The 255125-nt window shown below is 40.4% G+C and overlaps 1 protein-coding gene and 1 pseudogene across 2 annotated transcripts; one reads left to right on the plus strand and one right to left on the minus strand.

The window, feature by feature from the left end:
• Positions 1-50875: 50875 nt before the first annotated feature.
• Positions 50876-57761, plus strand: LOC131253324 (protein trichome birefringence-like 3). Of its 2 annotated transcripts, none has more exons than XM_058254285.1 (6): positions 50876-51129; positions 51609-51828; positions 55392-55563; positions 56267-56466; positions 56838-56996; positions 57354-57761. In XM_058254285.1, exons 1-6 carry the CDS (start codon positions 50964-50966, stop codon positions 57685-57687), a joined length of 1251 nt encoding a protein of 416 aa, XP_058110268.1. In that variant the 5' UTR covers positions 50876-50963; the 3' UTR covers positions 57688-57761. The 2 variants fall into 2 exon arrangements, with proteins under 2 accessions (XP_058110268.1, XP_058110269.1); XM_058254286.1 differs by having other exon boundaries at positions 50877-51129; positions 51630-51828.
• A 35-nt stretch (positions 57762-57796) lies between these two features.
• LOC131254258 (asparagine synthetase [glutamine-hydrolyzing]-like) lies at positions 57797-161301 on the minus strand (annotated as a pseudogene).
• Between the last annotated feature and the right edge of the window lie 93824 nt (positions 161302-255125).

The raw sequence follows: 255125 nt of genomic DNA on the forward strand, positions 1-255125 counted from the left end.
AGGAGAAGTGAGAGAGAGTTGTGGTTTATCGTCGGGATTCGATCCCGCCACTCCACGTGCTGAATCGCCTGTCACTACACCGGTGATTCTGATTTCGTTGTCCGGTACGAAATCCTAATCCTAACCTATTTTTGGTATCCAGATAGAGTAAATGGTGAAATAGCTAACCTATTTCATGCCATAGGTTGTCATTATGCCGTAGACGAAGACTTAGTGTTCGAACTGAGTTCGATACGAGTTTACCGGTGAAAGGTGTGGAATATAAATGTTTAAGTTATGGTTTTCAAGGCTTTTAATGTCAGTTAATGATTTATGACTGACTTGATTGCTATCACATATGCTTAGATATGATGTTTCTACGAATTACACGTATATATATAAACTATGTGGAAAATAATGCATTTCATGTGTTTGTTGAAATGTTTGTATGAATATGGAATTATGATTTGACCTTGTTATGACTGATGTTTGAGGATACATGATTGTTGTAAGTGTGGCAACTCCCTTATGAAGGGATTTGTTATAATACCTATTATAACTAATTTATTACATGTATGTGATATCTGTAGTTTAAGTGTTTGATAAAATGCCTGAATGAGAAATGCTTGTTGAAATATTTTTAATGAGGGTGTTGAGATAGGATTCTTAATCCCCTTATCTATAGTTACCGTTTCCTTTAGGTAACCTATCTTACTACTATGTGATTTATGGATGAAATGTCTGTGTATAATAACATGTGCACTATGTGTTTATTGAAATGTTTAAAATGAGATTTATATTTAGATTGGTTATCACATGCTGTCTTTGACTATCACATGTGAATTCTATTGTTTTGGAGTGTGATTAGGGCTACGATGTAGTCCAGGCAATCGGTAACGACTTCCGATCGAGTGGTTGAATCAGTTTAGCCACCATAGACACGTTCGATGAGTCCAAGTTGTATGACGATTATCATCAGTGGTTAGGCCACAAGGAGTGCGTATGAGCTCCCTGTCGATTAATTCAATGTGCGCTCGTGCTAGTCGAGCTTGTCAAGTAACCTGATTGACCTAATGTATGTTCACCATGTATGGACGTTACTGCTTGAATCTAAGGTACCAACTTACTAGTGAAAAGCCCGTTTAACCTTGGTACGTCGATCCGCTAAGGCTCATGAGCCGGGCATGGTGGTATGGGACACCATGGTGGAGCTGTCAGCCTACGCTGGGGTGACGAGCCTCCCGCAGTGTCCAGTGAGCAAACCAAACTCGTGAGCTAAATACGGTGGTATGGGACACTGTATTCGAGCTGTCGGCCTACGATTAGGTGACGAGCCTCTCGTAGTGACCTCAAGTATACACTAGGACTACACTAAGGTGACGAGCCTTTTCATAGTGACTTCGAGTATAAACAAGGCATACGCTAATGGTGACGAGCCTCTCCGTAGCGACCTAGAACTGCTATCGTATGAGATTAACTAGGATTGACAACCCTATATGGATCATTGTTTGGGTCAATGATATAAAGAGAGGTGCCTTAGCTTCCCAACCTACTGTATAAATAAGACTAATTAAGAACTTGGCTAACATGATCACACACCGCACTGCATGTGCCTTTGGCGTAGGAGTTGAGCACAGTGGAAGGGGTGCATGCCGCAATCGTGAGATGATGTCACAGAGGGAGTGTAGGCGAGGGCATGCATCATTAACACATATCATCCTTGCATTAACCAGAGTACCTAGGAATGGTTGTTGTATTGCTATATTGTTACTACTTGACAGAATTGATAACATGTTAACATTTTCTTTATAGCTCCACTGAGTTAATCACTCACTCCCACTCTGGGACGGTATTTTAAAACACCAACCAGACTCTGTTGTATTTGTAGATGATAACGATGCTGACGAAGCAGAACCTGACTTTTATGATAATAAGGAGGAGTTCTCACAAACGCACCGGTCATGTTCATAGACCTGATGAACTGGATGTTTCGGTCGTATCTATTCTGATTCGTCATCGTGTTTATAGATGACATCCTGATATACTCCAAGAGTCAGGAAGATCACGAGGAGCACCTCCGTGCAGTCTTCGATACGCTCAGAAAGAACTAGTTATTTGCGCAGTACAAGAAGTGCGACTTCTGGAAGGAAGAAGTGAAGTTCTTGAGATATATGGTGTCCAAGGAAGGGATAGCGGTGGACCTTGCTAAGGTGACCACAGTTCAGGACTGGGAGCAGCCCGGTTCGGTTATAGAAGTGAGAAGTTTTCTAGGACTTGCTGGCTATTACCATTGATTCATTAGGGACTTTTCCAAGATAACCAGGCCATTGTCTCAGCTGACTTGGAAGGATCTCAAGTTTGCATGGAATAAGAAGGCAGAAGCAGCTTTTCAGGAACTGAAGGACAAGTTGACGTCCGCCCCTATGCTAGTATTGCAAGAGCAAGGGGTCAAGTATAAGATATACACTGACGTGTCTCGTGTTGGTTTGGGTTGTGTTCTGATGCAGAAGGATAAGGTTATTGCTTACGCATCATGACAGTTAATGAAACACGAGGAAAAATACCCTACGGACGACCTAGAGTTGGCAGCCATCATCTTTGCATTGAAGCTCTGGAGACATTACCTCTATGGAGAGGAGTTCGAGCACTTTTGCAACCACAAGAGCCTCAAATACATATTCACGCAGAGAGACTTGAATATGAGGCAGCGAAGGTCGATGGAAACCTTGAAGGACTTCAAGTTCGAGGTCTCCTACCACGCTGGGAAGGCCAACCTTATGGCAAATGCATTGAGCCGCAAGAAGACTATAGCATTTACGGCTCCGCTGATGATAGCAGAATGGGATATGGTAGAGTTCATGCGAGACTTTGAGTAGAGGCTTACAGTAGAGGAGCCATTCGAGAGAATCGCACATGTTCGTGTTCAGTCACTTATCAATGACCGAATCATTGCAGCTCAGAAGGAAGATGAAGGGTTGGCAAAGCTGAGAAAGTGAGTTAGTGACGATGAAGACTCGGAATGAAGAGTTGTATAGATGAGGGTTTACGTTATCGTGGCCGCCTATGCGTGCCAAATCTTCATGACTTAAGAAGGAAAGTACTCGAAGCTGCTCATAATTCGAGGATGGAGATGCATTCTGGCAGTACGAAGATGTATCGAGACATGAAGCGCTTATACTAGTGGGACAACATGAAGGCCCACATAGTAGATTATGTGTCCCATTGTCTCATATGCTAGCAGGTCAAGGCCGAACACCGCCGACCTCCTGGACTGCTTCAGCCCATGCCCATAGCAGAATGGAAATGGGATTTCATTTTTATGGATTTTATCTCAGGACTACCAAAGACAAGGAAGGGACATGACTTCATATTAGTGATTGTGGACCGGTTGATGAAATCGAGTCAACTCAGCAGACGATTTAGTCAGGTTATACATCAAGGAGATAGTACATCTGCATGGAGTTCCTATGGAGATCATGTTGAACCGAGACACGCGATTCACATCTATCTTTTGGACTCGTATCCAGGAAGCAATGGGTATGAAACTGAAGTTCAGTACCGTGTTTCACCCATAGACTGATGGACAGACGGAACGGGTAAATTAGGTGTTGAAAGATATGTTGCAAGCTTGTGTGCTTGATTTCAAGGACAGTTGGGATGATTGTCTTCCTTATGCTGAGTTCGCCTATAACAACAGTTTTCAGGCGAGTATTGGTATGCCCCCTATGAGGCACTGTACGGGTGTCCGTGTAGAGCACCGCATTGCTGCAGAGGTTGGCGAGAGAAGTTTGATTAGCCCCGAGTAGTACAGGTGACCTCATAGAAGATCGACATTATCAGGCGTCGACTTCTTGCTGCACAGAGCACGCAGAAGAGCTATGCCGATACGAGGCGGCAACCGCTAGAGTTCGAGGTTGGGGACCATGTGTTTCTCAAGATTTTCCCCATGAAGGGAGTCCTTCGGTTTGGCAAGAAGGGGAAGATCATGCCAAGATTCATTAGCCTATTCCAGATATTAGATCGAGTGGGTGTGGTAGTGTACTGCCATGCTTTTCCCACACCACTCGTAGGCGTGCACAACGTATTTCACATATCAATGCTGAAGAAATACGTTCCTGACCCTTCCCACATTATCAAATGGGAACAGGTATAGTTAAGTGAGAATGCTACTTATATACTGCGACCGACGTGTATCCTAGACAGGAAGGAACAAGTGCTGCGCAGTAAGGTTATCCAGCTTGTGAAGGTACTATGGACGCACCACACTGAGGAAGAGGATACTTGGGAAATAGAAGTCGAGGTCCGAAAGAACTACCCTCAGATTCTTGAGGAGTACGAAAAGGTACTAATTTTGAGAATGACATTTTTCTTTAAGGGGGGTAGATTATAACGTCTCGAAAAAAGTCGTACAAAGACCCGAATACCACCTCAGGCAGAAATCGCTAAGGATCGAATTCTTTAAAAATTAAACGAAAATTAATTAAGTACTAAACTAAATTAACCAACGAATTAGCTCGAATCGCTTTCTATACAAACTACAAGACCCAAAACTATTAGAATCACTAATGCTACATTACTTGAAAACATAGGATCAATCTCAAAACCAAGTTACTCTCAAGAGCATCTTGAAACTCCGTATCAGACCTAGACCGCACGTTGAAAGTCCGATTAATGCAAAACTATTCGGTTATGATCGCCTTACTGGGCTTTACGACCATCTCAGAAATCAAGCCCTAATAGTATCTAGAAACGCATAACTTGAGCCTGGAGCGAAGTGTGTGAGAAACGTGAATATCTTTAGAAAATGAACTCAAACTTAAGTGAATTAGGCTGTTCACTTGTAGGCCAAATTTAAGGGTTCAGACCATCAGATTCTGACCCAACTACACCCTCGGATAAGGAAAAATTTTCAACATATGTCAGTGTACTTGTGACCCTGATCGAGTAACGATGACCGTTGAATTGAAACAGGTCCTCTGCGGTCGATCCACTGATCTGATTGGACCAAAATCTTAACCAGACCTAGATCTGACGTCAGGAAACTTTCTCCAGACCATATGCATGAAATGGGCCTCCAGATGAGCTCCATTGGCCCAAAACAGCCACCCTTTGGCTATATCCTAAGTATACCATGGCCCTGGGGCCATTTTCATCAGTTTTGGGCCAATCTAAGGGCCTTAACCCACTCCTCTCTCATTCCATACGAAATTTCAAACCCTAGGAGAGATAATTGAGAAAAGAGAAGGAGAAAGTGAGAAGAAGTGAAAGAGAGTTGTGGTTTGTCGCCAGGATTCGATCCCTCCACTCCACCTGCTGAATCGCCTCTCCTGTGTCACTACACCAGTGATTCTGATTCCATTGTTGGGTAAGAAATCCTAACCCTAACATGTTTTAGGTATCTAGATAAAGTAAATGGTTAAATAGCTAACTTATTTCATGCTATAGGTTGTCGTTGTGCTGTAGATGAAGACTTAGTGTTCGAACTGAGTTCGATACGAGTTTACCGGCGAAAGGTGTGGACTATAAACATTTAGGTTATGGTTTTCAAGGCTTTCAATGTTAGTTAATAATTTATGACTAACTTAATTGCTATCACATATGCTTAGATACGATGTTTCCACGTATTACACATATATATAAACTATGTGGAAAATAATGCATTCCATGTGTTTGTTGAAATGTTTGTATGAATATGGAATTCTGATTTGAGCTTGTTATGATTGATGTTTGAGGATACATGATTGTGGTACGTGTGGCAACTCCCTTATGAAGGGATTTGCTATAATACCTGTTATAACTAATTTATTACATGTATGCGATATGTGTAGTCTAAATGTTTGATAAAATGCCTGAATGAGAAAATGCTTATTGAAATGTTTTTAATGAGGGTGTTGATATAGGATTCTCAATCCCCTTATCTATAGTTACCGTTTTCTTTAGGTAACCCATCTTACTACTACGTGATTTATGGATGAAATGCCTATGTATAATAACATGTGCATTATGTGTTTATTGAAATGCTTAAAATGAGATTTATATTTAGATTGGTTGTCACATGTTGTATTTGACTATCACATGTGAATACTATTGTTTTGGAGTGTTATTGGGGCTACGATGTAGTCCAAGCAATCGGTAACGACTTTTGATCGAGTGGCTGAATCAGTTTAGCCACCACGGACACATTAGATGAGTCCAAGTCGTATGGTGATTGTCGATAATGGTTAGGCCACAAGGAGTGCGTATGAGCTCCCTGTCGATTAATTCAACATGCGCTCGTACTAGTCGAGTTTGTCAAGTAACCCGATTGACCTAATGTATGTTCACCATGTATGGACGCTACTGCTTGAATCTAAGGTACCAACTTATCAGTGAAAAGCCTGTTTAACCTTGGTACCTCAATTCGCTAAGACTTATGAGTCGTGTATGGTGGTATGGGACACCGTGGTTGAGTTGTCGGCCTACGTTGGGGCGACGAGCCTCCCCGTAGTGTCTAGTGAGCAAACCAAACTCGTGAGCCGAATATGGTGGTTTAGGACACTGTATTTGAGCTATCGACCTACGATTAGGTGATGAGCCTCTCATAGTGACCTCGAGTATACACTAAGACTAAGCTAAGGTAATGAGCCTTTCTGTAGTGACTTTGGATATAAACTAGGCCTGCGCTGAGGGTGACAAGCCTCTCCTTAGCGACATAGAACTGCTATCGTATAAGATTAACTAGGATTGACAACCCTAGATGGATCATTAGTTGGGTCAATGATATAAAGGGAAGTGCCTTAGCTTCCCAACCTACTATATGAATAAAACTAATTAAGAACTTGGCTAACACGATCATGCACCGCATTGCATGTACCTTTGACGTATGAGTTGAACACAGTGGAAGGGGTGCATACCGCAATCGTGAGATGATGTCGCAGAGGGAGTGTAGGCGAGGGCATGCATTATTAACACATATCATCCTTGCATTAACCAAAGTACCTAGGAATGGTTGTTGTATTGCTTTATCATCACTGCTTGACTGAATTGATAACAAGTTAACCTTTGCTTTATAGCTCCACTGAGTTGATCACTCACTCCCACTCTCACATGGTGTTTTAAAACACCAACCAGACTCTGTTGTAGTTGCAGATGATGGCAATGCTGACGAAGCGGAGCCTAACTTTTATGATGATGAGAAAGAGTTCTCCTATATGCAACTCTCGTGCGGGTTTATGTAGACCTAGATTTGCGCCATCGGGGCTACAGGGATATAGACTAGATGATATTACACTTGATCATTTTGGTATAGTACATGTAACTATTTGACCTGGGGACTTTCAATCACTTATATGCTTATATGTACTTATCATAGTCTTCTGCTTGCGTAATTTAACTATCTCTGGCGTATCATATGTTGATTTGGTATAATCTCACTCATATTTAATGCACTAATACGGACAACATTTAATCATCATTATATATGTTGCATAAGTGATGTGTTAGAACTCGGGAGTTGGGCTTCTGCTCGACCCCCGATTTTCAGTGTGTTGCAAGTTAGTATCAGAGCATAATTTGGATTAAAATAGGCTTGGGTTATGGACACATGGTGCACACTGACGTACTTTGATCTAGGAGGGAGCGAAAAAATGTAAAAATGATTCTAGAATCCCCAGTCTCGCCAGACGGTGATTATACGACCGTTGAAGCGAAACTAATTGTAGAAACGGGACCCGTGTGCATCTGTGATCATGCAAGGTGATCCCAATCCTTTTTCAGACTGTCAATTGATGGGTTTAGATGAGGATTCAGCCTATTCCACACTTAAACAACCCAAAAACGTGAATATATGTAAGATGGAACCTGAAAATGCCTTAAACGGACTAAAGGGCCTAAACGGTGCAAATCGGGGGGATCTAAAGTGGACCCCGCACACATATGGCACCCCAGGGGGGATAGTATCACCCCTAGGGTAAGCCCTCGCCCCCTGGTCTAGCGACCGACCATGGCATTGCCAGATCGGCGAGGCCTCGCCGATCAGGTTAGCCAGGCCTGTCGGGCCGCGCCATGCCAGTCGAGCCAGCACGTATACACGGCTATGGGCCGCATGAAATCGTGTGGGATCCCTTTTATTCACCCCATTTGCTTCATTTCCTCCCCTTACAACACTCCAAGCTTTCCAAATCTCTCAAAAATCTTCATTTTTCTACCTGGCCCCAAGTATACACGGCTATGGGCCCCACTAGTGAGCGTAAGAAACCTCACTATCTGCCTAGCCAATAATCTGCCAATACCTATCCGGCATGTCGATAACGAACCTATTTATGAGCTCGTCAGACTCAGCCTAACAGTTGGCCCCTACCCTCAGGCGGGTAAGGCAACACCTCCATCCAACCGACCAGGACATAGTGGGAGACGCGGCCTCTTGAAATTCGGCCCTTGTGCGCTCATGTATCCACTTGGTCTTGACGTTGAAGTCATCTTCTAGTACCATCGGGGTTAAGGATTTTCACCCAGGGACATATATGGCGCCCCGATGCTAGTAATAATATTTTTTGTGTCCAATCTTGTCATCCACGATGTGCTTGCGGAGGCTATGGCCCTGATGTTACTAGGGCGTACAAAAATCATATCACATAAATATAAGATGCATGAATCATACTATCTAGTCATGCAGCAATCCTACGCATACCGCGCGCTCATGTGGGCAACTCCTCCTATCAGGGAATCCCATAATAATCTGGCCAATGGCATGTGCTATAATCAATCACTCCTCATATCAAGCATACATATGATGTGTATGGGCATAGACCATGAAACTATACTAAGCATGTTATATGATGATGATGTACTCTCCTTATATCAAGGATGGGCCTAGATAGCCTACTCATATCAAGAATGGGCCTAACGATCGTGGGGGCCCAACGGTTTGGGTTAGCCCACTAAGGGGAGGTGAGAACGGGCCTAACAATGGGCCCTAGGGAGAGTTACAATGCAGAAATTTAAACATCATTGCTCTTACAATGTGGACATCAAACCATCATTACTCCCAAACATGACCATCATAAACATCAATACATACATCATGGTGGAATCACACATCATATCGGTCCTTGTATACATCATTTTGGGCCTCACACAAGGGCCTCACATACATAGCATTGGGCCTCACTCATGGGTCTCACATGCATCACATTGGGCCTCATATACATCACATTAGGCCACATCCCATGGGCCTCAAATATATCACAATGGACCACGTCTCATGGGCCTCAAATACATCACAATGGGCCACATCCATGTGCCTCTCATACATAACATCGAGCCTCACTCATGGGACTCATATACATCATAATGGGCCGTGCCATCTGGGCTTCAAATACATCATAATGGGCCTCACAACAGGTGGGCCATATCACATCAAAGTGGGCCTGCTGGGCCGTTGGCCCGGTTGGGCTAGACGGTGTGGATAATATACATCACGGTGGGGATGTCCACTGGATGGTGTGGAACAAACATACACCGTGGTAGGTCCCATGACCTATAGATAAAATGCATAGACGTGGGACCACACGTTTGGATCAAGCTATTATTTGTATTTACCTCGTCTAGGCCCCACCATCTGGATGGTTTGGATAAAACACGTCCATCAGGTGGGGTCCAAGTAGATGGACGGGTGGAAGAACACATACATCATGGGGTCCACAGAGTTTGCTGATGTCAAATAGAAGCTATGTGGCTGCATGGGACCCACCATCTAGATAGACGATTTAGAAATAACACATGACACGGTGGGTCCCACAGAACTTGCTAATGTCAATCCAGAAGCTATAGCTGCTTGTGGTCCTCATAGATGGATGATGGGATATGACACATACCTCATGATCAGTCCACAGATGGACGATTTGGATACAACAGGTAGATCACGGTGAAGTCCCACAATGAAACGGCTTGGATAAAACCCATACCTCATGGTGGGGTCCACATGTGTGGCCCACCAGCAAAATGGATGGACGATATGGATTAGAATACATGCATGGAGGTGGGTCCCACCCATCCAGAATGTTGGACGGTGTGGATAAGACCCATACATCACGGCTGGCCCCACAGCACCATCCAGAGATGGACAGTTTGGGCAAAAGACATACGTCAAGGTGGTGCCACGTGGTGGCCCACCTGACCAAGCTGATATTTTTTTTCCTTCATCCATGCTCGTCCAGGAGGGACGACCAGGATATACAATGCATACATGGTAGTGGGTCTCATGTGTGGCCCACCAATAGTTTTGAAGCAAGAAGATATGTGTATTTTCCCTTCATCAGGGTCTGTCCAAACGGGCAGCAAGGGTGGGCCTCGGTTGGACTGCGGGGATGGCCCACTAGATGGATGGTCCGGATATATCGTACATCAAGGTGGCCCACAACAAGGAAAGGAGAGAGAGAGAGAGAGAGAGAGAGAGAGAGAGAGAGAGAGAGCATGTAATGGAGGGACCCTGGCACTATAGGCCCTTCCTTCCATGCATTACAAAACATACATCAAGTGGGTCCCATTATATGTGGCCCAATAATCAAAATCAACAGTGGAGATCCCTTTCCACCATAAAATGCAAGGTCTAGAAGACCATTCTCAATGGTAATATAAACATCATGATGGGGTCCATAGAGAATGGCCCTATCATGGGATGATCTTATAAATCATGGTGGGTCATCGGCCACACCTAGGTTCCAAAGTGAGATCCATACCATTGATCGGTAGGCCCCACTTGCCACATCATCAAAATACAATCTAATCCTATAAAAACACCCAACGATTGTCTTCTTCTTTAGCTCCTTAGAATCCTTGGCTCCTAAGCTCTCTCTTTAAGGGTTGATGATGAAGATTGAAGGGTTGGATGGTGAGATGTGGGGGTATGAAGTGGGCCTTGATCTTTTCTCTCCTTAGAGCGTTTCTCTCATAGAAGCTTGGGAAATGGTGGAGAGAATGAGAGAGGAGAGGGTGTTGTAAAGATGGGATGAGAGGGATGGATGTTGTAAAAAGAATGACATGGAGTGTATGGGCTTGGTTGAATTTTGGATGAGAGAGGGATGGGTGGAGAGAGAGAGAGAGAGAGAGAGAGAGAGAGAGTTGACTTTGGGGATGACTTGTGTAAGAGAGGGATGTGTTATGTACTTGACTTGTGATTGATTGATTGATGTCATGGGTTGTAGAGATTCTCTTGGAATTTGCAACACGTGGCATTTTCCTCGAAATAAATTTGGGCCCACAACTCCTGGCCTGGGTATCGCATCGGCGAGCTAGACACAGCGTTGGAATTGTGGCGACGGCGTGATCGCTAGGGTACAAGTTTTGAGTTGAGTCAACTCAGATATATGGGATACAACTTAGGGTCATGCGCAAACGCTAATTACAGGTCACAAGTTGTTGGAGTTTGACGGGGAGGATCGCGAAAGTCTAAGGAACGGTACAAACTAGGATACGGGCCTTACAACTCTCCCTTCTAATAAAAATTTTATCCTCGAAATTTACACTATCGCACAATTAGACATAACTCATGAGGAAAGAGGAAACATAGTATCATCATATAAAGTCAGAGACAGCATATAAGATAGAACATATAATCAATCATCAAAGAGATGGGGATAATGCTCTTGAATCTCGACCAAAGGAATGGTGATCCTCATCAACAGAATGGTGATCCTATTGCACCTTCACCAAAGGAATCACCTTAGTACGGAGGACCTGCTCCTTACGATCAAGGATGCGAATCAGCTGTTTAATGTAAGAAGCATCTTCACGGACCTCTAACGGCTTTTAATTGATAACAGGAACGATGTCTGACCCACACTTCCTCAACATAGGGACACGAAAAATGTTGTGGACACCAGACAACTGAGATGGCAAGGCAAGCAAATAGGTCACGACGCCAACATGCCCAGTGATCTCGAAAGGTTCTATAAATCTCAGGGAAAGCTTACCCTTTGCTCCAAAATGAACTACACCCTTCATGAGTGAGACCTTGAGATACACATGGTCCCCAACAGAAAACTCCAAGGGACGACGCCGACGATCAGCAAAACTCTTCTACCGGCTCTGAGCTATGCGCATCCTCTACCTAATGATATCGAAGGCCTTTGATGTCTGCTAAACAAGCTCAGGACCTAGGAGATGCTGCTCCCCAACCTCGGTCCAACAACTCGGTGATCTGCACGGTCTGCCATAAAGTACCTCAAAAGGAGTCATGTCAATGGTCACCTGATAGTTGTTGTTGTATGCGAACTTAGCCAATTGCAGATGCTCATCCTAGCTACCCCCGAAGTCAATCACGTAAGCCTGAAGCATATCCTCAAGGATCTGGTTAACCCTCTCGGTCTGCCCATCGGTCTACGGATGATATGCTAAGCTGCAAAACAGACCCCCATCACTCTCTGAAAGCTCCTCCAAAACTGAGACGTGAACCTCAGGTCTTAGTCAGAAATGATCGAAATTGGGATATCATGCAGGCTCACAATCTCCTCAATGAATAACTTAGCAAGCCGCTCTAAAGGCCGGATCGCACGAATTACAAGAAAGTGTGCTGACTTCATCAAATGATTGATGACAACCCAAATGACGTCGTGACCGCGTTAAGTCCTCAGCAAGCCCATAATAAAATCTGTCAACATATGCTCCCACTTCCACGTTAGGACACTCAACAACTGCAATGGAACAGGGGGTCTCTGATTATCGGCCTTGACACGCTGGCATGTGTTACACTCGGCCATAAAACTAGCTATCTAGCACTTCATCCCCACCCAAAAATACTATTGCCTCATATCACGATACATCTTCGTAGAGCCAGGGTAGATAGAAAACCGCAATCGATGTGCCTCGGTCATAATATCTCTTCACAACTCTGGAATATCCGGGACATAATCAGCCTCTGAAGTGAAGTCTACCATCAGAACTAATCTGTCAATCTGACTGACTTTCAGATGTCGTCTCTTCTCTATAACTCCGCAATGACTTATTTGTCCGTTGAGCCTCGATCACCATTACGACAAGAGAGGGTTGAATCGACGGGCTCTATAATTGCACGATAGAAGACTGCAGACCGATCTCGAAGTCATATGCTACCACATCCTCAAGCATCTTTCACTCCTAAATCATCATATATGCCACCAAGCCCCATGGCTGACGGCTGAGGGCATCTACCACTACGTTTGCCTTGCCTGGGTGGTACTGGAGATCAAAATCATAGTCCTTCAGGAGCTCCATCCAACGTCTCTGCCTCATGTTTAACTCAGACTAAGAGAATAGATTCTTTAAGCTCTTGTGGTTGAAGAAGAGCTCGAACCTACCCTATATAAATAGTGTGTCCACACTTTCAATGCGAAGACGACTGCTGCCAGTTCCAAATCATGCGTGGGGTAGTTCAGCTCATGGACCTTGAGTTGGCAAGACGTGAAGGCTACTAGTTTCTTGTGCTGCATCAGGACAGCACTTAAACCAATATGTGAGGCATCAGTGAAAACCATGAACCCATCACTCCCAGAGGGAAGAGTGAGGGCAAGTGCGGACATCAGACGGTCCTTCAGCTCTATGAATGCCTACTCACATGTGTCACTCCATACAAACTCTACGCCCTTCGGGTCAACTTGATCAGTGGTGCTGTGATACGAGAGAATCCCTCAGTAAAGCATCGATAATATCTCGCCAAACTAAGAAAACTGCAGATCTCGGACACGTTCATGGGCTAACCCCACTGACACACTACATCTATCTTTGAGGGGTCCATGCAATACCCTCCCTCGTCACCACGTGACTAAGGAACTTCACCTTCTCTTTCCAGAACTCACACTTCTCCAGCTTCACATAGAACTGATGTCCGCGGAGGGTCTACAAGGTAATCTCCAGATGCTGCACATGCTTCTCACGGGTCCTCGAATATATCAGAATGTCGTCAATGAAGAGCATAACAAACTGATCAATATAAGGACAGAAGACCTCATTCATTAACTGCATGAAGACCACAGGCGCATTGGTCAGTTTGAAGAACATGACCTGTAATTCAAAGTGACCATAGTGCGTCCTGAAAGCCATCTTCGGGATGTCCTCCTCTCGGACTCGAATCTGATAGTAACCGAAATGTAGGTCAATCTTCGAAAAGAACTATGTACCCTGCAGCTGATCAAATAAATCATATATCCTTGGGAGCAGATACTTGTTCTTGATTGTGACTCGGTTAAGTTCATGATAATCCATGCAGAGCCTCAACGAGTCATCCTTCTTCCTGATAAAGAGTACCAGTGCTCCCCATGATGAACCGCTCGAACGAATGAATCTCAACTCACGCAACTCATCCAACTGCTGCTGCAGCGCTCGTAACTCCATCAGTGCCATACGATATGGGGCCTTTGAGATAGGCACGGTACCAGGCACAAGATCAATTTGGAACTCAATATGCCGGTGCGGCGGCAACCCCGGAATCTCGTGGAATATGTCGAGGAAATCACAAACAACTGGCAACTGATCAATGCTCACTGCTATAACCTCCTCTACCGCACATGACATTAAATAAGACAGCGGCTCTCCTCTGGGCTATGCTGCAAACTGGAACTGAGGCAAGCTGGGCATACAAAACATGACCGTCCTTGCGAAGCAGTCTAATATGGCGTGATACTCGGCAAACCAATCCATGTCCAAGATGACATCAAATTTGGACATCAGCAACACGAACAGATTATCAGGCAAAAAGATATCACCAACCAAAATGGGGTAAGACGAGCAAAATCAACCTAACACTGTAGTCTTCCCTAAGGGCGTCGATATAGTCAACCCCTCGCGAATAGACTCTATCGACAATCCAGTCGATCGATAGAAATCCTCGACCACAAAGGAATGTGATGCACCAGAATCAAACAATACATGTGCAATGCATGCAAAAATAGGGAGGGTACTCTCGACAACTCTTGATGACTGAGGGTCCTGCTGGCGGTGTAGAACCTAGCTTAAGCTGGGTGGGGAGGTGCTTGTCCCCTCTAAGGTTGTTGCTGCTGCTGCTGTGGCGTCCTATACCGCTGTCTCTGCTGCGGTTGGGGCCTCTGCGGCAAAGGTGGCTATGGTCGATGTTGCTGATGTGGAGGTTGTTGAGGTACTCTCGGTTGCTGCTGTTGCTGGGGGAGGGGGCACTCATTCCTATAGTGCCCTATCCCACCACATCCAAAACAGGTCCCTGTGAATTGCTGTGGAAGTGGTGTTGGAGGTGATACTGGTGCTCTGGTGGCTAGGCGACCCCTGTGCCTCTGTGGCCATCACTACTGCTGGGAGCTACTGGAGGGGGCCTGCCTCTTCTGGTCATTCCTCTAATCTTGATTACTCTGCGTGCCGGCCCACTTAGCCTCATAGATCTGGGCCCTCCGTACTACCTCCTCGAAAGTTGGGAGCTCATGCCCAACAACGTGGCCTTGGAGATTGTAACACAAGTCGTTCTTAAAACGGCGGGCCTTCTGGCCCTCATTATCTACCAAGTACGGCACAAATATGAACAGCACTATAAAATGAGCCGCATACTGAGCCACTATCATATCCCCCTGCACCAGAGTCTCGAACTCTAGTGCACACTATCGTCAAATGTGGTCAAGAAAATAATGCTGGTCAAATCGGTTTATGAAATCCTCCCATGTCCAGACGAAATCAGGCCCTACAACACGGGTAATGGAGGTCCATTAGTGTTCAGCCTCACCCTGGAGAAGAAATACAGCTAACCGGACCCGTTGCCAAGTCGTACATCCCATCGTATCAAAAATCTTCTCCACCTAGAAGCGCCATCTCTCTGCTGCTATTGGGGTTGGGTGGCCGTGGAAACCTGGGGGATTGAGCTGACAAAAGTCTCGAAGAAGGATACTCGCATGCTCCTGCTCTGCCTGGGCTGGCGTAACAGTGGGGTGCCTACCCTACCCCTAGAGGGCGGCTGTCACATCCTGCAACATTTGTTGTAGCTGGGCGGCACTCACAGGTATGGTTGGATCCGCACCAGTCTCAGGTAGAGGAGCGGCATTCTCAGGTTGGGGAGCAGGGATCTCTGTGGTGGAGTGGAACTCGTAAGTGGTAGAGCGGGAGTCGCTTTGGTCACTCTCGTAGGCGGCATGTCCTATAGGAAAGTACAAAGGCACCTATCAACATTGAGAACTCTTGAAGGCACGTACGTTAAGGGTCTATAAAAGAAAATCGCTAAGTTATTTGAACTCAGGACCTAATTATTCTAAGTTCGTAACAGACATGTGATATTTTTCTTAGTTATCCCCAAGCTATACTCAAATACCAACCTTTGTCATGCCCCAAAATCGAAAACCAGGCTCACAAAATTTCTGATCGTGGAATCTTGCGCCGACAACCTCCGTAGTACCCCATTCTCAGCTCCTAGCACCCATATACCAGGTTTCGATCCTGAGACCCTACAAGGATTCACAATAAGAATTTAATTCACAATAAGAACAATAACTAGAACTCTATCACAAAATCTACTTGATCAAAACTTGAGTATAATGCGCAGAAAGGGAAATACAATGATAATAATAACAAAGCTCTAGAAGCTCTATGGCACACTCCTGCTCCTGCTTAGCTATAGTCTAGTGTCACCTGCACACATCAATCATGCATAAACTTATAGAAAGCTTAGAGGGTGGTGAAAGTGTGTGCACAATATAAGTGTGCTCAGAATTAATATCAGAGTAATGCGGAATATACTGGTAAGTCCATGAATGCAATCAGCTGTACCAAGGCTATGCGATGCAAGGCATGAATGCTATCGGCCATATTAAGGCCATGCGATGCGAGATGCAATTCAATCATACCAATCCTTATCTGAATCCACTATCAATGCAGCTCATCTCTAGAGCATCAAATATCAGTATAGTTCTCACTTTTGATAATCAACGGGGTCTAGTACACTCCAAATGGCACTGCCCCTTTCCCAGGTGTGCAATCCAAGAAGCGTAAGAAACCTCACAATCCGTTGAGCCAATAGCCTGTCAATACCTATCCAGCACGTCGATAGTGGACCCATTTACGAGTTAGTTAGACTTAGCCTAGCAATTGCCCCCTACCCTAGGGAGGGTAAGGCCACACCCCCTGCCAACCGACCACGACACAGTGGAAGACGCGGCCTCTTGGTATTCGGCCCTTGTGCGCTCATGTATCCACTCGATCTTGACGTTGGAGTCATCCTATGGTACCATTAGGTTTAGGAATTTTTACCGAGGGACATCTATGGCGCCCCGATGCTAGTAACAATATTTTCAGTGTCCAATCCTGTCATCCACAATGTGCTTGCGAAGGCTATGGCCTTAATGTCGCTAGAGCGTACAGAAATCATATCACACAAATGCAAGATGCATGAATCATACTATCCAGTCATGCAGCAATCCTGTGCATACCACGCGCTCATGTGGGCAACTCCTCCTATCAGGGAGTCCCATAATAATCTGCCCAATTGCATGTGCTATGATCAATCACTCCTTATATCAAGCATACATATGATGCACATGGGCATGGATCATGAAACTATACTAAGCATGTTATATAATGATGATGTACTCTCCTCATATCAAGGATGGGCCTAGGCGGCCTACTCATATCAAGAATGGGCAGTTATAATACGGACATTTAACCATCAATGCTCTTACAATGTGGACATTAAACCATCATTGCTCCCAAGGCATGGCTCATCATAAACATCATTACATACATCATGGTGGAATCACACATCATATCGGTCCTCATATACATCACTTTGGGCCGCACACAAGGGCCTCACATATATTGCATTGGGCCTCACATGCATCACATTGGGCCTCATATACATCGCATTGGGCCACATCCCATGGGCCTCAAGTATATCCCAATCACCGAATCCAGTGCCGACAGCCTCCATAGTACCCCATTCTCGGCTCCCAGCTCCATACGCCAGATTCCGATCCTAGGATCCTACAAGGAGAATTTCTTTTAATACATTTAACTCGTAATAAGCATAACCACAAGATTACCCAATTCACAAAGGCAACATCATCATCACATATCCACTAATATAATCATTTGAATACAATACTGAAAGGAAAATACATCAATCAAAAATCAAGCTCCAGAAGACCGTTGCACGCTCCAAGCTTAACACTGCTATAACCTAACATCACCTACATGCATCTATTGTACATAGGATTATAGAAAGCTTAGAGGATGGTGTAAGTGTGTACACAAGGTAAGTGTCAAGTATTCAATACAATGCCGTCATCATACAATACCGAAAATACTGGTGATCCATAAATCATACAATATCGGAATAAGCAGAAATATTGACAAGATCATGAATTATCAGGGTAAACAGAAATACTGACAAGATCATAAATCATACAATAACAGAGTAAGCGATAATATGGACAATTTCATGAGTCAATCAATATCAGAATACGCAATATAGAACAGTTATGCAAATGAGGAGTCATAAAGAACAAGTATCAGATGCCGAGGATGCGATGCAATATGCAATTCCTGATGAGTCCACGAATAGCATCAGTCGTATCTAGACCATATAATGTAGAAACACAGTAACCCAAAATGTCATATGCCATGGATGTAATGCAATATGCGGTGCAAATGGAATAACCATGCTGGAGTGTGAAGTCGGGATGATAGTATATAGTATTGCAGGCTACTATGGGTTCCATTACAAGGGACTTCTATCCAAACCAGTCCCATACCTAAATTTGGATGTCAGACTCAATGTGGTAGACTCCTGATCTCAGTTTAGTTGCGCGCCCAACCGAAATCCTAACCATACGAAGGTACACAATAATTAGTTGCACACCACCAGCCCGAGTGGATAGTAAATGAATGAGTATGCAACTCCTGCTCAATAAGTCCACATATCAGTATGGTTCCTCTCTAGGATCATCACTGGGGTTTAGTACACTCCAAATGGCACTACCGCTCTCCTAGCCGCATAGTCCAAGTGAGCGTAAGAAACCTCACTATCCGCCTGGCCAATAGTCTGCAAATACCTATCCGGCACGTCGATAGCGGACCCATTCACGAGCTAGTCAAACTCAGCCTAACAATGCCCCCTGCTCTCGGGGGGGGGGGGGGGGGGGGTAAGGCCACACCCACTCCCAACTGACTACGACACAGTGGGAGACGCGGCCTCCTGGTATTCGACACTCGGGCGCTCATGTATCCACTCGGTCTCAAAGTTGAGGCGTCCTCTGGTACCAAGAGGGTTTAGGGATTTTCACCCAGGGCCATCTATGGCAGCCCGATGCTAGAACAGATTTTCGGTGTCCCATCTGGCCATCCAAGATGCATGAGTCATACAATCCAGTCATGCATCAATCCTGCACATACCATGCGCTCATGTGAAATAGCCCCGCCTATCAGGGAGTCTCATAACAATATGCCCAATGACATATGCAATGGTCAACTACATCTCATAACAAACATGCAGATGATGCGTATGGGCATGTATGATGATGTTATGCTGTCACATACTCATAATCGGTGTCAACAATCGGCCTCGACAATGTGGACATTTAATCAACATTGCCCCCAGGGAATAGCTCACATAGAGCTAAATATATAATGGGCCCACAGCCTCACATAAAGGCCTAATATACAACACAATGGGCCTTACTCAAGGGCCACATATACACAACAGGTGGGCCCTGCTAATGGGCCTCAAATACATCATAATGGGCCTCAACTATGGGTTGCATATACATCATATAGGGTATCAACAATAGGCCTTAGCAATCGAAATCGCCCTTAACAATCGGATTCGACACTCGAAACTGGCCTCGATACTTGGCCTCGGTAATCAGAATTGACCTATACAATCGGCCTCAACAAATCGGAATCGATCGATAATCAGAATCAGTAAACTGGTCATGTCAATTGGTAATCGGTCACGACAATCGAAATCGATCGATAATCAGAATCAACAAACCAGTCGTGTCAATCAAAATTAGCAATCGGTAACAACAATCAGGGTCAATCGATAGTCAGAATCGGTAAATCAGTCATGTCAATCGGTAATCGGTCATGATAATCGAAATTGATCGATAATCAGAATCAGCAAACCGGTTATATCAATCAGAATCAGTAATCGGTCACAACAATCGGGGTCGATCGATAGTCAGAATCGGTAAATTGGTCATGTCAGTCGACAATCGATCACGACAATCGAAATCGATCGATAATCAGAATCGGCAAACCAGTCATGACAATCAAAATCGGCAAACAGCCATGACAATCAGAATCGATCGATAATCAGAATCGGCAAACTTTTCATGTCAATCAGAATCAGCAATCGGTCACAACAATCGGGGTTGATCGATAATCAGAATCGATAAATCGGTCATGATAATCGGCCTCGATAATCAGAATCGGTGTCGATAATCGGCCTCGATGAAAATGGGCCGAACAAGGGCTAAGGGAAGGTCACAATGTGGACATTAAACCATCATTGCCCATCAATGTGGCCATTTAACCAACATTGCTCCCAAGGAGTGGCCCACATAGAGCCAAATATAATATATAGTGGGCCCATGGCCTCACACAATGGCCCAATACACATCACTTATGGGCCTCACTTATGGGCCTCACATACATCACATCAAGCTTCATACAAGGCCCTCGAATGTATTACAATGGGCCATGCCCACGGAGCTCGAATACATTACAATGGGCCTTGCCCATGGGCCTTAATTACATGATATTGGGTCTTGCCCATGGGCCTTGAATACATCCCAATGGGTCGCACCCATTGGCCTCGGATATATCACAATGGGCCTTACTCATGGGCTTCATGTACATCAAAGTGGGCCGCGTGACATGGACAACTTGGATCAAACACGCACATCACGTGGGGGCCACATGAATGGACAGTGTGAATATAAAACATATAAATCACGGTGGGTCCTATGTCTTGATGGATGGTGGGAGCTTGGATTACATCTAAGATCATTTCAATAGTGGTAGGTGCAACAGGTGTATCCACGATCATAGGGGTACATGGCCACTAATGATGATCAGCATTGTCCAGCACAATCGGGACGGTATGGATGAAATAAATACATCATGGTGGGTCCCACAGAACCTGCTGATGTCAATACCCAGCTACTACTGTGTAGCCCTAGAAATGGATGGACGGTAGGGATATAACACAAGCATTAGTGGCCCACAGAAGTGCTGACGTTATCACATCGGTTATATTGCTAGTGTGGGGTCCACATGCTGCCAGGCAGTGTGGATAGACAGTTCAGGTGTAACACATACATTGGTGTGTAGGTCCCACCGTCCGGCTATCTGGACGGTGTAGCTAATACCCATACATCACGGTGGTCCTCATGAAAATGGATGGACGGAGGAGATATGGGGACCACAACATTATATATATCACAGCAGGTGGGTTTGAATGAATCAAATACATCAGGTGGGTTTGGATGAATCAGATACATCAGGTGGGTCCCAAATACATGGGCCATGCACATAGTATTATTAATATAATATATATTATATGATATAATATTTTATATTATATAATGGCAGAAGGCTGCCCAAACTCTCTGGACGGTGTAAATAATATATATATATATATATATTAAAGGTGGGTCCCACGCATGTGGGCCACCATTTCATTGTGTAATAGAAATATTATATTATAAAATAATATATAATATAAGTGTATACACACGTATGTGTGGGAGGGTGTAAGTGTTGTATAGCCTGATGAATAGACAGTTTGGATGAAACATCACAGTGGCTACTCAAAGCTCCTGCCCGTCCTAGCTCTATCTGGTTGGACGGTTGATATGCAACGCATGCATCATGGTAGGGTCCACACACGTGGGGTGCACACGTCACCAAGATGGGCTCCACGGCACCTGCTGCTTCAACAGCAGCTATAGGCTAGTGTGTGGTACACCTGCCATTCTAATCCCATCATAGGTGGGTCCCAAGTGGGGCCCACCATAATGGTTATCTGTCATCCAATCTGTTCATAAGGTCACGTAGACCTGGATGCAGAGAAAAAAAAACAAATTTCATATTAATCCAAAATTTCTGTGACACCCAAAAAGGGTTTCAAGGGCAGACATTCATTCACACTATTTCTTGTGATGTGGGCCACCTGAGATGCGGATGAGGCTGATTTTTAGTGTGGGGCCCACTGCCCTAAGGGACCAGCAAATGCACGGTGTGGATATTCGACACACATCATGGTGGGGCCCACGCATGGGACCATGGTCCTTGTCCGCCCGCCCAAATGCAGTAGGCGCTGCTTGCGCCCTCTAGCAGCAGCAGCGCTGCTGCTTATATTAGTTTTTTTTTTTGAAAACGGGTATTTCTGAGGTTTTTCTGTGGTAGGGCCTGCATCAACAAAATCCACCCCACCCATTGGTCTTTACTGCTCAAGACAGACCAGACGAGCCCAATATTCACTATATTTTGGCGCATCAAAACATCAGGGTGGATTTTAATGGTAGACACACTGTTTAGTATGTTATGGCCCACCTGAGAGTCAGATTAACCTCATTTTTCGGCTCAACGCCTAAAATGGTCTGGGGAAAGGAATGGACAGCTTGGATTAAAAACATACATCGAGGTGGGGCCTACATGGAAAACCCTTCCCAAAAAGCCCTTTTTTTTATTTTTCTTCTGTCATGGGTACACCCACTATTAGCTCTCCCTTCACTGACGTCCAGCATCCCTAGATGCTGGACGGTTTTGGATATAACATATATATTAAGGTGGGCCCCACCTTCAGACATGCTGTCCAGGTGGGCCACCATAGGCATGGATGGTGTGGATAAAACATACACCAAGGTGGGGTTCATTTGGGTGGGCCACACGGCCATATCATCATATAACAAAATGAAAGAGAGAGGGAGAGAGAGAAAGAAGCACCCACCATGATCCAAAGGTCAAGATCCACACAAAAAAATCACCCACTTCGATATCTCTTCTTCCTTCTTCCGCCAATGCATGATAGAGTTCCAAATAGACAATTTCAATGGTGGAGATGATCATTGGATGGTGGAGATGGGAGATAGGGAGGTGGACCACACTAGTTCTCTCATGGAGAGCATGGACGTTGGCTCTCATGGGTTGTTTGGAATGAAGTAAAGTGAGAGAGAGATGAGTGATGTAAGGGAGTGATGGGAGAGAGGGATGGGAAAGTTGACTTTTTGGGGTTGCTTTTTGTACTTGGGAATGGGAAGAGTAATAGGTTGAGTGATGGGTGTACTTTTGACAAGTGAGGTGATTGATGTGATGGATTCTCTTGGAATTTGTAATGCTTGGCATTTTCCTCGAACTAAACGCAGGCCCGCATCTCTTAACCTGGGTATCGCCTCGGCGCGTAATACACGGCGTTGGAACCACGGTGACGGTGCAGTCGCAATGATATAAGTCTCGGGTCAAGCCGACTCTGGAATACGGGATACGACTCAGGGTTAAGCGCAGTTTCTGGTTATAGATTGCAGGTCACCGAAATTCGACCGGAAGGACCGCAGAAGGCTATGAAATGGTATGGGTTGGGATACGGGTCTTACACCACGTCCCATGGGCCTCAAATACATCACAATCGGCCACATCCATGGGTCTCTCATACATCACATCGGGCCTCACTCATGGGCCTCATATACATCATAATGGGCCACGCCATCTGGGCTTTAAATACATCATAATGGGCCTCACAACAGGTGGGCCTTATCACATCAAAGTGGGTCATTGGCCCAATTGGGCTAGATGGTGTGGATAATATACATCACGGTGGGGTTGTCCACTGGACGATGTGGAACAAACATACACCGTGGTGGGTCCTATGACCTGTAGATAAAATGCATAAATCACAGTGGTCCCAAATCGAGTGGGCCACATGTTTAGATCAAGCTGCTATTTGTATTTACCTCATCCAGGCCCCACCATCTGGACGGTCTGGATAAAACACATCCAACAAGTGGGGTCCATGTAGATGGACGGCTGGAAGAACACATACATCATGGGGTCCACGGAGTTTGCTGATGTCAAACAGCAGCTATGTGGCTCCGTGGGACCCACCGTCCAAATAGACGGTTTGGAAATTACACATGCCACGGTGGGGCCCACAGAACTTGCTGACATCAATCCAACAACTATAGTTGCTGGTGGTCCCCATAGATGGATGGTGGGATATAACACATACCTCATGATCAGTCCACAGATGGATGGTTTGGATACAATAGGTACATCACGGTGAAGTCCCACAGTGGGACGGTTTGGATAAAACCCATACCTCATGGTGGTGTCCACACGTGTGGCCCACCAGCAAAATGGACAGACGGTATGGATTTAGAATACATGCATGGAGGCGGGTCCCACCCATCCAGAATGCTGGACGATGTGGATAAGACTCATACATCATGGCTGGCCCCACAGCACCATCCAGAGATGGACGGTGTGGGCAAAACACATACATCAGGGTGGTACCACGTGGTGACCCACCCGACCAAGCTGATATTTGTTTTCCTTCATCCAGGCTCGTCTAGGTGGGATGGCCAGGATATATAATGCATACATGGTGGTGGGTCCCACGTTTGGCCCACCAATAGTTTTGAATCAAGCAGATATTTGTATTTTCCCTTCATCACAGTCTGTCCAAACGGGCAGCAAGGATGGGCCCCAGTTGGACAGCGAGGACGACCCACTATATGGATGGTCCGGATATATCGCACGTTAAGGTGTCCTACAACAAGGAAAGGAGAAAGAGAGAGAGAGAGAGAGAGAGAGAGAGAGAGAGACGGCGTACGGTGGAGGGACCCTGACACTATGGGCCCTCCCTTCCAGGCATTACAAAACATACATTAAGTGGGTCACATTACATGTGGGCCCAATAATCAAAATCAACAGTGGAGATCCCTTTCCACCAGAAAATGCAAGGTCTAGATGACCATTCTCAATGGTAAAATAAACATCATCATGGGGTCCATGGAGAATGGCCCCATCATGGGATGATCTTATGAATTATGATGGGTCATCGACCACACCTAGGGTCCAAAGTGAGATCCATACCATTGATCGGTAGGCCCCACTTGGCTCATCATCAAAATACAATCTAATCTTACAAAAACACCCACTGATTGTCTTCTTCTTTAGCTCCTTGGAATCCTTGGCTCCTAAGCTCTCTCTTTAAGGGCTGATAATGAAGATTAAAGGGTTGGATGATGAGATGTGGGGGTAGGAAGTGGGCCTTGATCTTTTCTCTCCTTAGAGCTTTTCTCTATTGGAAGCTTGGGAAATGGTGGAGAGAATGAGAGAGGAGAGGGTGTTGTAATAAGGATGGGATGAGAGGGATGGATGTTGTAAGAAGAATGTTATGGAGGGTATGGGCTTGGTTGAATTTTGGATGAGAGAGGGATGGGTGGAGAGAGAGAGAGAGAGAAAGAGAGAGTTGACTTTGGGGATGACTTGTGTAAGAGAGGGATGGGTTGTGTACTTGACTTGTGATTGATTGATTGATGTGATGGGTTATAAAGATTCTCTTAGGATTTACAATACATGGCATTTTTCTCGAAATAAACGCTAGCCCACAACTCTTGGCCTGGGTATCACATCGGCGCACGAGACGCGGCGTTGGAACAGCACGACGGTGCAGTCGCTATGGTACAAGTTTCGAGTTGAGTTGACTCAGATATACAGGATGCTACTTAGGGTCACACGCATATTCTAATTACAGGTCGCGGGTTGCCGGAATTCGATGGAGAGGATCGCGGAAGTCTAAGTAATGGTACGGACTAGGATACGGGCCTTACAAAAAAATGCATCAAACTCTCTTATGAAGTCTTCCTGATGGAAGATTGCAAGACCAGTTGATAAACAAGCACCCATAATAATAGGTGAAGCTAGCTTATAAAGTTTGGAAAGAAGAAGAAACATAGAGAGCAAGAGTTATGGGGAAAGGAAAAATTCAAAAATTGATTCAAATCGCATACATACATACATACATACGTGTATATATATATATATATATATATATATATCAGTTTGGAACGCACACATTAATGAAAGGATAATCATGACTTCTCTTACGATTTGATCATGTGCAATGTGTCACATTGATGGTCATGGAAAAGGAGTAAAACCATCATTCAATTTTCGTCTCGGTCAAGCAAACTCAAAAGGGAGTTGACACATGGAAAAGAGGCCAATAACATTTATTGTATCGAACAACGAACCACCGTTGCTTTCACCATTTCACTCAAACATGAAGCGACGTGGGGAGAAATTTATACCCTATTTTTTTTTATCATTCCTAGAACAACCAATTAAGAAGGAACGCATGTCATTGCATGAGAAGTATAAGGCATGTCGAAGATCTTGGAGGATATTTCAATCGCATGTTATGGAATTACAATTGTCATTGATCAGAGTGTTACACATAATAGCATGACTAATGAGCCTGAATGTAGGACATGGTCGAGAGAAAAGTGGTGCTGAGTTAGTTACTATACAGGTGTCTAAGAAGGGTCTAAAAGGCCAAAGTGGTGCCAAAGCGAGTGCTATCGACTGAACGTGGAGAAGAAGCATCTAGATAACTACCACAAGGAGATCTATAAATAGTAAAGGATTTTAATGATGCAAGGTGTCTCATACAACCCCAATCAAATAAATAAATCAAATCTATCTTTCAATTATCCTTTAGTGTAACCAAGTAGCCTAATCTTAGGTTAGGAGTAGCTGTAATCCAAGTCTATGCTCATATGATGAATGATTTCCATTGCAATACAAGTTGTTCTTCTTTCAAAAAGGTGCTTTGCAATTACTCCTTATGCTCGAATGTAAGTGTTTCCTTTTTTGTTTACTGTTGTATTTGAAAGTCCTTTTGTACTGAAGGTAAGGTGCAACCCATTCTTATAGGATGAACCATATCCTTTGGTAATCGCATGATCATTTTAAACAACACCTTATGAGTGGCTAAATAGGCATTTGGTCTTCTCATATCTCGATCATATATTATTTTTTCTGACGTACCCACCTATATTGGCACTAGGTTTAAAGTTGTTCGGTTGGAATTGAGACATATAGTTGGTTCTTACATACATGCAAGTACTGCATGTGATTGAACTCTGCATCCTAGGGACAACAACTATGAAAAAAAATGCCCCATAACAATAGATGTATGTACTCCACTTTATGTAATTTGGCATGTTGATTGTGATTAACATATGTGATAGATTCTTAGATAAAGCATGATTATAATCAACCCACCTAATAGTCTATTATGTTACACCTGTAGGGTTTTGTGGTTTTTTTGTTCGTTCAAGCTTGATGAAGGAGGTGGCTTATGTCAGGTTGGCAGTTGTATGTGTTGATTTTTTTCATGAATTCAAATAATCTGTAAGTGCTATGATGTTAAGCACACATAGATTGTCAAATTTCGTAAGACAAAAGTGCTTGAAGGTAGAACCTAAAGATCAACTCAAGATATACTTATGTTTAAGAAAAGATCGGCACAACTTCTCAAAGAAAACATCGCAAAATCATTGCCCGAATTAAAGACAAAGTTCAAGACAAAATTCAAGACATAATCCAAGAAAAAGTTTAAGTCAAAGTGACTCAGATATTTGATATATCTCAGGTGATATAAACCCTAGAAAATCCTTAGGACTAGGTGCTTTCAAAAAATTCTTTATCATAGGTTTTTACATGTGTTTTTTTCCTAGAATTTGACCAGCCTGACTTCTAGTTTGGCTAGCCTAAAATTCCTCGACTAGCCTAACTTTAAGCTCGAGAAAAATAACAACTTTTATTAAAAATTTGGCTAACCCAAGTTTTGGTTTGACTAGCCCAAGCTTGAAATTCGGCTAGCCCGAGAAAGTTCGGGTAAAATTCCAGCAACACCATCTTTTGGAATTCGCGGGAATTCAGCCAATCAAAGGGTAAATTTGGATAACCGAATTGTGATGTTCAGCTAGCCGAACTTAACCTTGGGCTAGTCGAATTTTGGAATATTCTTATACTGTGGAATCTGAAATCTGTTGAACAAAATCCAATGAACTCGGGCTAGTCGAAGCCTATCTTAGGCTAGCCAAAGTTCTAACTTCTTTACCTATAAATTGAGTCTTTCTCTCATTCCGAATTAAATAAAATTATTATAATAATTCTATGACAAGAGAGAGAAGCTCAAGTCCCCGGAAATCTATTTGTGGTATTTATAATTTATTTTAATAGCTTATTCAATTCCCTTTATTCTCAATTCTTTTATGTCTTACTCTGAGAGAGTAAATTATACTCCTCTTTGAGATCTAAGAGAATTAAATTAGGTAGCATTTGGGTTTTTCATAATTATAATCTATAGAACCCTGGACTCTTTCTATCTGATTGAACATTGCGTTCAAGAAAAAGGTCTTTTTGCTATGAGCTTCTGCTATATCTTCTATATTTAAAGATAAGTATACCTTCTAAAACTTTGTTTATATTTTATTGAGATATCCTGTGAAATTCTTAGTTGAGGTTTTGTTTGAGATAACTTGTGAAAATCTCAGTAGGGTTTTTATTGTGATAACCCGTGAAAATACAAGGAACTATATCAGGTTATTAAGGTGACCCTGTGAAAACCTTTTTATAGTGAAAGTCAAAATTACGAGGGTAGTAATTTTGGGAGTGGAGTAGGTGTGGCTATTTTTAAGCACCGAACCACTATAACTCCTTGTGCCATGTGGTGAATGCTTTATTATTTTTGTTGGTTGAATGTATTTTATTATTTCATTTTAGTGGCGAATGTTGTAATCATTTTTATATAATCTTGTTAGTTTGAAAGTTTGATTTTAAAGACATTCGTGAAATAAGGTTGTATTGCCTAATATTTTAGGTGAAGATTTTTCTACGAATTATTTGGAATCAAGGTTTCAATACTCAGATGATTGAGATCTTTATATTTTTTATATATTTCATATTTATTTTGATTATTTAGCACTGTCCTATTCACCCCCCCTCTAGGACATCGCTAACTCTCCATTTCACAATCGTTGATGCCTATGGACATAGACAGAGGTAGTAAGAAAAGACTTAATAATTATGGATGTTCAACAGGTGGTTCCCCCGGGGTGCCCACTAGTCATTATTGTTGGACCATTTGATGGTTGCATGAGTTGAATGGTGGATATGTGTGTGTGTGTGTGTGTGTGTGTGTGTGTGTGTGTGTGTGTGTGTGTGTGAGATGTTAAATATAAAACTAGAGTTTACTCAAATTTTTGATATGACAAGATCTAGATGCCTGGCAAGTCATATAGCATACGTCTTATGTAAACTTAGCATATTGTATGCATGGTTTATACAGGCAATGACATATGTAGGTCTAAATCTGAAGTCTATCTAGAGTATGCTATTGTGATATGATGCATGTCGTCACCATCCAACACTCCCTTAAGCAACACCATCTTACGTTCGCAATGCCCAACACTGTCTCAGTGTGACCTCAACTGCCGAGTCGCCTTCCTAACTAATGTGATATGATGGTGAACATGTTAGCCGAGTGTTTAATTACATCCATTCATCCAACAATTTGGGAAAACTAGGACACCTTAACAGGGTCAATGCCCTATCCTGATCACGAGGCTCAGGAGGTCGCAACGGTCTTGCGCTCGTGATCCTTGACCCGATTGGGTTCGTCACTCCCATATGGTACATACAAAGGAAATGTTATAAAATAAGATTTGCTCGCGGTCACTATGGGGAGGCTTGTCGCCCTAGCGTAGGTCGACAACTTAAGCATAGTGCCCCATTCTACCATACCTGTCTCCCAAGACTTATAGGTCACAACATAATGGTTATTAGTGGACACTACATGGAAGTAGGGTGCCCCAGGTTTAAATAGGCGTGGGCATATATGGTTAACAAACATTGTCGGTTAACTAGTGGGCCAATTTGGCCCATCCAGGTGAATTACGGAGCACATGGCATTAGGAGTGAGCGTCCCACATAGTCCAACTACTACTGGCTATCCGTATTCAAACTAAATGGGTAAAATTGGTCATTGGACGACCTTACCGATGAGGCTGCCCATACGGGCTTTGAAGTTTGCTGGCAAACTCGCCAAGAGGGATTGAATTTGTTAATATGATAAAGAAATCACGATCTACTTCTAGTTGTGGGAAGTTTAGGCATGCATAACTATAAGAGTCAGTTACTTGGTATCATAAAAGATCATGAATTTCTTCTAATTGTAAGGGAGATCTAAGCAAGCATGTAAACGAGTTTCAAGATTCTTAATATTATAAGAGGATTATGTACTACTAATTACAGAAAATTTAGACATGCATGTAATTAATTTCACAATAAATTGTCTCAATTAAAATGCATAGGAGACAAGCAGCACATTTCCACCAAATTTCCTTAGATTTGGGGATGAAATATACTCAATTGCTCATAATGGAAAGGAAATCAACATAAAGGCAAACATTAAAATGGCTTGGAGTTAAATACTTCTTCTCTAAGCAAGATTAATCAAGTTTAAACGAAATGTCTACTATCGTATCCCTTGAAAAACAACATGTCAAGCAAATTCTCACACACAATTATTAATTCTAGCCTAGGTTTGATAAATGGCCACATAAGGATAATGGTCTGCACCTAGGAATGGTTTGACGGCTCCCAAGGTGTCGGTCCTGCGAATTGGTGTGTTGGAGTCCTGTGCCGATGGAATTTGCATGTTAGGATACATGCAAGTGGCCTAATGTTCTTAAAACCTAGAAAAGGGATGGGTGGATACCTTCCGATTGCCAGTAAGCCACTTTTGTGGCAGTGGGGTCGCAAGTTCCGATGCGGGACTGAGGTAGGGGAGGGGAATTCCCCAATTCCAAGTCCCCTTGGAGCTCCTTGTCACACTATACTCTCTTCTCTGTCTCTCTCCTCCTTGCAAAAAAATCGTATGGAAGTGAGGGAGAGAGTTTTTAGAGCTTTTTTAGTTTGAGAATTTGTCCAATTGACCCTAGGGCGTCTTGTTCTAATATATATACCCTAGTGAGTAGATTGATGGTCTCTACAACTACCACAAATGAAGGAAGGTAAGCTCCAAAACCCAAACTCTAGCCTTTGATCAAAATCTACTAGCCTAACTTAGGCATCGGAGGGTCTACTGCCGGCCATTAACACCTGTCATTGTCCACATCTCCCTTGTCCTTTGCAGGTCAATCAGTGGGCGTACTTCCACGATTGATTGCATCGGTTGGCCAAAATCCGGCGACAACAAGTTTAAAATAGAAAATATCATCTGGTCTTTACTACTAAAAAATGGAGTAAAGTTTATGGACTATGCAAATTTTTTGCTATGGATATAAACTTTAGCTAGTGTGCAACAAATTAAATCTGTAGGTAAAACCTACTACCCCCACTAAGACCTTTACTAGAGATCGAAGGTTTTTAGGAGATCCATGGGGCCCATTGCAATATATGCCATTTCTAAATAAACCAAACCTATAGAAGTTTCTCTCCACAACAAGAGATTTTTTTAAAGACAAAAGCATTTATAGATTCATGCGTGCCCAACACGGCCAAATACAATATTACTAGACAATTAGTAGTTCACAAATACAAATGGGGCCCCACCACCCTCGGGTATCATGACCATTAACCCCAGAAATCGAGAAAAAAATAAAAAGAAGAATATCAAAACCTCTGAATCGGTCTTAAAATCTCAAGAAATTCAAAAAAGAAAGAAGCAAACACCAAAACCTGCAAATCGGCCATTAAAACCCTAAAAATCAAGAAAACATGAGAAAATGAACATCATATCCTCCAAATCGGCCATCAAAATCCTAGAAATCAACAAAACATGAACAAACGAACATTAACTCCACCAAATCCACCATCAAATCATACAAATCGAGAATAGGGCATCAATAGATGGAGTGACATTAGTACCGAACTTCTGAATATAGTTTCTTGATTGGTGTTGTGTACCTTTGCTGGAGAAGACAATTGACAGTGCAGCATTGCCAACGACTATTATATTGCTAGATCTAGGTTGGAGCGGGCAGCAATGGCATCCCGTAGTGCTTCACTAGAGAGAGAGCGAGAGAGAGAGAGATGAACCATAGCTAGGTTTGATCGAGAGCGTAGGGTATTTGTATTTTGTTGGAGAGGGAGATCAAGAGGGAGGGAAATCAAAAGGGTGACTAGCTCCCAAATGGGTCAGCTATCGACAAGCCAGGTAGGCATTGGTATACTACTAGTAGGCGAGTAGTGAGGTGTTTTCCACTCGTTGGGCTACACGGTTGGCTAGGGTGGTAGCCAACTTGGAGTGTACTAGACCCCGGTGACGATCCCAGAGATGTACGGTAATGATACGTGGACTTATTGAGCAGGAGTTGCATACTCATTTATTCATTCACTATTCACTCAAGCTAGTGGTACGTAACTATTTGTTACGTGTACCTTCGCAATGGTCAGGATTTCGGTTGAGGCGCGCGACTAACCTGAGATCAGGAGTTTACCACATTGAATCTGACTATCCAAATTTTGGTATGGGACTGGTTTGGATAGAAGTCCCTTGTGATAGACCCCATAGCCTGCGATACTACATACTATCACCTCGAATTCACTCCAGCTTATTCATTTCATTCTCACCACATATTGTATTGCATCCGCAACATTTAACATTTTGGGTTATTATGTTTATGCACTTATATGACCTAGACAGACTTAAGAGGATTTACGTATTCAATTGTACCCTCGCCATCTGATATTTGGCTCTCTTTGACTCCTCATTTGCATAACTGATTTATATTGCTTACTCTGATATTAGATGACTCATGGACTTGTTAGTGTTTCTGCTTACTCTGATATTGTATGTCTTGTGAACTTATCGATATTTCCGTTTACTCTGATATTATATTCTGAGCACGCATATTCTACTCACACACTTTCACCACCCACTAAGCTTTCTATAAGCTTATGCACGATAGATACGTGCAGGTGGTGTTAGGTCTCAGGACCGTGGAGCTTGGAGCATGCAGCGGACCACTGGAGCTTTGATTTTCGATATATGTATTTCCCTTTCAGCATTGTATTCAAATGATTATATTAGTGGATATGTGATGATGATGTTGCCTTTGTGATTTGGGTAAACTTGTGGTTATGCTTCTTACGAGAAAAATGTACATTGGAAAATCCTCATTATATGATCCCAGGATCGGAATCTGGGGTATAGACGCTGGGAGCCGAGATGGGGTACTATGAAGTCTGTCGGCACCGGATTCAGTGATCGGGATTCTTGTGAGTCTAATCTCCGGGTTTGGGGTGTGACAAAAGATCTGGACCGTCCATCTATTCCAGGGGTGGGGACGACCTTATCCAAGATGTCCTTTTGACCCCATGCACACGTACACACGTGGATTGCCGGAAAATACAGGATGAACGGGGAGTTAATTTGATACAGTGGACCGCACCAAAACTCGACCAAAACTACTCTTTTTCGACTAGTTTTTCACCAGGAATCTAATGAGCGAGGTGGATTTTCCTGAAAACATCACCGTGGGGCCCACCGAGCATCATAGCGCATGAATTTTTGCACCGTACGCACGTTCAGTTTTCCCGGACGTTGCAAGGTGTTGTGGGCCACCATTAATGGTCGGATGGTTGATCCAAACCATCCAGAACCTTCAGAGGGGGGTCTTTACCTTAGTTATAGAGACAAAAAGTGTTTCTTGGACGTCTACGGTCTCGAAATTAGATCCAAACACAGCTGTCTCCGCGTTTTCTGTTGCTGTTATGCACGCAGCTGCGTAACACCTTCTCCATAGACCTAGCCACCGACCTCCTGGCTTCTATATTTGGAGATGTGGGAGAGAAGAGAAGAGAGAGAGAGAGAGAGAGAGAGAGAGAGAGAGAGAGGGTTACCGGCTAGGGAGTTTTTCTCCCTCAATTTTTTTCTTCTTTTCCTTTTATGCTTTCTTTTAAGAGATTTAGCTTGATCATGTCTAGCTAAACCTCTTAGCTAGGGCTAAGAGGTGAAACTTGTAGCGTGATGGGGAGTTTTCTACGATTTTGATTTATGTTTATGAACCCTCTTTGATTATAGTTTGATTATATGAAATGTTTTTAGTCTTTAATGGTTTATTGTGACTTAAATTACAATGGATCTGTGATGGCTCCGAGCATGTTCGGATCATTATAGGGATTATGAATGTGGGAGCCCTGTTATTCACCATCATCTCATGGACATGGTTGGATGACGGAACCCTTCCTAACGTTCATAACTCCCTTAGATTGGATGTGGATTGGATAAACTTTGTTGTTTACTTTGTCTCATGGGCATGGTTTTGTGATGGAATCAAACCTAATTCTCATACCTCTCTTCTCTTGAAAACTGGATCAAAGGAAGTTTAGATTTGGTTTTTAATGATATATCTTCCAACTAGATGAAGATGAGACTCTAAATCCAGTTGTGTTCTTGAATCAAGCATAAATCTCCCTGATTACTACAAGTGGATCCTTAGCACCCTAGTTTCCCAACTTTAAATTTTACACATTTTAGTTAAGTAGTTTACCATTACTCTCATAAATTCCCCTGATTAGATTACATCTTCCTCTAGTTCTAGTTCTGGTTACTTTTAGATTACATATAAGGTTCAGTCCCTGTGGATTCGACCTCAGTCTTATCGAGATTATTACTACATCGCAACCCTATACTTGGTGTGTGAACAATGAGTATTTTCATTTTGGAAGCCTTGGCTTGCCACCGTCCAACATAAGCTAACAAAGACTTGTTATTCCTTTGTCTTAAAGCAACAAGGTTTGTCCTTCCATGTGTTATATTTAGATTGTATGCAAAGTGATTAGGTCTTCCCAAGTCATGACTTTATGATGATCAAGTGATGTGTACCAACTAAGCGCATCACCTCTTAGGGACTTTTGGAATAGTTGAATCAAAATTCGGCCATCCCATGCCCGACATTCAATTCACCACAAAATGCTTTCAGGTGGGCGGTGGGATATCCCATACCTTCATATCGTTGAAACTTTGGGACTTAGAAAATTTGAGGGTATCCTGGCATTAAGGAACGAATAGAGGTCCTTGAATCAAGTGGATGAGATTTCCATCCCGCGTTTCTTCTGGAGGTCATTTCTCACGGCCCTGAGTTACTCAAAAAATTTCCAGAGCTGATCAATTTCAAAGGGGTCTAACTAGAAAGGTTTTTCCTTCTGCAGTGTGTGCCTGATGACCTGGCTGTTGTTCTCATTAGGATGAATGTGTTGAGCTGGAATTGGGTGGGGAGATAGTAAATGAAAAGAAATCCCACCAGTGGGATGATGATGACTGTTATAATGTACATGCTGCGGTTAACCAAAATGAGGTTGTCTCCCATTAAGAGAAGAATGCTAGGATTGATTGGCCATATACAAAGCCAAGCTTTTAATTGACAAACTGATTGGAGCGATTAACAATTATGTCGGCATGCGTTGGCTTGATAGGGTGGCTTTACTTTCAAGGAAACAGGTCATGAGATTTTCTAGCCTATTCATGTTAAGGGATATGTCAGCTATTGAAGGAGCAGCAATGGGTTGCCTGGGAAAGGCTAAGCGAGATCCTGGACTGTCTTCCCAGACCGACATGGTTGTCGGTGCGCAAGTTTGGATAGAATTATGGTACATGTGTGCTATCTTTAAAGGGCAATAGATCTGTAAGTGATTTTTTCTTATAACTACAATAAAAAGTAAAGAACAATATATACAAGTAGAAACGTAGATGGGACCAGTATACACTAGAATGAAGGATACTCACGAGAAAGTAGGGGGACCAATTTACACTGGAATGTAGGATGTGGACAAGAAAGTATATGGACCAATATTCACTGGATAGCTAAAAAGTAAATGTACTAGTATGGAACTGGAATGCTAGATGATTTTTAGAAAGTAAATGGGCTAGTATGAAACCAGAATACTAGAATACAAGTAAAGACTAAAAGTTAGAAGAATATCCTAAAAGTGTACAACCCGGCAGTTCGATTCAAGCCTTGGCTAATGGTTAACTCCTTAGCAGAGTTGTCATTCTATGGACGCTGAATGGCTGGTTTCCCCCAGGCTGCCTAGTAGTCGTCTAGTAGTTACATGAGTCAAACGATAGATATGTGTGTGTGTGTGTGTGTGTGTGTGTGTGTGTGTGTGTGTTGTGATAAATATAAAACCAGAGTTTACTCAGATTTTTGATGTGACAAGATTTAAATGCCCGACAAGTCACAAAGCATACATCTTACGTAAACCTAGGATATTATAGCTTGGTTGATATAGGCGATAGCATATAAAGGCCCAAATCCAAAGTCTATCAAGATCCAATGAAATCCATAGCTAAGACCTCCATGTCTAAACCTCATGCAGGATTTGAGAAGAGAAGATATGATTTCTTAGGTACTTGGTTAATATGGGTGATATCATATGAACGTCCATATCTGAAGTCTATCTAGATCTAGTGAAACCCATAGCTAAGACATCCATAGCTAAACCTCGCAAAGGAGTTGAGAAGAGAAACTATAATTATACTTATATCATTCATAATACCTTACGCAACCTTCTCATGTCCATGTATTGATTAGAGTAGCCACTAGCCAAGATGGAAGTTCTAGAATCCACAGTGGGTTATAATCCATGGAATCACTTAGATATCAGGAAAATCGAAGAATTCCTGACTCAAATGACTCTTTGATAGATCTGCGTCATGAATTCCGAGTAAGGGCCATGGTTACAAAAACAAAAGAGGTTAGGCACCTTTTTACCGCTCATGTCAAACATAGTCTCTACTTTGATAGGCTATACGCTTTCAAAAGGAATTCAAAGAACTTTTAGTAGAATACTAAGCTTTAAATGTCTAAACTACAAAGTATAGATTGAAAATGGAATAAAAAGTGAAAAAAAGTATATAATAATAATAATAATAAATAAATAAATAAAAATTCGATGGAAGTACAAAAAAGAAAAAGAATATGGAGCTTTCAGTTACTCCTTTAAGTCACTTTTTATTATACAGAAGATCATCAAAAGAAGCAACTATATAGCGTACGGTTATGTGATGTAAGAGCAGAGCCTACCCCGTCTGGTGTTCAAAGCATGGGTATTAAAATGTACAGACTAGAAAAGGACGGATCAAAGCATTGGTATTAAAATGTACAGACTAGAAAAGGACAGATCCAAAATAAAGTTTTGGCTTTAAAGTTGAAATAGATTAGGAGAGATTGAAAGAAAAGATGCTCTAGCTCTAACACTCTCTAACTGGCTCTCTCTCTTTGGCTCCCTCTCACTGTCTCTCGTGCTGGGTCTCACTCTCGGACTCTTTCCGCCTGGCCCTGTCTCTCTTCTAATTTTTTTCCTTCTTGCCCGGCCTTTCTGGAATATCACCCCTCCTAGCTGTGAAGGCAGGCACTCCTTTTGTAGGCATTTTGGGGCTAGGTTCAAATCCTACGAACCCACATGCTTGAACGCAAGGTCAGATTCGTGTGAGCCCGACCCTCACATGGTCACGGATGGGCATGGGTGATGGCATGGATCATCATCCAGGTGCTCGTGTGAAGCGTGTGTGAGTCGAGCTGACGTCTTAGCGAGTGGTTGGTTGGCCAGAACTTGTAAACAGCTGGAGTGTGGCCATGTTTGCAACGAAACAGCTGGTTTCCTTGTAAAAGAATGGGGTGTATAACTTATAGTCGAATTAAAATTATTGCCATTAATAAAGCCAAAATTATGGCCCTTAATAAAGCCGAATGGCTGAACCCACTTACTTGGGATAAAGCTTAGATAATAATAATGATAACGATATACGTGGCCCAAAGAGTGGACCAATTACCTAAGGATAAAGCTTAGATGGTGATGATGATGATATATGTGGCCCACTTAACGAGTGGACCATCTTTAGTTTGGGGCTGGGTCATGCATGTTCACCCTGGTCACCACTTGCTGCTACTTGGGCCTTTTTTCACGGGCATTTCAAATTAATAATAAAAAAATGGAGGGGATTTTTATAAGTTGCAACACCTGCTACTGGTTTTATATAAGTTAACTTAGCTACAACCCATAGCCTATGCAAAAATGTTTGTCGTGCCTGAGTCGTTAAAAGGCGGGCCTCCGCTCGGGATAAAAAGGCAGCCCTGTCCTGTCATCATAAATACCTTGTACTTGTAACGGGTTGTGGCTCCAGCCTTTTAGATCGCTCAGTGGTACATCGTCATAGTGCGGGCCGAATGAACGGAATTCAACTGCCCACTTTTTAAGGCTTTCGGCAGTCATGGCTGGCAATGGTCTAGAAAGCGTGGCCCAGACAACCAAACCGGATACGGCCTGGTCCCTGAATTTGGCCAAAGGGGACAGGCCATGCCCTGAAATTAGGCCCAATATCAAGCTGGGACTCAGGCCAATTCATAAAATATAATATGGACCATTCAAAATATCCCAATCAACCGTAGCCTATCTGATGATCTCTGGTTGGCCTGATGTTTTGTCTGTATTACTGTCAAGGTGGAGTGCATATATGTTGGATGGCTTGACTGTTATACACATACCACATGGCCCCTACAAATTTTAACTTTCACTACTTTTTAAAGCAAAGCTTAAATAAAAGCATTTTGGTGATTTTATCCCTTTAAAAGAACCTACGTATAATTTCCAATCATAAATTCCTCGTAATATTTGCAGTAAAATAAATAAATAAATAAAAGTTAAAAAAGAAGTGTCCTAATTAAAGGTTGGGATTGATCTTCAGGTTTCACTGACGAAATTTTGCCATCTGTCAATTTTCCAACCACTAATTGGCCGTCAAGCATACCATTCAAGTAATTTTTGAGAAGGATGGGCCACCAAAAGTGGTTTTATATTGATGTACGTCAAATATCAATCAACTCATTTTGTTATTAATTGGGAGCTTTTATTTTTAAGTCATTGGTTGGATGGTTAGCAGCAAATAATCAAAGTAAATTTTGATAGGATATGGAACCGAAGGTGAGTGGTGGATGATGGACAATGACCGGACCTTTTTTTTCAAGCCAATAAGATTTGTCCATTTATTATTATTATTATTTTCAAACCAATAAGAGCTATCCATGGTCCTAAATATTGATTGAATAGTTAGGATCATCCGATTGGCATAATTCTTAAAAGGAATCGGTGTGGACACACATTGGAAGCTCTAGATCACTAATTGGAACTTTTCTAATTTAATCAATATAGACAAAGCATTTTACTGGCGATCATATGGTTAAGATCATACAATCAAAATGACCTTTATATGATGGGCAATCAAAGGTGGGATGACATGATGGATGGTCTAGATTACTAGTCAAACCTTTTATATTAAAATCACTATTGTGGGTAAAATAAAACTAATTCACTGCATGAAAAGTATAGCCGATCATAAGAAAAATGTATTGAATATGAGCCGAATAGATTACCAGGACGGGCTTCCCGAATGATAGGGCACAGAGCATAGAAGATATAGTCAGTAATTCTCCCAATGAAGAGATGGCCACGATCTGACCCCTAGTTGAACTGCTTAAGGGCAGAGCTTGGTTGGGAGAACCATCTCTTGAGCCGACTAGATTGACCACAACCAGAGGTGAGATAGAAATCTCAGAGAGAATCCCGCCTAGAACTAGGAAATGAAAGATTTTGTACGATCCTAATCGAATATCACGCCAATTGAGGCGGGCTCGACAATATTTTAAGAGGTAGATTCACATCCAAATAAGGATCCTCTTGTGAATCCAACAAATTTCGTAAGGATATCCAAGTCTCGATACCACATAATGAACCATATAAGTATTCCTACTATAATCAAAGGGAGGTAAGACAAGAAAGCCAAGCTCAAGCCTTTAAATCCGAGTCTACCAAGTTGACTTAGGCATCGGAGGCTCCATAGATGTCATCAGCTCCCCCAATCGTCTACATCTTCCTATTATTGTACAGGCCCATCGGTGGTCTCACCTCTGTGATTGATAACATCTGTTTAACCAAAATTTGGCAATAACAGATTGGCCACATTTGTGTGAACGACAACAAAGCCAAGTTCTCACTATCTCTAGCTTAAGCCATTATTTGTTCCCCCCCCCCCCCCCCCCCCAATGCCAAGAGAAAAAGGAAAGCCCTCACTGCAGCCGAGTCTGCTCAAGGAACTCAGCCCTAAGATGCCCAAGCTTCACAGTCGATGCCCTAGGCCCAGCTACCTTCACAAGCGGTAGTGCAAAGGTCCTGAAACTAAGATAGCTGCCTCATCTCCGTCAAGAATCAAGTGAGAGCCCTGATAGGCAACGTAGACTGTATCATGAAACTGTTCTAAAGGTAGCACAAATCCCTAAATAATCAACGAGAAGAAGTGGAGGCATCGACCAAGCAGTCCCACTCGATACAGTCGTGCCCTGAGCCGCACCAGCGGAAAGCCCAACCTGGGGGATCATTCTCGCCCCAATGCAGACTCCATAAGCTACCAAGCTTGTAGAGTCAGACCTGCGCCATACTTGGAATGGAGGAGGTAAGCTTTAGGAAAGGCCCTCAGATATTATGGTGGGAAGTAAAGTCCCCTAGGGGGTAGAAATTAAAGAAATCTAAGATTAGCTCGGCGAGATACAACAAGCCTATTAAGCAAAGGCCCCATCTTCTGTTGATGCACTCCTCAAACAAACTAAACCATCATTCACAAATGATATCATGTAAGCTCAGCTGCCGCTTAGGTTCTAGATGCCTTAAATAGCACCTTACTCAGGCTAAGGAGACCCTAACGAGTACTTAAAACCATTTAAAGCATGGATGGAACTTCATGACACTTCCAGACCCATGATGTGCAGGGTGTTAGTGCACTGTTTTATGCAACATATTTATCAATCATATGAGTCCTTGTGTCATGTAGTCAGTTGAGCCCTTTGAAGTTGAAGACCGAAGACACAAGTGAATGTTGAGCATCAAGGAGTAAAGAACGAGTAAATAGGGTGCCTTGCTAACCCTAACTCTTAACCAAAAACAACAACCTTTGAACCTTTAGATGAGCCATAACTATCATCCCTTAGCCATAGGAGTCCAAGTTGATCATCCTAAAATTGGCTTTAGAGGTCGAAACGGCCAAAATTAGGATAGAAATAAAAAAAAATGTTCCTAAAATTTTTTATCCATGGATAGACCATTTCGACAAGTCAAAAGTCAAGTTCGACAAGTTGAAAGTAAGGGTCGATAGGTCAAAAGTGACAAAAACTGGAGAACAAGAAAAATCATGTGCCACAAAATATTTCGACACGTCGAAGCCTCAGGTCAACCAGTCAAAGATTAGGTTTGACTGCTCGATGATAAAGCTCGACATATCAAAAGTGGCAAAAATTAGAGAGAGAAAAATACCATATGCCATTAAAAATTTCAACAGGTTAAAGTACCTTTCGACCGATTGAAGCCTCAGGTCAAAAGCTTGAAAGCTGGCCATTTCGGCCTGTTTTATGATTGTTGGGACTCAATTCTCTTATATAGAAGATCCGGTCTTTGGGCAATCTGAGGGGGCACTGAAGATGAGGCCGTAGAAAAAGACTCTGACTTTAATAAACATGAACAAGCCATTGAGGAAGGAGTATATGACAATGAATGGATGGGTGAGGATCGTGGTGAATCTCTAGTTGTGAGGCAATTATTGTACACCCCACGGAAGGAATTACATCCACAAAAATACAATATATTCTATACGCGGTGCACCATCAACAGAAAAGTTTATAATGTAATCATAGACAATGGAAGTAGCAAGAACATCGTCTCAAGAGTGATGGTGGACAAGTTGCAGCTACTAATGACAAAACATCACTCCTCATACTCAATTGGTTGGATAAAAAAAGGTGAACGAGACTAAGGTAACTGAATAATGCATTGTCTTGTTTTCAATTGGTAAAACTTATAAGGATTAAATACTTTGTGACGTGGTCGACATGGAAGCATGCCATATGTTACTCAATCGACCATGGCAGTCAGACCGTGATGCAACCCACTAAGGATAAGACAATGTTTTTGTCTTCGTCAAGGATAGTTAAAAGATAATCATTATTCCTATAGCTCTAGAGAACCACCCTGAAGCTTCTAAAGTGGAAGGGAGTTCCCTCCTGACCATTCGAAATTTCATAGAGGAATCCAAGAAAACCGGTGAGATATACACCGTAGTGGTGAAGGGCGAGGAATCGGAGCCCTCAACCATTCCTCCAAGTTTAAGTCTGGCCCGAAGATTTACCTGATGGGTTACCCCACATAAGGGACATCTAACATCACATAGATATTATCCATGAGGCTAGCTTGCTCAACCGCCCTCATTATCAGATGAATCTGAGGGAGTGTGAGGTACTTCAAGGGCAGGTGGAGGAATTGATTTGTAAGGGTCTTTTGAGAGAGAGCATGAGCTCATGTGTCATACCAACGCTATTAATGCCAAAAAAAAGTGGGAGCTGGCGCATGTGTGTCGACAGTTGGGCAATCAACAAAATTACTATCAAATTTCGGTTCCCAATACCGCGGTTGGATGACATGCTCGATATGCTAGAAGGGGTCAGGGTGTTTTTTAAGCTAGAACTGAGGAGCGGGTACCATCAAATTTGTATATGATCTGGTGATAAGTGGAAAACGACATTCAAGAACAAGGAAGGGTTGTATGAGTGGTTAGTCCATGCCCTTCGGTCTATCAAACGCACTAAGCACTTTTATATGTTTGATGAATCAAGTGCTAAAATTATTCACTGGCCGATTTGTGGTAGTATATTTTGATGACATCCTAATATATAGCCAGGAGAAATAGAGCATAGGGAACATCTTAGAAAGGTGCTACAGGTCCTACAAGTTAACAAGTTATACCTTAACTTGAAGAAGTATAGCTTTTTAACAGATAGCTCGTTGTTCCTAAGATTTTTAACAACGTCCACGGGCATCTATGTGGACAATGAAAAGGTACGATCTATTAGGGAATGGCTGATTTCGACAAACATTCATGAATTGAGGAGTTTCCACGGGTTGGCGACCTTCTATCATCGATTCGTGTGGAATTTTAACACGATATTCGCACCTATTACAGATTGCATGAAAAACAGATTATTTTAGTGGACCGATGAGACTGACGAGAGCTTTCATGAGATCAAGCATTGGTTATCCACAACACCGGTCATGATTCTTCCTAATTTTGACAAGTTATTTGAGGTTAAGTGTAACGCTTCATATGAATTAGAGGAATATTATCAAAGAAAGGTAGGTCAATAGCATTCTACAGTGAGAAGCTCAGCAAAACCCGAACGAAATGGTCAACATATGAGCTTGAATTGTACGTTGTTGTTCAAACGATACGACATTGGCGGCATTATTTGATTCAAAGAGAGTTTGTTTTATACACTGACCATCAAGTATTAAAGTTTATTAATAGTCAAACTAACGTGAATCATGTGTATGCTAGATGGGTTGTGTTTTTGTATGAATTCATGTTCGTTCTAAAGCACAAGTCAAGGTAGTGGAACAAGGTTGTTGATGCTCTTATCCGCCGTGCATCACTACTTGTTACAATGAGCAATGAGGTGGTCGATTTCGACCATCTCTAGGAGCTGTATGCCAAGGATGAAGAATTCAAAGATTGTTGGATAAAGTGCCAAGAGGATCAACCCAATGACCTACATATAAAGGACGGTTTCCTCTTCAAAGAGAATCGATTATGCATCCCCTAAAGTTATCTGAGGGAGCAGATTATTTAGAAGCTACATGAAGGTAGCCTTAGTGGACACCTTGGGGAAGACAAGATGTGAGCTCTTATGGAGGAGAGGTATTACTGGCCACAATTGGTACTTGATATGGGAAAAGCAATACAACATTGTCATGTTTGTCAGACATCCAAGGGGTAATCTCGGAATACGGGGCCTCTACACCCTGTTACCTATGCCTGACAGCCCTTGGGAGGATTTATCCATGGACTTCGTGCTTGGTCTCCCATGAACACAATGCGACATAGATTCGGTGTTCATGGTGGTAGATCGTTTTTCTAAGATGGTGCACTTTATCCCATGCAAGAAGATCATCGATGCAATACACGTGACAAATCTATTATTTAGAGAGGTCGTGTGGCTACACGGGATTCCCAAGACCATTACTTCTGACTGTGACACGAAGTTCATTAGCGACTTTTGGCCGACTTTGTGAACTCGATTCGATACATGACTTCAATTTAGCAGTGCCTATTATCCACAAACTGATGGGCAGATAAATATTGTGAATCGCACGTTGGGAAACCTCCTTCGATGTATTTCAAGTGAAAAGCAAAATCAGTAAAATTTGACCTTATCTCAAGCAGAGTTTTCATTCAATAACATGGTGAACTGCTCGATAGGGAAGTCTTCGTTCTAGATTATTTATGGTCGAGTGCCTCGCCACACACTTGACTTAGTCCTTTTGCCCAAGCTCTCAGGCATGAGCATTGCAGCAGAACATATGACAAATAGGATCATGGACATTCATGCAGAGGTACAAACCAAGCTACAAGCCTCAAACGAGAAGTACAGGAGCAAGTGGACAAGCATCAGCGATAAAAAATGTATTCGAGGTAGGCGACCACATTATGGTCTATCTATGCAAAGAGAGATTTCCAACCAGGATGTATAACAAATTGAAAAATAATAAGATTGAAACGATACTGATCATCCATAAAGAACAATGATAAAGCTTATGTTGTTGATCTTCTGGATGACATGAAGATCTCAGGGACTTTTGACGTAGCGGACCTGACCCAGTATCATGAACCAAAGCAAGACGAAAACTCGAGGACACGTTCTTTTGAAGTGGAGGGGACTGATGTAGAGCAAGCAGCGGACAGTTTCATGGAAGCAGAGGTGATCGGGATCGTCTGAACTTAAAACGAACATATCTCGCAAACCGATATGAGTTATCGAACATACCATATATGATTTTGGGGTAGGACGAGCTACTTTAGCCACCCAACCCTGATGTGTCGGGTTACCCACGCCAAATTTGCAAAATACCATCAGATCAGTGGTCAAAATCCCATTTTATTTTCATTTTTATTATTTTTAGTAAGTTTTAGTTTGAGTATAACTCATCATCCGTTGGGCTTTAGGAGTTGCGCCCAACATGAAAAATGCTTAGAATAATTAGGAGAACATCATGGTTTGGCCAAATAGGACACTTACTATTTTGAGCTGAAAACCATGCACACTAGTGGACATCATGACCATCTATAAATAGTAAGTTTACTATTTATGGTAAGTCGCGATTTTTAGGAGTTTTAGTTGTAGTTAAGTCGCGATTTTTAGGAGTTTTAGTTGTAGTTTGATTCTGAAACTTCTCCCATGGCTTAATATCTCTATTTAAATGTTTATGAACTCATTTATTTCATTCAGCAATCAAATTACAAATTTTATAGAATTTATTTTCTATTTTCCTTAATTACTTTTTCCTCGTGGATTCGAGAAGTCTCTGTGAGGAGTCCAGAGAAGCTCCATGGATTCGGAGTAGTTATCCTTGAGGAAGATGATGATCGACCTCATCATGTTCATCCCTGCGTCACTCTTATAGAATCACCACCGATAAAACTTTCATATCGTTGGATGAATCGCCTTGCTCAACTAAGTTTCCTTGAAAACCATTTGAATATAATGCTTGATAGCATGAATCAAGTTTAGAATTTTTCTTATTTGTTTTCTTAAGTTTATAATTTTTTCTTTCATGACCATTTTTTCTTAATTTTAACATTTTTTAATATTGTCACCTTTTGACTTGGATTTCATCTTATCCCTTCCACTTATGTGTTTTTAATAAAAATTTCTCTAATCATTATGGGATCTTCAAAAGATCTTTCATTTTTTTTCTACGAGACTCTTCGGTGACCAACATGGTACATTGAGATTTACATTATTGATAAGATTCATAAACTAAACCATCCTACAAAAATGGCATAAAGCAAATCAAAAGTCCAACTTTTTTCCAGTTATCAATAATTTTCATTCTGCTAATCAAGATATTAAACTCGTTCAAGTGTTCTTCTAAAAAGAATCCTTCATTCATCTTCAAGTTGTACAAGTACCATTGGAAAAAAAAAATAATTTGATATTGATTTTCCTTCGTATAGATTCTGCAATTTGTCCCACACACTTTTAGAAGTGATTTAATCAAACACTTCAAACAAAATCAAATCATCGAGTGTAAGAAAAAGATCCACCATACCTAACTGGTTTTTTCCCTCATTACCTTGTATTTCATCTCCATGAGCTTTTCTCTTTTCCTAGGATGGTAATTGCACAACCTTCCTTTACCAACACCTTGTTCATCTTAATTGCCAAACGCCTAGTTGAATTCATCAAACTTTGATACTTCTATTATAGTAAAACTCAAACCAATCATCTAAAACACAATAGTAACACAAACACCAACATTGATCTTATGCTAAAAGCTTCTTAACCTTTATCTATGAATCCAACTTTTGCATAAAAACTCTAAAAAAATAAAAATTCAAACAATATAAAACATATAAGAAAAAAGAAATGAGAGACTTGAAGTGCGGTGTTTTACGTGACTTAGCAATATGTCTACATATATAAGAAAGTAATAAAGTACTTTCTCCCTCACTAAAATAGGAGAAATCAATAATAAAAGACATTATTATTATTATTATTTTTCATACTTTCATTTATACAATCTTCGGGAAGAAATCATCTACTGAGAAAATTATCTTACTCTTTACATGTCTTTTCTTTTTTTCTTTTTTTCTTTTTTTTTTTTTAATACAAATAACAGCACAGGAGGTTAGATATTCTTAAAGTCTAAGAAAACTATGTTAAATGTCATCACTACCTCTCTTGAATATTCCGTAGTCTTTCAGAAACTTCCAGATATTTTCAAAAAATTTTAAAAATTTCTAGAACTTCCGGAAACTTCTAGAGTTTAATAGAGTTTTCTTGACTCTTCCGGAATGTTCCGAACTATGCTAGAACCTTCCGAATTCTCTTAGAATGTTCCAGAATATAATAGAACCTTATAGGATATTTGGAAGCTTTTAAAACTCTTTAGAGTTATATTGACTTTAGAATCTTCCATAGCTTTCTATAAATATGGGGAGAGCCTCATTATTTACACAACACAATAAACAACAAAAAGTGAGTTCAAGAGTGAAAGCAAGGTGTCCAAGTATTAAGACTTCAAAGGTGTTTTTCCTTGTGTGTGAGAGTTGCCATTCAAGAGTAATAGTTTGTGAGTGTTGTAAAGCATACACTTATTGTATGCAAGTGTTTGTAATAAATATAGTTACATTTACTTGTCATGTTCAACTCTTCAAACTAGGCTTCAACATACAAGAGAGAAGAATGAATTTTTTTTTTATATTTGAAAATGTCGTATGCATTATAAATGCTCTATCGTCTCAACATCTCACTGCCTCAGCACATCTAGGGTTGGGCCTATTGAATATATGTTTGATCAAGTCAATGATAGGGCTTATTTTTCAATTCTCCATCTTAACCATCCATTTTTACATGTTATTGATGGCCGTGTGAGTATTCAGTACCGATTAGTGAGGATTCTTTAACTATTGCCTGCCAATAAGTAGTATGTAATTAATGGATGGAATTCCCGATTGATAGTTGGATATCCACGTGTCCAAAGTAATAGATGTATCATAAAGCTACCATACAACTTGTTGTAATTGTATGTTATACTTAATTTCCTACAGTTATAATAATAATGATGTGGCAATAATAACTAAGGAAAAAAAAAAAAAAAGGGTCTTAACGCTTAAGACAAAAAGGTAATATACAATCGTTGTATTACATGACAACATCCATAGGACAAGCAAGTTGACAATATTTTGTTAGGAAGCAAAGTACTCTTTAAAGGATGAGATGTTAATATCATACAAACACTCGTCCTGCCAACTTGCGTTACAGGTTCACCGGCGGACACGGATTCGGTAGCGACCCTTCAACTACCGCGACCTTGTTACTCGTCGGTGCTGTGGATCCCACCATGATGTATGTGTTTTATCCATGCGGTCTATCCCTTTTTCCATCTCATTTTAAGGAATGAACCTAAAAAATGAGCAAGTCCAAATCTCCTGTGGACCACCGCACAAGAAACGGTGGTGATTGAACGCCCACCGTTAAAAACTTCCTAAGGCCGACTGTAATCATGTTTATTTTTCATCCAACCTGTTGATTAGGTCACACAGACCTGGATGAAGGGCAAACACAAGTATCAGCTTGATCCAAAACTTTCGTGGGCCTTGGGAAGTTTTTAATTGTGTTTGTTCAATCACCCTTATTTCCTGTGGCGTGGTTCACCTGCAATATGGACCTATTTAATTTTTAGGCTAATGCACTAAAATGAGGTGGAAAAATGATTGGACAGCATGGATAAAAAAAATACATCATAATGGGGCCACGGCACCGATAAGTACCAGCCTCGGTATTGGAGGGGTAACTACTGAATCTGAGTCAACCAGCATGGGACGGATTGCGTGTTACCCCCGCCACAGAGGCATCTTAGTGTCCGGGGTTCTGTGAGGCCATAAAAATGTGCGTGACAAATCCCCTCCGACCATTTGTTTTTAAAGACCACAATAAGACAGGATTGTAAAAATCAGGAAGATCAAAAACTAATGTGGGCCATGCCAGTGGAAAGAGTGGGAATTGAACGCCTGGCGGTGACAGAAGTTTTGTATCAAGATGATATTTGTTCCTAAGTTTATCTTATTATTAGTAATTCTATTAACAGTTTGGATGACATATAAACATCACAGTCAGCTCTAGGAACGCTTCAATAGCGGATGTTACTCGTTCACACTGTTTTGTTGGTGTAGCTCACCTGAGTTTTGGATATCCATTATCTTTATCATCCTGTCCTATTGTGGTCTTTCAAAAAGGATGGACGGAGTGGATTTCTCTGTGAACCCCACACAGCACCGGGCACTAGATATATCTATGTGCCCCGAGGTCACAGACCATCCGCTCCCTACCAGCATGCGTCGCTCCATTAATACCCACACGCGCTGAAATGGTCGATGAACGGAACCGTACGTCCATGTTTTGGATTCTACGCCACCTTAAGAAGCTTTTGATGAGATGAACGGAGAGCACGTGGAATTAAAAAGGAAAAAAATATTAATGGTTCACATTCAACTCCAAAAATCAAAGGTTAAAATTATATTTGAAGCATTATTATCATCATTGCACATGGCTCATTTGCAGTAGCTAGGGTGGTTCCAATCATTTTACACCTTTGCACGGGCCCTATGATGGCGATCCTTGACTGGCGATGCGGGCCCATACTTTTACAAGTTGACGGCCAATCACCAAATCGAGTGGCTGCGAATGGATGGGAAAGGACGTGGATTGCCTGCAAAGCTTTTGCCGGAACTTCATGGGGGCGACCCACTGTAATGTTTGTCAGAAATCCACCCTTCATCCATTTTATTAGATTATGTTAGGAGATGGGCACAAAAATATGGCAGATTTAAAACTCAAGTGTGCTACGCATCAGGTAAAATGAGTAGGGAAATGCCAACGTGACTTAGGGATGAAGAGTTATACTCAAGCTAAAACTTACAATAAATAGTAAAAATGAAGTTAAAATAGGATTTCGACTATGGATCTAATGGTATTTCACAAATTTGGCGTGGGTAACTTTGCATAACCGGGTTGGGTGGATAAAACAGCTCATCCTACTCCAAAATCATATATCGTACGTCCGATAGCTCATTCCAATTTGCAAGATACATCCATTTTAAGTCTGATAGTCTGGATCACCTCCGCTTCCGATCGAGCCTTTGTCTGATCTATCTTGCCCATGAAATTATCTGCAACCTGCTCTATATCACTACCGTTGAAATCACCTTAGAGTTTGATAATGTTTAATGTTTATATGTGATCCATTACAATTCATAAGGTCCTTTGGACTAGGGATGAATTGTAAAGAGTGGCCTCCCAAATGTTTCAATGGTAGACATTCAATCCTCACCTTTTCACGGCCGTCAGGCCTTGTTTGGGTTTTGGATCTACCTCATTTTTAGTCATGCCCTGACATAATCTATCAAATGGGGTGGATTCCTCGCACCCTCAAAAGACTTTCACGTGCAGGAAAGACGAAATTAATCAACGTTAGCTAACTATTATCCTTATTTTTTAAGTTTACGTTATTAATATTGAGTTGAATAGTGTTGAGTTTCTGAGTCAAGTTGACCGGGCCGAACATCGAGTCAAGTGGAGTTTTAGAATTATGCTCAATCAGACTCATCCCTCCTCAGTAAAGTCGTGACTCAGCCATGTCAATCCATATTTTAATTCTAACTCATTGCATCCAACCCGACCGACACGGTTTGACCCGTGTCATGGCGTAGGCAAAACTAACTCGAGTGTGTAAGCAGGATAGGGTCAGCAATTGCAGCTACACGTTTCCTTATCCTTAATTTTTAAGTTAATATTTAGTTTTCGAATCAACTCGACCCATCTGAACATCGAGTCAAGTGGAGTTTTCGAACTATGCTCAATCCAAATAGTCTGTCCTGAGTCAAGTCATGGCTCGTCCATGTCAGATGTGACTCAGTCATGTCAACATCTATTTTTAATTCTAACTCATGCATCCAACCGGACCCTGACTCGGTCTGACCTGTGTCGTCACGTCCTCAAAACTAACTCAAGCGTGTAAAGGGGATGGTGGTAGCAATTGCAGCTGCAAGTTTCCTGGTTTCCTGATCTAACTTAATGAAATGGATCAGATGAAGATTGAAGATGTTAACATAAATGAAGATGTTGGCATTCCACCTTTCTCTTTCTAACACAGTCGTTCAAACCATCCATTGCAAACACAAACTTTAACTTCACCCCTACTCTACAGACATAAAATGCCCCACAACCCAAACCACTTTCGTTTTTTATTATTATTTTTTACCTTCCCACCTTACCCACTTCCTTTCTCTATATCCTCTTCTTACACCTCAAACGGCTCCATTGGACAGTCGTCAATCATCGATAACAACCATGATGAAACCTTCCAGGAGGAAAGTCCCCCTCTCGATCGTCGCCGTTATCGTTTGTGCATTTGCATTCTCTGCAGTGTTGTACATGGAGGATATTGGCGCTCTCACCCGCACTTCCATACTTAAAATCACACCTTGTTCCACAATTTCTAATGAGGTGGAAACAGGTAATTATCCTTCTCTTCTCCATTGTTCTTCTAAGGGTGCTATTATATATGATTGTCCACAATGGATTTTTGGACGACCTTGATGTGGTGGGCCACTATGTCGATTGGAAAAATCTAACCATCAAATTAAGAATCCCTTTTTTGACTTCTGATTGAATGGCTTCCATACAGTATCTATATATAGATCATCAACATCATGGCCCACCAAATAAATGGTTCTGATCACTGGAAATATATAAGTATCCATCTATGAAGTTCCAGGAGAAACTGCCTTTGGTGGGACATTAGGCATATGCAATCTTGTATCAGGTCCAGATACATCTGTTAGTGCATGTAACTCTTTGAAGAGCTTAGTGCATGGTTTTAAGACTCTGTGTAACTCATCTGAGTTGACTGGGACTTAAAACCATGCATGCACATTTCTCTTTTCCCCTACTAAATGTGATGATTTGGGTATGAACTGTGGATGTGTTTGATAGAGGAGAAAACTGATTCTGCAGTGGACCAAATGACTGAGTTTGATCCGGACAAGTGCGATGTGACAAAAGGGAGGTGGGTCTTCAACATTTCATCTAAGCCGTTCTATTCGGATCGGACGTGCCCATACTTGGACAAACAAGTATCCTGTAGGATGAATGGACGGTCGGATGGTGATTATCGTTACTGGGAATGGCAGCCGGATGAATGCAATTTGCCAAGGTAGAGAACCGTTGCATCAGATTCTTCCATTTTATGAGTAAGCGATCGTGGTGGCAATGCACATTCCTTCGTACACAGGCTATAGCTACCTTCTTAACTGCATGATATGATTTACGTTGGGTGGCGTGGTGCTATTGTTAAATCTGGAATGTTCATCTGGTGTGCTACATTTGTTTTCGTTGTGCCTGAAAATCGGTCTGGCCTGTACATCAAGTGGGCCTACCTGATGACTAGACCAGCATGTTTTTCGAGCCACAACGCATACGTAGTGGGCCCACATGATGCCCATAACCGATATTACATACGTTGCATTGGACTCGGATTGCGTATTGTAGAGCACTGCACTGACGTGGGTATTGTGTCTAGGTGGAAAAGCTCTGTGGGTCCCACCATGATGTATGTGTTTTATCCATGCTGTCCACCCATTTTGCCACTTCATTTTAGGGTATTAAGCCAAAAGGAAGGCAGATCCGAAGCTCAAGTGGACGATACCGTAGGAAGTAGTGGAGATTGATTGCCTGCCATTGAACACTTCTTGAGGGCCACAGAAGTTTTGGATCAAGATCATAGTTGTTCTTTCCCTTCATCCACGTATTTGTGACCTTATGAACAGATTGGATGGAAAATAAAAATCATGATGGCCCTAAGAAGGTTTCAACTGTTGACATCATTATCTCCACTGCTTCCAGTGGTGTGGTCCACTTGAGCTTTGGATCCACAATATTTTTTGTTCTCATGGGTTAAAATGATCTATCAAAATGGATGGACGGTGTGGATAAAAAATATACATCATGGTGGGGCCCACAGAGCTTTACCACATATACACAGTACAAACATAGGTGATGTGTTCTACACTAGGCAATCCAAGTCCCATTGCATTGGTTTTGTAGTATGGTTTTAAGATTTGGAGGATGGCTCAGATTCAGTAGTTGCGGATCTGGTTCAATACCAGGAGTCACCCCTAACTCGGGCTAGTCAGCCCCATTCAATCCCGATTCAGGCGTTTCATGACTCAGGGCTGAACAAGTCTATCCGAGTAAGTCTCTTAACCATGCTTGATAGCTCTAATTTCTCCTAGACTCAGCTCAAAATTCACCAATAAGTCTGATTCGGTTGAGATTTGATGAAAATCATCAAGTTGGTTTACTGACTCAGTTGAGACTCGACGAGTTGATTTTCTGAGTGATCAGTTGACTCCACACCAACTATGTTAACCATTTCTTAATAACACCGTATCCGAAGTTGTTGAGGTTCGAACTTACAACTTTGTAAAACATCCAACCACCATATATCTTGCTTATTATTAGTATTTTAGGCCTATTTGGTTGCAACAAGTATCATGAAATCTCATTATTAATCAGTGGGGCCAACCTACAATATGGACCGTCAACCATGTGAGGCCCACCATCAATGTGGGGCCACCTTGGATGTTGGTTGCTCATCATGCCGAACATTGAATGTGGGCCATTCATCATGCAGGGCCCACCTTTAATGTGGACCATCCATCATATGGGGCCCAACTTCGAAGTGGGTCGTCCAATATGTTTGGCCCTCTTTAGATGTGGGTCATTCATCATTAGGGGCTGGCCTTCAATGTAAATTATCGAGGTGTAGGGCCCACCTTAATAAGGATCATCCATAATGTAGGGCCCACCTTTAATATTCACTGCCATCACGTAGAGCCCACCTTTGATGTGAATCATCCATTGTGCAGGCTGCACCTTCAATGTGAGCCGTCCATCATGCGGGGCTCGCTTTGAATGTGGACCATTCATCATTAGGGGCCAACCTTTTATGTGGATCATCCATCATCTGAGCCCACCTTCTATGTCCATTGCCCATCTTGTGGAGCCCACCTTTGATGAGGACTGTCCATCATGTGGGCCCACCTTCAATGTGTGTTGTCCATCATGTGGGGTTTGCCTTGGATGTGAGCCATTCATCATTAGCAGGGGCCGACCTTTGATGTGGACCATCATTATGAAGGCCCATGTTAATATGGTTCATCCATCATGTGGGGCCCACTTTTGATGTGGACCATCCATTGTGTGGGCCCCACCTTTGATGTGGACTATCAGTCCATCATGTGGGCCCTCCTTTGATATGGACCATCCATTACATGGAGAGATGACGGGAGAGAGAGAAGTAGAAAACTAAGAAAGTTAAGAAGGAAAAATTTTATGGAAATAAGTAACTTTTATCGCAAAAATTACTATCACAATGGTGCTTAACAAACTAACGTAATTTTTTAAAGTAACTTATTAAATTAAATTAAGTTTTTTTTTTTATATTATTTTATATTTTTATATTTTTTTATTTTTTTAAAAGTTACTCATTGGACAGTCTCCAAAAAGGCTCTTAGTGGGATAGGCTACTAAATTTTAGTTGGGCCAGCTTGGGCCAGGCCTGTCTATTCCAAATTACATGATCTTTAAAACAGGTAGGACCACCTATGTTTGTAACGTAGTGGGTGCATGAATAAAAGAGGAGATCACCATCTTCTTAAAAATAGCTCATAAATTTACAACATGATAAAAATCTCTAAAAACGAATATATATATATATATATATATATATATATATATATATATATATATATATATGGGAACGCTCGACCTCACGAGTCCGTCCCATGAGGACGAGCTGTGTGGGGCCCATCGTGATGTGTTTCGAACATCTACCCCATCAGTCAGATGCACCATTCCATCGTGGGCCTAGGTCTCAAAAATCAAGTCAATCCGTGACTTTTGTGGGCCACACCATATACAGAAGTGGAGAGGGGCTGTGCACCATTAAAACATTCATAACCATTTTTTGGGCCCACCGAGATGTGTTTTGCAAATCCAGCCTATCCATTATGTGTGTCCCACTTGGATGAGGGTTCAGATCAAGTTTCAGACGCATGCAAATTTCAGGTTCGCCCCACCAAGTGCTTTTATATGTTTTAACGGTGTCTTCACATGATTTTAGATGCTATGGCCCACCTGAGTTCCGTATACGGCTGATTTTTGGGATAGCACATAATTTAAAGGGGACCCATCAAATGCACGGTGTTGATGGTCGACACGCATCATGGTGGGGCCCACACAGCTCGACCTCGCGGGAGCTTATCGTGAGGTGGAGGGCATAGTACCTTTTCCCTATATATATATATATATATATATATATATATATGAATGAATTATTGCTTACCCCAAAGTTTAGGTCTTACCATATTTTATTTAAAGGCACGACACGAATCCAGTTCCAAGTCAACTTACAGGTCATGTGGTCAGGCTGTGGCCAAAGTGTCAGGTCCACAGGCTGGGCTCAGTCTGAAATAATGATCCTAAAAATTAGACAAGGAGAGGACAGAAAAACCTTAGCCACTCCTATTGAAATGGCTAGTTTGGAAGGATCATGGTCTTTTACCTTGCACATTATATATGCTTGCTTTTATACATATACATACATACATTCTACGGTATAAGATTTTGCGATCAAGGCCACATGTTGCACCTCAATGTTGAGTTTGAAAACTACTTCTACATAAAAATGTTAAAAGGAATGAATATCTGTTACAGGTTTGATGGTGCAGTGGCCTTAGAGAGGCTGAGAGGAAAGAGGCTAATGTTTGTGGGAGACTCCCTCCAAAGAGGCCAATGGCAATCTTTTGTTTGCCTGGTTGAATCTCATATACCTGAAGGCCAAAAGTCCATTCGACGTGGTCGGACTCTCACTGTTTTCAAAGCCAAGGTATTATAGACGACGGAACGTTTACCACACTAGCAATTTAGACTTTGTACATCTGAAGCATCCCCATGAATCACATATTTGCAAACACAGCTTCATTTTTATAATTTTATTAGCCACTAATTAGTTTTTTTGTTGTTAATTCTATTAGAACAAAGGCATTGAATGTGAACAAAACTGAAATTGTCAAGAGGTTTTTCTGCAATGCACTTAGCCAATTGGTATTTAAGTAAACACATGATCATAAAAAAAGATTTGGATTGAAAGGTCCAAAGAGAAGTGCTAGTGAAAGTTTACAGTTGGAGAAGTTAGTGGGTCCTGGTGTGAACATGTCTCCACCCAAAAATGGGCAGGTTCCACTCGCGTGGTGGGCTGCATGTATTTGAGAATGATTGACGTGCAAGAAAAGGATGGCCTTTGTTCTATATTCAAACTACATTTGTCGCCTATACGATGCATGAATCTTATTGATTTTTGGGCCATGGCATGCTCACAGTGGTCCCCTCATGATGATTGGTCCATATCATATGCACGTGTGCAAAGCCAGCACATGTGCTCCTCTCTTTAAATGAATCACCTAGTATTTCTCTCGTTTGAACTTTAATTTTTTGTAATATTCCCCACTACTATTGCATTGATTAATTTTAAGCTACATGGTCAATTATTTTTAATATAACGCTAACGGCTTTGTTCGATGCACTTGTAGGAATATAATGCTACGATCGAATTCTATTGGGCACCTTTCCTTGTCGAATCCAACTCCGATCTCCATGTTATACCAGACCCCAATGATAGAATATTGAGAGTTGATTCCATTCGTAAGCATGCGAAGAATTGGATAGGAGTAGATATCCTTGTGTTCAATACATATGTTTGGTGGATGAGTGGTCTAAAGATCAAGAGCCTGTAAGTTCCAATTCCCCACCTTCGAAAGTAATTAAACATGTCGCATATCATTAAAAACTTAATTTTGTAGAAAGCTAATTCAAATAAAATTGTCCTTTTATAGAAAATACTATGGCATTCAATGGACTAGCATTTGGACTAGGGATAAAATCAATTGAGTTTGATAGAGCATCCAAATGGGCCGGTCCAAATGATAGATTGTCGTAGGATTAACTACTTCAAGTGACATCAAAATGCTCGAACAAGGTCCTTGGAAATTATTTGGAGGTGTATAACATAAATCATTTATAATTTGAAGTTCTTTTTTATGCTATTATAAGGTAATGATCTCAATAGAATAAACTTGTGTATCTATCATATGATGAGCATAGGTGGGGTTCCTTTGCGAACGGAGAGGATGGATTCGAGGAGTTGGACGCACCCATCGCTTATAGGTTTGGTTTGAAAACATGGGCCAATTGGGTTGATTCGACTGTGAATCCAAACAAGACCAGAGTCTTCTTCACTACAATGTCACCTACCCACATGAGGTTTTATCCTTTTTCTTAATCATATACACTAATATTGCTTTATAGAAAAGTAATTTTAATGAATTCAAATAGATACAACAATGTAAAGTTGTGTTCAGATGCTCAATTGAATTGAAACTCAATCATTCAATTCATTGAAGTGGAAATGGTCAGATTGGGGCTATCCCAAATTACTTTCATAGTAAAGGACCATCCACTAAATCGACATTATAATCGTTGCAAGTACAGTTTAGAGTTTGATCATCCACAACTTGCTCATTTCTTCTGACTGAAATTTGCGCTAATTCAATCGAGTTTGATTGAGCATCCAAACACAACCTAAAATTATCAATATCCTTATGAAAACTCTCATTACAGAAGTGCTGATTGGCACAACATGAAGGGGATCCGATGCTATAATGAAACAAGGCCAGTCTTGGATAAGGGATACTGGGGAAGTGGTTCTGATCTCCGGATGATGAAGGTCGTGACGGATATCGTTAATAGAATGAAGGTCCCAGTGTCTTTTGTTAACATAACACAACTATCGGAGCACCGGATAGACGGCCATACATCAGTTTACACTGAATACCAAGGTAACGTCCTAACAGATGAACAAAAATCAGACCCGCAGAAATACGCAGACTGTATACACTGGTGTTTGCCTGGAGTGCCTGATACATGGAATCAAGTCTTTTATGCCTACTTGTAAACAAGAAGAGAATTCATTGTTATTCATGCATTGATGAATTTCAATTCAAATATACATAGAATTCCAATCTTGCATGTGCAACCTAACTGGTTCAGATATACATGTGCTTTTTTGTTACCACCATAACAGAATTTCTACCATTCAACAAAATAACTACACCTCACATTTTATAAACAATTACAATATAGTATACGTTTTAGAAGTTCATTAGCTCATGATCGTGAGGCCCGGTGTGTGTACTTCTACCATCTTCGACTTTTTGTTAATATCCTTAACAAGAATGTTCCCATTAGCAACAGTAGAGGGTAGTCGATCGTAGGCAGATCCATGGATACCCAAGGGGGCCCTACGGTTGTTTGACCACTGAGAGTCCCACTCGACGGCCTTGGTTGTACTACAAGCTACAATTGGACCCCTAGGAACTGTTAATCTCGCTGATTTCTGCAATGCAAAACAAAGGTTAGCTATTAATTTATATAATTTTAAATTATCTTAACATACAAATCTTCATATAATTATTTATTGGTTGGAGTTAATCACCTGCGGCAAGAGCCTTTCGAATATCATTCTGTAGTAGTAGGCTTCTTTGGTGGTGGGTGTGTTATGTGGAAAGATGTATTTTACAGTAAGCATCATTTTATCTGTCACTTAAGATATGAAACAAGAAATTAGATGGATGGATGAATTGATGTGAGATGGGCGTATGGATGGAGAGTGTACATGTTCGGCTGCATGGGCTTTCAGTCCATCAATCCAACAATAGCCAACACCATCTCTGAACTGCTCCTTTTGCCTATAGAGAATATGCTATATAATAGAAAAGAGGCCTTGTTAGTCGGGTTATTCAAGTAACTAGTATATAGTCATAGAGATAGATGTTCCTCCAAACCACGTGTGATGAGTTACCACTATATTCTACATCATATATGTGCAAGTCTACAGATAACAATCAACCAATTGAGTCATTCAATGATATCAGATGAAAGCCATGGAATCAATAGGAGAGCATTAGGTCTAATTAGTATTATACCTTTGGAGAAGGATTTTCTTCATCGTCAAAGGCCTTCCTCAACACCTACTTCTCAACACTTCCAAGATCTAGTTTAATCTGATATGCATTACACAAAATAAGACACAATGCAATTAAAACACCTTGAAGAGTTAAGAAGATCAAAATGGATAGGTTATTCTCATGTCTATAAATTACATTCCAAACTGTATTTGGAAGTAATGAAATAATTACAACCTCTCTACATACCATCTTCCATTCAGGATTGATATCCATTGCAACATTGGTAAACCCTTTATCTAAAAATGGCACATGAGTCTCCAAGCCCCATGCAGAGGTTGCTTTATTAGCTCTCAAGGACTGGTGGAGGGCCTTGATCTGCAGAGAACAAGAATATTAATGTATCTATGATACCAAACTAGAAAACTATAACAGCTTGGGTTGTTGGAAGTAAAAAGATACATGATTCTAGCATTCTCCAAATGCATTAGAAGAAAAAGGAACCTTGCCAATGTGAAGAATTTCGAAAATATTTTCTTAATAATTAAGTCAAAGGAAAAACTTCTTAACTGAAAAAAAAAAAAAAAAAAAAAAAAAGGAAAGGAAAGAACATCACAATTAGGGAGGATAAAAGCAGAGTTTTAGACAGTTTATGATTTGGAGATATTGATACATTGGGCCCATTTGGATGCTCATTTGGAAAAAAATTGCAATGATTGAATTAGAAATAGAGGAAATAATCAAATTGGAGGTAAAATCATTTTAAGATGTAAGGAGACCTACCCTCGGTTGCAATTCTATGCATTTAAAGTTGAATTTGAGACAATTTGACATATTACTTCACTCATTATGAGTGTGGGGCTTATCCCACTTTGGTCATTTCTGATTTATTGAATTCAACTACTGCAATTCCATTCAATTGAGCAACCAAAGACAACCTTAATATTGGATTCTGTATTCAAAGAGTTATACATGTATTGTAGATATTTTTGTTACGCAAGTGTATTACAATACAGTCACAGATAATCATAATCATCCACCAATGTATACCTTATGACATGTCTCGTGGTGGAACTCCTTGCTGGGTGCCATGTGAAAATATAAGTAACCTCCAAATATCTCATCAGAACCTTCACCCAAGAGGACTATCTTAACTCTTCATGATTTAATCTTACGAGACATAAGAAACATGGGTGTACTCTCCCTAATGGTAGTCACATCATATGTTTTGATATGGTAGGTAACATCTTCAATAGCATCAATACCATCCTGCCAAACATGAAACTCTATGAATTTTCACTTCATGATACAGAAGGCATGGGCATTATAGAGTTTTGTGAAACTCCCACCTTGATATCTCTGTTGTACTTGTGGCAGTTTTGAAAAGTAATTAGGACCATGGATTTGGGAAGGGGATGTAAATAATCACAAAAAATCAAAGGGACTCAACTGTGGAAGCCATCCAATAAGTGGACTGTTCAAGAGATGGATTGCTCAATACGTCACAATCACTGTACATGTTTGACATTGCACAATGATTGAACCGCTTTGAACTTCTATGATGCACACAACATGATTGTATTTCTCTAGAGACATTTTAAATTCCAATACCTGGGCAGTAAAGTGAAACTCATAGTGAACAGTTCAGATAACCTGAACCCTAAGCAATGCACAAGTGACAATGCAAATGAGGGGATTGTTCCCTTAAAATTTTGAGACTTTAAGAAATTATTATAAAGGAATGTTTTTGAACCTCAGGGCCAACACAGAAGGAATGGAGTTTGGCTCCCCATTGCTTTGCAGCCTTCGTTTTTGACAAGTGACGTGCCGTAACCGCTTCAACTAAGGATAAATCAATGCCTTCAGATAGTAAGACACTAAAAAGTACATCACTCATCAGTCTCTTAGTCACAGCTTGTGAAATTTCAAATGTAAAAAGGTAAGAAGTGAGAATTGCATTAAACAAAAATCATGAGATACAAATGATAAGAAAAGAAAGAAGGAATAAGAAACATGTATGGAATTTGTATAAGAGGCATTATAATAATGCTTGATTGAAAGATTTTTTTTAAAAAAAAGTTCAAATAGAGGCAAGGCCCACCTTTTGGTAACCAATGTCTGTAATCTGATGAGCACTATCAATAAATGGATTCCTACAAGGACTTGCCACATCAGATGATTCTATCCATTTGTTGAAAATGGACAATTATAACTGATGGTCTACATATGACAAAGCCTGATCGGATTATTACATTCATCTATGAGGGAGATATTTTGGGTATTTCCTGTCCATCCAAGGCCACCAAATCAACAATTTGGATCACAAAAGGTGACTGACATTTTTATTGGGTTAAGCTTTTGTTGAGTTATACATGTAATGATAATAACAACAACAACAACAACAACAACAACAACAACAGCAACACAATTTTATTTCTCATGCATTGCATATGTGTGAGTTTTAGTAATATCACATCTTCAAATGCCTTTCTCAAACCATTAGGTCATATGGAGTCGATAGAATAGCTTCTATAAACCAAGAGGGGTCGTACCATCTCTGAAAACCACCTGCAGTCATTTCAAATAAATATAATTACCATTTTTCTTAAACATGACTCAACAATCAATCTACTCAAAAAAGCTCAACGGGCGCAAAGCAATTATCTTCTCTGCTGGAGTATAAGTGACCAGGAGGTAAGCTCTCAAAATGTTTGCAATCGGCATTCAGTCCTTTAATTTCAGATGAAATCCAAACAGAAGCTGTAAACAAAGATAAATGATTAACAGAAAGAGAAAATTGATTTCAATTCAGAATTCTAGTTTAAAATTTTTAAGTAAATAGTAATAAAGCACAAAGTAAGGAATTGAATTACGAATGTTCTGTTTATCCATGAAAAACAGCGAACATGATCAAGCATTGGAAAGAAGGAAGCATCCTCAAACACTAATTACATTCCTATAAACTATTACTAGAAAGTAACATAATCAAAATTTGAAGCCCAATCATTCATATGAATGCTTAGGAATGAAATTACATTCAGCTTTTGTTCACTGATCAAGATTAACGTTGTAATTCAATTCAAAATTTCAAAGTTTGTCCAAACAATTATAGAAAAATAATAAAAATAAGACTACTATCGAAACTATAGAGCCACTTGCCATTGAGTCCCCAACCAATATATAGAGACGTGATCCCAATTGCATCTCGAGCAACGATGAAGCTATTGTCACGAGTGTCCAACACCACAAATGAGAACATCCTATCCAATATGTCCAGAAAGTCCTCTCCATATTCTTCATACTAGCAAAATCATTTCTAAGTTAATTATAGAATGGGAGCTAAAATTTATACAGAAAGATTTTTATTTTTATTTTTTTTCCTTTCAGAAATGCCCTAATGAAAACTAAATGAAAATATTTCTAAATTTGAAATTCATTTATGAAGTCTTCTAGCACTAGATTTTGATTGAAAGGCTCGACAACCAAATTCTTGAAATTGCACATCAGCACTACTATTTTTTAAGTAAATGTGTTTGTAATATCAAATAAAGGTGAAAAGAAACACTACTCAAATTAGTAAATGTAAGGCCTGCATCCTAGTCTATACCATTCCTTAGACTTCCGCAATTATCCCTGTTGAATTCCGGCAACCTACGACCTGTAATCGGTGTTTGCGCACAACCCTAAGTCGCATCCTGTGGATCAGAGTCGACTCGGCCCGAGACTTGTATCCTTGTGACCGCACCGTCGCCGCGGTTCCAACGCCGCGTCTTGCGCACCGATGCGATCCCAGGCCAGGAGTTGTGGGCCCGTGTTTATTTCGAGAAAAACACCGCGCATTATGAATCCTGAGAGAATCTCTACCCAATCTATCTAATCAATCAATCAATCAATCACAAGTTAAGTACAACCCATCCATCTCTTACCGACAAAGCATGACACCCATCTCTCTCCCATTCCCAAAAAGTCAACCAAGCCTATACCCTCCTTACAACACCCATTCCTCTCATCTCATCCCTCGTACAACACTCTCTCCTCTCTCATTCTCTCTACCATTTCCCAAGTTTCTATGAGAGGAGAGTTCTAAGGAGAAGAAGCCAAGTGTAGCCCACTTCCTACCCCAAGATCTCACCATTGAACCCTTCAATTCTCATCATCCTCCTTCAAAGAGGAAGCATAGGAGCTCAGGAGATCAAGGAGCCTAAAAGAAGTGAAAAGCGGTGGGTGTTCATAGCACTAGATATTGATTTTGATTTAGGGTCCACATGATTTTTGGGGCCCATCTTAATGTATGCATTATAATTGCTATAGGAGCTCATAGTGGCGGAGCTTCTCTGCTACACGTCTCTCTCTCTCTCTCTCTCTCTCTCTCTCTTTCCCATCTTTTGGCCCACCATGTTGTATCTGACCCACGCCGTCCGCGAGATGGGCCCACCTTGCTGGACTGTCCAGTAGACGGCCTTGCTGCTTGTCCGTCTAGACAGGCCTGCATGAAGGATAACACAAATATCAGTTTGGTCCAATAGGTGGGCCATGCTGACGTGGACCCCACCTTGATGCGTGATTCATCCACGATGTCCATTTGTTTCATCCAGACCGTCTAGCTATTTGGACGTGGTCGTGGACCACCGTGATATATGTATTGTATCCCATCGTCCAATCCCTAGACGATGGGAAGCTAATTGGTTAGAGTACCTCACACTAGCTACGTAGCTGCTATATGTGACGTCAGCAAGTTCTGGGTCCCACATGAGGTATGTGTTATATCCCAACCATCCATCTGGATAGTGGGAACCACGCAGCTATGTTGCTACATTGACGTCAGCAGTTCTTTGGCCTGATCATAAGGCATGTGTTATATCCCAAGTCGTCCATCCTTTTTTCAGACGTGGGACCCACCACACTTGCTACACGTGTGGGGTGGGCCCCTACCTTGATGATGCGTTGTACATCACACCGTCCATAGCTGGACGGTGCTATGTGGGGCACACCGTGATGTATCTGTTATCCAACCGTCCGTCCGAACGGTGAGGCCCACCTTGATATATGCATTCCATATGCACCGTCCGTCCTCTGGATGGTGCTGCTGGGCCGACCATGATGTATGTGTTTTCAGCCACACCATCCCTCCATGGGACCCCCTCGATATATGTGTTGTATCCATCTCATCCGTCCAGATGGGCTGGACATGGGCCCATCATGATGTATGTGTTTTATCAGAGCCGTCCAACCCGTGGACTCCACAATAATGTGTGCGTTGTATATCCAGTTGGCGGGGCCCACTTCGTAATGTAATAGACCCATCTTGATGTATGTATTGCAAGCACACTACCCATCCCTTGTGCCTAACCTATGGGCCCTTGTGTGTGGCCCAATATGATGAATTTGTGGCCCATTTGATGAGGCCCATTGTGATGTATTTGAGGCCCATGAGTAAGGCCCATTATGATATATTTTTGGCCCACCTAGTGAGGCCCATTGTGATGTGTTTATGGCCTTTGATGAGGCCCAATGTGATTGTATGAGAGGCCCAATGTGATGTACATATGGCCCATATGATGAGGCCCATTATGATGTATGAGAGGCCCATTTGGTGAGGCCCAATGGGATGTATATTAGGCCCTTATGTGAGGCCATGGGCCCATTATATGTTTGGCTCTGTGTGGGCTACTCCTTGGGAGCAATGTTGGTTAAATGTCCACACTGATGGGCAATGATAGTTAAATGTCCACATTATGATCTTCCCTTAGGCCTTTGTTAGGCCCATTCTCATCCTTCTCTAAGTGGGTTGACCCTAATCATTGGGCCCCATTGATATTACACGATCCATTTATTCATTAGTCTATCTCAAGATGTTAGGCTCCCTATTAGTTGTTAGTAAGATTATTTCTTTTATCTTGGAGTCCATCTAGGACTTATTTAGGCCCCTCAGGGCATCTAGCGGGCTATATGATAGTATGGAGAAGGAACCCTTTCTGGATCCTTAGGTATATAGGTAAGGCCACCTAGGCCCAACCTTGATATAAGGAGAGTTCATCCTCACCGTAAATGGAAGTATCCATGCTATTAGATTTGGTATATCCATAGTTGAGGGCTGACCCTCATGTTATGGATCTACTGTCTATCTATGGACCCCGCCTTGTATAAAGGCTGATTATTGATATCGATTATGAGTATTTGATAGTATAACATTATGATTGTATGAGGCCCTAGTGTGAGGACCGACTGTGATGTATGAGGCTCATTGTGACCATGTGAGGACTACTGAGATTGTATGAGGTCTATTGTCATTGTATGAGGCCCATTGTGATTATGTGAGACCCATTGTAATTGTATGAGGTCGATTGGGAAGGCCGATTATATGCGTGAGGCCCATTGAATGTGTGAGGCCCACCATGTGTGTGTGTGATTATGTGCACACCACTCATCCATTTAGACAGGCCATGGGCTGCCTTATATAGGCCCACCATGATGTATGTATAATCATGCTTAGTATATTTCATGATACATACCCATACACATCATCCACATGCTTGTTATGAGGAGTGATTGAGCATAACATGTGCCATTGGGCTGATTATTTATAGGACTTTGAGAGAGTCGGAGTTGCCCCACATGAGCGCGCGGTACGTGCAAGTTCGATGCATGATTGGATGGTATGACTCACGCACCTTACATTTTGTGTTATGACCACCGTACGCTCTAGTGACATCAGGATCGTTACTTCCACAGGCATGTCGTGGATGGCCAGATGGGACACCGAAAATATTTGGTTAAACATACGGGTGTGGTATATGTCCCTGGGTGAAAATTTCTAAACCCCCGATGCCAGGGGATGCTCCAATGTCTAGACCGGGTGGATATATATGAGCGCATGAGGGTCGTATACAAGTAGGCCGCGTCTCCTACTGTGTCATGGTCGGTTGGGAAGGGGGTGTGGCCTTACCCGCCCGAAGGAGTAGACAATGTTAGGCTGAGTCTGACCAACTCATAAATGGGTCCAATATCGACGAGCCAAGCTGATATTGGTAGGCGGATAGTGAGGTCTCTTCCACTTACACAATTGTGCGCTTAATAGGGCGGCAAGCTGGCATAGAGTGTACTAGACCTCGGTAATGATCCCAGATATGTACGGTACTGATATGTGGACTTACTGAGCAGGAGTTGCGTACTTTGCATTTTACTCATTCATTCATTCATTCACTATCCACTTGGGCTGGTGGTGCGTAACTAATTTGTTATGTGTATCTTCATGATGGCTAGGATTTCGATTGAGGCGTATGACCAACCTGAGATCAGGAGTTTACCACATTGAGTCTGGCTATGGAAATTAAGGTATGGGACTGGTTTGAATAGAAGTCCCTTGTGGTGGACCCCATAACCTGCGATACTACGTACTATCATCTCGACTTCACACTCTAGTTTGGTCATTTCTTTCGCATCGCATATTGCATTGCATCCCCAGTACATGGATTTGGTTTATCATGACCTCGCATGTCATGACCTATCTGCATTGTATGCTCTGATATTGTATTATTCGCGAACTTATCAGTATTTTTGCTTACTTTAATATCGTATAATTCATGAACTTGTCAGTATTTTTGACATTGTATGATTTATGGAATTATATTGAATACTTGGCACCTATATTACGGACACATGTACACCACCCTCTAAGATTTTTATAAGCTTATGCACGATAGATCCGTGTAGGTGATGATAGGATGTAATTGAGCTAAGGCAGGAGAGTGCGGCAGAGCTTCTGAAGCTTTTGGCATTTATCTTGTATTTTCTCTTCATGTATTGTACTCAATTTTTTTATATTAGTGGATATGTGATGATGATGTTACTTATGAACCTAATTGTAAATATAGTATGGATAAGCCGATTGGGGGACAATAGAAGATTTGAACTTGATAGTCATATCTTTACCTCTAAACCTCCGGTAATCCAAAGGGAATTGTTTATTTCTGGAAATAGACCAAGAACTTCTCCTATATGCCATTCTTGTGAAAATGTTGGGCACCTTAAACTTGAATGTGATATATTAAAAAGGGTCCAATCCACCTTAATCTCAAATCATAGTGGTACATTCTTTGTGACTAAGAAATTGGCACACCAATGGAAAAGCATCCATTTAGGATCGCCAGAAAAGATAGAGCTTCTAACCCTTCCTAAAAAGTCTAATCAGATGAAGGTGTTGCAAACTTTAATTACCGGGCTTAATGAAAAGGTTAAGTTAATGTTAATCAAAGGTACTGAGAATCAGGGTAGGATTGACATAGATAAATCACTTTCCAAACATTGATCTCCAACTAGGAAATCACTTAAGGGAGATAAATCTAAAAAATTCATTTCCCCTCCCGAACATAATTCAGGTCCTAGAAATTTTATACCCAAGTGGGTTGTGAAGAGGAATAAGTGACCTTAGAAAGTCTATGAGAGTTGAATTGTTAAATCAGATGAACAAGCCTCATCTTTGTGCTCAATAATTAAATTTAAGGATTTTAGCCTCCTTTTGAACCTAATTGAAAATTTGATGATTTCATGCTCATGATGAGCATACAGGAAAAATTTAAGGATTCTTGCCTCAACTTATGCTTTATTAGTAAATTCGAGGATTATACCCTCACTTGTATTGGTAGTTTAAGCTTTAAAGTTTCTGAAATTTAATCTCATATGTTTTTAGCTTAGATTATCATTAGTCATTCATAATTCAATTAACAAATCCTTTGAATGACCTTAGTAAGCATGCTTCATGCTTTAATGTTTATATGCACCCATTAATCTCATGTTATGTGCCTTAAAATTGGTAAATTTAAGACTTATAGAGTTGTTTTATGCTATATTTTTATTGGTATATCTATTGGAATTAACTCTTTGACAAATGCTGACAAAAATGAGAGAAAGATCAAGTCCCATAAAAATAATGAATTCTATTTTGCAAAGTTTGTTTATTATTGCAGGAATTGGTGAGAAAGGGGGAGCAATTATGGGTGAGTAATATTAATTGTTACATGTCTCGAGTCCTATATTTAAAATTATAAATCATTGTAATCTAAAGCATGTAATATTTTACATTGTTTTAGTATGTTATTGATATGGATCATAATATTGTCTAGGTTAGTTTTTAATTGTATAATTGAAAAAAAGGGAGATTATTAGTGCATTAATTTGTGCATCTTGTTTATCAATCACGTGTGTCCATATGTCATGTAGTCGATTGAGCCCTTGGAAGATAAAAACTAAATACACAAGTGGACATGGCCATTAAAGAGCAAAGAACAGATAAATGAAGTGCCTTAGTGACCTTATGTAACGCCCTGAAATTCAGGGGTCGAGCATAACTCAGCTCCCGAGTTCCAAAACATCACTTATGCAACATATTTGATGATGGATGTATGTTGTCTGTATTAGTGCATAAAACATGGAATAGATTAAGCCAAAACATAGATATAAGTCAGGGATAAGTGAAGAAAGCAAGCGGAAGACTTATAGAAATATATGTGTACAAATGCAAATCCCTGAAGTACATACACATACCAGGTTGTAATGAAAGTGTTATTATCAAAATTACAAGTATTAAGTTACATCATTTAATTCTCAAAAATAATCCCAGAATCCCGAGCATCAGAACAAGCTCGCTAGAATCCGTCTGAAAACTACATATAAGAGAAAGCAGCCTTATCATCATCCATCTCCCGCTCTGCCTTAGAAGTCGCATCAACATCTGCAACATCAGAACCTAAGACAGAGTCTGGTGGGTGTTTAACACCGCCCCAGAACGTGGGAGTGAGTGATCAACTCAGTGGAACAATAAGGCACTGGTTAACATGTTATCAGTTCAATCACTCATAATGATAAAGCAGAACAATTAAACAAGTCCTAAGTACTTTTGTTAATGCAGGGATGAATGCGCAATGATGCGTGCCCTCACGCGTACACCCTCAGCGTCTTCATCTTACGTTACACATGACACCACCTCAAAGTGTGCCATGTCTATAAAGCACATGCAAATGCGGTGCATGAATATGATTACCGAGTTGTTATTAGTCCTTTTCATACAGTAGGATTGGGAAGCTAAGATACCTTCCTCATATCACCATCCAAACAGAGATCCATTCTAGGGTCGTCAGTCCTAGGCATCTCATACGATCATATGGTTCGAGGTCATTGCAAAGGGCTCGTCACCAATCAATGCACACCTTTCATACTTTTATTACCACAGTTCAGCTCGTCACCTCATTGCGGTATCCAGGCATGCTTAAGGTCACTACAAAGGGCTCGTTACCAATCAATGTAGGCCGACAGCATGAATATAGTGTCCCATACCACCATATCGACTCACGAGTTTGGTTGCTCACTGGTCACTATGAGGAGGCTCGTCACCCCAGCGTAGGCCGACAGCTCGACCATGGTGTCCCATACCACCATGTCCGGCTCATGAGTCTTAGCGGATCAAGGTACCATGGTTAATAGGATTTCATTGGTAAGTTGGGTACCTTAGATTCAAGCAGTAGCGTCCACACATGGTGAACATACATTAGACAATCGGGTTACTTGACAAACTCGACTAGCACGAGCTCACGTTGAGTTGAACGACATAGAGTGCGCAAACACTCCGCGTGGCCAAACCACTGCCGATAACTCTAATACGACTCGGGTTCGTTTAATACGTCCTACGTGGCAAAAGCAACCTCAGCCACGATCTTAAGGCAGATTACCAAATTCCTGGACTAATGCATAGTCCCACACACATTACACTACAATAGATATTCGTATTGAATGTAGAACTATAAAGGAATAACAACTCAAATCATGTAGTACTCAAGCATTTGAAGAATATCAACTTAACATAAATGCAAGCATAAGTAATGCTTGAATTTAAATAACAAGGAATGTAATTAGCAAGAAGGAAATCACAGACACTAGTGGGAGAGTTGAGAATCGCTTCTCAACGCCCATACTAGGTTGATATATCACACTTTAGATCATTCAGACATTTTTACAAACACTTAGAATACACAAAACAATATATATGACATATGTTGAAATACACACATTTGGACAATTCCTTTTACCAAGGAGTTGTCATACACACATCTAGCATACATACATGACAAATAATCATGGCAAACACAAGTGCATATTTTATACATATACGGTACTTTATACATACACATAGAATACACAAATCTCAATATAATACATGCATATCAGGAACGCAACATAAACACAACATTTGGCATGTGAAATCTCATCCATAACAAGAATAAATCATTAACTGGCATTAAAAGCCTTGAAAACCATAACCTATACACTTAAAGTCCGCACCTTAAGCCAGAAAAGAACATCGAATTGATTTCAGATGAGTTGTCTTCATCAACGGCGATAGAATACCCTAAAGCAAGAATAAAAATGAGATACAACAAAACCAAGACTATTCTAAGCTCTAACATAGATTAGGGTTAGGTTAACTTACCCAAAGATGAACTCAGAATCGTCAGAATAACGATTCAAAGTGAAGGTTCAAAGATGTAGAAGAATCGGAAAGAATCTAAGATGATTCACCAACTTCTCTCTTACTTTCTCTCTCTTTTCCTCTCTTTCTCCAAGCTAGGGTTAGAGAAAATTCGTATGGAAAAGAGAGCTAGGGTTTAAGGACTATAAATAGGCCTAATATTGATGAAAATAACCCCAGGGCCAAGGTATACTTAGGGTATAACCAAAACCAGCCTCTCACGATCCAACGAAGCACTTCTGGTGGGCCTATAATGACGAAAGGTCGGACTTAAGCTCACTGACCATGGATCTAGGTCAGGCTGAGTTTTCGTACCGACTGGCTCTTCAGATCAGCCATGGCGGACCACACTCAATTCAACGGTCATAGAATCTCGATCAGGTCCACAAGCATAAGGACATGCCTGGGCCACTTTCCCTGATCAGAGGGTGAAATTGGGTCAAAATCTAATGGTCAGATTGCTTAAAATCATCGCGCAAGTGACACGACTCAGATTTCATAAAAGCTTAATAAATTTCCAACCGTTTTCACACTCTTCACTCTGAACTCAAACAAATCGACCCAGAACATCACATGGACTTGATTTTTGAGGTGATGGTCAAGCCCAACATGGTGACCGCAACAGCCTAAGATCATCGCTATCGGACTTTCGACGCGCGGTCCAGGTCCGATCCAGAACTTTCAAAAATTCTCCAGAACAACTGGATTTAGCTATGGATCCCAGATTTTAGAGTAACATAGCGCTAACTAATCTACAGGTTTTGAGTCATGCAGATACAATTTAAAGTGATTGATGCAGATTTCACAAGCAATCGAGTATAGCGCTAATTACCCCAAAAACAACTACTTAGGGAAAGATTAGCACAAAATTTCCAGGGTCATTACACCTTAACCCTTGACCCAAAATAAGTCCTTGAACCTCTAGTTGATCTTGGCTTAATAGGTAAACTTTATTGATCATCCCTTAACCTTATATGCTCAATTGGAACATGATAATTAAGGCTAGAAGATGTGTGAAACTGCTGTGAAATCATATACCCAAAACAACAGTTTTTCAAGTGGTGTTTAATCTCATCGAGCAGACCTTGAGAGGTCTTTAATGATATCGAAGATCCCTTCGATGGAATCAAGTAAGTAACTAAGATCTGTCCAACAGATAGTGATCCTTTATTTGAGTTTCTCCATAGCATCGAGGACCCATCGAAGGGTCCCGTCGATGCCATCGAAGATCACTTGATGGCATCAGGTAGTAATGTGTAAATTGTCCAACAACATTTAAGCCGAAAACTTGATTTTCTCGATGTCATCAAACGCTTGCTCAATATGACCGATAGAGCCGTTTTTTGCCCTTTTTTTTTACTAGTGGAGCTTGAACTTTATATAAGGAATTCTGTTATTGGGCATTTAGATGGGTTTTATGTGTTATAGAAGCTTAGGTGATTGTTAATAATGAACAATCCAGTGTCATCTCTTTTGTCACTCATAAGCTTGTGAATGTCACTTTTCGGCATGAAAAACCATGTCCAAAATTCTCCAATGTGGTTTCTATTGACCGACTCTGTTCAAAGACACCTATGAGTTTTGTAAAGTGTGTGAACAATGTTAGAAAATGGGAAGAATGACCCGACGAAACATGATTCTCGAGAACCAGATTTTAGTTGTGAAAATTTTTGATTGTTGGGGTATTGATTTCATAAGCCCATTTCCCTCCTCTTCTTGACATATTTACATCCTTCTAGTTGTGGATTATATTTCAAAATGGGTCGACGCAATTCCTTGTAGAAATAACAATTATAAAACAGTTCTTTGATTATTAAAAGAAAACATTTTGTCAAGGTTTGGAATGCCAAGAGCCAAAATAAGTGATAGTGGTTCTCACTTTTGTGATAGGCCATTCGAGAACATAATGTATAAATATTGCATTACTCATAAATGGGATACATCCTATCATCCACAGAGAAGTGGTCAAGCTAAAGTTTCTAATAAGAGATAAAATAGATTTTAGAGAAAACTAAATCTAGAACGTAAGGATTGGTCTTTACGATTGACTGATGTGTTATGGGCTTACAGGATTGCTTTCAAAAATCCTATTGGAATGTCCCCCTATAGACTTGTCTATGCGAAGGCCTATCACTTGATGGCAGAATTGGAACATAAGGCATACGAGGTGATTAAGAAGTTTAATTTCAACTTGGACAAAGTTAGCTCGCATTGCAAATTCTATCTTATGGAGTTAGAGGAAATTAAGAAAGAAGCATATGATAATGCAATGATATACAAAGAACGCATGCATGTGTTCCATGATAAGAACATTTTCAGGAAGTCATTTGCACCAAATCAGAAAGTTCTCTCGTATAATTCTCATCTCCATCTCTTTCTTGGAAAATTAAGATCTAGATGGATAGACCCTTTTATTATTAAAACAGTTTATCCATATGGGGCCGTGAAAGTTGAGAATCCAACAAACAGTAATATTTTTAAAGTAAGTGGATAAAGATTGAAGCTATTTGTTGAGAAGTTCTACAGAGGATGTGTCTAAACCTCTAAAAGATCATATATACTAAGATTGATCTCCTAGTTTGATGGAGATCTTTTTCCCTCACTTTCTTTAAATAATAGGTTAGATTGTTTTGTTTTGTTTTTAGTTTTTAGTTTGTTGAAGCACTAACGAAGATGAATTCACACTTGCATTTTTATCGTCTCTCAGGTAATTTTACACCCACACTTTTTTTTAATTGATCCCATGTTGTTATTATTGTATATCAACATTGAGGATAACATATTCTTTAGGTTGGGGTGAGGTTTTCTTTGGAAAATTCTTCATTTTGTGTTTAAAAACAAAATGGGTTATAATTTTAACTTTTTTTTAATTTTTAGAAGATCAATTTTGTAGATTCAAGAATTTTTAAATTAATTTGAACATAGAATGAAAAGGTAATTTAGTTCTTCTTAGATTCTAGTTTCTTAGTAGATTTTAAAATTGAGTTCTTTTTATTAATTTTTAGTTAGAAAGTTTTAAACATTGATGAGTTTAAAATTCTCGATGTAATTCACTTTTCACATCTAACTTACTATTTTTTAGAAACTAAGTATGATATGGTGATGTTTTCTTCATGGTTATTTAAAGTAATAAGAATCAAGCTTGATGAACCCCAACCTTTTTTGAAAAAAAGAAAAAAACAATGACATGTGTTGAAAAATTAGTTTAAAAAACAAGTATATCGAAAAGGGCTACCTATTAAAGTGAAAAAATAAAATAAAAATTGTCCACAAATAATGGAATGAAAAAAAAAAGAAATATGTGGACAATGAAAAGAAGAATTGAAAAGAAAGAAATAGTGTGAAAGCCGTTGATGGAAAAAATTGAAAACTGGTAAATTATGAAGGAATTGTTGATTCTTGAGCTTTGGTTTATCTGTCCACTTTTAGGTAATTATGAGTTAGTATTACTATATAAACTGAAATCTTGAGATGTATTAAGTTTATATGTCATTGTGCACTCATGGAACTCAATGTTCAAGCAGTTCAATTAAAGGATTAATGATTTGAAATCAACTTGGTTATTTACTAAGTGTTAGATATAGTATGTTAAAAGTTTTCAAAGCTAGCATGCCTTGGAATTCTATTATTTAGAATGACTTGAGGATTACAAAATTTTAAATAATGAACTCTCTTGAAAAGAATTTTTTTCTTGGATTTGAAAGTCTTTCGCATGTTTTGCTTAGGACTAGCGAAATGCTGGTTGGGGGTGTGATAATACTTAAATATTACATATTTATCCCTTATATTGCATCATTTTTCCTGTGTATTTGAGAGTTAAAATGATTTAATTAGATGTGATTTCGACATGCAAAGAAAATTCTTAGTTCAAGTTGAATTCATGCTTAAACTGACAATTTAAATCCTAAAAAGGGATCAAGCTCAAAGGCAATGAAGAATTGAAGATTTGAAGACTAAAGATGATGATTGGAAGTCTCAAGGACTAAGGAAAAAAGTATCGAAATGAGGAATTGAAGATTGAATATATAGAAGAAGAATGAAAGAAAATCAACACTTTTTTATTCCATTTATAGCTCTTCGATCCTAATAACAGGCCATCAATAGAACTCTATGCGATTGAGCTTTATATCAAGAAATTACAGAATTTTTAAACTGCTTGCTAGACTGTTTCTTCGAGATCCCATCAAAGACACTTCGATCCCATCAAGAAAATCATGAATTTTGAAACTTCATTACTAGATAATATTAGACAATCTTTGATGCCATCACTACCAAAAAAACAGGCAAAGGCTACGGATTAAGTCCGTAGCTAGTCCGTAACACGACCGTCGTCGTAGGTGCCATAACGATAGGTCTGGAACCTATGGCTACGGATTAAATCCGTAGCTATAGGTCTATGGCTACGGATTAAATCCGTAGCCTTTTCCCCTGTAGTAAAAAAAAAATAAACAGCTATAGATATTATTTGTAGCTGAAAGTCCGTAGCAATAGGCCAAAATTTAAAATGCTACACCTATCTGATTATTGGCTACGGATTAAATCCGTAGCTATATGTTAAATAGCTACGGATATAATCCATAGCAATTATATCTGTAGCAAAAACTTCAAACAGCTACGGATATTATTTGTAGCTGAAAGTCCGTAGCAATATGCCAAAATTAAAAAAGCTACACCTGTCTGACTAGTGGCTATGGTCAGTATCCATGGCTATTTTGTACATTGAAAAATTAAATCACCTGTTCATTCAAATACCACCTGTTCATTCAAATACCACCTGTTCATTCAATTACCACATGTTCATTCAAATACCACCTGTACAATCATTCATTCATTCAATTACAATTACAATCCTTCATTCATTCAATTACAATTACTATCCTTCATTCAATTAATTACAATTACAATCAATTACAGTTACAAATACAATAATGCTGAAAATACAAATCTTTGGCTTCATTAGAGAAATGTACTCGACTTCACCGAATTTCAGCAGCTTCGTATATTCCATCATCTTACAAATAGTCATGTCATTCATAAATTAGAATACCCATTAGAGAAAAGAAAGACAGTGAAAGAAGTGCATCACGTATAACCACTTTTTTTTCTTAATGAATATTAAAAAAAACTCAAAGAGGAATGAAATTGACACAAAAGAAATGGTCTCACCATATGATTATAGGTTTAGGTTTAGGTTATAGGTTTAGGTTAAGGTTAGGCTATAGGTTATAATTAAGTTTAGGTTATAGGTTAAGGTTTAGGTTATAGGTTTTGGTTTAGGTTTAGGTTAAGGTTTAGGTCATAGGTTATAGCTTTTGGAAACTTGATTACAGGTTAAGGTTTAGGTTTAGGAAATCGGGTTCGGGTTCGGGATCGGGTTTAAGTTTAGGCTTTCAAGTTTAGGTTTAAGTTAGGGAGTTGAGATTAGGATTAGGTGTAGGTTTGGGTTTAAGAATTTGAGAATACATTTAGGTTTTAAGTTTAGGTTTAAGTTAAAGATTTTAGGAAAGGTTATAAGTTTAGGTTAAGTTTATGTTTAGGTTTAGGTTTAGGTTATAGGTTATAGCTTTAGGGAATTGAGAATGGGTTATGATTTAGGGAAAGGTTAGGTTTAGGTAATAGGTTTTGGGATTTGGGAATAGTTTTAGGTTATAAGTATAGGTTTAGGTTAGGTTATAGGTTTAGGTTTAGGGATTTGAGTTTATGTTATAGGTGTAGGTTTAGGTTTTATGTTTAGGTTTAGGTTTATGTTTGGGTTTTGGGATTTGAGAATGGGTTCGGGTTTAGGTTATAGGTTTTGGAATTTGAGAATGGGTTCGGGTTTAGGTTATAAGTTTTGGTTTTGGTTTAGGTTTAGGTTATAGGTTTTTGGATTTGAGAATGGATTATGGTTTAGGTTTAGGAAATCGGGTTCAGGTTCGGGATTGGGTTTAAGTTCCGGTTTTCAAGTTTAGGTTTAGGTTTAGGTTAGGGAGTTGACATTAGGATTAGGTGTAGGTTTAGGTTTAGGGAATTGAGTTTAGGTTATAGGTTTAGAGAGAGGTTAGGTTTAGGTAATAGGTTTTGGGATTTTTGAATAGTTTTAGCTTTTAAGTATAAGTTTAGGCTAGGTTATAGGTTAAGGTTTAGGGATTTGAGTTTAGGCTATAGGTTTAGGTTTAGGTCTAGGTTGAGGTTTAGGGAATTGAGTTTAGGTTATAGGTTTAGGTTTAGGCGTCGGTTTGGGTTTTGGGAATAGTTTTAGGTTATAAGTATAGGTTTAGGTTAGGTTATAGGTTAAGGTTTAGGGATTTGAGTTTAGGCTATAGGTTTAGGTTTAGGTCTAGGTCTAGGTTAAGGTTTAGGGATTTGAGTTTAGGCTATATGTTTAGGTTTAGGTCTAGGTTGAGGTTTAGACAATTGAGTTTAGGTTATAGGTTTAGGTTTAGGTTTAGGTTTAGGTGTCGGTTTAGGTTTTGGTTTAGGTTATAAGTATAGGTTTAGGTTAGGTTATAGGTTAAGGTTTAGGGATTTGAGTTTAGGCTATAGGTTTAGGTTTAGGTCTAGGTCTAGGTTAAGGTTTAGGGATTTGAGTTTAGGCTATAGGTTAGGTTTAGGTCTAGGTCTAGGTTAAGGTTTAGGGATTTGAGTTTAGGCTATAGGTTTAGGTTTAGGTCTATGTTGAGGTTTAGGGAATTGAGTTTAGGTTATAGGTTTAGGTTTAGGTTTAGGTTTAGGTGTCGGTTTAGTTTTTAGGAATAGTTTTAGGTTATAAGTATAGGTTTAGGTAAGGTTATAGGTTAAGGTTTAGGGATTTGAGTTTAGGCTATAGGTATAGGATTAGGTCTAGGTTGAGGTTTAGGGAATTGAGTTTAGGCTATAGGTTTAGGTTTAGGTCTAGGTTGAGGTTAGGTTATAGGTTTAGGTTTAGGTTTAGGTTTAGGTGTCGGTTTGGGTTTTGGGGATTTGAGAATGGGTTCGGGTTTAGGTTATAGGTTTTGGTTTTGGTTTAGGTAATAGGTCTTGGGATTTGGGAATGGGTTCAGGTTTAGGTTATAGGTTTTGGATTTGAGAATGGGTTTAGGTAATAGGTTTTGGGATTTGGGAATAGTTTTAGGTTATAAGTATAGGTTTAGGTTAGGTTATAGGTTAAGGTTTAGGAATTTTAGTTTAGGCTATAGGTTTAGGATTAGGTCTAGGTTGAGGTTTAGAGAATTGAGTTTAGGTTATAGGTTTAGGATTAGGTTTAGGTTGAGGTTTAGGGAATTGAGTTTAGGTTATAGGTTTAGGTTTAGGTTTAGGTTTAGGTAATAGGTTTTGGGATTTGGGAATAGTTTTAGGTTATAAGTATAGGTTTAGGTTAGGTTATAGGTTAAGGTTTTGGGATTTGAGTTTAGGTTATAGGTTTAAGATTAGGTCTAGGTTGAGGTTTAGGGAATTGAGTTTAGGTTATAGGTTTAGGTTTAGGTTTAGGTTGAGGTTTGGGTTTTGGGATTTGAGAATGGGTTCGGGTTTAGGTTATAGGTTTTGGTTTTGGTTTAGGTTATAGGTTTTGGGATTTGGGAATAGTTTTAGGTTTTAAGTATAAGTTTAGGTTAGGTTATAGGTTAAGGTTTAGGGATTTGAGTTTAGGCTATAGGTTTAAGTTTAGGTCTAGGTTGAGGTTTAGGGAATTGAGTTTAGGTTATAGGTTTAGGTTTAGGTTCAGGTTTAGGTGTCGGTTTGGGTTTTGGGAATAGTTTTAGGTTATAAGTATAGTTTTAGGTTAGGTTATAGGTTAAGGTTTAGGGATTTGAGTTTAGGCTATAGGTTTAGGTTTAGGTCTAGGTCTAGGTTAAGGTTTAGGGATTTGAGTTTAGGCTATAGGTTTAGGTTTAGGTCTAGGTTGAGGTTTAGGGAATTGAGTTTAGGTTATAGGTTTAGGTTTAGGTTTAGGTTTAGGTGTCGGTTTAGGTTTTGGTTTAGGTTTAGGTTATAAGTATAGGTTTAGGTTAGGTTATAGGTTAAGGTTTAGGGATTTGAGTTTAGGCTATAGGTTTAGGTTTAGGTCTAGGTCTAGGTTAAGGTTTAGGGATTTGAGTTTAGGCTATAGGTTTAGGTTTAGGTCTAGGTTGAGGTTTAGGGAATTGAGTTTAGGTTATAGGTTTAGGTGTCGGTTTAGGTTTTGGTTTAGGTTATAAGTATAGGTTTAGGTTAGGTTATAGGTTAAGGTTTAGGGATTTGAGTTTAGGCTATAGGTTTAGGTTTAGGTCTAGGTTGAGGTTTAGGAAATTGAGTTTAGGTTATAGGTTTAGGTTTAGGTTTAGGTTTAGGTGTTGGTTTAGGTTTTGGGAATAGTTTTAGGTTATAAGTATAGGTTAAGGTTTTGGGATTTGAGTTTAGGCTATAGGTTTAGGTTTAGGTCTAGGTCTAGGTTAAGGTTTAAGGATTTGAGTTTAGGCTATAGGTTTAGGTTTAGGTCTAGGTTGAGGTTTAGGGAATTGAGTTTAGGTTATAGGTTTAGGTTTAGGTTTAGGTTTAGGTGTCGGTTTAGGTTTTGGGAATAGTTTTAGGTTATAAGTATAGGTTTAGGTTAGGTTATAGGTTAAGGTTTAGGGATTTGAGTTTAGGCTATAGGTTTAGGTTTAGGTCTAGGTTGAGGTTTAGGGAATTGAGTTTAGGCTATAGGTTTAGGTTTAGGTCTAGGTTGAGGTTAGGTTATAGGTTTAGGTTTAGGTTTAGGTTTAGGTGTCGGTTTGGGTTTTGGGGATTTGAGAATGGGTTCGGGTTTAGGTTATAGGTTTTGGTTTTGGTTTAGGTTATAGGTCTTGGGATTTGGGAATGGGTTCAAGTTTAGGTTATAGGTTTTGGATTTGAGAATGGGTTTAGGTAATAGGTTTTGGGATTTGGGAATAGTTTTAGGTTATAAGTATAGGTTTAGGTTAGGTTATAGGTTAAGGTTTAGGGATTTGAGTTTAGGCTATAGGTTTAGGATTAGGTCTAGGTTGAGGTTTAGGGAATTGAGTTTAGGTTATAGGTTTAGGTTTAGGTTTAGGTTGAGGTTTAGGGAATTGAGTTTAGGTTATAGGTTTAGGTTTAGGTTTAGGTTTAGGTAATAGGTTTTGGGATTTGGGAATAGTTTTAGGTTATAAGTATAGGTTTAGGTTAGGTTATAGGTTAAGGTTTTGGGATTTGAGTTTAGGTTATAGGTTTAAGATTAGGTCTAGGTTGAGGTTTAGGGAATTGAGTTTAGGTTATAGGTTTAGGTTTAGGTTTAGGTTGAGGTTTGGGTTTTGGGATTTGAGAATGGGTTCGGGTTTAGGTTATAGGTTTTGGTTTTGGTTTAGGTTATAGGTTTTGGGATTTGGGAATAGTTTTAGGTTTTAAGTATAAGTTTAGGTTAGGTTATAGGTTAAGGTTTAGGGATTTGTGTTTAGGCTATAGGTTTAGGTTTAGGTCTAGGTTGAGGTTTAGGGAATTGAGTTTAGGTTATAGGTTTAGGTTTAGGTTTAGGTTTAGGTGTCGGTTTGGGTTTTAGGAATAGTTTTAGGTTATAAGTATAGGTTTAGGTTATAAGTATAGGTTAAGGTTTAGGGATTTGAGTTTAGGCTATAGGTTTAGGTTTAGGTCTAGGTCTAGGTTAAGGTTTAGGGATTTGAGTTTAGGCTATAGGTTTAGGTTTAGGTCTAGGTTGAGGTTTAGGGAATTGAGTTTAGGTTATAGGTTTAGGTTTAGGTTTAGGTTTAGGTGTCAGTTTAGGTTTTGGGAATAGTTTTAGGTTATAAGTATAGGTTTAGGTTAGGTTATAGGTTAAGGTTTAGGGATTTGAGTTTAGGCTATAGGTTTAGGTTTAGGTCTAGGTTGCGGTTTAGGGAATTGAGTTTAGGCTATAGGTTTAGGTTTAGGTCTAGGTTGAGGTTAGGTTATAGGTTTAGGTTTAGGTTTAGGTTTAGGTGTCGGTTTGAGTTTTGGGGATTTGAGAATGTGTTCGGGTTTAGGTTATAGGTTTTGGTTTTGGTTTAGGTTATAGGTCTTGGGATTTGGGAATGGGTTCAGGTTTAGGTTATAAGTTTTGAATTTGCAAGTGGGTTTAGGTAATAGGTTTTGGGATTTGGGAATAGTTTTAGGTTATAAGTATAGGTTTAGGTTAGGTTATAGGTTAAGGTTTAGGGATTTGAGTTTAGGCTATAGGTTTAGGTTTAGGTTTAGGTCTAGGTTAAGGTTTAGGGATTTGAGTTTAGGCTATAGGTTTAGGTTTAGGTCTAGGTTGAGGTTTAGGGAATTGAGTTTAGGTTATAGGTTTAGGTTTAGGTTTAGGTTTAGGTGTCGGTTTGGGTTTTGGGGATTTGAGAATGGGTTCGGGTTTAGGTTATAGGTTTTGGTTTTGGTTTAGGTTATAGGTCTTGGGATTTGGGAATGGGTTCAGGTTTAGGTTATAGGTTTTGGTTATAAGACATAGGTTTAGGGAATTGAGAATAGGTTAAGGTTTAGGTTTAGGAAATCGGGTTTGGGTTCGGGATGGGGTTTATGTTTGGGTTTTCAAGTTTAGGTATAGGTTTAGGTTAGGGAGTTAAGATTAGGATTAGGTGTAGGTTTAAGTTTAGGGAATTGAGAATACATTTAGGTTATAGGTTTAGGTTTAGGTTCTAGGTTTTAGGTTAAGGTTATATGTTCAGGTTTAGGTTATAGGTTTAAGTTAAGGTTGAGGTTTAGGTTATAGGTTAAGGTTTTAGGTTATGGGTTTTGGTTTAGGTTATAGGTTATAGGTATAAGTTAAGGTTTAGGTTTAGGTTTAGGTTATAAGACATAGGTTTAGGGAATTGAGAATAGGTTAATGTTTAGGTTTAGGAAATCGGGTTTGGGTTCGGGATGGGGTTTATGTTTGGGTTTTCAAGTTCAGGTATAGGTTTAGGTTAGGGAGTTAAGATTAGGATTAGGTGTAGGTTTAAGTTTAGGGAATTGAGAATACATTTAGGTTATAGGTTTAGGTTTAGGTTCTAGGTTTTAGGTTAAGGTTATATGTTCAGGTTTAGGTTATAGGTTTAAGTTAAGGTTGAGGTTTAGGTTATAGGTTAAGGTTTTAGGTCATGGGTTTTGGTTTAGGTTATAGGTTATAGGTATAAGTTAAGGTTTAGGTTTAGGTTTAGGTTTAGGTCATAAGACATAGGTTTAGGGAATTGAGAATAGGTTAAGGTTTAGGTTTAGGAAATCGGGTTTGGGTTCGGGATGGGGTTTATGTTTGGGTTTTCAAGTTTAGGTATAGGTTTAGGTTAGGGAGTTAAGATTAGGATTAGGTGTAGTTTTAAGTTTAGGAAATTGAGAATACATTTAGGTTATAGGTTTAGGTTTAGGTTCTAGGTTTTAGGTTAAGGTTATATGTTCAGGTTTAGGTTATAGGTTTAAGTTAAGGTTGAGGTTTAGGTTATAGGTTAAGGTTTTAGGTCATGGGTTTTGGTTTTGGTTATAGGTTATAGGTATAAGTTAAGGTTTAGGTTTAGGTTTAGGTTATAAGACATAGGTTTAGGGAATTGAGAATAGGTTAAGGTTTAGGTTTAGGAAATCGGGTTTGGGTTAAGGATGGGGTTTATGTTTGGGTTTTCAAGTTTAGGTATAGGTTTAGGTTAAGGAGTTAAGATTAGGATTAGGTGTAGGTTCAAGTTTAGGTTTTGGTTTAGGTTAAGGGTATGGTCCCTGCAAAGCAAATACAGATATAAATACGGCCCTCCGACATAAATGCCAGGCCCTTCCAATGCTGTCCAAAAAAAATGGACAGCTTCATCATGGTCATAATAGCGGTTCCCTCTTTCCAGGGAACCCCGCTCTTCCGAATAGCTCCAACGCACATCCGGGTCTGCTCCATTAATTTCGATCAAATACATAAACACGGCCTATCCAAATGGCCAGGCCTCTCCAATGCTGTCCATAGGAAATGGACAGCTTCATCATGGTCATAACAGCGGTTCCCACCTTCCAGGGACCCCCGCTCATCCGGATAGCTCCGACGCACATCCGGGTCTGCTCCATTAATTTCGAGCAAATTTAATGGAGCAAATACGTAACCACTTGGTCCCAAATACTTACTTTATAAAAGAAAATCTCCCCTGTTTTCTCAAATTTTCTATTTCGATCTTTCTTAGTTCAAATCCATGTCAATGCATGAGAATCATACATAAACATGGATTTTAAGCGAAATACATGAGAGAAATTACAACATAGATATCATGCACACGATATCACATAATGTACTGTTTAATGAACTACATATGTGCATTCTTGACAAGAGACGTACCAGATGCTTGAATTTGAAATATGCAGCTCCAACCCTCCCACATGCAACATCCACCTGAAAGAATGCGCATAACCGTCATGCTTGAGTAATCAATATAGGAATGTACAAGTAAAACTATAAAATCAGAGATACTCACTGCATTTTCAAGATCTCCTCCATAGTTGACGATTCATTCTAAAGCCCTTCTCCCTCCTTTACCCGAGCTTGGGACCGGCAATGCAAGGAGTTGCATTGGTGGAGTTAAAAAAGAGCTTAGGCTCCATTTGGTTTTTAAAAAAAAATGTTTTTATAAATACTAATGTGATGACCAAATGGAGCCTAAGACTATAAATACGTTCAAATATAGAGTACAAAATTCATTCAATATTAAAAGAAATAAAAAAAACAAGTGCTAAATTAGTTCAAAATGCACACAACAAGTTCAAAATTAGTTCAAAATGCACACAACACATGTTCAATTATACATTACCAAATTTGTTCAAATTATTGAATTCTCAAAGCCTCTTTCCCCCATTGCACAAATGATCCTGGACCGGCCTCTCCAAGTGTAGATGCGAACCCATCTTCTTTCCACAAAGGAGCGTGAGGTTGTATAACCTCAGTCAGGACAACAACAAAAGCTCCATCCTCCAACGGCTCGCAATGGACAGTTGCATTTGGATTAACTTCGTGTACTTCACCACGAGCAACTACACCACTTTTTCCGAAACCAAGCAAGTCGCATCTCTTACCGATATATATAATATCTGGCTACATTTACACATAAAATGGCATTGGTATTGTTAGCGTTTATAATATAATTGTAAGCTCATTATAGTAAAAAATTTATACTTGCATACCGACGACGCCTGAGTAGATTTAGCGACTGTTGGTGATGAGAGATTTTGAGTATACTGTCTATCTTTCTGCATATCAACCAATGTTTTCTTCATCTTAACTATATCTTGGGTCATACCATCCAATTTTTTCTTCACCTGAGATAACTCTTGAGTTACGCTCTCTTTTTCTTTTGTCACATTCTCTACCTTTGAACGAGCAGGGGCTGACTTCTTCAGTCCGACCTTGCTTATTGAGCAACCTAGACCCCGCATTCGCCCTCTATTGTCAGACCCAACCAACTGTAAAACATTGTAAATTAAGTTATTAGGATATTCATAATTACCATAAAACTCTACTAATTTTTAAATTTTATTACTACCTCTGTAAGGGCATCATCCATGCCAGTCATCCTAGAAGCAGGATTGCTACTATAGAGCTCATCTAGTTTTTCCTGTGAAAAAATACAAATGAATGTAATATAATTCAAAGTTATACTTAGGCTTTTCACAAGGGTACTAGTTAGTGGTACGAGGGATACACTTACAGCCAGGTCAGGATATTGGACAACTTTGTCCTTTCTTGTATGAGCTCTTAAGAATACTTCACATCTACCTATCTCGACATCAGAGGTAAGATTCTTCTCCATCGCCTTTGGCACATTATATATCATTGAAATACACATCATTAATAGATTTAGATGAATGATAATTCAAATTTAAATTCAATTTTAAACTATAATATCTATTTTTAAATACATACCATCTTATGGCAAGTAACAGCCATGCTGTGCCTCCCAAGACACGCAGGTCCTTTTAGCTTGGCCCGATTGACTTTATTCCTTGCGCTTACCCTCTTGAATTCCTCGGTGGTACGTTGATCCACGAAGGCCTTCCAATCCTCCATAGGGATACCTTGGGGGGGGGGGGGGTCTTACAACAATAGGATCCTTGTTTGTAATATATTTTGCAGTCAATCTTCTCTTGTAATTCCTCCACGCTTCATTGATGCGTTTTGTAACATAATCAAGACTTGCAGCCCAACTTTGACCCTCAAACTCATAAAACTGTGACAATCTTTCTGTGACCATATGAATTTGTTCATGAGGCACTTGGCGAAAGTCCGAGTATATGATCGGGATATGAGAACGGGTGAGGACACCCACATGTGATGCAAAGTCTCTATGATCGGAACAGTCCTCATTCGATTGCCCGAATTCATTCGTCTTTAGGACTTTTTTCCTATCAGGTGGCACAAGTAAAGAGACCCCCTAGTAATGCCTCTTTTTTTAGATGAAGAAGAAGCTGACACAATTACATAAAAAGAATAACAGTTATATATACACATCATTGATTACTGCCAATATATAAGGAAAAGGAAATTTACATATATAATTAAGGAGAAGTATCTTATTACCTTTGGTATTGCTTGAATCTGTACTCCCAAGCACCTGTGCACCCAATACCTCTGCTTGTGAATCCATGTGCCTATTTCTTCCCTAATATGAAAAGATAAGAAAAGATTTTTTTAAAAAAAAGTTAAGAAATAATTTAGATCACAGATAAAGTACAAAAAATTCACTATATTATCCAAACCTTGTTTAAACTTCCTCCAATAAATATCATTCTGTTACATGCTTAGAAAATACAAACAAATCAGTAGATTCTCTTCGATCGTTTTCTTTTCTTTGTTTTCTCGACCACAACACTGACATCTTCAGATTCATTGAATATCAATTCATCAACCATTGCTAATGAGGTGAGATCAGGTCCTGCATCGGCATTACTTACAGCTCTTAATCGTTCCGATAGAACGCACGTCTCTTCTTCGACAAAAATTTTTTGGGGAACCTCCAAGACCACATGCCAGTCAGGATTTTTTGGATCTCTGGAGTAGAAAACTTGCGTGGCATGCTCTGCAAGAATGAAGGGCTCGTCACCGACTTTGTCTGAACTATAAAGACTAGCTAAATTTACTAATCTCAAATTCACTTCTACATCAAAAGAAACACCATGATGTGTCACTTTCACCTAATCACACTTAAATAGGACGGGCTTGTACCCTGTTCGGTACTCCAATTGGATAATTCTACGAAGGACTCCGTAGTAAGGTTGATTTTCATCCACTGTATTGATATCCTTAGCACTTGATCGAAAGGTTGTCATACCCTCTGTCCTAACCCCACTGTTTTGGTTCGTTTTATTCTTCTCATAGTCCTTAGTGACAAAGAGGAAACCATTAATACAATATTTATTGTATTGCATAGAAAAAGCTAGAGGTCCTCTCACAACATCTTTAAATTCATTATCGTCAGATTCAATGAACTCTGGTTGCCTCTTCAACCAAGATATGAATTCATCCTCGCTAGGCACCCTGTTGATCCTCTTATAGCATCGCTGCAAGAAATCTTTGTGCTTCCTGCGTGATATTCGATAACATTATTATATTAAAATCGCATAAAGTAAGGAAGATAAATATATATATACATATATATAATATCTTATTATACATACCATTCCCACTCGTTGTAGCTGGGATGACTCTTCAGTACCCATCTACGAGCTTGTTCATATTCGATACCTGCTAGGATAACACTTTGACCCGAACCTACTGGACCAACATCGTCATCATTAGAGTCATCATCAACGATATCTTCCAACTTACATAGTCCTGGAATGACTCTGTTAAATCGTTTTTCCAGCTTTTCCAGTAGGCTTGTTTTCTGTTTTCCTTTATATTGGTTGCAGAATATAACTGTCTCCTCTTGGATTGACTACTCTGCAATACAACCCTCAGGTCGTGTCTTGTTACGGACATAGGCCTTGAATGTCTTCATGAACCTGACAAAGTTAATGATACATTATATATACATGCAAATGTAGATGTGAAGCCGATTTATTCTTATTAAGCTCACAACGTACCTTTCGAATGGATACATCCATCGATAGTATACAGGACCACATATGCGAGCCTCGTAAGCCAAATGGATCGACAAATGCATCATAATGACAAATATCGATGGCGGGCATATAGTCTCAAGCTGACATAACGTCCTAGCCATGCCTCTCTCGAGAGTAAGGAGTGTTTGAAGGTCTACGGTTGTCGAGCACAAGGCATTAAAGAAGGTGCAAAAGCTTGTAATTATAGGACGAATGACCTTTCTATCCCTGAATGCATGCTGGATGAGAACTGGGAGCAGATGTTGCATCAACACATGGTAAGAATGAGACTTCATTCCCTTTAAATCCACGTAATCTTCCTTTACGATGGTCCTCCAATTCGCACTAAAATCGATCGGAACACGCAGCTCATGCAAAGTCTGGATGAAAAGTTTTTTCTCTTCTTTTCTTAGACAGAAAGGACTTTGTTTCTGAATCACCTTGCCATTGTTCTTTTTCAGCCATAGACGCTTCTTAATTCCCAATTGTTTCAGGTCCCTGCGTGCATTAGCATCATCCTTGGTTTTGCCAGGCGTGTTCAACATCAAGGCAACAAGGATTTCACATATATTTTTCTCAATATGCATGACATCAAGGTTGTGACGCACGGGAATATCTTTCCAATACTCCAGATCAAATAATATAGACCGTTTGAAGAACCACGGTGATTCAACATCATCCGCTAGCTCTTATCGGCCTCCATCAATACCCCTTATATTACTCTTCCTAGTCTTCCCCCACCGCATATTCAAGTTCGCGGTTTGTCTTTCAACCTCAATCCCATCCAGACGGATCGGTTGACGTCGTATCTCCACCTTCTTGTTGAACGTGCCAGCACTTGTGTTCTTCCTAGCCTGTCCTGACATTGGCAACCATCGTCTGTGGCCCATATAAACATGTTTCTTTCCATATTGGAGTCGCAAAGAATCTGTGTTAGGACCACATACAGGACAACCATACTTACCCTTTGTCCTACAACCAGAAACGTTACCATATGCTGGAAAGTCATGAATTGTCCAAAGCAGAACAACACGCATGTTGAAATTGTTTTCATGGTATGCATCGAACGTCGTGACCCCTTCTCGCCATAACTTTTGCAGTTCATCAATCAATGGCTGTAAATAAACATCAATATCCTTTCCTGGTTGTCGCGGTCCCTCAATGAGCAAAGTCAACATAGTAAACTGAGGTTTCATGCAAAGCTTTGGTGGAAGGTTGTACGTCACACACATAATGGGCCATGAACTATGCGACATACTGAAAGTGCCGAACGGGTTAAACCCATCTGTAGCCAAACCCAATCGAACATTGTGAGGCTCAGCTGAAAAATCTGTATACTTGTCATCAAGATTCTTCCATGCAATAGAATCAGCTGGATGCTCCATCTTTTCATGCTGAAATTTTCTGGTTGAGTGCCAAGACATTTCTTTCGCCAACCATGGCACACTGAACATTCTTTGTAGCCTTGGTGTTAATGGAAAATACCTTAACACCTTCCTAGGTATTGTAGATCCTTTTTTCTCAGAACCCATTTCAGTCTTGTACCTAGAAGTTTTACAATTTGGACAAATGGTTTTCATCTCGTTCTCTCTCCAATATAAGATGCAGTCATTTGGACAAGCATGGATTTTCACATAATCAAGACCCAACTTTGTAATGATCTTCTTCGCTTGGTAGGTATTAGTTGGGGCCTTGTTACCGGAAGGTAACACATTCTTTAGTAGTTGAAGGAGCTCTGTAAAGCTTTTTTCACTCCATCCATGATTCACCTTTAATTTGAAAAGCTGTACAATGAAAGTCAGCACGGTGAAATCTTGGGCCCCAGGGTATAACTCAGTCATTGCGTCTCGTAGATTTGCTTCAAACTCATTAGTTTCATTTTCTCCGAAGATGCCTTCAACTATAGGGGTCACGTTGGGCTCATCCTGTACAACTTCATCTAGGTTATTACCACCAAATTCTTGAACGATCGCGTTGTGAACCTCATTTAAGTTCGAGACACTATGGTATTGTTGGGAACTTGATTCACGTACAGTACACTTAGGTGATACATGTTCCCCATGCATGTTCCAAACCCTATAGCTTGGGTCGAATCCATTTTTCATTAGATGTATTTCCATATCATCATAAGAAACCGGAAAACGTGCACATCTGCAAGTGGTGCATGGACAAGGAACAAATTCTCTACCAGGAAGGTTTTCTTGTACAAACTTTGAAAAACTTCTGATTCCAGAAAGAAAACGTGGGTCAGGGAAACTTAGTGTCATCCACTCCCTATTCATTACAGCCAAATCTCGATTAACCAATGGGTCCATTTTCAACCTGCACCTTACCAAAAATTAAAATTGGAAATTAACCTAATGCACCATCCTCCTCAAAAGTTGAAAATGAAGGAAGTGCTATCAGATGATTGGACCCATACAGATATTATCTACCAAATACAATGTATTAAGGAGTTTGCCATCATTGTATTTTTATAAAAAATTAATAATGTAATTAATAAGTATAATATTAAACCACTTGTATAGATGAAAAGTCTCGCATGCAATTCTAATATATCAAGCTAAATGATGGATCGTACCAGTAAAAGACTTCACCACACAAGGGCAATGGAATGCTTACAAAGATGTAGGATGAAGAAACCACACAAATATCAACTCTATCCAAAATTTCTTCAACCCACATTAAGTTTTAATGGTGAATTACCACTGTTTCCTGTGCATCCAATCCATTCATATAGTATTGGCTCATCATGATGAAAAAAACTACCCAAAAATTGTATTATTCCGAGACTGAAGTGGACCATATGATGTATATTTACAATTTTTAGGTATAATTTTATAAGTGGCCAGACTAGGAGTTGAAACAGCCTGATTTTTTGAATAAAAGCCAAAAATGTTTACCCCCAAGCTTGATTCCTGATGAATGCAATGCAGTGGATTAACATGTTTTATGACACGTGTGGTGGATGAGTCACCAACATTTAAAAAAATGGTGTAAATGCACATGCTAGTCTAACACTTCAATCATATTTCTCAATATATATATGAATGCCTATGCCAGTAACATAAAAGACATTGTAAAAAAAAATTAAAAAATAAAATAAAAAAACATAGAAATTCAAATTGATGTCCAAACAGACACGGGATCCTGATATGGGATATAGCAATCCCATGGATCTTAAGACAATCCACTGACATCACCATCATTACCTTTAAATCCCATCCAATCCACCCTAATCCCTTTAGGGCCTGTTTGGCCGGACCGATCCCACGGTATTAGGTGGGATGGGATTAAAAAAACATCATTATTACCCATGGCAGGGACTGTTCCCTGATACCATGGGATAAGCTTAATTCCCTTTTTTGTTTGCAATACGGTGGTACATTGAAAGGAGATACCCACTATCATTTGAAACGATTGACAATAACATACATGTGTTATATCTGAACCGTTCATTTGTTTTGTAACCTCATTTTGTGGCATGGGCTTAAAAATGAGGCAGATCCAAAACTTATGTGGCCCCAAAGAAGTTTTCAATGGTAAGTATTCAATCCCCATTGCTTTCTATGGTGGGGTCCACTTGAGATTTAGATCTACTTGATTTTTTGGCCCATGCTCTAAAATGATCTCGAAAAATGGGTGGACGGTGTGGATATGGCCCACACATCATGGTGGGACCTACACAACTTGCTAACATTGAGTGATATTAGCACGGGACCCGATATGATTCCATCTAGCCTACTTCCAAGCTTTTACACTCTTCCCAAACGTGGAGTGGAATTGGCACAGGACCAGATGCAATTCCATCCCACCTAAGCCTATGTAATCCAGCCGGCCAAACAGGCCCTTAAAATTGCTTGGGACGTGTTTGGTTCAAGGGATTAAAAGGGATTGGAAAGTTTAATCCCGGGATTGGCCAGGCGTCCCAAATAGACCAGAAATAGCAATCCCGGGATATAGCAATCCCATAGATCTTGCACCAATCTATTGACGCAACTATCATTACCTTGAAATTTGTACAATCTACTCTAATACCATCCAAATCCATCCAATCTGCCTGGCCAAACAGGCCCTAATGGTGGGCATTCAATCACCACAGTTTCCTATAGTGTGGTCCACCTGAGATTTGACCCTAAAATGAAGTTGAAAAAATGAATGACCTGCATACACATATTATGGTGGAGCCCACAAAGCATTTTTTGGGCCCGTTTGGCGGGAAGGAATTGGCTACTCCCCCTGCCACCAGCCCCGTGGCTGGTGGTCTGTGCTCTGTGGGACCTACTATGATGTATGTTTTTCATCCATTCCGTTTATCCATTTTTAAAGATCATTCTATGGTATTATCGAAAAAATTAGAAGGATATAAATATCAGGTGGTCCACACCCCATGAAAACAATACTGATTGGATATCCACCATTAAAATCCTCCTAGGGCCCACTGTACTGTTTATTTGACATCCAATCTGTTGATTTGGTCAGACAGACCTAGATGAAGGGAAAACACAAAAATCAGCTTGATCCAAAACTTTTATGGCCACCAAAAATTTTTTAATGGTCGACGCTCATTCAACACTGTTTCCTGTAATGTGGTCGACTTGAGATTTGGATATATCTCATTTTTGGTCTCAAATATTACAATTATCAGTAAAAATAGATGGACGACATGGATAAAACACATACATCATGGTGGGGCCCCTGGTGTCAGGGGGAGTAGCCAGTCCGTTCCCCCGTTTGGCTGGGTGGATTGAAAGGGATTGAAAGGTATTATGGTGGATGGCCTGGATTTCTAGGTATTAATGGTGTTGTCAGTGGATTGTCTTCAGATACATGGGATTGCTATATCCCTAGATTGATATATCCAGTCTGTTTGGCACACCCGGCCAATACTGGGATTAAACCTTACCATCCCTTCCAATCCCTCGAGCCAAACGCGTCTCAGGCATTGGCTGTTGATCACCGACTCTGTTTGGCACGCCCGACCAATCCCAGGATTTAACTTCCAATCCCTTTCAATAACATCTAAACCCTTCCAATCCGACCGGCCAAACGGCCCTTAGATTTCAGAAACAGAAGGGGCAAATCCTTCCAATCCCTTCCAATAACATCCAATCCCTTCCAATCCGACCAGCCAAACAGCCCTTAGATTTCAGAAATAGAAGGGGCAAATCCTTCCAATCCCTTCCAATAACATCCAATCCCTTCCAATCCGATCGGCCAAATGGCCCTTACATTTCAGAAACAGAGAAAGGGGAATGCAGATTGAACCTCTGAAAGATTTAAGAAAGAGATAAAGAGGGAAAAAGAAATATACTCACCATACGATGCTTCTTCTTCTTCTACTTCATGCAGCGAAATGGGTTTCGGGAGATGCGGAATGCGGCCTTGAGACAGTGAGAGAGGGTGAGGGAGATCGGGAGATGAAGAGAGGGCAAGGGAACGAGAGAGACTGAGTGCGAGAGAGAGAGAGAGATGGAGACGGAGATGGAGAGTGGGTTTCTGTTTTGGAGGGCGGGAGATAATGGCGGTGGGTTGTGTTTTTGGAGGGAGAGGGAGTTTTCGACGGGCGCGTGACGGACGACCCTGAGCTGTTTTAGGATTTTAGTTACGTGGGGCCCACTGTGATGTATTTCATATATCCACTCCATCCAAAAAATTTAAATTATTATTTTAAGGATGATACAAAATTCATTTAGATCAAATCTTTAAGGTGACCACACAACAAATTAACAGTAAACATTTAATTTATATTATTTCTTATGGTGTGGTCCACCTAGATATTCAATCCACATAATTTTTGGATTCATGTAACAAAATTACATATCCGAATTTTTGGACGGCTTAGATCAAATACATATATTCCAGTGGACCTCATGGATCCCTCTAAGCACCATATAGGTTATAGGTTGAGAGGTACGTTTTAGCTACAGAGAACCTAGGCTATAGCTACGGATTAAATCCGTAGCTATTTTACTACGGAGTTAATCCGTAGCTAAAAGCTTTCAACTTTCATAGCCATTACTCGATTTTTTGGTAGTGCATCGAGTGATCATTCGATCATATCAATAGACTCTCGATAGGTTTCGATCCTATCAAAGGTGCATAGAAGTGCGTAAGTTCATAAATTTTTTGATGTGGTGTAGAATTGGGTCTTTCAAATCTATAAATAGAGGTCTCTAAGTCATCTCTAAGTATCAATTTGTGTTATTTTAGGTGATTCAAAGTGAAGGTGAATCTCTTTCGGCATTGTTCTTCTTCAATCTATCATTTTTAGTTTGTTTTTCTTTTGTTTTTATTTAAGATGTTAGCCATGCTAGGCTAATCTCTTAACAAAGGCTAAGGCGTGAATCTATTAATGAATTTTGTTATTTAATTCATTTTTAATTCAAGTCATTGGTTTTGAATGTTGGATTTTGATTGAATTCCTATATTGGAGAAAGAATTGATCTATAAAATTGATTGATTTATTATTAACTCTAGGTACAATAGTTGCTTTTGATTCCATGTGATCAAATTGCCTATATCTTCATGAGAGATCAATCTATCCTGATTCATATATCTTATTGGATGCTTGTGATTGATTTATAGTTTTATCTTCAAATTAGAATTGATTGGAATCTGGTTCTAATTGAGTTATTAATTTGAAGAAGATGAATTGAGTTTTAGAATTTGTTAAGTGGGGATTCCTAGATCCTTAGTATTTTTAATTATTTTTTGAATTCTTTTTTTCTTTCATTAGATTAAAACCCATATAATCTGTTAGTTCTAATTGCATTCTTAACCCAATTTCCTACGGATCGACCTCAGTCTCACTAAGTTAAGACTATATCGCAACCCTGTGTGGGATTTATCATACATGCGGAATAGGCCCACGGATCTTTTTGTGCATAGAACATGGAGATCAAGGGGTCGGATGGCTTACCTAGCTGTGACGCCATAGAAGCCGGATAAGAATACCAATATCAGAATACCGACAAAGCTAGGATCTTCCTTTCCTTCACACCCTTTCTGCAATTCAAAAGATGGGACTCGAATTTCTGCCGTGGTGTAGGATCAGGAACCTAGCTCTCTTTTATAGAGTTTGTGGAGAGAGAGTTTGAAACTCATCACAACTCTGTCTCCCACGCTCCACATTGCAGCATCCTAGTTCAACTCAAATTGCTGTCTGCGTAAGACAGCTATAGCATGCCAGCCCTAGTACGCAAAGTTGCGCAGATAGACTGCGTAACGCATCACCTGAAGTGGGGCCCACTAGTCTACTCAATCATCCAGTCCAACTGAATGACAATCCAGACCGTTAATCAGTAAGGCCCACAAAATAGAGTTCTTACATTCTCCCACTTGGGCCTCATTGAGTAATGTCAATGATAGGCATATAGAATAATTTTGAAAACAAGTTTTGATCTTTTAAGAAAACATATAAATGGTTAACCAATGAAATAGTTGGACAATATGAGTAATGCTATTCAATCTGGTCCATTAAGACTGTCAGTATTGAAACACGATAGTCGTCACAACATTTAATTTAGGCGAAGTGAGACTAAGCGCGATCACAAGTACTTTTAATCTTAACGACATAGATTACGAACTAGGAAATATGGTATAAGGATTACACACTTTAGTGTGATGATATGTGCCTATCTTTAAGAGGTCCTGAAGCTTTTACATGTCTCCAACGAGACACGACTGTAGTTCTACTTACTCAAAATTTGTGCATATATATAGAGAAGCAGAAATAAATCTTTATATCAAAATCATCCAAACAAACTGTATAAAATGAGATCTCTAAGTGTCTGTGAAAATAAAAAAAATACGCTCAACTCCCACTAACTGAAAACATTTGTAGGATCAATGACTCCCATGGATGTTATATGCTCTTGAAATGGCATGATAGGTAGCCCTTTAGTGAGCGGATCTGCAATCATTTGCTTAGTACCGATGAATTCCATGGACACTTGATGATTTTGAACCCTTTCCTTTACAACAAGATACTTGATGCCGATATGCCTCGACCTTGACGAATGCTTGTTGTTACTAGAGAAGGAAATAACAGCCGAATTATCACAAATTATTTCATTGGTTTCGGGATATACTCCAATACTCGCAAACCTGAGAAGAAACTCTGTAACCATAGTGCCTGATTAGATGCCTCTTGGCAGACAATAAATTCAGCTTCCATAGTGGATGAGGTTGTGGTAGATTGTTTCACGCTTTTCCATGATACAGCTCCTCCCACCATCATGAAGATGTATCTTGAAGTAGACTTCTTAGTATCAACGCAGCCTACAAAGTCTGCATCTAAATATTTGATCAACTCCAAACAATCAGACCTTCTGTATGTGAGTCCGAAGTCTTTCGTTCTCTGAAGATACCGTAATACTTTCTTCGCAGCTATCCAATGTTGTATTCCTAGATTAGATAGATATCTTCCCAACATTCCAGTGATAAAGGCAATGTCTGGTCGCATACAGACTTGAGTATACATGATGCTCCCTACTACTGATGCATACGAAAATTCTTTCATTCGATTCTTTTCTAAATTATTCTTTGGACACTAAAATAGACCAAATTGTCGCTCTTCACAATGGGCGACTTTCTTGAAGCACAATTTTGCATGCCATACCTTTCGAATACCCTAGTAATGTAGGCCCTATGTGACTAGCTGAACAGTCCAAGTGTTCTGTCATGGCGAATCTCAATGTCGATGATGTAAGAAGCTTCACTAAGGTCTTTCATTTCAAACCTTTGAGATAAGAATTTCTTAGTGTTGCTCAACATCCTGGTATCACTGCTAGCCAACAGAATATCATTAACATACAAAATCATCATAACGAACTCACTCCCCTAGTTTTAATGTAGATACATTTATCTATAGTGTTTTCTACAAAGCCATATGAGGAAATTACTTCATGAAACTTAAGGTACCACTGTCACGATACCTGTTTTAACCCATAGATGGATTTCTTAAGTTTGCAAACCAAATGTTCTGAGCCAGTAACTACAAAACCTTCGGGTTGTAACATGTACACATTCTCATTTAGATCCCCATTGAGAAATGCAGTCTTTACATCTATCTGATGTAACTTTAAATCCATATGAGCTACAAAAGCTATTATGATTCTGAATGAGTCTTTCTTGGATACTGATGAGAAAGAATCCTTAAAGTCAATGCCCTCACGTTAGTTAAAATCCTTGGCAACAAGTCGAGCTTTATACCTTTCGACATTATCCTTAGAGTCTTTTTTGGTTTTAAATATCCATTAATTTAGAACCAATTGGCTTTATTCCAGTAGGTAACTCTACAAGATCCCATACTTTATTGTCCTGCATGGATTTTAACTCATCTTTCATGGCATCAAACCAATGAGAAAGATCAACACTTTATTTGACTTGTGTAAAAGATTGAGGATCCTTTTTCACCCCTATGTCAAAGTCGTGCTCCTGGAAGTATACGATATAATCGTCTCGATTTGCAGGCCTTCTCTCTCTTTCAGATCTTCTCAATGGTTCAGCTTGTTGGGTCTGATCTTGATTTTCCTCATCAGTGGTTTGTATTTGAGGTTCTACGTGGTGTTCTGCAGTGATTGCAGAATCGATTGCATCATAATATCCACGTGATTTGAATTGACTATGACTGGAGTCACAGTCTTTTGTTCCTTAAATACAAAATTTCTTATATTTGTGCTCCCACTGTTTTCAGTGTCCTCAATGAATCTGGCATTCCCAGTCTCAACAATCCTGATGGAGTGGGAAGGACAGTAGAATTGATAGCCTTTTGATCTTTCTGGGTATCCAATGAAGAAACAACTTACGGTTTTAGGATCAAGCTTCTTTTCATGTGGTTTATAAACTTTGGCCTCAGCATGACAACCCCAAACATGTAAATATCGGATACTTAGTTTTCTCCCATTCCACAACTCAAAAGGAGTTTTGCTTACTGCTTTGTTGGGAACCTATTTAGTATATGAACTGCGGTTTTGATTACATCACCCCAAAGAGATTCTGGCAATGTCGAATTGCTAACCATGCTTCGCACCATATCCATAAGGGTGCGATTGCGTCTCTCAGCTACTCCATTCTGCTCTGGAGTACTAGGCATAGTGTATTGAGCGACAATGTCACAATCATGTAGGTATCTAGCGAATGACCCTGGATTGCGTCCTGATTCGTCATATCTGCCATAGTATTCACCACCACAGTCAGATCTGTTATCTTTAATCCCTTTATGGAGTTGATTTTTAACTTCGGCTTTATAGATTTTAAAAGCATCCAAGGCATCTGATTTCTCATTAATAAGGTAGAGGTACCCGAAACGATAGTAGTCATCTACAAAGGTAATGAAATATTTGTGCCCACTCCATGAAGCTATAAGGAATGCTCTAAAAATGTCTGTATGTATTACCTCTAATAGACCTACACTCCTGGTTACACCTTTCTTTCTAGTTATAGTCTATTTCCCTTTTATGCAATGAATGCATACTTTATAGTTAGAGAAGTCTAGAGAATGCAAAATTCTTTCTTGCACAAGCCTGTCTAATCTCTCACGAGATATATGGCATAGCCGCCTGTGCCATAACATGTAGGAATTCTCATAGTCTAGTCTTCGCTTGGATCTCACTTTATTTCCATGCAAGGTATTAATATTATAGACGTGAGAGGCAATCAAGTCTAACTAGTATAAGTTGTTTATTATAGAGCCGGTTCCAACTTTAATCGAATTAAAGTAAATACTAAAACTTTTATTTCCAAAGTGGAACGAATATCCCAACTTATCCAAACAGGAAATTGAAACTAAATTGTGCCTTATAGATGGCACACAAAATGTATTTACTAAATTCAAAAAATGACCAGACTTCAACTTAAGCTTATAGACTCTTATTGCCTCCACGTCAACTTTGACACCATTGCCTGCGTGTACTAAGCGCTCCGCATCAGTTGGTGGCCTGGCCTGTAGTAATTCCTACATAGAAGTGCATATGTGCATAGTAGTTCCTGAATCTATTCATCAGGAATCCGCTGACACATCGGTCAGATTAGATTCAAAACAGACAAGAACAGAATGATTACCTTTCTTTATGAGCCAATTCTTAAAACCTTCGTAGTCTTTCTATAGATACCCGCCTTTTTGCAAAAGAAGCATGGTTTGCCTTTAACTCGTTTGCGTTTTGATCCATTTCCAGATTGATTCTCATGGTTTCCAAATGGAGGACCAGAGAATCCATTATTAGAACCTTGTTTCATTTTCCCTTTACCTTTATTCCCATGACCTAAGGTCACTATATTAACACTTTGAATTTTGACCACCTACCTGATCCTGTCTTTTTCTTGGACACACTGAGTGATAAGTTCATCTAATGTCCACATGTCCTTCAGAGTGTTACAGTTTACCAGGAATGTGCTGAATTGGTGAGGTAGGTTATTCATGATCAAATGAACCAGTTGGTCATCAGTGAGTACAAGCCCTAGAGCACGGATCTTATAAACAACTTTGATCTACTCTACAATGTATTCACAGATGTTGCCTTTTCCATCATAGGACGAGCGAGTCAATTTATTCAGAAGAATGCCCATTTCAGATTTATCAGATTTCTTGAATCGTTTTCCCATTTTAGTCAGGAAAACTTTGGCCTTATCTGTTTTAGGCATGACACCCTTCATCGATTAAGAAATTGAATACTTAATGACTTTTAGGCATGTATCATTTGATCTAAACCATGCAACACATTGATTATATCAGCTTCAGTGGCACTATCAGAAGGCTTTGGTGGTTCTGGTGTTATCAGGGCAAGATCTAATTGAAGAAAGCCTAGTAAATCTTCAATGGAGTTCTTCCATTGAGCATAATTAGATCCATTAAGGGCAGGGACTTGATTCTGATTAGTTGAAATTGAGACTGAAATAAAAGAGATACATTTATACTCACATTAGTTCATAATTTCACAAAGCAATTTAGTGAATGTAGACAAATATCAGGCAAAGTTAATCAATTCAGTCGCTAAGAGAGGCATCAACTGAATCATCCAGGATGATGATGGGCCCAACCATCTCATCCTGGTGAGAATCTGTTACATTATCATCATTTCTCCTATGGGCGGTAATAACAACAAGTTAGTGATCCTCCTGAACATGAAACTAAGTGATGTAAGTCATGTAAATTTGAAACACTCAACACCTATGGATGAGATGAGTCTTTCAGCTTTACATTACCAGCACTATTTAATTCACCCGTTCACTTGACTGCTAAATGGTAATCTTCTGTGTTTTCATTACCGTACGCATGAAAATGTGAACGCAAACTGTATGCAATCCTTCTTATCCCAATGTTAAAAGTCTGTACTTGTAAAATTTACATCGATTGAGGTCACTATGGTGGCTAACACAACTGAATCTAAAACTACAAATGTAGACTTAGGATTGTGATCATAATCCTCCCTCTCTATGGATTATATCTTAATTAGTCCGATGCGGCCCATAAGTTAGTTGGTACTGACCCCCTTTTTTGAAATAAAGGAACCTTAAAGTGAAACAAATGGAAAGGTTTCACACCATATATTCCAATGGCCCATATCAACTCTTAAGGATGGGCGATCGGCCAATAATAGGGCCGAATCAATACTCTTGTTTGATTTGTACTTGTGCAAATAAGCATAACTAAATCGAGCCCCTGATACTCTCATAATAGGCAGATCATGTGGAAGCATACAATTAGATTGGTAATTCATACATGGGTGTTCATAAGATATACATATTATCCCAAATCTTTAATTTTTCATTAGATGAATGGTCATTGTCATCTACCTAGAGAATGAGCTACGATATATGCCCATAATGGAACAAATACAATGCCCAGATCAACGATTAAGTGTGGAAATAAATCCAATAGTCTTAAAAACTTAATTAATGGGCTCATATAATAGGTCAGGGCCCACATTATTAATCAATGGTCGATAGCGGGTCCGAAAGTCATCAATCGGGTCCACTGACCTGAAGGATTAAAACATCCAATGCCCGAACTGAGGGGAAAATCCCAAATCCCAATTCTCTCTCTCTCTCTCTCTCTCTCTCTCTCTCTCTCTCTCTCTCTCTCTCTCTTTCTCTCGACCATCGTTCAGATGCTGGAACCGCGAGAAACCAAGTCGTTTATGACCTAGTGCAATAGCGTTTAAAATAGGGAGAGAAAAAATCCCTAATGGAAGCAGCGTTTGGAAAGAGGGAGGGATAGAGACAAAGTCTCAGCTGTTCTCGGCGTCTGCCTCATGCAACGAGAAGAGATTAGGTTTCTCTCATCTCTGTAAACATCATCGGAAGCATCAGCTGCGGCTGGGGTATCCGTTGCCATTGACGAATGTGAAATCTTGAGACGCTAGTTATGACTACCGGTCCAACAGATCAAGGTAAGTGGATTTGGGGTTTTTTAGATTCCGAAATCCCTAATTAATCTGTATTAGGGGATCTGATTTCAAAAATTCCTAATTAGGGATTTGGCATTTCTAAAATTCCCATATACTGAATTTGGGACTTGAAATCCCTAATTAATGGTCTCTGAATTCAGGGATTCAAAAATTCCCAATATTAGATTTGAGATTTTAAAAACCCTAATTATGGTCTAGATTTGGGGTTTCTTAGATTTCGAAATCCCCAAAATTAATTAAGGGTTCGAAATCCCCAATCTCTAGATGTGGGATTCAAATATTAAAATCCCTAATAGTAGATATGGGATTCTAATTTTGAATCTGCTGATTGCTGATATGAGTTCCGATTTGGAAAACCCTAATAATCGAATTGAATCTAAAATAGTTGAATTCGATCATCCATACCTATGCACAGATCACTCTGATACCAACTGTGGGATTTATCATACATGCAGAATAGGCCCACAGATCTGTCTGTGGATAGAACATGGAGATCAAGGGGTCGGATGGCTTACCTAGCTGTAACGCCATAGAAGCCAGATAAGAATACCAATATCAAAATACCGATAAAGCTACGATCTTCCTTTCCTTCACACCTGTTCTACAATTCAAAAGATGGGACTTAAATTTCTACCGTGGTGTAGGATCGGGGACCCAGCTCTCTTTTATAGAGTCTGTGGAGAGAGAGTTTGAAACCCATCACAACTCTCTCTCCCACACTCCACATTGCAACATCCTAGTTCAACTCAAATTGCTATCTGCATAAGACAACTATAATATTCCAGCCCCAGTACACAAAGCTGCGCAAATAGACTACACAACGCATCACCTGAAGTGGGGCCCACTGGTCTGCTCAATCATCCAGTCCAACTGAATGACAATCCAGACCGTTGATCAGTAAGGCCCACAAAATAGACTTCTTACACCCTGCACTTAGTGTTGTTAAACCTTGGGTTCGATCATGCTTTGAGTCTTCAATTTTCAATGTCTTCCAATTGAGGCTCAACCAACTCAAGACACCCTAACTCACGTTATTAACAATCCGAGGCACTAACACTATCATACTTGATGGTAAAGGTTTTGACTCGGTAGAGGGAAGTTATTTAAAGCGAGGCCTCCACTGGTTAGTATTAAGCATCAGAGTAAATTCATGTAGGGTATTCACCATATCTAAAATCATGTCATTATTTGAGTCAATGAAGTGAGCCAAGCATACTTCTAAGGAATCGAAAATAAAGGTTAAGAGGAACTCATCCGCCACGATGGTATCGATCATGTTTACTTCGTGGATCTCATCATCATCCCCTTATTGTTTGTAGATATTGAAAACATTGATTTCTAATGTCATGTTTCCACAAGAGAGTGCCATGACCCCATTCCTGCAATTGATCACGACATTGGAAGTTGTCAAGAATGGTCGGTTAAGAATAATTGATATCTAAGTACTAACATTCATTACAGTTGGGTGTCCAAGATAATGAAATCTAATGAAAAGTAGAATTTATCAACTTGGACCAACACATCTTCAATTTATCCCCTTGGTATCCTCACAGAATGATCAACTAGTTACAAAGTAGTTTTGATGAGTTTCAACTCACCAAGTCTCAATTGTTCGTAGTATACTAAGTAGGGTATAAAATTAACACTTGCCCCCAAATCAAGAACTGCTTGTTCAATTCAAAAGTTCTCTATTATGCAAGAGATGGTAGGACTACCCAAATCTTTATATTTTGGGAGAGTATTCTTCTTAATAATAGCACTAAGTTGTTCAGTCAAAAAAGCTTTCTTTTACACGTTAAGATTTCGCTTAGCAATACAAAGATATTTTAAAAACTTGGCATATGATATTATTTGCTTAATGGCATCCAACAAGGGTATGTAGATCTTCACCTTTTGAAAAACTTCCAAAACATTTTGATTATTAACCAGGAGTTTGGATGAGAGTAATCATTGAGAAAAAGGGGCCACTACCTTGTGACCATGCTCTTGTTCTTTTCAAACTGAACATTATTAGATTTTTCATCACTCTTATTTTTAGAAGATTCCTTAGGTTTTTCAACCTTCTTTGGAACTTCTTTATTACTCACTTTTCCGCTTCTGAGGGTGGTAAAAGATTTAGTGTACTTAACATGCGGGTTAGAAGAATTGAGATCAATGACCTCATATTTCCCACCATCAATCAACCACCAAAATTTTGTCAATCGTTTCCCTATCATTACTATGTATTTCTCCCAATTTTAGGCCCCGATTATCAAGCGTGGACCCTTAAATTGAGATTTCAAGTCCATTTTAGCATCCACCTAGCCATTTTTCAAGATCAGCTAATATAAATTTCAGATCACCAAGAAAATTATGAATCTTGACTCTATTCCTCGACCTAGACACGATGAACAAATTGGAATTAAAAATATCGCCCGATTAAGGGGATTTAGAAAACCCACTCTAAGTAGGGTGTGACACACCCCCACCTCTTTAAAAACACCACCCACACCCCTCTCTTCCTCATACTTTGTGTGCACACCCTCTCTAACACCTCACACTTGCCCCTTTAAGTCAAGAGAGAGAGAGAGAGAGAGAGAGAGAGAGAGAGAGAGGATGTCCACCCACCCCATCCTTCCCTTCCATCCACATGTGTGGACATCCTCTACCTTGCTCAAGTGACTCCTGTTCGTCGCGGTTCACCCTTTTCCATCAAGATCCACCTAGAGTTTTATTTAAGGCTAAGGTGAGGAATCCCTTTAGGCTTATACACAATTCTAGCTAGTTTTCTCATAAACTTAGATATTACTTTCCTTGTTTGATTGTTTGATGATTTGGGTGATAAAACCTATGTTAATTCTCTAATTTATTATGTGTAGTTATTGTAAATTTTATGATGGTTGAATGAATTCATAGTTGGATGAAGATTGATGGATAATTAATGATGAATGGGCTTAAACCCAAACCACATGATGCAGGGTACTTAAAACTATGTTGAGTTGATCATGGAAACCTCATGTACCTTGGGCATATGAACCTATGGTGCTCCAATTGACGTCACATGATGGTGGATCTCATGTGCACTTGTAGGTCAGCGACTTAACCCTTTGAGACAAGCTAACCCATCGAGTCTATATGGTGCACATAGGCTAGCCAATATAGACCCTACATTTTAAATTAGTTTAGCCTATTTGTTGTGATGTTTGTATGATGTTTAATGTCATTTAATATGTGAATTAAGTAATGATTTATCATTGGACTTTTTTTTATTAATATGAACATTTCAAGTTTGGAAGTTTAAACATGGACTGTATGAATGAAATCATATATATGGTGGAACTATGTGAAAACTATTTATGTTTCACGATAATTAATACATATTTATAAACATGTCATGTCCATGATATGTTGTCATGATGGAATTATGTATTTTGAATTCTACATTACAAGGCAACCCTTCATCCCGTGTTTGTTGGAAAATATTGTGGAAAGCCACTTGGTTTATATTATGGACTTGTGGAAACTCAAGTAGTTTATGTTATGGAATTGGGATTTAAAACCCATGTGAATGGATTATGGTGAGGTGTAAAGAATCTAATGGTTGGATTGTTTCTTATAATGTATCCTTAAATGACAGTCGTGCAATGTGCCATGGAATGGGGAAAATGGTGACTTGTTGAGTGCGAGCATTATTGTACCAGCTATATGCATCCACTGTATTATGATCGCTACCTATAAATGGTGCATTATGAGTATGCTTACTATAATTTCATGAATCAGGCATGATGGTATGGGATACTATGCTCGAGCTGTCGGCCTATGCTGGGTGATAAGGCCCCCATAGTGGCCTTGAGCTTTCCTAATATAGTTGTATGTAAACCAGATTAATTAAATGATTAGTTCAATCTCATGCATTCACTGGGATTTGAATTAATGGATCAGCTCCTCTGGTGTTACATTAAAGGTTGTAATAAGATTAGTTCGCCTTTAGTTGTACACTACTTAGTGGAAGTTGTAACAGGATTAGTTCACTTCCATTAGTTAGTTTTTTTTAACTTGAAATTGTAGTGGGGGTTTTCTGCTTCATGTGTGAAGTTGTAATGGGGATTTTTCGCTTCATATAACTCTGATGGCTAGTGACTAGCGTTAAAGTTGTAATAGGATTGGTCTGCATCATCTAGCCAGGGTGCCTTCATCAAAGCATGCATATTATAATTTTACTAATCAAGATCTTACATGAATGTTTTGCTTTATTATGAATTGAATGTGTTATTATCGTGATAATCTTGGGGGTGCCCTCATTGAGCTGAACCTATGCAACTCATTCCTCTTGTTGGAAAAACAATTGTAGACTATGTAGGTGATGATTCAAAGAATGAGCTAGAGTGTCAATATGAGAATTATGATGGTCTGTGGCGACGGATGACTGATGATGAAGCCAAGGTGGCTTGGACAAGATTCTTCTTCATTTATTTGTTTTAGTTTTCTTAGAAGTAGTTTCTTAAAATTTGAAACTATAATAAGTCCCATGGAAGGATCGACCATGTAATATATTAATGTAATGATGATGAATGGAACTTAGAGTAATTATGTAATAAAATGAGATTTAATTTTTCTCATCATTTATACTATGGTTGCCATGAAAACATGAATTGATACGATTGCATGAAAATGTAGAGCATTTATACTCTAACATACTCAAATTATTATTAGAGAATCTGGTCCATCATGTTATCCACAAGAACCGAAATCCCAAGCGGTTACATTCAGCAACTTCATTGGTTTTAACCACATTGACTTTCCTCAATTCCATGGCCTCTAATTTTCTTATGAGATTTGCTATCTTTGCACAGGCTTGGTCTTGTTCATTTTGTTGGATGTATCCTAAGATTGGGCATTCTCTACTAGAAGATCAAAATATTCCCAAGCTCCATCTGGATCCCTGCTCATAAACTCACCATTACATATTATCTGTACGAATTGGTGCATGTTTGAGCTCAAACCATCATAGAAAAAAGTAATCACTTGTCATGTTTCGTAGTCATGATGTGAACAAGCAAACAAGAGTCCCTTAAACTTTCCCAATACTGAAAGTAGGTTTTATTCTCCTTTTGGGAGAAATTCATGATATTATGTCTCAGGGTATTAGTCTTATGAACAGGGAAAAGATTTTTGAGAAATTCCCTAGTCATCTATGCTTATATCCCAATGGTCCTAGGCCTTAAGGAGTGTAGCTAGGATTTAGCTCTCTCCTTAAAGGAAAAGGGAAATAATTTAAGCCTCACTACATCTTGAGAGACATTATTGTAATGCAAGGTAGCAACTATCTTATCAAATTCCTTTAAATGCAAGTATGGACTACTTTCAAAATCAAGTTCATGAAATTTTGAAAGCAATTATATAACTCCAGGTTTAAAATCAATATTGCTTGCATTCATTGGAAAAAATTATACAAAAGGGAGTGGTTGTTCTTGTTAGTTGTAAGTAATCATGTAAATTCCTAACTAGTGGCACGTTATTTACTTCATTCTTATCTTGATTTGGTTTTTTCTCATCCATGTGTCCGATTAATTCATAAATATTAGGAATTTTGCCGAACCGGCAAGGACATCGCCGGTCTCTGGACCGTTCAGCGATGGATCGCCATTTGGGCGAGGTCCTCATGGTTCCTAATCTCTAAATGAGGTGGGTCCCCCCCTGGGTCCCCCTAAAAATGCCCCAATTGGCCCCTTTGCTTGGTTCGACGCCTATCGGGCCATTCGGGTAAAAATCTGATACAAACAGAGATTTCTTGACAATTAAAGGGTTGAGATAGGAAGATAAACCATCTAGACTCATTAATAGATGGTCTAGAAGAGATTTTGGGTCGCTGTGTGTGATCAGGAGAGAGCACAGACTCGATCTCGGTGATCGTTTTCAGTAAACATTCTCTGATAGAAGCAACAGAATACATACAGAAAGCCTTATAAGTGCTATAGTTTATATCCCTGTCTGTTGTCAAATTTGTGGTGCCAAAATCACTGTTATATATAACTTGCATAAGTGAAGCTCTCTCAAAGATCAACATTCATAAACAAGCTAAGCTCACTACAAGCAAAGCTCACAAGTACAAGGATCAATCTTGAATGCAAGAACTGCTCACAAGACAAGACTCAACCTGCAAGACTTCAAGAAGAGTACAAGGCAGTTTATAAAGAAATCAAGACTTCAAGGCTCATACTTCAAGGTCACTAGTTCCTAATGTTTCAATGTCCTTTATGGTTGAGGTTTGACTGACCTTAGGTTGACCTTAGAAGTAGGTCATTTTGGATACATAAATCGAATGTTTATTTTACATAAGTTTGGTCTGTTCTTCGACTAGTCTTAGGCCTTCTTTGACTAGTCCTAGAGTTGCTTCGACCAGTCTAAGAAATTCCTCAATCAGTCGTGAGTTTGTTATAAATTTCGGATAAAATCTGTTAAGCTTCGACTAGTCCAGGAATCTGTTTGACTAGTCGAAGGAATAGTGTCGACTGCATCTTCGACCAGTCGAAAAACTTTGACTCAAAATCCAGCAATGTTTTTCAAGTTCTTCGACCAGTCGAAGGTGACCTACGACCAGTCGAAGGAGACCTTCGACCAGTCATAGAACAGTCAAAGCTTATCGCGCCTGATTTTTCAAATATCTGTTATTGCTTCGACTAGTCGAAGAGTTCCCTAAACCAGTCGAAGACGCGATCTGCTCACCTATAAATAGTGCACGAATCTCAGAAGAAATCATCGAATTAATTAATCCATTCAAGCCAATCTTCGTCGAACTTCTGAGAGATAATTCTGTGCTCCATCTAAGCTAAGTGTGCTTATTTAATATTCTCTTTCCTTAGCTTTATTTAATTGATTTTGTTTCTGCTATTCCAATCTAATTTGATAAGAGGAATTGTTATTCTCTTTCTTTGGAATCAAAATCAATTAAGGCAAGCCCTATTTGGTTTAATTTAAAATCTATTAGAATTAGAACCATTATAATTGAGTACTGGACATTGAACTTGGACATTCAATCATCTACTCGACTTAGTTCTACCGGGCTGCTACAACGAAGGAGATAATCAGGTATTTTACATTTAATTGTAAATTCCTTTCTGTTTTGGTTTCTTTCAAGATTTGCGGAAAAATCTTGTTGTATTGGTTATCTGAGGAGAGCCAGGAAAACTCAGAAGTGGGGTTTTTTAATTGTGTAAGCCTACGGACAAAGACACAATTGTAAAGGTTTTGGGTGAACCTGGGAAAACCTATTTTGTTAGTGAACGCTAATATCCCCTGTGTGAGGATATTAGGAGTGGAGTAGCATTCTGTGTGGCTATTGTTTAACAGTTGGTGAACACACAGGTGAACCACTATAATCCCTTGTGTTGTGGTTGAATGATTTATACTTCTGATCTTTAATTATTCTTTTGTGGGATGTATGTATGGTGGTGAATGTTGTAATCATTTAATTCAAGCATTGTGAGAATTTTGTAATAGTTTAGAATTTATTTTCTGCTATTCCTTTATCAGCTTGATATTCAATTTCCTTTAAAAGTTGTTCCAGCAAGGTTGCCCTGCCATTTTTATGGTGTATGGCTGTCCCTAGAACAATACATTTGTGATTACAATTTATTTTAATTCAGTTTGTATTTATTTTTGTATTCCTCTTCGGTTTGAGATTTGATACAAAGATCTTTCTAGAAATAAGGTTGTCCTACCATAAACTCTGGTTTTTGGTGTAAGGTTGTCCTTAGAACAACATTTGTATCAACCTCTCAAGATCTGAATTTTGAGGTTATTTTACTTTCTTGCATTGTGATTTATTTTGGCTATCATATTCTTTTTAATTCCGCTGTTATAAGTTTTATTTGACATTGTCCTATTCACCCCCCCTCTAGGACATATAGCTAGGCCTTTTCAAGTGGTATCAGAGCCTAATAGCTCTTTTTTATTCTTGGATTTAATTCCCGAGCTAACGATTTAAGCTATTTAAGATGTCAAATTTTGATAGCCTTTCAGTCACTAGGCCTCCACCCTTTGATGGCTCCAACTATGCCTATTGGAAAGCCAGAATGAGGATCTTCCTCAAATCAATGGATGAGAGTGTGTGGCAAGCCACAACAACTAAATGGAAACCTCCTATCATGAAAGTTACTGGGGTTGATGGTTCAAAATCTATGAAAGTCACACCATATTACCAATGGACCACTCTTCAGAAAAGTGAGAGTAGTGCAAATGCTAAAGCACTAAATGCAATTACTTACGCACTATCACCGGATGAGTTCAAAAGAATCATTTCTTGTGACCGCAAAGCAAGCTTGGGATATATTAGAAATGACACACGAGGGTACTACAATTGTCAAAAAATCTAAAGTCCAACTCCTCACAACCAGATTTGAAGAAATTCATATGGAGGAAAATGAAATGTTAATGGACTTTTACACTAGATTGAATGACATTGTAAACTCAATGTGGGGTCTTGGCGATAAAATCCCAGAAAGTAAAGTGTGTGCAAAAATATTACGCTCACTTCCTGAACGGTTCAATTCTAAAGTAACCGCAATCCAGGAACTTCGTGATACGGATAATATGAGGGTAGAAGAACTAGTTGGTTCTCTACAAACCTACGAGTTAAACTTTAAAGCTCCTAAAGGTAAATCTATCACACTAAAATCTTCTAAATGTAATTCAGAAGAAAATTCTAATTCAGAAGATGATATAGCTTTTTTAGCTAAGAAATTTTACAAGATTTTCAAAAGTAAGAAAAGGGTTGATTTTCAAAAATCAAATGATAAAAAGAAGTTTAGACCCAAATCTCGAAAATCTTTGAAAGATAGTCAATGTTACAATTGTCAAGAATATGGGCACTTAGCAAATAGATGTCCTAAAAGGGACAAACCCAAGAAGAAGGGTTTGTTGGCTACATGGGATGAATCATCTGATTCTGAAGGTTCTTCTGAATCAGAAGATTCTGAAACTGAGTCAGGCAATGAGGTTAAAGCTCTTATGACTCTAGCCAAATTCACATTTTCAGATAATGACTTAACAAGTGAAGAAAATCTGAGTAGTGAATGTGAAAATGAAGATGATCTTCAAGACGCTTACAATGCCCTATATAAGGAAAGTTGTAAAATTGCTGTCAAACTTAAACTTCAAAAAGAAAAGTTTTCTAAACTCAAAAAATGTTTTGAATCACTTGTCTTAGAAAAATCACAAATTTCAGATTGTTTTGAAAAATCAAAATGCGATTTGGAATTCAAAAACTCCCTAATTATTGATTTAAAATCTGAAATTGAGAAACTTAAAACTGAAGTAACTTTTCTTCCGAGTCTAAAGGACACATGGAAATATGCCCAAGGTGATCCAAAGTTAGAGAAACTTTTATCCGGATCAAGAAAATGTGGCGATCGATCCGGGTTGGGCTATGATAAAAATCTACCTCCTAAACAAAAGTATACTCCTCCTATGTTTGTTAAAGGAGAGTCCTCAAACTCAAAAGGGAAAAGTACTTAACAAGATTTTTCTAGAAATTCAAAAACTTTTCAAAAACCTAGAAGCAGCCATGTCAACTTTAGTTAGAAATGAAATCCACTAGCTGAAAAGATAGTTGATTTACTCAAGGAGCTCTTAAAATCTAACTCTATAGGTCATTCCTACAAATATACACAAAAGAAGACCAACTATGTTCCTAAACCCAAAACAGTTATGAAATGGGTTCCTAAAGTTACCTGCTTGGTTGCTCACACTACTTTCAAAGCAACAAGTCATTCAAAGTGGTACCTAGACAGTGGATGCTCCAGGCATATGACAGGTGACAAAGCTTTATTCACGGATCTGAAAAATATGACTGATGGTTCAGTCACATTTGGTGATGGTAGCAAGCAAGATTATAGGCCAAGGTACGGTTTAACTTTTTAATCTTCCTGTGTTTAAAAATGTTTTATATGTTGAACGCTTAAAACATAACTTGCTTAGTATATCTCAAATATGTGATAATAACCATAATGTTCGGTTTTCTAATCAAAGCCATGAGATACTAAACAATAAGAGTTCTGTAATATTAACTGGATGTAGAACGTCTGAAAATTGCTATATTATTAGCGAATCCAGCTCATCTAATCAAACATGTTACATGGTCCATACAGACGAGACCGATTTATGGCACAAACGTCTTGGACATGTACATTATCGAAATTTATATAGATTGAGCAAACGAGAACTTATAAGAGGTTTACCCAAACTTGAAATTAGATAAAATATGTGGTGAGTGCCGGATAGGCAAACAAACAAAGAACTCACACAAAAAGGTGAATTCAAATACCACATCAAGACCACTCGAACTTCTCCACATGGATCCGATAGGACCTACCAGAACAGAAAGTCATGGTGGGAAAAAGTATATCCTAGTAATAGTTGATGACTTTACCAGATTCACTTGGGTAGTCTTCTTAAGGGATAAATATGAAACCTTTGAAGAAGTAAGAAAAGTTTTCAAAAGGATTCAAACTGAAAAATCTTCTCAAATCAAGTAAAATTCGTAGTGATCATGGATCCGAATTTGAGAATAGCAATTTTGAGAAGTTCTGTATCGACCAAGGAATATTACATGAATTCTCTGCTCCCAAAACTCCACAACAAAATGGAATTGTAGAAAGAAAGAATAGGGTGCTTCAAGAAATGGCTAATGTCATGTTGAATAGCATGAAGCTCTCTAAAAATCCTTGAGCTGAAGCAGTCAACACATCTTTCTATTCTATTACCCTTTTCTACACTAGCAAAGATAATAATAAAACGCGACCAGTCGTAGAACGGTCAAAGCTTATCACGCCTCGATCAGTCGAAGTGCTATATTTTACGTGATCGTGAAAATTTGGGAAAATTCGATACGAAGAGTGATGAAGGTATTTTTCTAGGATATTCCTTAAACAGTTAAGCTTATAGGGTTCTGAACAAAAGGACCGGTGTGATTCAAGAATCCATTAATGTTGTCATTGATGATCACTTAAACACGCCAATTTCTAATTCAGATAATGATGAAGTACTCATCATGGATAAACCCGATATTTCATCGAATCAGATAGATTCTGAGTTGAGGACTGTTAACGATCCTCCCACCACACAAATTCTTGGAAACCCTCTCACCTGTGTTCGCACCAGTAGACAACTTGAGGATATATGTAAGTATGTATCTTTTACATCCCAAATAGAACCATCTAACGTAAAAGAAGCTCTTCTTGATGAAACTGGATTGTTGCGATGCAAGAAGAACTCAACCAATTTGTAAGAAATGATGTTTGGTATCTCGTACCAAGACCTAAAGATAAACACATCATTGGAACAAAATGGATTTTCAAAAATAAGTCGACGAGTGTGGAAATATAATTAGAAACAAGGCTAGACTAGTGGTACAAGGTTATACTCAAATTGAAGGGATTGATTTCGATGAAACTTTTGCACGACACGTCTTGAATCTATCGGACTATTTATATCCATTGCATGTTTTAGAAAGATAAAGATCTATCGATGGATGTGAAAAGTGCTTTTCTAAATGGCGATTTACATGAAGAAGTCTATGTTGAACAACCAATGGGTTTTGAAGATTCCAAAAATACTGATTATGTGTATCGGCTTAAAAGGCACTTTATGGATTAAAACAAGCACCTAGGGCATGGTATGAGAAACTAACAAAATTTCTTTTAAGTCATAATTTTCAAATGGGATCTTTTGATAAAACTCTGTTTGTTAAAAAACATAATGATCATATCTTAATGGATTTATGTTGATGATATCATTTATGGATCAACTTGTACTGACTTGACTACTGAGTTTGCAGATTTGATGAAATCATAGTTCGAAATGAGCATGGTTGGGGAATTGACTTATTTCCTTGGATTGCAAGTAAAGCAACAACTTTGAAGGAATATTCATTTCTCAATCTAAGTATGCTTTGAATCTAATCAAGAGATTTGGATTTGAGAATGGCAAGAATTTCGATACTCCTATGAGTACTACCTCAAACTCTCAAAAGACTCTAATGGTAAAAATGTTGACTCAAAACTTTATCGGAGTATGATTGGTAGTTTGTTATATTTAATTGCTAGTAGACCCGATATTTCTCTAAGTGTTGGTATTTGCGCAAGATATCAATCGATCCAAAAGAATCTCACTTGATTCTTGTCAAGCGAATTATTAGATATGTCGCAAGTCCCCGTAAATCTCGGTCTCTGGTATCCTCATGAGACCGGTGTCCAATTAGCTGGGTGCTGGTGATCTAGATGATAGAAAATCAACCGGTGGTGGTTGTTTTTACATTAGAAATTGTCTAGTTTCTGGTTTAGTAAGAAATAAAATTCTATATCACTTTCAACAACTGGAGTTATCGCAGCTGGTAATGCATGTACACACTTGTTTGGATGCAACGAATGCTAAGTGATTATGGAATTAAACAGATTCTATGTTATTACATTGTGATAATTCCAGTGCGATAAATATTTCAAAAATCCTATTCAGCATTCTCGTACTAAGCACATTGACATTAGATTTCATTATATAAGGGAATTAGTAGAAGAAAAAGTTATATCTCTAGAATATATTCCTACCGAAGATCAACAAGCTGACATTTTCACAAAACCTCTCGATAAAAGCAGGTTCAAAAAGATGAAATTTGATCTTGGCATGTGCATTTTAAAATGATTATTTATGCCTACTTGTATTATAGTGTATATATTTGCTAGATTGAATTCTAATTTTTGTATAATTTGCAAGAAATATGAATTTTTGGACATTCTTCAACCAGTCGTGAGTATACACGACCAGTCATAGAACTCAGGAATCACTTAAAATTTAGGGATTTTTGCTTTCTTCCTCATTTCGTTTTTCTTCTCTAAGGAGCCGAGCTTCGACTTGTCGAACCCACTGTTCATGTTCTTCAAGGTTAGTGTTCCAAATCACGTTTTTCTTGCAGATTTGTGTCTAGATTGTTTACTTTTCAAGCTTTAAGCTTTGTATTTTGGATTTCATTGAGATTTGGGGTTTGGATTTTGAAAAATCTATTTTGAGTAAACCCACTTCTCAATCCTTTGCAACTTCTTAATTCCTTGATATCCTTGTTGCAAATGGCTTCTAGAGGTAGAAAAACTACTTCCCGTGGTCCTTCTTCTTCCTCCAGATCGTCCATTATCTCTAAGCATCATCTTCTTGTTCCCAATGATGATCCATCATATGTTAAGGACATTAGATTACGTAATGTTATTGTTGAACATCCTGTTGATGTTAATCATATTGCACCTTTTGACATCCTTCCTATGCTTGAAGCTGTAGGTTGGGTTAACTTATTACATTGGGGTGGGCCTGCATACCGGTCCATTGCCCAATCCATGTTTACATGTATTAGTGCTTTCTCACAGGATAATTTAACTTTTAAAATATCTACTAGAGAAGGGCCTTTTGACATTGATCGTCATTTAATTTCAGCCCTTATGGACATTCCTGTGAATGATGAGGGTATTCCTATCCATAACTTAACTGATAAACCCTCAATGTCTGAAAAACGCATGCTCACTAGAGATTTGTGCAACATGGATGTTCAATGGACACAAAAAGGGAATGCGCTTCCCGCAAGGTATTTGTTACCCAAGTACGGAATTCTCCACAAAATCTGTGTCTAATCTGCATCCTCGTTCGGGTAATAAAACTGACTTGACTTCGTTTATGGTTCGTGTTATCCATGCTATTTCCAATGGTACTCAGATTTGTTTACCATCCTTAATCTGTCATTTCATTCTTCAGTTTAGACTCCATCCTGGTCATAGTGACATTCCTTTTGCCTATTTAATGACTATATTGGCTACACATATGTTAGTCGATATGCCGGTTGATGAGGCACCTATCCATCATCTAATTTTCAACAATACTAATATCAATAAGATGAAGCTGGATCTACTTCCTGAACAAGGTGGTGGTGGTAGTGGTCATGAAGAAGCTGGTGATGACATTAATATGGATGACATTTTTGAGGAATTGGATTCTGACTCAACAAATGATCCAAATTTTGAACCATCTGATGTTGATGCTCGTCTTAGTGCATTAGAGGATAAAGTTGAGAATATAAATGTAAAGATGGAAAACATGTCTGTTGCTCATGATTTACAATTCAAGTACATGCGCAAATATCTTAGGCGATTGAACAAAGGCATGCACCAACTTGATCCCTCTATTCCTGCTCCGTCATCAGGTTCTGGTTCTGACTAGTTTATATGAGACTTCTGGTCTGTAATAACTTTATATCTTAGCACTTGGTTGACTGATTTTGAGTTGGATACTATCTATGTTTTATGCTGGATATTTATTCTATGTGAAGCTATGCTGAGTATCTCTATCATTGTTTTGCTATACTCTCATAACTCCTCATGTTTACTCTCATATATCCCTTTATTTAGTTCTCCTTTATTGTTGTTTCCTTTGTCATATTGTGACAAAAAGGGGGAGAATGGTTTGTTCTTAACGATGTGATTGTGAGAGGAGTAGCATTGGTTATGTTACTCAGGGGGAGTATGTTTGAACTAGTTGAATGAAACTGGTTGAATGTTGAATGTTGAATATTGAATATTGATTTGCAGGTAAGCCAGTTTATATGACCTGGTTCATAACTCTTTAACCAGTTGTTTTACTTTATGTTTATCTTGGTTATGTGTTTTGTCACTAATTTGACAAAGGGGGAGATTGTAAGTGCTATAGTTTATATCCCTGTCTGTTGTCAAATTTGTGGTGCCAAAATCACTGTTATATATAACTTGCATAAGTGAAGCTCTCTCAAGGATCAACATTCATAAACAAGCTAAGCTCACAACAAGCAAAGCTCACAAGTACAAGGATCAATCTTGAATGCAAGAACTGCTCACAAGACAAGACTTAAGCTACAAGACTTCAAGAAGAGTACAAGGCAGTTTGTAAAGAAATCAAGACTTCAAGGCTCATACTTCAAGGTCACTAGTTCCTAATGTTTCAATGTCCTTACTTCATGGTTGAGGTTTGACTGACCTTAGGTTGACCTTAGAAGTAGGTCATTTTGGATACATAAATCGAATGTTTATTTTACATAAGTTTGGTCTGTTCTTCGACTAGTCCTAGGCCTTCTTCGACTAGTCCTAGAGTTGCTTCAACCAGTCTAAGAAATTCCTCGATCAGTCGTGAGTTTGTTATAAATTTCGGATAAAATCTGTTAGGCTTCGACTAGTCCAGGAATCTGTTCGACCAGTTGAAGGAATAGTGTCGACTGCATCTTCGACTAGCCGGAAAACTTCGACTCAAAATCCAGCGATGTTTTTCAGGTTCTTCGACCAGTCGAAGGTGACCTACGACCAGTCGAAGGAGACCTTCGACCAGTTGTAGAACGGTCAAAGCTTATCGCGCCTGATTTTTCAAATATCTGTTATTGCTTCGACTAGTCGAAGAGCTCCCTAAACCAGTCGAAGACGCGATCTGCTCACCTATAAATAGTGCATGAATCTCAGAAGAAATCATCGAATTAATTAATCCATTCAAGCCAATCTTCGCGAACTTCTGAGAGATAATTCTGTGCTCCATCTAAGCTAAGTGTGCTTATTTAATATTCTCTTTCCTTAGCTTTATTTAATTGATTTTATTTCTTCTATTCCGATCTAATTTGATAAGAGGAAGTGTTATTCCCTTTCTTTGGAATCAAAATCAATTAAGGCAAGCCCTATTTGGTTTAATTTAAAATCTATTAGAATTAGAACCATTGTAATTGAGTACTGGACATTGAACTTGGACATTCAATCATCTACTCTGATTTAGTTCTACCGGGCTGCTACAACGAAGGAGATAATCAGGTATTTTACATTTAACTGTAAATTCCTTTCTGTTTTGGTTTCTTTCAAGATTTGCCAGAAAAATCTTGTTGTATTGGTTATCTGAGGAGAGCTAGGAAAACTCAGAAGTGGGGTTTTTTTAATCGTGTAAGCCCACAGACAAAGACACAATTGTAAAGGTTTTGGGTGAACCTGGGAAAACCTATTTTGTTAGTGAACGCTAATATCCCCTGTGTGAGGATATTAGGAGTGGAGTAGCATTTTGTGTGGCTGTTGTTTAACAGTTGGTGAACACACAGGCGAACCACTATAATCCCTTGTGTTGTGGTTGAATGATTTATACTTCTGATCTTTAATTATTCTTTTGTGGGATGTATGTATGGTGGTGAATGTTATAATCATTTAATTCAAGCATTGTGAGTATTTTGTAATAGTTTAGAATTTATTTTCTGCTATTCCTTTATCAGCTTGATATTCAATTTCCTTTAAAAGTTGTTCCAGAAGGTTGCCCTGCCATTTTTATTGTGTATGGATGTCCCTAAAACAATACATTTGTCATTACAATTTATTTTAATTCAGTTTGTATTTATTTCTGTATTCCTCTTCGGTTTGAGATTTGATACAAAGATCTTTCTAGAAATAAGGTTGTCCTACCATAAACACTGGTTTTTGGTGTAAGGTTGTCCTTAGAACAACATTTGTATCAACCTCTCAAGATCTGAATTTTGAGGTTATTTTATTTTCTTGCATTGTGATTTATTTTGGCTATCATATTCTTTTTAATTCCGCTGTTATAAGTTTTATTTGGCATTGTCCTATTCACCCCCCCTTTAGAACATATAGCTAGGCCTTTTCAAGTGGTATCAAAGCCTAATAGCTCTTTTTTATTCTTGAATTTAATTTATGTGACCATAACCCAGGTCCAGTTTAATCCAATTCATGCTCTGATACCAACTTGTAACACCCTGAAATTCGAGGGTCGAGCATAACTCAGCTCCCGAGTTCCAAAACATCACTTATGCAACATATTTAATGATGGATGTATGTTGTCTATATGAGTACATAAAACATGGAATAGATTAAGCCAAACTACAAATATAATTCAGAGATAAGTGAAGAACGCAAGCGGAAACTTAAAGAAATATATGTGAACATGTGCAAATCCCTGAAATACATATACATACCAGGTCGTACTTACAAGTATTACTATCAAAATTACAAGTATTAAATGACATCATCTATACCCAAAAAGAAATTTCAGAATCCCACGCATTAGAACAAGGCTCACTAGAACCCGCCTAAAAACTGCATGAAAGAAAATGAGCCTCATCATCCTCGATCTCCTGCTCTACCTCAGAGGTCGCATCAACATCTGCATCTAAGACAGAGTCTGGTGGGTGTTTAAACACCGCCCCAGAACGAGGGATGAGTGATCAACTCAGTGGAACAATAAAGCAAAAGTTAACATAATATCAATTCAATCAAGCAGTAATGATAAAACAAAACAATCAAACATGTCCTAAGTACTCTTGTTAATGCAGGGATGTATGTAGAATGATGCGTGCCCTCGCGCGTACACCCTCAGCGTCTTCATCTTACGTTACGCATGACATCGCCTCAAAGTGTGCCACCTCTTCCAGGCACATGCAAATGCGGTGCATGAACATGATTACCAGGTTGTTATTAGTCCTTTTCATACAGCAGGATTGAGAAGCTAAGGTACCTTCCTCATATTACCATCCAAACAGTGATCCATTCTAGGGTCGTCAGTCCTAGACATCTCATACGATCATATGGTTTTAGGTCATTGCAAAGGGCTCATCACCAATCAATGCACCTTTATCATACCTTCGTTACTACAATAAGGCTTGTCACCTCAATGCGGTATCCAGGTATGCTCGAGGTCACTACAAAGGGCTCGTCACCGATCAATGTAGGCCGACAGCACGAATATAGTGTCCCATACCACCATAATCGGCTCACGAGTTTGGTTGATCACTGGTCACTACGGGGAGGCTCGTCACCCCAGCGTAAGCCGACAGCTCGACCACGGTGTCCCATACCACCATGTTCAGCTCATGAGTCTTAGCGGATCAAGGTATAACGGTTAATAGGATGTCATCGGTAAGTTTGGTACCCTAGATTCAAACAATAGCGTCCATACATGGTGAACATACATCGGACAATCGGGTTACTTGACGAACTCGACTAGCACGAGCGCACGTTGGGTTGAACGACATAAAGTGCGCAAACACTCCGCATGGCCAAACCACTACCGACAACTCTAATACGACTCGGGTTCGTCAAATCATGTCCTATGTGGCGAAAGTGACCTTAGCCACAATCTCAAGGCTGATTACCGATTTCTTGGACTAAATCATAGTCTCACACACATTCCACTACAACAGATATTCATATCAACAATTTAGAATAGTAATGGAACAACAACTCAAATCATGTGGTACGTAAGCATTTGAAGAATATCAACATAACATGGATTTGAACAGAAGTAATACTTGAAGTTAAACAACAAACAATGTGACTTGCATGAAGGAAATCATACACACTAATAGGAGAGTTGAGAATCGCTTCTCAATGCCCATACTAGGTTGATATATTACACTTTAGATCATTCAGACATTTCTACAAACACTTAGAATACATAGTTCAACATACATGACGTATGTCGAAATACACATATTTGGACAATTCCTTTTGCCAAGGAGTTGTCACACATACATCTAGCACAATTACACGACAGATAATCATGGCAATCACATGTTCATATTTTATACGTATACGGTACTTCCTACATATACATATAATACACAAATCTCAATATAACACATGCATATCAGGAACGCATAATAAACATAGCATTTGGCATGTGAAATCTTATTCACAACAAGAATAAACCATTAGCTGGCATTGAAAGCCTTGAAAACCATAACCTATATAGTTAAAGTCCGCACCTTAGACCAGAAAAGAACACCGAACTGATTTCAGACAATATGTCTTCGTCAACGGCGACAGAACAACCTAAGGCAAGAATAGAATGAGCTACAACAACACATAGACTCATCTAAGCTCTAAAACAAATTAGGGTTAGGTTAACTTACCCAAGGATGAACTCAGAATCGCCAGAATAACGATTCTAAAGTGATGGTTTAAGGATGAAGAAGAACAGGAAAGAATCTAAGATGATTCACCAACTTTCTCTCTCTTTTCCTCTCTCTTTCTTAGTTAGGGTTAGGAAATTCGTATGGAAAAGAGAGCTAGGGTTTTAAGGTCTATATATAGGCATAACTTGATGAAAATAACCCCAGGGCCAAGGTATACTTAGGTTATAACCAAAATAGGCCTCTCTCGATCCAATGGAACACTTCCGGTTGGCCTTTTTCCACGAGAGGTTGGACTTAAGCTCACTGACCATGGATCTAGGTCAAGTTGAGTTTTCGTACCAATCGGATCTACAGATCAGCCGTGGCGGACCACACACAATTCAACGGTCACCGAAACTCGATCAGGACCACAAGCACTATGACCTGCCTGGGCCACCTTCCCTGATTCGAGGGTGAAATTGGGTCAGAATCCAACGGTCAGATTGCTTAAAATCATCGCGCAAGTGACACAACTCAGATTTCATCATCTTTTAATTTTCACCGTTCACACACTCTTCACTCCGGACTCAATCAAATCGACCCAGAACATCATCTGGACTTGATTTTTGAGGTGATGGTCAAGTCTAACATGGTGACCAAAACAGCCTAAGATTACCGCTATCGGACTTTCGACGTGCAGTCCAGGTCCGATCTAGAACTTCTAAAAATTTCCAAGAACAACTGGATTTAGCGATGAATCCCAGATTTCAGAGTAACATAGCGCTAATGATTCTACAGGTTTTGAGTCAAGTAGATCAAATTTAAAGTGATTGATGTTAATTTCACAAGCAATCGAGTTTAGCACTAAGTAACCCACAAATAACTTCTAAGGAAAATAGAGGTGGTACTCGGGTCAAGGCACAAAATTTTCCGGGTCATTACAGGGCCCTACCCTTTGGTGATGGAAAACACAAGTATCAGATTGATCTAAATTAAGTGGGCCACGTCTATGTGAGACCCACCTTGATTTATGTATTCACGCCATTCGTCCAGCGTCCAGGGATGCTGGACATGTTCAGTAAGCATGAACGGATAGTGGGTTGCACTCACAGCAATAAAAAAAATAAAAATAAAAATAAGAATAAGCTTGGTTTATGCTTTTTAGGTGGGCCACCCATATAGGCCCCACCTTGATGTATGGGTCCAATCCACGCCGTCCATCCCATTCTATAACGCCCTGAAATTTGGGGGTCGAGCTTAACTCAGCTCCCGAGTTCCAAAACATCACTTATGCAACATATTTAATGATGGATGTATGTTGTCTGTATTAGTGCATAAAACATGGAATAGATTAAGCTAAAACACAGATATAATTCAGGGATAAGTGAATAAAGTAAGCGGAAGACTTATAGAAATATATGTGTACAAGTGCAAATCCCTAAAGTACATATACAAACCAGGTCGTAATGAAAGTGTTACTATCAAATTTTCAAGTATCAAGTTACATCATTTAATTTTCAAAAATAATCCCAGAATCCCGCGCATTAGAACAAGCTCGCTAGAACCCGTCTGAAAACTGCATATAAGAGAAAGCAGCCTCATCATCATCCATCTCCCGCTCTGTCTCAGTAGTCGCATCAACATCTGCAACATCAGAACCTAAGACAGAGTCTGGTGGGTGTATAACACCACCCCAGAACGTGGGAGTGAGTGATCAACTCAGTGGAATAATAAGGCACTAGTTAACATGTTATCAGTTCAATCAAGCAGTAATGATAAAGCAGAACAATTAAACAAGTCCTAAGTACTCTTATTAATGCAAGGATGTATGCAAAATGATGCGTGCCCTCACGCGTACACCCTCAGCGTCTTCATCTTACGTTACACATGACACCACCTCAAAGTGTGTCACATCTACAAAGCACATGCAAATGCGGTGCATGAATATGATTACCAAGTTGTTATTAGTCCTTTTCATACAGCATGATTGGGAAGCTAAAGTACCTTCCTCATATCACCATCTAAACAGTGATCCATTCTAGGGTCGTCAATCCTAGACATCTCATACGATCATATGGTTGTAGGTCATTGCAAAGGGCTCGTCACCAATCAATGCACGCCTTTCATACCTTTATTACCACAGTTCAGCTTGTCACCTCATTGCGGTATCCAGGCATGCTCGAGGTCACTACAAAGGGCTCGTCACCAATCAATGTAGGCTGACAGCACGAATATAGTGTCCCATACCACCATAATCGGCTCACGAGTTCAGTTGCTCACTGGTCACTACGGGGAGGCTCGTCACCCTAGCGTAGGCCGACAGCTCGACCACGGTGTCCCATACCACCATATCTGGCTCATGAGTCTTAGCGGATCAAGGTACCATGGTTAATAGAATTTCATTGGTAAGTTCGGTACCCTAGACTCAAGCAGTAGCGTCCATACATGGTGAACATACATCGGACAATCGGGTTACTTGACGAACTCGACTAGCACGAGCACACGTTGGGTTGAACGACATAGAGTGCGCAAACACTCCGCGTGGCCAAACCACTGCCAGCAACTCTAATACGACTCGGGTTCGTCTAATACGTCCTACGTGGCGAAAGCAACCTCAACCACGATCTTAAAGCCGATTACCGATTTCCTGGACTAATGCATAGTCCCACACGCATTACACTACAATAGATATTCGTATTGAATGTAGAACTGTAAAGGAACAACAACTTAAATCATGTGGTACTCAAGCATTTGAAGAATATCAACTTAACATAAATGTAAACATAAGTAATGCTTAAATTTAAATAACAAGGAATGTAACTAGCAAGAAAGAAATCACAGACACTAGTGAGAGAGTTGAGAATCGCTTCTCAACGCCCATACTAGATTGAAACATCACACTTTAGATCATTCAGACATTTCTACAAACACTTAGAATATATAGCCCAACATACATGACATATGTTGAAATACACACATTTGGATAATTCCTTTTACCAAGGAGTTATCATACATACATCTAGCATACATACATGACAAATAATCATGGCAAACATAAGTGCATATTTTATACGTATACGGTACTTTATACATACACATAGAATACACAAATCTCAATATAATACATGCATATCAGGAACGCAACATAAACACAACATTTGGCATGTGAAATCTCATCCATAACAAGAATAAATCATTAACTGGCATTGAAAGCCTTGAAAACCATAACCTATACACTTAAAGTCCGCACCTTAAGCCAGAAAAGAACACCGAATTGATTTCAGACGAGTTGTCTTCGTCAATGGTGATAGAATACCCTAAAACAAGAATAGAAATGAGATACAACAACACAAAGACTATTCTAAGCTCTAACACAAATTAGGGTTAGGTTAACTTACCCAAAGATGAACTTAGAATCTTCAGAATAACGATTCAAAGTGAAGGTTCAAGGATGAAGAAGAACCGGAAAGAATCTAAGATGATTCACCAACTTCTCTCTCACTTTCTCTCTCTTTTCCTCTCTCTTTCCAAGCTAGGGTTAGAGAAAATTCGTATGGAAAAGAGAGTTAGGGTTTAAGGACTATAAATAAGCCTAAAATTGATGAAAATAACCCCAGGGTCAAGGTATACTTAGGGTATAACCAAAACTTGACTCTTGCGATCCAACGAAGCACTTCTGGTGGGCCAAATACCACGAAAGGTCAGACTTAAGCTCACTGACCATGGATCTTTGTCAAGTTGAGTTTTCGTACCGACCGGCTCTTCAGATCAGCCGTGGCGGACCACACGCAATTCAACGGTCACAGAATCTCGATCAGGTCCACAAGCATAAGGACATGCCTGGGCCACCTTCCCTGATCAGAGGGTAAAATTGGGTCAGAATCCAACGGTCAGATTGCTTAAAATCGTCGCGCAAGCGACACGACTCAGATTTCATAAAAGCTTAATAAATTTCCAACCGTTCCCACACTCTTCACTTCAGACTCAATCAAATCGACCCAGAACATCACATGGACTTAATTTTTGAGGTGATGGTCAAGCCCAACATGGTGACCACAACAGCCTAAGATCATCGCTATCGGACTTTCGACGCGCGGTTCAAGTCCGATCCAAAACTTCCAAAATTCCCCAGAACAACTGGATTTAGCGATGGATCCCAGATTTCAGAGTAACATACCACTAACTAATCTACAAGTTTTGAGTCATGCAGATACAATTTAAAGTGATTGATACGAATTTCACAAGCAATCGAGTATAGCGCTAATTACCCCAAAAACAACTACTTAGGGAAAGAAAAGCACAAAATTTTTCAGGATCATTACACGTTCCCCAGATCATTTTAGGCATTGATTCGAAAAATGAAGCCAATACGACTATCTGGCAGGCCATAGCATAGAAAAACAGTGTTTTTACCATTGAAATCCACCTTGATGTTTTTGTGCACCAAAAAATGTTGAATATTGGGCTTGATGGGTCTGTCTTGGGCCATAGAAACTAATGGTTGGGTTGGATTCCCCTAATGCGGGCCCCACCTATGAAAATCCTCAAGAAAACTAAAAAAAAAAGAGGCAGATGAGCAGCAGGCGCTGCTACCGTCAGAGGATGCAGCAGCATACTGCGTTGTAGCGTGAATGGGGTAGGGACGTGGGTTCCATATGTGGGCCCCACCGTGATGTGTGTTGAACATCACACTGTGCATTTAGTGGGCCCCTTTTTTTGCTATGAGCCCCACCTCAAAAATCAGCCATATGTGGACTCAGGTGGCCCACGTCACAGGGAACAGTGAGGATTAAATGTCTGCCATTGAAACCCTTTTTGGTTTGACAAAAGTTTTGGACCGTTATGAAATTTGTTTCTCCTCTTTAACCGGGTCTGTGTGACCTTATCAACTGGTGGATGGAAAATAAACATTATGGTGGGCCCCACGTGAGACCCAATGATGTATGTGTTCTATCCACACCACTGGACGGTGGGACCCCTTAATGATGTATGTGTTCTATCCACACCGTGCACACCACGGGACGGTGGGACCCACCATGATGCATGTGTTGCATCCAAGCCGTCCAACCATTTTGAAAGCTCATTTTAAGGCTGGAGATAAAAAATAAGACAGATCTAGTACCACGTGGACCACACTATAGAAACAATGGGATTGAACATCTACCATTGAAACCCTTGGATTCCAAAAGTCTTAGACTAATAGGGAAATTATTTTCCTTTTAATTCAGGTTTGTGTGACCTTATGATCAGATTGGATGAAAATAAATGTTATGGTGGGCCTTGAGGATTTTAATGGTGGAAATCATTGTCACCACTGTTATTTAGAGTGCGGTCCAGTTGATCTTCTGATATGATTCATTTATATATATATATATATATATTATACATATTATACATATTGATGTACTTGTGGCCATCCATTGAGACCCACCTTAATATATACATGAGGCCCATTGTTGAGGCCCACCTTGATGTGTATAGGGCCTATTGTCAAGGCCCACCTTGATATATATATGAGGCCCATATGATATGGCCCATTTGATGTATTGGAGGCCCATGGGTCAAGGCCCAATGGGATGTACATAAGGCCCATTGTAATGTGTGATTCCAACATTGTTTATGTAATGATGTTTATGGCAGGCTATGCCTTAGGAGCAATGATAGTTTGACGCCTACATTGTCAGTACAATGTTGGTTAAATATTCGCATTGTAACTCTCCCTATGACCCATTGATAGGCCTATACTTGTTATGCATAAGCCATCTAGGCCCAGCTTCGTTGTGAGGATAGTTCATCACCTTATAACATGCTTAGTGTAACTCCATGACTCATGCCCATACACATCATATGTATGCTTGATATGAGTAGTGACTAATCATTGCATATGTCATTTGGTAGATTATTTATGGGACTCATTGATAGGAGTTACCCACATGAGTGCGTGGCATGCGCAGGATTGCTGTATGACTGTATGGTGTGACTCATGCATCTCACATTTATGTGTCATGATCATTGTACACCTTGGCGACATCAGGGCCGTGGCTCCACAGGCACATCATGGATGGTTGTATCGGATATAAAAAATACTTAGTTCTAGCACTGTGGGCACTTAGGATGTCCTTGGGTGAAAGTCCCAGAACCTTTTTGGTACCAGGAGATGCTCCAACATCTAGACCGAGTGGATACACGAGCGCAGAAGTGCCGAATACCAGTAGGCCGCGTCTCCCACTGTGTCGTAGTCGATTGGAAGGGGGTGTGGCCTTATCTGCCCGAGTGAGGGGGGTGTAAGTGAGGCTGAGTTTGACCAGCTTGTAAATGAGTCCGCTATCGATGAGCCGGGTAGGTACTGGCAGAATACTGGTCAGGCAAATAGTGTGGTCTATTCCACTTACTGGACTGTGAGGCTAGGGAGGCGGCAGTCAGTGTGAAGTGTACTAGACCCCGGTGATATCCCAAAGAGAAACTGTATTGATATGTGTACTTGATGACGACTGGCATGCTTTCTTTGCATCTCGCATATGACATTTAGTTACATAGGCCTCGCATCGCATGGTCTTGGTATGGCCGATAGCATTCATGCCTTGCATCACATAGCCTTGGTATGACTAATTATATTCATGGACTTACCCGCACATTTCTGCATTACTCTAATATTGTATACTTGACACTTTCCTTGTGCACATACTTACACCACCCTCTAAGCTTTTGTAAGCTTATGTATGACCGTTGCATGCAGGTGTCGTTGGATCATAGTAGCGCTGAAGCAGGAGTGCGTATCGGATTATTTTGAAGCTTTTTGATCACCTTATATTTCCCCTTCTGCATTGTACTTCAAGTTTTTGATATAGTGGATATGTGGTGATGTTGTTTTGTGACTTGGTTATGCTTGTGGTTATGCTCCATTACAAAAAAAAATCATACTGAAAATACTCCTTATAGGATCCCAGATCGAAATTTGGCAAATGGGTGCCAAAAGCTGAGAATGGGGCACTACGGAGGCTGTCGGCGGCGGATTCGGTGATCAAAAATTTTGTGAGCCCATTTTTTGAATTTGGGGTGTGACACGGCCCGACAGTGAGTTATCCCTAGCTAGCATCGGGGTTTAGGGACTTTCAACCCAAGGGGCACATCATCCCCTACTATTTCCACACTTTCGGTGTCCTGTTCATTTTCAGGGATAACCCAAGTCATCATCATAGATGTACATTTCATCGTTAAGATTCAACTCATGTTATACGGCACGACTGTGGTATTTTGATCATCATGTATGTCATGATTATGTATGAATCCAAGCAATTATAATAAGGCATACGTTCAAGTGCATGTGGTATGCATATAATGCCATAAGTTTAGGGTCTGCTTAACCGTGAAGCCAAAAATGCCATATAATCATCATGTGCCACTATCAACTATATCAATCCATGGTCATGTGACTAAACTAAAGAGGACATATCTTACACATGAACAAATGTATTTAAGTACACTTGCACTTACCATCATTCCATGGTGCATGAGTATGATCAATATCAACATGGTTAAGTAGATGAATTTAGTATGCTAGGGAGTGGAACAACATTAATCAAGATATTAAATCACATGCTTCTATTAACCATAATCAGTAACATCACTAATATCATCCATAGCTATCATAATCACGAGCATTAATTGTATTCAGAGTTACACAGTATCCTTCGCAAGATAGATATTCCATTAGTGGCTTTGGCTCAACATGATTTTCTTCTATTGAAACTACCTGATTATACTCTAACTGGGCCTTATGGTTAATGAGTGGTGTGACGCAAAGTACATGTACCTAGTGGTTATGAGATGAAAGACAATTATAACATATAGTAAATGAGCCACAGGATAGATGGTGCTGGTGAAACTCATATAATGTAGAGGGCTTTAACTTCAAGTGGGTTGTTAGTAGGTTGGATTTACAAATAATTATCGTAGTAGTTTTACAATGGTTTGGAAGGCACAGGTAAACCTCATAAAATATAGTGAGCCCTAAGTTGAACGACTTAGGTACATAATATACACATAAGAGTTAGTTACGATTGGATGACATGGATTGGTCTCATATAACGTAGTGGGTCCTACTTTTAAGTGGTACTGTAAGCAGATGGGTCCACACACAAACGTTATTGTGGCTCCCAATAAGTAGATAGTATAGGTAACTCATACTCATTAAGGTAGTAGAAGGAAGAACAGTTCAGATGCACAAGGCATAAGTCAGCAGGCTCCATGATCGAACTATTTGGTTAGAAAAATAATTGAACAGTGCGGATAAAATACGTACATTGAGTGGGTTGACAAGTGTTCAAAAGTTATATGTTTAATCAACATTATTTCATATCATCTGACTTATTTAGGAATTGGATCTAGGTCATTTTGGAATCATGTTCTAGAACTAGCTAGCCTAATGATAAATGGTGAAACATGCAATACTTACATCAAGGTAGGGTCCATAATCAATCTGACACACGTCCTAAGTTCATATACCCAAGAGGTTACACCATTAGCATAGTCCACGAGTTTGAGTAATCACACAATTCCCATATGCCCACATGGTCTTATGGCCACTCCATTATTAGAAGTTCATATAGTTGAGTGGCCACATAAATATCACTCTACTTACCATAATAAAGGATTTAAGGTCACATGGTTACTTATTTTTACTACACTATAACTCATACATCTATGGGTAACTACTTTATTAAGCTCCCACATGGTCAGGTTATCGATGCCATAATTTCACTTGGTCGAATGGGCATACAATTAGTATTATGGTCTAGTGACCGCATCTCAAAGCATCCAAGGCACAATCACAAGCATACCTACCATATCTGGTTACACTGCATTATATTAATCTTAAACTATGATCGCCCAATACTTCATACGAAGAATGACTCAGATTCGGTGTCACATGATTAAGAGGCCAAGAACTAGCTTTCATCACGTCAGATAAAGTTTAGTGGTCTGCGCATCTGCCTCACCTATGAGCATAATGTAAGGGGTGTATTTATGTCACATGACACCGAATTGAGGACTACTCCATTATCAAGTTGTATAATCTAACCTATATCATAACTCTCATGACTAAGAAAATCTGCACGTACAACCTGATTGTTCATGGTTTAGGTGACTATGGTCGTGCCCATAAGCACGTGGTCATGTCATTGGGTGGTCACCAATGCCACCTGATTTCATGTAGTTGGTTGGCCTTGTGTGAATTTCGTAATCATACGGTTAGATGAACACATATACTTCACAATTGCATATGATTAGGTGGCTAGACATACATTACATGCCCACATGATTAAGGGGCTAAACACATATATCACATCCTCACACCACTAGAGTCTACATATTTGTTATAATTGAACATGTTTATGGGTTTAAACGTATGTCATATGATCCTACTACTTAGGGCCGCACTCTAACCAAAGTGCCAAGTGGTGAAGGGTTATGCACTCGTTATATAATTAGGTAATCTAAGGCAGCAACACAATACAACCTATATCATATGCCAAGTGGTAAAGGGCTATATACACAACACAATTTCACACGATTCAAGATAGCATACATTCAACACATGGAGATCACAAACTCTTGTCGAAGAGGGCCAATGGTTGGCCCAAACAAGGCTACCATTGATGGGCCCACATGACATTCACTCAAATGGGCCTTAAAATTCTTGGGCCCAATATCAATGGAATTCACAATGGGTTCTATGTGGCGGAGCTCATGGGGCTATGCATTCATCATACTTGTATCAATTTTAGGCTGTCCGCGCACTACATGATCACATAATTGTACACCGTCAATATATAGAAAATTTAACAAATATCAAGACCACTCTTACAAACAATCCAATTTGCATAATTATTGGGCCACCAATCTATGGTGGGCCTAGAGCTTAAAATCAAGTCAATCTGTGGCACATGTGGGCCACACCAAACACAAAAGTTGAGAGGATTACCCTCCATTAAAAAATTCATAATCACTTGTTGGGCCACCGGGATGTGGTTCAGAAATCCAACCCATCCATTATCTGTGTCCCACTTGGTTGAGGGTTCAGTCCAAGTTTTAAATACATCCAAATTTCAAGGGGGCCCAGTAAGTGATTTATATATGCTCGAGCTCAGAGTTACACTAACGATTCAAGGAGATCAAAGTTACATGGGACCCAAAGTGATGTATTTATTATATCTACAATGTTTATCTATATTTAGAGATCATTTTAGAGCATTATCCAAACAAAAATGAATCATATCCAAAGATTATCTGGACCTCACCACAAATGGCAGTGAAGATAATGATTTCACCATTAAACAATTCATAGGGCCCACCTTAATGTTTATTTTCCATCCAACCTGTTCATAGGGTCACAAAGACCTGAATTAAGAGGAAAAAAAATTCATATTGGTCCAAAACTTCTATGACCCAAAAAGGGTTTCAATGGTAAACGTTCAATCCCCTACTGCTCTTTGTAGTGTGGACCACCTAATAGTTAGATCTATCTTATTTTTCTTCTCAAGCCTTAAGACAACTCGCTAAATGGATGGATAGTTTGGATATAACACATACCTCATGATCAGACCCACAGATATTGTTGATTGATCTAGCTTCCTATTTATTTTATTTTATGGTGTGGGCCACCTGAGTTCCGTGTATGGCTGACTTTTTGGGATGTTGCATAATCTAAAGGGGACCCATCAAATGCACGGTGTAGATGGTCAACATACATCAAGGTGGGGCCTGCTACAGGGTCCCAGGGACCCTGCCGTTCTAAGCATAAGGATGCTTGTAGCAGCAGTGTTTGATATATATATTTTTCCGAGGATTTTCATAGGTGGGGCCTACATCAGGACAATCCAGTTCATCTGCTGGGTTCTAGGGCCCGGGACAGATCTAACAAGCCTAATATTGAGCATTTTTTGGGGTACAGAAACATCACAGCAGGCATTAACAATTTTGGTAGTAAATATCACTATTAAGATAATTTTTTTGATGGTGTGGCCTACCAGAGATTTGGATTGGCTTCATTTTTTGGCTCAATGCCTAAAATGAGCTGGGAAATTGGATGGATGGCGTGGATTAAATACGTACATCATGAGGAGGGGCCTGTTGTGGGTCTCGGCCCCTGCCCATTTTTTAAAGCAGTTGGGACACTGCTTACTGCAGTGTCCTCTGGATGTTAGCAGCAACAACGTCTAGTTCTCTTAGATTTTTTTTAAAAAAATTTAATTTTAATTTTATTTATTTTATTTATTCAATGGTAAAGTTCAATCCTCACTGATTAAAGTGGTATGTCTCACCTGATCATTGGATTGGCCCTGATTTTCAATGTGGCCCACCTAAAATGATAAGGGAAAGTGGATGGACGACTTGGATCTATCGTATACATCATGTGGGGTGCACGGTGGGCCCCATAATATTTTCTTAAAAAGGGCATCCATATAGTTCTATGAAGAGTTCAGATTGCATCCAAATGCAATGGTGGGGGCCATGGTTAATGAGTCTCATTCCATCATCATTATCATTATCATTACATCACTACCACAATTAATTATCCAAAAAATCAAGAAAGAAAACAAACCATGAGAGTGGAGGGGGTGTACTCACCTTGATGGATTAGATGGATGGTTGAGATGGATGGAAGGGATGGGGTTGATGGCCCACTAAGATCACTGCACTCTCTCTCTCTCTCTCTCTCTCTCTCTCTCCCCTTGTGTAGAAAAATGGTGAAATGCTAAGGGATGAAGGACTATTTGTAGAGAAATTGTTAAAATGTGGTTAGACTCAATTAATGTGATCGAAGTTAGCTTAGACTAGGATTATGACAATTAATTCGTGATTTGTAATTAATTGTGTATTAAAGGGACATGGGATGGCATGGTGTGATGATGTCATGCATAGGGTATGGTATGGAGAAGAGTTGACCTTGCATGCACATGAGAGAGGGGAGGTATGGGTGGGTGACATCACACACATTGGTAGAGATTCTCTTACCCATGTGTGGCATGTACATGTGTGCATGGCATGTGTTGTGCACATGTGTGGAATGGAGTACGTGGCATCATGCTCACATGCTACACTAATGATTCTTCATGACGTATCTCACTAATGGAGTGTCGTACAGACGTACGGGTGGTACCTACGCGATCATGGCGACGGGGCGGTCGATATGAAATAGGTTTTGAGGTCTTGAGGTTCCGGTCAGTCGGGCGTGCACTACGCATGGTTAGTCCAGGTTTGGATAAGGGCATTAATCGTCGTGCACATAGGCATAGGAAATTGTATGGAATAGATGGGGTCTTACAATTGACTTGTGTGGTCTAAACTAGGTTCCCTGTGTGGATCCTTTGCTCTTGTGTAGGGTATAAAACCTAAGTTCCTAATGTGGATGCTTTGCTCTTATGTAGGACATAAAACCTAGGTTCCTTGTGTGGATCCTTTACTCTTATGTAGGCCATAAATCCTAGGTTCCTTGTATGGATCATTTACTCTTGTATAGGGCATAAAACATAGGTCCCTTATGTGGATCCTTTACTCTTGTGTAGGGCATAAAACCTAGGTGCTTTGTGTAAGACCTTTGCTCTTGTGTAGGGCATAAACGTTTGTCTTATGTAGGCATGTTTAGGTACCTTGTGCAGGTCCTAGAGTCAACCTTGTATATGTTGTAAAGATTTGAGGTGAACCTAATTTGAAACCTCCGTTAGTGAAATCTGGTACACTTAAGGGTTAAGTGCATCTACTGGGAGTGGAGTAGGTACATAGTCGAACCTGTATAAACGATTGTGTTTGGGATTGATATTTGCATTGTAACGACCTTGGAAATTTTTGTGCTAATCTTTCCTTAAGTAGTTGTTTTTGGGGTAATTAGCGCTATACTCGATTACTTGTGAAATTCGCATCAATCACTTTAAATTCGATCTGCATGACTCAAAACTTGTAGATTAGTTAGCGCTATGTTACTCTGAAATCTAGGATCCATCGCTAAATCCAGTTGTTCTGGGGAATTTTTAGAAGTTCTGGATCGGACTTGGACCGCGCGTCGAAAGTCCGATTGCAATGATCTTAGGCTATTGCGGTCACCGTGTTGGGCTTAACCATCACCTCGAAAATCAAGTCTATGTGATGTTCTGGGTCGATTTGATTGAGTTCGGAGTGAAGAGTGTGAGAACGGTTGGAAATTTATTAAGCTTTTATGAAATCTGAGTCGTGTTGCTTGTGCAATGATTTTAAACAATCTGACCATTGGATTCTGACCCAATTTCACCCTCTGATCAGGGAAGGCGGCCCAAGCATATCCTTGTGCCTATGGACCTGATCGAGACTCTGTGACCGTTGAATTGAGTGTGGTCCGCCCCGGTTGGTACGAAAACTCAGCCTGACCTAGATTTATGGTTAGTGAGCTTAAGTCCGACCTTTCGTGGTTATAGGTCCACCAGAAGTGCTTCGTTGGATCGCGAGAGTCAGGTTTTGGTTATACCTTAAGTATACCTTGGCCCTGGGGTTATTTTCATCAATTATAGGCCTCTTTATAGTCCTTAAACCCTAGCTCTCTTTTCCATACGAATTTTCTCTAACCCTAGCTAAGAAAGAGAGAGGAAAAAGAGAGAGAAAGTGAGAGAGAAGTTGGTAAATCATCTTAGATTCTTTCCTGTTCTTCTTCATCCTTAAACCTTCACTTTTGAATCGTTATTCCGGCGATTCTAAGTTTATCTTTGGGTAAGTTAACCTAACCCTAATCTGTTTTAGAGCTTAGAATAGCCTTGGTGTGTTGTATCTCATTTTTATTCCTTGTTTTAGGGTATTCTATCGCTGTTGACGAAGACAACTCGTCTAAATCAGTTCGGTGTTTCTTTTCTGGCTTAAGGTGCGGACTTTAAGTGTATAGGTTATGGTTTTCAAGGCTTTCAATGCCAGTTAATGATTTATTCTTGTTATGGATGAGATTTCGCATGCCAAATGTTGTGTTTATGTTGCATTCCTGATATGCATGTGTTATATTGAGATTTGTGTATTCTATGTGTATGTATAAAGTACCGTATACGTATTAAATATGCACTTGTGTTTGCCATGATTATTTGCCATGTATGTATGCTAGATGTATGTGTGATAACTCCTTGGTAAAAGGAATTGTCCAAATGCTTGTATTTCAACATATGTCATGTATGTTGTATCATGTATTCTAAGTGTTTGTAGAAATGTCTGAATGATCTAAAGTGTGATATTTCAACCTAGTATGGGCGTTGAGAAGCGATTCTCAACTCTCCCACTAGTGTGTATGATTTCCTTCTTGCTAGTTACATTCCTTGTTATTTAATTTCAAGCATTACTTATGCTTACATTTATGTTAAGTTGATATTCTTCAAATGCTTAAGTACCACATGATTTAAGTTGTTGTTCCATTACTGTTCTACATTCAATATGAATATCTGTTGTAGTGTAATGTGTGTGGGACTATGCATTAGTCCAGGAAATCGGTAATCGGCCTTAAGATCGTGGCTGAGGTTGCTTTCGCCACGTAGGACGTATTAGACGAACCCGAGTCGTATTAGAGTTGTCGGCAGTGGTTTGGCCACGCGGAGTGTTTGCGCACTCTATGTCGTTCAACCCAACGTGCGCTCGTGCTAGTCGAGTTCGTCAAGTAACCCGATTGTCCGATGTATGTTCACCATGTATGGACGCTATTGCTTGAATCTAGGGTACCGAACTTACCAATGAAATCCTATTAACCATGGTACCTTGATCCGCTAAGACTCATGAGCCGGACATGGTGGTATGGGACACCGTGGTCGAGCTGTCGGCCTACGCTGGGGTGACGAGCCTCCCCGTAGTGACCAGTGAGCAACTAAACTCGTGAGCCGATTATGGTGGTATGGGACACTATATTCGTGTTGTCGGCCTACATTGATTGGTGACGAGCCCTTTGTAGTGACCTCGAGCATACCTGGATACCGTATTGAGGTGACGAGCCGAACTGTGGTAATAAAGGTATGAAAGGCGTGCATTGATTGGTGACGAGCCCTTTGCAATGACCTAAAAACATATGATCGTATGAGATGTCTAGGACTGACGACCCTAGAATGGATCACTATTTGGATGGTGATATGAGGAAGGTACTTTAGCTTCCCAATCCTGCTGTATGAAAAGGACTAATAACAACTTGGTAATCATATTCATGCACCGCATTTGCATGTGCTTTGTAGATGTAGCGCACTTTGAGGTGGTGTCATGCGTAACGTAAGATGAAAACACTGAGGGTGTACGCGTGAGGGCACGCATCATTTTGCATACATCCCTGCATTAACAAGAGTACTTGGGACTTGTTTAATTGTTCTGCTTTATCATTACTGCTTGATTGAACTGATAACATGTTAACCAGTGCCTTATTGTTCCACTGAGTTGATCACTCACTTCCACGTTCTGGGGCGGTGTTAAACACCCACCAGACTCTATCTTAGGTTCTGATGTTGCAGATGTGGATGCGACTTCTGAGGCAGAGCGGGAGATGGATGATGATGAGGCTGCTTTCTCTTATATGCAGTTTTCAGACGGGTTCTATGGAGCCTTGGTCCGATGTGCGGGATTCTGAGATTATTTTTGGAAACTAAATGATGTAATTTTGATACTTGTAATTTGGATAAATAACACTTGCATTACGACCTGGTTGGTGTATGTACTTTAGGGATTTACACTTGTACACATATATTTCTATAAGTCTTCCGCTTGCTTTATTCACTTATCCCTGAATTATATCTGTGTTTTGGCTTAATCTATTCCATGTTTTATGCACTAATACAGTCAACATACATCCATCATTAAATATGTTGCATAAGTGATGTTTTGGAACTCGGGAGCTGAGTTATGCTCGACCCCCGAATTTCAGGGCGTTACAAGTTGGTATCAGAGCATGATCTGGATTAAACCGGACCTGGGTTATGGTCACACACCGCACGTTGTCGCCACTTTAGTGTATTTGGGTGCGGGTCTATCGTAGATTTTGTGTTTGTGCTCCGTAGCTTCTATCGGCGAAAGTTTCCTGAAAACCTTCGCCGAGATCGAGTCTGTGCTCCCTCCTAATCACACACAGCGACCCGAAACCTTTTCTAAATCATCTATTAATGAGTTTAGATGGTTTATCATCTTGTTTTAACCCTTAAACCTTCAAGAAATCTTTATTTTAATCAGATTTCTGCCAGAATGGCCCGATAGGCGTCAAATCATGCAAGGGGCCAATCGGGGCATTTCCTGTGGGGCCCAGGGGGGGACCCACACTTTTCTGACCATGGGGGACCAGGAGGACCTCGCCCAAATGGCGAGGCATCGCCGGTCAGTCCAGAGACCGGCGATGCCATCGCCGGTTCGGCGAGGGCTCGCCGATCAGCGGGCCAGGTGGGCCGGGCCGGCGTGGGCCGATGATTCCTAGGCCTTGTGTGGCCCACCCCTCCACGATTTTCTATTTGAAACCTTTTCTAAACCCTATTCCCTTCACAATCTCCCCTCCCAAGCTCTCCCTTTCTTGAAAACCTTCTCCAAATCCTTCCAAATCTCTTCCAAATCATCTTCTTCTTCCATTTTCGTGCAAACCCCATCACCCTATCTCAAAACTTCACCTCTCATTGCTGATTTCCCTTTCTTTCCTTCTCATTTGAGCTCTTACATTCCCATTTTGGCTCTTAAGTATGTGGAAGCTTCACCATCTTCCTATTTCTCTCTTTCTCTCATTTCTCATGGCCCTCTTTGAGATTGTGATGGCCATCTTTTCTATTTCTTCCCTTCTTTCTTTGATGGGGAAGAAGAGAGCGCCCGTGGATGAAGCCGGGCCTAGCCGTCCAACCCGTGCACGGAGGCCGAGAGGTGCCGCCGTTAGCATGCCCGCCACACGTGAATTTCAGACCAAGCGGGACCTCGATCATCGAGCTCCCATTGGTAGAACTTTGTTGGCGGAGCTATCGCATAGAGTCTATGAAGGCCGTAGAGTCCTTTTTGAGGCTCACATTGATCCGCAGCTGTATGGTGAGTTTTTATTGTTGGAGCGCCTAGAAGGGGCTGGTTGGTGTCCCTTGTTTGAAGGCGAGTATCGCGCGAATGCTAGCACTGTTCGAGCCTTTTATGCCAACATTCTTGATCCTTCGCTGAAGCCTCTGTAGTTCAAGATTCCTTGTGGTAGCGGTCGAGTGGGCATTGTCAATGCTGCTTTGATATCCCGAATCTTGAATGTGCCACTTGGCGAAGTGCATGCCAGCGAGAAGAATGTGAACAGTGTGCGCGAGAGGGATCGTCGCACCCAATCCTTGTGTGGTCGTTTGGTCGAATGGCAGCCGAATAGGAGTCTTCTGGCTACCTACATGACGGACGACTTCCGTTTGCTTCATCACATGTGTACGTTCAATGTATACCCAAGGTGGAGCAACCGCAGTGAGTGTATGCGCCTGATGGTGGATTTCCTGTATCAGGTGGGGCAGGAAGCGAAGTTGTGTGTGCCGACGTACACCCTGCGCCAGATTATTCTCATCGCTCGTTCGAGTAGGAGGACTGAGTCGCTTCCATTTGGCCGCCTCATTTACAAGCTTGCACATGAGTTTGGCTATAGGCTTGGAGCTGAGAAGCCGGTTCCTGTTTGTCATATTAATCTGAGGACTCTTAAGCAGATGGAGATCGGTTCTAGTCGACATGCCTCAGAGAGTGAGGCTGAGTCTAAGAGCGATGCTGAAGAGAGTTATGCTGGAGGTGGTGCTGAGATTGAGGAAGAAACAGAGCAGGACGAGGAAGAGGATGAGGCACAGGATTCGAGTGATAGCTCTCCTCCTGTGGCGCCAGAGCAGGGTGCAGAACAGACTGCCAGAGATGCCCGTCTTACACGGCTTAAAGAAGGGCAGGCTGTTTTACGCCAAGATATTGTTGATCTTCGGGGCCTTGTTAAATATAAGTTTTAGAAGGTGACTCGAACTCTGAAGTCTATCCTATGTTGCTTGCAGGATAAGGGTGCTCTGCCTCCATCTCCTGATTCCGACGAGTAACTGTCGTTGTGGCCGTCCTTTGCTTTGTTTGTTGTTTTCTTTCTGTGTGTAGCCGTTGTTGGCTTGTAGTTGGAGTTGTTGTAGTTGTTTGTGGTTGTTTGTTGTGGCTTGAAGTGTTAGATGTTGTTGTTTTCATGCTTTCCTAGTCGTGATTCATGTATTGCTGCACTACTTGTATTGCGACGATTTTGATTAATGGAATGCATATTATTTGTCTTTGGAGTTGTGTTGTGTTGCTGTGTGGATGGATTATGTGACGAAGAATCTGACAGGTTGCATCCTCTGTTGAATGTAGGGATGCCTCCTACGGGTTTGAAGTCTTCGGCCCGTCTCTCTTTGATTGAGTCGCTTGCTGGGGTTCTTCCCTTGAGCGATAGCCAATCAGATCCACAGGCGGGTCCGTCTCATACCGGTGTTGGGCCGACACCTATGGCTCCTCCAGTCACACCCTCGGTTCCTAAGCCGAGTCGTGCACCTTCGTCTGCTTCGCCTACTAATAGGTTTGAGCAGATGATGTTGTTGATGCAGCAGTAGCAAATTCAGCAGTAGCAGCACCAGCAGCACCACCAGCAGCAGTAGCAGGAGTTCCTCTCTTCCAAGGCTAGCATCTTTGCTTAGTCAGTGGGGGCGACTCCACCTGCTTCACCTATGCCTCCATCTGGGAGCGCCAGTGCGAGCGGCACTTTTGAGCGATTCCAGCACTTGCGACCCCCTACATTTTTGGGTTCTCATAGAGCCGAGGAGGTCGAGTATTAGATCGACCGCATCTCTAAGATGCTGAGACCGTTGCACTGCTCTGAGGTTGAGCAGGTTGAGCTTGCCTCTTTCATGTTTGAGAAGGAGGCCAGTCTGTGGTGGGACAGTGTTCTTCGCACTGTCGAGGAAGGTTGTGTGGTCGTGGCAGGCGTTTGAGGCGCGCTTCCATGAGAAGTATTTTCCGGTTACGTACCGACATGAGAAGGAGAGTGAGTTCCTTCGCCTCTGCCAGGAAGGGTTGTCGGTGACGAAGTATGAGAACTGTTTACTGAGTTGGGTCGGTATGTTCCTTTGATCCTGGGTGATCAGCCGATGAGGATGCGGCGTTTCTCTGAGGGATTAAGACCTGAGATCCGATTGAAGATTTGCTGTGCTAGCATTTCTTCTTATGCAGAGCTAGTGAGCATGTCCTTGCGAGCAAAGCAGGACGGGGATAGAGCGTCCCGCATGCGAGCATCGATGGTTCCTAGGCCGCGACCGGATTTCTAGGGTGCCCCTTTCCTCTGCAAGAGGCCGCGAACAGATTCTCCTCCGAGGCGTTAGCGTCGCCCGCTCAGCAGATGAGAGCTGATCTTCGATGTTCATATTGTGGGAAGACAGGGCACTTGGAGCGTTTTTGCTTCTCCCGTATGCGAGCTAGTGGATTTACTCCACCGCAGAGGATTAGCCGTTCGATGCCTCAGGTTATTTCTCCTCCACCTCTTCGATCAGCGCCAGCTCATCCATCCTTCAGACTTGCAGTTCCTAACTTCAGGCCACCTCAGCAGCCCATGGTTCCTCCGGCGAATCGTCAGCAGCAGGCTCGAGTTCATGCGCTCTCAGCTGAAGTGCCTATGTCTGACTTGGTGCCGAGGTCCTTCGAGGTGACAACGCACATTGAAGGTATTCCCATTTCTATGTTGGTGGATACAAGGTCCACTACTTCTCTTATATCTTATGCGGCAGTTAGGCGTTTGGGTTTGAGATATGTTCCTATGCAAGGTGTGACGCTTACTACCGCTACGGGGATTTCCTCTGCTATGAACAAGCTTGTATGGATTGTTTGGTCGATCTGGGAAGTGGATCGATCCGGGTTGATTTCTTTGTCGCACCGCTTTATCATTACGATGTTATTATGGGTATGGATTGGCTCACGAGGATGCGAGCTGAGATTGATTGTGAAGCTAGATCAGTGACGATCCATGGACCTGAGGGCGAGACTGTTACTTTTCCAGTTCAGGTCAGTTACCCTTTTCGTATTGATTATTATTCTTCTCTGTTGGAGAGTATGGCCGAATCGGCGTTGGTTAGTATGTCGGTAGTTCAAGAATTTGAAGATGTGTTTGAGTCGATTCCTGGATTACCTCCTCAGCGTGAGATTGATTTTGCTATCGATCTTATGCCTAGTGCGGCACCCATTTCTTTACTCACCTATCGTATGCCTCCGAGTGAAATGGAGGAGTTGAGGAAACAGATAGATGGTTTGCTGGATTTGGGTTTTATTCGGCCTAGTGTGTCTCCTTAGGGAACACCTGTTCTGTTTGTGAAGAAGAAGGATGGTTCCTTGCGATTGTGTATTGATTATCGCAGGCTGAATCTGGTAATCGTGAAGAATAAGTACCCTTTGCCCAGGATTGATGATCTATTTGATCAGTTGAAGGGGGCACGGTACTTTTCGAAGGTTGATCTGTAGTCAGGGTATCATCAGTTGCGCGTCAAGGATGGTGACGTGCAGAAGACCGCTTTCAGGACTAGCTTCGGTCATTATGAGTTCCTTGTGATGTCGTTCGGTCTTACGAATACACTGGCCGTGTTCATAGATCTGATGAACAGGGTGTTTCGGCCATTCCTGTTCCAATTCGTCATTGTCTTTATCGATGACATTTTGATTTATTCTGCGAGCCGAGAAGAACACGAGGAGCACTTAAGAGCGGTTTTGGATACTCTTAGGAAGAATCAGCTTTTCGCACAGTTCAAGAAGTGTGATTTCTGGAAAGAGGAAGTCAAGTTCCTGGGACATGTGGTGTCCAAGGATGGAATAGCCGTCGATCTTGCCAATGTAGCTGCAGTGCAGGACTGGAAGCAGCCTTATTCAGTTACCGAGGTAAGGAGTTTTCTGGGTCTTGTAGGCTACTATCGACGCTTTATTCAGGACTTCTCGAAGATTGCCAGACCGTTGTCGCAGCTGACACGGAAGGATTTGAAGTTTGCTTGGAATGAGCAGGCGGAGTTAGCTTTTCAGGAGCTGAAGGACAAGTTGACGTCCGCCCCTATGCTAGTATTGCCAGAGCAAGGGATTAAGTATATTATATATACTGACGCCTCTCGCGTTGGTCTGGGTTGTGTCCTTATGCAGAAGGACAGGGTGATTGCTTATGCTTCGCGTCAGTTGAGGAAACACGAAGAGAATTACCCTACGCACGACTTGGATCAGCTGTCATTTTCGCATTAAAGCTTTGGAGACATTACCTCTATGGTGAGGAGTTTGAGCTCTTTTGCGACCACAAGAGCCTTAAGTATATTTTCACGCAGCGTGATTAGAATATGAGGCAGCGCCGATGGATGGAAACATTGAAGGACTTTAAGTTCAATGTTTCTTACCATCCGAGTAAGGCTAACCTTGTGGCAGATGCGTTGAGTCGCAAGAAGGCTTTTGAGTTTGCGGCTCCGCTGATGATAGCAGAGTGGGATATGTTGGAGTTCATGCGTAATTTTGAGAAGAAGCTTACGGTGGTTGAGCTGTATGAGGTAATCGCACACATTCGTGTACAGCCCCTTATCGATGAGAGGATCGTTGCAGCTCAGGCAGATGATGAGCTTTTGGTGAAGATGAGGAAGCGGGTTGGTACAGATGAGAACTCCGATTGGAGTGTTAGTTCTGATGGGGGCCTACGATTTCGTGGCCGGTTATGTGTTCCTGACATCCCTGACTTGAGACGAGAGGTTCTCGAGTTAGCCTATAGTTCTAAGCTTGCGATGCATCCAGGTAGCACGAAGATGTATCAGGATATGAAGAGGTCTTATTGGTGGAACAATATGAAGGTCCAGATTGCTGAATTTGTTTCTCGTTGTCTCACGTGCCAGCAGGTCAAGACAGAGCATCGCCGACCTCCTGGGTTGTTGCAGCCCATGCCCATAGCTGAATGGAAGTGGGACTTCATCTCTATGGATTTTATTTCTAGGTTACCAAGGACGAGAAAGGGATATGATTCTATCTGGGTGATCGTCGACCGATTAACGAAGTCGGTGCATTTCTTACTGATCAGAGTCACTAACTCTGCAGACGAGTTGGCTAGGTTGTATATCAAGGAGATTGTGCGTCTGCATGGAGTTCCCCTGGAGATTGTGTCTGATAGAGACACGCATTTTACATCTATCTTCTGGACTCGTATCCAGGAAGTGATGGGTGTGAAACTGAAGTTTAGCACTGCATTTCATCCACAAATAGATGGGCAGACGGAGTGCGTGAATCAAGTCCTGGAAGATATGTTGCGAGCTTGTGTTTTGGATTTCAAGGACAGTTGGGATGATTGTCTTTAGTATGCAGAGTTCGCGTATAATAATAGTTTCCAGGCGAGTATCGGCATGGCTCCCTATGAGGCGTTGTATGGTCGCCCATGCAGAGCACCACATTGCTGGGCAGAAGTTGGTGAGCGTAGTTTGCTTGGCCCAGAGTTGGTGCAGGTGACTTCAGAGAAGGTTGACATCATTCGACGTCGACTTCTGACAGCGCAGAGCAGGCAGAAGAGTTATGCTGATACGAGGCGTCGACCGCTTGAGTTTGAGGTTGGAGACCATGTGTTTCAGAAGGTCTCTCCTATGAAGGGAGTTTTACGGTTCGGTAAGAAGGGGAAGCTAACGCCAAGATTTATTGGTCCATTTCAAGTTCTGGATCGAGTGGGAGCGGTAGCATACCGCCTTGCTTTGCCCACACCTCTTGCGGGCGTGCATAACGTATTTCATGTTTCTATGCTGAAGAAGTACGTTCCTGATCCTTCGCATATTATCAGTTGGGAGCAAGTGCAGTTGAGTGAGGATGCCACTTATGTACTGCGACCGACGCGTATTCTCGACAGGAAGGAGTAGGTATTGCGTAGCAAGGTTATCCCTCTTGTGAAGGTGCTATGGACGCATCATGGTGTGGAAGAAGCTACTTGGGAATCTGAAGCTGAGGTCAGGAAGACCTACCCTCTGATCCTTGAGGAATTTATGAAGGTATGAATTTCGAGGACGAAATTTTCTTTAAGGGGGGTAGATTGTAACGACCTTGGAAATTTTTGTGCTAATCTTTCCTTAAGTAGTTGTTTTTGGGGTAATTAGCGCTATACTCGATTGCTTGTGAAATTCGCATCAATCACTTTAAATTGTATCTGCATGACTCAAAACTTGTAGATTAGTTAGCGCTATGTTACTCTGAAATCTGGGATCCATCGCTAAATCCAGTTGTTCTGGAGAATTTTTAGAAGTTCTGGATCGGACCTGGACCGCGCGTCGAAAGTCCGATAGCAATAATCTTAGGTTGTTGCGGTCACTATGTTGGGCTTGACCATCACCTCGAAAATTAAGTCCATGTGATGTTCTGGGTCGATTTGATTGAGTTCGGAGTGAAGAGTGTGAGAACGGTTGGAAATTTATTAAGCTTTTATGAAATCTGAGTCGTGTCGCTTGTGCAATGATTTTAAGCAATCTGACCGTTGGATTCTGACCCAATTTTACCCTCTGATCAGAGAAGGTGACCCAGGAATATCCTTATGCTTGTGGACCTGATCGAGCTTCCGTGACCGTTGAATTGAGTGTGGTCCGCCACGGTTGATCTGAAGAGTCGGTCGGTACGAAAACTCAGCCTGACCTAGATTTATGGTTAGTGAGCTTAAGTCCGACCTTTCGTGGTTATAGGTCCACCAGAAGTGCTTCGTTGGATCGCGAGAGTCAGGTTTTGGTTATACCTTAAGTATACCTTGGCCCTGGGGTTATTTTCATCAATTATAGGCCTCTTTATAGTCCTTAAACCCTAGCTCTCTTTTCCATACGAATTTTCTCTAACCCTAGCTTGGAAAGAGAGTGGAAAAGAGAGAGAAAGTGAGAGAGAAGTTGGTGAATCATCTTGGATTCTTTCCTGTTCTTCTACATCCTTGAACCTTTACTTTGAATTGTTATTTTGACGATTCTAAGTTCATCTTGGGCTAAGTTAACCTAACCCTAATCTGTGTTAGAGCTTAGAATAGTCTTGGTGTTGTTGTATCTCATTTCTATCCTTATTTTAGGGTATTCTATCGCCGTTGACGAAGACAACTCGTCTAAATCAGTTCGGTGTTTCTTTTCTGGCTTAAGGTGCGGACTTTAAGTGTATAGGTTATGGTTTTCAAGGCTTTCAATGCCAGTTAATGATTTATTCTTGTTATGGATGAGATTTCACATGTCAAATGTTGTGTTTATGTTGCATTCCTGATATGCATGTGTTATATTGAGATTTGTGTATTCTATGTGTATGTATAAAGTACCGTATATACATAAAATATGCACTTGTGTTTGCCATGATTATTTGCCATGTATGTATGCTAGATGTATGTGTGACAACTCCTTGGTAAAAGGAATTGTCCAAATGCTTGTATTTCAACATATGTCATATATGTTGTATCATGTATTCTAAGTGTTTGTAGAAATGTCTGAATGATCTAAAGTGTGATATTTCAACCTAGTATGGGCGTTGAGAAGCGATTCTCAACTCTCCCACTAGTGTGTATGATTTCCTTCTTACTAGTTACTTTCCATGTTATTTAATTTCAAGCATTCCTTATGCTTACATTTATGTTAAGTTGATATTCTTCAAATGCTTGAGTACCACTTGATTTAAGTTGTTGTTCCATTACTGTTTTACATTCAATATGAATATCTGTTGTAGTGTAATGTGTGTGGGACTATGCATTAGTCCAGGAAATCGGTAATCGGCCTTAAGATCGTGGCTGAGGTTGCTTTCGCCATGTAGGACGTATTAGACGAACCCGAGCCGTATTAGAGTTGGTGGCAATGGTTTGGCCACGCGGAGTGTTTGGGCACTCTATGTCGTTCAACCCAACGTGCGCTCGTGTTAGTCGAGTTCGTCAAGTAACCCGATTGTTCGATGTATGTTCACCATGTATGGACGCTACTGCTTGAATCAAGGGTACCGAACTTACCAGTGAAATCCTATTAATCATAGTACTTTGATCCGCTGAGACTCATGAGCCGGACATAGTGATGAGCCTCCCCCGCGTGGCCAGTGAGCAACTAAACTTGTGAGCCGATTATGGTGATATGGGACACTATATTCGTGCTGTCGGCCTACATTGATTGGTGGCGAGCCCTTTGTAGTGACCTTGAGCATACTTGGATACCGCATTGAGGTGACGAGCCGAACTGTGGTAATAAAGGTATGAAAGGCGTGCATTGATTGATGACGAGCCCTTTGCAACGACCTGAAAACATATGATCGTATGAGATGTCTAGGACTGATGACCCTAGAATGGATCACTGTTTGGATGGTGATATGAGGAAGGTACTTTAGCTTCCCAATCCTGCTGTATGAAAAGGACTAATAACAACTTGGTAATCATATTCATGCACCGCATTTGCATGTGCTTTGTAGATGTGGCGCACTTTGAGGTGGTGTCATGCGTAACGTAAGATGAAGACGCTGAGGGTGTACGCGTGAGGGCACGCATCATTTTGCATACATCCCTGCATTAACAAGAGTACTTAGGACTTGTTTAATTGTTCTGCTTTATCATTACTGCTTGATTGAACTGATAACATGTTAACCAGTGCCTTATTGTTCCACTGAGTTGATCACTCACTCCCACGTTCTAGGGCGGTGTTAAACACCCACCAGACTCTGTCTTAGGTTCTGATGTTGCAGATGTGGATGCGACTTCTGAGGCAGAGCGGGAGATGGATGATGATGAGGCTGCTTTCTCTTATATGCAGTTTTCAGACGGGTTCTAGCGAGCCTTGGTCTGATGCGCGAGATTCTGGGATTATTATTGGAAACTAAATGATGTAATTTTGATACTTGTAATTCAGATAAATAACACTTGCATTACGACCTGGTTGGTGTATGTACTTCAGTGATTTACACTTGTACACATATATTTCTATAAGTCTTCCGCTTGCTTTATTCACTTATCCCTGAATTATATCTGTGTTTTGGCTTAATCTATTCCATGTTTTATGCACTAATATAGTCAACATACATCCATCATTAAATATGTTGCATAAGTGATGTTTTGGAACTCGGGAGCTGAGTTATGCTCGACCCCCGAATTCCAGTGCGTTACACCAGGACTCATCTTAGAACAGTCCCGAGTTCGGCGCACCACAAGGAAGATTTTTGACTGAATTTTTTTTTTTATACATAGTAATACCTGAGCATGAAGATCCATGATCAAACTACCAAGCAACACTCTTCATCATAAGTCCCGATGGTTATAAGTATAATGCTTACAAAATATACGCAACGTCAACATTGCCAAATCGAAGAATAAATGCAATGCATCGAGAAAGCTAAGTCTTCCAAGCTACTCCAACCCTGAAAAAAAAATGAGAAATAGGAGGCTTAGGCCAAAAAGCCTAGTGAGTACACACGTGTGTGCAGTGTATCCTACAAGCAGGCAAGATAAATGTACTACAAGGAAATCATACCATAGCCATAACCATATTACATGCATCCGTAATCACGTCATCATCATCATATTGTCATGCCGTAATTATACAATATCGAAAATACTGACAAGTCCATGAGTCATACAATATCAGAGTACGCAATATAAATCAGCATGTAAATGAGGAGTTATAAAGAGTCAAATATCAGATGTCGAGGATGCAACACAATATGTGGTGCGAATGAAATGACTATGCTGGAGTGAAGTCGGGATGGTGGTACGTAGTATCGCAGATTATGGGGTCTGTCACAAGGGACTTCTATCCAAAATAGTTCCATACCTAATTTGGATAGTCAGACTCAATATGGTAAACTCCTGATCTCAGGTTAGTCGCGCGCCCCAACCGAAATCTTGGCCAGTGCGAAGGTACACACAATGATATAATTGCACCAGCCGGAGTGAATAGTAAATGAATGAATGAATGAGTATGCAACTCCCGCTCAATAAGTCCACATATCAAGATACAGTTCATCTCTGGGATCATCACCGGGTTTAGTACACTCCAAATGACACTGTCTCTCTCCTAGCAGCACAGTCCAAGTGAGCGTAAGAAACCTCACTATCTGCCTGACCAATAGTTAGCCAATATTTACCCGACACGTCGATAACAGACCCATTCACGAGCTAGTCAAACTCAGCCTAGCTATACCCCTACCCTCGGGCGAGTAAGGTCACACTCCCTTCCAACCGACCACAAAACAGTGGGAGACGCGGCCTCCTGGTATTCGGCACTCGGGCGCTCATGTATCCACTTGGTCTTGACATTGAGGCATCACCTAGCTTCGGAGGTTTATGAATTTTTACCCAAGGACATCTATGGCACCCGTATGCTAAAACCAAATATTTTCGGTGTCCCATCTAACCATCCACGACATGCCTATGGAGGCTACGGCTCTGATGTCGCTAAAGCGTACAACAATCACAACACACAATACAAGATGTATGAATCACACTACCAAACATGCAACAATCCCGTGCGTACCGAGCGCTCAAGGAGTCTCATAACAACCTACCCAATGACATATGCAATGGTCAACCACATCTCATAACAAACATACAGATGATGCATATAGGCATGTATCATGATGCTATGCTGTCACATACTCATAATCGATATTAATAACTGACGTCAACAATCGGCTTCGACAATGTGGACATTTAACCAACATTGTCCCCAAGGAATGACCCACATAAATATCAATACATACATCATGGTGAAATCACACCACATCGGTCCTCAGATACATCACTTCGGGTCTCACACAAGGGCCGCACATTCATCGCATTGGGCCTCACTCATGGGCCATGAATACACCACATCAGGCTGTACGACCCATGGGCTTCAAATACTCAAGAAGTGAGCCCTACACACGGGCCTCAAATACATCACAATGAGCCACAACCCATGGGCCTAAAATATATCTCAATTAGCCATGCCCATGAGTCTCAATTACATCACATTGGGCTTCGCTCATGGGCCTCGAATACATTGCAAGTGGCCTCAAATCTATTTCACAGGTAGACCACATACCTGGGCCTAATACACATCACTATGAGCCGCATCACATGGGCCGAGAGCCACATTTCATCATACCATTTATAGTTTAAAGATCACATTGTATAAAAATCCAGGATCTTGATAGCATTAGCTTGGGTAATATAACCCTAAATCATATTCGGTTTAGTGTACAACTTGGTCATGTGTGATTCAAGTGGTGGTATCTATGTCGATAAGTACAAATCTACATTGTTGAATGGTCATCAATGCCACTTGATTTCATACGGTTAGGTGGCCTTGTACGTATTTCACATTCATACAATTAGATGACTACGTATACTACATGTACTCCACCATTGCCTATGATTAGGTGGCTATACATACATCAAATACCCACATGATCAATGGGCCAAACAGGTAATATCACACCCTCACACCACTAGAGTTTATATATTTGTTATAATTAAACATGTTTTTAAGAGTTTAAACACAAGTATCATGATCCTATTACTTGGGGCCGCACTCTAACCAAAGTGCCAAGTGATCAAGGGATGTCCACAATCAGCCCATTTAAAGGATTAATCATCATTACTTCAAAACTTACAATAAAAGTTAATAATACATTCCACACATGGAATTTACAAACTCTTATCGAAGAGGCCCAATGGTTGGCCCAAACAAGGCTATCACTGATGGGCCCACATGGCGTTCACTCAAAATGGGCCTTAACATTCTTGGGCTCACATATCAATGGAATTCATAATGGGTCCTATGCAGTAAAGTCCATGGGGATTTCCCATGAGGTTGAGTTGTGTGTGACCCACCTACGACTTAGGTCTGCTTTTGATTTTAGTCCAAGTCCTAAAATGATATGAGGAAGTGGATGGTCTACATGGATTAAATAGATACACCACGGTGGCCTTAGGTTGGATTCAATAGTTAAGTACTTATCCTCACAGCCTTGTATTATATGGTCCAATTCAGGTTGGATCGACTATTCTGTGAGATAATGGCCTAAAGGAAACCCGGTATATGGGTCGATATCTAATACATTGTCAGGATGGCCCATAATGAATTTTCAATGATGAGAGTTTAATTTGCATTATTTCAGAACGTACGACTATCTAATCATTGGATGGGCCTAAGTCTTGGTAACATATCGTCAAAAGAGTTGATAAAATAGATAAACGATGAGGATCTTAAATATAAATCATGTCGTAACCATGGTGGATTAAGTGGCATAATACCTACATCAAAGTGGGTCATACCACACACAAGTTGAGAGGGTTACCCTCCCTTAAATATTCATAATTATTTGTTGGGCCCACAGAGGTGTGGTTCATAAATCCAGCCCATCCATTATGTGTGTCCCACTTGGTTGAGGGGTCAGACCAAGTTTCAAATACATCCAAATTTCAGGTGGCTAACAGGTGATTTACATACTCGAGCTTCGAGTTGTACAGACAGTTAAGGAGATCAAGGTTACATGGGTGCAAAGAGATGTATTTATTGCATATACACAATTCACCTATTTTTATTTTTTATTGTTATTATTTTTTTTGAGATCATTTTATAGCATCATCCAAAAATGAATCATATCCGAAGATTATCTGGACCTCACCACAAACAGTAGTGGAGATAATGATTTCACCACTAAACAATTTACAGGGCCCACCATACCGTTTATTTTCCATCCAATCTGCTCATAAGGACACAAAGACCTGAATTAAGGGGAAAAACAAATTTCATACTGCTCCAAAATTTCTAACCCAAAAGGGTTCCAATGGTTTATGTTCAATCCCCGCCACTTTTGTAGTGTGGCCCACTTGATAGTTAAATCTATCTCTTTTTTTTTTTGTTTTTTTTTTTTCAAGCCTTAAGACAAACTTGCAGTGGATGGACGGTTTGGATATAACACATACCTCATGATCAGATTCATCCAAATCTTTTTTTTTTTTTTGTAATTATTATTTATTATTAATATATATATATATATTTTTTATGGTGTGGGCCGCCTGAATTTTTGTGTACGGCTGAAATTTGGGGGTGACCCATTTTTAAATGGGACCCATCAAATGCAGGGTGCTGATGTTCGACATACATCAAAGTGGGGCTTATAGTGGGGCCCACCTCCTTCCAGCGTCAGTGGAGACGCTGTTAGCAATAGCGTCACCGACTGTTGTGTTTTTTTTTTTTTTTTTTTTTTTTTTATATATATATATATGGAGCCCACAACAGGATGATCCAGTCCATCTGTTGTGTGTGTCCCACTTGATGGAGGGGACAGTCCAAGTTTCAGATGCATCCAAATTTCAGGTGGGGCCCAGCAATTGTTTTTACATGTTTTAGCCATGTCTGCACATTATTTTAGGCGGTGTGGGCCACCTAAGTTCTTTGTACGATTGCTTTTTGGCGTGACCCATTTTTAAGAGGGGACCCATCAAATTCACGGTACTGATGTTCGAAATACATCAAGTTAGGGCCTGTGGTGGGGCCACCTCTTTCCAGCGTCAACATGCACGCTGCATGCTGCAGCGTCAGAGTCATGTTTTGTTTGTTTTTTTTTTTTTTTTTTGTTTCTCATATATGGGGCCCACAACAGGACGATCCAGTCCATCTGTTGTGTGTGTCCCACTAAGTTAAGGGGTCATTCCAAGTTTCAAATACATCAAAATTTCAGATGGGCCCCCCAGAAACTACTTTTATATGTTTTAGCATGTTTTCACATAAGTTTTGATGGTGTGGCCTACCAGAGAAATGTATTAGCTTCATTTTTTGGCTCAACGCCTAAAATCATCTGAAAAATTGAATGGACGGCATGGATTTACTACATACATCATGAGTGGGGCCCATTGTAGACCCACACCTCTTCCCTTCTTTTTCTTTCAACCGGCGGGACGCTGCCTTCTTCTTTTTTTTTTTTTTTTTTCTTTTTCTTTTTTTTTCCCTTTGGTGTGTATGCACGTGTGCATGTGTGAGCGTGTGGCTAACCAAATTGCAATACTTGAACAATTTGGATGGCTACAACATTCTGGTGGGGCCCACTATCAATGGGTCCCACATAAAGCCTATAATAAATTATTATTATTATTTTTTATTATTATTTTTTTCTCCATGCATCCATACCATTAATCACATCCTTATCATCATATCATCACAAGTATAAATTATTATTATTTATATGTACTCTCTTATGTATCCACACCATTGATCACATCATTATTCTCAAATCATTTCCACTAATAATCATACAAATAATTAAAAAAAACAAACAAACCAAGAGTGAAGTGGGTGTACTCACCTTGATGAATTAGATGGATGGTTGAGATGGATGGAAGGGATGGAATTGATGGTTGAGATGGATGGAAGATATGGGAATGATGGAGTTGATGGCCCACCAAGATCATTCCTCTCTCTCTCTCTCTCTTATGGAAAAAAATAGTGAAATGCTAAGGGATGGAGGGGTATTTATAAAGAAATGGATAAAATTTTGGTTAAGTTAAGCTAATGTGATTAATATTAGTTTAGGCTAGGATTATGGTACTTAATTCATGCTTTGCAATTAATGGTGGATTAAAGGAGCATGGGATGGCATGGTGTGGTGATGTCATGCATAGTGTATGGCATGAAAAAATGTTGACTTTTATGCACATGAGAGAGAAGAGGTATGGGTATGTGACATCACACACATGGGTAGAGATTCTCTCACCCATGTGTGGCATGTACATGTGTGCATGACATGTGTTGTGCACATGTGTGGAATAAAATACATGGTGCCATGCGCACATGATACACTTATTATTCTTCACGGCGTATCTCACTAACGAAGTATCATACCGACGCACGGGTGGTACCTCCACGATCGCGGCGATGGGGCGGTCGATATGAGATAGGTTTCAAGGTCTTGGGGTTCTGGTCAGTTGGGTGTGTATTATGAACGGTCAATCTATGTCTAGCTAAGGACATCAATCATCATGCACATATGCATGGAAAATAGTACCGAATGGACCAGGTGTTACAGTTATGCTTATTACAACTGTATTTGGGGTCGATATTTGCATATTCTCTTATTGTGTTTACTTTGAATGATCACATGAAAGCATGACAATATGAATATCTGGAACTGATAAGACTCGCATCCCACACACTTTCACATAATTCATCCATCATACACTAAGTGTCATATCTTGTTTAAATATTGAATAGTCTTATGATTGGATCCTCTACTTGGCTTGGAAGCCTGTAGAGTTAAAATGAATATGTCTTGATAATTGCACATTAGATCAAGAGTAGGTTAATAGGATTTTAAATTGTCGTAAAATTTTATAAAGTCCTATTCACCCCCATCTAAGACACTTTGACATATTCCTACTTATATTATAGTGGTCTTTACCGCAATTTCATTTGGTATCAGAGCAGGTCTCTCTTAAGGGTTTAACTGCCTAGAGAGTAATCTTGACTGAAGTTGAGAATCATGGTCAAAGGGGAGGGTTCATTTGTGTCCAATCTCCTGTTTTTTATGGTTCAAATTATGCATACTAGAAGGCAAGGATGCACTACTTTCTGAAATCTTTGGATCATGACGTTTGGGACATAGTTGAAACTGGATATGTGTCACCAACTGATCAAATAGTACTTGAGAATGGGACTACTATCTCTAAACCTAAATCCAAATAAATGTGGACTGCATACGATAAAGAAAAACAAACATCTGAAGTAAAAGCAATGAATGCTATTTACTATGTTGTGTCCTAAGAAGTCTTTAATCAAATCAGTATGTGCAACACATCAAAAGAAGCATGGGATTTGTTGGAAATAACCCATGAGGGAACCAGAACAGTGAAAAGATCCAAGTTACAACTTCTAATATCACAGTTTGAACATCTCAGAATGGAGGAACATGAGACATTCATGGAATTCTTTACAAAATTGAACATCATCTGTAATTCTGTGGGTAGATTGGGAGAGAAAGTTCCGGTCTCAAAATTTTGTAGGAAAATTCTAAGATCCCTACCAAAACGTTTCAACTCCAAAGTAACAACTATCGAAGAGTGTAGAAACATAGATGAAATGAAAGTAGAAGAATAAGTAGGTTCCCTAAAAACATTTGAACTGCACTTCAAACCAACCCTCAAATCCAAAAGTAATGCCCTCAAAGCTACAAAACACATCACCATTAATGAGGATGAGGAGAGTGAAAGAGAAAATGAGGATGAGGAAGTGGCTCTCTTGGCTCAATAGTTCAAGAATTTTTTTAATAAAAACCGTGGCCGACCATTCGACTACAAAGGCAAACAATTGGACAACAAGCACCATATAGGCAAACCTCTTAAAAGGTCCAAAGATCCTCAATGTTACAATTGCCAGAAATTTGGGCACTTGTCCACTGAATGTCCCTCCAAAAAGACTAAGGGAAAGGTCATGGCAGCCACATGGGATGACACTAAAGAATCAAACTCAGAATTCAATGATTCAGAGAGTGATGTAGAGCAGAAATCCTTGAAAATACTCATGGCCTCCACATCCACTAACATTCCCTTGGAAACTGAGAAAATTGATGAACCACGAGCCTAAGGGACACTTCCATCAAATGATGAGAAAGAAGAAGAAGAGGAAGAACAGGATAATATACATGATGCCTATGATCAACTTTATATGCATAGCATAAATATCCTCAAAAGACTTGGTATCAATGAAAATAAGAATAAATTGTAGCAAATGGATTTAGACAAAACTTTAGAGATCAATACACATTTGATTAATGACCTTTAGCAATACCACTTAAATAATGATAGGCTGGAAAGAATTAATTCATTTCTCAAAACCGAGTTAGTAAAACTAAACAAACAGATTGAATTATTGGAAGATGAAAACATATATCTTAAGAAGGAAAATCACATGCTTATTTTTTATGCAGAAAAATCTAAAAAATTTGTTGAGCTTAGCTATAAATTCTCCCAAAGTGGCGAAAAACTTGAAAAACTTTTAGCAATGGGGAGAACTCAAATAGATAAGAGAGGATTGGGATATGAAAATTGCAAACCAAATCCCACTCCCACAGCACCAATGCCTAAGAAAGGTGCTGCCTCAGGAAGTAACACAAGGGCCACTCCTGTCTATCATTCATGTGGAGACTCAGGCCACTACAAGTTTGAATGCCTAACCTTTGGGAGGACTCAACACAATTTCGGTTTAAACCTTACTGGTAAATATAAACCAACCAGAAGAACAATGCAAAATGTAAAGAATCCACCAAAGTACATGGTAAGAGGTAAGACACAATCATCTCCACCGAAAATGACAAGAAAAAATTGGAGGAACTATTGAGTCAAGTGGCTCAACTAAATCAAAAAACAAAGGAGTTAATGAAATAAGGGAATATGATTCAGTTACCAATGTACCCAGACAAACCCATAGTGAAGTGAAAACAGTATCTCCTAGAAAAACTGTCACTAAATGGGTAATGAAAAAAAAGAGAAATTGTATAGTAACTTATTCATTTTCAAAAACAGGCAATGATGCTAGGTGGTACCTTGATAGTGGGTGCTCAAGATATGTCATGGGTGACAAATCACTTCTCTAAAATTATTCAAATCTTGACGATGGGAAGGTTACCTTTGGAGATGGACGCACCACTAAGGTAATGGGACATGGGACTATTGTTGGATTAGAAATGTGAAAAGGCCGAGCTAAGAGTCCTGGGGGGTTGAATAGGACTATGCCAAATTAAAAATAAACTGTAGAATTTAAACAAATATAAATAAAGATAGCACTAAACAATCCCACAATGCAGAAATGTAAAACAACCTCAAGTGTACAAGTATTGAGAGGTTGATATAGATGTTGTTCTAAGGACAACCTTACACCAAAAACCAATTGCTTATGGTATGATAACCTAATTCCTAGAATGATCTGTGTATCAAAAACTCAAACTGATATAGAGGAATAAAGAAATAAATAGCAAAGAAAGAAACTAAGCTATTACAATATTCCTACACTTGTATAAAAGAAATAAAAACATTCTTCACAAATGCATAAAGGGAAATTACAACAACCACAAAATAAAATAATCAATCAATCACCACAAGACCAGAAATTATAGTGGTTTGCTTGTGTGTACACCAATTGTTTAGAAAAATAGCCACACAACTACTCCACTCCTAATATCCTCACACAGTGGATATTAACGTTCACTATGAAATAGGTTTTTCAAGGTTCACCTAAAACCCTCACAATTATGTCTTTCAAGTGGGCTTACACAATTCAAAAACCCCACACTTTAAGTTTTCTGGATCACCTCGGACAAACCAAAAGAAAGAGATTTTTCTGGCACAATCTCAAAGAAACCTAAAGAATGATTTACAAAACTGTAAAATACTTATCTGGATATTCTCCTTTTGATGCAGCCCGAAAGAACTAATTCGGAGCAGAAGTTCAACGTAGATGTTCAATGTTCACACTCACTTATGAAATGGTTCTAAGTTCTAAATTGATTTTAGATTAAAGCACCTTGGGCTAGCTTGATTTGATTTTGATTCCAAGAAATGGGAAAACTTCAATCCCTCTTTTAAATAAAATTGGAATGCTGAATACAAAATCAAATGCAGAAAGCTAATTAAAGAGAATATAAAATGAGCACTAAATAACTTAAGAATATTACTAACTTATCTCTTAGAGTGGTGTCTTGATCTTACTTGAATTGGATATTAAACTCTGAAATTCATGCTCTATTTATAAGTGCAGAAATCGCATCTTCGACTAGTCCTGAGGTCGGTTCGACTGGTCGAAGGACCAACAAACTTTTAAAAATTTGGACGCGATAAGATAAGATCGTTCCATGACTGGTCGAAGGGCCTACTCGACCGGTCGAGTCCTGTCCACGACTGGTCGTGTGGGACCTTTTTAGTTACTGGACTTTGAGTCGAGCCTATACGACTGGTTAAGCATTGTTCACATGACCGGTCGAGTAGTCTCCAGGACTGGTCGAGGCAATAACAAAAAATCTTTAAAATAAGTAACAAACTTAGGACTCGTCGATGGTTTCTTGGATTGATCGAGCCAGTACTAGGACTAGTCGAACATAGTCTATGACTAGTCGAAAAATAGTCTATGCACTTATATAATGACCCAATTAAATTATGTATTCAAAATGACCTATCTTATGGTCAATCTAGGGTCATTCATACATTGTAAGCAAAATATGAACATTGAATCTTCTTTTGCTTCAATTGATAGTTATTCTTTGAAGTTCACGAAGCTTGAGATCTTGACATATGATGAAGCTTGAACTTAAGACTTTTGAAGCTTGGATTTGACTAACATGGAAGCTTGAGCTTGAGCTTGAAAGTAAAGAACTTTGTCTTGACTTGGACGAAGCTTTGAAAACTTGACCTATTGAAGCTTGAAAGATTGAATTAACACTTGGCGTTGTACTTGAACATGAACATGTAATCTTGCATTTGAAGTTCTTGAGGTAAAGCCCTTTGTTCTTGTACATGAGATGCACAGTCTTGAATAGGTAGATGCGCTACACAAGGCACAGATTCCAAGAGGTTTTGGCACTACAAAATTTGACAATCATAGGAGCTAGAAACCATAACACTTACAAAATGCTCAAAAATGAGAATGCTCTTTGCGTAGAAGGGTTGACACACAACCTTCTAAGCATTTCTCAAATATGTGACAATAAGCATGTGGTGACTTTCTCCAAACAAGAATGCAAGATCTCGGACTTATCAGGAAAATCAATTATGAAGGATCTTTCCACTAGTGACTAATGCTATGTCATGAAAGGCAATAGGAAGGATGATTCATCTGCCTAATATCACTTGAGAATAGATAATAAGTCCAGGTCATGGCATCTAGGCCTGAACATGCATGAGAAATGATGCACTTTATGGTTATTATGATATATCCAAAGTTTGTATACCTCATCAATTTCTTTTTGAATATGAACATAACAAATGTTTATAATTTTGGTTCTCACAATATTTTGTACAAATTTGTTGTGTATACAAGCTATAAAGGAAATAGTTTATGATATGCAACTCTGAGAGTCTATTAAAGTACACAAATCAATGTCATATTTTTTTCACTTCAATAAGTCAGTCGATGAATCGAATGACTCCTCGATGACATCGAGCAAAGTTCGATGTCATCAAAGCACTTTCAGAATCAAAAGCGTCGCACATTGTAGAATGTCATCAAACACCTCTTCGATGACATCGATTAGAGGCTCTTGATGTCATTGAATCAGATTCGATGACATCGAATAAGCCCACCCGATAAAAAGCGGGCGAGCGGGAAAAAGGTTTTTTTTGTCGTTTCTTCTTCTCGGTTTCGTTTCTTCACTCCATTAACGTATTGGGCAGTCATCTATAACTCAAAAATAAAAATCTCTAGGTATATTCCTTCTTTCCTTAAAGGTATTCATCATTTCATTTGGTTGTCCTAGGTTGATAGAAGTTTTTTTTTTTTTTTTTTGAGAAATACTCTTCAGTCCTTCATTGCCTTGATCGTCTTTGGGTTTTTCTATCATCCATCATCTTGCAGTTGTGTTTTTCCAATCTAACATGTCTAAGGACAAAGGGAAAGCTCCAATAGTAGGAGAATCATCACAACTAACTCAGAAAAAGACTTGGCTCCACGGGAAAGAGCTTAGGCTCAGGAATCCCTTGCTCGCCACCGAGGCCCTGCCGCTCGACAGTCGTCACTCGGTGAGGCCCCGTCTGTGGCTCTAGTATCTCCTCCCACTCCAGTGATTCCACCTCCTCATGCCAACATGTTGGAAAAATATATGGGTCGAAGTATGGTACATGAACGTAAAGTGGATAGGGAGTGTATTTGGGCATTTGATATAGAATCTCTGTTATTGGCCGTCGATTAGTCTCTTGTTTTGGATTTTGGTGGGCTATGCCATGATGACCGAACCTACCAATCTCTCACATATTGCCACTCTCCAGTTCTTGAGCCTCCTTCTATAACAGTCACAGTCGGGGAAATGAGTGCAGAAATCACGATTGAGTCCGTTACAAATCTGTTTGGTCTCACTCTTTCCCCTGTCGGCCTATCTAACCTTAATCTTGATGACCCAATGGTCCAATCCCTAGTCACCAAATTCTTATGCTACGGTAGAGACGTCCCTTGGTATTAAGGGAATGCACTTAAGGCAAAATACATGCTCCCAAAATATTGAGTTTTACATGGGATCTTCTCTACCAACATATTTCCTAGGGGGACAAATCGAGCCAATCTTACTTATAAGGCCCGTAACCTAGTTTGTACCGTTCCTTAGGATCTCGCAGTCCTCCCAATCAAATTTCGATGACCCGCGATCTGTAATTAGCGTTTGCACATGACCCTAAGTCGTAACCTGTACATCTATGTTGACTCAACTCGAAACTTGTACCCTAGCGACCCGCACCGTCGTCGCGGTTCCAATGCCGTGTCCTGCCGCCGATGAGATACCAAGGCCAGGAGTTGTGGGCCTGCGTTTATTTTGAGAAAATGTCATGTGTTATGAATTTTGAGAGAATCTCTATAACCTGTCACATCAATCAATCAATCACAAGTCAAGTACACAACCCATCCCTCTCTTACACAAGCCTTACCTAAAGTCAACTCTCCCTCTATCCACCCATCCCTCTCTCATTCAAAATTCAACCAAGCCCATACCCTCCATGTCATTTTCTTACAACATCCATTCCTCCCATCCCATCTCTCTCACAATACCCTCTTCTCTCTCATTCTCTCCACCATTTCCCAAGCTTCCATGAGAGAAAAGCTCTAAGGAGAGAAAAGATCAAGGCCCACTTCTTACCCCCTCATCTCAGTATCCAGCCCTTCAAACTTCATCATCCACTCTTAACGAGAAAGCCTAGGAGCTGAGGAGTCCAAGGAGCTAAAGAAAAAGACCATCGGTGGGTGTTTTATAGGCTTAGATTTGTGTTTTGATGATGGGCCAAGTGGGGCCTACCAATTGATGGTATGGATCTCACTTTGGACCCTAGGTGTGGCTGATGGCCCACCATGATTCGCATGCTCATTCCATGATGGGGCCATCCTCCATGGACCTCATCATGATGTTTATTTTGCTACTATGAAAAGGTCATCTAGACCTTGCATTTTTGTGGAGAAGGGATCTCTACCATTGATTTTGATTAGAGGGCCCACATGTAATGGAACCCATTTTGATATATGTGTTGTAACAAAAAGGGGCCCATAGTGGCAAGTTCCCTCTACTACGCTGTCTCTCTCTCTCTCTTTATATATATTTATTATTATTATGACCCACCTTGAAGAATGGATTAGATCTACACCGTCCATCAATGGGCGACGTGTACGTGGGGCCATCTTGATGTATGTGGCTGGTGAACCACATGTACATGGAACCCACCTTGATGGATGTATTGCATCCATACCGTCCCGCCATGGGACATCCAAGAGCCTCTGCTACTGACCGTGTGAAGAAAAACACAAATGTCAGCTTCTTTCATCTGGTGGGTCCCACACATGTGGACCCACCTTGATAATGTGTTGGTCCCACACCATTCAATGGTAGGAAGTGGGACTCACTCCACATGTGTTACACGTGTGGAGATGAGCCCACATTGATGTATGCATTCCATCATCCACATCGTCGATCCAGACTAGACACTAGATGCTGGAGTTAAAAATATATATAAATAAACAAATATATGTGCTTGATTCAAAACTAGGTGGGCCACACTGACGTGGACCCCACATGGACGTATGTGCCTTACATCTACACATCCATCCAACCATCCCAGTCCATGGGCTTGGGAACGAGGCAGATTCAAATCTCAGGTGGAACATGGGACCAAGGCCACTTTGATATATGTGTTTCATCCTACCGTCCATCTGTGGCCCACCATGATATGTGTTATATCCCAACCGTCCATCTAAGGACATGGGGACCACCATCATAGCAGTTGGACTGACATTAGCAGTTCTGTGGGTCTCGCACGATGTATGTGTTTCATCTATACCGTCTAACCACCTGTCCAGCTGTCGGGCCCACCTGCTGTATTGGCATCAGCAAGATCTATGGGTCTAACCATGATGTATGGCCTTATCCACCGTCCAGATGGCTGGATGGTGGGACCCACCACTAAATATCCCCATCCATCTGAACAGTGAGACCCACCACTAATGTATATGTTTTATATCCCCATCATCTATCAACTGGACTGCACCAAAAAAAAGAAACAGTGGAGGACTGAACGTCTATCACTGAAACCCGTTTAGGGTTACGAAAGTTGCGGATCAATATGAAATTGGTTTTTTTCCTCTTAACCCAGGTCTTTATAACCTTGTGAACAGATTAGGTGGAAAATAAACGTTATGGTGGGACCCACCTTGATGTATGTATTCTGTATCGCACCATCCATTGCCGGAAGGTGCTGTGTGCGGCCTACCCATGATGTATGTTTTAGCCATGCTGTCCAGTCCACTGGACGTGCGGCCCACCTTAATATATGTGTCAAACATCCATGATGTTCATCTGGTGTGCCCATTTAGAAGGTGCGGGCCCACCTGCTGGCTGTGTAGGGCCCACCTATGGTGAGGCCCATTTGGTGAGGCTCGATGTGATGTATGAGGCCCGATGTATTGTATTTGAGGCCCATTTGGTGTGACCTGATGTGATGTATATATAAGACCTATATGATGATGCTCGATGTGTTGTATTTGAGGCCCATTTGGTGTTGCCAGATGTGATGTATATATAAGACCCATATGATGATGCTTGATGTGTTGTATTTGAGGACCATTTGGTGTGGCCCGATGTGACATATATATATATATATATATATAAGACCCATGTGATGAGGCCTGATGTGATGTATATGAGGCCCATATGGTGAGGCCCGATGTGATGTATATGTTGTAATACCCTGTACTTTCCAATACTCGAGTGTTACCATGTAACCAGATTTAGTAAAATGCAAGTCTAGCTTGAGAAAACATTCATATGCATCCTAGTTTAAATTCGACTAGTGAAAGAAATCCCCACCTACAAGACAAAGCGATCCATCTGTTATTACTTGAGAGGGACTATCACATCATTAGAGAAACCTATTTTAGCACACCAATCACTTTGATGAAGGAATCAAAGAGCCCACCTTGATTTCTAGGGCCTGGATCAACAACCTTCCTCATGACCATGAAATAAGGCCAATCATGCCATCGTCATCAAGATCAATCATTTGGTTTAGATTATACCTCCATTCAATCGCAAGATCGACCTTCTAGTCATCCATTGTAGACTATAGAGTGTCATGATCATTAATCATGTGATCGTTAGTATCTTCTTCTTCATAAACCAATTGTTTTCATTGCAACTTCATTTCCATACTTATCACTATCTAGTAATCCATGATATCTGGTTAGGCAAAGTCCCCACTCAAATGTGTTGGATTGGCTATTCAATTCAAGATTTAGTATTAGACTTTTATGATCCGATATCATCAAGTAATTAGTTGCATAAATTGATCCATGGCCATTGATCGATGATTTAAAACAAGTAGCCATTGGACCTTAAAACCATCCATTGAATCTCGAGATCATTTAAGGGTTTATATTATGAGCATATTTAATCATGAACTTGGCCATTTGACCATCCATAGTAGACCATAAAAGTATCCCGACCACTCAGACAAGTTCCTAGGACTCTGGAGCGTGGATTGGAATCAATTCAACCGTTAGATTAGTCGAATGGTTAGGATATCAAAGAGTGGTAATTAGGCACCTATACAGCATGTTCCACTTAACAGTTAAAATATTTTAAGAATTAGACGCACGACTTGTAGGTTTTAACCTACCGCAAAGGCGGCTCTAGTTAGAAATAGGCCCTACAATTCTAAATTAAGATAATAATAATAATAATAAAGTAATAATAAGACATTAAAACTATTGATTGCTTACTAACATATTATGAGGGTCTTGAATATACATATGGTCCATTAGTACTTTTAACCGTTAACGTTCAATCTCGGAATCATCCAACCATTAGATTGGTGGAAAACCACCATTAGGACCACAAATCAAGTTGTGGGCCCCACCTAGGCATTTAATTTGCTAGATTTTTTTTATCAAGGGCCCTTCTTGGGAACCCTCCAAGTGGAATGGACGGTGTGGATTTCGTCAAATCCACTTGTGGACCCCACACTCGGTTGCGCGTGTACACAGTGCAGGAGCGCTCACTGTGTATCGAACCATAAGCGTGGTCAAATCGGGTTTGACTCGATTGTTTCCAAAAAAAGAGGATCTCCCGCCAGCGTTCGTTTCAAACGAACTAATATTGTTTTCTTTCATTAGTGGCCCACCATCCGACCTTGGCACTTGATTTGATCCACCGATCTTGTAGATGGGTCAATTTAGAAAGGAACTCGGGTCGTCTCACATGAAGATGTGTACTCTTGAGGGCACAAATCTAGTTGCACACGGACTGTGAAAAATCATGTTTCTAAAAAAGGAAACTATTTCCGCGGCTGCTAGCTATCACGATCCGTGTGAGTCACTCATTCTCCATCCAGGCCGTCCATTCGGCGAGATCTCAGCCACCTAATCCCCTGTTTAAGGCTCCCTCAAATACTAGAGAGAGAAACCGCAACCAGTTTCAGTCCCACTAGTCATTTCTTCCTCTCTTCGGAACCCACCGAGAAGAGCTCATCTGAGCTTCGTCCCTTGCATTCCCTGAGCTTCCTGGGATCCAATAGATCGACCCACAACAGCCAGATCTGAGGCAAGGCCATTAACCTGAGAGATGCCATTATTGACCCACCACCATCCTCGACCCGCTGATGCAGTCTTTAACCTCAACCCGGTTGTTGATCCCACATTCAAGGAGTTCGCAGGTGAGCCTTTTTATCAGCATTCCATCTCCACAAACCAAACTTAAATCCATGCCATACATTTAAGGCAGAAACACGACAAGATGGGTGTATGAATGGCGTGTGCACGCTGTCCACACCGTCACACCGAGTCCTCCCGATTTCAGGGTGGGTTTGTTCAATGCCAGATGCCTTGGGATGTAACTAGAGGGAGAGAGAGATTTAGAAAGGAAGGGAAGAGGAGAGAGTGGCTGTACACCCATCCAGCTCGGCCGAGTTTCAGTAACTCGCTGTGCGACTCGGTTGGGTTTGCCCAGACCCCATCCGAGTCCAGACTCTGAAGGATCCAGAGAGAAAATAGAGAAGGGAAGAAGAGAGAGGTTAAGGGTTGGTTACTATTGGAGTCAGGTTTTGGAACCGAGTTCGACCGGTTCATGTCTGAGCGTGGTTGAGTCGCGTCTCGGGTTGCCGAGTTAGCACGACTTAGGCTCAGTTCTGGTGTCCATATCTGGACCAGACCTCTGGACCAGACCTAGTGAGGATAAAAAGAGAGTAGGATGAAGAGAGAAAGAAAAGAGAAGAAATAGAAGAAGAGAGAGTAGGGGCCGAGTCAACTCGGTCAGGACCAAGTCCAATAGGGTCGAGTCATGCTTGGGCCTGGCCAAGCTTCACTGAGATTGAATTAGGTCAGGTTGAGTCGTGGAGAGGGTCGACGGCTCGAATGGAGGGCGAGTTGAACTACCGAGTCGACCAATGTGAGTCACCTTGCTTTTCCTAAGTTTGATTTTCGATTTACCATTAATTGTCATTATTATGATGATTATTAAACAATTAGCCATTAGTGGACTATTCATGATAATATTAATTAGTATGGATAAAATTTTAATTACTAAATATTAGTATTTTATTCATCACTCTAAAATATTATCATTTCAATGATTATTATTAGCATGTTAATTAATATTAATTATATTATCGTGTGATAATTATTTTGTAGATGCTCCCATTATTAACATTTTCATTAATCATACATCAATTATATTACAAATCTAAAGACATAGCCATAGAACAAAACCCTAAAATAAAACCATAAACCTAGAGAGTTTGTTAAGTTGGGTCTAATTGTAGGAACTCATAATTCATGGTAGACCATAGTACTTATTATCACGACGAGATTCATTGTGGATAGTCAGGGCCATTAGCATTAGAAAATATTTATCATTGTCCTTATGGGACTAGTATAATACTTGTTTATATAGTTATTAGTATTAATCTTTATTATATTATCATTAGTAAATATTTTATTATTATTACTTAAATTATTTAAGGGATTATCAGTAATTATAAAAATATTAGATGATGTTAGTACGTTTAAATATGAACTTATGGACCATCATTATTAATATGGATGGAATACCCCTATTATGAATATTATTTGGCCCAATGCACAATAATAATAATGATAATAAATTAGGATCCAAATCCCAGGATCTAAGTTTAAGACTAAACCTAATGATGAAAACCCTAATTTCATATCAAAACCTTAAAAATAAGTAACCTAAACCCTAGGTTATAATCTAGCCCACGGATAGTCTTGTAGAAACTTGATCTCACATACAACTTCACAATCCATTGTAGGATCAAACTCTAAGGGTGTGCGCACTTCCTAATGACATTAGAAGGCGAGTCGACAAGTAAGGTGATGATTCTTCCCCTTGAGCTTTCCATTTTCCTATTAGCTTAAGTTATAGTTTTATTTTAATTTGAATTGATAATTGAAATCTCCATCTTAAATCACATGTGTAATTGTTGGAATCAAATTGCTAGATTTCATGCTTAATATTTATCCTGCATATTATCTCATGCTTGTGGATTATTTATGGATTGCTTATGGTAATTAAACTGGTACATCAGTGGGAGACCCCCACCTATAAATGTACACTCATACTTGAGATGTAACCCAACTGGTCGTGATTATGAGGGGACCTCTATTTATGAAGAGAGTCCGCTCTTAGGGTGTAACAATATTGAATGTGATTGTAATGAACCTTCGACTTAGTGGTTATAGAATGGTGGTTTAAATTAATATCGATGTGGGCCTACCATTCAGGGGTTGCTGTGTCTAAATGGTTTTGATGATGGCCATATGTGGCTTAGTTATGATATTCGCCCTAGGTGGTATTGTTTTGGTATTTTCCCTATACAGATTCGGTGTAGCACTTTGTGCAACCATGCGATGGTAAGCCCCATGTACTGAAGTATGATTGGCCACTAATCGACGGGTTTCCATTAAACACCCTAAGGTGGTAGCCTCATGAGATAGGGATGGTGGAATGAGACACTATGCCTGAGCTGTCGGCCTACGCTGGGTGATGAACCCCCTGTAGTGACCTTTGTGCTTATTAAACTAGCTGGTTGTAAATGAAATAGTAACGTATGGGTTAATCATGCATTCATAGCATTTAGGCGATGATGAATGACTAATTCTGGATGCTGTAGCATATGCCCAGTAGGATTTAATTGGGGTATCGTTTTACTAGCTCCCAGACCATCGACTATCGACCCACCTTCGATGAGTTTGGCACTATGCATGTACTTTGTACTTTCGCTGGTGACCGGCCACATTGGTGAGTTTGGCACTACGCATGTTCTATGTACTTTTAATGGTGACCATCCATCAAATATATAACCGTACAGGTAGCACAGGTGGCTTAATTGAGTTTCAGGTTCAGACTGAAAAGGATCAGAGTATCACTGTTGAAGATGCGTGATTGTACTGTCAAGAGTACATGGCCTTACAGTTCCAGATTTGTTATATTTTGCTTTAGTTATATGTAACATCATTTCACTTGTAATTATAAGATTGAGACATTTGTTTGTATAAGTCATTATAGGCAAACTCTTGTATATTTTAAATGTAAATACAAATTTTTCTTTATGATGACTTGTTCATTCTACGCTTATCTGTTAACTCTGATGAAGAAAAAAAAGGATTATATATGGGATTTGGCTCTTTATAGGTTAACACTCAGGTTTTTGGAAAACTGGTTGCATACTCGGGTCCTGAAAACACGGGGCGTTACAGTATTATCTACTACATACTAGTAGCATATAATAAATTGTTAAGATAACCATTTGAATTGATATGAAATCCCCTTGTGGTTAGGAAAAACTGAGAATATAGAGACTCAAAGCTTTAGGCCCCCTAGGAAGTTGTTTGGATGACCGAAGGACTTGGAAATGAACTTAGGCCCCTTAGAACATTTGGTCATTTGAACTTATGAAAAGTTCCCTTCAAAAGATTTTAGAACATAGATACTTCAAACTATAGGCCCTTGAAACTTTTAGGATAGACCCTTGAACTTTCACTCATGTAGGAAACCCTTAGAATTGGGAGGAAATGAAATCTAGAAACTCAAATATTAGGTTCTCTTAGAAGTGACTTGGATGGCAATCCAAACTCATATGAAATTCCATCTGAGCTAAGGACGAGTTGAGAACATAGATATCCAAAACCTTAGCCCTTTGAAATTCTTAGGATGAGTCCTTAGGACTTAGAAATGGAACTTAGATTCCCTTGAAAATTTCATGTTTAGTCATTTGAACTGGAAGTTAAACTTAGGTACCATGGGAGGACAAGTTCTCACTAGGATATACGTAAGAACAAACAAGAACATTCCCTAGACTTGAATCCCAGGAAACGATTCTTAGAGACCTAGAGTTTGAACTCTTCTGGAAGTTTCATTAGCTGGAAATAACATGGTTATAATATCTAGCAAATGAAATGAACTTAGGCACTATAGGAAAACCTTTACCCATAGTGGTGCACGTTAGATCAAACATAAGCGCTCCCTATGCCTAAGAGATCGTTGTAAGAATTGCAACTTGACTTTCCTAATATGTCTCCTTACCTAGAGATAATGTTTTTTCGTAAATTCCAGCATGTAGGAATTGAAGCTATAACTTTCAATAAAAGGTCTTATATTCCACATCTAAGAAATTCACTGTGGTGTGTATGGAGGATAGGTGTGAATGGAGGGTACACGCATCTAGGGTGAATGAAGCGAGGATATCAATATTAAGACTTACAGGTCCATATATATATGTGGAATGTCATGGATGAAGAGCGATCATCGACAAGCAAGCAGTCAGCTGGCTACTGAACTGGTTGTCAATCGCATTGAGCAGCACCTGGGGTTAAGGCTGAAGGACATTATATTCGCAATGCAAGAGAAGTATAATATTCTTATTAGCTATAGGAAGGCATAACATGCTAAAGAGATTGCAATCGATCGCGTAATGGCATCTTATGAAGACTCTTACTTGCAGATCCACAGACGATGAGGTTCGAGAGATGTTTTGTCGTGCTCGGACAGTGCGTTGAAGTTTTCAAATATCTCTGCGAAGGGTCTTGGCCTTGACGGGATGCATGTAAAAGGTAAGTACAAGGGTGTTCTGTTCGTTACTACAGCCTTGGATGGTGACAATCATATCTTTCCTATTACTTTTGATATTGGAGAATCAGAGAACAATAGCAGTTGGAACTGGTTCGTTACTCACCTCAACTGTACATTAGGCGATCTACCTAGTCTTGTGATCATATCAGACCGGTATAAAGGTTTAATGAAAGAAGTTCCCCAGGTCTTCCAAGCAGCAATCCATGGCTACTGCGCCTACCATATATACTGAAACTTAGTGAACATGTTCAAAGATAAGTCGTTAGAAATATACTACTGGCAAGCTGTAAAGACTTGTAGGAGAGCTGAGTTCGAAAATTTAATGCATGATATCGAACTTATCAGTCCCCCGGTACATGCATGGTTGAGGAAATTAGGGTATAAAAAGTGGGCATCATCGCGCTTCCTAAGAAAAAGATTCAATTTAGTCATTACAAACATAATTGAGTGTGTTAATGGTCTATTCAAAGAAACGCGAGAATATCCTGTGACTATGTTGATAGAGACGATCAGATTGAAAATTCAAGAGATGTTCTATAAGAGAAGAGAATCAACATCATCATTTGTTGGATCGTTGACACCATGGGCTGAGAAACAATTAAAGGATCTCATACCGAAGGCAAGAGATGTTCGTTGCCATGCAATTTCTTGAGATGAATACTATATTATAGGAGAATACAATGATACTGTCAAGCTCAACGAGCTTTCATGTACATGGCGCGAGTTTGAAGTACAGGGATTCCCTTGTTTTCATGTTCTTTCAGCATGTATAAACTACAACCGTGTCTTGATCATATAAATCAACTTGCTACACAAGACACAGATTGTGTTTTTGGCACCACAAAATTTGACAACCAAAGGAGCAGGAAACCATATCACTTAAAATAATGTGCAAAAATTAAACCCCCACGATAGAAAAGGTCACCCGGAAGACCAAAGAAAATAAGAATTCTTTCACGTGGAGAATAACGAAAAATACTAAAGTGCGAAAGGTGCAAATAAATGAGGCATAATCAACGGAAGTGAAAGTTTCCAATACCAAAGGAATAATGTATTGTACTGCATTTTTGTAATACGACTATGAATGTTATAAATCGAATACATCTGTTTCTTTCTTTGAAATTGTGAATTTTTTACCACTACGATTTGGACTTTGACTAAATAGTATATATCGTGAAATGAATATGTTCAAATCACTCGATTATTGGAGAATCACATACAATTTATATGCTTTTGTGGTGAGTTTCAATCACTTGCGATGACTTTCATTCACCTCACGGTCAATTTCATTCGCTTCGCGGTCAATTTCATTCACTTCGTGGTCAATTTCATTCACTTCGCGAAGAATTTCATTCACTTCGCGATTAATTTCACTCACTTCATAGTCAATTTCATTCACTTCATTTACATTTTGTTGTGTAATCCGTATCGATAATTAAGTAGTGGTAAATTTAGTCAGTAATTTGGGCCAATGCTTGTGCATTGGATTCGATCCTTTACTTTTAAAGGTGTTTTGTCGATGTTCATTACGACCAATGATAAAAATCCATTGCTCTAAATATCACTTGAATATGTTTATACATTGAGTGAGTAGTTGAATAAGTGACTAATCTCATTATATTTCGGTCATACATTATGTGTTTGCCAATCTTGACACTTAGGGTCATAGTTGTTCTGTTTGAATTGACCCACAATTTTAATTACTACATGAAAATGTGACCAACATAATGTTTTGAAATATGACTAGCTGAAACTAAATGGTGGTTGTGATGATAACCTTACAAATGCAAGGGCTTGTACACATTTATTATATGCTATCTATGTATATCCGATTTGATTCTAGTCTTTTGTCACGGTGGGGCCTATAATTTGGATAGTTTGGATTTATTTTGAATATGATTTGATTTTGTGATGTAGGGCGGAAGAACCGTGTACCTCTCTACTCATGGTCTGTGCTGGGAGAGGTGAAATTTCAGCTTCTTAATCTCGGTTGATCTCCTGCTTCAGGTATTATTTGAGTCATTTTGTATATGAGACTCTTCAAATAGGGCTTATTGATATCGATTTGATGATCCGTATAGGACATGGTCAATAAGAATTAACTATTTGGATGTTTTATCTAATGGTCCACATTTAAATGGCAAGTCACTTCATATTGTGCACCCACATTATGTTAAATACATTCCAAACATGTCACAAGTTCAACTATCTTTCTCGGCATAACCCGATTCATCATCATAAGAACACAAAGAAACATGGAAAATGCAAGTTGCTTACAAAAGAGAATACTACGTCCTAGCTAATACATCCAAAATCAGATTGGTCGAACAATCCTAACCTCGATCCAAGTACATTAGTTAAAATTGGACCATATGATAATTTTCCATATTTTAACCATCAAATAATTGAATGGAATTCACCGTGAAGTGAATGAAATTCCCCGCAATGGAATTGACCATGAAATTAATGGAATTGATTGCGAAGTGAAAGAAGTGAATGAAATTCACCGCGAAGTGAATGGAATTGACTACGAAGTGAAGGGAATTGACCGTGAAGTGAAGGGAATTGACCACGAAGTGAATGAAATTCATCATGAAGTGAATGGAATTGACAACAAAAGGAAAGAAGAGAATTAAAGAAGTGAATGGACCTCTCTGCTCCAATAGTGATGCGGACATCAGGGGTATGGAATTATCGCGAAGTGAAGGGAATTCACCGCAAAGTGAAAGAAGTGATTGAAATGCACCGCGAAGTGAATGGAATTGACCGCGAAGTGAAGGGAATTGATAGCAAAGTGAATGAAATTCAACGCGAAGTGAATGAAATTGACCGCGAAGTGAACGGATTCACCACGAAGTGAAGGGAATTGACCACGAGGTGAATGGAATTGATGCGAAATGAATGAAATTCACCACAAAATGAATGGAATTGATTGCGAAGTAGTGAAAGAACTGAATGGAATTGACCATGAAGTGAAGAGAATTGACCGCTAAATGCATAGAATTCACCGCGAATTAAATGGAATTGACCGCGAATGAAGGGAATTGACCGCGAAGTGAATGGAATTGGCTGCGAAGTAATTGAAATTCACCGCGAAATGAATGGAATTGACCGTGAAAGGAAAGAAGTGAATGAAATTCATCATGAAGTGAATGGAATTGATCACGAAGTGAAGGGAGTTTGTAATGCCCTATACTTTTCAGTAATGGTGTGTTTCAAACAAGAAACAAATGCATTTAATTTGGGAAATTATCTTATTCAAACATAATAGAGAGAGTGTATAAAGAACAATCATCGTATTATTAATATTGAGTTCATTTACATCCTCGAGTGTCCCTTGATTCTGAGATAGATGATTTAAAATACAGAAATTGACAAGATTTGAATATTGAATCCGAATGCCAAATCCGGTAGCATTTCGACTTGTAATTTGATAATCTCTTTAAGAGGAATATTGTGTGGGTTTGATCATTTAATCTCGATCATCTGATCTCCCTCTCTTAAGCTCATATCTTTACACAAAAGGAGAACTTGAGATTGTGAAAACCAAGATCAACAATTCCGGCAGCATGTCGGCTCTTAACCATTACTATCCGCGCAACAGCACTGTTACGTGAACCAGCGCAACTGATATGGTTTGCGCGGACCCATGCGCAAACCCTTGCAACCTTCTCTTTTGATACCTTCAGTCTTCTTTGGAGCTCTGATCTTCTTCAAAATATTTTCAACCCCTCCAAATGAGAGGGGGAGTGGGGATAAATGCCTGACAATGAATATTGTCAGTCGATCCACTTAGGATATGACTTATGATAAACTAGAGTAGTAGTTCGGTCGAGAATGTGGCCTGCTACTTCCTGAACCAGTTGGACAGTGTGATTGCACCCCCAATATTGTTGTGCAAGAACTGGAGGTCTTTTGTTCACACCCCAAGTATAGGGTTGTGATGTAGTAATAATCTCAGTAAGACCGAGGTCGAATCCATAGGGACTGAACCTTGTATGTAATATGAAAGTAACTCTAACTAAAACTAGGCGAAGATGTAATCTAAATCCAGTGAATATAAGAGAAGAATGGTGAATTATTTAACTAAAAACTTATAAAATTCAAAGGTAGAAAACTAGGGTGCCAAGGATCCACTTATAGCAATATGGGAGATCTATGCTTGATTCAAGAATGAAATTGGGATCAGAGTCCAATCTTCATCCAATTGGTAAGAAGAGATTTGTCAGATCTCTGAACTTCTCATGAATCTAATCATCAACAGATAAAATTGGTGAAGATTTGGAAGTGATTCCGTCACCTAACCATGCCCGGGAGACTATGGCAAACAACAACAATTTACCAATCCCACAGCCAATTATGAGAGAATTATGAAAGTTAGGAAGGGTTCCATCACCCAACCATGCCCATGGGATGATGGTGAACAACGGGATTTCCTAATTTCACAATCTCAATACATGAAAAGAACATACTTAAAGCTATCGCAGATCCATTGTAATTTGAGTCACAACAAACCATTAAAAACTAAAAATATTCCTTCATAATCAAACTAAAATCCAAGAGAGTTTAACAAATATGAATCAAAGTAAAGCAACCATCCTAATCACGCTACAAGCTTCACCTCTTAGCCCTAGTAAGAGGTTTAGCCAATCACGAACATGATTAAACCACACCTCTTAGCCTTAGCTAAGAGGTTTAGCCAACCATGGATATGATCAACTAAAAACTCTTCAAAAACATTAAAAGAAAGAAGAAAGTAAAGAAGAAAAGGAAGAAAAACTCAACGGAGACGGCCCACTCCATGGCTCTCTCTCTCTCTCTCTCTCTCTCTCTCTCTCTCTCTCTCTCTCTCTCTCTCAGGAAGTAGGAAGGTCAGTCGAGTGGTGTGCGTAGAGAGGTGGTGAAGATTACGCAACAAAAGCAAAGAAAAACTTCCTGCGGAAACTTTCTTTACGCAGCAATGTTAGTTTGCGCAGCGACTTGCGTTTGGCTTAGATTTACGGTGCAATGAACGTCTTTCTCTATCAAATTTCTCCATGGGTACGGTCAACTGGGGCCTGGGCGACCTGGATGGATTTCTCTCTCTCTCTTATCTCCTTTATAGCAAGTTCGGACTTAGAAAGAGTCTCTACGTAAAACTTGTTTGCGCAGCAGATTTCTTTACCCAAGCTGTTTGCATAATCGAAAGTAGGGCTGCGGTTTTCTATCTGATTCAGTCGGATTACTTCTTGAAGTGGCCATCAACTCCGTCCATAGGTTTTGTGGGGTCATATTAGGCATCGGACCAAAAGATGAAGTAATTCCAAGTCTCTGGTGGGCCACACATTTAGGAAGTATGTGGGTGACACACACTGTTCAAGACCAAGACTCACGTAGTGAGAGTGGTTACATAAACTGCCTAAAGTGTGAATTTTTTCCTTTGTGTGTGGAGTCCTCTTGTGATGAACTTATGGGAAATCCACTCCGTTCATTGGCTCCTGTATGCCGTGCTGGCCCATGGGTCCAAATATGAGGCAGATCCGGGCTTTGGATGGGCCACAACACATGTGATGAGCAGGCATTTCAAATTTTATTGAAAATCTGTTACGTGATTGACATGATTGGTTGTGGCGTCATGTGGGCTGCACCTGCTAAACAAGTGGAAATTGGCACTCACCGTTAAATTTGTTTAACAGTGGCATGCATGGTTGTAGTTCTATTTACAGATTTGTCATCAATTCCTCAATCATCTTTCGACGTTTGTTATGTTAGAGTGTACTGTCCAAATTCCCTGAAATTTGGCGAGTATCCCCCATTTTTCATGCTCTTTCCATCGGTCCAGTTTGGGTCTCAATCTCTCAAGGATGTCCAAGATGCTTTGTTAATGGTTATTGTCTGATCTTGCCCAGCGGGTCACTTATACACTGATCCAAGGGCTGAATTTTGACGTGTGCGGTTAATTTATGGTTCTTTGCGCCATGGTTTCCACCTTCCATCAGATCTAACCATCCATGTAAAACACCATCTGCAACACTTTGCTCATTTTGCGCAATCAATGAAATCGTTTGCCTGAACTTGTGCAATCGATATTGTTTGCGCGGACCCTCGCAATTAGATGATTCTACACCTTATCTCATCTTTGCTTACATACTTTCTTCATTTTCTTATCTTTTGATCTTTTCTATCCTATTTTTTATGCCTCAACGGCAATATAGCTAGACAACCGGTTGTTTTATTAATTGGTCAGGATCAATTCCCCCCCTTTTCAATTGTTACAGTCATTCACGCGACCCGCGCAACGGGCGCTCGAGTACCATACTCAGGCCCAATCCCCTATAAATAACAGAAATTCTCCTTCATTCCCCATTTTCCATTTTCTGTTAGCGAAGCTCTGTCTTTCCATCATCTTTTCACGCAATCGATTTCATTTGCACGACCCTGCGCAACAGACCTTCTGTTCGCGCAAGGCACTAAGGCTTTGTGCTGCTCTATACAACTGACTTTATTTGTGCGACCCTACGCAAAGGACTCTTTGCATAATTTTCTAGACTTAGATTTTTTCAGAACTTCAACCTTTCACCATGGCTCATACTAAGAGGACTTTCCACCTTATTGAGCCTTCCATAACACAGCCCTCTCACCAAGATTTGCCAAATCCTTCATCTGCCCATACCACTGAATCATCACCATCTCCTGACCAACCGTCCAAAAAGTGCTTCAAGACTACTAGCAAGCGTCCCGCTTATATAAAGGAGCCTATACTCTCCACTTTCAATTTTACAGACCGGATTGCCACACTACCTTCTCCCATCCATAGGGCTATATCTCTGGGTGAGATTAAACGACTACCAAGACATGGTCGAGATTTCGACTGGGTTGAATGGTTGAAGACGGTGACTCATTTGCTGACGATAAGTCAGAAACTGCTAATGAGAGAAGCATCATCGCAACAAGGCTAAGGAGTTTCAGGAGAAAATTAAAGAGCACAACAAGAAGAAACTCCAGAACTCCTGGGATGGAGTCCGAGTCATTGAGGGTATCATGAAATTTCATAACCCTCATAGACATGGTATGATGATAATGCCTTTAAGCCTTCACCGCCACCAGTCCATTCTGAATTGCGAGCCTTCAGACCAAATGGATAGGGAAAAATTGGCCTACACAGAATCCTGGTCATTAAGGGAACCAAGAATCTTGGAACGGGTCTTGTTAGCGAAGAAGCCAAGACAGTAAATTGGCAACATTCATCCAATGATCTTCCTTACTCCTACTCATAATCCTCACACCCTATTTCCGATCCATTTCTATGAAACAATCCAGCAGCGTTTCAGGGATTGTGAACGCTTTGGGGCAGCTAAGAGTTCAGAACTAGAGGCCTCTTAACATCCCGTGAATACTATTCTGACTGGGTGACAAAAATTTTGGCCAAGCATTCCAAAATGTTGATCAAGATTGACCTATATAATGCAATAGAGGTCACTTCTCAGCATTTCTATAGGGAGATTTCTGTCTTAAAAGGCTTCCTTAATTATTGGTGTCCCACAACTAACTCCTTCCATCTTCCAATAGGCGAGATGAGCATTAGCCTCTAGGATCTTCATCGGATTGCTGGTCTTCCACTGATTGAAAAATTCTACAATGAATTCGTACCCACGAATGCAGAATTGGCATTCTTTCTTCACCTGGTCGAGTGGCCTCGATTTTGGAAACAACCATAGAACTCTTTAATGAAATGTCTAAGTTTCCCAATATTCATAAGATCTCACCACTGCAATGGCTTGCCCATTTCACTAGGGCCCTTCGGTAATCTTCTTCTTCATAAACCAATTGTTTTCATTGCAACTTCATTTCCATACTTATCACTATGTGTTATCTTTCTCTCCCTTTTCTTAGATTCAGCGGTTGCCATTCACAAGAGTTGACAAATCTCTGCGAGAAGATAACAGAGCATCCAGAGTATATCCTCGATGGAGAACTTGCAGCTTTCCTCGTTTATTAGCTGAGCATGGTGGTTCTTCCGAGTTCAAAATGGGCAGATGTTATTCGCCCTACAGTTTTTGTTGTTGCTAGTACCATGGCGGAAGGCCACAAACATTCTCTTGCCCCTCCAGTCCTGTGCTCAATTTATAGGGCTCTCTGAGAAATAGCGTCTCATGTAAAGAATCCTGTTGTCGGTACTTCTTCCGTTTATAATCCCTCACACTATATCATGGGCTAGCTAGGTGTCTACTTTCTGTGGACTTTTGATGCTCCGAAGAAGGCACACGTTCACCCTTCACATCTCCCACTATGGTTCTTTCAAAAGAGGACCATGGTTAGAAGATCATATGATTGGGTTGTCAACACCATCTTGGACACTGATAAAATTAATTTCTTCCAGTTTTACCTGTATTGTTACACAAAGGATACAGATAAGGTAGACACCGGATCGCTTACTTCAGGAGAGAGAGCATTTTTTCTTTCGATTCGATCATGCAGAATCCCATTAAGAGAGGGAGTCGAGTTTTGGAGAGAGACTTATTATCCAAGCAGGTTCGCTCGCCAGTTTGGTTTTGATAAAGCCATGCCAGAAGACTGCGGATTAGTAATAAGGAGAATGCGCAGCTATAGAACTGGCCCATATAACTGGGCGATGATATGGAAGTGCTACTGGGCGGTCGAGTCAGATCTACTTTCATAATTTCGGGTAGTAATCGCATCACTCGCGCTTCGTATGGTCATATGAGGTGGTGGGTGCATCAATCATATCTTCTTAATAAATGCTTACCTATGACTAAGCCAATCTGGATTTCACCGCAAAGCTTAAAGGTCGCAGACTTGAAGAAGGAATAGGCTTTATGCCAGAGACAAGTCATGCCCCCTTTTCTGGTCACCTCTACAGGAAGATATCCGTGGATGACCCGATTTGTGAGCGAAAACCCATTAATACCCTAGAAGGATGGATAACTCATGGGGTTGTTATGGACTTTCAAAAGGTCCCATAGGATCATTCTGAGAGTAGTTGAAGAGGTGGCAGAAATTCCTTCTCCTGCTCAAGGGAATGTTGCTGCGTCTCAAGATAATCCGGTTCTTGCTCCTTCTCCTTGACTCGTTCATCTTATTCCATCTTCTCTGATGACGAGGTCTCGAATGCGCTCTCAGGCTTCTCCTCCTCCTCAAGAAGGAGTTGTTGCCTCAGCCTCTCCAATCCCAATCGATAAAGACCCTCAACTAGGAAGCAGTAAAATTTCCCCTTCTAAAGGAAAACATGTCATAATTGAAGAAGTAGAGGAAGAAGAACTAGAGGAAGAAAGCTCAACCTCGTTGTCTGAAGATACTACTTCTATTGAACATGATGCGGAGGAAAATGTCGAAGAAGCTGATGATGATGACGATGATTTTGAAGAAGGATAAGTTAATATCGATGATGAGGATGATGTTGATGTTGTTATGAAAGTTGTTCCTATTGATGAAGGGCATCCCTCAACGATTCCTCAAAATGTCGAAACTGAAGGTCCTTCTACTGCTGATGTTCTTACAAAAATTCTAACAATAGAAGAGGAAGATGAGGAACCATTGGATTATGGTGAATATGGATATTCACCACGTAAAAATTTTCCTGCAATTTTATCACTTAATCTTTCGCTTGCTATTACTACTTTGTCATTATTGTTATTATTATTATGTTTAGGTATTCATGCTACTGATGACAGAACAGGCGATACTCCTCCTGAAGATTTTCCTCCTAAAGCACCATCGGCTCCGATGAGAATTTCCTTGGTTCCCCTTGTAGCACCGAAGGTGGTAGCCTGTGAGATCATTTTTCCAGTGGAACCCACTGACTTACTGACTCTAGCAACTATTGATTCAAGCACCAAAGCTAGAGCCCCTCCTTTCACAGATATGAGGGAACCCAATCCTTCTTTTATCAAAGAGACACAATACCCCGCTGCTTAAGTTCCTGCAGAAGGAATAATTCGTTTCCTTCTTCATTTTGTGATTCTTTGTCCTTTACTTTCATAACTTTATTGTAACTTCTCCCCTTTACTATTTTGTAGGAAACCCTCCTCGAAGTGGCACAGCTAGTTCTGATTCTATAGCCATAGTTTCCAATCTGTTGTCTTTTGAGCAAATCCCACCGTGTAAGTTAACATTAATGAGGAATTCCTTGTCAGCAGTTGTCCACATGTTTAAAGATCTCGATCAATGGTCAGATCTAAACATTGCTATTGAGGTTTTGAATAATGCTGCAAGGATGGCCAAACTTAATGTTTCTCTTTATGCGATTCTCTCTTAAGATTTCATAATTCAGTTATTGCGTTAAAATCAGCAGAAAGCATAGTTATTGCTCCAGAGATTCTGGAATATGGAAGACAGCTAGCATATTCCAAAAAGAAAGCTTCCCACATTACTTCTGTAGTTTTCAGATATGATCAAGAACAACTGTCCCTCCAAGATCAACTAAAAGCCTCTACTGTTAATATAACAAATATTTAAGATTAGATTGTTCTTCTAAATAAGGAAATTCAGCAGGAGGAGTTGAATATAAGGAATATCTAGGAGAAGATGCAGGCGAATATTCATTCTGCAGATGCCGAACGATTTGAGCTGATTAAAAATGAAGAACTGATTCCCTCTTTGGAGAGGAAACTAGCCGGTGTTCCTGATCATGCAAAAATTATCTTTGAGGCTAAAATAAAACATGTTGCAACTCAGGTTCAACTCACAGAAGATTTGCAAAAATATTTGGCAACACTAGGCATGGTAGAAGAGTTGTAAAAACTTTGTTCTATTTTCTTTTATGATCAGTTGTAATTTTCTTTTGAACTACAAGACATATAAATGCATCTCAATGTTTTGGAATACTAATTCTTCTAAGATTTTTCTTTCTTTTTTATCATGCTTGTTAGTACGGGGTTTCCTATATGACTTTGCTTTAATAAGCAGAACTAGATTTTAGTTTAGTCAAATAGCCATGCAGTTTAAGTTCTTGAGTAGTGGAGCAACACAGTTTTTTAGACTCATAAGTAGTTGGAGTCGGTTCTCACGTGACTGGTCTCTGTAACTCTTATGAGTTCGTTGAACTTTTCACAGCCTGGTGAGTTCACAAACCGCGATCCATTAGAGGGGCCTAGTGAAGCTACCAGGGTCATGGACTCGGTTGGATTTACACATAGGGTTGGCTGTAGTAACTCTCTAGAATTCACTGGGTACACAAGGCTACTTTTGGGGTACCAAATCCAAGGCCGCCAGTCCATCAATAAGTAGACTAAAAACCCTTCCTCATAAGTTACTACTGAAATCAAGCTAGGAATCTGGGAGGTCTTATGCATGGTTGGCCTATCTATGGACAATGGCGAAAGAGTGCACACTACTGCCCACTTTTTCTTCATATGCAAGGCCGAACCCATTCACGGGACGACAATTTCATTCGTTCCCTGTGACGCTGTCGGCAAGCTATATAAACGGCATTAGTCTCACGTGTGACTGGTCGTTGATGACTTTTTGGCCTTTTAGGGCTTTTAGTTGCTGGCTCCGTCCGCTGCCCACAGAGGTATACATATGATGGCTTATATGGGCTTTTTAGGGCCACTGGATTCTCATTGCTACCTGAATAATAATGGTAACAGGCCTTATGTGTAGTTGGTTGTATAGGCTTGGCTAGGCTACCTTAAATGATAAGCTATCATCGTTGTCGTGATAATGATAGATGTCTTGATTGATATATCACCACTGCTGATAATATCTTTAACGATATGTTTGTAATAGTATACTGGCTTGGTGATGATATCAATTTCAGTAAGGTTCAATAAAGCTTGTTTGATGATGACAGCGATGATTACTTTTCTTTATGATAATCACCGATGTGTAATCTTGATATGCTTACAAATTTCTTCTTTATTCATTTATCTAAAAAAGAATACATGGCTTCACTTGTTCTTGCCCCCTTTTGATATAGAAGCGTTATTCTGATAATCTTCTGGATCAAAATTGTAATTATCCTCAAGGACGATATCTTTTAATGAAGCAAGCATTGACCGATATACTGATACCCTGTCCATCTTGATCTACGACTCTGTATGCTCCATTGGAATATACTTCTTTTATTATGTATGGCCTGTCCCATTTGGGCTCAAACTTGTCCCCTGTCCTGTGGGTGACCACTATCGGTCTTTTCAACATTAGCACCATGTCACCTTTCTTGACATAAAGATACTTGACTCTTTTATCAAAGGAAGCTGATACTCTTGCCTGATATAACTGTAACTGCTGCTAAGCTACCAGTCATTTTTCATCGAGTAGGTCTAGTTCTTCTAGCCTTATTTTTACATTTTCATCATCCGTAATTAACTGATGCACTGCCACTCTAAGTGATGCGACCTGTGTTTCAATCAGGATGACCGCCTCTACACCGTAAACAAATGAATATGGTGTTGCTTTTGTTGTTGTTCAGTGGGTAGTCTTATAAGCCCATAATGCTTCTTGTAATTTTTCATCCCAATCACGCTTATTTTCAGTCACTGTCTTCTTCATTATTTTCACAATTGTCTTGTTGAATGCCTCTACTAATCTATTGGTCGGTGGATAGTAAGGTGTTGAAAACATGTGGTGAATACTGAACTTCTAACACAACTTTTCATGCCTCTATTCTTGAAAGGGGTACCATTGTCAGTAACGATTTTCTTCGGGATACCATGGCGATATATTATTGCATGTCGGATGAAATTGACAACATTTTTTTCTTTGACATTATGCAATGTGATCGCTTCCATCCACTTGGAGAAATAGTATGTTGCCGCCAATATATATTGCTTTCCTTTAGATGAAGTCAAACTTATAGGGCCAATAACATATAGTGCCCAGGCGGAGAAAGACCAAGAAGTAACTATTTGATGGAGATCTTTCAGGGGTAGATGTATGATGTCTTCGTGAATCTGACACTCGTGGCATCACTTCACATACTCTATTGCATCTTTGAACATCATGGGCTAGTAATACCCCATTCGATGTACCCGATGGAATAAATTTTGACCGGCCTGGTGCGCCTCGCATTCTCCGAAGTGGGCTTCTCGTAAAATTTGACTCAATTCTTGTTCATCCAGACATCGTAGCCGCACTTCATTGTAAGATTTTCTGTAAAATACTTCACTGCATTTGATGAACCTGCTTAATTATTGTCTTTGCGCCAGATCTTCCGGCAAGACATCATATTTGAGATAATCCACGAAAGGCTAACACTAATTGTCTACTGTCACTTCAAAACATGATATAGGAGTTGCCTCAATGACTTCATCAATGACTTCTGAAGAGGGTAAGAACCTTCTCTCTTCTATAGTTACCTGAAGGGGACTTCGATTCAGACAAGACAGGGCTACGGCCAAGCTATCTAAAGCGTCTGCCCTAGTGTTAAGACTCAAATATTGCATAATTTTCTCCATTTACATCATGGTTTTATAAACATGAATCAGCTTAATGTTCTATTTTACTCATGTATATGTTGTAAGGTGAATTTAAGAGCTTGGATTGAAAAAGGGTGCTAAAAAGCATGGATTTAATGCTCAAGAATTACCAAGGCAATGGATGGATCTTAGGAGACAAAGATTGAAGAATTCACATGCCAAAGATCCAAGAAAACCAAGTGAGGAATGAAAAGAATCGAAGATTTGAAGTAAAGAATCCTGAAATTGTCCTAAAAAGTGTATTTTATAGCTCTGAAGTCCATTTTAGGAAACTGCGCAGCGTGAAGACTATTTTAACAAAACTATGCAGTGAGAGGTCTATTTTGGAAAACTGTGTAAATTAGTTTCTAGAGTTTTCCAAATTTAAGGTCTATATTTCTTTAATTTTCATTATCTCATGGATATTGAATACTTAAAATCACTGGTGCTTGAGAATATATGTCAATGGTGCAAATCCATGATTTTTTAATCTTTTATATCATTTATTAAAATATTTAAACTATTTTATTTTCTGATTAGGCTGACCATAGTGCTCAAATCCTAGTTGTGTTATCCAAGTTATCATGATTTTGGAACATTAACCTATGTGTGGAACTTTGAAGCTTGGGTGTTATTTTAATTCAGTTGAATTACATCCATTCAAAAATCCCAAAATCAAATCATCAGTTTAGTTTTTATTACTTAGTTTTGCATTTGATTTCTCCTTCTCACAATTCATCTCCTGTGGGATCAACCCTGTATTCACAGGATATTACTTATGAACCTCTACACTTGGAGGCAAGTAATCAAGTTTTTGGCGTTGTTGTCGGGGAGAGATTGAGATAGATCAGATTTGTATAAGATAGCTAAGGTAAGTTCTTTTCAAAGGTAAGTTGTCTTTTAAACCCTCCAAATTTTCTGTAGATTTTTTCTTTGAAAGTAAATTCAGTTGGGTCTTTCAAGCACTAACTATGACATAAGGTTGCCCTGCTTGGGATTTTATCACCCAAGTGTTATAGTTGTCCTACAGTTGCTGTTTGATCACAAAGATCATCCAATGAATCTATTTTCCAAATTAGCATAGTTTAATTTCTACATTAGTTTTTACTTTTGTTGATTTATTTATTTTTATGGATTGAACCCTCATGGTCGGCCCTGCCGCCAGGGTTGTTGATTTATTTTTGCTTGGTGGACTGAACCTTCATGGTTGGCCCTACCACCTGGGTTGTTGATTTATTTTGTTTTGTGGACTGAACCCTCATGGTCGGCCCTACCGCCTGAGTTGTTGGTTAAGTTTTTATTTTTATTTTAAGTATCGTACTTGCTATTTGAATTAATGGTATTTGTTATGTGGTGTAGATGGTTTATGTCCTGTTGGAGTAAGGATCAAAACAATCGACTCTCCTTCGAAGGCGGACTAGTTCCAGGCCTTGATCATTCACTTAGAAGAAGCACTCAACATCACTTGGATTCCATGGTAGACCCAGTTGATAATCTAAATCTAAATCTGTCAGATCCAACTATAAATCAAAATAGAGAAAATCAACCTAATCCTCCTCTTGAGGATGAAAATGAAGTTCATAGGAATGTATTAAACCAACCACGGACTTTACGTGAACATTTACACCCTGAGAGATCAACTTTACCATCTTGCATAGTGTTCCCTGCTCACACAGGGAACATTGATTTTAAACCAGGTGTAATTCAATTAATTCCTAAATTTTATGGCTTGCATTCTGAAAGCCCTACTTGCACCTCAAGGACTTTGAGGAAGTAATTACAACATTACAAGCAAACAATGGCAATAAGGATGTACTTAAGCTTAGGTTATTTTCATTTTCTCTAAAGGATCGGGTCAAAGCATGACTCAACTCTCTAAGACTTAATACCATCACTACATGACAAGCCTTAAGTAGAGAGTTTTTGAAAAAGTTCTTTCCCGAGCACAAAACAAATGCACTTAAATAAGAAATCATGTCATTCCCCCAAAAGGGGAATGAACTATTTTTCCAAGCTTGGGAGCGCTTCAAAGACCTTCTAATTACTTGTCCACATATCATGGTTATGAACCATGGCACATGATTGATGTGTTCCGAAAGGGGCTCACCATGGATACCCATCAGTTCATAGAGATGATGTGTGGTGGAACCTTCTTGACAAGGATCATAATGAGGCTTGAGATTTTCTAGATATGTTAACAGAGAATACGCAGACATAAGATGTCTCTACAAAATCAGACCAAACTAGACCCATTCCTAGAGAGAAAGCAGGGATGTATGTCCTAAGAGAGGAAGACGACCTTAATGCAAAATTCACTGCATTGGCTAGAAATGTCGAAGCCTTGGAAATTAGGAAGGTTGATATGGTTAAAGCAAACACTTCCTTAGGTAATTTTTATAGCATTTGTGGTGGTACAGACCATGACATAAAGGATTGTCCAATAATCTCAGTTGTACAAAATATCACGCATGAGCATGAGCAAGCAAATGCTATAAATAACTACCAAAGGTCAGTTATGCAACCAATGGGAAACACGTATAATTCAAATTGACGTAACTATCCTAATCTTAGTTGGAGGAATGGACCACAAATTAATGCGCCCAATGCACCTCAAATGCCTCCACCATATGTGCCCCCACTAAAGCGATCATCTGTGGAGGATGCATTGACCGCATTTATGAACCTCAAGCTCAAATGAATCAGTCTCTAATCCAATTAAATAAGGAATTAAAGACGGTCATGACTAGGATTGAGACTCAACTAAATGCTAAGGAAAAAAGGCACCATTCATTCTCAACCTGTGCCAAACCCTAAAAACACACATTTCATTGGAGACTCAAATCCAAGTGAGCTACATCATGAACAAGCTAAGGCCATCATTACCTTGAGGTCGATAACAAGATAATGCAACTGGTAGAAATACAAGAGGATGAGCCACTGTCTCAAGAGGATGATGAACCAGTTATGGTTCAAGAGCCGCAACAACAAAAGGATAAAGAAACTAAGTCATATGAGCCTCCAGTTCCGTTCCCATCTAAACTTCGGAATCCAACTATCCCCATGAAATATCAAAAGGTGTTGGATGTGCTCCAAAAGGTTACTGTTAATATTCCTCTACTTGATGTCATTAAACAAATTCCATCATATGCTAAATATCTCAAGGGCTTGTGCACTGTAAAGAGGAAATTAAATGTCAAAAAGGCCTTTCTTACTAATAAAGTGAGCACTATCATTCAATAAAGGGCCGTACCCAAATACAAAGACCTGAGAAGTCTCACTATTCCTTGTATTATTGGGAATTTCCAAATTGAGCATGCTTTGCTAGATTTGGGTGCAAGTGTCAACTTAGTACCTTATTTGGTTTACAAACAAATGAGGTTAGGCGTGCTTAAACCAACCATGATTACACTCCAACTCGTTGACTGCTCCATTAAGGTACCAAGGGGAATTTTAGAGGACGTGCTAGTCTAAGTGAAGAAATTCTACTTCCCCATGAATTTTATTGTACTAGACATTGAACCATGTGTAAACGCTAGCGCTCAAGTTTCCATTATTTTAGGTTGCACATTCCTAGCAACTTCAAATGCAATCATAAATTGCAGGAATGGAATAATGAACTTGTCTTTTGGTAACATGACTCTAGAGCTAAATATCTTCAATCTATGTAAGCAGCCCATTGATAATAATGAGATCCATGAGATGAATTTCATGGACTGCTTGATAGAAGATGAGGAATTGGAACCTAGTCTGACTAAGGAATTTTTTCAAGTCTTTGGGGACTTGAAAAATTCTGATCTAGAAAAAGTGCTTGCTGAAATTTGTGATGATAATAAGAGCACTACCACCCAGGACATTGGTATGTACCTGTAACACCCTAGTTCTCGAAACCTAAGGATAGTCGTTCCTCATTGAGAACCCGAGTATTACGTTATAAAATGGACCATCATACATCCAATTAATAGTAAATTTTAAGGCATGAAGTATAGCAATCACTACATAAGCCAGGGATATCAAGAGTAACAAAAGAAAGTTTAATACATGTAAATGGGAGAAAAATGAAATCCCACAATAGGAAAAATATATTTACAACTCAAACAAAACACATAATCTGAAATGTGAAAACAAGTAAATCTTAAGATATCGATTGAGCTCCTACGGCTCAACTACAATGGTATGAAGGCTCTCCTTGCCGAACTCCACCTCAACCATCCCTGGAAACTAATCGTAGAGGTCTCCACCGTTCATCATATCTGTGTTTATTTGGTGCAACCACACGATTGGGTGAGTGAAAACTCAGTAGGAATTTCTCGCAAAGATTCATGCATATCATATCATTCCAAAACAGTTTAAATCAACATATTCAAATTACAAGGAGACTAATCATGAAATTATAAATGAATGTATGGGTGTATGAATGTATGTACAAGTCACAGATCTGGAGATGCACATCCAGCTATCAAAATAAAGGGTCGCCCAAGGCGAACTAGTCACCTAGAAAAATACTTATAGGTACACCTAAGGAAAACTAGCCACCTGGAAAAGACCATGCAGACTGCCCGCGGTAGATTATCTACTTGGAAAAACTATGTAAGTAAGTGCGCCCAAGGATATCTCTTAGAAAAATACACGGGGTACGCCCGAGGAGTGTCTAATCCCAAAAAAGCCTCATGTAAAGAAAGAGCGCCTAAAGTGGCATAAATGCACATGCTCTGTGAGTTTAAATAAAGTGCTAGAGCCTTCAGGAATTCAATCAAAGTGTGACTTACATCGAGCACTCAGAAAAGCTCATATGCCATGCGTGAATGTCATGTACCATGATGCTCATGCACATTCTATAGGATTAACTAGATTACTCTCATAAGCATGATCAAGACTTGTAATCCTTTAATAAGATATCTTGCATTCAAATATGAGCTCAATATAAATTCATTTATTTTCCCAAGGTCCAAAGGAAGGCCCACAATTATTACATTTCAAGCATGTTAAATTGTTAACAAGTCTATTCAACATTTTTCATGAAAGGTAGCGTTCCATACATAACTTTAGTTTGTAAAATAGGATGAAAAGGAATATCGTGACCCTTGTCATGCCTAGTAGGACTATGCCCAAAATCAAGCCATTACTAAAATATAATAAAGAATGCAATGCTAAATTCCAACTACATAGTTATCAACTGTGGGGCTTGAGTAATGGAATTTAATATACTAACTCATGTTCGTCTCCATATGGGAAACTAAAGGTCTACTTACTATTGCTGTTATTCTAAAACTTCATTAGTACCAAATTATAACAATTCTAATCCATGGAGGAGACTTAACATTGGAATGGAAGCAAGAATTCTTAAATTTAATGCAACTAGTAGAAATATACATGTACTTCAGTAATTTCAAATGTGGCATAATGAATGTATTATAATTCTCATGAGGTGGATTAGAGTAACACAATTTTAGGATATTCCCACATGTTTATTCATGCCAATTAAAAATTTAAGGAACACAACTACTATTTGCACAATTAATATATCTTTATACAACTATCTTAGAATTCAACGAAATGATGAAGCCATGTAAGATATCCCTCACCTTGATTGAGGGTTCCTCTTGATTTGATCCTTCCTATAAGGTAGGTTCTTGAATGGAAGCAATGAGAATCAACTACTATTCTTGTACATGTATGAACTATGGGTGATTTGAGATTTGCTTTTACTTATTTGATTTGAAATAGATTGAAGGCAAGTATCCTTCAAGGAAAACTGCCCTAAATAGGATGTTACCAGGTTCCAACGAGTCACTACTGAGTTGACTCGGTTGGACTCCTCAACTCTAAACTAGTTGAGTGCAGATCTTAGATAGTTTGCTTGCTGTAGGATTATTGACTTCCCAGGTCTGATACTTCCCGATTCATCTCCAGATGACCTTGACATCAGTGAGTTATCCCCGAGTCAGCTCAGTTAGGAGACCGGACGAGTCAACTCATGATTGAGTTGAGGGGATTTTCAATTGGAAATAGTGGGTTTTCCTAGTTTCATACTTGAATGGGAGCTGTCTTGCATCAGTAGGAATATGCAAACCCAAGTGCAATCTTCCCCAACAGCTGATTGAGCCTATTATAGGGATTTTCCTTATTTGTTAAAGGAGCTTAGACAACGTACGTCCCGCTCCGAGTTCGCCTGACCCTAAGAACCCGTTCTCTGACTTAATACAGGTCTCCTGGTCGAGTTTTGGGATGAACCCCAGCCTGACTCAGCAGAAAGTTGAGTCATGCTATTCCACTAACGAGTTATGTATATGATTATTTTGGACAGATGGAGTTCAATCGTGATACCTGATCGTGTAGAGAAGGTCGGAGCACGTCTTGCGATGGGCCTAACTAGATCAGGACGTTGACCTGATGAGCAGGACCTGGTTTATGAGTTCAGCTCGTTAGGTGTCCCCAAAAGCTCAGGTTTGGCCGATCGGGTTGGAGCGTGCTTGAGTAGATCTGACCCAATCCTAGCACGACTTTGGTAGAAGCGGCTGTTGTTGGTGGAGAGAGGAAGACGATGGATCACCTCCAAATGATCGATCGGTGGGTTTGGCTCGGTCCATCTACCTGTGTGGCATTGGAGTTGAACAGATGGTGATTGGAGAAAGGGCAATGTTCCTATCCTCTACGCAGTGACTTCTCAGGCCCTACTACAGGACTTGGACTAACCCAGGGACTCGGTTGCAACTCAGTGACCCAATCGAGTTTGGACTTGGTTGCACTAGCTGCGGCGCTGCACTTTCTAACAGACTCTTTCTTTCAACATTCCTTTCCTGCTGTTATCTCGAAGTTTGCCCTAAAATCTGCCTATTTATAGGCTTTCCATTTCCAGACATTTCTACGGTTAATCAGATGAGTTAGCGCACTCTTAATGAAAGGGATGTTTAGAAACCCATCATCAGCCTTCTCTCCATCGACTGGATGCATGTATGGGTTTATACATTCGTCCCTGATGGACTTTAGATGGGGAGGGCCACACGATGAACGACTCGGATTTGTGAAAGGGTGGCTTAGATGGAATGGGGCATTTCTGATCAGATCGAGGAAGATGACCCCTTGGCCATGGCAGTTTTGCAACATCTGGATGGTTCAAACGGTTCAGATAATGGGTATTGAGCATGTGTGGTCCATCTAACGGTGAATAGGGACCTATGATCTTAATATCTTTACTAAACTTGGGACAATATGTGCTACAGCGGCGTCACCTCAAAATCTCGTTCCGCTACGAGATTTTTGTGGCAGCCCTAGACCGGACACCTGGGATTCGATGGGGAGAGATATTTAGCAGCCAACGGTCAGCTGAGATGGATCATTCCACAAACAGAATGATTCTATCTCCCTTTTGTTATCGCCGTGTCCTTACCAGAAATAGACGGTGACTGCGTATTACACGCTGTATATGCGCGTGGCCACACGTCCACCTGGCCGTCTGGATTGCTAGCTAGAAGTGCGCTTTGGGAAGATTCCTTATCTAGACGTTGCGCTAAGGTGGATTTGATGCTCCAATGTTCGAGCGTCCAAACGGCTCGTTCGACACTAAATCTGACCTACGTTATGGTCGGTGGGTTCTGTTGATCGTGATGGACAGCTCAGATCATCAAGGTGGCTCTGTATGGTGAGTCGATTCTCATCAATGGATGGTGCAGTTCATTTGAATCTGTAACAAGTGGGAGAAAGAATGATTTTGAATTTGCTTTGGTTCTGATCGGGTCAAACCCGATTTGACCATACACATGGTCTCGTGTACAATGAGTGTACGCAATCTATGTACCTGCACATTTCAAAAGTGGGGTCTATAGTGATGTGTGATCTAATCCATACCATCTATTAGTTTTCGGTTGTATCATTGGGGCATCTGACAAAGGATGAGGCGGATCCAAGGCTTGAATGGGCCATCTCAAGTGATTTCATGATTTCCACTTCTTTGTCATTCATATGGATTCCTAAGTCTAATCCACTCCGACCAATAGGTTCCCCACATCAAGTCGGGTCGTTAGCCATGAGATGAAGTAGATCCATAGTTTAGGTGGGTCAGAATTCTCTGATTTGAGCATCTATGGACGTTTTTTGATAAGCCGAAGGTCACATCTATTCCAAATCCGATCCACCTTGAAACGCAGGATTTCTAAACTTGTTTGAGGTTAGTTGGTGGTAGATTTAGTGATTAGATCGTTTAATTTAGATGGTCAATGTTGGATCTTTACATTGAGCGATGTTAGCCTAACCATAGGTGGGGGTTTTATTTTATTAGACGTCAATGACTAACGGATGGCGCATCTAGTGGATTGGGTCCTCAAATTTTAAAGTAATTTATGGTCAGGATCCCTCATAGTCCACATCAAATGGGTCTAATGATCCTTAGGGCTATCAAATTTCAATCTAATAGTTGATTTTAAGGTTGAGTGTATGTCCACTAATCGAAAACCTTCAAGTGATGCTATCAATCACTCTTTAACAATTGGTATGATATTTAAATGAGTTTAGTTTCTGGATGACCCTTTAAAAGGAGTTTTAAGGTCTTATCCATTGACTCTAGATAATTCAACAATCAGACTAATTTACCGTCAGTGATCAATAGTCTAGAGGTTTGATTTCACAAGTTAATGATTGGGTCTCATTGGAACCATAAGTCAAAAGGGTTTATAAAGTTCCTTGGCCTCTAGGGTTATTAAGGTGGAGATTAGCTATCTATTTTATTAATCTAATGGCCGGATAGCTTGATTTACAATTGAAGAGTACAAAGACGATTATGTTTAGGTTAAAGTGTGGGTGAACGGATAAACTAGACTAATTTAACATCCTATACTTGTATATATTAAGTGTCCATGGTAACTCTAAAGCATTGAAAGCACGGGGTGTGATAGTATTAATGAAGATTGCGCAATCAAATCTTATCTATCGAGGACTCGCGACCTCTACCATCACTAACCAATGTTCCAAAGCTTGATTTAAAACCACTACCAAATGAGCTTAAGTATGTATACTTAGGTGAAAATGAAACTTATCCTGTGGTGATCTCTTCATTTTAAAACAAGGATCAAAGGATTAAATTGTTGAATATTCTAAGGGACCACAAAGGAGCTTTGGACAGGACCATTTCTGACATCAAGGATATAAGCCCTTCCATATTCACCCATCAGATCCACCTCAATGAGGACGCCAAACCAATTAGACAACCTCAAAAGCGTCCCAATCCAAACATGATGGAAGTTGTAAAAAATGAGGTGATCAAATTGTTGGATGTGGGAATCATCTACCCAATATCCGATAGTGTTTGGGTGAGTCCAACTCAAGTAGTCCCAAAGAAATCTAGAATAACTATTGTGAAAAATTCTAATAATGAACTCATACCAACACGTGCCACCACTAGTTGGCATGTTTTCATTGACTATAGAAAATTGAACCAGGTTACAAAGAAGGACCAATTCCCTCTACCATTCATTGATCAAGTTTTAGAGAAAGTAGTAGGTCACTCCTTCTATAGTTTTCTTGATGGATATTTTGGATATAACCAAATAGAGATAACCCTAGAAGACCAAGAGAAAACCATGTTCACTTGTCCATTTGACACGTTTGCTTTCAAATGGTTTGTGTAACGCCCTAGTAACTTTCCAATAGTGTATGTTAAGATTTTTTCAAATATGGTTGGAAAGTTTCTTGAGGTTTTCATGGATGACTTCTCCGTATTTGGGAGTAGTTTTGAGGAATGCCTCAACAATTTATCTCTTGTCTTATCTAGATGTGAAGAGAAACACCTTGTCTTAAATTGAGAGAAATGTCATTTCATGGTTCAAAAGGAAATTGTTTTAGGCCATGTTATCTCCAAAAATGGAATCGAGGTAGATCGCTCAAAACTCGACATTATTGCTAATCTACCTATCCCCCGAACTGTTAGAGATATTAGATCACTTCTAGGGCATGCTGGTTATTATAAAAGATTCATCAAGGACTTTAGTGCCATTACTAGACCCTTGACTAATCTTCTTTAAAAGGATATTCCATTTAAGTGGACAGATGAGTGTGCAAGTGCCTTTAAAAAAATTAAATCATTCCTTACCACTGCACCTATCATGCATCTACCAGATTGGACACTTCCTTTTGAACTAATGTGCGATTTAAGTGATTATGCCATAGGGGCTGTTTTGGGCCAAAGGAAAGATAAATAGCCCTACGTTATTCACTATGCAAGTAGAACTCTAAACTCGGCCCAAGTGAACTACTCAACAACTGAAAAAGAGTTACTTGCAGTAGTTTTTTCTTTAGATAAGTTTAGGTCCTACTTGCTTGGATCCAAAGTGGTCATTTTCACGGACTACTCGGCTTTGAAATATTTGTTATCTAAGAAGGATGTAAAGCTGAGACTTTTAAGATAGATCTTCCTACTCTAAGAATTTGACTTAGAGATAAAGATAAGAAAGGAGTAGAAAACGTAATGGTCAATCACCTTTCCAGATTAGTGTTAGATAATTCCACTGAGGAGATGCATATCCAGGACACTTTCCCTAATGAACAATTATTTACAATCTCCAAATTGCCTTGGTATGCAGATACAGTAAACTATCTTGTAACCGAAAAAATGTCATATCATTAGAAGTCACAAGATAGGAAGCGTTTTGAAATCGAGGTTAGGAACTTCTTCTGGGGTGACCCATATTTATATAAATATGGGACTGATCATATTTTTAGACGTTGTGTTCCAGAGGATAAAGTTCTGAGTATTATTTCTTTTTGCCACATGGAAGCATATGGTAGCCATTTTTCTGCTAAGAAAACCACTGCAAAAATCCTACAGTGTAGTTTTTACTAGCCTACTATTTTTAAAGACACTCATGCCTTTTGTGTTGCTTGTAATAGATGTAAAGGTTGGAATGAGTGTCCTAGCGCAACATGATGCCTTTATCCCCAATTTTACCATTAAAGATATTTGATTGTTGGGGTATTGATTTTATGGGCTTATTTCCATCTTCTTTTGGATTTCTTTATATATTGGTCGGTGTGGACTATGTTTCAAAGTGGATTGAGGCTATTCCAAGTAGGACCAATGACAACAAAGTGGTCATACGATTCCTCAAGGAAAATATTTTTTCTAGATTTGGAACTCCAAAGACCATCATTAGTGATGGTGGGTCTCACTTTTGTAATAGGACATTTGAGGCTTTGATGAAGAAATATGGCATCAAGCATAAAGTGAACACCCCATACCACCCACAAATGAGTGGGCAAGGTAAGATTTCTAATCGGGAAATTAAATACATTTTAGAGAAAACTATATGGCCAGATATGAAACATTAGTCCCTCAGATTATTCGACGTTTTATGGGCTTATAGGACTGCTTATAAGACCCCAATTGGAATGTCGCCATACAGATTGGTGTATGGGAAGACTCGTCACTCGCCTGTGAAATTGAAACATAGAGCCTACTGGCAATAAAGAAATTAAACTTTAACATAGACCAAGCAAGTGGACAAAGGAAATTAGAGTTAAATGAATTAGAGGAGCTAAGGAGAGACTCCTATGAAAATTATAAAATTTATAAAGAGAGGACCAAACTTTCCATGATAAAAACACCTAGAGGCAAAAAATTTAACCTCAGCAAAAGGTCCTATTATATAATTCTCGTCTCCAGTTCTTTCCGGGAAAGTTAAGATCAAGATGGACAGGCCCCTTTATTGTAAAGAATGTTTATACTCATGAGGCTGTTGAAATTGAGAATCCACTTAATGGAAATGTGAACAGGGTTAATGGTCAGAGATTGAAGCCTTACGTGGAAAACTTTCATTTGGGAGAGGAATCTGTGAAAGTGCCCTGGTTTGTCAATTAACATAAGTGTTGAGTCAACTAAATAGAAAAGCTCCATAGGAAGATCAATCAGTTGTCTGCCTCAACCAAATGTGTGCCCGAACTCGCCACAGGTAAATCTAAGCATCACATCCCATGTCCCAAAACACCAGGTATATAAAACCCTTAAAATTAGTTAGAATATCATAAGGTTTTTGGGTTAGAAAACTTTTTTACAAATTCAAAAAATCTCTATGTTTTCTACCTCTATCGATTTATCGATAGACTGATCGATAAAATCGAGAAGTGCTGCCGATGTCCTAGATGATCAATCGATACCATCGAAGTGAGGATAAAAGATGTTCAGCAACCACATATTCATCTAGACGGAATTATTGATGCATCGATACCCCTATTGATATCATCGATATTTAAAACTCGAGTCTATTGAAGTTGGCTCGATAAAATCGACAGTAGAGTGTTTGTGTCCCAGTTTTTCTAAAGAAAATCATGTAGACCTTCGATATATTGGAATACCCCTCGATATCCTCGGTATTCAAAATCGATGATATCGGAAGTCCTTCGATGATATCGATATCGGACACAGTTTTTCAGCAACATTTTTCAGGTGGTTTTTATCTTGGATCGAGGGTCACTCGATAGAATCGATATTCAGATATCGATGATATTGAGGCCGGGTCGATTGCATCGAGAAAGGACATAAACTATCCAACAAGCTAACTGAAAAATCCTTTGGATTTATCGATGCATCGACACGACTATCGATATCATCGACATTCAAATTCTGATGATATTGAGTGTGCCTCGATCATATCCTTGACCTGAAAATATTTCAAAGACTTTGTCTCTCTCATTTTCAAATGTTGAGGAATCGAACTTCATATCGATGCTATCGAAGTTAAAAATCTGATGATATCGACACCTGTTTCAATTTCCTCGACTAGCTGGCAAAAGGTTTCAAAAGCGTATGACATTTAAGTTTGTGTCATCGAGCGGCCAGTCGATGTAATCGAGAGTATACGCTCGATAATATCGACCTTGCTCGATGATATCGAACTCTGTCATAAATGCGACCGTTTTATATTCGTTGGAACTTTTTGCCTATATATAGAGAGCTTGTCTTTAGTTGCTGAGAGAGAAAGACGTAAGTGCTTTTGAGTGTTTAACCTTAGATCATTTACCCAAAGCCCTTTCTCTCATGGGAGTTCATCCTCCAATCCACCCTCAGTGGATTGGGGAATGAACTTCTACATTCAAGGATCCTCCAGCTATCAACTTAATGGCAAATCATTGAGCTGGGATGCCTTGAATGCATAGATGATTAGAATCACTCTATCTCCCTCATAGAAAAATATTTGAGAGTAGGATTCCTTCATAACTTTGACCCAACCCGTCGCCATGTACTGGTACATCTTCTGAGTTGCAGTTCAAGGAGGCTGAAGTTCTTCATTAAAGGAGGAGATCTTCAACAAATGTGTTGAAAGGGAATCATCTGCTTATTTATAAGTTATCAGAGTCTAGAGGACCCTTGTGATCATTCTTTGTATGATTTGGTCTAAGTTGTTTCTCATCCCATGCAAGTCCTCTAGGAGGCCTTCGGTGGGAGTGTACGTAGTGGGTGCGTTGTGTTGACCCTTTCTCTGTGGAGAGCATAAACAGTTAGGGTCTTGTAGAAGATCCTTGGCCGGTGTAACTAAAAGTGGGTGCAATGTGTTGACCCTTGCTCGTGAGAGCATAAATGTGTTAAGGTCTTGTGGAAGATCCTTGGCCAGTGTGCCTAAAAGTGGGTGCAGTATATTGACCCTTGCTCATAAGAGCATAAACGTGTTAGGGTCTTGTGGAAGATCCTTGGCCAGTGTGCCTAAAAGTGGGTGCAGTGTGTTGACCCTTGCTCATGAGAGTATAAACGTGTTAGGGTCTTGTGGAAGATCTTTGGCCAATGTGCCTAAAAGTGGGTGCGTTGTGTTGACCCTTGCTCGTGAGAGCATAAACAATCAGCCTAAGTGTAGGTTGTAAAGGTTAAAGGTGAACTTGATTTAAAACCTTGGGTTTGGGGTGAACCGTGTGAAACTTCCTTAGTGAAATCCGGTACACTCAAGGGTTGAGTACGGTTACCGGGAGTGGAGTAGACAAGTAGTCGAAACATTATAAAAATGACTATGTTTGAGATTGTTATTGTCTTTCATTTGTTTATGTGATTTCCTTAAATACTTTCATATCTGATTATCTGAAATCACACCTCACACACACACAGTCATATTCATCATAAACTAGTTTGCATATTATTCATCTCTCAAATAGTTTGTGATTGGATCCTCTACAGGCTTGAAAGCCAGTAGAGTTACTCTTGAGTAATCCTAATATATGCTTGTTGTTAGGATTAGAGTGATAGGATCTTAAATTGTCATAAAATTATTAAAAAGTCCTATTCACCCCCCTCTAGGACATATTATCATATTCCTACTTCAACTAAAGCAGCCTTTACTGCAATTTCAATTGGTATCAGAGCGGATCTCTCTTAAGGGCTTCACCACCTATAGAGTGATCTTGACTGAAGTTGGGAATATGGCTAAAGGAGAGGGCTCATCGTTCTCTAGACCTACAGTATTTGATGGATCAAATTATGCATACTGGAGGGCTAGAATGCACTACTTTCTGAGATCTTTGGATCATGATGTTTGGGATATAGTTGAAAAATGATATGTGCCACCATCTGAATAAATAGTACTTGAAAATGGCACAACTATCATCAAACCAAAACCCAAAGAAAAATGGTCAACATTTGATAAAGAAAACCAAATTGCTAAGGCTAAAGCTATGAATGCTATCTACTGTGCTATATCCTAAGATATTTTCAATCAAATCAGTATGTGTGGGACAGCCAAAGAAGTATGGGATTTGTTAGAAACAACCCATGAAGGAACAAGCACTGTAAAGAGATCTAAACTACAACTCTTGACATCACAGTTCGAAAGTCTCAGAATGGAAGAGCATGAGACCTTCATGGAGTTTTTCACAAAGTTGAATATCATTTGCAACTCCATGGGTGGATTAGGTGAGAAGGTTCCAGTCCCAAAAATCTGTAGGAAAATTCTAAGATCATTACCGGAACAGTTCAATCTTAAAGTAACAACCATTAAATAATGTAGGAACATAGACGAAATGAAAGTAGAAGAACTGGTAGGTTCCCTACAAATATTTGAACTACACTTTAAACAAACCCCTAAATCCAAAACTATTGTCCTAAAAACTTCAAAGAAAACAACAAATGAGGACATTGAAAGTGAAAGAGAAGATGAAGATGAGGAAGTGGCTTTATTGGCTCAACGATTCAGAAAGTTCTTTCAAAAAAATCGTGGCCGTCCATTTAAAGGAAGAAAGGTGGACAACAAACCTTCTGCAGGTAAATTTGGTAAAAAGACCAAAGAACCACAATGTTACGCGTGTCAAAAGTTTGGACATGTTTCTACTGAATGCCCAAACAAAAAAACTAAGGGTAAGGCAATGGCTGCCACATGGGATGCCACAAAAGAGTCAAACTCAGAATCTAGCGACTCAGAGAGCGATGGAGACCAGAAATCTTTGAAAATTCTTATAGTCTCCACTACTCCAATCATTCCCAGTGAAGATGAGAACAAGAAAGAACCGCGAGCCACTGAATCATTTCCATCAGATAATGAGGAAATTGAAAATGAAGAAGAAGAAGAAGAAAATAAACTACAAGATGCTTACAATCAACTTTACATCCATAGCATCAACATAGTTAGAAGACTTGGAATATCTAAAAATAAAAAGGAATTGCTACAAAAAGATCTGGATAAAACTCTAGAAATTAATACACATCTAATTAATGATCTACAGCAATATCATTCAGATAATGATAGACTCGAGAGAATCAACACCTTCCTTAAATCTGAGTCAAAAAAACTAAACAAACAGGTTGAGCAATTAAAAGACAAAAACATGCTTCTCCAAAATGAAAATCACACACTCATGTTTGACTTAGAAGAATCTAAAAAAATTGCTAAGCTAAACTATAAGTTTTCCCAGAGTGGTGAGAAGTTAGAAAAACTCTTAGGTATGGGAAGACCAGGAAGGGACATAGCGGCTTAGGATATGAAAAATCAAAAACAAAATCTGGAAAAGTAGCACAAAAGACTGAAAAATCTGCTGCCTCAGGAAGTAATACAAAAACTACTCTTGTTTGTCATTTATATGGTGATTCGGGTCATTATAAGTTTGAATGCTCATCACCTAGGAAGACTCGACATAACTCTGGTCAGAATCATATTGGAAAATTCAAACCAACCAAAGAAGTGCAAAATGTCTAGAGTCAACCTAGGAGTATGAATAAAAGAGATTCACCACCTAAAATGACTAACATGGAGTTAATGAATCAAGTGGTCGAATTAAATAAGAAAACAAAATCTACCATAGTTAAAAATCCTATCACAAAATGGGTAATGAAAGAAAAGAGAAATTGCCTTTTCACTCACTCAAACCATATAACAGGCAATGAAACTAAGTGGTACCTAGATAGCGGATGTTTAAGACATGTCACAGGTGACAAATCTTTCCTTACAAATTATTCAGATCTTAATGATGGGATAGTCACCTATGTAGACGGAAGCACCGCTAAGGTAATCGAACAGGGAATTATTAAAGGAATACATTTGCTCAAAAATGAGAATGCTTTTTGTATAAAAGGATTAACATACAATCTTCTAAGAATTTCCCAAATATGTGACAATAAGCATGTGGTTACATTCAACAAAGAAAAATGCAAAATCCTAGACCTCTCAGGAAAATCAATAATGAAGGGTTCTCGCACAAATAACCACTATTATGTCATCAAAGGTAAAGGAAAGGATGATCCCTATGCCTAGAAATATTGAGCATAGAAAAATAAGTCTAGATCTTGCATCGAGATTTGGATATCTGCTGAAATGATGCAATTTTTGCTGAGCTCCTAATGATACATCTGAGGTCTCTCTCCTTAAGCTTTTTATATATAAACATTTTAATGTTTATAATTTTAATTTGTACAATGGTTGTACAAAACTTTGCTATATGGTTGATTCAAAGATATACTACATTATACAAGAAAGTTTGCTGAAGCACTGTGGAAAACTGAAAAATATTCACCTTCGATATGTCTGTCGATAACTCATTTGGCCTCTCGATTAAATTGACAAAAGGTCGACACCATCAATGACCTATCGAGAAGCTGAATCACCGGGACGGTTGGGCTTCCCTCTGATCTTCATTGAAAAATATCAAATAGGGTATTCTGATGTCATCGAAATTATGATTCGATGATATCGAAGGTTAATACTAAATTAAAGACGGAAGAATGGAAAGAGAGACTCACTGGTTGATCTCAGAATGGGATTGCATCTCTCAAATCAGTTACTTCTCAAGCAAAAATATCTAAAGGACTAGTTCTTCCACAAAAATCCTAAATGGAGAGCAAGAAAGGAAAGAAGAATGCAACTATCTTATCTCCACTTTTCAACTTAAACTTTGTGGCAGAACAGATAGTTCAAAAAAAGTGCATTACACCCTTTGGGATCATCGATCTCTTAGAACTGATTGGATGGGGGAATATCATATATTTTGGTGGAGGATTTCAGCATAATCTTATGCATCAGTTTCTGAATTTAATCTACAATGTTGAAAGTAATCCTCAAATCATGTCAGTCGCTATCATGAATTGGACTGAGCACATCACTCCTAAACTGATAAGCCGTCTGATTGATGTAGAAGTCACTAGGATACCTGCATCAGAACATAATATGAATGGTCTTGGTGTATGGGGAGAAGTTACTCAAGCGCTTTGTAATGGTGCTACAATACTCAGAAATGCAAAGAATGTTCTTCTTGTTAAGCATCTCAATCCTGCATACAAGATACTTCACAGCATTTTCAGCACTAATGTCTATCCATGTGAAGTCTCCAGCAACAAACTTTCTCCATATATTCTCAATATTCTGTTTGATGTTCATCTAGGTATACCAGTGTGTCTACCCACTCTCATCTTACAACAGTTAATCCGCGCATCTACAGAAGAATCCATCACTACACTTCTCTTTCCGTGTCTCATGTCTAAACTTTCACGTCAATTTAGGATGCCTCCTACTAATGATCTCCCACATCCGTGTGCCTGGTTCAACTACGAAGACATCTGCAACCTGCATATCATTGACAACGTGTTTCATGGTGGAAGAATCAATCCATCTTCAGGCAAGGATAATCCTGTGCACAGCCCCGTCTCTGTTAAGATCATTAAGGCTGTCACAGAACGAGACATTATACAGGATCTTCTTAATAAACAATCTTACATGATGAAATGACTGGATGACTGTGAAGTTTATCTTTTGGAGATCAAACACGTGCTAGGGACTCTATAACATGCTACACAACAAATTCTAGATTCTCTACCCGTGCAGTAAAGGCCTTCATTGTCTGTAGAACGTTCCTTCCTTCATCACACATCTGGAGTCTTCATGGAACACCTAGGACATGAATATCTTTTTGAATGTCCTTCGCTCACAGTTGCATCCTTGGGATGAACTACTAATTCGAATATTTTGACAAGTGTGTGTGTGATAGCCTCTGATGAGGATCACATATTTTTTAGGGGTACTCATGGATAGGATTGAATGTTATTTTATTTTGGGATGATTGATCACTATTATATTACTACCAATCTTTGGTAGTATATATGTTTTGGATATTTTCGGCTATGATTGGGTTAATTTTTATCTGCCGTACTGTCATCCCCTTTCTTATTTGGTTATCGCTTCAATGGTATGGAATGCATATGATGTTTTATTCTATCTGCTTATATATCTGCTCTGATTGGTCTGTTATGCATGCATAGTTTCTAAACCTGATGTCTGATTAATAAATTATTTTGATCCTTATACATCTATCTTTTATCAATGTATGTTCTCTGCATGATGGTTCTCCCATATTGTCTAAACTTCAGTCAATATCAACTGCTATTTTATCTTTATCAATGACTGACAAAAAGGGGGAGAACAAATCAAACACCCCGACGGAAAAATTGTGTGTATCTACTTATGAATGGGGATGCAGGTGTAAGGGGAGCAGCTGCACCAAGATCGGGGGAGAATGCTATTAGGGGGAGGAGCTACTGATTGTGTGTATGGTTTCACTAGACATTGTAAAATTGTGTAAATTACATGTACACACAATTTAGGATATTTTGGTATTTTGTCATGTAATTGACAAAGGGGGGAGATTGAAAGTGCCCTAGTTTGTCAATTAGCATGAGTGTTGAGTCAACTAGACAGAAAAGCTCCATAGGAAGATCAATCAGCTGTCTACCTCAACCGGATGTGTGCCTGAAATCACCATAGGTAAATCTAAGCCTCACATCTCATGTCCCAAAACACCAAGTATATAAAACCCTTAAAATTGGTTAGAATATCATAAGGTTTTTGGGTTAGAAAACTTTTTTACAAATTCAGAAAATCTCTATGTTTTCTACCTCTGTTGATTTATTGATAAACTGATCGATAAAATCGAGAAGTGTTGTCAATGTCCTGGATGATCAATTGATACCATCGAAGTGAGGACAAAAGATGTCCAGCAACCACATATTCATCTGAATGGAATTATCGATGTATCGATACCCCTATCGATATCATCGATATTTGAAACTCGAGTCTATCAAAGTTGACTCGATAAAATCGACAGTAAAGTGTTTGTGTCCCTGTTTTTCTAAAGAAAATCATGTAGACCTTCGATATATCGAAGTACCCCTCAATATCCTCGATATTCAAAAACAGATGATATCGGAAGTCCTTCAATGATATCGATATCGGACACAATTTTCCATCAACATTTTTCTGGTGGTTTTTATCTTGGATCGAGGGTCACTCGATAGAATCAATATTCAAATATCAATGATATCGAGGCTGGGTCAATTGCATCGAGAAAGGACATAAACTGTCCAGCAAGCTAATTGAAAAATCCTTTAGATTTATCGATACATTGACACGACTATCAATATCATCGACATTCAAATCCTGATGATATCGAGTATACCTTAATCATATCCTTGACTAGAAAATATTTCAAAGACTTTGTCTCTCTCATTTTCAAATGTCGAGGAATCGAGCCTCGTATCGATGCTATCGGAGTTCGAAATCCGATGATATCGACACCTGTTTCGATTTCCTCGACCAGCTGGCAAAATGTTTCAAAAGTGTATGATGAGTTTGTGTCATCGAGTGGCTAGTCGATGCAATCGAGAGTATACGTTCGATGATATCAACCCTGCATAATGATATCGAACTCTGTTATAAATGCGACCGTTTTATATCCGTTGGAACTTTTTGCCTATATATAGAGAGCTTGTCTGTAGTTGTTGAGAGAGAAAGAAGTGAGTGCCTTTGAGTGTTTAACCTTAGATCATTTACCCAAAGCCCTTTCTCTCATGGGAGTTCATCCTCCAATCCACCCTCAGTGGATTGGGGAATGAACTTCCGCATTCAAGGATCCTCCAGCTACCATCTTAATGGAAAATCATTGAGCTGGGATTCCTTGAATGCATAGATGATTAGAATCGCTCTATCTCCCTCATAGAAAAATATTTGAGAGTAGGATTCCATCATAACCTTGACCCAACCCGTCATCATGTATTGGTACATCTTCTAAGTTGCGGTTCAAAGAGGCTGAAGTTCTTCATCAAAGGTGGAGATCTTTAACAAATGCATTGAAAGGGACTCATCTGCTTATTTGTAAGTTATCAGAGTCCAAAGGACCCTTGTGATCATTCCTTTGTAGGATTGGTTCTAGGTGTTTCTCACCCCTTGCAAGTCCTCTAAGAGGCCTCTGGTAGGAGTGTACGTAGTGGGTGCATTGTGTTGACCCTTGCTCTGTGGAGAGCATAAATAGTTAGGGTCTTATAGAAGATCCTTGGCCAATGTGCCTAAAAGTGGGTGCAGTGTGTTGACCCTTGCTCGTGAAAGCATAAACGTGTTAGGGGTCTTGTGGAAGATCCTTGGCTAGTGTGCCTAAAAGTGGGTGCAGTGTGTTGACCCTTGCTTATGAGAGCATAAACATGTTAGGGTCTTGTAGAAGATCCTTGGCCAGTGTGCCTAAAAGTGGGTGCAATGTGTTGACCCTTACTCGTTAGAGCATAAATGTGTTAGGGTCTTGTGGAAGATCCTTGGCCAGTGTGCCTAAAAGTGGGTGCTTTGTGTTGACCATTTCTCATGAGAGCATAAACAGTCAGCCTAAGTGTAGGTTGTAAAGGTTAAAGGTGAACCTGATTTAAAACCTTGGGTTTAGGGTGAACCGTGTGAAACCTCCTTAGTGAAATCCGGTACACTCAAGGGTTAAGTGCGGTTACCGGGAGTGGAGTAGACAAGTAGTTGAACCACTATAAAAATGATTGTGTTTGAGATTGTTATTGTCTTTCATTTGTTTATGTGATTTCCTTAAATACTTTCATATCTAATTATCTGAAATCACACCTCACACACATAGTCATATCCATCATAAACTAGTTTGCATATTATTCATCTCTCAAATAGTTTGTGATTGGATCCTCTACCAGGCTTGGAAGCCAGTAGAGTTACTCTTGAGAAATCCTAATATATGCTTGTTGTTAGGATTATAGTGATAGGATTTTAAATTGTCATAAAATTATTAAAAAGTCCTATTCACCCCCCTCTAGGACATCTTGTCATATTCCTACTTCAACTAAAGCGGTCTTTACTGCAATTTCAGTCTGTCCCTCTTTATGAGCCAGAATATTCAGATTGCTGCTCCTAGTTTGATGGAGCATTTATGTAGGATTTGTATGATATTCAATTTTTTTTTAGTATCACATAACAGGTGAGTTCTTCATGATAGGTACTATCCACCCTTTCTTTTATTTTTATTGTTCTCTACATTACATTCTCATTACATTAGGGACATTGTAGATTTTAGGTTGAGGGGCGTTGGTAGTCATCCATGTGAGCTTTTTTAGGTTTCAATTTATTTATTTATTTATTACTTTTTTTAAAGTTTCAGTTAGGTTTAAGTTTATTATTTTTTTTTTAGGTTTATGGAAAAATTTCAACATTTTCAAAATAATATGTTTATATACAGGAATGTGAACATGATATTATGCGAATTCCAAAGGCAAAGTTAATATTTATTCTTGGTTGATAGTAGTAAGAATTCTGATATCTAAAAATTATAGACTTAGGTTCAATTATCTAATCACTAGTTTAAAGTGAGTTGTAATTTGATGTAATGAATTCACAACACACCCTAGCTAACTAAGTGAGGAATATGATATGTGAACTAGAATAACAAATTCTGATTCAAACAGGATTGAATGAACTAGTACCATTAATATCTGCTTAAAAGAGAGAATATTGAAGGAAAAAAAAAAGAGTGATGGAAAAAGAAATTTTTTTTATAGAGCATGAATGCAATGACCATAACAATCGTGTCAGTAATCCGAAGTAAGGATAATTAAGTATCCATTACTGTTACCATTACAAGTACGATACCTTAAGTTATGAAGCAAACCCGATGGGAATCTTCATGTAAGGGTGGTCTATAATAATGAGGATATGATGATAAAAGAAGATATGTCATGAAGAAAATGAGATAACTAGAGATTTCATATTCTTGGAATGATTGAAAGGAGTCAGGATAGAGAACATGCATATTTCTCAAAGTTAGACTAGTGTCACGGAGCACCTAAGTATATTGGATTATTACTATTCTAATTTTTGATTAGGCATCTGAACTCAAGGACATAATGGATTAGGAAATTGAGATTCTAACTAACTTCAAACTTAGGGTAGATATTGTTTTGTTTTGGAATTCATATGATGAATGAAGGCATAATTGTATAAATTTTCGAGTGTTGAACTATTTTTCATGTTTTCAATGTTTGTGGGTAACATTTATGGAAACCCTCACGAGCCTATAACTCATCCACTAGGGGAAACCTAGGGGTTTAAAGGCTTGTTGCATATGCTAATTGCAATCGAGATTACCTGCGAAAGTGGCGTAGTTAGAATTTTTATTTTCATTTTAATTTTCTTTCTAGAATTAATATTTATTTTTATTTTTATTTTTCTTTGCTTATTTTGCTCGAGACTAGAAAAATGCTAGTTGGGGGGTGTGTTGAGACTCAAATATTGCATAATTTTCCCCATTTACATCTTGGTTTTATGAACATGAATCAGCTTAATTATCTATTTCACTTATGTATGTGTTGCAAGGTGAATTTAAGAGCTTGGATTGAAAAAGAGTGCTAAAAAGCATGGATTTGATGCTTAAGAATCACCAAGGCAAGATATGGATCTTATGAGACCAAGATTGAAGAATTCACATGCCAAAGATCCAAGAAAACCAAGTGAGGAATGAAAATAATCGAAGATTTAAAGTGAAGAATCCTGAAATCATCCTAAAAAAGTGTATTTTAAAGTTCTGAAGTCTATTTTGAGAAACTGTGTAAATTTGAGGCAGTTTCTAGAGTTTTTCAACATTGTATGAAAATTGGAGTTCCCCACTTATAAATAGGGCTTCCTAGGGCATTCCTAAGCATAATTAAAAGCATTCAAGAGTAATATTTAGGGTTTTTAAAGGGTTTTCAGTTTTATAAGTTGTTTTTTTTTTTTTAATTTTAGATCTTTTCTATTTGCATTTAATTCTTTCTTATCGCTTTCTTTCTCTATTCTAGTTATGTTTTTCTAAGTTCCCTCTAGCCCAAGCTAAAAAGGAAGCACACGGGTTTAATAATTCTTTAAGTTTTAATGATTAATTGTTTTTAATGATAAGAAGAATGGTATAAGCATGTTTTCTATTGTTTAGGTTTTATTTTTTTTATCCTCTTGTGAGATCCATATGTTTCCATCATATGATATCCATATTGATGGATAGGCTTACCCTAGATCAATCAAAATTCTTAGATAGGAGAGGTTTTTAACCTGCTATATTTCTTTGATTTTCATTATCTCTTGGATATTGAATACTTAAAATCACTGGCGCTTGAGAATATATGTCAATGGTGCAAATCCATGATTTTCTAATCTTTTATATCATTTATTAAAATATTTAAACTATTTTATTTTCCGATTAGGCTGACCATAGTGCTCAGATCCTAGTTGTGTTATCCAAGTCATCATGATTTTGGAACATTAACCTACGCGTGGAACTTTGAAGCTTGGGTGTTATTTTAATTCAATTGAATTACATCCATTCAAAAATCTCAAAATCAAATCATCAGTTTAGCTTTTATTACTTAGTTGGTTTTGCATTTGATTTTCTCTTCTCACAATTCATCTGTGACGCCCCGTCACTGTGGTCACATGTGGACGGGCACACGTGGGCGGGCGCACATGTGGGCGGGGCCCAAGATGGCTGGTAGGCTACTGTGCACACAGTAAAGGTGAAACTTTGTCCCACATCGGAGTGTCATCTGAAGTAATGGTAGTTATATGTGGAGTTGTCACCCTATACTGTATGAGGCCTTTTGGGGGAGTTTCCCAAGAACAAAACCGTGCGGGCTATGCCCAGAGCGGACAATATCATACAGTGTGGGCGTGGGCTATTACAAATGGTATCAGAGCCGAGGATGGCTCTGCCCTTGGTGGGGGATATTGTGATGCCCCGTCACTGTGGTCATATGTGGGCGGGCACACGTGAGTGGGCACACATGTGGGAGGGGCCCCAAGATGGCTGGCAGGCTATTGTGTGGCTGCCAGGCTACTGTGCACATAGTAAAGGTAAAACTTTGTCCCACATCGGAAGTGTCGTCTGAAGTAATGGTAGTTATATGTGGAGTTGTCACCCTATATTGTATGAGGCCTTTTGGGGGAGTTTCCTAAGAACAAAACCGTGCGGGCAGTGCCCAAAGAGAAAAATATCATACAGTGTGGGCGTGGGCTGTTACATCATCTCCCTATGGGATCGACCCTATATTCACAGCATATTACTTACGAACCTCTGCACTTGGAGGTAAGCAATCACCTGGCATTTTCATATCGTGGTACATGTTTGATTTCGACATGACAAAATTGCTCCAGTAACTTCTATGCTCTTCGACAATACGGCAAGAGCTCTTACTTTCTTATTTCAAACTCGGTCATTATTTGATTTAAGATCAACTTAGAATCGCTTAAAATTTACAACGTTTTTATCTTCATTTCCTGAGCTATGTCCATCCCACTGATGAGAGCTTTATATTCGACTTTGTTATTTGTGCACACGGTACCCAAAGTGAAAGAATAGGGTAACAGGTCACCCTAAGGAGTAATGAATATTACTCTTGCATCTGCTCCTGATGCTCGAGAAGCACCATCAAAATACATTTGCAACGGGTTTTGCGACTCAATTACCATAACCTGCTCATCGGGAAAATCGTCGCTTATGTTTTCACTGTCCATTACGGGATGCGCTACCAAAAAATCTGTCACTACTTTCCCTTTTACTGTTTTTGTTGGCTCATACATAATTGTATACTCTGAAAGTAACAACATCCATTTGGCCAATCTTCCTGATAACATCGGCCTTATCATTAAGAACTTTATCGAATCTACCCTCGAGATTAGAATTATATCATGGGAAAGGCAATAATGTCTCAACTTCTGTACTGCAAATATCAGCGCCAGATATTCCTTCTTGATTAGAGAATAATTACATTTTGCGCCTATCAGAGTTCGGCTCAGATAATAGAGAGTTGTTTCTTTCCCACATTCATTCACTTGTGCCAACAAGGCCCCCAATGAACTCTCAGCTGTAGATGTGTATAAAATAAGAGGCTTACCTTTCACAGGGGCTGCTAATACTAGTGGTTGTTTCAGTAATTCCTTTAATGAGTCGAACGCATTCTGACATGCTTTGTCCCTTATGAACTCTAGTTGTTTCTTCATCAAATGAGAAAATGGCTAACATCTCTCTACCAGATTCGAAATAAAATGGCGAAAAGACACCAGTTTTCCTTGTTCTTTCAACGTTTTCGGAGGCGACATGTCTTGGATGGCCTTAACTTTCCCTGAATTGATCTCAATTCCCTTGTGTCTGATGAAGAAACCGAGAAACTTTCCCGATGATACTCCAAAAGCACATTTAAAAGGATTCATCTTCAATTGTTTTTTTCTGAGTCGACGAAAAACTGAAGTCAGATGCTCACAATATTCTTCATGATTACTTGACCTAACCACCAAATCATCTACAAAACATTTGACATGCCTATGCATCATGTCTTGAAAGATGTTTTGAATTGCCCTATGGTACGTCGCCCCAGCATTCTTGAGGCCGAATGGCATGACCTTGTAGCAGTATATTCCTAACGAAGTTCTGAACGTTGTTGCTTCTTCGTCTTTAGGGGCCATTCTAATTTACTTATAGCCAGCATAGCCATCCATGAAGGACATGACACCATATTGTGTCGTACTATCAATTAACAAGTTGGTGATTGGCAACGGAAACTCGTCTTTTGGGCAAGCTTTAGATCTCTGAAGTCAACACAAACCTTGATCTGTCTGTTTTTCTTTTTTACTGGGACGACGTTCAATATCCACTTAGGATATTTGACCCCCCTGATAAACCCAACTTTGATTAGCTTATTTATTTCTTCTTCTATCAGAGGAACCAGGTCCGGATGAAATCACTTTTGTGATTACTTGATTGGCCTTTTGTCTTTAGAAATGTTCAATCGATGCATCGCTACTCAGGGTTCTAGACCCGACATTTCTGCATACGTCCAAGCGAAGATGTCTTTATTCTCTTTAAGGAGTTGGACATATTTTGCGGCTTCTTGCTCGAGAAGGCTGGCACTTATGAATGTCTTCCGTAGCTCTTTTTCTATGCCCAAATTTATTTCTTGCAGACTATCAATCGTCGGCTGCCCCCCGTCTTCTATTTACTTCGGAGCTGTCTCTGGGTGCTTAAATATTTCAGAATCTACTTCTGGTAACTGATCAACTGTAACCATGTTTACTGACGATTCTACCCCCAATCCTTGAAACTTTTCTCATCTTTTTTGTCCAACTCCGATAGGGATCTGGATTCCTTTCCTGTGATTTAAGCTAGTGGGTTCTTCGTAATCAAAACCCATGCTTTTCATGATTTTCTTGCTTATTAGACTATATTTCTTAAGATCTCGAGACGACAACTTTCCATAGTGCACATCATTTTCAGCCTTTTCTTCTATCTTGGCTTCTGAAGGGGCATAAAATTCAATCGACTCCGACTACTTTACACTGACTTTGACATGAAACCTTTCCAAAACAGCCGAGAATGGCTTATTTCTTTCAGCATATGGTAGTGGCATTGTATAATTTGACTGTAAGATTTTCAACTTTTCAGGCAAGAATAACGTTAATGGCGGCTGTCCCGGTTGTCTTAGATGTTTTGGTACAAAATAAAATTTCTTCTTTGCTTCTTTAATTCTAGACAATCTTGTCTTTTCAGTTTCTTCCCTCATTACCTGCATATGGGCACTCCCCGGAGCTTTGTTCTCATTATTCTTCTTCTCTTCTTTTCTGGCAAATTCATCGTAATAATTAGCATCTAGGAAGAAGGCTTCGGCTTCTGTATAATGTCTTGCATCGGCCATAACTTTGTATTGTACCTCATTCTTGCAATACTTGAAACACCGGTGTAGAGTAGAAGGTATGATGCCATACTGATGTATCGATGGTCTTCTCAAGAGAATATTTTATGTCATCACTGCATTAATGATGAGGTAAACAACATCAGTAGTTAATTCTCCTATTTCCAATGTTACTATAATTTTACCGAGTGCGCGCTGCCCGTCTTCATTAAAGCCCTATATCATCATTCTACTAGGGCGTAGATCAGAATGATGGTAGCCCATTTTATTTAGCATTGTTAGTGGTAATAAATTCACTGCAGACCCGTTATCGAGCATGATCCGCTTCAAATGTGACCCACTATCATCAGTGGCCTATTGTGCCTTGTACTACAGGTCAAATCATCAATGGAGAAGGAAACCACCGGCATGTAATCCTCTCGTTCTTTACACTCTTTATTTTTAATTTCCACAAGCAACATTTCTCTGACATCGCGATCGGATAACACTTGAATTATGCTTTATCGAAAGTTCTCTGATAACTTTAGTGCGTCATAAACGCTTAATCGAGTCGGTATACCTTTCAGATGGCTTACTACATCATAAGTTACCTTTGCTCCTTCATTCTTTTCTTCTCTTTTATCACCATCGTGTTTATTCTTAATGACCTCTATTCTGATGGTTTCAACTTTCTGCCTCGGGGGACTTACCATTCTTCTCCCTGACCGCAGTGTAATTACTATAGCCTTACTTCTCATTTTACGATTTTCTTTCTCTGTTCTCTTATGAGTATTTTCTCAGGCTGTCAGTACATTCACTATTTCCTTTGCATCTATTTCTTTTTCTTTCCTGATCATTATTTTGCCCCTATTTATCATTCTTTGTATTATGCATTTTAATGTATAATAATTTTCTGTTAGGTGCCTTACTAAACAATGATTGCAGCAGAAATCCTTTTCTCTTGTTCTTGTTGCATCTTCGGGGCGTTTGGATGGAGGTAATTCTATTGTACTGGCTTTGAGCAGTTGGTTTATCATAGGAACTATGTCACGCCCCAAACTTGGAAAACGGGCTCACAAAATTTTTGATCGCCGAATCCGACACCGACAGCCTTCGTAGTGCCCCATTCTCGACTCCTGATACTCGTATGCCAGATTCCGATCCTGGGATCCTACAAGGAGGATTTTCAGTATGAATTTTTTTTTGTAATGGAGCATAACCAAGTCACAAAACAACATCACCACATATCCACTATATCAAAAACTTTAAGTACAATATGGAAAGGGAAATATAAGGTGATCAAAAAGCTTCAAAATAATCTAATGCACACTCCTGTCTCAGCGCTACTGCGATCCAACGTCACCTGCATGCAACGGTTATGCATAAGCTTACAAAAGCTTAGAGGGTGGTGTAAGTGTGTGCGCAAGGTAAGTGCTAAGTATACAATATCAGAGAAATGTAGAAATACGCTGGTAAGTCCATGAATATAATCAGTCATACCAAGGCTTTGTAATGCAAGGCATAAATGCCATCGGCCATACCAAGACCATGCAATGCAAGGCCTATGTAGCCAAATGTTATATTGGAGATGCAAAGTAAGCATGCCAGTCTCCATTAAGTATACATATTAGTATAATTTCTCTCTGAGATATCACCGAGGTCTAGTACACTCCACACTAACTGCCGCCTCCCTAGCCACATAGCCCAGTGAGTGGAAGAGACCACACTATCTGCCTGACTAGTAGTTAGCTAATACCTACCTGGCTCGTTGATAACGGATTCATTTGCAAGTTGGTCAAACTCAGCCTAGCTTACAACCCCCTCACTCAAGTGAATAATGCCACATGCCCTTCCAAATGACCACGACACAATGGGAGACGCGGCCTACTGGTATTCGGCACTCCTGTGCTCGTGTATTTACTCGGTTTAGACGTTGGAGTATCTCCTGATACTAAAAAGGTTCTACGACTGTATATATCAAGGTGGGCCTCATACATCCCCAAAAAGAATCATGTGGAAGGATCATTTGGACCATACCACAAATAGCAGTAGAGATAATTGTAAGTGTTATAGTTTATAGCCCTATTTTTTGTCAAATTTATGGTGCCAAAGACACTGTTATGAACCTTACATCTGTGACGAACAATGCTCTACTCAAGATCAACTTAGGTTGACAAGCACTGTTCACAAGTTAAGAATCTCAAGAAGCTTTCAAGTTCAACCTCAAGATCTCAAGAAGCTTTCAAGTTCGATCTCAAGATCTCAAAAAGCTTTCAAGTTTAAACGACATCAAGGCTTCAAGCTCCATTACTTTCAAAGGTCATTCGTGTCTAAAGTTTCAATGTCCTTACTTCACTATTGAGGTATGACTGACCTTACGTTGACCTTTAGAGTAGGTCATTTTGGATACATAATTCATATGTTTTATATAAGTGAGTTTGGTCTGTTCTAAGACTAGTCCTGGACTTTGTTCGACTAGTCCTACACTGCTTCGACCTGTCTAAACATTTCCTGGATCAGTTGTAAGTTTGTTACAAAAATTGAAAATTTTTTGTTAGGCTTCGACTAGTACTGGGGACTGTTCGACCAGTCGTAGGAACAGTGTTGACTGCATCTTCGACCAGTCATAGACCTACGACTCAAAGAACAGCATTGAAATTCGGCCTCCTACGACCAGTCGAAGGTATCCTATGACCAGTCGAAGGAGACCTACGACCAGTCGAAGGAAATGTACGACCAGTCGTGAAACTGTCAAATCTTATCGCGCCCGAATTTTCAAATATCTATTGGTTTTATGACCAGTCGTAGAGGTCCTTAGACCAGTCGAAGGCGTGATTTGGTCACCTATAAATAGAGCACGAATCTCAGAATTATAGAGGAAAATTAAAAGCAATTCAAGTTAATTTACTTCAGTCTTCTAAGACATAAGTCGGTGCTCCATATTAGCTAAGTGTGCATTTTAATATTCTCTTTCTTTAGCTTTGTTAATTGATTTTATTTTTTGTATTCCAATCTAATCTGAAAAAATGAATTGTTGTTTTCCTTTTTCTGGAATCAAAATCAATTAGAGCTAGCCCTTTTGTTTTAATTTAAAATCTATTAGAACCTAAAACCATTATAAAGTGAGTATTGGACATTGAACTTTGACATTCAAATCTCTACTCCAACTTGGTTCTTTTGGGCTGCTACAATGAAGGAGAAAATCAAGTATTTTACAATTTGTGTAATTTACATTGTTTGGTTTTATTTGAGGTTAAGCCAGAAAAATCTCAAAGTTGTTGGTTATCTAAGGAGAGCCAGAAAACTTAGAAGTGAGGGTTTTTAAATTGTGTAAGCCCTTTGAAAAAGACACAATTGTGAAGGTTTTGGGTGAACTTGTGAAAACCTATTTGATAGTGAACGCTAATATCCCCTATGTGAGGATATTAGGAGTGGAGTAGCATTCTGTGTGGCTGTTGTTTAACAGTTGGTGAACACACAGGTGAACCACTATAATTCTCTGTGTTGTGGATGTGTAATTTATATTTTCTATCTTTTATCATTCAGAATTGTGGAATGTATGTGTGGATATGAATGTTGTAAACTTTACATTTCAAGCACAGTGAGGAATGTTGTAATAATTTAGATTTACATTCAGCATTATATTTTTGCTATCTCTTTATTACGTTGTACTTCAGTTTCTCTATTTGTTTTAGAAATAAGGTTGTCCTACCATAAACTTTGGTTTTTGGTGTAAGGTTGTCCTTAGAACAATTTTTGTTTCTATTTCTCTATTTTAGGTTGCTTTCCATTCCTATACTGTGATTGGTGTATAGTGCTATCTATTCTTTGTTTCATATTCCGCAGTATTTAAATTTAATTTGGCATAGTCCTATTCACCCCCCCTCTAGGACATATAGCTTGGCCATTTCAATAATAAACTTGCACTGTTAAATAAATCATAGGGCCCACCATAAAGTTTATTTTTCCATCCAATCTAGTCATAAGGTCTTAAAGACTTGGATTAAGAAGGAAAACAAATTCCCCATTGATCCAGAACTTTCGTGACCCAAATGCGTTTCGATGATAGATGTTCAATCCTCCACTATGTCTGTGGTGTGGTCTACTTGATCAATAGATGATCACATCATGGTGTGGGTCGCCATAATGTATTTGAGATCCAACCAATTCATAAGTTAACATAGTGATAGATGAAGTGAAAACAAAAAATATAATCTTAATTGGAAACTACTGTGGCCCTTAAAAGTTTAAACGATGGAAGTCATTGTCCACTGTTTTAAATGGTGGGATCCACTTGAACTTTAGATCTGACTCCTTTCTTGCCTCATATCATGAAATGATATCTCAAAATGGTTGGACAGCATGGATACAATGCATTGTATCATGGTGGGCCCCACCATCCAAACAGTGGATGGTGTGGATAATACACATACATCATTAGGTGGGTCCCATCGTCCAGTGTTGTGGACGGTGTGGATAGAACACATTCATCATTGGTGGGGCCAGCATTGGGACCCACAGTCCCAGCCTCCTTCACGTCACAGTAGCGCAGGATGCTGCTGCGCGTCCTCTGGACGTTAACAGCAGCACCTGCTACATCATTTTTTTGTTTTTTTAAAGAAAATGGGTTTTTCCACGGTTTTTCCTAGGTGGGGCCCACATTGGGAGGATCCACTCCACCCATTGAATTATATGGCTCAAGACAAACCAATCAAGCCCAATATTCAACGTGTTTCAGTGTGTAGAAACATTAAAGTGGGTCATAGCGGATTTAAACGGTAAAAATTAATATTTTCTATGCTATGGCCTGCCAGGTAATCAGATTGGCTTCATTTTTCAACACAACACCTAAAATGAGCTGAGGAATGGAATGGATGGCGTGGATAAGGTTCATACATCAAGGTGGGGCTTGTATGAGTGGCCCACCCAAAAGCCTTAAAGTCAAACTACTTTTTGCAGTAAGTACACCTCACTGTCTGTTCACACTTCAGTGAACACGTCCAGCGTCCCTGGACGCTGGACGGACGGCGTGGATTTGTCATCAAGGTGGGTCCCACATAGACGTGGGCCACTTAATCTGGATCACTCTAATATTTGTGTTTTCCCAACATCCAAACCCTCCAAGAGGGGTAGCAAAGTGAGTTGGTCCCCATGTTTGGACGGCCATGTGGTCCGTTGGATGGACAGTCTAGACATCACATACACTCATCATGTGGGCCACAAAATAAAGGAAGGAGAGATGGAGAGAGAGAGACACGTGATGATGGAGGGCTCTGCCACTATGAGCCCTCCCTTTCCATGCATTCAATCATACATCAAGTGGGTCCCAATATATGTGGATCCACCAAAACAAAAATCAATGGTGAAGATTCCTTGTCCACCAAAATGGAAGGTTTAGATGACCCCTTTCAAACTAGAAAGTAAACATCATGATGGGGTCCATGGAGAATGTCCCCATCATGGAATGACCATGAGAATCAAGGTGGGCCATCGGCCACATCTAGGGTCCAAAGTGAGATCCATACCATCAATCGGTAGGCCCCACTTGGCCCATCATCAAAAGAATGAAATCTAAGCCTATAGAAACACTTACCATTTGATCTTCTTGGTCCAATGGAACGCTGAGCTACTTATGTCTCACTTTGATGGAAGATGATGAGAAATGAAGGGCTAGGATGATGGATTTTGGGATATGAAGTGGGCCACACAACACACTTTTCTCTCTTGAAATTGCTTGGACGTCCACCACTTTGTTGCTTAGAATTTATGTTGATAAAAAGAGAGAGAAGGGTGGTTGTAAGAGAGGTGATGGATGTGAGTGATGGATGTGAGGTGATAGTTGTACTTGATATGTATGGGTGTGTAAGAGAGAGAGAGGGAGAGAGTTGACTTAGGGTAGGTTGCTTGACTTGGGGAGAAAGAAAGCATGGGTTGTGTACTTTGATTAATTGATTGATTGATGGATGGGACATGTTGTAGAGATTCTCCTGATTTTACAAACGCGCAGTATTTTTTCAAAATAAACGTGAGTCCATATCTCCCTGTTAGGGTATCGGATCGGTATGCAAGACGCGACGTTGGAACTGCGGTGACGGTGCGATCGTAATAGTCCAAGTCTCGGATTAAGCTGACTCAGATCTACAGGATACAACTTAGAGTCATGCGCAAATGTCAATTATAGATCGCGGGTTATCGAAATTCACCGCGAAGGATTGCGGGAGTCGACAGAACAGTACGGACTAGGATACGGGCCTTACAGCTCTTCCCACCTAATAAAAATTTTATCCTCGAAATTTATAATACCATCACAGCTAACCATAACTCATAAGGGAATAGAAAATATAACATCATATATAATCAAAACGCAATATAACATACAATCAAACATCAAAAAGATGGGGATAGCGCTCTCGAATCTCGGCCTCGCGCTCCCAAGACTCCTCATCCACACTATGATGGCCCCACTGCATCTTCACCAAGGGAATGACCTTGGTCTGGAGGACATGTTCCTTCCGATCGAGGATACGAACTGGCTGCTCAATGTAAGAAGCGTCCTCACGAACCTCCAACGGCTACCAATCAATAACAGGAACGATGTCTGACCCACACTTTCTCAACATAGAGACGTGGAAAACATTGTGAACGTCAAACAACTGAGGTGGCAAGGAAAGCCGATAGGTCATGGCGCCAATGCGCCCGGTGATCTAAAAGGTCCTATGAATCTTAGGACAAGTTTACCCTTCGCTTCGAAACGAACCACACCCTTCATGGGTGAGACCTTGAGATACACATGGTCCCCAATAGCAAACTCCAAGGGACGATGCCGACGATCAACAAAATTCTTCTGCCAGCTCTGAGCTGTGCCCATCCTCTGCCTAATGATGTCGATGACCTCTGATGTCTATTGCACAAGCTCGGGACCTAGGAGACGCCGCTCTCCAACCTCGGTCTAACAGCTCGGAGATCTGCACGGTCTGACATATAATGCCTCAAAAGGAGCCATATCAATGGTCACCTGATAGTTGTTATTGTACGCGAACTCAGCTAATCATAGGTGCTCGTCCCAGCTACCCGAAAAATTAATCGCGCAGGCCCGAAGCATATCCTCAAGGATCTGGTTGACCCTCTTGGTCTGGCCATCGGTCTGCGGATGGTACGCGGTGCTGAGTTGAAAATCAGTGCCCATTGCTCTCTAAAAGCTCCCTTAAAACTGAGACATGAACTTCGGATCTCGGTCTAAAACAATCGAGACAGGAACATCGTGCAACCTCACGATCTCATCAACAAACAGCTTGGTGATCCGGTCTGCATGCCAGGTCTCACAAATCGTAAGAAAATGTGCTGACTTCGTGAGACAATCCATGACAACTCAGATGGTGTCATGACCACGCTATGTCCTTGGCAAACCCATTATAAAATTAGTAGATATGTGCTCCCACTTCCACATCGGGACTCTCAACGGCTGTAATAGACCAGGGGGTCTCTGATGATCGGCCTTGACACGCTGACATGTGTCATACTCAGCCACAAAACTGGCGATATGGCGCTTCATCCCTGCCCAAAAATACTGTCATGTCTTATCACGGTACATCTTTATCCAGCCAGGGTGGATAGAGAACCGTGATCGATATGCCTCAGTCATAAGATCTCTACACAACTCAAGAATATCCGAGTCACCTAAATTTGGATAATCAGACACAATGTGGTAAACTCTTGATCTCAAGTTAGTCGCGCGCCCCAACTGAAATCCTGGCCATTGCGAAGGCACACATAACAAATAGTTGCGCACCACCAACCCGAGTGGATAGTGAATGAATGAATACATGAATGAGTATGCAACTCCTACTCACTAAATCCACATATCAATACAGTTCATCTCTGGGATCATCACCGGGGTTAAGTACACTCCAAGTGGCACTGCTGCTCTCCTAGTCGCACAGTCCAAGTGAGCATAAGAAACCTCACTATCCACCTGGCCAATAATAGTCTGTCAATACCTATCCGGCATGTCGATAGTGAACTCATTCACGAGCTGGTCAAACTCAGCCTAGTATTGCCCCCTACCCTCGGGCAAGTAAGGCCACACCCTTTTCCAACCGACCACGACACAGTGGGAGATGCGACCTCCTGGTATTCGGCCCTCATGCGCTCATATATCCACTCGGTCTTGACGTTGGAGTCATCTTCTAATACCATCAGGTTTAGAAATTTTCATCCAGGGACATCTATGGCACCCCGATGCTTAGTAACAATATTTTCGGTATCCAATCTAGCCACCCACGATGTTTCTGTGGAGGCTATGGCCCTGATGTCACTAGGGCATAGAGTAATCACAATCACACTAATATAAGTGCATGAATCATACTGTCAAACATGCAACAATCCTGTGCGTACCGAGTGCTCATGTGGGGCAACTCCACCTATCATGGAGCCCATAGACGATCTGCCCAAAGGCATATGCTATGATCAGTCACTTCTCATGTCAGACATACATATGATGCGTATGATCATGAATCATGGATCTATACTATACATGTTATGTGGTGATGGGCTCTAATCAAAACGAAGATGAGCCTAGATGGCCTATATGCTACAGGTATGGGCCTATTAATTGGCCCTAGGGAGAGAGAGATAATGCGGACATTTAACCAACATCATCCTTACAATGTGGACATCAAACCATCATTGCTCCCAAGGCACGGCCTACCATGAATCACATATTGTAATGGGCCTTATATAGATCTTGTTGGGCCTCGACTCAAGGGCCCAAATACATCAAATGGGTCTCAAACCATGGACTCATATATCTCAAGTGAGCCTTAGTGGGCGGGCCACAGATACATCAAGCTGGGCCTAATCACATGAGCCTTGCATACGTCACAATGGGCCTCATAATATGGGCCTTATACAAATCAAGGTGGGCCTCAACAAGGACCACCAATACATCAAGATGGGCCTCAACAATGGGCCTTAAATTATCTCCAAAATGGTTGGACGGTTTGGATGAAACACATGCATCATGATGGAGCTCGTACTAATGGAGGGTGTGGATTACAATACATACATAAGTGGGTCCCATGTGGGGCCTACCATAATGTTTATTTTCCATCCAACCCATTGATAAGGTCACTCAGACCTGGGGCCCACAGTAATGTTTATTTTCCACCCAACCTGGGCCCACTGCAATGTTTATTTACATCCAATCTGTGCATAAGGTCATGTGGACCAGGGCCTACCATAATGTTTATATACATCCAACCTGTACATAAGGTCACGTGGACCAAGGCCCACCATAACGTTTATTTACATCCAATCTGTTCATAAGGCCACGTGGACCAGGGCCCACCATAACGTTTATTTACATTCAACCTGTACATAAGGTCACGTGGACAAGGAGTCCACCCTGATGTGGTTCAAAATTCCAGCCCACCCATTATGTGTGTCCCACTTGGCTGAGGGTTCAGACCAAGTTTCAGCCGCATCCAAATTTCAGGTAGGCCCCACCAAGTGATTTTATATGTTTTAGGCATGTCTTCACATGGTTTTAGATGGTGTGGTCCACCTGAGTTCCGTATACGGCTGATTTTTTGGGTGGCCTCCTAGTCTGAGGGGACCCATCAAATGTATGGTGTTGATGTTTGAAACGCATCATGGTGGGGCCCACAACTGGGACCGTGAGGCCCAGCCCGTCCGTCCGCCGCCCGCCAGCGCAGGACGCTGCTGCGTCCTCAGCAGCAGCAGCAGCGGCTACTTCATTGTATTTTTAAAAAAAAAAATCTATTTTTCTACAGATTTTCCTAGGTGGGGCCCGCGTACGAAAAATCCAACCCGACCACTGGGTTTTACAGTCCATGATCATCCAAATGAGGCTAATATGCGACATATTCTTAGCGAATAGAAGATTCAAGGTGGGTTTTAATGGTATTACCGCTATTTCCTAAGGTATTGCCTACCCGAGAATCGGATTGGTCCCAAAATCTGGCTCAACCCCTAAAATGATTTGAGGAGAAGGATGGACGGCTTGGATTATATGCATACATCAAGGTGGGGTCACTGTCCACTATTGTGGCCCTTAAAAGTTTAAAGGATAAAGGTCATTGTCCACTATTTTAAATGGTGGGGTACACTTGAACTTTAGATCTGACTCATTCCATGCCTCATATCATGAAATGATATCTCAAAATGGTTGGACAGCATGGATACAATGCATTGTATCATGGTGGGCCCCACTGTCCAAACAATGGACGGTGTGGATAAAACACATACATCATTAGGTGGGTCCCATCATCCAGTGTTGTGGACGGTGTGGATAGAACACATACATCATTGGTGGGGCCAGCGCTGGGACCCACGATCCCAGCCTCCTTCACATCACAGCAGCATGCTGCTGCACGTCCTTTGGACGTTAACAGCAGCACCTGCTGCATCATTTTTTTGATTTTTTTAAAGAAAAGGGGTTTTTCTACGATTTTTCCCAAGTGGGGCCCGCATCGGGAGGATCCACTCCACCCATTGAATTCTATGGCTCAAGACAAACCAATCAAGCCCAATATTCAACGTGTTTCGGTGTGTAGAAACATTAAAGTGGGCCATAACAGATTTAAACGGTAAAAATTACTATTTTCTATGTTATGGCCCGCCAGGTAATCAGATTGGCTTCATTTTTCAGCTCAACTGCTAAAATGAGCTAAGGAATGGAATGGATGGCGTGGATAAGGTTCATACATCAAGGTGGGGTTTGTATGAGTGGCCCACCTAAAAGCCTTAAAGTCAAACTGCTTTTTGCAGTGAGTACACCTCATTATCTGTTCACACTTCAGTGAACACATCCAGCGTCCCTGGATGCTGGACGAATGGCATGGATTTGTCATCAAGGTGGGTCCCACATAGACGTGGCCCCACTTAATCTGGATCACTCTAATATTTGTGTTTTCCCAACATCCAGACCCTCCAAGAGGGGTTGCAAAGTGGGTTGGTCCCCATGTTTGGACGGCCATGTGGTCCATTGGATGGACAGTCTAGATATCACATACACTCATCATATGGGCCACGAAATTAAGGAATGAGAGAGGGAGAGAGAGACACGTGATGATGGAGGGCTCCGCCACTATGAGCCCTCCTTTTTCATGCATTCAATCATACATCAAGTGGGTCCCAATACATGTGGGCCCACCAAGACAAAAATCAATCTAGATGACCCCTTTCAAACTAGAAAGTAAACATCATGATGGGGTCCATGGAGAATGGCCCTATCATGGACTGATCATGAGAATCAAGGTGGGTCATCGGCCACATCTAGGGTCCAAAGTGAGATCCATACCATCAATCGGTAGGCCCCACTTGGCCCATCATCAAAAGAATGAAATCTAGGCCTATAGAAACACCCACCATTCGATCTTCTTAGTCCGATGGAACGCTAAGCTCCTTGTGTCTCACTTTGATGAAAGATGATGAGAAATGAAGGGCTAGGATGATGGATTTTGGGATAGGAAGTGGGCCGTACAACACACTTTTCTCTCTTGAAATTGCTTGGACGTCCACCACTTTGTTACTTGGAATTTGTGTTGAGAAAGAGAGAGAGAGAGAGAGAGAGAGAGAGAGAGAGAAAGGGTGGTTGTAAGAGAGGTGATGGATGTGAGGTGATAGTTGTACTTGACACGTATGGGTGTGTAAGAGAGAGAGAGGGAGAGAGTTGACTTAGGGTAAGTTGCTTGACTTGGGGAGAAAGAAAGCATGGGTTGTATACTTTGATTGATTGCTTGATTGATGGGACATTTTGTAAAGATTCTATTAGGATTGCAAACGCATGGTGTTTCTTCGAAATAAATGCAAGTCCACATCTCCCTGCCAGGGTATCGGATCGGTATGCATGACTCGACGTTGGAACCGTGGTGACAATACAGTCGTAATAGTACAAGTCTCAGATTAAGTTGACTCAGATCTACAGGATATGACTTAAGGTCACGCACAAACATCGATTATAGGTCATAGGTTGCTGAAATTCTCCAGGAAGGATTGCGAAAGTCAATGGAACAGTATGGACTAGGATATGGGCCTTACAAACTACTTCTTAGCTCTCGAACGTGAACCCTTCATGAGAGTTCAATGACCTGGGCCTTTTTTCACTAAATCTGCTTCTAGGACGGCTTGATTCTTCCTTCTTCTCTGTCCTTTTCTCTCTTATGCCTGACTTCATTTTTCAGGATCCACGGTGTTTGGGATCAGCTTACTGGGCCATCTTCTTACCGTTTCATAGTGAAATGCTGGCATTTTTCTAGTCATCATTTCTAAGGCATGGGCATTGGTGGCCAAGTCGCGGAAAGTCTTGATATCAGCACTGGTAAGTCCAAATACGATTCCTGTTTTCATAGAGTTTAAGTATATCTTGACTTGCTCTTTCTCTTTCGGTAGTTGTCTGCAAAAAGCTCCCAATGTTTTCCATCTATCTATGAACTTCTCCACAAGTTCCCCTTCTCTCTGTCGTACTGAAGCTAACTCTGTAATGCTGACGTCGCGTTCTGATGAGATGAAGTTTGACATAAAGGCGTCCTGCATTTACTCCCAAGTTTGCATCGATCCGGGCACCAGACTGGAATATCATCAGAACACTTTACTTGTCAAGGAATAACCAAACAATCGAAGGCAGTACTGTGGAACCGTAGATAAATTTTCCATACTGGTAATAAAATGCATCAAGTGTTCTTCTGGCGAGCCATCCCCATTAAATTTTTGAAAATCCAGTTGTTTGAAATTAACCTGAAAAGGAACATCTTCTACTTCTCCTGAAATGGTGTTCGATATCTGAATTAACCAACATTCTCATGTTCTCTTTCTATCTTGACAGCTTCTTTGACAACTTGTCGCATTTCTTCTTGTGTTATTGCTCTTGCTACGGGAGAGGACCCGAGTGATCCCGCTCTTGGTGGTTGAGAACCTTCGGGCTACGGTTCTTGTCCTTTCATATTACCCATCATTGGTGGAACTGCTATCTAGGCCACATTGTGCGCAAGAGTTGTTAAAGCTTCTCAGAGATTTCTATATTCTTCCATCAGCATTCTCTGCGTTTGGGCCATCTCAGCCATAAGATCTTCGGCAGTTAGCAGGGGCCCTTGACTTATCCCGGCCATATGTACTGTTACTTCTCTGCTTCCTGATGAAGTTGTAGTTAGGGTAGAGTGTGAATATACTGACGTAATGGGGCTTATGAAAAGAGGAGTGTTGTCAGACTTTCCACTGCTTTCATAGTAGTCGGTGGATTAGAGCAACACTGGGGTTAGTGAGCTTACGAGCAATGCTTTAACTTTTTGCTCCATTGTCTGTTGAACTCTCATAGCAGGCAGGGCCGGGAAATCATACGATGTTAGCGGAGGAACGGATTTCCTAGGGTATAATGCAGGAGGATCTAATTCAAGATTTTTCTTAGCTGCATTCTGCGTCATTGGTCATCTGATTCTTTGTGTGGGTGAATTCATTCTTGCTGTTACTGCATCTCGGGCCCTTGTCTTTCGAGACGTGACAACAACCTAGTCTTAATCACTTTCTAGCGTTGTGGGCGAGGCAGATATGTAAGTGCTATGTTTTCTAGCTCCTATGATTGTCAAATTTTGTAGTGCCAAAACCTCTTGGAATCTATATCTTGTGTAGTTCATCTTCACGTTCAAGATCATGCAATTCTTGTACAAGTTCAAGATGTTCTACTTCAAGATTCAAGTATCACAACTATAAGAGATATACAAGTTTAAGAACTACATCAACTGATAGATCAAGCTTTCAAGCTTCGACCTATGTCAAGACAAAATGCTTTACTTTGATACTCAAAGCTCAAGGTGAATTTCAACTCAAGTAATTCAAATTCAAGTTTCAAAATGCTACAAATTCAAGCTTCAAAGTGCTACAAATTTAAGCTTCAAAGTGTTACAAGTTCAAGCTTCAACACACTTCAAGATATCAAGCTTCGTGAACTTCAAGATCAACCATCAACCAAAAACAAAAGATGTTTCAATATCACTTATAAGGTATGAATGACCCTAGATTGACCATGGGTTAGGTCATTTTGATTACATACTTTAATTGGGTCACTACATAAGTGTATAGACTATTTTCTCGACTAGTCTTAGCCTATGATTAACTAGTCCTAGTACTGGCTCGACTGGTCTAAGAAATTTCTCGACCAATCCAAGGTTTGTTACTAATTTTGGAATTTTCTGTTACAGCCTCGACCAGTCCTGGAGACTGTTTGACTAGTCAAGTGAACAGTGCTCGACTCAAAGTCCAACAACCAAATTGGGGCCCACACGACCAGTCGTGGGCATGGCTCGACCGGTCGTGGAGGTCACTCGACCGATCGTGCAGGCCATTCGACCAGTCGTGGAATGGTTTTATCTTATCGTGCCTAAATTTTTAAAAGTTTGTTGGTCCTTCGACCAGTCGAGCCGACCTGTGGGCCAGTTGAGTGAACAATTTCTGCACTTATAAATAGAGCACAATTTTCAGAGTTTTTTATTCAATTCAAGCAAAATCAAGACACTACTCTTAGAGATAAGTTTGTGATATTCTTAAGCTATTTAGTTCTCATTTAATATTCTCTTTAATTTAGCTTTTTGTATTTGATTTTGAATTTTACATTCTAATCTCATTTGAAGAAGGGATTTTAGTTTTTCCCTTTCTTGGAATTGAAATCAAATCAAGCTAGCCCAAGGTGATTTAATTTAAAAATCATTTAGAACTTAGAACCGTTTCATAAGTGAGTATGAACATTGAACATCTACGTTGAACTTCTACTCCGAATTGGTTTTACCGGGCTGCATCAAAGGAAAATATCCAGATAAGTATTTTACATTTCTGTAAATCTATTCTTTTAGTTTCTTTGAGATTGTGCCAGGAAAAATCTCTTTCTTTTTGGTTTATCTGAGGTGATCCAGAAAACTCATAGTGTGGGGTTTTTGAATTTTGTAAGCCCACTTGAAGGACACAATTGTGAAGGTTTTAGGTGACCCTTGAAAAGCCTATTTCATAGTGAACGCTAATATCCACTGTGTGAGGATATTGGGAGTGGAGTAGTTATGTGGCTGGTTTTCTAAATAGTTGGTGTACACACAAGCGAACCACTATAATTTATGGTCTTGTGGTGGTTAGTTGATTGTGGCATTGTGTGAATGTTGTAATCTCCTTTTAAGCATTTGTGGAGAATGTTGTAATCTTTTATACAAGTGTGGGAATGCTATAATAGCTTAGTTATTTTCTTTGCTATTTTATTCTTTATTCCTTTGTATCAGTTTGGGATTTCGATACACAAACCGTTCTAGAAATCAGATAGCCCTACCATAAGCCATTGGTTTTTGGTGTAAGGTTGTCCTTAGAACAACATTTGTATCAACCTCTCAATACTTGTAGATTTGAGGTTTTTATTCATTTTTGCTTTGTGGGATTGTTAAGTGTTATCTTTATTTACAATTGTTTATTTCTGCATTTAATTTTTAATTTGGCATAGTCATATCCACCCCCCCCCCCCCCCCTAGGACTCTTAGCTCAGCCCTTTCAAGATATAACTCTGGCCATCACTGGAGATTCATTATCCTTACTTGTAGGAGATTGGACCTTATGATCCACTAATTGATCCGATGATTGGTCCGCCGCATATTCAACTGTGAACCCGGTCACGGTGAAATAGAAATTCACTTTCTTCATTGAGTTTGTCATTGGTTGTAAGTTGCAATTTTATCTTCTTCCCTTCAGTATAAAACATAAAACTGCAATTAGTATTCGAATGATAAAGTAATTTATCTGAGAGCTAAAGGGGAGGATGTTCCCACTGAGAGTCACCATTTTAGCATCAGACCGACGCCAAACTACGACGAAAGTCCTGTAACCTTCTCAATGTTAACATTAAATAAGATAAGTCCCTAGTGGAGTCGCCATTTTGTTTCGAACAAGAAACAAATGCATTTGGTTTAGAAAATTATCTTATTTAAACGTAATAGAGAGAGTGTATAAAGACCAATCATCGTATTATTAATATTGAGTCCATTTACATCCTCTAGTGTCCCTTGATTCTGAGATAGATTATCTAAAATACAGAATTTGACAAGATTTGAATGTTGAATCTAAATGCCAAATTCGGCAGCATTTTGACTTGTAATTTGATCATCTCTTTAAGAGGAATATTGTGCTGGTTTGATCATCTGATTTCCTTCTCTTAAGCTCATATCCTTGTGCAAAAGGAGAACTAGAGACTGTGAAAACCAAGATCAACAATTCCGGCAGCATGTTAGCTCTTAACCATTACTGGCCGCGCAACATCATTGTTGCGTGGACCCGCGCAACTGATATGGTTTGCATAGACCCGCGCAAACCCTTGCATCCTTCTCTTCTGATACCTTCAGTCTTCTCTAGAACTTTGTCCTTCTTCAAAATCTTTAACCTCTCCAAATGAGAGGGAGAGTGGGGTATTTATGGACCTTCACACGTGCGAATCTTCAATCTTTGCGCCATGGTTTCCACCTTCCATCAGATCTAACTATTCATGTAAAACACCATCTGCAACACTTTGCGCGGTTCGCACAATCAATGTAAACGTTTGCACGTGCCCGCGCAATCGATATCATTTGCATGGACCAGCGCAATCAAATGATTCTGCACCCTATCTCATCTTTGCTTGCATACTTTCTTCATTTTCTTGTCTTTTGATCTTTTCTATCTTATTTTTATACCTCAACAGGGTGTTGTCACATAACCAAACTTAGTTTAAACACAAACCTAGCTTAAGCACACATTCACATGCATTCTAGCCTAAATCCGACCGTTGAAAACAATCCCCATCCAGATATCAAGCTATCCATCCATTATTATTCAAGATGGACCATCACATCATTAGTGGAACCTATTTTTATCTTTCGATGTCACTAATAACAAATCTAACTGATCACCTCAGATTTAGAGCTCTTAATCACAAGATCCACCATTCATTGAGTCCATACCTTCCTGTGGGATGATTTGACACTTAATCACAATACATAGCCACTTGAACTATGGATCTACTTCATCCCTTGGCTAGGGACCCAACATGAGATGGGGAATCTATAGGTCAAAGGTGGATCAAATTTGAAATTCCATCTGAGTGATGGACTAGTGAGAATTACAAATTGGTCATGAAGTCACTTAGCATGACCCATCTGAATTATGGATCTACCTCATCTATGGATTTCCGTCCTAACTTGGACAGTCAAAGCCGGTGATCAATGCAAGACCCAACTCTAGGACCATAATACACTTTCATTGATCAAGTAAAAGATCTGATCCGTCCATTAGGCCCATAACATATCATTAGATGACATCCACCAAGTAACCACCTAATTCAATATTTTTTGGAACCATTGATGGTCAAAATTGAAAGAATCAAGCCGTCAGATTGATGTAACTCAACATTTAAAGTCCTACCACCTGATCATCACACTAGGCTATTAGACCACCAACTCAGCTGTTAAATCTTATCTAAGCAGACATTAGAATCCTTATATGCATGGATGATCATATTGAATGCAATCTAACCATTGGATTGACGAAAACTTACAATTAAAGGACAAAAACCCAAATTTATGGCCCATCTGGCCGCTAGATTTACCAAAAATTAGTCTGACAACCTGTTAAGAGTAGATGAGTCGAATTGACGGTGTGGATCCACTAAAACATCACCGTGGTCCCCACACCTATTGTGTGTGTGCACCATAGTGGTGCACCTGCAGTGCACTAGACCAGGAATATGGTCAAATCGGGATTGATCCATACCTAGTCGAAAAAAGCAAGGGCATCTACCGCTTTTCCCCTGCCAACGCCCATTTTAAACGGACGACGTCTGTTTTGATCTCACTATGGCCCGCCCACCATCAGGACCCTTTTTAACAATCTGAACTGTTCATCAAGTGTGGCCCTCAAATTCAACCAAAACCCAGCATTTTGGCACGTTGAAACCCACGAGCATGCACACGGTTTCAGCTGAGTCAAGCTGACGTGTGAACGAGGGTGTGCTTCCAGCCTCCCCGAAAGTGATCCATTGTGATCAAGGTGGGCCACCTTGAGATGATCCAAGCCGTCCATCGTGATTGGATGGAAAAACCCATAAGAGCCACATTACCCATGCTCGTTCATGCACGCACATGTGCTCACAATGGACAGCATGATCAGTGGCATGCATTGCCTTTTGAAGCAAGGAAATTCGTTGCTCCCATTGCCAGCTTGGCGATTCGTGAGCATCGGCATCTTCCAACTTCAGGCATCCATTTGGGCGTATCTCAGTGCTTCTTTGGGTGCCATAAAAGGGTAGGCAATCGTCTGCTTGGCGACATAGTGTGGGAAGCTTTTCCTCTTCGGTCATGTTGGCTCGATCTTAGCCTCACACCTAAGCCCTACAACGCAATCCCAACCACTCGAGCTAGGGCAACCCCACAACTAGCCACTAGGTCAAGGAGTTCTCACCCCACGCGAGAAATAGGTTATGGGGGAAAAACTCGTGAGATGCTAGGGCATCTCAATCAGGGGTAACATTAGTGGGGCCTACAGCCGTTGGTGGACACATCCGGTCCATGCAGATGGCTTGGATAACCATCTTAAACCATGGATGGAAATCTACCATGAACGACGCCTTCATCTTCCCCGTCCAACTAAAGAACCCATCATGATGAGTGTGGACCATTTCTCGATCAGAGACATTCCATCGGTGGGTCACAGTGATGGAAACTTATCCCACTTAATGAGCCAATACCATGCAGATTAAATCAATGGGTGTGATCCACCATGTCCAAGCAATGAGGCATGAGATTTCGACCGCAGGATGGTTCGCCCTTACTCTATAAAAAGAGGGAGATATTCTCAGGATCCCCACCAAAAATCTAGGAATAGAGATAGAAATGAAGAGAGAAACATTAGAGAGAGAATACAGGAGAGAGGGAGAGGAAAATGGGCAGCTAGTGCCACACCATCCAACCATCCGAGTTAAACTCGAACTTGGGGCAAGTTGGGGTGGCCAATAGCCCTATTCTAGGCTTCTTTTGGGACGGAAAGAAGGAAAGAAAAGGGAGGTTAGGAAGAAGAGAAAGATAGTGAGAGAGAGAGAGAGAGAAAAAAAAAAGCAGGAGAGGAAAGAGGGAGAGTGAAGGCAAAGGTGTTGCACTCGGTGCTGCACTGCACCAAGCCGACCCGGAGAGTTCGAATCGGGTTGGGTCAGTGTAGACTAGAGGCATCAAGACGAGAGAAGGAGAGAAGAAGAACAAGAGAGGAGGTCGATGCCTTGCGGGTGGTGTTTGTCGGGTTGGCTCGAACCACTAAGTCGACTCTCCTCGCCGTCAGACCACAATAGGAGTGGTAATCGCTGAGTTTCTCTTGCACCCTCCTTAAACTCAGCATAGGTGAGTGGAACTCAGCAACGACCATCTGAACAACTACACGGCCTGACTTGGCAACTCACTGAGTTCAGGTTGCCACTGAGGGGAGCTAGCTCGAGCATGGAAACACCACTGCTCGTCCCTAACTCGAGGACTAACCATAATAGCTAGGACGTCATTCCCCCAGTACACAACTCCGACTAAGCCGACCCAAGGACATGACCTGACTCTTGGGTCGACTCAATAGGCCATGCCATGGGGACAGTCGACTAAAGGCCAGGTCTAGAGCAACTCTAGTCGACTTCGTCCAACAACACTAACTCGATAAACTAATGGCTTGGGCTGAGTCAAGTTGGATTGGTTTAGTGGAGTTCCTCTTAATCAGATCTGTGAAAGAGGGAATGCATCAAGATTTGGGGATCATGCCACCATAATCGGGCCAGGCAACCTCAACCCAGTAACATTGTAGGAAAATCTCTCTTAAGATTGTAGCCTAATGAATCCTACTCTTACTCGAATAATAGGTGAACGAATCCTCCTAAACTCTAAGTACCTTGGAATCAGAAGTGTCCTCATTAGAGGTGATGACTTTTCCCCCTTAAGCTTTCTACTTCCAAATTAGCCTAAGGGATAGTTTTTGTTGAATCATAGTTGCTATATTATAACTTACGATTACTTACACTAATTATTGAATCTCAAGGGTTAGCTTACATTTAAATTACAGTTGATAGCTTGTTACTTACATGTTAGTTTCCATCTAAACTCCAATTGACAGCTTATATATTTGATTTATGATTTATTCTGATAGTTATGGACTTAATGATTAACATATATTTTACATGTTGTAACCATACATTTTTATATGTCAATGAATTGTTGTAAGTCGCCTGGAACTCATTTCACTACACCTACTAGTGGAAAAATTCCACTTGTGTATGTGAGCCCACACTTAGGATGTAACGAGATAGGATGTGTTAGAGATGGACCCTCAACTTGGAGGTTATTTTTGATGTGGAATACCAATGTGGGTCTACCATCCATAGGTTGTCTTGCCTACATGGCCTTGGGAATGACTTCCTTATCGCTCTGATTTAACACTGCCTTACATAACCTCTTTACCGTTTCAATTTAGTATTTACTTCGTACAACCTTTTACTGCTTCGATTTAAGTATTTGTCCCATGATTTGATATTTGGCCTGCGTGGCTTCTATGGTTCATTCCCATATAACCATGCAATGGTAATTCTCACGTATTGAATTTGATTTGCCACTAGTTGATGAGTATCCATTAAAACATCCTAAGGTGGGAAATCTCATAAGCCGGGGATGGTGTTCATGGGACATTATACCCGAGCTGTCGGCCTATGCTAGGTGATTCTCTCGCCTTGTATGGGTTATGGTTTTCAAGGCTTTCAATCCCGGTTAGTGATTTATTCTTGTTGTGGGTGTACATGTGCTATATTGAGATATGTGTATTCTATGTGTAATTATTCATCATGTATGTATGCTAGATGCATGTATGACAACTCCTTAATAAAAGGAATTGTCTAAGTGCATGTATTTCAACATGCGTCATGTATGTTGTTCCATGTATGCTAAGTGTTTGTAGAAATGCATGAATGACCTAAGTATAACTGATTACACTAAGTGTGGGCGTTGAGAAGTGATTCTCAATACTCCCATTGATGCGCATGTTTCCCTTTATGCAGTTACCTTTCAAGTTATTTAAATTCAAGCATCTCCTATGCTCACATTTATGTTAAGTTGATATTATTCAGATGTGTATGTAACATGATTTGAGTTATCATTCCATTACTGTTTTACATTCCATATGAATATCTGTAGTAGTGTAGGATATTTGGGACTATGCCTTAGTCCAGGAGATCGGTAATTGACCCTATATTCGTGGTTGAGATTGCTTTCGCCACGTAGGACGCATTAGACGAACCCGAGTCGTATTAGAGTTGTCGGCAGTGGTTCGACCACGCGGAGTGTTTGCGCACTCTATGTCGTTCAATTCAATGTGCGCTCGTGCTAGTCGAGTTCGTCAAGTAACCCGATTGTCCGATGTATGTTAACCATGTATGGACGCTACTGCTTGAATCTAGGGTACCGAACTTACCAGTGAAATCCTAATAACCATGGTACCTGATCCGCTAAGACTCATGAGCCGGACATGGTGGTATGGGACACCGTGGTCGAGCCGTACGAGCCTCCCGTAGTGACCAAAGTGAGCAACTAAACTCGTGAGCCGATTATGGTGGTATGGGACACTATATTCGTCTTATGCCTCTATTGATTGGTGACGAGCCCTTTGTAGTGACCTCGAGCATACCTACCGCAAGGAGGTGACGAGCCGATTGGTAGTAAGGGCATGAAAGGCGTGCATTGATTGGTGACGAGCCCTTTGCTACGACCTCAACGATATGATCGTATGAGATGTCTAGGATTGACGACCCTAGTATGGATCACTGTTTGGATGGTGATATGAGGAAGGTATCTTAGCTTCCCAATCCTGCCGTATGAATTGGACTAATAACAACTTGGTAATCATATCCATGCACCGCATTTGCATGTGCTTTGTAGATGTGGCGCACTTTGAGGCGATGTCATGCGTAACGTAAGATGAAGACGAGGGTGTGCGCGTGAGGGCACGCATCATATTGCATTCATACCGCATTAACAAGAGTACTTAGGATTTATTTCCTTGTCCTGCTTTCATTACTGTTTGATTGAATCGATAACATTTCACTACACCTACTAGTGGAAAAATTCCACTTGTGTATGTGAGCCCACACTTAGGATGTAATGAGACAGAATGTGTTAGAGATGGACCCTCAACTTGGAGGTTATTTGGGATGTGGAATACCAATGTGGGTCCACCATCCATAGGTTGTCTTGCCTACATGGCCTTGGAAATGACTTCTTTACCACTTTGATTTAACACTGCCCTACATAACCTCTTTACTGTTTCGATTTAATATTTACTTCGTGTAACCTTTTACTGCTTTGATTTAAGTATTTGTCCCATGATTTGATATTTGCCCTACGTGGCTTCGATGGTTCATTCCTATATAACCATGCAATGGTAATTCCCGCGTATTAAATTTGATTGGCCACTAGTCAATAGACATCCATTAAACATCCTAAGGCGGGAAATCTCATGAGCTGGAGATGGTGGGAATGGGACACTATGCCTGAACTGTCGGCCTACACTGGGTGACAAACCCCCTGTAGTGACCTTTAAGTTTACCTAAATTGGCTTGTTGTAATTGGAATAATAAAGGTTTGGCTAATCATGCTTTTATGGCATATCAGCGATGACGGGTGGCTAATTCTGGATGTTGTGGCACGTGCCCTTAGGCTTAGTGAGGTATCGTTTCGCTAACTCTCAGACCATCGACTATCGACCCACGTACATGATGTACGATGACCTAATCATTATGTTGTATGTGATGTGCTACACTGGTGACCGGTCTTATGCATGGGTGACAAGCCCAAGTCCGACTGGATGAGCATTCTTATGTCGATATGCATTCACGCATCCATGCATTTAAATAAGACTGCATTATGTATTGTTTTGAATGTTTTGTTGTTTTTAATTATGCTTAGCTAAGGTAGCGATGTGTAATCTTGAGGGGACTTCACACTGAGTTAGTCACTCATTCATCGAATATATAACCGTGCAAGTAATATAGGTGATTTAAGAGATGTTCATGTCTAAATTGATAAAGAGTAAGGTACAATTATCAGGGATATATGGCAGTATCTGCCAAGAGAAGCTGCGTGATCTTGCGGCTTGAGTTTATATGCATTTTATCATTTCTCATGTGTAAATTGTGTAATTCTTATATTTGTTAATATAGAGACATTGGTTTGTATAAGTCATTATGGGCAGCCGCTCGTATATTCTGAATGTGAGTGCAAATTTCCCTTTATGTTGATTTATCCATCTTTCGCTAAACTGTTAACTCTGAAAGAAAAAAATACCTGAATTTGATTATCTTTATAGGTTAACGCTCAGGTTTTTGGAGAACGAGACATATACTTAGGTTCCAAAAACTCGGGGCATTATAGGAATTGACCGTGAAGTGAATGAATTCACCGCGAAGTGAAGGGAATTGACCACAAAGTGAATGGAATTAACCATGAAGTGAAGGGAATTGACCACGAAATGAATGGAATTGACAACGAAAGGAAAGAAGTGAATGAAATTCACCGCAAAGTGAATGGAATTGACCGCAAAGTGAAGGGAATTGAATGCGAAGTGAAGGAATTCACCGCGAAGTGAAGGAATTCACCTCGAAGTGAAAGAAGTGAATGGAATTCACCGCGAAGTGTATGAAGTTAACCAAGAAGTGAAGGGAATTGACCGCAAAGTGAAGGAAATTCACCGCGAAATGAAGGAAATTGACCGCGAAGTTAAGGAAATTCACGGCGAAGTAGATGAATTGAATGGATTTCACCATGAAATAAGTGAAATTCATCGCGAAGTGAAGGAAATTGACCACAAAATCATGGAAATATACCGCGAAGTAGATGAATTGAATGGATTTCACCTCAAAATGAGTGAAATTCAACGCGAAGTGAAGGAAATTAACCATGATGTGAAGGAAATTCATCGCAAAGTAAATAAAATTCACTAATACACAAACAAATCACCGTCCATAATGAAATCACTATTAAGAGGACATCATTTACTAAAATTTTACAACAAAATGTACAAGACATCTTTTATAACAAATTACATCATTTCACCTTGAATGTTTTACAAGATATCATTTACAATAAATTACAACATTGCACAAATTTTCCCCATTCCTCTCATGTCAAAGACAAATATATCATCTTTTGTGGACACTCAAGCAATCATAAGCTATTGAATTCCTAAAGATGGGAGTGAATTTCTATAAGTCTGTCCTTGACAAAATCTGATCGCTGCACAAAATGTCAATATATTTCATGACAAATATGCCGCGATCATATCCGTTCGTCTGCTTTGGTATAGAAGTATCTTCTTTAACCATCCAAGCCTTCCCGTCCAACGTAGACATATTTCCTGTGGCATGGAATATTATAGGCAAGCCCACCTTCATCAGTTCGATATGTTCCCTGTATCGACTGACTACCCTTGAATATAAACTGTTGAGAATAACAATCTCTCGGTCTTGAGGGTGGATGACCATGAGGTACTAATGACTGTTGGCGTGGTTGGCTAGTATGTATGCCTATCCATGTCTAATAAGATAAGATATCATTAGAGAAATGATAGGCATGGATACACGTAGTGTTGATAACTTGCAATGACATCATTACTTGTTGATACTGCCACATAGGCTTTTGCCCTTCTTGAGGTTTAGCAATGTCGTTCATAATGAGTTTCTCTACTTGTAATGTTGCACTCTCTTCATCACTGCCAATGTCCCGATACATTCTCAATGTTAGCATTTGCAGGCCGAGAGACGGCTATTACAAACAAAATACCAAATTAGAACATATCTTATATAAACAAAAAACAAAGCAACCATAATCCAACTCATACAATTACTAGAAAAATGTGGGGTAGAACTTGCAGTCCTGCGTATATAAAGTTGAAAATGAATTGTGCCTTCTCTCCAAGAAATTAACATATTTGTCAATAGCTTAATCAATAAAATTTAAGGATTAAGCTCAAGTCTAATATAAGAATTGAATACACATGCATCTTTCTCCCATATGGTCATAAACTAAATAAATCTATCGTATCTTTGTTTGCGTTGGCCCAACTATCCAATTCATGCAGTTTCTCCTCCGATATGACCCTAAATGGATCAATCTTAGCCTTGAAGGGCATCGGAGAAGTACAAAATTTGAAGGGTTTCTCAGAGTCAGTAGCATTGCTTGGAGTTGTTTGAAGGGCAGAGATGGAGGTGAATGGAGAACGCTTGTATACAGACGGCTTCATGACCCTCTTAGTTCTCCTCTTATAGACTAGAGTTGACAACAATGATTTCTCACATACATTACCGTCTAACGCATCCAAGGGTTGAACCTCCACCTCTCCGTTCCCCTGTTCCTTATCTTCCAATTCCTCTTCCTTCTCCTTCTCTAACTCCTCCTTTGAAAACTGCGTCTTCTCTATCAGAAATGCATCCATCTACTTCTTTAACTCTACCTTCCCTTCCTCCAACTCTTCCATTTTCTTCTTCAATACCTCATTCTTGATCCTCAATTCTTCATTCTCTTTCAAAAATTGCGTCTTCTCTATAAAACAAATGCATCCATCTGCTTCTTCAAACCTCATTCTTGATCCTCAATTCTTCATTCTACCTCATTAGCATGTCCCTCTCCATCTTCAAAACCGCTCTCTCATTCAACTCTTCCCTCTCTAACCTCAAGGCTTCCTTCTCTTTCAACATTAGTTCCCTCTCCTTGAGTGCTAGTTCTCTCTCCCTCTCCATCGATTCTTTTCTCTTTTATTACATGTTCCCTCTCATCCATATGTTTTTCCTTTTAATTTAACTCCTCGCTATCTCTCTCCAACAAAAGCCTCTCAGCCTTCAGCTCCTCCCTATCCTCCCTCAACTCTCCTGTCAATTGCAATCTCACTCCCTGTCCCTCTCCCCCTTTCTCTCCCTCTCCTTCTTCCTCTCCCTCACCCTCTCCCTCTCCCTCTTCCATATCTTCATATTATCATCTTTAATGCCCTACAAAATGAAGCAATGTATATATCAAATATGTAACATGTCAAAGTAAATATAAAATCTCAACATAAAAGAAGACTTTTATGAGATCTTATGTGAGATCTATCGCGGACCAAATGAACGGCCTTCGTCTCCAGCTCCTCAATGGTGGGTTCTAAGGTAAGAATTATCTCAGTCTGCAAGAGAATATACCTCATATTCATGTGTAGTACAGAATATATATATTTCAATAAGTGACTACTTAGCTTCATAAAAATTGACTTACATCTTCACTCTCAAGTATTAGATGAATTTTCTTACACCTCCAACCCTTCCATCCTCAATATTGTATGAATCTTGGAATTTGGGAGGGAACGTATGAAATGATGCATTCTCGAAGGGCCGATACTCTCTCAAGGGCTCATATCTATTACAATAAAATAGCAAGATGATCTTAAATAAATATAGTTTCATGTAAAGTCTAAATTCAAATAGACACGGAAAGAATCCTTACTTGTAGAGGAAATATGTAGCCATTGACATTGTAGTGAAACCCATGTGATGCAATCACGACACTTTCAATCCCTTCGACCATCATCTAGAAGGCCAAACTACCCCAACGGTAGATATTAAAGTCCTTCAATGAATCCACTAAGTCGATATACTTGGTATTGCACATAATATTTATGTCAATTCCCCTAACAAACCACTCGACGCATAATATTAGGGCTACCTTCACAAAATTTTCTTGCTTATTGTTATCAACTATCTTATTAAACACCTCATGTACGTGTTTCTATAAGGTAAGATATTCCTTGAAATATTTCTCTCTTATTGACTTCTTGGAACGATGAATATTGGGTGTGGAGAGTCACCAGTCTTTAGACTTGTTATTAGGGTGAAGTCCATCTCTGAAAATTTTAAACGATTCCCTTGTATCTCGAATACAAAATTACCTCTGTATCTCTCAATAAGTAAGTGAAACAAAGTTCCTATAAACCTAAATGATGTAATGTGTAGTAAAAAAGAGAATGAGGACTGCCTAAATATATTTAATCTACTATCATTCTTCTCCAAACCACTCTTCACAATATCAAACCACCATGTCAATGAACATCTGCATCACAGGTTCGAGACTGTAGCAGCAAATCCCTTACGCGAGGGCTTGTCATCTACAAGGATGAATTGGAAATCATATCAATAATAACATTTAATATTTAATGAAGTATACTGTGAAAGTTGATTTGTTGTAGTGAAAAATCATAAAATATAGTGTTAATTTCTCGTGTCGGCAATCATTTTTGGTGAATTCCAAGTGAAAGTGCCCGACTTAAGTGAATTTCAACAAGTTTGCAGCCTGTTTCACTCATTTATCAGTCAATTTCATGAAGTTATCGGTCAATTTCTGCAAGTTCTCGGTTAAAAAGATGTCAGTTTCAAGTAGTTATCAGTCTTTTTGACGAATTCCAAGTCAAAGTGGCTAACTCATATGTGAAATTCAATAAGTTTGCAGCCAATTTTTACTCACTTATCGGTCAATTTTTCGAGTTATATGTTACATTTTGGCCCGAGAATGTCGTGAAATTGACCGCGAAGTAAGTGAAGTTGACCGCGAACTTACTGAAATTCACCGTGAAATCACATCAATTGGCCGTGAACTAACTAAAATTGACCACGAACTAAGTTAAATTGACAGTGAACTCACTGAAATTCACCCCCCCCCCCCCCCCACTGAGTTAAACTAACCGCGATCTGATTGTGTTTGACCGCGGGCTAAGTAAAATTGATCAAGGACTATGAAATTAACCGATAACTACTTCAAATTAACATTTTGAACTGATTTAAATTGACTGCGAACATCATGGAATTGACCAAGAACTGAGTTAATTTGACCATGAACATCATGAAATTGACCACGAATTGAGTGAAATTGACTACAATTTCACATAGTTATCGATCAAATGCACATAGTTATCGTTCAATTTCAAGCGGTTAGTTCGCGGTCATTTTAACTTAGTTTGCGGTCATTTTAACTCAAATCGCGGTCATTTTAACATAGTCCGTAGTCATTTTAACTCAGTTCGTGGTCATTTTAACCTAGTTCACAGTTAATTTAACTCTGTCGTAGTCATTTTATCTTAGTTTGCGGTCAATTCCATTCACTTCGCGATCATTTTATCTTAGTTTGTGGTCAATTTAACTTAGTTCGCAGTCAATTCCTATAACGCCCTAGGTTTTCGAAACCCGAGTATATGACTGGTTTTCCAAAAACCCGAGTGTTAACCTTTTAAAGTAGCCAAATTCCACATATATATTTCTTTCCTTTTCTTTTCTCAAAGTTAGCAATTTAGCGGAAGATGGACAAGTCAAACATAAAGGAAAATTTACATTTACATTTAAAATATACGAGCAGTTGCCTAAATGACTTATACAAACCAATATCTCTATGCTTAACAAATACAAGAATTACATAATTTAATACATGAGAAATAATAAAATGCTATAAACTTGAGCTGCAAGATCGCGCAACTTCTCTTAGCAAATACAGTCATGCATCCCTAATAATTGTACCCTGCTCTTTATTAATCTGGACATGAATATCTTTTAAGTCATCTGCACGGTTATATATTTGATGAATGAGTGGATAGCTCAATATGAATTCCCCTCAAGATTACACACTGCCGCATTAGATAAGCATAGTTGTAAAAAAAAATATTTAAAATAATACACGATGCAATCTTATTAAACACATAGATGCGTGAGTGCACATCAACTGGGGATGCTCATCCAGTTGCCTTTTGGGCAAAACTCATACATGTGGCCAGTCACCAGTGAAAGTACATCGTACATGCATAGTATCAAGCTCATTGAAAGTGGACTGATAGTCAATGGTCTGGGAGCTAGCAAAATGATACCCCAACTAAATCATATAGGCACGTGTTACAGCATCCAAAATTAGCCACCCGTCATCGCCCGTATGTTATGAATACATGATTAGCCCATCCGTTATTATTTCATATTTACAACCAACTAGTTTAATAAAGTTCAAAGGTCACTATGGGAGGTTCATCACTCAGCGTAAGCTGATAGATCAGGCATAGTGTCCCATTCCCACCATCCCTGGCTCATGAGACCTCCACCTTAGGATGTTTAATGGAAGCCCATCTACTAGTGGTCAATCATAGTTCAACATATGGAATTTACCATCACATGGTTATGTAGAAATAAATTATTGAAGCCACATAAGACAAATACTAAGTCGAAGCCACATAGGGCAAATAACAATCAAAATCATATAGGGAAAATATCAAATTGAAGCCTCATAAGGCAACTATCAAATCAATGCGATAAAAAGATCATCCTCAAAAGTCACACGAACACAATAACCCATGAATAGTAGGCTCACTTCAATATTCACATCATTCAAAGTAACCATTAAATCGAGGGCCCATTACAAACATAATCAATCAAGTTACATCCCAAGTATGGGTGTACATTTATAAGTGGGGTTTCCCACTGATTGATGTACCAGTTTAAGTTCCATAAGCAATCCACAAGTAATCCACAAGCATAAGAAAATATGCAGGATAATAATTGAACATGTAATCTGGCATTCAATTCCAACAACTAGCACATGTAATTATAAGATAAAGATATCAATTATTATCTAAAATTAAAATAAAAAATATTACTTAAACTAATGGAAAAATGGAAAGCTCAAGGGGAAGAAATCATCACCTTATATGTCGAGTCGTCCACTAATGTCGTTAGGAAGTGCGCACGCCATTAGACTTGGATCCTACCATGAATTATGAAATTCTTCAATTAGATCCAAACCTAACACACTATTTATGTTTTAGAGTATTGACCTAGGGTCTGGATTACTTAGGTCTAGGATTTCATCCTAAAGTTTAGTTCTAGGTTATATTTTAGGATTTGAATGTTAGTTTATGTAAAACTAATTACCATGTTAATTTAATAACTATAACATAATTATTAACATTAATGATATAATTTATATTAGCTCATCATGGTAATAATAATCATTATGACAGTAGAAATCAATACACTCTTATTATTAATGACAATATTTAAGAATGGTGAGTAGAATTATAAAATTTAATAGTTGTAGTTTTATTTATAATAACTAATAGTACTATAAGAAATCTGCTAGTGGCTAATCATGTTTAATAATCATAATAATTATGGTAATACCAACCATAATAATTAAAAACAATTTACTTTAGGGAGAAAGTTTACTTACATCAATTGGCTCGGTAGTTCAACTCGGCCTCAATTTGAACTGACGACCCGCTCCGCAACTCAACCCAACTCGACTCAACTGAGTTAACCGAACTCCACCGAGTCAACTCAGTTTCCTCTTTCTCTAGCTTCTCTCCTTCTCTCTCTTCCCCCTTTCTCTATTTTCTCTCACTCTTTTCCTACTTCTCTTCTTCCTTTCTTTCCTGCTGGAAACCCAACAATACCATACCAGACTTAGTCCCCAAAATGAGTCGGCAACTCGACTTGAGTCAGTGAGTCGACCCAACAACAACTCGCGACCCTATCTCCCTCCCTTTCTCTCTCTTTTTCCCTCGTTCTTCTCTTCCTATCTCTCTCCCTTCTTTTCTTCAAATGCTGGAACGTCCAGCAATGGATGCCTGACCCAACTCAGGTGAGTCGAGTCAACTCGGCATCTACATAACCCACCCAACATTCTCTCTCTCTCTCTCTCTCTCTCTCTCTCTCTCTCTCACATATTGTTTCCTCTCTACTTCCCTTCCCTTTTCTTCCTTCTCTACCAGAAACATTCACTAATGGAGGCCAAGCTCAGCCTGGCTCGGTTTGAGCTGTGCAGCAATGCACTTCTCTCTCGCTACCTTCTGCCTTCTGTCTTCTTTTGATTCTTGTTCTTTCTCTCATTTTCCTTCCCTTTATTTTTCTCTCCATCTGTTGGAGGTCCAACAACACCTTTGGACGACTAGGTTCGACCTGAATGATACAGCTCAAGTTGGCAGCAAGTCGTGGTGCAGTGCGTCACAACTCGAGTTGAATCTCCCTCTCTTTTCTCCCCATTCTTTCTTCCTTTCCTCCACTCTCTCTTTTACAACATCTAGCAACCTCTGGACCAAGACAGATTCAAAACCAAGAGTTGCAGATCATATGGTGGCAACGACTTTGTCGGGGAAAATGATTGAGCTCCAATGGTGATTCTCAATCCGACTAATCTTTCATGATTCCAATGCTTCCGGACAGCTTGTACACCCCCAATGGAGCTTACGGAAGCTTAAAGTCAAAGCTCTAGTGGGGATTGCATGGTGGGTTTGTTGGAGGAAGGAAATGACGGATTTTCGAGTGCAGCCGTAAGAATGGGAGGAGGAAACACTGCGTCTGCTTCCTTTTTTCTTTATATCAATCCCTAATTCTCTTAGATCCGTCGAATGAGACTAAAGGGCTGAGATCTAATCCCCATTTCTGGTTTTCTAGAAAACACCTGGCAAAAACCACACCTTAGTGTCAGTTTTCTATGGGAAGCCCTAATCCACGTGAAAGGCATCGGATGGCTGAGATAACACCACATGGATGGCTGAGATTGAAGGAGAACAAAACTCACACGGATTGCTAGCGTGGCAGCGAAACGAATGAAGATAGTTTCAACTTTCAAAAGGTGCCGCACACAGTCAAATTGCACCCTCAGTTGTGTGCACGTACGAGGTCTGGCACGTGAGGTACTTGCCCGGTTTTGGTTGGTCCCACCGTATGAATCAGATGGACAGTTCGGATTGGATCAAGGTGTCCTGCCTTGATCATGGTAGTTTAGTTTTGGAGCGACTGAAAACATAGCCCACTCGCATGCTTGAGCGTTTGCGTTTGTTGCTATGCGAACACACGTGTGCAAGGACTTGCACGAGTGACGTGATTTTGGCCAAATCCATGTTGTGCACATGATGGACGGTTTATGTAAGACCCATATCATAATCTGTATCGTTCCGTAGGCTTCCGCGATCTTTCTGGTCAAATTTCGACAACCCTCGACCCATGTCTGATGTTTGCACGCGATCCTAAGCCGAGTTCTACATACCAACGTCGGCCCGATTTGAAACTTGTATCTTAGCGACCACGCCATCGCCGCGGTTCTAATGCCGTGACTTGCGCACCGAATCGATACCCAGCTCAGAAGATGTGGGCCTGCATTCATTCGGAAGAAACGTCGCGCGTTGTGAATTTCGAAGGAATCTCTACGACATGTCCCATCAATCAATCACCCAAGTTAAGTACACACTATACCCTAAGTACAACAATTCATCCCTTCTTTTCCATAAGTCAACTCTCTCTCTCCCCTAACCATCCCTCTTTTTACAATTTTCAACCACAACCATACCTTCTCATTCCCTTCCTTACAACACCCATCCCTTTTTAAAATATCATTTCTCTCTTTCTCTCATTTCTCAAAACACTCTCCCAAGCTCCAAACGTCCAAGCCCTCCCAAGCTTTCCCCAAACCAACAAGTGTGGCCCACCCTCTCATCTCTCATCCCCACCATCAAGACTCCATCATCTACCGTTAAACGTTGAGCATAAGTGCATAGAAGACTAAGGGACCAAGGAGAAGGCCTAGAGGTGGGTGATCCACCGTTAATTCTCATTTTTGGGGCCACATGTGGTGGGACCCATTTGAAGTATGTAATGTAAGAAAGGGAGGGCCCATAGCGGCAGGGTCCCTCCCCTCCATCATCGTCTTTCTTGTCCTTCTTTCTCTCTCTCTCTTTCCTTATTTTCTTTTAATGATGTGGTCGTGTGGCCCACCTAGGTAGACCCCATCATGAAGTATGTGATCTATCCGCACCATCCACCCTCGTGTGACCCATTTGATGGATGTGTTGATTTACACCGTCTAACCCATTAACGGGCCTAGATGGATGGAAAAACACAAATATCAGACCCATCAGGTGGGCCACATACATGTGGGACCTACCATGATGTCCATGTTTATCCATGCCGTCCAGCGTCTCTGGACGCTGGACGTGATATGGGTGGCTAACATGGAGTGCGTGTACTAACATGGGAGTGTACTAACAAGCTAAAAAATAATAATAATAATATATAATTATATAAGGTATTTGGTTGGACCACTCGTGTAGGCCCCACCTTGATGTATGCATATAATCCACGCCGTCTATCCTGTTCCCCAGCCCATTTTAGGCGTTGAGCCAAAACATGAGCCAATCTGATAATCAAGCGGGCCATTCTATGAGAAATAGTAGTGTTTACCGTTAAAACCCGCATTGATGTTTTTACTCGTCAAAACATGCTGCATATTGGGCTCATTTGGACAGTCTTGAGCCATGGAGTCCAATGGTTGGAGTGGATCCACATGATGCGGGCCCTACCATAGAAAAATCACAGAAAAATGGTTTTTCAAAAAAAATAAAATAGTAAACATACAAGCAGTAGCGCCTACTGCTGCTGACCGTGCAACGCAGGCGGCTGCTGCATGCAGACGGACTGGCAGGGATCGTGGGCCCCACCATGACGTGTGTGAAACATCCATTCCATGCAATTGGTAGCTCCCCTTTGGGATAGTGGGCCCCCCCAAAAATCAGCCTTATCTGAAGCTCAGGTAGCCCATATCACTGGAAAAAGTTGGATTGAAGGTCTGCCATTGAAACCCTTTTGGGCTGCAGAAGTTTTGGATCATTACGAAATTTGTTTTTCCTCTCCATCCAGATCTGTATGACCTTACCAACAGATTGGATGGTAGGTAAACGTTATGGTGGGCCCCACGTGGGACCCATATGTGGAGGGATTGGATCAGGTGGTGTACTGCACACCAGGCCCCATGGCTGCTGTTGACACAGCAGGCACTGTGGAGCCCACCTTGGTGGCGTGTGCACCATGCACCCAGTATGTGGGGCCCTCTTTGATGTATGTGTTGCATCCAATCTATTAATCCAATTGGTAAGCCCACCTTAGGCTTAAGATGAAAAAAAATAAAATAAGTCAGATATAGGATCAGGTGGACCACATTATAGAAAACAGTGGGTTTGTACGTCCACCATTAAATCCTTGGAAATTCTAATGGTGGAAATCCTTATCACCACTTATATATGGGTGTGGCCCATTTGATATACATGGGGCCCATTGGTGTAGCCCACCTGATGTACATATGGCCCATGTGATGTGACCCACTTGCCATATGAGGGCCCATTGTAATGTATCCAAGGCCCATCTTGATGTATTTTTGGGTCGTTGTTGAGGCCCACCTTGACATATATAAGGCCCATTTGAGGAGGCCCATCTTGATGTAGTTATGGCCCATCCGTTGAGGCCCACTTTAATACATATGAGGCCCATGTGATTAGGCCCATCTTGATGTATTTGTGGCCCATTGTTGAGGCCCACTTTGATATATATGAGGCTCATGTGATTAGGCCTATCTTGATGTATTTGTGGCCCATTAACGAGGCCCACTTTGATATATATGAGGCCCTTGTGATTAGGCCCATTTGATGTATTGAAGGCCCATGGGTAGAGGCCCAATGGGATGTACATAAGGCTCATTGTAATGTGATTCCACCATGGTTTATGTGTTGACCTTTATGGCAAGCCATGCCTTGGGAGCAATGATGGTTTGACATCCACATTGTAAGAGCAATGATGGTTAAATGTCCACATTATAACTCTCCCTAGGGCCCATTGTTGGGTGTGTAGGCCGTCTAGGCCCATCTTTGTTATGAACAGAGCCCATCACCACATAACATGTTTAGTATAGATCCATGATTCATGATCATACGCATCATATGTATTCCTGATATGAGGAGTGACTGATCATAGCATATGCCTTCGGGCAGATTGTTTATGGACTCCCTGATAGGTGGAGTTGCCCTACATGAGCGCGTGGTACGCGCAGGATTGTTGCATGTCTAGTAGAGTGATTCATGCACTTGCATGTATGTAATTATGATTATTGTATGCCTTAGCGACATCAGGGCCATAGCCTCCACAGACACATTGTGGATGGTTGGATTGGATACCGAAAATATTGTTTCTAGCATCAGGGTGCCATAGATGTCCCTGGGTGAAAATTTCTAAACCCGATGGTACCAAAGGATAACTCCAACGTCGAGACCGAGTGGATATATGAGCGCACGAGGGCTGAATACCAAGAGGCCGTGTCTCCCACTGTGTCGTGGTCAGTTGGAAAGGGGTGTAGCCTTACTTGCCCGAGAGTAGAGGGCAATACTAGGTTGAGTTTGACCATCTCGTGAATGGGTCCACTATCAACGTGCTAGATAAGTATTGGTAGATAATTGGCCAGGCGGATAGTGAGGTTGCTTACGCTCACCTGGACTGTGCGGCTGGTAGAGCGGCAGTGCCATTTGGAGTGTACTAAACCCCAATGATTATCCAGAATAAGAACTGTACTGATATTTGATGCTCTAGTGATGAGCTGCATTGATATGAGGATTGACATGCTTATGTTGCATCTCACATCGCATGGTCTTATTATGGCCGATCGCATTCATATCTTGCATCGCATAGCCTTGGTACGGCTGATTACATTCATGTACTCATCAGCATGATTCCACATTACTCTGTCCTTGCATTCTGAGCAAGCTCGTATTGCGCACATACTTACACCACCCTCTAAGCTTTCTATAAGCTTATGCATGATTGATGCATGCAGGTGACGCTAGGATGCAGCCATAGCCTCGCCACCGTTGAAGCGTGCAGCTGAGCTTCTGGAGTTTTCTGTTATTTTCATTAACTTGTATTTTCCTTTCATATGCATCGTACTTAAAGTTTTTTATCATAGTAGATTTTGTGATGGTGTTCTTGTGGTTATTGTTCATGGGTTATGCTTATACTAAATAAAAATCATATTTGAAATCCTCCTTGTAGGATCCCAAGATCGGAACCTGGTGTATGGGTACCGGGAGCCGAGAATAGGATACTATGGAGGCTGTCAGTGCCGGATTCGGCGATTGAAAATTTTGTGAGCCCGGTTTCCAAGTTTGGGGAGTGACAGTTTGGATCATGCATGTGACCACATATGGTGGGCCACTGATCAATCAAACAGAAACAATCTGTTTCAGACTATTGCAAGCAGAAACGAAAAAGGAGTTCTTCGTACTTCGGGAAATCTCCGGTCAAACCAGGTTTAACCGGGTCTGTGGTCTGGTGCACACAGGTGCACACCTATTGTGGTATACCCATGACCTATTATGGAGTTCATAGCGATGTTGGACTAAATCCACACCATCAATTCGATCTGGGGGGTGCCCATTATGACCTCCGACCAAAATTCAAGCAGATCTAGAGCTTAGGTGGGCCATAATATTGGATTTGTGCATCTAGATGACGATATCTGAGGATCTTCGAAGATTTGACCGTTAGATCTTTTCCTAATCTGGTTTCATTGATTATTTAGGGTCATGAGGCTGATTTTATAAAAAGTTTACTTGATTATGGTGGTTAAGTGATGGATTTTCAAATTGAGTAGTGTGAATATGATGGATGGTGAATCTGACGGTTCGGGCCCCAAATCTTTAAGGTGATCTAAGACTAGGACTTTCCATGATCCATATTGGACGCTTTTGATGGTCGATTTAACAGTCACATTTTCGTCACCATTGGGATCCTAGCAACACGATGGGTTCTTAAAGATCAATATCACTTTTGGGATGAGATGATTATTTGTTCTTGAGAATCAATGGTCAAATGACTCGATATATGAATGAAGATTGTACTAGATTGTCCAAACGGATAGATTGAGGACAATTTGATGATGATGGATAAGGTAAGTCACGTGTATTCCCACACATGTGTAATTAATTTAGATCTTCAAGGTAACACCCGAGTACTAAAAAGTACATGGTGTTACAATTCCATTCACTTAACGGTCATTTTAACTTAGATCACAGTAGATTTAACTCAGTTCACGATCTTTAAAACTTAGTTTGCGGTCTAGATCATGGTAGATTTAACTCAGTTCGCGATCATTAAAACTTAGTTTGCGGTCAATTTAACTTACTGGGTCCTCAGTTAATTTAACTCAGTGGGTCCTCGGTCTATTTCACATCGGTCTTCATTCTTTGTTTAAAAAAACCTCAATGTGGGCCATTCGAGCATTGAACTTGCTCATTTATCGAGACATGCCCCATACCATAAAAAAATTTATTTTTTAAACAGATTGTGAACCATGTGGATATATCATATAAAATACAATGGGGTCCACAAAATGAAAGCAATGATTTAAAATATACCTGCCATTCGAAGCTTTTTTGATGGGGGGACTATTTTCGTCTTATATTGAGTTGACAAAAGTCGAAAATGACATGTATTCTCGACCAAAGAAAAGCATACCGAAAATGGGGGTTTTACTACTAGGGTGGACAATAAGAAAAGGGAAGAGAAGAAAGTAGAAAAATCAGAGTTTTACTGCTAGGGTGGACAGTCAAAAAGGAGGAGAAGTAATAAAAAACATAGGATTTTTTCTGCTAAGGTGAAGGATCACGAAGAGAAAAGAAGAAAAAGAAAAAAAAAATGGATTTTTCGAAGTTCTTGCAGCTTTTGAAGCTGCGTCTCTGAAGAGGCAGGGGTATTTTCGTCCAATGAGAGTGTGTCCGTACAGCAGGAGAGTAATCTTAGAAGGTAAGTTTGGAGGGACTTCATAAGGTACATGCCTCAACAGTGAGGAGTACAGCAGGGAAAACCCCTCGCAGCTTGGGTAAAATGCGGGACAAGGGATGTGGGTGAGATCCTGCCCGTAGGCCCTACCTCATTGTGTGCATGTATATCCATGCCGTCCATCCGTATTTTCAACTTGTTTTATGAAATGACGTCACAAATGAAGCCAATACAACTTTCAGGTACAGCACACCACATGAAACATTGGTCTTTGAACTTCAAATATTAAAAGCGTGCCCTACCTCGATGTACGCATTGTATATCCACGCTGTCCATCTGTATTTTCATCTTGTTTTAGGAAATGACGTCACAAATGAAGCCAATACAATTTTCAGGCACAGCACACCACATGAAACATTGGTCTTTGAACTTCAAATATTAAAAGCTTCCTATGGCACCCCTTAGTGTTTATTAACCATCTAACCTATTGATAAGAACATACAGATTTAAATGAAAAGAACAAAAAAAAAAAAAAAAAAACAAAAAACAAAAAACAAAAACAAAAACAAAAAACAAAAAACAAAAAAACAAATATCAGCTTAATCTAAAACTTACGTGGCCCACAAAAGGTTTTCAATGGTCATTAACCATTGTTTCATATGGTTAATGACTATTGAAAACCTATTGTGTGGTCCACCTGAAATTTGCATCTGCTTCATTTTTGGAATCGTAACCTAAAATAATCTGAAAACACAGATGGACGGCGTAGATATACAATGCATACATGAAGGTGGGCCATACGGTCAGGATCCCACCCAAGTCGCACTCAAACCATACCGCATCAGACAAACACCAGATGGATAAAAGGCAAACCTCAACCAGTGAAAGAAGGAAACCTTATCCACAGGTGTTTGGTAAAGAGAACCAGCCAATGGATATAGAGACCATAAAAACTGTAGATCATGGCCCTGCCCCCGTACTGACCTTGATGATCAGAACCACTCGTTTCATGGCCCCATCTTGATAATCATGGATGACCACGGTACCCACTTACCTAGTCCGAAGACTTTGGAACGTGTAACGTGAACCAGTAGACTTTTAGATTTAACCATTCATATTTCAGGCCACTGGATCTTCCAATCAGTAGGATGTCCTTAACGTCGTACATCACTTATCAGGCCACTAGGATGAACGGTTCGATTTTGTTCCGTGGCCCCATAAATTTGGAGGGATGGAGGTTTACTGGTCCAGGCATATATATGTATGAGATTGGATCTGATGGCCAAGTGATCTCCACGTTTAGCTATCTTATCTTATAATTGAGGTTGACCTCATCAGATGGTGGGCCAAACGTGTGCATAGAATCTGAACCAACTGTCAGTCTCCCTTAACGATCACTTTGTTTTGTTATCGTGTAGACCACTAGATAACCATTTCAGCATGATTTCTTTCAGCCATGGCAATTGCAGTGCGAATCGCCTGATGAAAGGCTCGGATCTCATGCACGGGCACCATTCCCACTTGTGAGATAAGTGCACCTGCCGAAGGGAGATCATTTAGGGCCGCTGTTTTAATTTACAGTAAGTTACTGAGTTTGGTTATAAGTTATTTTTTATTACTTTTCAACCTTCAAAATTGACTTTCTACCTTGTCATCCGTGTCATAGCAACTTAGGAAGTTATTTAAGGAAATATGCTCTCAATAGTGATGAACGCCTTCCAAGTTCATGAGAATGGAAAATCATCCCATGAATGAGTTGATGATCTAATGAGCCCCTCATGAGGATGGCTCATATCAAGGTAGCCTCACATGACGGACAATCCATGTCAAAGGTTCACTCCTAATGATGAATGGCCCACATCAAAGGTGAGGACCCATGATAGGCAACCCACCGTATTGAAGGTGGAGCCCACACGATGGGCAACCCACATCAAAGGTGGGCTCCACATGATGGGCAATTAGTAATGGTGGGCCCCATATGATTGATAGTCTACATTAAGGTGGTACCCACATGATGGACAATCTACATCAAAGGTCAGCCTAATGATGAGTGGCCTATATCCAAGGCAAGTCCCTCACGATGGACAACCTGTATAAGAGGTAGGCTCACATGATGGATGGTTCACATCAAAAGTGGGTTCCACATGATGGGCAATGTATATTAAAAATGTGCTCCATGTGATGGACAATAACATTGGCGCCACACGATGGTTGAATAAAATCTAAGGTGGACATTAATTAAATGAACTGTTAACATTAAAGATTAGCCCTTAATGATGAATGACCCATAACCAAGGTGGGGCGCCCTACATGATGGATGGCCCACATCAAAGGTGGGGCACACGATGAACGATCCATATCAAAAGTTGGCCCCACATGATGGGCGGTGGAAGTAAGGGGAACAAACAAACTTTCAAAATAATTACTTATAATACAGGAAATCAAATATGCTTTTTTACTTTTTGGATGATAAGTTGTGTGCTAAACATACTTATATGTTGATTAAGTAGAAATCAAGATAAGCTACTTGATATAAATAACTTATGTAAAGTAACTTATAATCCAAAGGCTTCCTTAGGGTCATTTGAATACTGTTGATGCAAAAAACCTGACACACCTCTTTCTTCGTCACCACCTACACAAGGAAGATGTAAAGGGGACCCTGGCTAGAGCCGAGGAACCTCTGATGCTTAAGTCAATTGATGAACAAGGAAGAATGTTTTTTTGAGGTACTTTTTACATACATTTGATCCTGGAGACATCCATATTTTATAAGAGTGGGATGTCCCGACGTGCAGGGATTCTCTTCCCAATTCGTAGGAGATTTGATTTGGTTACAGATTTTATCCGATCCTGAGATTCTCGGGATCGGAGATCCGTTTGCTAGATTTTCGAGATGGTATTTAGGATTACACCGTCTCTTCCTTGCTCGGCTTTGCCGTAACCGACTCTGGTAGTAAATGAGTCTCGGCTAGCTAAAAGGACAGAACTTTTTACCTTCTGTCGGATGGAACAAAGTCAGCCTATGACCGATGTCCTTCCTCAATCTGATAGTCGACACTATAACCGGCCTAATATGGGTCTGTTTTATAGTTGGTCAGGTGACTTCTACCATTCGAGTCTCAATTAGCCCCTTTAGACGTTGCTGCCTCATTAGCCGAGTCAACTTTTATGTGTCTTATATATTTTGCCTATGGCTCTTGACTCTTTAAGTCTCGGTCGGGATTCATTTCCCATAAATCCGAGCTAAGTCTCTCCTTTAGGCTTCATCTTGTCTCGGTCCAACCCGTTGCCTTAGACTTTCCGGCAGTGTCAGTAGAGTTGGTCCATTTCATAACAGGGTCTTCCGAATTTATCATATTTTCCCCCAACATTAAGCCCCTTTACTCCTTGTGTTAGCTATGTTGACACTAAAGAGTAATGAGTTTTTAAGTCGGTGTGCACTGGAGACCGAGGTTATGATGGAGCATTTAATGCTTCTTGTGTCGTTCTCAATGTACGATAGTTCGTTGTTCGAGGTCACACGAGCGGACAACCGTCAGAGCGTTTTCTCCGCTTATGAGCATCGGACTCATGGTGAAAGCGTTACTCGCGTCAGTCGGCGTGCGCCACGTGTCGAGCAAGGGAGTCGAAATAGGCATCAATTTGACTCCTTCTTAAATGTCTCTGCCACGTGGCAAAGCTATAAAAGAGAGAGCGGGACGCCCCTTCCCCATTTACGCGCACTCGCTCCTTCTTCCTCCGATTTTCCTTCTTTGCTGTCGCTATTTTTCTCACTGTTCTCATCTTCCCCTTCCTTTTTTTTCCTTCCCCGTTTGTGTGCTTTTCGCCTCTCCGGTGAGTTTTTTCTTCCTCCCTTTCCTTTTTAATCTTAATGGTAATGCATTCTTCAAGTCCCCGGGAGGGGATTTCCAGTGATGAGGACGAAACGAGACATCTCTGGAATGTCTCGAAATCACCCTAATTGCTGACAGAGATGGCGATTGGTGCTAATGAAGCTTTCCAGTTCTCCGAAAGAGTGTCTGGGATTTCAACGGAACGTCCTGCTTCGGCAGGTCCTTCTGGTGAAGGAGCGTCTCTAGTGACTGCCCCAGGCAGACCTAACCCTTATTTTCCAGGGGATGAACTGGAAGGAGAGGATGATGAGTTTGAGGAAACCACTAAGTCGGTTCCTCTTAAAAGATCGGCACAGGTCATTGAATCGGCAGACGAAGAGGGGGAGGCTGCCGAGGGAGGGGATGCGGGAGATGAGCAGAAGGGTCCAGTCCCCTCAGTTTTAACTGAGGCAGACTTGGACCGAATTCGAGTCGGGTACCATATCCCTGACTCAGTTATTCATCGTCTTCCCCTCCCGAGTGAATTACCCGACCATCCTCCTCCTGGGATGGTCGCAATTTTTCAAGTCGCTATGCAATGTGGCTTGCGTCTGCCCCTTCAACCTGTTGCTCAGGATTTTCTTTCCCAACTCCGAATTGCTCCCAGGCAAATAGTTCTGAATGGGTGGAGGAACTTGTTCGGATGTTCAGTGTTGTGGGCTGAGGCAGAGCAGCCCCCGCTGACTATTGACAAGGTCCTTTATCTGTACCAAGTACGGCCAAACCCTCAGCACCCGGCTGGTACTTTTTGAGCGCTTGGCGGAATAAGGGTGGCTCTTTGATAACCGACCCTCCTACCTCCAACAAGCACTGGAGAGAGAGGTGGTTCTAGGTGTGCGGTTGCTGGGACACTACTAAGCCTGGGCTCTTCAAATTGGCGTTCCTCGAGCATTCTCTGAAGCAGGTGACTCGGCGTGTCCTTTCTTTGTCTTCTCTTGCTATGATATTTCTGAGTCTGACTAAATGTATTTTGTAGACTCCCAAAAAAAGGACGAATCTAGAAGCCAACGCTCTAACTCGGATCAAGGATTTGAGGGCACTAAGTCCAGAGGATCGGTCTTGAAAGAATTTTTTTCAGTCAGAGCGTCTTCTTCTCTCGGGCCTAGACTCGACTGTGACAGGTATCCTCTGGTTGTTCTGAGACATTTCTCCTGAATTTCATCTAACTATGTACCTTGTCTGATACAGAGATGGTTGAAGCTCGACCCCTTCTGAAACCAGCTTCCAAGGTGAAGGCTCCTCCGAGGTCCGTGCTTCTGTTAGAGACTCGGCCTTCAAGAAGCCGAAGACAGCTCCAAAGGCTAAGGAGCCATCTACCCCGGTCGCCTCTGCCCCGACTGTTGTCGTACTCTTTGACCCAGAGGAGAGGGCAGAAGAGGTGGACGCGGTTCCTGCCGAGTCACAGGTGGCTCCTGAGCCAGGACTCATTGCAGAGCGGGTCTCGAAACTGAGAGGGGAGACCTCAGGGGGGAGATGACTCAACAGGAGCCTTCTCCCCTTCTGCGAGATGTGTTGGCCATGGTCCTATGGGCCATCTCTCATGGGAGATAAGGATTATGTCAGCCTCTGCAGCTCCCCCTTGAGGCGGGTTCTTGCTCACGCGGCAAAGGTGCTACTTGGGGTAAGGTCTTTTATTTTGTCGTCTTAAGTATCGGCGACTTAGTTCTGACATCAAGTTTTCTTTTTGCAGTTTGCCCCTTGCGTACTTAAGGCAAGCTCGGATCTTACTGATACTGAGAAATGAGTTGCGGAGTTGGATTCGCAGCTTGAAGGCTTTCTGACTCGAGCCGGCATACTGTCAAGTTTTCTTTTTGTCTTTTCTTGCTATGATATTTCTGAATCTGACTAAATGTATTTTGTAGAGACTCCCAAGAAAAGGCCGAATCTAGAAGCCAACGCTCTTGCTCGGATCAAGGAATTGAGGGCGCTAAGTCCGGAGGATCGGTCTTGAAAGAATTTTCTTCAGCTAGAGCGTCTTCTTCTCTCGGGCCTAGACTCGACCGTGACAGGTATCCTCTGGTTGTTCTGACACATTTCTCCTAAATTTCATCTAACTTTGTACCTTGTCTGATACAGAGATGGCTGAAGCTCGGCCCCTTCTAAAACGAGCTTCCAAGTGAAGGCTCCTTCGAGGTCGGCGCTTCTGTCGGAGACTCGGCCTTCGAAGAAGCCGAAGACAGCTCCAAAGGCTAGGGAGCCATCTACCCCGGTCACCTTTGCCTCGACTGTTGTCGTACTCTCTAACCCAGAGGAGAGGGCGGAAGAGGTGGACGCGGTTCCTGCCTAGTCTCAGGTGGCTCCTGAGCCAGACTCGTTGCAGAGCGGGTCTCGGAACTGAGAGGGGAGACCTCAGGGGGGGAGATGACTCAATAGGAGCTTCTCCCCTCCTGCGAGATGTGTCAGCCATGGTCTTATGAGCTATCTCTCATGGGGAGAGGGGGGGAGAAGGATTATGCCGGCCTCTGCAGCTCCCCCTTGAGGCGGGTTCTTACTCACGCGGCGAAGGTGCTGCTTGAGGTAAGGTCTTTGATTTTTGTCGTCTTAAGCATCGGCGACTTAGTTCTGACCTCAAGTTTTCTTTTTGCAGTTTGCCCCTTGCATACTTAAGGCAAGCTCGAATCTTTCTGATACTGAGAAACGAGTTGCGGAGTTGGATTCGCAGCTTGAAGACGCTCTGACTCGAGCCGACATACTGTCGGGCGACTTGGGTCTTGTCAAAAAAGCTACCAAGGATGCTAAGGCCGAGTGTGTCCACATAGCTTTGCTGTTGAAAGAGGCTCAAGAGTAGAGTCGGCGACTTCGTATGGCTCATGCTCCTTGCGAAGATAGGTTGAATTGGGTCAAGGTTGAGGCCAAGGCAGCCATTGAGCATGCCAAAGATCAGGCCAAGCAGGTCAAAGACCAAGCCGTAAAGGCTTTCCTCGAGTCCCAAGAGTTTTCGGAAGAGAGGGATACCTTGTATCAGGGAGGGTATACTGAATGTATCCGACTGATGCGAGAATCTTTTTCCGATCTTGATCATTCGGGATTTGATGAAGGTGCCTACGGATCTAAGGGTCCGGAGGCTGAAGTCGTTGGATCTACTGACGCTGCGACTGGTATCGAGATCGAGCCCGAGGCAGCTCCAGAAGTTACTCTAAGCGGTGGTAGTAGCTGAGACTGTACCACCTCTTGGGTTAGCTCCTGATGAACCTTGGAGTGTAATTTTTGGCACTCATACTAGCTCTTTAAGCAGATCAAGTTTCAAGGTAAGCTCGAGAGTATCTATAGCCGAGGAAGAAGCTCGCACGTTCCGGCCGATCTTTCTTTTGCTTTTAACCTTATGACTCAATCAATATAATGCCGAAGCAAGATGTAACTTAATGTCACAAACATACTGATGAATGAATATATTTAGTTTTCTTTTATCTATCTTAACTCAATTTACATGCTTGTCGCCTTTGAGTCTTCCCCAGCGTTTAACTAATCCGAGCTAAGGGTAGTAGATTTTTAGATGTTTGACATCCCATGGATGAGGCAGCAATCGCCCGGTTAGGTCTTCCAACCGGTACGTTCCTGGTCGAATGGTGCTTGAGACGACATAGGGTTCTTCCTAATCGGGTCCCAGTGTGCCCGTGCCAACTTCCTTGGTATTGAGGAACGTTTTTCGAAGGACCAAGTCCCCTACTCAAAAATGCCTGACCTTGACTTGGGCATTATAGAACCGAGCTACTTGTTGCTGCCGAGTTACCATTCGTAACCGAGCTCTTTCCCTTTGTTCGTCCACGAGATCGAGTCCGACGGCTAAGAGTTCTTCATTATCTTCTTCATTAAACGAACTGACTCGGGCTAGAGGCAACCTGATCTCGACTGGATTGACAACTACCAAGCCATAAGCAAGGGAGAAAGGAGTTTCTCCTGTAGCTCTTCGAGCCGTGGTTCGGTATGCCCATAATATTTTCAGAAGTTCTTCAACCCATGTTCCTTTGGATCGGTCGAGTTTGGTTCGGAGATGCTGTTTGATGATCTTATTGACCGCCTCAACCTACCCATTCGTTTGAGGATAATGGGGCAATGAATATACATTTCTGATCCCAAGATTATCACGCATCTCTCGATAGCTCTTATTATCGAACTGCTTCCCGTTGTCAGAAATAATGGTCCAGGGTATCCCGAACCAACAGACAATGTTTTTCCATACAAAGTCCGTGATCTTCTGTTCGGTTATCTTCGCTAATGGCTCGTGTAAGACCCGTGTCCTAATCCGTACTGTTCCGTTGGCTTCCGCGGTCCTTCCGGTCAAATTTCGGCAACCTTCGCACCATATCCGGTGTTTGCGCACGATCCTAAGCCGGGTCCCGCACACTGACGTCGGCTCAATCTGAAACTTATGTCTTGGCGATCGCATCATCGCCGCGGTTCCAACGCCGTGACTTGCGCACCGAACCGATACCCAGGCAAGAAGATGCCGATCAGCGTTTATTCCGAAGAAACACCGCGCATTGCGGATTTCGAGGGAATCTCTATGCAATAAGTCCCATCAATCAACCATTAAATACAACCTTATCTCAAGTACAACAACCCATCCCTCTTTCTCCAAAGTCAACTCTCTCTCTCTTCACCCATCCCTCTTTTACACACTTTTCAAACAAACCCATGCTTCATTAATTACACCCATCACTCCATCACCTCATATCATTCCCATCCTCTCATTTTCTCTCTCATTTTCTCAAATCTCTCCAAGCAACCAAGCCTCTCACGTCCAACACTCCTCTCCCAAACCACAAGTGTGGTCCACCTTCCATCATCCATCTACACCCTCCCATCTCTCATCCACACCATTAATCCCCCATCATCCACCATCCAAGGCATAGGAAAGGTGCATTTGAAGCCAAGGGAGCAAGGAGGAGGCTTAAAGGTGGGTGATCCACCGTCATTTCTCCTATATTTTGGGGCCACATGTGGTGGGACCCGTTTGATGTATGCATGTATGAAATGGAGGGCCCATAGTGGCGGGGTCCCTCCTCTATCTCACCGTGTATCTCTCTCTATTTCTCTCTCTTTCCCTCTCTTTCTCTCTTCCTTAGAATGAAGTGGGTCCCACCAATATATTAAATCTACTCCATCCATCAAATAGGGTGGCCCACCTCATTTTTGTAAATATCCACCCCCCCCCCCCCCCCCTATTTAGAGTAAATGATATATTATAATATTTTATTAATATTTATATATATGGTAGGCCATGATCATGTGGGACCTACCTTGATGAACATGGGCCACTCACGCGTGGGACCCACCATGAGGCAGTGTTTATCCAAATCGTCCAACGTCCAGAGACGCTGGACGTTGGCTTAACCAAAAAAAAAAAAAAGAAAAACAAAGGAAGAAAAAGTTACTTTTTAGTGGACTGCTCATGCAGGCCCCACCTTGATGTATGTATGTGATCCACACCGTCCAATCTATTCTCCAGTCTTCTTTAGGCGTTGAACCAAAATTTTAAGGCGATCTGATCATCAGGTGGGCCATACCATCTAAAACTATGTAAAGACATGCCAGATCATAAAAAGTACTCGGTGGGACTCACCTGAAGTTTGGATGCAGGTGAAACTAGTTCTGGACGGGTAGAACAGTGGGATACACATAATGGGTGGGCTGGATTGTGAATCACATCTCGGTGGGCCCCAAAACAAAAAATATATATATAATAATAAAAAAATTTTAAAGCAGCAGCGGCTGGGGCCTCACGGCTCCAGCTGTGGGCCCCACGTGATGTGTTTCGAACATCAAGGCCATGCATTCGGTGGGTCCCCACGTACCACCCATCCATCTCAAAAATCAGCCGTAAACAGAACTCAGGCGGGCCATACCATCTAGAATCATGTGAAGACATGTCTAAACATATAAAATCGCTTGGTGGGGCCTACCTGAGTTTTGGATGTCGCTGAAACTTGGCATGGACCGTCAGTTAGGTGGGACTCACATAATGGATGGGCTGGATTTGTGAACCACATTTCGGTGGGCCCCACATCTGCCCCAAGGTCCAATGACCTCTTCAACAGGTTGGACGTGAAATAAATATTGCAGTGGGCTCGCTGCCCACGTGAACCGCTCAACAGGTTGTATGAAAAATAAATATTTCGGAGGGCCCTTCCCTGGCTGCATGGCCCTGTGAAAGGGTTGGGTGCACCTAGGCATTTCAGTGGGCCCTTGGCCCACACAACCCCTCAACAGGTTGTATGGAAAATAAATATTTCAGTGGGCCCTATCCAGGCCCATATCACCTCATGAATAGTTTAGATGTCAAATGATCCAGGCCCACGTGACCTTATGAATAGATTGGGTGATAAATAAAAATTGTAGTGGGCCCTACCCGGGTCCACATGACCATATGAACAGTTGGTTGGAAAATAAACATTACGTTGGGCCCTAGGTTGCTTGGAAAATAAATATTTCTGTGGGCCCCGGTCTGAATGACCTTAACAATGGGTTGGATGGGAAATAAACATTATGGTAGGCCCCTCATGGGACCCACTGATGTATGTGTTGTAAACCATACCCTCCATTAGGCAAACCATACCCTCCATTAGACTGGGCTCCATCATGATGCATGTGTTTCATCCAACTGTCCATCCATTTTTGGAGATAATTTAAGGCCCATTTTATGAGGCCCATTGTGATGTATGCAGGCCCATGTGACTAGGCCCACGTGGATGCATTTGTGGCCCGTCATTGAGGCCTACCTTGATATATGTATACGAGACCCATGCATGAGGCCCATTCGATGTATTAGAGGCCCAATGGGATGTACATAAGGCCCATTTCTTGATTTATGTGTTGACCCCTATAGCGATAGTGCCTTGGGAGCAATGTTGGTTTGATGTCCACATTGAACGGATAATGTTGGTTAAATGTCCGCATTATAACTCTCCCTAAGGCCCACTGATAGGCCCAAACTTGTGGTAAGTAGGCTGTCTAGGCCCATCT

The sequence above is a fragment of the Magnolia sinica genome, chromosome 8, assembly GCF_029962835.1.
Source record: "Magnolia sinica isolate HGM2019 chromosome 8, MsV1, whole genome shotgun sequence".
Classification (NCBI taxonomy): domain Eukaryota; kingdom Viridiplantae; phylum Streptophyta; class Magnoliopsida; order Magnoliales; family Magnoliaceae; genus Magnolia; species Magnolia sinica.

What these genes read in the sequence shown, in the direction of transcription:
- LOC131253324 (XM_058254285.1), top strand. Translation starts at nt 50,964, where the DNA reads ATGATGAAACCTTCCAGGAGGAAAGTCCCCCTCTCGATCGTCGCCGTT. An exon ending in TTCTAATGAGGTGGAAACAG is followed by an intron (nt 51,130 to 51,608) that starts GTAATTATCCTT and finishes TGTGTTTGATAG; the next exon opens with AGGAGAAAACTGATTCTGCA. An exon ending in ATGTCACCTACCCACATGAG is followed by an intron (nt 56,997 to 57,353) that starts GTTTTATCCTTT and finishes CTCTCATTACAG; the next exon opens with AAGTGCTGATTGGCACAACA.